General features: G+C 46.3%; 5 protein-coding genes and 1 pseudogene across 6 annotated transcripts; 5 read left to right on the forward strand and 1 right to left on the reverse strand.

The window, feature by feature from the left end:
• Positions 1–32,208: 32,208 nt before the first annotated feature.
• On the forward strand, positions 32,209–38,254 carry UBAP2 (ubiquitin associated protein 2; the record flags this gene model as incomplete). Its single annotated transcript, XM_080708950.1, has 12 exons — positions 32,209–32,324; positions 32,391–32,457; positions 33,020–33,215; positions 33,976–34,067; positions 34,336–34,383; positions 36,752–36,830; positions 36,995–37,200; positions 37,300–37,399; positions 37,489–37,596; positions 37,738–37,802; positions 37,885–38,076; positions 38,159–38,254. The coding sequence occupies 12 exons, from the start codon at positions 32,209–32,211 to the stop codon at positions 38,252–38,254; spliced, it is 1,365 nt and encodes a 454-aa protein (XP_080565076.1).
• Positions 38,255–43,361: 5,107 nt separating this feature from the next.
• On the reverse strand, positions 43,362–119,870 carry UBE2R2 (ubiquitin conjugating enzyme E2 R2; the record flags this gene model as incomplete). The annotated part of the gene is made up of 5 exons (XM_080709096.1): positions 43,362–43,581; positions 44,849–44,983; positions 52,706–52,803; positions 68,261–68,347; positions 119,694–119,870. The coding sequence occupies 5 exons, from the start codon at positions 119,868–119,870 to the stop codon at positions 43,362–43,364; spliced, it is 717 nt and encodes a 238-aa protein (XP_080565222.1).
• Positions 119,871–136,203: 16,333 nt separating this feature from the next.
• Positions 136,204–149,043, forward strand: NOL6 (nucleolar protein 6; the record flags this gene model as incomplete). Its single annotated transcript, XM_080708518.1, has 26 exons — positions 136,204–136,242; positions 137,009–137,215; positions 137,299–137,415; positions 140,292–140,471; positions 140,816–140,984; positions 141,279–141,413; positions 141,735–141,898; positions 141,985–142,105; positions 142,326–142,384; positions 142,466–142,567; positions 142,744–142,859; positions 143,003–143,180; positions 143,340–143,462; positions 144,116–144,264; positions 144,413–144,488; positions 144,690–144,830; positions 144,964–145,081; positions 145,174–145,328; positions 145,461–145,624; positions 146,454–146,606; positions 146,835–146,932; positions 147,597–147,721; positions 147,840–147,929; positions 148,315–148,509; positions 148,604–148,705; positions 148,894–149,043. The coding sequence occupies 26 exons, from the start codon at positions 136,204–136,206 to the stop codon at positions 149,041–149,043; spliced, it is 3,426 nt and encodes a 1,141-aa protein (XP_080564644.1).
• Positions 149,044–153,970: 4,927 nt separating this feature from the next.
• Positions 153,971–154,766, forward strand: LOC308272335 (transcription initiation factor TFIID subunit 9-like; annotated as a pseudogene). The gene has a single exon. The product of its transcript is annotated as a transcription initiation factor TFIID subunit 9-like (transcript).
• A 15,084-nt stretch (positions 154,767–169,850) lies between these two features.
• Positions 169,851–174,952, forward strand: AQP3 (aquaporin 3 (Gill blood group); the record flags this gene model as incomplete). The annotated part of the gene is made up of 6 exons (XM_080708357.1): positions 169,851–169,958; positions 172,804–172,930; positions 173,275–173,412; positions 173,752–173,870; positions 174,482–174,699; positions 174,784–174,952. 6 exons carry the CDS (start codon positions 169,851–169,853, stop codon positions 174,950–174,952), a joined length of 879 nt encoding a protein of 292 aa, XP_080564483.1.
• A 63,343-nt stretch (positions 174,953–238,295) lies between these two features.
• AQP7 (aquaporin 7) lies at positions 238,296–248,971 on the forward strand (the record flags this gene model as incomplete). The annotated part of the gene is given in 6 exon segments (XM_080708358.1): positions 238,296–238,436; positions 247,657–247,783; positions 248,159–248,296; positions 248,472–248,590; positions 248,725–248,951; positions 248,953–248,971. Coding segments are annotated over 6 exon segments (771 nt in total).
• Positions 248,972–265,719: the final 16,748 nt, after the last annotated feature.

Raw genomic sequence — 265,719 nt, forward strand, 5'->3', positions numbered from 1 at the left:
TAATCGGTTGTTTGTGCTTTGAATTGAGGCCTTTACTTCATTAATTGCATCCTTTATCTCTTTTTGGCTCTCTCTGAGTTCTTTTCGAAGCACCTCTATTATTTCTACAGTTATTTTCCTGATTTGATCTTCTAGAAATCTCTGATTTTCTGTTTTATCAGGTTCTGATGTTGTGGGGTTGTGCACATTCATTACTTCAGTGTTATTCCTCTTTCCCATGATTTCGGAGGTTTGTGCCTTCTCTGGGTTCTTCCCTTGGGTCACTATGGCTTCACTTAAGGTGCTCTGGATCTCGAGTCTGTATTATCTCAGACCCTACTACTCCTTTACTGGGTTGTATCACAGAGTCTCCGACCCAGGGAGTCGATAGAGGCTGCTTTAAACTACGGGGGGTGCCAGGTTGCACGCTCTCCTATGGTGTGATATCTCTGCCACCACCACTCCCTCACTGGGTCAAGTCCCAGGAGGCACAATACTGCGATTTCTCCTCTGTGGCCCGCAATTTGACTCACTGTTCTTGAGTACGCAGATGTAGCTGTACTGGACTCGGTGAATTCACTGCTGCTGCCGCCGCCGGTGGCAATATGGCGCCTCTGCCACGCCCTCGGCCATGAGGCTGGCGTATTTTTTCTTCTCTGGTTTTGATTTCTACTCTGAATCCCTGCAGCGTGTGCTGAGCTCAGCCACTGGGAGCTTTAAATGCTGTCTGCGCCGAAAGATCCCGCCTGGCTGTTCCGCATCGGCTCACCTCGGCTTGCTGTAGCCGGCCGCTGAGTTCGCCGCTGCCGCCGGCAGTATGGCGCTGCTGCCGCATCCTCGGGCGCGTGTGTCTCCTCTGTGGCCCTGAGCTCTGTTCTCAGTCCGCTTTCTCTCTGGAGCCTGGTGGTTTTTTTGTTTTTCTGGTGATGGTGTTTTCTGGCTATGAAAGGCGCTCTTTTTGTGGTAATGGAGATTGGTTGTTAGCGGGACTCTTAAGCCCCGCTTTTCTCGGTCGCCATCTTCCCGGAAGTCCTCTTCTTATTTTCTTAAAGTCTAATATGTCTGGCTATTTTTGTTGTTGTTAGGTATATTTTTTGCATCATACAGTTTTAGCTCTTGTTTGTTTTTTTTTTTTTTTTTTTTTTTTCATGGAACTGGGGATTGAACCCAGGGACATTCTACCTCTGAGCTATACACGCAGCCCTATTTTTAAATTAATAAATAATAATAATTATTATTATCATTAATTTTATTTTTTATTTTTTTGTGGTACTGGGGGTGGCCCAGGGGCTTTTCTACTTCCGGGCTATACTCCCAGACCTATTTTATATTTTGTTTGGAAACAGCGTCTCACTAAGTTGCTGAGAGCCTGAGTAGCTGAGGCTGGCTTTGAACCTGTGCAATCCTCCTGTGTCTGCATCCCAAGCACTGCGATTACAAGCAAGCGACACCACGCTCCATCCTTTTACTTATTTTAATTAATTAATTTCTTTTTTGCGGTACTAGGGATGGAACCCATCAGCATTCTACCTCCAAGCCTTATCTCCAGCCCCATTTTTTATTCTTTCTTTTGAAATAGGGTCTCACTAAGTTGCAGAGTGCTTCATTAAGTAGCTGAGGCTGTCTGAGACTTGCGAACCTCTTGTCTCAGCTTTTCAAATGTTGGGATTATAAGTGTGCACAACCATGCCCGGATGCAGTAGATGGTTTAAAAGTTGCTAACTTAAGCCGGGCGTGGTTGCGCACGCTTGCAATCCCAGCATTTGGGAGGCTGAGACCCGAGGATCGCGGTTCGCTGACAGCCTCAGCTACTTAGTGAGGCCCTCTGCAACTCAGTGAGACCCGGTTTCAAAATAAAGAATAAAAAATAGGGCAGAGGGTGTAGCTCAGAGGTAGAATGCCCCTGGGTTCCGTCTCCAGACAGACCCGCAAAAAAACAAAAACAAAACAAAACAAGACAAAAAGTTGCTAACTTAAGCTGAGCATGATGTCACATGCTTGTAAAAGTCCCTGGGTTCTGCCCCTAGTACCACACAAAAAAATAAAATAAAATAAAATCAAAGTTGCAAACTAAGCTGCTGGTGGTGGCACACACCTGTAATCCTATTACTTGGGAGGCTAATACAGGAGGATCATAGATTTTTAAGTCAGCCTCTGCAATTTAGGCTCTCTCTAACTTAGTGAGACCCTGTTTCAAAATAAAAAGGGGTGAGGGTGTATCTTAGGTAGAATGCCTATGGGTTCCACCCCCCAGTAAAAAAAAAAAAATAGTGTGCATGCCAGCACACATGCTCACACACATGATGCAAACTAGCATGGTGTGCTGGTGGAAGCCTGTAATCCCACTACTTGGAAGGCTGAGACAGGAAGATTGCATGTTGAAGGAAAGCCCAAGTAACTTAGGAGATCCTAAGCATCTTTGAGAGACCCTGTTTACAAGAAGACAAAAAGCCGGGCGTGGTGGTGCACGCTTGTAATCCCCGTGTTTGGGAGGCGGAGACAGGACTGCGCAGGTTCGAAGCCAGCCGTGCTGGTTTAAGAGACTCTGTTTCCAAATTAAGAAAAGTATAAACAGGTGTGGAAGTGTAGCCCGGAGGTAGAAGGGCTTCCAGGAACCCCAGTACCACAAAAAAATTAATAAATAATAAAAATTTAAGCCAGGTGTGGTGGTGCATGCTTGTAATCTCTGCGCTTGGGAGGCTGAGACAGGAGGATCGCATAGGTTCAAAGCCAGCTTCAGCTATGTAGTGAGGCTCTCAGCAACTTAGTGAGACCCTGTTTCCAAATAAAGTATAAAATAGGTCTGGGAATATAGCCTGGAGGTAGAAAGCCTCTGGATTCTACCCCCAGTACCACTTAAAAAATAATAATAAATAAAAAACATTTAAAATAGGGCTAATGGTGTATCCTGGGGATTGCATGCCCCTAGGTTCAATCTCCAGTACTAAAAAGAAGCAAAAATTGGTACAAACTATTTTACAATATAACCTACCTGTGCTAAGCTGTCAAATATTCAAACAGAATTAAGTTTTTTCTAGCCTTTGATGTTACCAGCCGGATAGGTAGGTAGTTGTGTCATGAAGGGTCCAACACATTGTCTGCCATGGGTGGGATTAGTGTTAACAGAAACAACAATGCTATCGTTTGGGTAGTGACCATAGGGTGAAGTCTCTTGGACATAAACAGTAATTTGTACTCTGTTTAATTTTTTAAAAGGATACGGTCGTGGCAGAGGGAGAGGGGCTGGAAGGTTTACAACACCAACTATGGAGTAAGTTACAGTCATGTGTGTGTGTGTGTGTGTGTGTGTGTATGTGTACTGGTCATCGTGTGTGTGTGTGTGTGTGTGTGTGTGTACACCGGTGCATGGTACTAGGGATTGAACCTTTGGACATTCTACCTTGGAGCTATATCCCCAAGCCTATTTTTTATTCTTTATTTTTTAATTAATTAATTGATTGATTGATTGATTTTGGTGGTATTGGGGTTCCTGGAAGCTGTTCTACCTCCAGGTTACACTCCCAGACCTATTTTATACTTTTTATTTGGAAACAGGGTCTCTTAAGCCAGCACAGCTGGCTTCAAACCTGCGCGATCCTCCTTTCTCTGCCTTCCAAGCGCAGGGATTACAAGTGTGCGCCACCACACCTGGCTTATTCTTTATTTTGAAACAGGATGTCACTAAGTTGGGAAGGTCCTCACTAAAGTAGCTAAAGCTGGCCTTGAACCTACAGTCTTTCTGTCTCACCTACCAAATATTGGGATTACAAGAATGTGCCACCACGCCTGGCTTTTTTCTTGCTTTCTTTTTTGGCACTGGGGGTTGAATCCAGTGCTTCATATGTCTGAGCTACACCCTCACCCCACTCCTATTTTATTTATTTTTTTTAAATTGAGCCTAAGTTGCTGAGACTGTCTTTGACCCTGAGATTCTCCACTGTCAGCCTCCTTAGTACTGGGGTTACAGTTTTATGCCACCACTCCTGGCTAGAATTAGCTATAACTAAACAGCCAAAGGAGAGAGAAGCCTCTTACAATGGCTGCTAGGAGGGAGTGTGCATTTTTTTGTGTGGACTATTATGCAGTGCTAATTTTGTGGTTTTGTACCTTACTTAATTTGCCTTTATTTTTTATTTCAAACCCCAGGACATTTAATCCTGCCGACTATTCAGATTCTACAACTACAAATGGGTGTGGGACAAAACTAGTAGTTTGGGACGCTGCTCAGAATGGTGGTGATGAGGGACCTGGTAAGTGTTCTTTTCCTCAAAAGACTCAGCATCTATAAATAACTGTAATTGTTTCAATTTCTGCTAGCTAGATTCTTACTATTTGAGATTTTATGAATTTCTGAGCAATTCCCAGGTTTTTAAATATCCTTTTTCTTGTAACATTTTTATATCCAAAGAACAGCATGTCTCATTGAGACCACCCAGATTGCCTGGCTTGATTAATAACCCAGTTAGGACATAGTACAAAACAGGGTCAGTGATAGTGTAGTCGGAGTCCTTCTCTCCTGGGACCTTATCAAGTAGCTCGAGGGACTGGGCCTCCCCACTAGCCCTTTTTAATTTGTATTTGTTGCAGTAGGATCTTTTTAGGTTGCTGAGTGTCTACATTTCTGAGGCTTGTCTTGAACCTGAGATCCTCCTTGTTTCAGCCTCTCAAGCACTAGGTGTGCAGCAGTGTGCCCATCTACAACTCCATTATTATTACTGGACACTCTCCACTGGTAATTGAACCCAGGGGCATTTTACCTTTGAGCTCTACCCTCAGCCCTATTTTATTCTTTATTTTAAAGCAGAATCTCATGAAGTTGCAGAGGGCCTCCCTAAGTAGCTCAGGCTGGCTGGGAACCCGATCCCCTTGTCTCAGCCTCCCAAGTACTGGATTACAAGTGTGTGCCACCACGCCCAGCTGATAGTATTGCTTGTTCTGCTAACTTTCAAATGTATTTATGTGCTCACAAGATTTTTCTTATACATATAATTTGTGTTTAATTATTTTCAAAATTCTATACATATTCTATGTAAGAGATTATTATATTTCAACCTAATACCACCAACTGTATACTTTTTTTTTTTTTTTTTTTTGGCTTTTCTGGGGATGGAACCCAGAGGCATTTGATCTCCAAGCTACGCCCCCTGCCTAATTTTTTATTCTTTATTTTGAAACAGGGTTTCACTAAGTCGCAGAGGGCCTCACTAAGTAGCTGGGATGTCCACGAACCATGATTCTCCAGTTTCAGCCTCTCAGATGATGGGATTACAAGCGTATGCCACTACACCCAGCTGTGTGTGTGTGTGTGTGTGTGCGCGCGCGCGCGCGCGCGCGTGCGCACGCGCTGGGGATTGAACTCAGGGCATTCTACCTCTGAATGATACCCCCCCAGCCTGATTTTTTATTCTTTATTTTGAAACAAGGTCTCACTAAGTTGCTGAGGCAGTCTGGGAACCCAGATCCTCTTGTCTCGCCTCTCAAGTACTGGGATTACAAGCGTGCACCAACATATCTGGCTGATAGTAAAGTTTCTTATGTGATTTTTCCCATCATTAAAAAATTAGAAAAGAAGCCGGGCGTGGTGGCGCACGCCTGTAATCCCCGCGCTTGGGAGGCAGAGACAGGAGGATCGCGCAGGTTCGAAGCCAGCCGTGCGCGCTGGCTTAGGAGACCCTGTTTCCAAATAAAAAATGTAAAAATAGGTCTGGGAGTGTAGCCCGGAGGTAGAAGGGCTTCCAGGAACCCCAGTACCACCAAAAAAAAAAAAAAAAAAATTAGAAAAGAAGCCAGGCGTGGTGGCGCACACTTGTAATCCCAGCATTCAGGAGACTGAGACAGGAGGATCGCAGTTTGTGGCCAGCCTCAGCTACTTAGTGAGGCCCTCTGCAACTCAGTGAGACCCAGTTTCAAAATAAATAATAAAAAAAATAGGGCAAGGTGTATAGCTCGAAAGTAGAATGCCCCTGGGTTCCACCCCCAGACCCACAAAAAGAACTAAAAAATAGGGCAGGGGGTTTAGCTTAGAGGTAGAATGCCCCTGGGTTCCACCCCAACACCCGCATAAAAAAAAAAAAAAAAAAAAAAGAATCAAAGAATAAAAATAGGGATAGGATAGGGGTGTAGCTTGGAGGTAGAATTCCCCTGGGTTTCATCCCCAGTACTGCGATAAATAAATAAATAAATAAATAATTAAATAGATAATAGAAAAGGAAAAGAAAAACATTGCCATAGTTGGACTTTTTTTTTTCCCCCCTAGGAAACATTTTATTTATGAGGAGGTAGGCTATTAGTATTACTGTGATTCTATGGAATTTAGACCTGGCCAATTGCCTGTGTGTGTGTGTGTGTGTGTGTGTGTGTGTGTGTGATTTTCAGGATTCAATCCACAGTCATTCCATCTTAGAGCTATACCCCAAGTCTTTTTTTTATTTTTGAATCAGAGTCTCTCTAAGTTGCAGGGGGCCTCACTAAGTAGCCAAGGGTTGGCAGAGAACCTGTGATCCTCTTGTCTCAACCTCCCAAGAACTGGAATTACAAGCGTGTGCCACCATGCGTGGCTTGTAAACTTTAATTTTTATTGGCTACTGATTTTATTGAGAGTATTAAGGATTTCGTATTTTTTAGATTATGAACTAATTGCTTATGAGAAATAGAATTATATTTTTGGTGGCATTAGGTATTGTGCCTGGGGCATTCTACCTTTGAGCTACACCCCTAGCCCTATTTTATATTTACTTTGAAACAGGATCTCCCTAGGTAGATAAGTCACACTACTTGCTGAGGTTGTCTTCCAACTTGTGATCCTCTTGTTTCAGCCCACTAAGTGTTGGGAATACTGGCATGTGCCATCATGCCTGGTTTATGAAATTTTTTCTTTTGTATAACAAAATAATCATTGGGACTAAGATGATATTTGACTTTGTGCTGTTAACTTTTGTGTGTGTGTGTGGTACCAGGGATGGAACCGAGGGGCAGTGTACCTTCAAGCTACACCCCGAGCCCTATTTTTTAGTCTCTTTATTTCTGAAACACGGTCTCACAGAGTTGCAGAGGACTTCACTAAGTAGCTGAGGCTGGCTGCAAACCGCGATCCTCCGTTCTCTGCCTCCTGAATGCTGGGATTACAAGCATGCGCCACCATGCCAGCTCTGCTGTAAACTTTGATTATCATTTCCCAACAGGTGCCTGGAAGAATTCTGTGGAGGAATGGACCACAGAGGACTGGACCGAAGATGTAAGTATTTGGTATCAGGTCAGAGACATCTTCTTTTGGTGTTTGGTAGGAACACCTGTTTTTGGGAGATGCCTGAAATACTTTCTCATGTTGGCTTCATTTCTGGTAGCAATGCTAGCTGTGTTCTTAGAGAATAGGCTTTTTTATTTATTTATTTTTTGGTGGTACTGGGGTTCCTGGAAGCCCTTCCACCTCCGGGCTACACTCCCAGACCTATTTTTACATTTTCATTTTGGAAACAGGGTCTCCTAAGCCAGCGCGCGCGATCCTCCTGTCTCTGCCTCCCAAGCGCGGGGATTACAAGCGTGTGCCACCACGCCCGGCGAGAATAGGCTTTTTTAGCAGTTGATTCTCAGCAGGGAGTTAGTGTTGTCAGGTGTGTGAGGAACTTGGCTGTAAAGCATCTACTTAGAAATAAGCATGCCGGGCGTGGTGGCGCACACTTGTAATCCCCGCGCTTGGGAGGCAGAGACAGGAGGATCGTGCAGGTTCGAAGCCAGCTGCGTGCACTGGCTTAGGAGACCCTGTTTCCAAATAAAAATGTAAAAATAGGTCTGGGAGTGTAGCCCGGAGGTAGAAGGGCTTCCAGGAACCCCAGTACCACCAAAAAAAAAAAAAAAAAAAAAAAAAAAAAAAAATATATATATATATATATATATATATATATATATATGCAGATGTTAAATAGAACGTAAATCTGTTTCTTTAAATGTGCTTTTATTGGTGCATTGCAGTGTCACATCATAATGGAGGGCCTCACTAAGTAGCTGAGGCTGTCTTTGAAACCGTGATCCTCTGGTCTCTCAACATAATGTCATCATGTTGACAGTGACATACATGCACCCAGCACTTGTTGCCCCCACCCTTAAGTCTATTTTCAAGCCTTTTCTAGTTTGTTTTACACGATAGCCAATAATAGACACTGTTGCTTCAACTTATGGACTATTAATTTTTCTCTTTTTTTTGTGGTTCAGGGAATTGAACACAGTCCAGCCCCCCCATACACAAAAAAATAAAGGACTGTAAGCTGGAATGTAGCTTGGTGTTAAATGCTCCTGTGTCTAATCTCCAGTACCAAAAATAAGTAAACAGAGTTAAGAAAAAGAGTAACAAGAAAAGAAATGATAGAGTAAATATAACAATTCGTGAAGCTGGGTGTGGTGGCACATCCCTATAATCCAAGTATCTGGGAGGCTGAGAGTGTCTCAGCTTCAAAGCCAGCCTCAGCAACTTGGGCTGTTAGCTACTTAGTGAGACCATGGTTCCAAATAAAAAATAAAACTAGGGCTGGGGGTGTAGCTTGGAGGCAGAATGCCTCTGGGTTCAATCCCCAGTGCCCTGGGTTTAAAAAAAAAAAAAAAAAAGGGAGATATATGCAAACTACTATAATCAACAGACATATTTAATCCTATAGAATATTCTATTGCTTTCTTATTTTTTTAAAAAAGGTATATTCAGGTGTGTTGGCACATTCCTATAATCTCTGTACTAGAAAGACTGCAGGTTTGAAGCTAACCTCAGCAATTTAATGACACTATTTCAAAATTATAAGCCAAGAGGACTAAAGGTATAACTAAGATGTAGGATGTCACTCTGTTGTGGGGCTAACCACAACAGAGTGGTTAAATGTGGGGAAAATGTGTAGTTTTTGATAATTGTAGAGAAAATGAGATGCCCAAATTCCCTATGCTTACTATTTTCAAGAATTCTGTTTTGTGCCCAGTAAGGTGGGGAATGCCTTTAATCCCAGCCACTTGAGAGGCGGAGGCAAAAGCAATAGCAAGTTCTAGGCCAGCCTCAGCAACTTAGTGAGACCTTGTCTGAAAAGTAAAAATAAAATAGGGCTGGGGTATAGCTTGGAGGTAGAATATCACTCGTTTCAGTCCCCAGTTACACACACGCACGCATGTGCACGTGCAGCCCGGTGTTGCTCGGGTAGAATGGCCCTGGATTAAATTTCTAATGCCCCCTAGGGGTGGCAGTATAACTTAAAAGAATGAAACATGAACATGAATTACTGTTAAATGAAAAGGATTGCAGATTTGAGGCCAGCCTCAGCATCTTAGGGAGAGTCTTAGCAACCTAACAAGATCCTGTAGCAAAACAAAAAATAAAAAGTGCTGGGGTTGTACTTGGAAGGTAGAGTGCTCCTTTACTAATCTCCAGCATTATCCAAAAAATTACTATTTAGTGAAAAGTCAAAGGACATCTATCCTTAGGGCAAAAACACATTATTTTGCCTTTTCTTTTTTTTTTTTTTTTTTTTTTTTTGGTGGTACTGGGGTTCCTGGAAGCCCTTCTACCTCCGGGCTACACTCCCAGACCTATTTTTTATATGTTTTTATTTGGAAACAGGGTCTCCTAAGCCAGCGCGCGTGGCTGGCTTCGAACCTGCGCGATCCTCCTGTCTCTGCCTCCCAAGCGCGGGGATTACAAGCGTGCGCCACCACGCCCGGCCTATTATTTTGCCTTTTCAAACTTCTCCACTCTGCTTTTTGCAGTAACACTGGTGATTTTTTTGTGTGTCCTCGTTTTGTGCAACTCAGGTGAAGCAGTGAGGGGAGCCCAAAGCCTGCGCTGACTTGATGCAGCATCGTGCTGCTTCTCTCCTCCCACAGTGCCCTTTCTGTCTCCTCAAGAAAGTTGCTTGTCATGGACTTTGTCTATTTCATTTCCTTTAGAACATTCTTTAGGGGAGCTATAAGACAGTACTCATTTCATGACTAATAATAATTGTCAGGGATTTAGTACATTTTCTGGTTTTATATTGTATAGAATAAGATTTTAAGAAATTATTTTTTCAAACTCTCCATGCAGCTTACTGAAACAAAGGTCTTTACTGCCTCATCGGTGCCAGCAGAGAATCATGTCACACCTGGGCAAAGGTAAACACTTTTGCCCATCTTTTGTTATTCAAAGCATGATTGAAATATTTTGCTATAGGACAAATGGTTTCATTTTGGGGTCTATTTTTTCCCTTTTCATCTCAGACTAACATTTATTTACTTCTGTTTGGTGAACTAATAGCCTTAATCATTTCCTAATTGGTTATATCCAATGAGAATTAAAACAGCAGTTAATGATTTGATTATATGTTAGCAGTTGTGACAGAGAGTTTGACCTATTTAATGGTTATGGGTTTTTTTGGGGGGGAGGGTACTGGGGATTGAACCCAGGGGTGTTCAACTTCTGAGCTAACCCCCAGACCAATTTTTATTTTTTATTTTGAAACAGGTTCTTATTAAATAGTTGCTGAGGCTGGATTTGAACCTGCAAGCCTCCTGTCTCAGCCTCTCAAGTACTGGGATTACAAGCATGTGCCACTACACTTGGTTATTTGTTTCACTTTTGAAAATCTATTTTTTTTTTTAACCAGAATAAGCTCAATTACTTTTGATCCTTTGGTTCCTTTATATAGTAGAATTTTATTTAGAGATCTCTTCAACTTGCTACAAACTTACTTTATATAAGCTATACTATTAGCTTATATATTAGTTTGTATAATTAGGTTGTATTAGCTTTAATATACTAGGTTATGGAAAAGAAAGGGGTATTTAGGGATAATGATGTTCTTAGAATGTAGACTAAATTCCTGAAGAGCTTTATTTTCATCATAGTTTTTACAATAATTGTAAACATTTTTTAGAATGGTTTTAAAATGTAGTGACACTGAGCAACTTAGTAAGATACTATTTCAAAATAAAATAAAAGCTGGGTGTGGTTGTGCATGCCTGTAAGCCTAGAGCTTTGGAGGTAAATACAGGAGGATCACGGATTCCAAGTCAGCCCCAGCAATTTGGTGAGACCGTGTGTCCACATAAAACGTGAATAGGGCTGGGAGTGTAGCTCAGAGGAAGAATGCCTCTGGGCTCTGTACTCAGCACCATTGAAAAGGTGTAGCTCAGAGGGAGCATGTCTCCCTGGGTTTAATCCTCAGTATACCCCCTCATTCTCTCCCCAAAATAAGATAAATACAGTGACCTGGAGTGATAAAAGCCTGGATGCCATGACATCTTAGAAAAGGAGGCAGTTTTAAATTGGCGTGTTCACTCTCATGCTAAATGAGAGTTATAAGACTTTATTATAGGGAAATAAAAAGGATGTTATGTCTTACAATATACTGTTGTGAATTGCTCAGAATTTTATGTTGAAAGTGCACATTATGTTTATGCTCAATGAGTTTCCTAGACTCATTTTCACTTTTTGATTAATTTTGTCAAAAGATAGTGCATTTATGTGTATGTTTTAGCAGTCTTTGAAATACTAGTTGGGCTGGTTTTGTTAATAATCCTACTGGTTCTTTTTATTTATTTATTTTTTATTTTTTTGCAGGTATACCTCCAAGCAACACCCCTAGCCCTATATTTTATTCTTTATTTTGAAATAGGACTTTACTAAGTTGCAGAGGGCCTCCCTAAGTTGCTGAGGCTGTCCGCGAACAGTGTGCCACCATGTCGGCACTACCCTGGAATTAAAAAAAAAAACTAGAATATTATCTTGGGGTCCAAAATATTTGTCTGGGACTTAAGCTTGGCTATGGAGAGGGAGAATGGTAGTGTATGAGAAGCACTTAGGCCTTGGAACAGTGTTCTGTATGAGGAGTGAGTCCTGAATTATTTGACCTTCCAGATCTGCCTGCCTCACAGCTGCGCTGAGAGTTTCCATTAAGAAAATGGGTAGGAATCTGGGCATGGTGGCGCATGCTTGTAATCCCAGTACTTGGGAGGCTGAGGCAGGAGGATTATGGTTCGCTAACAGCCTCAGCTACTTAGGCCCTCTGCAACTCAGTGAGACTGTTTCCAAATAAAGAATAAAAAGCCAGGCTTGGTGGCACACGCTTGTTATCTCAGCATTTGGGAGGCTGAGACTGGAGCTTGTGGACAGCCTCAGCTACTCAGTGAGGCCCTCTGCAACTTAGTGAGACCCTGTTTCAAAATAAAGAATAAAAAATAGAGCTGGGGGTATAGCTTGGAGGTCATATAGTCCTGGGTTCCATTCCCAGACCCACCAAAAATAAAAAAATAAAAATAAAGAATAAAATATAAGGGCTGGTGTTTTAGCTCAGCAGCAAAATGCCTCTGGGTTCCATCCCCAGTACTTCAAAATAAAATAAAATAAAGAGTAGGGCTGGGAGTGTAGATCGAGGCACAATGCTCCTTGGTTCCGTCCCCAGTACCTCCAAAAAAAAAAGGAAAAAGAAAAAGTGTAGGAGTCAGGCTTGGTGGTACATACTTGTAATCCCAGAATTTAGGAGGCTGAGACAGGAGGATCGTGGCTTGAAGCCAGCCTCAGCTACTTAATGAGGTCCTTTGCAACTCAGTGTGAGACTCTTTCAAAATAAAGATTAAAAAAATGGGGCTGGGGATGTAGCTCAGAGGTAGAATCCCCTGGGTTTCATCCCCAGTACCTCAAAAACAACAAACAAAGGGAAGGAAAAGTTTCTTAGAAGGGATTCTTGGAGCGCCATGTTAGACATCTCACAGGTACTACTGTAGTAGGTTATTTTGGAGAGGAGTTGTTAGAGGTAGTTAGCAGTTCATTCATGGATCAGATAGCACTTCTCTGGAAGTTTACTTTGGCTTCATGATTTCAGGTTTTAGGCCCTGGTTCTGAAATCTGTCTTTCTAGGGACATTATATTAGAGGACAGAGTATTTGTAAATTTGTTTTACTTTTATTTTTGACTATATCAGAGAGGAAATTATATTTGCTTAAATATGTTATAGAGTGTAAAACTTAACAGGATATTGAAAATAAATGTGGGAAATAGCCAGGCAAGGATGGGACTTAGCAAGGATTGTGGGCACCCATAATCCCAGTACTTGGGAGGCTGAGACAAGAGGATTACAAGTGTGAGGCCAATGCATGGTGACTTAGTGAGATCCTGTTTCAATATAAAAGAGGCTAGCTGGGCTTGGTGACACACGCTTATAATCCCAGTACTTGGGAGGCTGAGACAGGAGGTTCACAGGTTTGCAGCCAGCCTCAGCTACTTAGTGAGGCCCTTTGCAACTTCGTGAAACCCTGTTTCAAAATAAAGAATGAAAAATAGGGCTGGGGTGTCGGTAAAATGCCCCTGGGTTTCACACACACACACACACACACACACACACACACACACACACACACCCACACACACCCACCACCACCACCACCACCACCACAGGGAGTGAGAGAGACTGAGACTGAGACTCATGAAATCTACTGTGGCTGAGGTCTTTACTTCCATTGTATGTACAATTCACTCCACTTTAGGAACATTTAAAGAAACTGTTCTGCTTAATAAACAGATAAAATAATCTAAACAAAATAAACCAAACATCAGAAATTTATCTAATTTTATGTAATTGCTCAAGGTTTTCATATCAGTCATCATAGTATCATTTTTGTGAAAATTTCTCAATTCACATTTTGTTTTTGTTCTCTTCAAAGCCATGTCTCATGGCTTTGCAACTTTTATTTGGTGATTGGTGTCCCCCTTTGGCAGTCTTAAACTGCTTTACTAAGGTCCTGTTCACACTGACCATTTCTGGCTCAATTTGCTTTCTAATCCATCGGTTGGTAAGATGGCTTGTGACAGTTCTCATTTGCTTTCTCTTGCTTAGCATTGATCTAGTTGCCTTGCTCCAGAAGCCGGTTTCTCCCAGTCAAGCCTCAGAAGTCAACTCCTTTGAAGCCTCCCAACAACAAGGTTTTGGCCAGGCGCTGGTCTTCACAAATTCTCAACATAACAATCAGATGGTGCCAGGGAAGAGCAGCTCCACTACCGCCAACTCCTATTCTCCTCAGAGTCTGGTAACTAACTTTTCTGTCAATTTGGCAGTTTGGGGTTTTAAGGAATGTACTCATCAACAATGTTCATCTGGAGTCTGACGTATGCCTTACAATTACGCTCTCATAAATAATATAAATACTCAAATTTCTATTGTACATCTCAGTCCAGGAAACAATGATGTGATAATTTCCAAGCACATATCTGATGATTTCATGTGGAATTTAACTACTGAGTTTCCTGGACAAGGATTCAAATATTTCTTTATGATAAGCTGAAATTTTTCAACTAATAGTCACTGAGATTGAAAGCATCCTTCTTATTTATTCATTTATTTATTTTTTGGAAGCACTGGGGATGAAACCCAGGGGCATTCTACCTCTGAGTTCCAAGCCCAGTCCTGTTTTTTATTCTTTATTTTCAAACAGGGTCTCACTGAGTTGCAGAGGGCCTCACCAAGTAGTAGCTGATTTGAGGCTGCCTGTGAACTGCGGTCCTCCTGTCTCAGCCTCTCAAATGCTGGAATTACCAGCTTGTGCCACCACGCCTGGCTGCATCCTTCTTATTAATGATTTTTGTGTGTGTGTTTTGTTTCATAATCTGCCTATATGCTTAACATTTTTTACTTATTTTTGGTGATTTTGGGGATTGAACCCAGCGGCATTTTGCCTCTTGGCTACACTCTCATCCTTATTTATTTATTTATTTATTTATTTATTTATTTATTTATTTATTTATTTATGGTGAGGGTGGAACCCAGGGGCTTTTCTACCTCCGGGCTACACTCCCAGATCTATTTTATACTTTATTTGGAAACAGGGTCTCACTAAGTTGCTGAGAGCCTCACTAAGTAGCTGAGGTTGGCTTCAAACCTGTGCAATCCTCCTGTCTCAGCCTCCCAAGCTCTGGGATTACAAGCGTGCACTACCACGCCTGGCTTTTATTCTGTATTTTTGAAACGGGGTCTTGGTGAGTTGCAAAGGGCCTCGCTAAGTAAATGAGGCTGCCTGTAAATCACGATCCTTCTGTCTCAGCCTCCTAAATGTTGGGATTACAAGCATATACTGCCATGCCCGGCTTACCAGCCCTATTTTTTATTCTTTATTTTTGAAGCAGGGTCTCATTAAGTTGCTGAGGCTGGCCATGAACCTGCAATCCTCCTGTCTCAGTTTCCCAATACTGGGATTACAAGCATTTGCCACCACTCCTAGCTGTTTGCTCTGTTTTAAAACTTGGTATGATGTCTTCATTGCTCAGGATTTATTCTTTTATTTTTCTTTAAAGTCATCCGTTCTTGGCTCAGGATTTGGAGAGCTTGCACCATCAAAAGTGGCAAACATCACAAACTCCCAGATTTTGGACCAGTTGAAAGCTCCAAGTTTGGGCCAGTTTACCACCACCCCAAATTCACAGCAGAATAATTCCAGTCCCCCCACAACTACAACATCTTGGGACCTCAAGCCCTCAGTATCCCAGCCCTCAGTCCTCAGCCATTTTGGTAAGTGTGCATTTTCTGTGTAGCTTTGCTCCTAGCCAAGGACCAGTGGGGTATTAACCTGTTAACACTATGATGGAACTTGTCCAGAGATGTTTCATTTTAGAACAGCTCTAGAAGAGAGTTCTTTTTTTTTTTTTTTTTGGTGGTACTGGGGTTCCTGGAAGCCCTTCAACCTCCGGGCTACACTTCCAGACCTATTTTTACATTTTTATTTGGAAACAGGGTCTCCTAAACCAGCGCGCGCAGCTGGCTTCGAACTTGCGCGATCCTCCTGTCTCTGCCTCCCAAGCGCGGGGATTACAAGCGTGCGCGCGCCACCACGCCCGGCGAAGAGAGTTCTTTTTAAAAGATTATGCTAGTCTTCTTTTTGTTCTATATTACTTTTATTTATTTGTTGTTGGGATGGTGGTGATAGTAGTAATAGTTGTCATTCTTACCCAGAAGAGATGATCAGAATCAGGGTGGGAACATGCAGATATGAGCAAACAACTTGTTTTTAGTTATATTAGAAGTAGAGTGGTTAAGCCGGGCGTGGTGGCGCACACTTGTAATCCCAGCATTCGGGAGGCTGAGACAGAAGGATCACGGTTTGAAGACAGCCTCAGCTCCTACTTAGTGAGGCCTTTTGCAACTCAGTGAGACGCTGTTACAAAATAAAAAATAAAAAACAGGGCTGGGGGTTTAACTTGGAGGCAGAATGCCCTAGGGTTATATCCCCAGTACCACCAAAAAAAAAAAAAAAAAATAGAGTGGTGATGGAAGGTAGAATCTGATAATATCTTAAGCCATTCCCTTGCAGGGGCTGGAAGTATAGCTCAGAGCATGTGTGAATCCCTGGGCTTAATCCCCAGCACATTAAAAATAATCCACACTGTGATGCTCTGACATTTTACATATATCCATCATGATTTTATAAAGCTTTGCTTCCTGTGTTTTGTATCATAAAGTCAGTATGTATAGTTGGGTGTAGTGGCATAGGCCTATCATTCCAGTACTTGGGAGGCGGAGACAGGAGAATCACAGGTTCAGGGACAGATGCAGCAGTTTAGCAAGGCGCTCGGCAACTAGTAAGACCCCTTTTGAGTGTGGAAAATAAAAAAGGCTGGGGGATTTCTCAGAGTTAAGATGCCTCAGATTTCATCTCCAGTGCCACAGGAAAAAACAAGAGCAGTATGTGTAAGGTGAATATTTTTTAAACAAAACTCCCACAGAAATTGTGACATTAAATCATCATTCCCTATCTCCATTCACCTGCCACCTTGTATTAAGGTAGAAAGCTTCTGGGTTCAGTCCCCAGCAAAACACACACACACACACACACACACACACACACACACACACACACACACAGAGTATAAAATGCATAAAACAAGAGGCTGAGAGAGGAAGAATGAGAGTTCAGGGCCAGCCTGGACAATATTGAGAGACCCTGCCTCAGACAAAAGAAGACAAAGGTACAAAAAACATTAAAAACCACGATGTTAGCTAGTGGTCAGGTGTATATAACACTTAAGTGTTGTTCTTAGATGTTCTTCCTCCGTGTAGCTGAGCATAAACTATGTGCCATCTCTGTACAGAAAATAGGGTACACACTTTCCCAGTTACACAGTCATATTCTCATATTCTCACTCTCTCCCTCCCCAGGTGTTAAGATCGTTCAGAGAAATGTATTAATTTGGGCCTTTTTGATCAGCAGTGGTGCAAGAGGTAGCTTGAAACCCTTGTTGCAAAATATTTGTTGGTGTTTTTCTGTTTGTTTGTTTGTTTTTTTACATATTTCATAGATTTCAAGTCTCAGCCTGAGCCATCCCCAGTTCTCAGTCAGATGAGCCAGAGACAGCAGCACCAGACCCAGGCAGTCAGCCTTCCTCCTCCTGGTTTGGAGTCTTTTCCTTCCCAGGTGAAACGCCGAGAATCTGTACCTGGCAATAGTACCTCAGCTGTGAACAAACTCCTGCAGCTTCCTAACATGGCAGTTGAGAACATCACTGTATCTGCCCACCAAACACAGCACAAACACATCAAACTCCCTAAGCGGCGGATACCTCCGGCGTCGAAGGTGGGCTTTCCGTCGTGAAGTCGTGGTCCCCAAGGATTTGGTAACTGTCATTTAGCTCTGGCCGTGGGACACTAAAGCTCAGAATTGATGCAGTGTGTTCAGACAAGCACTGCGTGCTGAGGATTTGGTCATTTCCAAGGGACGGGCTGATAGTAGAGGGAACGGGTTTATGTTGAAAGCCAGATACCCTTAAATCAAGTACAGACTCGAGAGTCAGGCCCAAAGCAACTGTTGTTCTTGTATATTAGAGTATATCTTGGAATTGGAAGATGTGTGCTTTCCTGACCAGGTAATGCTCCTAATTGGTGGGTCCCTGAAAATATTCGGGTCAGTGTCCATGTGCCTCACTCACCCACCACCATGACCCCGCCACTGTTCTGAGAGGCAGTTGATGGCCTGAACACTTGGCCATTCCCCTGTGACTTCTTAATTTCTTTTGCTATTTTCCCTTCACTCTCGCCCCTTTTTCTGGTACTGGGGATTGAATCCAGGGGCTTTCTACCTCTGAGCTATGCTCCAGTCCTATTTTATTTTTATTTTGAAACAAGTTCTCACTAAGTTGATGAGAGTCTAACTAGTTGCTGAGGCTGCCCTCAAACTTGCGATCCTCCTATCTCAGCCTCCCAAGTACTAGGATTACAGATGTGTAGTGCCACGCCCGGCGTTCACTCTCCTTTTCCTCTCCTTCTGGTCTTTCCACCCTCATTTCTGCCCAAGTAGCCCCAGGAGCCCATTGCTCTCTGCTCTCTGCCTGTGTCCTCATGTGTGGCTTTGCCTTTTCAGATTCCGGCTTCTGCGGTGGAAATGCCCGGCTCAGCAGATGTCACAGGATTAAATGTTCAGTTTGGGGCCCTGGAATTTGGATCAGAATCCTCCCTCTCCGAGTTTGGATCAGCTGCAAGCAGTGAAAATAGTAATCAGATTCCCATCAGCTTGTATTCGAAGTCTTTAAGGTATAAAACTTACCACTTATAGTTTTGACTAAATTTAGTTCTTTCTTTGCAAAATAAAACAAAATAGAGCTTAAGAAATTATCTCTTGGAGATAATACACCCTTTGGTGTAGTGGGTGTGTGTAGCTCTTAATAGTGGTTTTGTGTGTGTGTGTGGGGGGGTGGTTCTGGGGTTCCTGGAAACCCTTCTACCTCTGGGCTACACTCCCAGACCTATTTTATACTTTTTTATATTTGGAAACAGGGTCTCTTAAGCCAGCCCAGCTGGCTTCGAACCTGCACAATCCTCCTGTCTCCGCCTCCCAAGCGCAGGGATTACAAGCGTGCGCCACCACGCCGGCAGCAGTGTTTAATTCCAGAACTTTCTTCACCCTCAAGAGAAACCCCATCCCCAAGGCTGCCGCTCCCATGCTCCTTGTCCAGTAATGTGCTCAGGATTTGCCTAACCTGGATAGTTTATACAACTAGAATCACAAAGCATGGCCATTGTCAGCCCTCCGTGAGTTAGCATAGATTTCCAAGTGCCACCCATGTTGGGCGTGTCCTTTTCATTACCAGACATCTCATTTTACAGAGCTGTGCTCTTTTGTTTGTCCCTTCATTAGTTCTCAAACGTTTGGTTTCTTTCCTCTTTTTGGTCCTAGTGATTATTCTGCTTGTGGACTTTCAGTTACAGGTTCTGTGTGATTTCAGGTCTTTGTCTCTTGGATATGTACCTAGGAAAAGAATTATTTGGTCCTATGGTAACTGCTGGTTTTGTGTGTGTGTGTGTGTGTGTGTGTGTGTGTGTGTGTGTGTGTGTGTGTGTGTGACTGGGAATGGAACCCAGGGATATTCAACCTCCAATCTACAGTCCCAAACCTATTTTTAAATTCTTTATTATTGTGCCGGGCGTGGTGGCGCACGCTTGTAATCCCCGCGCTTGGGAGGCGGAGACAGGAGGATCGCGCAGGTTCGAAGCCAGCCGCGCTGGCATAAGAGACCCTGTTTCAAAAATATAAAATAGGTCTGGGAGCGTAGCCCGGAGGTAGAAGGGCTTCCAGGAACCCCAGTACCACAAAAAAAAAAAAAAAAAAAAAAAAAAAAAAAAATAAATTCTTTATTATTATTATTATTATTATTATTATTATTATTATTATTATTATTTGGTGGTACTGGGGTTGGAACCCAGAGGCCTCCTACCTCCAGGCTACACTCCCAGACCTATTTTATACTTTATTTGGAAACAGGGTCTCACTAAGTTGCTGAGAGCCTCACTAAGTAGCTGAGGCTGGCTTTGAACCTGTGAGATCCTCCTTGTCTCAGCCTCCCAAGCGTGGGGATTACAGGGTGCGTCTCCATGCCTGGTTTATTCTTTATTTTGAAACAAGGTCTCACTAAGTTGCAGAGGGCCTCTCTAAGTAGCTGTCTGCAAACCTTGATCCTCTTATCCCAGCCTCCTAATCACTGAGATTACAAGTGTGCACCACCAGACCTGGCTACATTTAATCATTTCAAGTATTGGCAGACTTTGTCTACAGCAACTGCAGTGTTTTACATTCCATCCAGTCATCTAGGGAGGATCTGATTCCTCTATGTCTTTGCAATACAAATTTTCCTTCAGTAGAATATTTTGTTAATAGAAAATTCTAGGTTTAAGATTTTCTCAGATTTTCTAGTTATAGAGACAAAAATCCATTTTTTGTTTTGAATTTCATTCTTAAAACGTGGTTTCAGATACATGGTTTTCTTAAAATATTTTAAGGATTCAGCCGGGAGTGGTGGCGCAAGCTTGTAATCCCAGCATTTGGGAGGCTGAGACTGGAGGATTGTGGTTCGCAGACAGCTTCAGCTACTTGGTGAGGTCCTCTGCAACTCAGTGAGACCCGGTTTCAAAATAAAGAATAAAAAATAGGGAAGGAGGTGTAGCTCAGAGGTTGAATGCCCCTAGGTTCCATCCCCAGACCCACCAAATTTAAAAAAAAATTTTTTTAAAGATTCTTTTTTTGTGTGTGGTACTGGGGTTCCTGGAAGTCCTACTTCCGGGCTACACTCCCAGTTCTATTTTATATTTTTTAGTTGGAAACAGGGTCTCTTAAGCCAGCGCGGCTGGCTTCGAACCAACGCCATCCTCCTGTCTCCGCCTCCCAAGAGCCAAGATTACAAGCGTGCGCCACCACGCCTAGCTTAAGGATTCTTAATGCTATTGCTTTGCCTGTTAGATAAATTAGGTGGGTCTTAAGGGGATAGAAGGGAAGGGAAATGTTGAATTTTTTTCTTCTTTTTACCTATGGATTGAACCCAGGAGCACTGTTATCTCTGAGTTACATCCCCAGCCCTTTTTTATTTTGAAACAGGGTCTCACTAAGTTGCTAAAGGCCTTGCTAAGGTGCTGAGGCTGTCCAAAAACCTACAATTTTGGATTAGCCCCCCAAGTACTCTAAGCATTGGGATTATTGGCTATGCCATCATGCCCAGCTTGAGCTTTTTGTGTTTTTTTTTTTTTGTTTTTTTTTTTTGGTGGTACTAAGGATGGAACCCAGGTGCTTTCAACCTCTGGGCTACACTCCCAGACCTATTTTATTTGGAAACAGGGTCTCACGAAGTAGCTGAGGCTGGCTTTGAACCTGTGCTATCCTCCTGTCTCAGCCTTCCAACCGCTGAGATTACAAGTGTGCGCCACCACGCCCGGCTCTCATCTTTGAACTTTTAATAGAGTTAAAGTATGTTTCTGGGTGTGGTGGTACGATCCTTTTATCCCAGTACTTGGGAGGTTGAGACAAAAGAATTATAGGTTCAGAGCCTGCCTCAGCAACTTAGCCAGACCTCGTTTCAAAATAAAAATGAAATAGGGCTGGCTGTGTAGCTTCAGAAGTAGAATGTTCCTGGGTTCAATCCCCAGCTCCCTGCCTTAAATAAATATTAATAAATAGGGCTCAGATATAGCTTGGAAGGTAGAATGCCCCTGGGCTCAACCCCCAGTAATTAACACACACACAAACGGCTTGGTGTATTCAGAGGAAGAATGCTTTATAATTCATGTTCAACTTAGAAAATGACAATAAATCAATGACACAGTTCAGTTTAATGAGGTTATTTCAAGGGACACCAATTCATATCTAATATCTTTTGCTCTTTTTAGTGATCCTTTGAATACCTCTTTGCCAACAACCAGTGCTGTACAGAATTCCACCTATACAACTTCAGTCATTACCTCCTCAAGTTTGACCAGCTCGTCCCTGAGCTCCTCTAGTCCCCTGACAACATCTTCTTACGACCAGAGTTCTGTGCACACCCGGATCACATACCAAAGCTCTGTGAGTTCATCGGAGTCAGCTCCTGGAACCGTTACGGTGAGTGGTGCTTCTGGTTCCTTCTGTTAGGATATGGATATGCTATTTGGAAGTTAGTATTTCTTTTTGGACAGATTTTAATTTGAAAATTGGTTAAGATTTTTTTCTTTTTTTTGGGGGGGGGGTGGTTCTGGGTTCCTGGAAACCCTTCTACCTCCAGGCTACACTCCCAGACCTATTTTTATACTTTTTTTTTTATTGGAAACAGGGTCTCTTAAGCCAGCATGGCTGGCTTTGAACCTGCACGATCCTCCTGTCTTTGCCTCCCAAGCGTGTGCCACCACGCCTGGCTCAAAAATTGGTTAAGCTTTTAAGGAACGAATACTTGTATTTCATGGAGTTTCAGTATAGGAGGCGTCTCTAGAGGCCATGCACGTGAATGTGTGAAAAGACCTATCCAGACTTGGTGGAGAAAACCAGGCCTCTAAGTAGCACAAGCATTTTGGCTTTGCTTCTGGGTCCTCCTGCACAGGCGGACGTGTCTACCATTCTGAAAATGTCTTGTTCTCCTTTCTACCTTACTGATTCTTTTTCATTGACTGCATGTGGTTCAGCCATTGCCATTAGCTCTTTTTACTGCGTTATAATTATGTATTCTAGTTGGACATGGTGGTGCATGCTTGTAATCCCAGTGCTTGGGAGGCTGAGACAAGAGGATGTCACACAGGTTTGAAGCCAGCCTCAGTTACTTAGTGAGGCGCTTAGCAACTTAGACCCTGTTTCCAAATAAAATATGAAATAGGTCCAGGGTGTAGCCTGGAGGTAGAGGACCCTGGGTTCCATCCCCAGGATCACAAAAAATTAAAAAGCAAACATTATGTTTTGTTTTGTTTTGGGTTTTTTTTGTGGTCTGGGGGTGAAATCTAGAGGTTTTCTACCTCTGGCTATACTCCCAGCCCAATTTTTATGTTTTATTTGGAAACAGGGTCTCACTCAGTAAGTTGCTGAGAGCCTCACTAAGTAGCTGAGGCTGGCTTCAAACCTGCGTGATCCTCCTGTCTCGGCCTCCTAAGTGCAGGGATTACAAGTGTGCGCCACTACGCCCGGCATAATTATGTATTCTTCGCTCAGCTTTTGTTAATGTTACTGGAATATAGATAAAGAAGCTAGATCTCTGTCACACTCCAAAGTCTTACATTATATAGGTTTGCTACCTGCATTATCTGATCATCATTACCAGTGGGTGATAATATCTTGAGATGTATATTCTTAGATTTTGAAAATCTCAGAAGGAATATTGAAAAAGAGAAAGAGAGAACGACAGACACAAATGTAATGCTAGGTTAATTCAACTTTATTTTTTTAATGTATCTTGTGCAGGCTTTAAACTAGTAATGCTTGAATGTCTTGGGCTTCCAGGAAATTAAAATATCACAGAGAAAACTTTCATCTCAGCTGCCTCACCAGACCTTACCTATAAGTTCTTCTGCATCTTGTACTCATTTCTTTTATTTCTCTGTCTGTCTCTTTTGGTGATACTGAGGGTTGAACCCAGGGGCAGTCTACCTCTAATCTACACTCTCAGCCCTATATCTTTATTTTGAAAGAGGGTCTCACTAAGTAGCTGAAACTGGCTGAGAACCTGCACTCCTCCTGTCTCAGCCTCTCAAATACTGGGATTATCAGAGTGCCCCCCCCCATTCCTGGCAGCTTGCCTGCTAAAAGTAGTATTGTCTACAAATTTGATGTAAAATGCACCAAAAAGCAACGAGGGATGGATAGATACCTAGGTAAAAAGGAAATAGAGTGAAATATTAATTATTAAGTCTAGATAATGGGATTTTGATGTTCAACTGATATTTCCTTTTTTGGTGATGGGCCAGGGATTGAAACCAGCAGTGGTCTACCTCCAAGATATACCCCCCAGCTCTCTTCTCCTTTCTTTCTTTCTTTCTTTCTTTCTTTCTTTCTTTCTTTCTTTCTTTCTTCTCTCTCTCTCTCTCTCTCTCTCTCTCTCTCTCTCTCTCTTTCTTTCTTTCTTTCTTTCTTTCTTTCTTGCAGTACAGGGGATGGAACCCAGGGGCATTCTACCTCCAAGCTATACTCCTAGCCATACTTTTTATTTATTTTTTTGAAACAGGGTCTCACTGAGTTACAAAGGGTCTCACTGAGTAGCTGAGCTGACCCACAATCGCGGCCCCCCTGTCTCGGCCTCACAGGTGTGCGCACCATGCCGGCTCCCCAGCCCTTTGTGTTTGTCTGTTTGTCTTTAAAGCAGGGTCTTGCTGAGTGCTGAGGGTCTCCAGATTGCTGGCTTCACACCTGGAGTCCTGTCACAGATCCCACGTACTGGGATTTTTAACCATATGTACTCTACCTAGTTTCTTTTTATTTCTTTTATTTTTATTTTTATTTTTGCAATACTGGGTATGGAGCAGGAGTATTCTGCCACCTGCAGCCCTGGTTTTTAGTGTTTTTATTTTTGAAACGGTCTCACTGAGTTGCGGAGGGCCTCACTAAGTAGCTGAGGCTGTCCGTGAACGCGATCCTCCTGTCTCAGCCTCCCAGATGCTGGGATGACAAGCGTGCGCCACCACACCCACCCCACTTTCTGTTGAAATTTGAAAACGTTTTTTTCTTGTGTACGTGGTGCTCAGGACACTGGACCTGCATGAGAGCTGTCCCTTACGCTCTGTGTACAATGGGGTATCTTAATAATTGTTTAGAATTGTTGAATTGCTTCCCGTGTCTCTTACTTCCTCAAATACTCAGTGTGGTTTCAAAAATATCATTCTTGGTACTTACTAGAATTTGTTGGATTGCCTCTCCTTTTTATTAAAATATAGACTATGCCAGGCCTGGAGGTATAGGTCTATTATCCCAGTACTTGGAAGGCTGAGGCAGGACATCACAAGTTTGAGGCTAGCCTGGACAACTAAGTGAGACCCTGTTTTTAAAAAAAAAAAAAAATACTGGGGATGTATTTCATAGGATCCCCAGCACCCAAAAAAAAAAAAAAATCTATAAAACAGTTTTTTTTTTTTTAATCTGTACTTTGCATAGCTGTTCCTTAAGTGTTGAATAGAAAGTCACCCCAGGGGATCATTTGAGTATGCACATGGGAGTACTTACTTTCTCTTCTGTTCCTTGTAGAATGGACATGGTGGTGGTCGAAGTCAGCAGACACTAGACAGTAAGTATATCAGAAAATTTTCTTGTCCATGGCTGGTCAAAACCAAACAATAGGATGAGGAGAACACTCATTGCCCAATGGCTATTTCTCCCAAACAGCCCTATTGCATTTTTTTTCTGAAAACTCCTTCTGAAACATCATTGGAACTGACAAAAGCCAGTTTCACTGATTAAGTGAAACCAAGTCTTATCTCCATGACAGAGTTAACAAAAGATGACTAGGTTCCCATGTGACCAGGTGATAGCTGATAGTGTTATTAGAAATGTAGCCACAGCAAGAAGGTCACAGTCTAGCATTCTTCTTCCCTGAGTAGACTAGACCCCATGTGCAGCTATAGTATTCATTAAAAAAAAAAAAAAAAAATATATATATATATATATATATATATATATATATATTTTTTTTTTTTTTTTTTTTTTTTTTTTTTTTTTTTTTCCTGTGGTACTGAGGGTGGAACCCAGAGGCTTTCTACCTCTGGGCCATACTCCCAGAGCTTTTTTTATATTTTATTTGGAAACAGGGTCTCACTAAGTTGCTGAGAGCCTCACTAAGTAGCTGAGGCTGGCTTCGAACCCGTGCGATCCTCCTGTCTCAGCCTCCCAAGCGCGGGGATTACAAGTGTGCGCCACCATGCCCAGCTGGGTTAGAGATTTTAAAATTAATTTTTAATGAGTTATGAAGTATCTGGAAAACATGGTGTGCATTTAAGGTAGGTTTTTATTTCTGGTACTTTGTTCCCCACCTGTTCCATTCTTCCCTCCCTCCCTATTTCCTTGGGAGAGCAATTAGCTGTGAGCCTGTTAGCAATGTCAGGAAGGTACCATTTGGGGTCTTGGTTTGTGGTTAGGCCCATCAGTGGCCTTCATCTGTTTTCATCTTTGAAATGGACTGCCAATAAGGAGGACTCTGGGATCTAAGGGCCTCGGAGCTAGGCTAACTGCGGCCTGCGTTTGTTTTTAGTTCCCTTTTTTTGTTACACTAAAGACCTTTCCCGGGGGCTTGCAGGAGTCAGGGAGGAGCGTGAAGGGGGCTTCTTCCAACTGGAAAAGACAGTGATGTACTTCCAAGCACATATCTGAGTTGTATGTGTGGACAGCCATGGAACTGAGTCTTTTCCATAGCTAGGGTTGAGTCCATGTCCTTTCTTGGGCCTAGTCAGCTCTTTAAAGTGTTCTGAGATTAATCTGTTGAAGCATGTACCGAGGGAATTTTCTGTTTGTTTTTGAAAGTAGGCATGTATTCTTTTAGCAGAGGCCAGGCTGATGGCTGCACTCTATCCTCAGCTCCCCCGTGGCTCTGAGCCTGGCAGGGCGGCCTGGTGGGATGGCATGCACAGCGCTGGCTCGCTGGTCTCATCATCAGCTTTGCACTCTCCCTTGCTGTTCTTTGGAGGGAAATTTGCCTCATGTTATACATACCAATTTCAGCCTTTTAAAAAATTTCTTCACGGATGTTGCTAAGGGTCAGGTGTCTGTAGGTGGGCAAAGCAAGTCCATGTCCCAGTACAGTCTAGCTCTGAAAGTGTCATTTCCCATTTTTTGTCTAAGATTTGCATATTTGATCATCACACATCCTGTTAGTAGTCCTGACAGTGATGGGGCCATCTGGTGACACTCTTGGACATTGTCCTAGGGAATGTAACTGTATACATCTCACCTGAGCCTGAGTGTCACAAGATACTGAGCATTTTTTTTTAACATTAAAAAAAATTTATTTCATTGGTGCTTTGTAGTTTTACATCATCTCTTCAACAAGACCTCCAGAGCAGCCGGGCGTGGTGGCGCACGCTTGTAATCTCAGCATTCGGGAGGCTGAGACCAGAGGATCGCGGTTCGTGGCCAGCCTCAGCTACTTAGTGAGGCCCTCTGCAACTCTGTGAGACCCGGTTTCGAAATAAAGAATAAAATATAGGGCAGGGGGTGTAGCTCGGAGGTCAAATGCCCCTCGGTTCCATCCCCAGACCCGCAAAAAAAAAAAAAAAAAAAAAAAGTCAAATAGCAATAAACATTGGCTAGGATGTAGGGAAATAAGAAATTCTTCTGCACTGTTGGTGGAATTGCAAACTAGTTCAGCCGCTATGGAGACAGTGTGGAGATTCCTTAGAAAACAAGGAATGGATCCACCATATGATCCGGCTAAACCACTCCTGGGTATTTTTCCAAAGGGTTTGAAATCAGAGAACTACAGTAACATGCAAACCCATGTTCACAGCAGCACAGTTCACATAGCAGCAAAACTACAGATACTGAGCATATTTCTGATACTGATCTGTTTCTTACAGCTACTTCCTCCATTCCAGCTCCAAAGACAACAGACCCCCCCTCTGCCCTCCCAGCTGTGGGCTCCCTGCCCAGCACCACCCCCTGCACTACACTTCTGCCATCTGCATCCCAGCCTGGTGACCTGTCAAGCAGCCCCCTCTCCCAGCGTAGCAGGTAAGGGCGAATTGTGGGCCCAGAGTGAGAAGTACACCAGGGCAAAGTCCTGGAGTCCCTCATGCAGCCCACACTCATTCCTTCTGACGTGACAAATTTAGCTTTAACATCAGTACTCTCCATTTTAGCCGGATCAGGCCTCAAAGCCACCAGCTGGGAAAATTTGCTCTGATGCCTCTACTGGCACAGAGCACTGGGTCTCCTGGGAGGGGATGGGGCCAAGGCTCCTTGAGACTCTTCTTGGACCCCAGGCAGGTGCCCCAAGCTCTGGGCCCAAATGGCCCAAGTCACCGTGACACAGAGGGAATGATGGGTGTCTGAGCAGGCGTGACTCACTTGCTCTGGCTCCAGAGAGCAAGTTATTGGAACAGGGTAAATGGGGTCTTCTGTATGAGTGCCTCTCTCAACCTTTGCCTGGGGCCCAGGCACTTGATCTGCACTCTGGCTCTGGTGGGAATCCAGGTGCTTCCTCTGGTGTTTTCTTACCTTACTCCCAGATTTTATGAGCTTTCCAAGCAGGACAGTGCTTATGTGCTGTATGAATTTACTCTTTTTATTGTCAGAACAGAATTTACTCTTTTTTATTGTCAGAACAGCAAAGTGTTACAGTGTACTGAATTTAACTCTGGAAATTTCCCAGGCCTGGAGACATGAATGACCTTTTAGTTTCTCTTTCTTTCTCTCTCCTCTTTCTTTCTTTCTTTCTTTCTTTCTTTCTTTCTTTCTTTCTTTCTTTCTTTCTTTCTTTCTTTCAGAATGTGTGTGTGAGAGAGATAGACAGGGGGTTGAACCCAGGGACATTTTATTTCTAACCTATATCCCCAGCCCTGTTTGTCCTGTTTTGTTTTTTTTTGAAACAAGGCCTTGCTAAATAGGCAAGATTGGCTTCAAATCTGTGGTCCTCCTGTCTCAGCCTCCCAAGCACTGGGATTACAGGTATGGGCCAGTGGTACTGGAGACCTGTGAGCTATACCCAGCCGTTTTTGTTTTGTTTGTTTTTTTGTTTTTTGGTGGTACTGGGGGTGGAACCCAGGGGCTTTTCTACCTCCAGGCTGTACTCCCAGACCTATTTTATTTTTTATTTGGAAACGGTCTCATTAAGTTGCTGAGAGCCTCACTAAGTAGCTGAGACTGGCTTTGAACCTGTGTGATTCTCCTGTCTCAGCCTCCCAAGCGCTGGGGTTATAAGTGTGCGCCACTACACCTGGCCACCCAGCCCTGTCTTATCATCTTTATTTTGAAAGCTTGCTAGGTAAATTCTAGCTAACTTGCTGAGGCTGTCCTCAAACTTGTGGTCCTCCTTTCTCAGCCTCCTAAGTACTGGGATTATGGGTGTATACCGCCACACCCGGCTCCTTTAGGTCATTTCTAACCCCAGGATCCTGTCCCTGATGTCTGGCCATGCCCTCTGAGGTGGAGGCTCCCAGGGATGGGAACAAGCTGAAGTGAGTCCTGTGGCAGGCGGCTTCGTTGCCATTCGTGACTCGGTTGGGTGGACATGAGGTGCTCTTTTTGTCTTCTAGTTCACTCTCCAGCCACCCGAGCAGCCTCTCCTCTGGGCATGCAGTGCCGCCCTCCAGCACGCCACACACAGTAAGTGTCCACGGCTGCTCCCCGCCCTGCTCAGCGTGTCTGGAGCGTGTGGAGCAGGCCTTAAGTTTGCCCGTGTTGAAGATCAAAGAGGACCCGGAGGCGCAGGATGACGCGTCTCGGTGCAGTTAGCCGCTGCTCCTGGGTTCTGTGGAGGACGCCCTGCCTAGGACGCGTAGCTCCTTGAAGACCTGCCTCAGACCTGATGTGTTCTAGGAGTCGGGAGCTTGCTCCCAAGAACGTTTTCATTATAATAGATGTTTCTTCCAGCAGGGGAGGTTTTGTTTTCTGGGCCCCATTATGTCATTGAAGCATCTCAGAGCTGCAGAAGAAATAAGTTCACTGCTGAGTCCATCTTTAGGCGCCACTAAAAGCAGTTTTCAGTCGAGCATTGTTCTTGGCGACCCTCCGCTACGTTGTAGAGAAAGCAAATGAAGGAGACAAGGAATGCTTTGACAAGGATTCACATCCAGGGCCACACATGCCTCTCGTCTGACATTCCCAGCTCAGGGCCCAGTGTGATCCCTCCCCTTCCGTTGCTAGTCACAAGGACTTTCCCAGTAGTGGCCACCGGGTGTCCTGTTTGATTGGTGCCGGTGCCATCTTCCCCATCTTGGAAGCAGACACTGTGGAGTGGGCGTTCTGAGGGAGCAGCTGTGCAGCGGAAGAGCTCGGGCCAGAGGAGGAGGTGCCTGCTAGGGAGTGTCTTCCTGTGTGCGCAGCAGTGACCGTAGGTCCGGGGTCTGCTGAAGTGTGGCTGGTGAGCAGTGCAGTTGTAAGTGTGTGTTAAGGGTCAGGTCAGGACAGGACAGGGTGGTGGTAGAGGAATGAATAGTAGTGAAAGGAGGCAGGCGGGAGTAACTGAAAGCCAGGAGAGGCGGGTGCTCCAGTGGGCTGAATTGTGACAGGACAAGACAGTATTTGCATGCTCTAGGGGACGGCGGCATCTGTGAAGGCTGGAGTGGCAGGGTGCAAGCAGGGAGGATGTGGATGGAGAGCAGGAAGGAAATGGGTGAAATTGGTTTCCTCTGAGGAAAGAATCCAGGCACCTGCAGAGAGAAGAGGTGGAAAGACACAGTCCTATCTTTTCATGTCATTTGTTTAAAGCTGTATCTTTCAAACTCTATAGTTTCCCAAGTGAAATCTTAGATAAGAACCTTTGTCATAACCCCTGTAGCTTGCCACCTTCCAGAGGGAGCACAGGTGGCTCTCAGCTGCCCACCTGCCTTGGTTGTGAAGGCCCCAGCCGCCCTGACATCTGAGGACAGAGGAGGAGCGTGCCTGTGCCTCAGCGCAGGGCTGCAGGCTCCGTGACCCAGAGAAAACTCCAAGGACACGTAGTCCATCTGCCACAGCCAAAATCACTCGTGCAGTGAAGCCCACACTCTGTGTGTTGGGATGGTCACATTGTTAAATATCCAACATAACTAATGTTAGCTGGACGAGGTAGCACACGCTTGTAATCCTAGTACCTGGGAGGCTGAGACACGAGGATCACAGGTTCAAGGCCAGCCTCAGCTACTTGGTGAGGACCTTTGCAGCCTATTAAGACCCTGTTTTAAAATGAAGAATAAGCCAGGTATGGTGCCACACACTTGTTATCCCAGTACTTGGGAGGCTGAGACAAGAGGGTCAAAGGTTTGAGACCAGCCTCAACTATTTAGTGAGATGTTTCTCTGCAACTTGGTGAGACTTTGTTTCAAAAATAAAGAATAAAGCCAGCCGTGGTGGTGCACGTTTGTAATCCCCGCGCTTGGGAGGCGGAGACAGGAGGATCATGCAGTTTCAAAACCAGCCGCGCTGGCTTAAGAGACCCTGTTTCCAAATATAAAAAAGTATAAAATAGGTCTGGGAGTGTAGCCTGGAGGTAGAAGGGTTCCATCCCCAGTACCACCAAAATAAAATAAAGAATAAAAAAAAAAATAGGGCTGGGGGTGTAGCTTAGAGGTAGAATGCCCCTGGGTTCCATCCAGGGAATGAGTACACACACACACACACACACACACACACACACACACACACACTGTCAAAGGTTATAAAAAGTTTTATCCCAAAAGGCTTTACTCTCTTCTAATTTAGCTCTGCCTCTAGGTTGCCTATTTTCTCCATCCTTTATAGGCTTAAAAAAAAAAAAAATCAAGCTGGGCATGGTGATGCATGCACACTTGTAATCCCACTACCTAGGAGGCTGAAACAAGAGGATCCAAGTTCACAGCAGGCTCAGGAATTTAGTGAAACTCTGTTTCAAAATAAAGATTAAATAGGACTGGGGGTGTTACTTGAAGGTAGAATGTGATGCCCCTGGGCTCAATCCCTGGTACCGCAAAATAAGTAAGTACATAAATAAATAAATAAATAAAAGGGCCAGGGTAGCCGTCACAGTCCCCCAGTACTTTGGGGACTAAGACAGACAGGAGGATCACAGGTTCATGACCAGTCTCAGCAACTTAGAACCTGTTTTAATATAAAGTCAGACTGGGAGTATACCTCAGAGGTACAATGTTCCTGGGTTCAATCCCCAGGACTATGGAAAGGAAGGGAAGGAGGGAAGATAGGAGGGAAAGCAGAGAGAGAGAGCGAGAAAGGAAAAAGTACAGGACAGTCCTTCCCCTTCGCCTGCTGTTCTCGCTGTCCTGGGACATGAACCGAGCACTTTACTCGGGGCTCTTCCCTGCCCGGCAGAGTGCCTTTCCCTGTTGACGGTGGGTGCTTTTTGTTCCTTTTCGCTGTTGTGCTGTGACTCTCACTTGCCCTCCATTTAGCCCACAGTACAGGACCATTCAGTATTGGTGCTGGTGCTACCTTGGAGGACCACATATGTTGCTTCACATGTTTCTGGAGGGTCAGTCACAAATGACTTAACATTTTATACAACTTGCCCTATATAGTGAGTTGTTTGTTTTTTGTTTGTTTTGTTTTTGGTACTGGAGGTTGAACTTAGGGGTGTTCTATTTTTTAGCTACACCCCCCAGCCCTTTTTTATTTTTTATTTTGCAACAATGTCTTGCTAAATTGTTGAGGCTGTCCTTGAACCTGTGATCTAGGAAGTCTCAGCCTCCCAAATCCAGGGATTATAGGCATGAGGCACTGCTCCTGTCTACTTATGTCAGTCTTATAAATCTTTTCCTGCTGGCTTAGGACTTGCACTGTCCTCAGCCGCCCCTTTCTCTCTCTCCCCTCCCCACTCACCCCTGCCTTCCTTTTCCTACCCGTGGGGCGGGATCCATGGACCTCGGGGTCTCGTGGAGCTTCTGCTGGGTCTCTCCTTCCTTCCTGGATGGACTTCACTGGGAGGCCATGCTCTTTTTAGCAGGCCCTGGTGAAGCAATAAGAGGCCTTACGTGAGGCCCTGGTAGATGTTGCCAGGATTTGGCTGAAAGGCCATTCATGGTCTCTTTGGCTTCCAGACCAGAGAGGCTAAGTCTAATAGAAGGAGTTCCTCGGAGGACCCTGGCCAGTGGGCTGCCCGTGCTGGTTAGCTCCCATGGGTTCTCGACACTCCGAGCCTGGCTTTTGGTCATGTGTGGTCCACAGTTGTGCCTTGTTTCAGGATCAGAGCATGTGCAACAGATTTTGAAGAAGGCTTGTCCTGGAGCTTGGGTGGTGGTTTTTTTTTTTTTTTTTTTTTTTTTTTTTTGTGGGTCTGGTGATGGAACCCAGGGGTATTCCACCTCCTAGCTACACCCCCTGCCCTATTTATTAATCTTTATTTTTGAATCAGGGTCTCACTAAGTTGCAGAGGACCTCACTAAGTAGCTGAGGCTGTCCGTGAATCACGATCCTCAGGTCTCAGCCTCCTGAATGCTGGGATTACAAGCGTGCGCCACCACGCCATGCTCTGGAGCTTGGTTTTAATGACACTGATGTTGACTTTGTGAGTCCTGATGGCTAAGTCTTCAGCTGTCCACCTTGGAGACCCTGGGTGCTGCTCTTCTGCCTGTCTCTTCAGCCTCAAGGCTGCGGGCTCACATGCCAGGCCAGGCTCTCCCAGCAACCCTGAGCCTCCAGACCCATGTCCTGACCTTTGTTTTGCCAGCACACCAGTGTGGAGAGTGCCCCTTCCCTCCAGTCCTCGGCCACCCTCTCCACGGCAGTGACCTCCGGCGCCAGCGCCCCTTCCTCCGGCGCCAGCCTGCCTGGCAGCACAAGCACAGCGAGCGGCCTCTGCCTGGGCGGGACCACTGTGAGCGCACCCAGCAGCAGTTCCAGGGCCGCACCCTTGGTGACCTCAGGTACATGTCCTGTGGGTCTTTCCTGTCAGCTCTGTCCCCTCAGGTGTGCACACAGGCTTTCCAGGGAGTCTTTCAGCAAACTAGGGAGACCCTGTTTCCAAGTAGAAAATAAAATAGGGCTAGGGTTGTAGCTTGGAGGTAGAACACCTGTGGATTCAATCCCACCAATCCCCTCCCCCCAACACTGAGCATAGCCTGTCCCCCTTCTCCTGTTTTTGGGAGGAAAAGGGTGTGTGTTCAGGTCACTATTCACTGTGGCTCCAAAGTAGGGAGCACGGTCAAGATACCAAACCCTCTGGCCTTGAGAGGTCCTGAACGTGGTAGTGTTTGCTTTTGCTTTTCTTTTCTTTTCTTTTCTTTTTTTTTTTTTTTTTTTTTTTTTGCGGTACTAGGGATGGAACCCGGGGGCATTACCTCCAAGCTATACCTCTAGCCCTATTTTTTATTCTTTAATTTGAAACAGGGTCTCATTAAGTTGCAGAGGGCCTCACTCAGTAGCTGAGGCTGGCCGTGAAGCACAGGCCCCTATCTCAGCCTCTCCCAAGTGCTGGGTTCTCTGCGCTCACCCCCACGCCCGCTGTGTCAGCTCTTTCTTCCTTAAGCCACATCCTGGTGTATCTCTTGGCCGCTGACCTCCTCTCGGCTGTGGAGCCATCGAGGCAGCACTGTGACCAGCAGCTTAGTGACTGCGTCTCCAGAACATCTGAGGAGCCCCCTCTTCTGGCGGTCGCTTCACTCCATCCGGTTTTTCTCTCTGCAGGCAAAGCACCCCCAAACCTGCCTCAGGGGGTGCCTCCCCTGCTACACAGCCAGTACCTCGTGGGCCCTGGAGGACTGCTGCCTGCCTACCCGGTGAGCGCACAGCGGAGCTCCTGGCCGGCCCGGTGCCCCTGGCCTCGGGCTGGCACCTGGCAGGACCTGGTGAGGGGACCTCGGGCTGGCTGGTGCCCACACTGGGCTGCTCTTTTCCCTTTCCGCCTTTCTCTGCTCCTGTGATTCCTGCCGTGTCTTCTTCCATCTAAACTCCATCTGGACACGATCTGTTCCAGGGCCCATTCCTGGAGGCGTCCCATCCCCCAGATGGGCCTGCCTTCTCCCTGACACGCCCTTTCTCCTGCAGATCTATGGCTACGAGGAGCTCCAGATGCTGCAGTCGCGGCTGCCCATGGTGAGTGGGGGGGCGCTTCTCCACAGCCTTTCCTCCTTCACTGCTGCCCCGCTTGGCCCTTTGGGTCTTCAACCTATGAAACTGCCGCGGCGCCACCACTGAGAAGTGATTTCCATTTGGTGGTTGTGCTTGTTGTGGCCCTCCCTGTGGCAGATGATGTCCTATGTTCATTTTTGGGGAATGGCCTTTGGGGCCAAGAGCCCCAGGAGGCTATGCCCACTGCTAAATGTAAGTCCTTATCTTCCCTCTCGCCTTTCTGTTGTGGTGGTGGTACAGTTTTTGGACCCCCGTGTCCAAATCCTCAGTTCTTTTTATTGTTTTGAGACAAGGTCTCACTGAGTTGCCCAGGCTGGGATTATAGGTGTGTGCTACTGGCTGGGCACGGTGGCGCACGCTTGTAAGTAATCGCAGCATTCGGGAGGCTGAGAACAGAGGATAGCGGTTCGTAGACAGCCTCAGCTACCTAGTGAGGTCCTCTGCAACTTAGTGAGACCCTGTTTCAAAAATAAAGAATAAGAAATAGGGCAGGGGGTGTAGCTAGGTGGTGGAATGCCCCTGGGTTCCATCCCCAGACCCGAAAAAAAAAAAGAAAAGAAAGAAACTGTGGGCACACTGTTTTTTTGTGAGATGCCCACAGGTTGCTTGCTTGACTCTGGAGCTGTAGAAAGCCTTTTCCTTGCTGTGTCCTATGGTTGTTGGGCTACACATGTGATGGGCAGCCTTACTTTTCTATCCCCAGCTAAGTGAAAGGATGGAGGTGACCATCTTTAAGGTGTCTCTCGAGTCCGGCCTCATCTCCATTGCAGTAAAGCACTGGGGTCTCCCTGGTTGCACCCGCACTTCAGCCAGGGCTGCCTCTTTGTTCTGACTCTGTGTCCAAGGATGCGGTGCTGGGTCTTCCTGGGAGAGCCTTGGTGACGAGTAGGACAGAGGCCCGCTCTTTACTTCTCAGCCGGCAGGTGTGCCTCTTGGGTTGTCACACTCTTCTTGGTCTGACGTTTCCTGGGGTATTTGTTAGAGACTGTCAGACCACTATCCTGCTCCAGGGGATGGGACTGGTCCTCACAGAGGTGCTGCCTAGTCTCCCGCAAGCGTCTCTGTGGGAGTTTGTACCTCTTGTGCCAGGCCACCCACAGCTCTCGTCTCAGGAGGGAAGCACATCTCTACCTGTCGGTGGCCGTGGCAGCAGCTGGCTGGGGGCCTGTGGGTCTCTAGCAGTGGTTTTCTGGTGCCCCTGGGCATCGTCCACGGGGCACAAGAAATGGTCCTGCCCCCAGGAGCTGCGAAGTGAGATGCCCACAGGTTCGTCCTGCCTCCCGCACTCCCCTCGGCTCGCTACCCATGTTCAGGAGATGCCTTTTCTTTTTCTCATTGTTTGTCTTAGAAGAAATCCCCCCTTGAACTGATGTTTGAGATTTATGTTTTAAAATTTTTCCCTTGGATTAATTTTTAGTCTTATTACTGTATTTGTACTGAATTCTTTTTAGATTTGTGTGTGAATGGGCTCCCCTTTCAGTTTTCTCTATACCTATGTCCAATTGAGTTATAGTTCATTCAGTCCTGCTGTTTCCTGGGGTTCTGGGCTCAGACCCCAGGAAACTGAGGTTACCTGGAAATGTGGCCAAGAAGGGTGTGTCATTTCCAGCCAGGACGGTAGTAACTGCCTCTGACCACTGATCTAGGTCAGCCCAAGACACCAGGTGTGTGTAGGATGCCAGTGCCCCAGGCGGCAAGCGCCAGACCTAGGGCGTCCCTGTCCACAAAGCCCCGCTTTTCCCTGGTCTCCGTGCTGTGTGCTCTTAGCCCTGGGTCTCTTTAGTGTCAGGTGTTGCTAGAGCAGAGTGAGTGGGGAAGAGGCCAGTTGGGGGCCTAGACCTGGGGTCCTGTGCCTACCTGGCACTGCTCTCTGTCTTCTCTAAAGCCTCCTAGGCTCTTCCTTTCCTGCTGAATCCTTTTTCAGATTTGTACCATTCATTTATCAGTGTTCACACAGGAAATTTCAGTGAGGTTGGGATTCATCTTGTGGCACTGGACCAGCACCCGTTTGTGGTGCAAAATAGACATGTGTGTCTATGTGGTGTGGCTGGGAGATTGGGCCTCCAACAAGCCCTGCCTGGTGAAGGCTGCAGGGCTGGTCCGCCAGCCCTTTCCAACAGGCCAGTGGGTATAGCCAGCACAGTTAAGTGGGGTTCCTGATCTCCTCACCCCCAAGGGCACCACAGTCTTGGAGCGGTGGAGGAAGCTGCCTTTGAGTGTGCAGCTGCTCTCAGGAGTGCGGCAGCACACAGCACACGCGCCTGTGCTCCCTGCTGGATCTGCTCTCCTCAGAGCAGACCATTTGCTGAATGAGCTCCTGGGTCTCTTCTAGGATTACTACGGAATCCCCTTTGCTGCACCCACAGCTCTTGCCAGTCGAGATGGGAGCCTAGCTAATAATCCATATTCAGGTTAGTAGGCTCAGTGGGTGAGAGTGGGAGGTGTGGGCTAGGCTGACTGAAGGCAAGACATTTTAGCTGTCCATATTTGAGCCTGAAAGCCAGACTGGTTCCTGTTTGCAGGAGCCAGTCTGGCTTCTCCCCTGCTTTGCAGTGTCACTGTTTCCTTCTCCTAGGTGACGTCACAAAGTTTGGCCGAGGTGATTCTGCATCCCCCGCGCCCCCCACCACACTAGCTCAGCCACAGCAGAGTCAATCCCAGACCCACCACACAGCCCAGCAGCCCTTTCTGAATCCTGCACTGCCACCAGGCTATAGCTACACTGGCCTCCCCTACTACACGGGCGTGCCCGGTGCCTTCCAGTATGGGCCCACCATGTTCGTGAGTATCTCGGTTCCTACCTTAGGCCAGGCAGAGGATGGCTGGCCTGCGCTGTCTTGCCGTTTCTTACACTAATGCCTCACCTGCTTGCCCCTGCAGGTCCCCCCCGCCTCGGCCAAGCAGCACGGCGTGAACCTCAGCACCCCCCCCACCCCTTTCCAACAGGCCAGTGGGTACGGCCAGCACAGCTACAGCACAGGTGAGCAGCGCTCCTGGTGCAGCAGAGAACTCAAGTGAGCAGGACGGGCTTGCTCAGCTCACACGTGCCTCCTGTGCCTGGTGTGCTAGGTTACGACGACCTGACCCAGGGGACAGCAGCAGGAGACTACACCAAGGGTGCCTATGGAGGATCTGCCCAGGCGCCAAACAAGCCTGCAGGTTCTGGGCCTGGCAAAGGTAGCGGTCCCCTCCTTCCCAGGGTGGACACCTGGGGTAGTTGTTTCCTGCCTGGCCTCAGGCTTGGGCAGGGCTACTTCAGAGTATTCCTAGAAATGGGACCAAATACCATGGGGAACAACTAGCTGATTTTCCTCCCAGGAGTGTCAGTGTCTTCAAGCACCACCGGCCTACCTGATATGACTGGTTCTGTCTACAAGACACAGGTGAGGAGGCCGAGGGGCCAGGTGGGTTGGTGGGAAGTAGCCATCCAACCCTACCCTCAACATTGTCTTCTTTGCCCTGCAGACTTTCGACAAGCAGGGATTTCATGCAGGGACTCCTCCACCTTTCAGCCTGCCCTCAGCCTTGGGCTCCGCCGGGCCCCTGGCCCCTGGCGCGGCCCCTGGCTACGCGCCCCCACCCTTCCTGCACATCCTGCCGGCCCACCAGCAGCCCCACTCCCAGCTGCTGCACCACCACCTTCCCCAGGACGCCCAGGTGAGCGCAGCTGTGGAGGTGGCTCCCCTGCCTGGGCGCAGGCGTGTGCCAGTGCTGACCTTTTCTCCCTCCTCTTCCTCAGAGTGGCTCAGGTCAGCGCAGCCAGCCCAGCTCCCTGCAGCCCAAGTCTCAAGCCTCCAAACCCACCTACAGCAACTCTCCGTACTGGACAAACTAGACCCCCGAGAGAGGGCTGGCTCTGGGGCAGGGCTTCCCTGGGCAGGAGAGAACACTCGGAGCACATTTCTGGGAGCCCAATGCCCTTTGAATTTCTGAGATGTGTAGCTGTCAGCCGAGCCTCTGTGGGGAGCCCCCAGATTCCCCGTTGTATGTAATGTATTTATGTATGTATTTGTAAATGTGATCAAAACCTGGGGGGAGTGGGTTCCAGCTGCAGATGTCAGCCAAGTTTGCTCTCCCCATCCAGACCCCTTCTCACTGTAGTAGTGCCCCCAGACCCTTCTTACCTTCAGCCTTTCCACATGGCCCCTGCCCATGGCTGCTAGGGCGGCCGCTGGGAGGCCTGGCTTAAGCTAGGTTGGGTATCGAGGTCAAGCACCAATGAAGAATCACGACTAACTTATCCCACTCCTTTGTAAAACATTGAGTTTTCATCCACTTGTATTTACGTTATACCTTTTTTTTTTTTTTGAGACTGGTCCTTTTGTCATCGTCTCATTCTACCAAATCTTGATCTGCAAATAGCAGAGACGATCCCCTGCCCAACATAAACCTGTACCCGTCTTTATAGAGCGGGGCTTCTGCCTCTTGTCTGGTCCTGTCCCGTCCTTAGAGACTTGGCTTCTTCTGGCTGATCATTTTTAAAGTAATCTGAACTGGGTCTCAGAGATGTTCAGCCGGTCAGCTCCCCTTTAAAAATCAAAGATCTGCTTCCACTTTAGTGAAAGCCCGTCTCCAAGCAAAGGGTCCTCTGTGCCAGTTGTCCTAAACCAGGTGGGCAACTGTTCCAGGGGTTTTGTTGCCCAAACTCCACCTAATAAAGTTCTGAGAGCATGCACGGTTTCTGTGTGGTGTGGCAGAGGGATGGGCTTCATGTATGTGGCCACAGGCTTTTGACAACAGGCTGTACAGTTCCAATAGGTATTTCCTGCTAAGCCTCTTATGGTCAACGAAGTTGTGTGGCTTTTCTTGTAGTCCCTCCCTTGACAGACGTAGGGTGGGATAGTATCATCATGCCAGGCCAGGATTCTTTCCAAGCCTTTGCTAACTTTAAAACCTGGAGCAAAGCCAAGAAGTTTGAAAGCCAAGTGACTGTCTTGAGCAGATGTACCCACTAGCCTTTAGCTACTTTCCATCAACCAGATAGTCTTGATTGGCAGGGGCTAGTAAGCCCGGGTGTTATTAGGCAGGCAATGCTGGGCCTAGAAGTGTTACTTAAGGTGTTTCTAATTTTAATCCTAAATCGCTTCAAACTAATAAGTAAATGAGTGTTTCTTTGAGTCCAGTAGACATTGTGTATCCCTTTTCCATCAAGCTTGTTGAAGCCCAGGCTTTGAAGCATCCTGTATTGATCAAAGCTGAACCAGCCTAGGGTCAGTTTTTTACCTTTTCTTTGGGCATGCACTGCTAGGAACGTTGGTCAGTTTAAACTAATGAATCCATAGCCAGGGGGATTCTAGCTAGAAAAAACTAAAACAGGGACTCCATTAAACCATGTGATCCTGATTCCTGCTATAAGCAGCAAAACACCGAGAACACAAAATGACCAAATGTTTGCCGGCTACCAGGACCCACCACCTGCAATCCCTGTACCTGGGAGGTGAACACAGGAGGACTGCAGGTTTGAGGTTAGCCTCGGCAATTTAGCAAGACCCTACTTTAAAAGCAGAGCAAATGATGTAGCTCAGATGTAGAATGCCCCTAGGTCCAATTTCCAGTGCCAAAGAAAATGTTTGCCCAAGACAGGCAACAATTCCCTTCTATTTGAGGACTTTGCCCTATTTCAGAATCAAGTTAAAACACATGGCCGTGCCTTTAAGAACCTTTCTTACAAGCTTATGTGGATTGGGATATTCTCCAGGGAAATGGGTTGAACAGGAAGTCATACAGGCAGGTCAGCCAATGTAGGTGGTGTTTTTTCTCATCTGCATCCTAGGTATATTTTGCAAGGCAACAATGAAAATGCTGAGACCACCTTTAACACAAGGAAAAAAAGAGGGTCATCCCATGGGGAAGTAGCAATACAGGTATATTTTATTTCACATTTTATTAGTAGACAGATGGGCAGAAAAAGACAAAATAAACCACTAATGGGGAAATCAACACAAAATGCATCAGATCATCTTTTCTCATAAGTTAAACTGAGGAAAAACAGCTACAATTTCAGCTAAGAAAACTATTAAAGTCAGGTATGTCCTGCTGGTTTCAGAAGAGTTGAAAATTGCATCTGAATCTTTTTAGTTGTAAATGTAAACCTTGTTTATCAGGATGGGAGGGGTGGAAAGTTAACTGGAATTTCAGCATAGAACTACACATTTTCCCCTTCCAATCTCTTTACTATATTTTCCCCAAACATAAGGAAACCAGCAAGTAAAGCAAATAATTGCCAAGGAGGGGAAAAAAGGGACTACAAAAGTTTGGCTAGTAAAAGAACTCTGGAATGATAAGAAAGGGGAGCATGGGGGACTTTGAGAAACCAACAACAGAATCATATACTCTCTCCACTCAGCCTCAAAATTCATGGAAGTGAAGAACATTCGGTGAAGCCTTATAATCAAATATAACCTAGAAATGCAGGATTTTGAATTTTGTTCACACCAAATCACAACTGTTACCCACAAGGTTCTGACATGGCCTGAGACCTCCATCCAATCCCAAAAAGGGGATGGGGGCTAACATGCTCAAGTATTTTTCCACAGGATATGTTTTCAGGGACAGAAATCTGGAACCAGCATCTGCTTTTTTTATAAGTCAGTCTAAGCTACCAAAACGTCTACCTGCTAGCACAGCAACATGCTTCTGGAACTGATTGTACCGTTCTCAGAGTCAAGCCCAGCCTACACAGCAACACCCTGAAGAGCCGAGAGGTATGATCTCCACTTGGCTCTGGCTCCCTGAGTCAACACGCAACAGAGGCCAACACAGGGCTTAATGAGACAGAGCTGGACAGCAGATCTCCCACCATGCCAAGAAGCATCGCTCTGGGAGTGAGGTGCTTTAGCAGTAAAGGGAATGGAAGGCCTAATTTTAGGGCTCAAAGAGCGAGACCAAGCCACTTGCCTTAAATTTGTGATAGTGGGGATGCGTGAGGGGTCCAGAGATGGGGAGGTAAATCAAGAGAGCATCGTCAGGCTTCAGCTCCAGGGTTTGCAGGTTAACTGGAAGCATCACTTGAGTCTGGGAGATAAAAAGCCAGTTCCAACATCCTTAGAGTGTTTGTACTCAGACAACTTAATAGCTTGGTGGAGTTGCTCTGTTCCCCTAGATGTTTAGAATCACTAGATTCAAGGGTGCAAATGGCAGCCCTTGCCCTGTGTAGATTAGATATCCATAAGAACCTTGCCATGTTAAACATTTCTATTTTAAAAATGGACCAAACTTTAGAGGGCAGAGAGGCTGCTGGGAAATAGTATGTTTGGGAGTCTAAAGAGTGAATGAAAACCCTGAGATCAGAAAGGAAGGAGGAGCTAAGGAAGTACACATCACCTACTCTGACCATCCTAGGATGTCCCACCCTTGTCCCTAATCTGCCCCTAATTCATTCTAACTTGTGTTATGAAGGAGATGACACTGGCGCACAGGGATCTTAAGTAGGACTGCAGTCAGTCCTTGCAGTCCTTGCTGTTATTTTCCTTCTGATATCTGTTTTAAATTACAGCGGTTTCCCCCAAAAAACACTATGAACTCTCACACCCCAATAACAAATCACCTTCAAATTTAGAAGGATAATGAAGGCTGTCGGGTCTCAATCTCAATTGCAGCAACACGATTGAGACCTGGGAATCAAGCCTGCTGCAAACGCATGGCTGGAAACTGCTTGCAGTCAGTTCCCTTGGCCCAGCCAGAAGAGACGAGCCTGGGGGAAGAAGCTCTATGCACAAACTTGCACTCCAAAGCCAAAAGTATACTGAAAGGAGAAAAAGCCCAGATCACACCCAGAGTGAAAACTAGTCACTCATGTCTCACACATCCACATTTATCACTACCAGTATAAGCAGCTCAATGAAAACCAAAATCTTAAACACATGCACCTAGGATTAATACTGAGTAATTAAAAGTAGCTACTTAAATTAAAAAAAGAAAAAGAAACCACCGCATGGTGAGAGCATATGTTTGAGGGGCGGGCCATGTTTAATACACAACAGGTGTTCCTCTTCTCCCAACACTGGCCACCAGTAGTATTGACGTTTTTCCCTCAGCAGCATCAACCAAAATGGGTGTAATTAACTCCTTGTTCTCATCACTAAACATCCTCATGCTTATTTCCACTTTGTCTCCACTTGTCCCTCTCCCTGATTTGGGGGGGGGGGATATAACCCTGCTTTTAAAATAAATAGCAATCAAGTGCTCAGTTCTATGTAAAGTATGAATATTTATTTTAGGCTTTAGATCCCAATCAGTTTCAAAAAACAATCTGATTTCTCTCCTCAGAGTAGCTGAGGCCTCGAAATGATTTTATAGAGGCTTAAGGAGCACATTTATTTCATCAGGCTTTGCATGAATTTAATTAAGTCCCTGATGCCCACTGTATCCCAGCCTTAGGAAGGGAAAAACAAAATTCACCACCATGGGGCTGAACAGGTGTGCACACACTAATGTAAATGAGCAGCTAAACCTTGGCAAATTTGCTTTCTTTTTTTCTTAAGTTTGTTTTATGGGTTTTTTTCTTTTTCCATATTCTTTTGCTACCAAGTATATGCAGCACTTGTGAACTCCCAACAGGTTCCCAGCTTTAAACACATTAAATGTCTTGAAAAGACTAGTTCTTCAGGAATCTAAAACAGAGCAAACGTGTTTTGCTGTGAACATTCTGTAGAGACGAAGTGAGGCGGGAGTTTGGGTTCCTGTTGTTTCTTAAAAAGAATCAATACAGTGATGGAAGGGTAAAGAATGCAAGAATTCAAACATTCTGTGGAAGGATACTTTCTCTCCGTGAAAGGTCCACAAAAAGGAGCAACTGAGATCCATACAGGGAGTCTGCAGAGCTGTTTCTTTTCCCCACCCTCTGTGAACAGGTTTTTGCCGAGGGGCCACTGCTAGGTCCCCACTTGCTCCCCTCCCTTTGGCCTGAGACGGCAGGGCAGAACAGGGCCACTGAGAGCGCGTCACGACTCCTCGTTCCCAGAATCATCATCATCGTAACAGTCGGCATCTTCCTCTTCCTCATCTTCATCATCAATGTCATCGTCGTACAAGTCGTCATAAAGCAAATCTGAGCTGTTGTCATTGGAAGGCACTTTAGTTTTGATGCAGTATTCCGCCAGGGTTGTGGGGACCTTCACTCCATCCTTTTCTGCTTCGGCCTTAGTGGCTGAGACCTGTTTCCTGACAGAACGACACAAAAATAATTAATAGTCTATTTTGAAAATGGATTTACAGCTGACCTTTAATCAAGGTTCCTTGCAACTCTGCTTTCCTAACTTTAGTACCTGCGTAAAAGCATCTGACAGATACCTTGTACTACATTACACCAAAGGCTTGACACATCTAGTACCATTTTGAAAAAACATTAATAATGACCATTTTCTTGGGGGGGGTAGTAGCATGAAGGGAATTTAAAGCAGTGGCTCAAATGTTAGCCAGAAATCAGAAAAAAATGTGACCTAGCCTTTACACCACCAATCTCATGTGGCCCTTTTTTTTTTTTTTTTTTTTTTTTTTTTTGCGTTCCAGTCTTGCTATGATCCACTCTTTGGTTCTCACAGCCCATTGCTTTCTTCAATTCTAACATATCCAGCCACCCTTGTCTTTTTGAGTACACTGAATGCACTTAGTTGACCTAACAGCCTAGATCAGTTCTTCCCTTGACCTACCTGGCACCCTCCTTTGTAATCCCAGTACTTGGGAGGCTGATACAGGAGGATCACAGATTCAAAGTCAGCCTTAGCAAGTACTGAGCCACTCATCAACCTAGTAAGACTGTTTCAAAATAAAAATAAAACAAGGCTGAGGGTATATTAGCTGAGAAGTAGAATGCCTCTGGGTTCAATCCCCAGTGCCAATAGAAAGAAAATTACCCATCTAGTGGCATCCATGTCGCCCCAGTCACTTCTCTCTCTCTGCCCTGTGTGTGTGTGTGTGTGTGTGTGTGTGTGTGTGTGTGGTCTTTCTCACTTGTTCATTTTGTCTCCCATTAGAATGTGAACTTCATTAGAGCAGATGAGTCCTTCACTTCCTTAGCCTAAAACATAGCCTGGCAAATAACAAGTTTGCAACATATACTGATTATATGAATGAAAAATAAAGATTTCTGTCAAGTATAAAACTTGAGTCATCAAGATTTGGAAGGGAAATCCAGAACATCTGTCCTAAAATGGCTCGGAAGGGGAATTTACAAACGTTACTAGTAAAGATTTAGTAAAGAACTTGGGAGTTCTGGTTCCTAGGAAATCAAATCTGCTACAGCAGTATATTCTAGGAGTACTCTCAATTAGCCACGCTTAGGTTCGGCAGAAATCTTCTTTTCCACACTGTGAATCTAGTTTTGAGGAATTATCCCAGAGTAGATACGATATTTAAGTGGCTCCAGAAAACTTTTGCTTGTATGAAGACTTGAAATAATCCAATAGAAGACAAAAACAAAGAACCTTACCTAATGATTTCAGCATATTCTTTGTCTTTTCCTTTACTGTCCCTCCATTTCCTGAACATAACCGAGGCATCCACATTGGCTGGGGAGAAGGTGTTGGGCTCATTAAGCAGTGAGATTACACTTAACAGGATAGTCCTGAAAACAGGGAAGAAAGCCTAGCTAAGAATACACATATTCAAGTATTAAAAGCATTCTGATTTTAAAAGCATTCTGATGGGGAAGGGGGTGCTGGAAATTGAACCCTGGGGCACTCCATCTCTGGGCTGTGTCCTCAGCCCATTTTTGTTTTTGTTTTGGTACTGGGGATCGAACCCAAAGGCATTCTATCTCCAAGCTACATCCTCAGCCCAATTTTATTTCATTTGGAAACGGCCTCACTAGGTTGCTGAGAGCCTCACTAAATTGCCAAAGCTCGCTTTGAACTTGTGATCCTCCTAAATCAGCCTCTCAAGCTTCCCCAGCCCTTTTTATTCTGAAACTGTCCTGTTAAGTTCCTGAGGACTTTAAAATAAGCTGTTGCTGATGGCCTTCAAACCTACGCCTTCCTGCATCGGTCTTCCAAGTACTGAGATTATAGGCACGTGTCACTGAGCCTGGCTTTAAAAACATTATGCTTTTTTAAAAAGTCCAACCAGATTTTAAATTTTCCCTCCTGTAAAAAATTTCTGGTACAATTTGAGGCCTAGGGAAATTGATGAAAATAAAATTTTGTTCCAATACTAAAGCTAGCTAGCCAGACTGAAAAACAAAGCTGGTAAGTAGGGGACAAGGCAAAGAATCTGTGAGTACAGCATAAAGGTTATGTTGCAGAGTGCCCTTTTAAGGGCACTGCCTCAACTGGCTTCATGTTCCGATCCGTAAAAGTAGATGAAAGCTTTTGAATACCGTGTATTAAAAAACTTACAGTGGTGATAGCACAAGCTTATAATCCCACCTGCTTGGGAAGTTGAGGCAGGATAATTGAGGCCAGCCTGGGAAATTTATAAGACTCTTTCTCAAAAAGGGGAGTGGAAGAGCACATGCAGAGCATGCATGAGGACCTGAGTTCAATCCCCAATAGAGGAGGAGGAGTGGTGGTACACACTGTAATCCAAGTATTTGGGAGGCTCAAACAGGAGGTTCACAGGTTCGAGGCCAGAGATCTTCAGCAACTTAGTGAGACCCTATTTCAAGTTTTAAAAATTTTACAAAGGGTGTAGTAGGGTTGTAGCTCAGAGGTAGAATGCCCCTGGGTTTAATCTGTAGTACCAAAAGAATAAAAATATTTAGCTTTTCTGAGAGTGGTGATGCATGCCTATAATTCCAGTTATTTGGAAGGCTGAGACAGGAGGATTATAGGTTTGAGGCAAGGCTCAGCAAGTTAGTGAGATCCTGTTTCATACAAAATAAGAGAGGGCTGAGAGGTGAGGCTGAGAGGTAGAATGTCCCTGGGTTCAATCCCCAGTAACACACATACACGGAACTCTGTCACTTCATACTTAAAATTATAGATCTTACTTCAAAAACTGTAGCATTCCTATTTCTAACTGTAGAAGAGTCTGGCATAAAAAGTATACGATGTGAAAGAAACGCTAAAGACAGTATTAAACAAGAGGGGCATAATTATAATATGTATTTCACTGGGACTTGAAATAGCAAGTATGAAATGGAGATCACTAAAAATGATCTAGAATGAGGGTTCATTAATTGTAGTATGAGTTTTCATGCTTTGCTTAAAAATCTGTTAGTATTTAATACCAATACAAGAACAGGTACAGTAGCACACGCCTAAAGTCTCAAAACTTGGAAGGCTAAGGTGGGAGAATCACTTGAGCTCAGGAGTTGAAAACCAGATGGGCAACACAGCAAACAGGCAGGGTATGCTCAGTACCTGAAAGACCAAGACAGGAGGGATCAGAGGTCTGGAGCTAGCCTCGGCACTTAGCAAGGCTCTCAGCAACTTAGTGAGACCCTGTTTCTCTAAATAAAGGCGTAAAATCAGGCTGGGGGTGTAGCCTACAGGCCGAATGCCCCTGGGTTGTTTTGATGCTACTGAGGATTGAACCTAGGGGCATTCCACCCCTGAACTACACCCTCAGCTCTTTTATTTTTCTGATTGGAAACTACTTTCTCTAGGTTGCTGAGATTCTCATTAAGTTTCTGAGGCTGGTCTAGAACACATTACCCTTCTGTCTCAAGCTCCCAAGTACTGGGGTTATAGGTATACGCCACCAAAACCAGCTACCAGATAACATTTAAAAACATAATTTTGTCTCCCATTATCCGTGGCTCAAATCTGGGAATACTCAAAACCCCTTATATAAAATGGCATAAGCCAGGAGTGGTGGCGCACGCTTGTAATCCCAGCATTCAGGAGGCTGAGACCGGAGGATCGCGGTTCGCGGACAGCCTCAGCTACTTAATGAGGCCCTCTGCAACTCAGTGAGACCAAGTTTCAAAATAAAGAATAAAAAATAGGGCTGAGGTGTAGCTCGGAGGTCGAATGCCCCTGGGTTCCATCCCCATACCTGCAAAAATAAAATAAAAATAAAATAAAATAAAATGGCGCAAGTAGAGCCAGGCATGTTGGCGCACGCTTGTAATTCTTGCACTTGGGAGACTGAGACAGGAGGACCACACACCTGGACATGAAACCTAGGGCCTCACACAAGCTAGGCCAGTGCTCTGTTACTGAAGCCCTATCCTCTCTCCTTTATAGGGTCTTAGTAGCTGGGTGAGGTGGCATACTCCCTACTGGGATTACTCCCAGTACTTGGGAGGCTGAGACAGGAGGATTGCATAGCAAACTTGCAGCAACCTAGGGAGACCCCGTTTCAAAACAAAAAATAAAACAGGGCTGGAGGTGTAGCTCAGAGGCAGATGCCCCTGGCTCAATTCCCAGTAACACAAACAGCAAAGGGCATTAATCATTAGATGAAGGGCCTACTTTAGTATGACCTCATTTTAAATAATTACGTCTATAATTAGCCCATTTCCAAATAAAAACACATTCTGAGGCACTAGGAGTTAGGACTTTCATTTAATCATCTTTTGCAGTGGATAATCCAACCTCTAGTCTACCTATTAGCCCCCTAGGGTCATGTCCTTCCCACATGCAAAACATATTCACTGATACCAACAGCCTAAAAAAAGCCAACTTAACACCCAAAATCACATCATCCGAAACAGTTATGGATCAGAACTAGGGTATGAGTTAACCTGAGGCAATATTCCTCTCCATCTGTGACACTGAAATCAACAACAAATTACCTGCTTCCAAAATACAATGGTGGGGCAGTCATAGAACATTCTCATCACAAAAGAAAGAAATTTGAAGGAAAAAAGGGATTACAGGCCCCAAACAAGCCCAAACCTAGAGAGCATTTTCAGCTACATTTCAAGGCCTGAGGATAGTCAGAGTAGATTGATACTCTCCTCTTGACCCAGAGTAGTGTGCTCTCTAGAACCAAGAAGGCAATCCACCTCCTGGGCTTCTTGAGGCCTCCTTCCCTGGCTTGTAGATGCTTCACTCCAAACTCGGCCTCTATTACCAAATGACCTTTGCCTCCTCTAGTGTCTCTGGACCTCCTCCTCTTTTTTTTTTTTTTCCTTTGTAGTACTGGAGGGATGGAACCCAGGGGCGGTCTACCTCTGAGCTACAACCCCAGCCCTATTTTTTATACTATATTTTGAAATAGAGCCTAAGTAGCTGAGTCTGACCGCGACCCCGAGATCCTCCCGTCTCAGCCTCCCAACTACTGATAATATAATCATGTGCCACCACACCTGGCCTGGTCCTCTTCTTAATGAACACCAACTGCATCCTCACTAAAACTAACACATGTGCAACTAATTTCCTTCCAAATAGGTCATATTGTAAGGGATAAGAACTTCAACATGTCTTTGAGAAAAATAAGCCAATCCATAAAAATGACAGAAGGCAGAAATGACCTAGAGAAAAGCTGAATCTATACCTGCCACCTCTGTGGGATGGAAGGAACAAGAAAAAGGGCATCCGTGCATTTTCACAACAAGAAACAGATTAGTGCCAGTAAGAGCCCTATTGGTTTTTTAATTTTTTTTTTTTTTTTGGCAGTACTGGGAATTGAACTCAGTGGCATTCTACCTCCAAACTACATCCCCAGCACTATTTTTTATTCTTTATTTTGAAACAGGGTCTCACTAAATTGCAGAGGGCATCACTAAGTAGCTGAGGCTGGCCACAAACCTGCAATCCTCCTGTCTCAGCCTCCCAAGTACTGAGATTACAAGCGTGTAATTCTTTAATTTGGATGGGCGTGGTGGCGCACGCTTGTAATCCCAGTATTCAGGAGGCTAAGACTGGAGGATTGCGGTTCGCGCAAAGCCTCAGCTACTTAGTGGGGCCCTCCTCAACTTAGTGAGACCCTGTTTCAAAATAAAGAATAAAAGCCGGGCGTGGTGGTGCAGGCTTATAATCCCCATGTTTGGGAGGCTGAGATAGGAGGACTGCTCAGATTCAAAGCCAGCCTCAGCTAGTTAGTGAGGCTCTCAGCAACTTAGTGAGACCCTGTTTCCAAATGAAGTATAAAATAGGTCTGGGAGTATAGCCTGGAAGTAGAAGGCCCTGGGTTCCACCCTCAGTACCACCAAAAATAATAAATAAATAAAATTAAATAAAGAATAGGGCAGGGGATATAGCTTAGAGGCTGAATGGCCCTGGGTTCCATCCCCAGACCCCCCCCCCAAAAAAAAATTATTTAATTTGAAACAGGGTCTCACTAAGCTGCAGAGGGCCTCACTAAATAGCTGAGGCTGGCTGTGAAACTGTGATCCTCCTGTCTCAGCCTTCCAAGTACTAGGATCACTAGCATGAGCCTGGCTCAACACTTTGTTTCTGAAATCCTATGCCCACTCCAATTGTCATTTAAAAGTAAAATGGTGCAGGCGTGACGTTGCACACAGGTTTGCAGCCAGATTCAGCTACTTAGTGAGGCTCTCCAGAACTGAGATCCTGTTTTAAAAAATAAAATAAAATAAAATAAAATAAAATAAAATAAAATAAAATAAAATAAAATAGGGCTGGGGATGGTGGTGCATGCTTGTAATCCCAGCATTTGGAATGCTGAGATGGGAGGATTGCAGTTTGTGGACAGCCTCACCTACTGAGGTCCTTTGCAACTCAATGAGACCCTGTTTCAAAATAAAGAATAAAAAATAAGGCTGGGGGTGTAGCTTGGAGGTAGAGTGCCCCCGGGTTCCATTCCTAATACCTAAAAAAATAAAAATAATAAAATAATAAAATAGGGCCAGGGCATGGTGGTGCATGCTTGTAATCCCAGTACTTGTGAGGCTGAGACAGGAGGATTGTGGTTCACAATCTCAGCTACTTAGTGAGGCCCTCTGCAACTTAGACCTTGTTTCAAAATAAAGAATAAAAAAAAGGGCTGGGGATGTAGCTCGGAGGTAGAATGTCTCTGGTTTCAACCCCTAGTACCACAGGGGGGAAAAAAGGCTGAGGATGTAGCCCAGAGGTAGAATGTACTTGGGTTCAATCCCCAGTGCAAAAATAAATAAGTAAATAATAAGTAAAATGGCAAGCCAGATGTGGTGGTACATGCCTGTAATGCCTCTACCTGGGAGGCTGAAATAGGAAAATCAAAGGTTGAGTCCAGGTAAGCAATACAAGACTGTTTCAAAATAAGAAATAAGGCTAGGGGTTATAGCTCAGGAGTAGAATACCCCTAAATTCAATCCCCAGGTCCCCCACAACACACACAGAAAACACAAAAGAGTAAAATATACACATTTGGGCTAGGGGATGCAGTGCAGTGGTAGAGCATTTGCCTAGCATGCATGAGGCCCTGGGTTCAAAGCCCAAAATCATAAACACACACATACACACACCATTTTGAATGTGAGAGGACTCAAGGACTATAATACTGCCCATTAGAAACAATTCTTCCAAAGAATATACTAAAGGATAAATTTTAGTCCATTAATATATTAGAGAGTATAAAAGAATGATCAGTGAGTCCATTTAATAACAGGAATAATAAAAGAAATTGGGATTATATTGCAAAACAGTCCAAAATCTTATAACCTTGGAAATAAAGAAAATTTTATTTCTGTTTATATTTTTATTGGTACCAGGGATTCAACATGGGGGCATTCTACCTCCAAGCTATCCCTCAACCCTAGCTTTAATCTTTATTTTAAACAGGGTCTCCCTAAGTTGCAGAGGCTGGCTGTGAATCTGTGATCCTCCTATCTCACCCTCCTCAGTACTAGGATTCCAAGCATGAGCCACCATGACTGGTTTAATTTTATTTTTGTGGTGCTGGTGATAGAATCCAGGACCTTACATATACTTGGCAAGAGCACTACGCCTGAGCTACATCACCAGCTCAAGAAAAAAAACAAATAGAAAAAGTTAGAAAGAAATGAAGATGAAGCCGGGTGTGGTGGCGCACGCTTGTAATTCCAGCATTTGGGAGGCTGAGACCAGAGGACTGCGGTTCGCGGACAGCCTCAGCTACTTAATGAGGCCCTCTGCAACTCAGGGCAGGGGGTGTAGCCCGGAGGTCGAATGCCCCTGAGTTCCATCCCCAGACCCGTAAATAAATTAATTAATTAATAAATTAATAAATAAGAAATGAAAGTGGAAAGTAGAATGCATTGGATTTCATTTTCTTTTGCATCATGCTATATATAATTTGATGTTGAGAAATAGACTGTTAATGAACATTAAAAGATTATATAACCTAATTATCTTAAAAGTAATATATAAAGGCAAGTGTGGCAGTACAAATTTGTAATCCCAGCATCTGGAGGCTACTAAGTGAGGCCCTTTGCAACTAAGTGAGACCCTTTTTCAAAATAAAGAAAAAAAAAATAGGGCTATGGTGTAGCTCGGAGAAGAATGCCCTTGGGTTCAATCCCTAGCACAACAAATCAAAACAAACAAAAAACTAATATATAAATGTTGTTAGAGTATTCTATGAAGTATCAAATCAGTTCTCCTTCCCAACCTCATTATTCACGCAACTGACCTTAACAAAAAAAAAAATGCAGACCTCCCACCATCCTAAATACTGCTATGGTGGATACATTACCCAGTGGTGTTGAAATATCCATAAGAATAGAATCAAAGTCTTTCCTGTCTCATTAATAATTTTGTTTAAAAAAAAAAAAAAACATAAATTGCAGCAAACCTGTGATCCTCCTGTGTCAGCCTCCCAAGTACTGGAATTATAGGTGTGTGCCACCACATCTGCCTTATTTTTTTTATTTTGAAACAGGTCTCTAGTTTTTCTCCTGTGAAAGACTACAGTTAGGTGGAGTGTGCCTATTAACACTTTGGGAGAGTAAGGTTTGAAGACTGCTTGAGCCCTGTTCAAGGCTAGCCTAGGCAACATAAAACTTTATCTCAAAAAAAAAAAAAAAAAAAAAAAAATCAAAGCCGGGCGTGGTGGTGCACGCTTGTAATCCCAGCACTTGGGAGGATTGCAGAGGTTCAAAGCCAGCCTCAGCTCCTTAGTGAGGCTGTTTCCAAATAAAGTATAAAATAGCCAGGCGTGGTGGCGCACGCTTGTCATCCCCGCGCTTGGGAGGCTGAGACACAGGAGGATTGCACAGGTTCAAAGCCAGCCTCAGCAAGACCCTGTTTCCAAATAAAATATAAAATAGGGTTGGGAGTATAGCCCGGAAGTAGGAGGCCTCTGGATTTCACCCCCAGTACAATAAATAAATAAATAAATAAATAAAGTCTGAGAGTACAGCCCTAAGGTAGAAAAGCCCCTGGGTTCTACCCCCTATACCACACACACACACACACACACACACACACACACACACACACACACACAATATACTATCATTCTTTATGTAAAAGCTTACCTCACATTCTGAGTAGGATTCCACCTTTCAGAGGGCAATTCTCCACTCTGTGGGTCATCTACAGGTGGATGAAGAATTGAAATGCATACATCTCCATTCTACAAGATACAAATATCACATTCAGTAAATACCCAAAAAGTGATGTACATAAATGTTCAATAGTTCTGTTGAAGTTTCCTTTGTTCCTAGAAACTTGCTTTCATTAAGGAGGAAAACAATTCTTTTTCTTCACATAGGATTTCAAAGTTAAAAAAAATCAGCATTTTTTTATTATCAAGATTGATTTGGACCAGTCTCCAAGATCTTTTAGAATAGAAACAATATGTCTGTAATACTACTGTTGTGAAACAAACATGTAAAAAAGAAAAAGACAAACATGAAAGGGAGGATGTACTAGAGACTGAATTCAGGGGCATTCTACCTTTGAGCTACACCCACCCCTTTGAAACAGGATCTAAGTTGCTGAGGCTGTTCTCAAACCTGTGATACTACTGTCTCAGCCTCCCAAGTACTGGGTTTAAAGGCATGTGCCACCATGCCAGGCAACAAATACATCTTCCCTGACTATAGAGTTGGAAGAACTAACAACTACAGTTATGTTATTTTGCTTCATAAACTTAAATTATAGAATCAAATCCACAAGTACATGTGCATTCCGGTTAATTCAAATATATATATGGAGGCTAAACAGAGTGCTATTCAAAAAAAATAATAATAAGGCTGAGTAAAATAGTCACTTAACTCTTTTGGGAGGTGGTATTGGGGGTGGAACCCAGAGGGTTTCTACCTCCGGGCTCTACTCCCAGACCTATTTTATATTTTTTATTTGGAAATAGGATCTAAGTTGCTGAGAGCCTCACTAAGTAGCTGAGGCTGGTTTCGAACCTGTGCGATCCTCCTGTCTCAGCCTCCCAATTGCAGAGATTACAAGCAGGTGCCACCCCACCCAGCTCACTTATCTCTTAAGACAGTCTAAAATGGAAGAGAAAGGCAGGTGTGATGGCACACACTTGTAATCCCTAACTTGGGAGGCTGAGACCAGAGGACCACAGGTTTGAAGCCAGCCTTGGCAACATAATGAGGCTCTTATTCCACTAGTGAGGCCCTATTTCCAAATAATAAAAAAGAGTTGGAAAAAATTTTTGTGCATGTGGTTCTGGGGATTAAACCCAAGGGCATTCTACCTTCAGGCTACATCCCCAGCCCAATTTTTTTTTTAAATTTCTTATTTGGAAGCAGGGTCTAAGTTGCAGAAGGCCTCACTAAATTGTTTAGGCTGGCCACGAACCTGCAATCATCCTGCCTCAGCCTCCCAACTATAGGTGTGTACCACCATATCCATCTGAAAGTTAATTTTGTGTGTGTGTGGGGGTACTGGGGGAGGAACCAGGAGCCTTCTACCTCTGGGTTATACCTCTAGCCCTATTTTATTTGGAAATAGGATCTCACTCAGTTGCTGGGAGCCTAACTAGATTGCTGAGGCTGGTCTCAAACCTGTGATCCTCCTGTCTCAGCCTCTCAAGTACTGAGATTACAAGTTTGTACCACAACACCCAGCTTAAGAGTTAAACTTTTAAACAATTTTATTTGTGTGTGTGTGTGTGTGTGTGTGTGTGTGTGTGTGTGTGTGTATTTTTTGGGGGGGGCGGGGGGACAGTACTGGAGATGGTACCCAGGGGCATTTTAGTTTTAAAATGGGGTCTTACTAAGTTGCAGAGGGCCTCGCTAAGTAGCCGAGGTTGGCTGCAAACCTGTGTGATCCCCGTCTCCGCCTCCCAAGTGCAGGGATTACAAGCATGCGCCACCACGCCTGGCTCTAATTTTTTATTATTTTGAAACAGGGTCTAAGTGAAGGGTCTCACTAAGTAGCTGAGGCTGGCCACGAACCCATATCTTCCTGTGTCAGCCTCCCAAGTACTGTGATTACAAGCGTGTGCTACCATGTCCAGGTTTAATTTTAACAACTTTAAGAAAAAATTAACCTCATACATAAAATATATTTGGTACTTGTATCTATTGCTACTATAAGAAATTATAAGTTTCATGGTGTAAAACAATGCAAATTCTTTTTTTTTTTTTTTTTTTTTTTTTTTTGGTGGTGCTGGGGTTCCTATAAAACCTTCTACCTAGGGGTTACACTCCCAGACCTATTTTATACTTTTTTTTATTTGGAAACAGGGTCTCTTAAGCCAGCAAGGCTGGCTTCAAACCTGCGCAATCCTCCTGTCTCCACCTCCCAAGTGCAGGGATTACAAGCGTGCGTGCCACCATGCCTGGCGTCAAATTCATTACTTTTTATATTTCTATAAAGTGACGGCTTGACAGGTTTAAAATTAAGTATATTAGTACCACTGTATCCTTTCTTTCTTAAAGGCTACAGAAAAGAATCCCTTTCCTTGTACTACAAAAGACTATCCTTTCTCTATTTTCAAAGTAGTGTTTCACCTATCTTGCAAAGTTATATTTCATCTAAATTATTTTCTGCCTCTCGTACTTCTTTTTTTTGTTCTTTTTCTTTTTTTGGTATTGAGGATTGAACCCAAGGGCATTCTACCTCTGGGCTATATGATCAGCCCTACCTACCTATTATTTATTTATTCACTTATGTGCAGTACTGGGGATGGAACTCAGGGGCATTCTACCTCTGAGCCATACCTGAGCCTAATTTTTTATTCTTTATTTTGAAAGAGGGTCTCACTGAGTTGCAAAGGCCTCACTAAGTAGCTGAGGCTGTCTGAGAACTGCAATCCTGTCTCAGCCTCCCAAATGCTGGGATTACAAACATGCACCACCATGCCCGGCCCTATTTATTTATTTTGCAATACTAGGGATTGAACCCAGGGTCATTCTACCTCTGAGTAGATCCCAGCCCTATTTTTTACTTTATTTTGAAACACGCTTTTACTAAGTTGCAGAAGGCCTCTCTAAGTAGCTGAGGCTGGTGAACCTAAGTACTGGGGATTACAAACATGGACCACAACACCTGACTGGTTTTTATTTTTAAATAGGGTCTTGCTAAATTGCTGAGACTATCCTCCAACTTGTAGTCCTCTTGTTTCAGACTCTAGTACTGGGATTACAAGCGTGTGCCACCATGCCAGGCTTGCCTCTTCCTAAGAACCCTTGTAGCTAGGTGTGGTGGCACACGCTTGTAATCCCAGTAATTTGGGAGGTTGAGACAGCAGGATCACAGATTTACTGCCAGCTTCAGCTACTTAGTGAGGCCCTCTACAACTTAGTGAGATCCTGTCTCAAAATAAAGATTAATAGGGCCGGGCGTGGTGGCGCACGCTTGTAATCCCCGCGCTTGGGAGGCGGAGACAGGAGGATCGCGCAGGTTCGAAGCCAGTCATGCTGGCTTAGGAGACCCTGTTTCCAAATAAAAATGTAAAAATAGGTCTGGGAGTGTAGCCCAGAGGTAGAAGGGCTTCCAGGAACCCCAGTACCACCAAAAAAAAAAAAAAAAAAAAAAAAAGATTATTTAATAAATAGGGCTGGGAGCCGGGTGTGGTAGCCGATTATAATCTCAGTACTTGGGCAGCTAAGGAAGATCACAGATTCATGGCCAGCTCAGCTACTTTGTGAGGCCCTCCTCAACTTAGTGAGACCCTATTTCAAAATAAGGTTAGTAAACAGGGCTGAGAGCCGGAGTGATCTAATAGCTGGGAGAATGAAGACAGGAGCATCACAGACTCACAGCAAGCCTCTGTTACTTAGGCCCCACCATAACTTAATGAGACCCTGTTTCAAAATAAAGAATAAAAATATGGCTGGGGAGCCAGGTGTGGTGGCACACACTTGTAATCCCAGCATTTGGGAGACTGAGACAGGAGGATGCAGTTAGACAGCTCAGCTATTTAGAAAGGCACTTTGCAACTCAGTGAGACTTTGTTTCAAAATAAAGAATACAAAATAGGGTTGGGGGTATAGGATGTCCCAGAGGTTCCTTCCCCAGTAATGAACAACAACAACAACAACAACAACAACAACAACAACAACAACAACAACAACAACAAAAAGCTGGGAATGCTGCTAGGAAGTAGAACACACCTGGGTTCAATCCTCCTTACCATAAAGGGGGTGGGGGTGGGGTGGAGGTATAGCTTGTAGGTAGAATGTGTCTGGGTTCAATCTTTGGTAAATACATACAAGCAAGCAGTTGTGATTACTCTGGGCCACCCAGATAATCCAAAAAGTTTGCCTATTTTAGGTCAGCTGATTAGCAACCTTAATTACTTTTTCATATATGACCTAACATATTTGTCGGTTTGAAGTGTTAGGATGTGGACATTTGGGGGAGGAATCTATTACTTGATCTACTTTAATAATGAGTCCGTTTTGCTGAAGAAAAAAATCACAAACAGCACAAAAATCAGGTCACAGAGGAGTACATTTCTTAATTTAGAGCTCAAAGTACATATAAATACAATTTCTGGGTAATGAAATGACATGAATAGATTTGGGTCTGAAATGACATGTTAAGCCAGGAGTGGGGTGCATGGGTAGTACTTGAGAGGCTGAGACAAGAGCTTCCCAAGTTTGTGGCCAGCCTCAGCAATTTAGTGATACATCAACCTAGAAAAACCTTGTTTCAAAGTAAAAATAAAATAGGGCTGGGGGTGTAGCTTGGAGGTAGAACCCCCAGTACCACCTGAAAAGAAAAAAATAAAAGGACATGTTTTAAAATGGGCATTTTAGACAAGCATTGTGGCACACTTAAAATCTCAGCTACTTGAGAGGCTGACTCAGAAGGATCATGAGTTCAAGACCAGGCTGAACAATTTAGGGAGATCCTATCTCAAAATAAAATAAAACGAGCTGGGGAAAGCTGAGCATGGTGGCACATGTTTGTAATCCCAGTATTTGGGAAGCTGAGACCGGGGGATCTAAAGTTCACGGCTAGCCTGAGCTACTTAGTAAGGATACGCCGCAACTTAGTGAGATCCTGTTTCAAAATATAGAATAAAAAATTGGGCTGGGAGTGTAGGTCAGAGCTATAATGCCCCTAGGTTCCATCCCTAGTGCCACCATGAAAAACAAAACAAACAAAAAAAAAATCCCAACCCCCCCCCCGCCCCCCCAAAAAAAACCAACTGGGATGTATAGCTCAGTGGTAAAGTGTTTGCCTAGGATGTGGGAGAACTTAGGTTCTTAATGCCCAATACGCCTGTCAAAGGAAACAATCTTACCATGATAAAAGGGCATTTATAAGAAACTCAAAGATGCTGGGCATGGTGGCGCACACTTATAATCCCAGTACTTGGGAAGCTGAGAAAGGAGGATCGCAGTTCTTGGATAGCCTCAGCTACTTAGTGAGGCCTTCTGCAACTTAGTGAGACCGTTTCAAACTAAAGAATAAAAAGTAAGCCAGGCGTGGTGGCACATGCTTGTAATCCCAGCGTTCAGGAGGCTGAGACCAGAGGATTGCGGTTTGCAGACAGCCTCAGCTACTTAGTGAGGCCATCTGCAACTCAGTGAGACCCGGTTTCAAAGTAAAGAATAAAAAATAGGGCAGGGGGTGTAGCTCGGAGGTAGAATGCCCCTGGGTTCCATCCCCAAACCCTAAAAAAAAAAAAAAAAAGAAAAAGAAAAAGAAAAAGTAGGATTGAGGGTTATAGCTCAGAGGTAGAATGCCCCTGGGTTCAACCCCCAGCACAAACAAGAATTTACGGGGATGATAATAAAATGAAGAAGTAAAAATCACCTCTAATCATAGTTAACATGATCCTATATATGGAATAACCCAAGATATCCATAAGAGAGATACTAGAAACAATAAAATCCAAGCCAAGATTGATGGTGCACACCTGTAATCTCAGTTGGGAGGCTGAGACAGGAGGATTAAAAGTTTGAGATCAGCCTCAGCAACTTAGCTAAACCCTCAGCAATTTAGCAAGACCCTGTTTTCTTCTTTCATCCCTGCTACCACAAAGAAAAAAAAAAGAAAAAAAAATGAAAAATAGGGCTGGAGATGCATTTTGGAGGTAGAATGCCCCTGGGTTCCATCCCTGGTACTACAATGAATGAATGAATGAATGAATGAGCAAGCCTGGAATGGTGGTGCAAACTGGAATCTCAGTACTTGGGAGGCTGAGACTGTTGGATCGCAGGTTCACAGCCAGCCTTCCTAACACAGCAAAGCCTTCCACAACTTAGTGAGACCCTGTTTCAAAATAAAATAGCAATGGGATGTAGTTCAGAGGTAGCATACACCCAGGGTTCAATTCCCAGTATCACCACCAAAAAAAAAAAAAAAAAAAAGAGGAAAACAGATAATTCTAACTCCACAATTCTATTCCAAAGTAGAACTAAAACAGTACTCATATAAGTACATGTATATACAAGTTCATAGCAGCATTATTAACATATCCAAAAGCTAGACATAATCCAAACGTCCATCAATAGATAACTATGGAAACAAAGTACTGATACATGCTGTGGTCTAAAACATTGTGTTAAGTGAAAAAAAGCAGTTGCATAGGGACACTTACTGTATAATTTCATTTATGTTAAATATCTGAAATATCTGAATCCATACAGACAAATAGTAATCTGTAATCCCAGTAACTAAAGAGGCTAAAAAAGGAATATCACAAGTTTGAGCCTGGGCAACTTAGTGTCTCAAAATAAAAAATAAAGCCAGGTGTGGTGTCGCACACTTATAATCCCCCCACTTGGGAGGCTGAGACAGGAGGATTGCATAGGTTTGAAGCCAGACTCAGCTTCTTAGTGAGGCTATCAGCAACTTAATGAGACCCTGTTTCCAAATAAAAATAGGTCTGGGAGTATAGCCCAGAGGTAGAAGGCCTCTCGGTTCCACCTCCAGTACCACGAAGGAAGGAAGGAAGGAATAAAGTTCCATACATAATGGCACATGCCTGTAACACCAGTACTTGAAAGGCTGAGACAGGATGATTGCAGGCACAAGACGAGTCTCTACAACTTAGCGAGATTGTTTCAAAATAAAAAATAAAATAGGGCCGGGCGTGGTGGCGCACGCTTGTAATCCCTGTGCTTGGGAGGCGGAGACAGGAGGATCGCGCTGGTTCGGAGCCAGGCGTGCTGGCTTAAGAGACCCTGTTTCCACATTAAAAAAAAAAAAAAAGTTTAAAAAAATAGGTCTGGGCCGGGTGTGGTGGTGCACGCTTGGGAGGCTGAGACAGGAGGATCACATAGGTTCAAAGCCAGCCTCAGCTACTTAGTGAGGCTTTCAGCAACTTAGTGAGACCCTGTTTCCAAATAAAATATAAAATGGGTCTGGGAGTATAGCCTGGAGGTAGAAAGCCTCTGGGTTCCACCCCCAGTACCACCAAAAAAAAAAAAAAAAAAAAAAAAAAAGGTCTGGGAGTATAGCCCGTGGGAGTATATCCCAGAGGTAGGGGCTTCCAGGAACCCCAGTACCACAAAAAAAAATAAATAAATAAAATTAAATAAATAAAATAAAATAAGCCGGGCGTGGTGGCGCATGTTTGTAATCCCCGCGCTTGGGAGGCAGAGACAGGAGGATCGCGCAGGTTCAAAGCTAGCCGCGCGCGCTGGCTTAGGAGACCCTGTTTCCAAATAAAAATGTAAAAATAGGTCTGGGAGTGTAGCCCGGAGATAGAAGGGCTTCCAGGAACCCCAGTACCACCAAAAAAAAAAATAAATAAATAAATAAAATAAAATAAAATAAAATAAAACTGGGCTAGAGGGTATAGCTAGGAAGTCGAATGCTCCTGAGTCCAATCCCCACTACCACAAAAATGGGGAGACTGTGGGTGTAGCCTAGAAGTAGAATACCTGCTAGGAAGAATCCCCAGTACCACAAAAAGGGGTGTGTGTGTGTGTGTGTGTGTGTGTGTGTGTGCTGAGAATCCAATGAGTCCCCAGGTTCAATCCCTAAAGATAGACAAGAAATAAAAATGATGGTTCCAAGTTTGGAGAGATATGGAAATGGGAAAAAACTTTAAAAGACAGGGTATTACAAAATTAATAGAAACACTTTACAACACTGTGAATGTACAAAATACCACCTTTTTTTTTTTTTTTTTTTTTTTTTTTTTTTTTGGCGGTACTGGAGATGGAACCTGGGGCATTCTACACTTAGCAACTTATCAAGACCCTGTTTTAAAAAGAAAGAAGCCGGGCATGGTGGTGCATATTTGTAATCCCAGTGCTTGGGAGGCTGAGACAGGAGGATTTCACAGGTTCAAAGCCAGCCTCAGCTACTTAAGTGAGGCTCTAAGCAACTGAGATGCTGTTTCCAAATAAATTTTAAAATGATCTGGGAGTAGAGCCCGGAGGTAGAAAAGCCCTTGGGTTCCACATCCAGTAAGAAGGAAGGAAGGAAGGGAAGAAGGCCGGCAGGCAGGCGGACAGGTGACCAGATCAGACCTAGAGTGTAACTTGGGAGTAAATCTCTGGGTTCAATCCCCAGTACTGGAAAAAGTTAAACTGACAGATTTTGCAGCACTAGGGACGAAAGGGATGAAACCCCCCCCCGGGGGGGGGGGCGCATTCTACCTCCATGATATACTCCCAGCCGTATTTTTTTTTTTTGGTGGTGGTACTGGGATTCCTGGAAACCCTTCTACCTCCAGGCTACACTCCCAGACCTATTTTTTTATACTTTTTTATTTGGAAACAGGGTCTCTTAAGCCAGCACGGCTGGCTTCAAGCCTGTGAGATCCTCCTGTCTCCGCCTCCCAAGTGAGGGGATTACAAGCGTGCGCCACCACGCTTGGCCCAGCCCTAGTTTTTATTCTTTATTTTTGAAACAGGGTCTGAGTTGCAAAAAGCCTAAGTAGTAGCTGAGGCTGGCTTTGAACCACAATCCTCCTGTCTCAGTCTCCCAGATGCTGGGATTACAAGCGTGCGCCACCACGCCTGGCTTAATAACTTATTTCTCAAAAAATAAATATTAAGAGAGCTGGGCGTGGTGGCATACACTTGTAAACCCAGCATTTGGGAGGCTGAGACTGGAGGACCGTGGTTTGCGGGCAGCCTCAGCTACTTAGTGAGGCCCTCTGCAACTCAGTGAGATCAGGTTTCAAAATAATGAATAAAAACTAGGGCAGGGGGTGTAGCTCAAAGGTCAAATGCCTTTGGGTTCCATCCCCGGGCCCGCAATAAATAAATAAATAAATAAATAAATAAATAAATAAATAAATAAATAAATATTAAGAAAGGATGAGCTAGGCATGAATGGTGGCACATTTCCTTTAATTCTATTACTTAGAAGGCTGAGACAAGAGAATTTCAGGTTCCAAGCCAGTCTTGGCAACTTAGCAAAACCCTCTTTCAAAATAAAAAATAAAATAGGTCTGGGTGTATAGCTTGAGGCAGAATGCCCCTGGGCTCAATCCCCAGTACAGCCCCAGCTGTACTGGGGGAAAAAAAAAAAAAAAAAAAAAAAAAGGAGGAGGAGGAGGAAGTTCTTGACCACTGGAAAGGTAGTTATAAAATGTAAAATTAGAGCTAGGGGGTATAGAGCATGTGCCTAACATGCATGAGGCCCTTGGGTTCAATTTCCTGCATAAGTAAGTAAATAAGTGAAGTACATAAGTGACATGTAACTTAGGTCCCACCATCCAAATCCAATTTAGTGATTCTGATTTACAGCCAAATTTGGGTCCATTAATGCCTAGAAAAACCTTTTTCTCATCATTTAAAAAGTTAAGACAGAGTACATAAGCTGCAAATCTATGAACTACATAAACATCCAAAAAATTCTGCAAAGTGCAAAAGAGTACTACTAATTTGGTAGCCTAAATATTCACATGTTTTAATTGGTGGCTAATATAACCTACCAAGATATCCTTAAGTTATGGATAAGCTCCTAAAGAGCAACCCGCTGTCTTAAATTGTTTTAAAGAAAAATTAAGCCAGGCCTGGTGGCTATACTTGTAGTTCCAGTACAGAAGGATCACAGGTTCAAGGACAGCCTCAGCAAATAGAGGAACTCTCATTAACCTAGTGAAGCTCTTTCAAAATAAAAAAGTGAGCCAGGTGTGGTAGCACATGCTTGTAATCTCAATACTTGGGAGGCTAAGACAGGAAGATGGCAGGTTTGTGGCAAGCATTAGCTACTTCTTAAGGCCCTCTACCACTGAGACCCTGTCTCAAAACAAAAAATGAAAATATCCCAGTAGGAGATGTTCCTACATTCAATACGCAGTACCACCAGAAAAAAAAAAAAAAGAAAGAAAGAAAAAAAAGCCAGGCATGGTGGTGGCACCCTTGTAATCCCAGCATTCAGGAGGCTGAGACCGGAGGATGGCGGCCCTCTGCAATTTAGTGAGACACCGTTTCAAAATAAAGAATAAAAAATAGGGCAGGGGGTGTAGCTCAGAGGTTGAATGCCCCTGGGTTCCATTCCCAGACACACACACACACACACACACACACACACACACACACACACACACACAAAAACAGAGTTTAAGATTGGGGATGTAGCTCAGCAGTAGGGTGCTTGCTTCTAGCATGTAGGAAACCCTGGAGAAAGAGGAAGAGAACAAAGAGAGAAAGAGACAAGATGAGGGAAGAAAGGAAGAGAGAAAAGAGAAGAACAGAGCATGGAAGCACAGGCCTATAGCCCCAGCTATTCAGGAGACCAAGGAAGACAGATCCCAAGTTCCAGGCCAAACTTGGCAACATATTGAGACACCCCCATCTCAAAAAAAAAAAAAAAAAAAAAAAGAGCCAGGCGTGGTGGCACATGCTTGTAATCCCAGTACTTGAGAGGCTGAGACAGGAGGATTCCAAGTTAGCAGCCAGCATCAGCTATTTAGTGAGACCCTGTTTCAAAATAAAGAATAAAAAATCAAGCTGGGGATATAGCTCAGAGGTAGAATGCCCTTGAGTTCCATCTCCAATACCACAAAAAAAGAAAGAAAAATATTAAAAGTATAGAGACAATTTGTTCAAACTTTAACATGTATTACATATTACTAACAAATGTAATTTGTTATATGTAATTCGTAATATGTAAATATCTGGTTTCTCTATTTTCTACATGTATTTATTTATTTATTTGTTTATTTATTGGTGGCACTGGGGTTCCTGGAAACCCTTTTATCTCCGGGCTACACTCCCAGACCTATTTTATATATTTTTAAATTTGGAAACAGGGTCTCTTAAGCCAGCGAGGCTGGCTTCGAACCAGCGCGATCCTTCTGTCTCCACCTGCCAAGCGCGGGGATTATAAGCATGCACCACAACACCCAGCTGTTTTCTACCTTTTTAATTTCACTCACATAAAACACAATTAAACTGGGCTTGGTGGTGTTCACCTGTAATCCCAAGACTTGGGAGGCTGAGACAAGAGGATTCCAGGTTCATGGCCAACCTCAGCTATTTCATGAGGCCCTCTAAAATTTAGTAAAACTCTGTTTCCAAGTAAAGATTAAAAAATAGGGCTGGAGATGCAGCTTGGAAGTAGAATGTACCTGGGTTCAATCCCCAATACAATACCACCCCCCCAAAAAAAATATAATTCTAAATCTTGAGAGAAATAACGAAATAGCCTAAGTAGTGAAAGAGTAGAAAGGAGAGTAAAACCAACTAACTAAGCATTTCTTATCCTGTTTCATTTCTGACAGGGCTTTGAAAATTAGATAACTGAAGTTACTTTATATAAAGTTTGGTTCTCCACTAAGACAACAAAAGGTTGGTTCTTTTCACTATTCTCATATCTACAACCTATATAGACCATATGGTTTTGTTTTGTTTTTTGTAGTACAGGGGATTGAACCCAAGGGCATTCTACCTCTGAGCTACACACCCAGCCCTATTTTTTATTCTTTATTTTGAAACAGTCTAAGTTGTGGAGGGCCTCACTCACTAAAGCTGACACTGGCTGCAAGTCACAATCCTCCTATCTCAGCCTCCCAAGTACTGGGATAACAAGTGTGTGCCGCCATGCCCAACTTACTAATGGTTTTATTTATTTACTTTTTTATTTTTTGGTGGTACTAGGGGTGGAACCCAGAGGCTTTCTACCTCCGGGCTATACTCCCAGACCTTTTTTTTTTTTTTTTTTTGGTGGTCCTGGGGTTCCTGGAAGCCCTTCTACCTCCGGGCTACACTCCCAGACCTATTTTTTTTTTTTTTTTTTTGAAACAGGGTCTCTTACACCAGCGCGGCTGGCTTCAAACCTGCGTGATCCTCCTGTCTCCGCCTCCCAAGCGCGGGGATTACAAGCGTGCACCACCACGCCTGGCCCCAGACCTGTTTTATATTTTATTTGGAAACAGGGTCTCACTAAATAGCCGAGGCTGGCTTCGAACCTGTGCAATCCTCCTGTCTCAGCCTCCCAAGTGCAGGGATTACAAGCGTGTGCCACCATGCCCAGCTTTACTAATTTTTTGTTTGTTTGTTTGTTTGTTGTGGTACTGGGGGTGGAACCTAGGGGCTTTTCTACCTCCAGGCTACACTCCCAGCCCTATTTTATATTTTATTTGGAAGCAGGGATTCACTTAGTTGCTGAGAGCCTCACTAAATAGCTGAGGCTGGCTTTGAACCTGCACAATCCTCCTGTCTCAGCCTCCCAAGAGCGGGGACAAGCATGGGCCACCACGCCTGGCTTTTACTAATGGTTTTAAAGGCACACGCTTATAGTCCCAGTAATTGGGAGACTAAGACCAGAGGATCGAAGGTTCGTGGCCAACCTCAGCTACTGAGGCCCTCTGCAACTTAGCGAGGCCATTTTAAAATAAAAAAATAAAAGCTGGGCGTGGTGGCGCATGATTGTAATCCCAGCATTCCGGAGGCTGAGACCAGAGAATCGTGATTCGTAGACAGCCTCAGCTACTTAGTGAAGCCCTCCACAACTCAGTGAGACCCTGTTTCAAAAACTAAAAAGACTAAAAAGACTAAAATAGCCGGATGTGGTGGTGCACACTTGTAATCCCCGTGCTTGGGAGGTGGAGACAGGAGGATCACGCAGGTTCAAAGCCAGCTGTGCTGGCTTAAGGGACCCTGTTTCCAAATAAAAAAGTATAAAAATTGGTCTGGGAGTGTAGCCTGGAAGTAGAAGGGTTTCCAGGAACCCCAGTACCACAAAAAAAAAAAAAAAAACTAAAATATAGGGCAGGGGGGTGTAGCTTGGAGGTAGAATGCCCCTGGGTTCCATCCCCAGACCCGCAAAAATAAATAAATGACGGACGGACGGACGGACGGACGGACGGAAGGAAGGAAGGAAGGAAGGAAGGAAGGAAGGAAGGAAGGAAGGAAAAAAATAGGGCTAGGGATATAGTTCGGAGATAGAATGCCCCTGGTTCTATCCCCAGTTCCATAAAAATAAATAAAATAAAAAATAAAGTCTAGACTTTTTATTTATTAAATGGATAGGAACAGTGCTATGAACTGAGTGCTGACATTCCCTAAAATTCATATGTTAACTCCTAACCCCTAAAGTGATATTGAGGGGGCTTTATTCAGGTGTGGTGGCACACACCTATAATCCTAGTACATGGAAGGCTAAGACAGAAGGAACACAGGTTCAAAGTCAGCCTCAGCAACTTAACCAGGCTGTTTCCAACTATAAAAAATAGGGCTGCGAGTAGAGCCCAGAGGTAGAAGCCCCCTGGGTTCCACCCCCAGTACCATACACACGGAAGGAAGGAAGGAAGGAAGGAAGGAAGGAAGGAAGGAAGGAAGGAAGGCAGGCAGGCAGGCAGGCAGGCAGGCAGGCAGGCAGGCAGGCAGGCAGGCAGGCTGGCTGGCTGGCTGGCTGGCTGGCTTGGGACTCTACACTCAAGAACAGGATTAGTGTCCTTATAAAGAGATAGGGGAGGTTGGTCCCTTGACCCTTTGGATACATGATGGCACAGCAACAAAACATATCTACATGGGACAAGCCTTCACCAGAAACCAGACAGATCTTGGACTTCCCAGTTCCCAGTACCATGAATAACACATTTCTATTGTTTTTAAATTCCTATGCCTATGATATTTTGTTATAAGCAGCCCAAAAGAATTAAGATACCAAATACTTCTTTGAGTACTAAATTTAGTTGAAACTCTAGAAATAAATTATTTCTACAGACCCTCTTCTACAACAGGATAATTTTTACAACAGCATAACTTTGTGATATAGAATTGTATAATCCCTGTATTATGACACATAAAATATTTTTTTAAAAATCTGTAAGCTTATTTCTGGAATGGAAACACTTTTTAAACATTAGTTTGTCCTATACAAAAGGGGGAAAAAAAGGAAGAAAAATGAAGAAGTTGTTATACTTTGGATCTTAAATAGCCCCAAATTTCATGTGTTCGGGTGACGGCTTTGTTAAAGTGATTGAATCATGAGGGCTTTGATTTTATCAGTGATTAATACACTGAACTAAAGAGAGGTGGGACCTAGTTGAGGAAAGCAGCTTATGGGTGTGCGCCCTGGAAGAATTTGTTTTTTCTTTCCCTCAGCTTTCCAGTTGCCATGAGCTGAGCAGCTTTTCTCAGCCACAAATTTCCACTACAGGTTCTGGTTCACCTCAGGCTCAAAAAGATGAAGCCAGCTGACCACTGATTAAATCCTCAGACACTGTGAACCAAAATACATTTTTCATCCTCTAAAGTCATCTTTGTCAGATATTTTGGTCACAGTGACAAAAACTAACAGATGTTTCATAGAAGCAGACTGCAGAAAATAAGAGAGCTGCTCCAATGTTCTAATGCATTATTCTAGTATCCTTATGATTCGACCCAAACTAAGTATTAATCAACAAAATTAAAAGTGCTTCCTGCAAGCATGTGGTCTTGTCCAGTAGAAGAACCTCACCTTGGATTTATTCCAAAAAAAGGCTCTCAAATGCTCAGCAGCAACTCCTGAAAGGAAACCAGTCCAAATGTAGTAGGATAAATCCCCCCAAAAAGCTGAATCTCTGATCATAGCAACAGGTGACCCTTTCTGTGAAGTTAGAGGATAAGTACACAAATTTATATTACTTTCATCTATTAAATTTTAAAAATGCAAATGCTAACACATGTGCATTATAAATCTTCGTAATGAAGTGCAAAGGGTTAAAGGCTCAATCTTGAAGTAGAATATACACTATTATAAAACTACTGTCAATTTCAAATAATTATACCAAAGATTCCTAACTAAAAGTGCAAAATCATGAATATCTCTACAGTTACAGCATAACCACCATCATACTGAGGTACATAAGCTTTTTTTTTAAAGTTATTTTTATGTGTGCGTGGAGGGGGAAAGGATGGAAGCCACATGCATGCTAAACATATGTTATACCATTAATAAACTACACACCACCCCAAAAGGTTTTTTTTTTTTTTTCTTCTTTAGGTGTGGTACTGAGGGTGGAACCCAGGGGCTTTTCTACCCCAGGCCATACTCCCAGAACTATTTTATACTTTATTTGGAAACAGGGTCTCACTAAGTTGCTGAGAGCCTCACTAAGTGCTTCGAACCTGTGCAATCCTCCTGTCTCAGCCTCCCAAGCACTGGGATTACAAGTGTGTGCCACCACGCCCGGCTCCCAAAAGACTATTTTTAAAAGTATTGATCTGGGAAATAAATCTGCAAAGAAGTTGATAATGGATGTCTCTTACCTCATAAATGTTGGGGTGCCACATTTTGGTCAAGAATCTGAAGGTAGGTGGTGAATATGGGTAGTCAATAGGAAATTTAATATGTGCCTGAAAAGGGAAAAAAAAAAAAACATGCTAATAAATGAAACTACAAGTAATTCAACTGCCTAATAATTCACCCTATTATACCCCACAGTAGCATAGTTCCTCTCTTTAGACATTTACATTTTGTTATCCCCTATGTCAGAGCTTTTAGTATATTCTCATAGCATCCCTTCAAATATTTATAAAAGGCTATATTATATTACCAAAGTTCATAATTATATATATAATATATGACTATTATATATATAATATATATAACATATATATTATATATAGTCATATATAATATATATATTTGTGTGTGTGTGTGTGGTATTGGGGTTCCTGGAAACCCTTCTACCTCTGGGCTACACTCCCAGACATATTTTTATATTTTTTTAAATTTAGAAACAGGGTCTCTTAAGCCAGTTAGGCTGGCTTCAAACCTGCGCGATCCTGTCTCCGCCTCCCAAGTGCCGGGATTACAAGCGTGTACCACCATGCCTGGCAAATTTTTAACTTAACGTACAGGAGTGAAAACCAGTTATGACTTTTTTTTTATTTTTGTAGCAAGAAAGTTTAATATAGTCTTATTGGTACAGCCTACAGAGCAAGGATTTTTTTTTTTTTTTACTCACCTAATTTAAACATTATCCCTCACCCAAAAATAATGAATGCTAAAATTCTAGTGTAACTTATTTCAGTAGTGTTTGGGGTCATACATATACTCACTTCCTATAAAACTTATCTTAAAAAATTTGAACAGAAGCTGGACGTGGTGGCGCATGCTTGTAATCCCAGCATTCGGGAGGCTGAGACCTGGAGGATCACAGTTCGTGGCCAGCCTCAGCTACTTAGGCCCTCTGCAACTCAATGAGACCCGGTTTCAAAATAAAGAATAAAAAATAGAGCAGGGGGTGTAGCTCGGAGGTCAAATGCCCCTGGGTTCCATCCCCAGACCCGCCCCCCCAAAAAAAATTGAACAGAGCTGAGTGTGGTGGCTCATGCTTGTAATCCCCGCTCTTAGGAGGTGGAGACAGGAGGATCGCGTAGGTTTGAAGCCAGCCTCACTGGCTTAAGAGATCCTGTTTTCAAATAAAATATAAAATAGGTCTGGGAGTGTAGCCCAGAGGTAAAGGGTTCCATCCCCAGTACCACACACACAAAAAAAGAACAGAGTTGGGCATTGTGGCACATGCCTGTAATCCCAGTACTCAGGAGGCTAAGACAGGAGGACTGCAGGTTTGAGGACAGCCGTAGCAACTTAGCAAGACTCTGTGTTCAAATAAAACAGGGCTGGGGGTAAAATCCAAAGATAGAAGGTCCTAGGGTTCCATCCCCAGTACCACCAAAAAAAAAAAAAAAAAAAAAAGAAGCTGAACATACCCTATTTTGCACCTATCATGAATGTGTATACATTATATAATGAATATTTTCTCATGTCATAAAACATTCTCCATGGGGTTAGGCCGGTGCTGGGGCCAGCGAGGCCGGGATCGGAGCCTGCCGAGGGGTTAGGCCAGTGCCGGGGCCAGCGGCCAGCATTGGAGCCTTCCATGAAGCAAGGCTGCTACTGAGGCCTCCAAGGCCTGGATTGGAGCTTGCCGAGGGGTTAGGCCGATGCCGGGGCCATCGGCTAACATCGGAGCCTGCCGTGAGGAAGGCCGGTGCTGGGGCCTCCGAGGCCGGGATCAGAGCCAGCTGAGGGGTTAGGCCAGTGTCGGGGCCAGCAAGGCCAGAACCAGGGCCTCCCATGAGGCAAGGCCGCTGCTTGAGCCAGCGAGGTCTGGATCAGTCCACTGGGTAGCCAGGCCACAACTGGGGCCGTCAAGAGTGGGATCGGTATTTGCTACGCAGCATGCACAGAGAAATATTGCAGAAAATTAAAACCAGATGCTTCCCCTAATCAGCAATAACTAGGAGGAAAGGGGCAACAGGAAATGGTCGAGCTATAGAAAGGGCCCTATAGTGAAGCAATTAAGGTGACCAATCAGAGGGTATGGAGAATAGGGGAGGATGGAGCCTCTTTAAAAGCAGGAGATACATAAACATATGTATCAAAGTTAATCACCAAACAAGCATGGGATCCAGGGAGGGGGAGGGATTGGGATGGGGACTGGATGAGGGCTAATTGGATGATGTGTGCTTGTATATCCTCTCAAGTCTTGTATTCCAATGTGATGTATGATTACAATGCACCAATAAAAATAAATTAAAAAAATAAAACATTCTCCACATATTGATTATTCACTTTAACATATTACTCCAATATTTCCAATGGGAAAAATTCCTGATAAAGGACACTAAAAATTCTCTTTTCCATTAATAGTGATAAAATTGCCGAAAATTATAAGGATCAACTTTTCCAGCATTCTAGAAAATAACCAAAAGCTTGCAGCAATTTAAGGAGCATATATTCAATAAAAAAATTTAACTTCAATAAAAACAGCAAGTTTTATATGCTTAACTCACCCTAGTATAAGCTTCTATTCTCTAAGTCTACAGTAGCTTTAAAACACTTATCTCAAATTCAAATCAAGATGACACAGAAACTTCCTCAAACCCAACTAACCATAGAGAATTGTCATTCTTTGAAATTTCTACTGGTTTCCCAGAAGACCTCACTTATAAGGCTATTTAATCTTATTTGGAGCTGGGACGAGGTGGAAACATTTTCCCTGCTGGCATTTGTTGAAAGCAATGATAGACAGCTGTTTAATTTCAAAGCTGCCTAAGGCACAGAAAAACAGATAAAACACACTAACCATAAAACTTACAAGTAAAAACTAAAGTATGGCATATCCATTATGGCTTTGATAAGATGATAAATTTCTACAAATGTAGAAGACCATGCAAACGTATATAGTTGTGCTCATGTCTAGGGCTATGAGAAAACCCTAAACTCATGCCTCTAGCTTAACTTGAAGTCTGTGCAAAAAGGAAGTAATCTTTCTTGCCTCAGCCTCCCAAGTCACTGGGATTATAGGCAAAAGCCACAACAACCAGTTTGATTTGATAATTCAAAATTATGTTTCCTAGCCAGGCGTGGTGGTACATGCCTATAATCCCAGCATTCTGGAGGCGGAGACCAGAGGATAACGGTTCACAGAGAGCCTCAGCTACTTAGCGAGGTCCTTGGCAACTGAGTGAGACCCTGCTTCAAAAAATAAAAAAGACTAAAAAATAGAGCTGGGTTATAGTTCGGAGGTAGAATGCCCCTGGGTTCCATCTCCAGTACTGAAAAAAAAAACAAAAAAAGATTATGTATCATATGATTGGTTTTTATTACTTGGGGTGGGAGTAGTACTAGGAATTGAACCCAGGAACATTCCACCTTCAAGCTACACTCCCTAGCCCTTTAAATTTTTTGTTTTAAAACAGGATCTTGCTAAATTGCTGATGCTGGCCTTGAAACTTAAATCCACCATCTAAGCATCCCAGGCACTAGGCATGCACCACCACACTCATCTTCAGGAGAATTTTCAACTGCCTGGCTAAATGTTAAAGGCATGCCCCAACCTACACATATAGAGCCAACCCTCTACAAAGTGCAGGTAACTCACTGGTTCTAGGAAATTAAGAAATCTCTACCCAGTCATTAGCTGACCACTAAGCTAACAAAGTGAAGAATTCACTGGCCAAACATCACAGAGTATAATATAGATGAAACAGAATTAGGTAAAAATAAAGCCATTAAGTAACTAAACAACTATTAAAACATAGTCAAAAAGAAAACATCTGAGACAGGGAGAATATGATTTCCACAGTTGCCAAAGTATGTTATTTAATAGATACTAAAAGGGCAAAGGATAGCTCACAGTGGTAGAACACTTGCCTTGCATGTATGCAGTCTGTAATTCAATCCTCAGTGACATCAAAAAAGAAAGAAAGAAGCTGGGCGTGGTGGCGCACGCCTGCAATCCCAGCATTCGGGAGGCTGAGACTGGAGGTTCGCAGTTCGCGGACAGCCTCAGCTACTTAGGCCCTCCGCAACTTAGTGAGACCCGGTTTCAAAATAAAGAATAAAAAATAGGGCAGGGGGTGTAGCTCGGAGGTTGAATGCCCCTTGGTTCCACCCCCAGACCTGCAAAAGAAAAAGAAAGAAGAAAGAGAAAGAAAAGAAAAGAGGAAGAAGGAAGGTAAAAAAAAAAAAAAAAAAAAAAACAGCTAGCCATGGTAGTGCAACTCCTGACAGAAGGATCACAGGTTTGCAGCAATGCTCTCAGCAACCTAGTAAGGCCCTATTTAAAAAAAGCCAAGTGTGGTGGAGCATGCCCATAATCCCAGTACTTGAGAGGGTAAAACAGGAAGACTGCAAGTTGAATCCAGCCTCGGCAACTTAGACAGACTCACAGCAACTTAGCGAAAACCCTGTTTCAAAATAAGAAATAAAGGTGGGCATGGTGGCACACACTTAAAATCCCAGTACTTGGGAGGCTGAGACAGAAGGATTGCAGGTCTGCAGCCAGCCTCAATAATTTTGTGAGGTCTTTGGCAACTAAGTGAGATCTTATTTCAAAATAAAAGGTCTTTTATAGGCAAGTATGGTGGCACCTATAATCTCAGTACATGGAAAACTAAAACAGAAGGATCACAAGTCCGAGTCAGCCTCAGCTACTTTAGGAGACCCCGTTTCAAACAAAAAATAACAAAAACTTGGCCAGGTGTGGTGGTGCACACATGTAATTAATCTCAGTACGGGGAAGGCAATACCCTGTTTCAAAAATAAAACTAAAAATAAAAAGGACTAGGGGTATACCTTGGAGGTAAATGCCTCTGGCTTTGATATATGTGTATATCAAACCTAGGCCTCATGCCTGATAGGCAAGTTTATTAACCCTGAGTCATATTCCCTGACCCCAAAACAGTCTTAAATTAAAAAAAAAAAAAAATTAAGTACAAGGCCGGGCATGGTGGTGCACAGACAACCTCAGCTACTTAGTGAGGCCCCTTGCAACTCAGTGAGACCCTGTTTCAAAAATAAAGAATTAAACCATATAAAGCTACAATAACTGAAACAGTGTAGTACTATTCTAAAGATATATAAACTATCTATCTAAAGATATATAAACCATTGGAGTTAAATAAAAGCCTAGAGCTAAATTCTTCTGTATACCGTCAAGTTATTTTTGACAAGGTTTCCATGAACATTTAGTGGTGGAAATAATCATCTTTTAACTAAATATTGTTGAAAAATAATAATTACATGGAAAGGAATAAAATTGGACCCTTACCTAATCCCATATACAAATATTAACTCAAACTAGATAAAAGACCTAAATATAAATCTTAAGACTATAAACTTTTAGAAGAAAATCTGGGTCATAAAACCTCACAACATTGAAATTGGCAGTGATTTCTTGGATATGATTTCAATGGCACAGGCAACAGAAGAGTATACAAACTCCCTAAAAAAATATATATATATATTGTATATCCAAAGACCATGTAAACAGAGTTAAAAATTACTGATAGAATGGGATAAAATATTTCTAAATGCTATATCTGAAGGTATATTAATATTCCAACTAGAAATCCTAAAAATTAACAATAAAGGCAAACAATACAATTTAGAGATAGGTAAAAGATTAACATAAATAATGAATCTCCACAGATAACTAGCTTTATATGGTTTGAAATCAGAAAATATATATCTTCTAGCTTTGTTCTCTTTCAAGATCGTTTTGGGTATCTAGAGTCCATATTCCATATTAGGATAGATTTTTTTTCTGCAAAATAAATATATAAATATATGATAGTTTCACCTAAAAAAATAGAAAAAAATATTCTCTGGTAAGAAAGAAAGCAAAAAGAAATATTGAAATGTTATCTTTAAGTCATCAAAAGCTTGGTATCAGACAAATGAAACTGTTATGTGAGATTATCATTTTTAATTTTGGATAAACTGCTATAATACTAGATGTCAACCACTAAGCCAAGCATGGGAGGGAGGGATGGGGAGAGAATGGGGTGGGGATCGGGTGGGGGCTGACTGGGCGATGTGTGCATGTATGTCTACAAAAGTTTGTATCCCACTATGATGTATGAATACAGTGCACCAATAAAAAAGAAAAAAAAAGAAAAAAAAGAAAGAATTAAAAAAAATAGGCTGGGGTGTAGCTCGGAGGTAGAATGTCCCTGAGTTCCATCCCCAGGACTGCAAAAAAAAAAAAAAAAAAAAAAAGTAGAATTTAATTTGACCTATATATGGCTACATATATATCTATACATATAAAATACAATACGGAGATATCAAACCTAAAGACACAATTGTTACAGAAGAAATTTACCATTCAATTCACCAGACACATCATGTTTTTAGTTATAAAGGCACTAACTAGCATTTATGTAAATAAACGAGTATCAATTTATGTGAATAAATTCAATACATTGTTACTGAAAACCAACTGTGTTGCCATGTACCAGTATGAAAGTCAGGAAACAATTTTCAGAACATTATCCCTTACCCCTGAGTGGCTATGATCTAATCACAGAGACAAGCATGGAAATAAAAGATTACAAATTAAGTGTCTTGAACGGAGATATTAGGTACCATAAGAACACTGCTAAGAAATGCCTACTGCTAGCTGAGTTCAACAGGAAAAATTTACAAAAAAATTAAATAAACAAAAGAAATAAATAGGGCTGTGGGAGCCAGGTGTGGTGGTGCAAACTTGTAATCACAGTACATTAGAGTCTGAGACAGGAGGATCTGGGTTCTTGGCCAGCCTCAGCTACTTAGTGAGACCCTCTGCAACGCAGTGAGACCCTGTTTCAAGATAAAGAATAAAGCTGGGCATGATGGTGCACACTTGTAATCCCCGCGTTTGGGAGACGGAGACAGGAGGATTGCGCAGGTTCGAAGCCAGCCTCACTGGCTTAAGAGACCCTGTTTCCAAATAAAATAGGTCTGGGAGTGTAGCCCAGAGGTAGAAGGGTTCCCAGGAACCCCAGCACCACCAAAAACAAAAGTGTAAAAAATTGGGCTTGGGGTATACCTTTGAGGTAGAATGTCCCTGAGTTCAATCCCCAGCACCATCAAAAAGGGGGTAACTGGGAGTATAGCTCAGAGGTATAATGTCCCTGGCATTCCAGCCTCAGTACTACAAATAGGGGGTTGGGGAAATCAGGGCTATGGTAGCTATTTTAACAGAGAATTGAAAGAAATGTATTCAGTAAAAGAAAAACCCATGTTATCAATTTGGGGATCTAAATCCTAGTCAATGATACTATTCTGTCAACATAAACCACATCATAAGCAATGCTACATGTTTTGCAGAAAGAGACAAAAGTAGAAGAAATCATAAAAAATACTTCCTCTAATTTAAAAGTTTAGGACAGGTCTAGCATAGTGGAGCTTGCTTGTAATTCCAGTACTTGGGAGGCTGAGACAGGATCACAGGTTCGAGGCCAGCCTCAGCCACTTAGTGAGGCCCTCTTTGAATTAATGAGACCCTGTTTCAAAATAAAGACTAAAAAAAGGGCTGTGGGTGTACCTCAGAGGTAGAATGCTCCTGGGTTCAATCCTCAGTGCCACACACACAAAAAAGTAACCGACAAGCTGGGTGTGGTGGTGTAGGCTTGTAATCCCAGTACTTGTGAGGATCAGACAGGAGGATCACACAGGTTTCTAAGCCAGCCTCAGCTACTTAGTGAGGCCCTCTGGAAACTTAGACTCTGTTCCCAAACAAAATATAAAACAGGTCAGGGGTGTAAACTGGAGTTACAAGGCCCTTGGGTTCCATTCCCAGAATCACACATGCAAAAAAAAAAAAAAAAAAAAAAAAAGTAATTATCATCCCACTAATTATTTTTGTATGGTTTTTAAAATGACAAAATTATTTATGAATACTGAAATTTATCCCAATTATTCCTGCAACTTGCTTATTAACATACTTTTAAATAGGTCAAGACAAAATTTCTCAATTCTAAACACAACTTTATCTGACAATAACACATTTGACAGCAATCTAGTATTTGTTTTTGTATTTGGATCAGTACCTAGATTTAGTGTGAAATGAGGACACCCACTTAAGAGTTTTTCAGCTATGTCATCAGCTCACATTTGCCATAGAGTATATTTCCAACATGACATCAGCAAAAACAATCAAAACATATTTTTGTTGTTGTTGTTTTGTATTGGGCATGTTAAACCCATAGCATATACCTCAAAGCTACACCTCTAGCCTACTTTTTATTTTTTTATTTTAAAACAAAGTTCACTAAGTTACATAGGGCCTTACTAAGTAGGAGGATAGAACCTGCGATTCTGCTGTCCCAGCCTCCCAAGTACTGGGATTACAGTGTGCGCCACCACGCCTGACAAAAAAAACATGTTTTATTAACCCGCTGAAAGTTCTAAATATCTGCCAAAACATTTTGTGTGTGTGTGTTTATGGTACTGGGGGTGAAACCCAAGGGCACTCTACTTCCAAGCTACACCCCAGACCTATTTTATTTATTTACAAACAGGGTCTCGCAAAGTTGTTGAGGATCTACATTGCTAAGGCTGGCTTCAAACCTGTGATCCTCCTGTACTTCTGTTTCAGCCTAGCATATGAAGAACAAAGTGAGTGGTTGTCCCCAGTGATGCTACACATATACTACAGGCTTTAAAGTCAGCGATGAGTCTTTTTTTGGGGGGAGGAAATCTAGGGATTTAACCCAGGGCAGTCTACCTCATAGCCACACACACCCCATTTTTTAGTTTTTAACTTTGAAACAGGGCCTCGCTAGGTTAATGAGAGTTTAATTACTTGCTGAAGCCGTCTTTGAACTTGCAATCCTCCTGTCTCGGTCTCCCAAGTACTGGGATTACAGGCATGTATCACCATGCCTGACTAAATTATGTTGTTTTGTTTTGTTTTGCGGGTCTGGGGACGGAACCCAGGGGCATGTGACCTCCGAGCTACACCCCCTGCCCAATTTTTTATTCTTATTTTGAAACAGGGTCTCACTAAGTTGTGGAGGGCCTAAGTAGCTGCAGCTGTCTGCAAACCACGATCCTCTGGTCTCAGCCTCCCAAATGCTGGGATTACAAGTGTGCGCCACCACGCCTGGCTAAATTATGAGTTTTTATCAATTAAAATTTCCAATCTCCAAAGTTTAATTTACAATTAGTAAAATACTAGAGCCAGGTGTGCTGGCCCATGCCTGTAGCCCCAATACTTAAGAGACTTAAACAAGAGAACTGACAATGATGTCGTAGGAATTTAGCGAGATCCTCAGCAACTTAGCAAAACACTCTTAAAAAAAAAAAAACAGTACTTGGGAGGCTGAGACAGGAGGATCGCAGGTTCACGGCCAGCCTCAGCTACTTAGTGAGGCCCTCCACAACTTAGTGAGACCATGTTTCAAAATAAAGAATGAAAAATAGGACTAGAGTGTAGCTAGGAGGTAGGATGCTCCTGTGTTCAATTCCTAGTATCACACAAAAAATAAAATAAAATATAACAAAAAGGCTGAGGGTATAGGGTATAGCTCAGAGGCAGAATGTACCTGGGTTCATCCCCAGTAACAAAATTTTTTTAATTAGTATAATTGTCTAAAATAAAGAAGAAATATAAAACAGAGAATCCCTGTGCTTTCACTAGGCTCAAAAAAAAAAAAAAGGCCTGGCCTTAATGGAACGCTGATCATACCATTATTATTAATGTTCCTAATTAACTGCAGTTCTTAATGCAAAATTTTTTTTGGTTGTAATAGGGATTAAACCCAGGGGATTCTATCTCATAACTACAACACACCACCCCCAGCCCCATTTTATTATTTATTTATTTATTTATTTATTTTTGTGCTGCTGGGGATGGAACCCAGGGGCATTCTGCTTCCAAGCTATAGCCCCCACTAGTGTGCCGGTATTGAAAAATTGCTCTGGTACTATTTCCAAAATGTAAAAAGCAGCAAGAGCCTGGGTGCTGTGCAGGCACTCAGATAGGGAGGGGTGGCAGCTATTACAATGCAGAGTTCCTTTCTCTCTCTGCCCTTTGTCCTAAAGTTTACTTATAGTAAAGCCTTTAGCCCTAAAAATATGTAGAGACAATTGAAAGCCCTCAGATCACAGTGACTCTTCCTGGTGCATTTCAGAGCCATAAAGATATAGCGGAGAGGCTTTAATCCATGTTTGTCTTCTTCCTATTCTTTGAGACCCAGAAATGCAAACTTTGTGCTGCTTCAAAGCACCCATAGTTGATGAACAACCAATACCTCTGCACTTAATAAGTGTACTGTCCAGAGACAAAGAGGAACTACCTGGCTAAGAAATAAATTACTAGAGCCGGGCGTGGTGGAGCACTCTTGTAATCCCAGCATCTGGGAGGCTGAGACAGGAGGGTTGCGGTTCACGGCTAGCCTCAGCTACTTAGTGAGGCCCCTTGCAACTCAAGTGAGACCCTGTTTCAAAATAAAGGAGAAAAAATAGGGCTGGGGATATAGCTCAGAGGTAGAATGCCCCTGGGTTCCATCCCCAGCACCCCCCCCCAAAAAAAGTTACTAGCCCATTTCCTTGGTAATAAGTGATAATATACCAATACAAAATCTATTTAAAGGCCAGGGATGGAGAGTCAGAGTTCCATTTCCAGGTTCTCCAGCATGCCTTCATGCTGTTTTTTCCTTCTCTTTTTCCTACTGATTTTGTACTAAAGACTTATTCAAACTGCACCAAATTGTCTATTAGTTCTTAATTTCCCTAATCAACAAATCTGAGTTGAATAGATAGGAAGAGCCCACAGAGTCATTACAACCCTAACAATCTAACCCTCAGTTCCACCAAGAAAAAAAGGTGCAGTGGATAAGTATCAATTATATTTCCTTTTAAAATTTTCATGAGAAATTTTCATCCTACCAGGTTCTGTAAGAATGATACCAAAAGTTAAAATATTCTAAAGGAAATTATTAATTGTACAATATAAAACTGAATAACTCTATATAATAAGACATACCATCAATATGGCTTAAAGGCAAAACCCCAACCTGGGAGACATATCTAAAGCTCTTAAAGAATTATATAAGGAATACTAAAATCAAAGCATAAAGACAAACTCATTTTGGTAAGACAAGCAAAAAAAAAACATGAATAAGTCAAAGGGAAAATATACTACTTACCAGCCTATTCATTGACTTTCTAGGACTTTGAGGAGCTTGGAAAGAAAACTACTACTACAAGCAAAGTGACTTAGCAACTTTTTAAAAATATATAGAGTAAAATTATTTGTGTAAATCAGTGGAAAATAACAAGGATACACAGAATATCACTCAGCCAAGCAGAAATACATACATTCCAAACATCAAGTTTATTAACAAGAAAAGGGATTTAATAGCAATCTGCATTACTGCCTAACTGTCCACCAGAGAAAGACACTACAAATTCTTGGGCAGGAGGTACACACTGAAGGGAGTTAAATTAACTGACCAGATATAAAGAAGCAAAGCTCTATATTAATAATTATAATAATGATAATGGCATAAGGACTTCTTGGCTATTTATCATGCCAAGTGACAAGCAATAAAGTTTTTTTTTTTTTTTTTGTGGTACTGGGGTTCCTGGAAGCCCTTCTACCTCCGGGCTACACTCCCAGACCTATTTTTACATTTTTATTTGGAAACAGGGTCTCCTAAGCCAGCGCGCGCGGCTGGCTTCGAACCTGCACAATCCTCCTGTCTCAGCCTCCCAAGTGCGGGGATTACAAGCGTGCGCCACCACGCCTGGCTAGCAATAAAGTTTTAATGCCAAAGATCAAAGCATATAAATGTCTATCTCTAGTTAACAGCCTTTTTTTGGGGGGAAAGGGTTACTGGGGATTGAACCCAGGGGCATTCTACCTCCGAACTATACCCCAGTCCTATTTTATTCTGTGTGCGTGCGTGCGTGCGTGTGTTGTTGGGGATGAAAACCAGGGGCATTCTACCTCTAAGCTACGCCTCTAGCAGATTTTTTTTCCCTTCTTTATTCATTTTATTTTATTTTTGGTGGTACTGGGGGTGGAACCCAGAGGCTTTCTAACTCCAGGCTATACTCCCAGACCTATTTTATATTTTATTTGGAAACAGGGTCTTACTAAGTTGCTGAGAGCCTCACTAAGTAGCCGAGGCTGGCTTCGAACCTGTGTGATCCTCCTGTCTCAGCCTCCGTGCGCCACCACGCCCGGCCTTTCCTTCATTTTGAAACAGGGTCTCATGAAGTTGCAGAGGGCCTAAGTAGCTGAGGCTAGCTGCAACCTGGAACCTCCTGTTTGAGCCTCCCAAGTACTGGGATTACAAGTGTGCACCATCATGCCTGGCTTATTCTTTATTTTGAAACAGGGTTTCACTATGCTGTGAAGGATCTCACTAAGTAGCGGAGGTAAGCTTTGAACCTGTCTCAGCCTCCCAAGTACTAGGATTACAAGTGTTCACCACCATGCCCAGCTAATTAAGTCATTGGAGAAGAAACAATAAACTGAGAAGATTTCAAACACCTTTCATCAATCCATTATCCCTCCCCCTTTTTAGTGGTACTGGTGATTGAACCCAAGACCTTGTGCATACCAGGCAAGTACTCTACCACTGAGATAAACCCTGGGCCACCCCTATTTTTTGGTGAAACTGAAGGTAAAATCCAGGGCAATCTCTCTCTGAGCTACACCCCCACATCTTTTTATTTTTTGTTTTGAGACAAGAGGGTCTCGTTAGGATGCTGAGGCTGATCTTGAACCTGCAATCCTCCTTTCTCAGCCTCCCAAGCATTGGAATTACAGGCAAGTATCCTCAGCTCATTTTTAAAATTTTGAGACAGTGTCTCACTAAAATTGTCCAGGCTGACCTCAAACTTGAGATGTATCCTGCCTTAACCTCTTGAGTAGCTGGTATTATAGGCATGTGCTAATGCACCTAGCCACCAATCCTTATTTTACTGTCACATAGTAACAATGCAGGCCAGGTATGGTGGTGCACGCTTGTAATCCCCGCACTTGGGAGGCGGAGACAGGAGGATCGCGCAGGTTCAAAGCCAGGCGCAATGGCTTAGGAGACCCTGTTTCCAAATAAAAAGTATAAAATAGGTCTGGGAGTGTAGCCCGATGGTAGAAGGGCTTCCAAGAACCCCAGTACCATAAAAAAAAAAGTAACAATGCATAACTTAAATACTGGTTCCCTTTGAAAATCAAAATTTTGTTCTATTTTGTGGTACTAAGAATTGAACCCAGGAGCATTCTACCTCTGAGGTACACCCCCAGTCGTTTTTATGTTTTAGAAATGGTCTTGCTACATTGCTAATAGTCTCACTACTTGCTGAGGCTGTCCTCAAACCTGTGATCCCATCTTAGCCTCCCAAGTACTGGGATCACAGGCATGGGCCAACTATGCCCAGCTGAAAATCAAAATTTTCTCAGGTACAGGTTTATTAAAACTGCAAAAGGAACCAGGCGTGATGGCACATCAGTACTTGGGAGGCTAAGACAGGAGGATCACAGGTACAAAGCTATCCCCAGCAATTTAGTGAAGCTCTCAGCAAGTTAGTGAGCCCTTTTCCAAATAAAAAATAAAACAGGTCTAGAGGTAGAAGGCATCTGGGTTCTATCCCTAGTACCAGTACCAAAAAAGAAAAGAAAGAGGATTAAGTTAGATCCTATTCTCACAGTACTAATAACTAAAAAATAGCTTACTACTTAGTGAGGCCTTTTGCAACTCAGTGAGACCCTGCTTCAAAAATAAAGAACAAGCCAGGCGTGGTGGCACACACTTGTAATCCTCACGCTTGGGAGGCAGAGACAGGAGAATCATGCAGGTTCGAAGCCAGCCTTGCTTGCTTAAGAAACTCTGTTTCAAAATAAAATATAAAATAGGTCTGGGAGTGTACCCCGGAGGTAGAAGGGTTCCATCCCCAGCACCACCAAAAATAAATAGATAAATAGATAAATAAATAAATAAATAAATAAACAAAGCAAAAAAATAGAGCTGGGGTGTAGATCAGAGGTAGAATGCCCCTGGGTTCTATCTCCAGTACTGAAGGAAAAAATAGCCTGTTAAAACTTGACACTGAGTTAACTAGTGTTTTTTTTTTTTTTTTTTACCATATCACCCCAAAAAGAGGAAAAACATGCCAAACAAGCAAAAAATGGAAATTTAATATTATACAACCATGCATCTGTGAAAATCTTGATTTCAAATACACATGAATTCAAGATTGAACAAATAAGCCGGGTGTGGTAACACATTTTCCCAGTACTTGGAAGGCTGAGACAGGAGGATCACAGGTTCATTGCCAGTCTCAGTAACTTAAGGAGATCCTGATTCAAAATAAAAAATAAGTTGAGGGTGTAGCTCAGAGGCAGAATGCCCAAGTTCCATCCCCAGTACAGTAACAAAAAAAGATTGATAAAATGAAAAAGTATTGACAGTAATGATTTTACAAGACAAAGAGTGGAAGAGCACAGAGATATGAAATATATGCCTTGCTACTAGTATCTCAAGATGTTAAATCCTCTTCCCAAAGTTACCTGCCATTTGTAACCTACATAGAAAAGGCACTAGGAATTAGAAGAAAACACAAGGTAATACAATACAAACTTACGCCAAATGCTGAGATGTCAGAAGTAAAATAGGCTCATGTACCACGAAAGTCTGTCAGGAAAGTCTTAAAAAAATTAGTTTTACAGAATGACTTGGTAAACGTGTCTTCCTAAAATGCAATGATAAAAAAAATTTATATTTCCAAAAGGATCATATGCTAAACACTAAGCTGATATTTATTTTTTTGATTATTGAAAATTTATAAAAGAATTTAGAAGAATTTAGCATAAAAGCAAAATTACCAGCTAGCTGGGGCTACAGCTCTGGAGCCAATTATTAGAGCTGTGTGTAAGCTGATACTTAAATAACTAAATTGTGTGTAAGCTGAAACTTAAATAACTAAATTGTAAAGACTATATTTTGAGGAATTTTTTTAAAATAACAAACTGCAGTTTATTGAATCCAAGAGCATTCTGAAAAACAAGTCAAAGAAACGAAGTCAAGGCTCCTGATGTTACACAAATACATGCCTGGGCAAGGTGGCACTCACTTGTAATCCCAGTATTTGGGAAGCTGAGACAGGAGGATCGCACTTCAAGGACTGCCTCAGCTACTTAGTGAGGCCCTTTGCAACTCAGTGGAACCCTGTTTCCAAATAAAGAATAAAAAAAAAGGCTGAAGGGGTAGCTCAGAGTAGAATGTTCCTGGGTTCCAACCCCAGTACCAGATGGGAGAAAATATGTAAGTCTTTTTTTTGTTGTTGTTTTTTTGGTACTGAGGGTAGAACCCAGAGGCATTCTACCTCCAAGTTATAATCCCAACCTGATTTTATTTGGAAACAGGGTCTTTAAGTAGTGGAGGGCCTCCCTAAATTGCTGAGGCTGGCTGCAAACCTGTGATCCTCCTGTCTCAGCCTCCCAAGTACTGGGATTACAAGCATGTGCCACCAAATGCAAATTTTTACCTTTAGTTGTTTAAAGGTAAAAGTATCTTACTCCAGCCAGGCATGGTGGCACACGCTTGTAACCCCCGCGATTGGGAGGCGGAGGCAGGAGGATCATGCAGGTTCGAAGCCAGCCTTGCTGGCTTAAGAGACCCTGTTTCCGAATAAAATATAAAAAATAGGTCTGAGAGTATAGCCCGGAGGTAGAAGGGTTCCATTCCCAGTACCACCACACACACACAAAAAATCTTACTATGTTTTTCAAAATAAACATGTAAAAAAGAAAAATAGTATCTATGAATTTATCCCAGTCTTAGGATTTTGTGAACCCTTTAATCATCCTTGTGCTCATGTTGAAAACATGACCTATGTTAAAACATGATCTTCAAGGGCCATGAGGCAGGGCAGAGATTACAAACTAAACTTGGGCAAGAAGCCTAAACTTATTTAAATATACCATCCATATCTCAGATAAATTTTCATAAATATCTGAGTGTGTCATCTTAGGGCAAATATCAAAGCATTCTTAGTCTGCTGAATATCAACAACATGAAGAAAAGCTACAGTAGCAATTACAAATGTGGATAACATAATAAGCATTTTGAAACCAAAATTTTATAAAGATTTAATGCTTCTAAAAGTATTTGCATTGCTGCTCCAAAATACAAGAATAATAATAATTCATTGCAAACATGGTTCCTGGGGCCTACAACTTTTTTACTTTAAGATGGTACAAAAGTAACTGGGTGTGGTGTTACAAACCTATAATTCCAGTACTTGGGAGGCTGAGGCAGGAGAATTACAGGTTTGTGGGCCAGCTTCAGCAACCTCCTGAGGCCCTCTGCAACTTAGTGAGACCTAGTTTGAAAAAAGATAATAAAATAGGGCCAGGGTTATAGCTCAGAGGTAGAATGCCACTAGGTTCAATCCTAGTATAACACACAGGTACAGGGACGCACAATACAAAAGTGATATTCAAATATTTAATCTTATATATTTTGGGAAAAATTTATATTTCGCACTTGAAACTGAACCAATGGGCATTCTACCTCTGAACTATATCTCCAGTCCTCTTTTATCTTTATTTTAAAACATGGTTATGGCATGCTGGCCTTTAACCTGCAATCCTATCTCAGCCTCCCAAGAACTGGGATTATACACATGGGCCACTGCGTGTGGCCAAATTTTAATTTTTTTCTCTTTCTCAGGCTATCAAAATGTGGCACTATACTGGGCAATAGTGTCAAGCTACAGAGCCAGGTGGCCACAGGACAACTAGGGTAAATAACACTCTATAATAAATAATTTAGCTAGTGTTTATTTAATAAATATAAACACTGTTGTCAGCATTTTTTGGATGCAAATATCAAATTACAAGAGATGTCCAATAAATTATAAAATAGGCTTTGAGCCGGGCGTGGTGCCACATGCTCAGCTATTTAGTAAGGCGCTTTGCAACTCAGTGAGACCCAGTTTCAAAATAAAGAATAAAAAATAGAGCAGGGGTGTAGCTCGGAGTTCGAATGCCCCTGGGTTCCATCTGCCCAGACCCACAAAAACAATAAATAAATAAAATAAAATGGACTTTGGAGCTGGGCATGGTGGTGTACACTTGTAATCCCAGCATTTGAGAGGCTGAGACAGGAGGGTCACAGTTCACGGACAGCCTCAGCTACTTAGTGAGGCCCTTTGCAACTCAGTGAGACCCTATTTCAAAATAAAGAAAAAGAAAAAGAAAAAAAAAAAAGGCTGGAGGTATAGCTCGGAGGTAGAATGCCCCTGGGTTCCATCACCGGTACCTAAAAAAAAAAAAGGCTTTGGAACAGCCGGGCATGGCCACACACACTTGTAATCCCAGCATTCAGGAGGCTGAGACTGGAGAATCATGGTTCATAGACAGCCTCAGCTACTTAGTGAGACACTTTGCAACTCACTGAGACCCTGTTTCAAAAATAAAGACTAGCTGGGCTGGTGGCACATGCTTGTAATCCCCACACTTGGGAGGCTGAGACAGGAAGGTCGCACAGTTTCGAAGCCAACCTCAGCTACTTAAGTGAGGCTCGCAGAAACTTAGTGAGACCGTGTTTCCAAATAAAATATAAAATAGGTCTGGGATTATAGCCCAGAGGTAGGAAGCCTTTGGGTTCCACCCCCAGTACCACCAAAAAATAAATAAATAAAAGTAAAAAATAAAAAGACTAAAAAAATTAGAGCAGGGGGTATCACTCAGAGGTACAATGCCCTTGGGTTCTATCCCCAGTACCCCCACCAAAAAAAGGCTTTGGATTAGATGACTTTGCTCAACTTTAGGCTAATGTGTTTGGCACACAATTAAGGCTGGCTAGGCTAAAACAATATGTAGTTAGATATAGTAAATATATTTTAGAGCCTATTTGTTCTGGCAGTGAGAATTGAACCCAAAGCCTAAACTGAGCAGCAACTCCAGCCCTAAACACATTTTTAATTAGGTATTTGTAATTTATTTATTTATTTATTTATTTATTTATTTATTTATTTATTTTGGTGGTACTGGGGTTCCTGGAAGCCCTTCTACCTCTGGGCTACACTCCCAGACCTATTTTTATATTTTTATTTAGAAACAGGGTCTCCTAAGCCAGCGCGCGCAGCTGGCTTCGAACCTGCGCGATCCTCCTGTCTCCGCCTCCCAAGTGCGGGGGATTACAAACGTGCGCCACCACGCCCAGCTGGTACTTGTAATTTATAATGAGTTTATCTAGTTATAACTCCATCCTATGTTGAAGAGCATTTATATTTTTATTTTATTTATTTATTTATTTATTGGCAGGTTTGGGAATGGAACCCGAGCTATACCCCCTGCCCTATTTTTTATTCTTTATTTTGAGACAGGGTCTCACTAAGTTGCAGAGGGCCTCACTAAGTAGCTGAGGCTGTCCAAAAACTGCGATCCTCCAGTCTCAGCCTCTCAAATGCTAGGATTACAAACATGTGCCACCACACCTGGCTCCTAACATTTATATTTTTAAATTAATTAAACTTATATGTAGAGAAAAATAGATTATCTGGAAAAGTGCTATAGTAGAATATAATGATTTTGCAATTATTCCAATTAGAAACAACATCTATAACCATACTATAGACCATCTATTTTCAGTGTGTGTGTGTGTGTGTGTGTGAGAGAGACAGACAGACAGAGAGAGAGAGAGAGAGAGAGAGAGAGAGAGAGGCAGACAGACAGACAGACAGCAGACAGAGACAGAAAGACAGACAGGAAATTGAGCTTTGTGGCATTCTACCTGTGAGCTACATATCCAGCCCTGTTTTATTTTTATTTCGAAATAGTGTCTCAGCTGGGCATTGTGGCCCACACTTGTAATCGCAGCACTTGGGAAGCTGAGACAGGAAGAACACAGGTTCACACCAGCCTCAGCTACTTAGTGAGGCCCTTCACAACTTAGTGAGAACCTGTTTCAAAATAAAGAATAAAAACAGGGCTGAAAGTTCATCTCGGAGGTAGAAAATCCCTGAGTTCAATCCCCAGTACTGAAAAAAGAAAGAAGGGAAGTAGGGAAAGAAGGAGGGTCATCTCACTAGGACAGTGAGTCTTACTATTTTCTGAGGCTGTTCTCAACCTTATGATCCTCCTGTCTCAGCCTTTCAAGTACTTGGACGACAGGTGTGCACCACCATGCCTGGCTATATCTTCGATTTTCAGAAAAAAGCTAAACAACTTGTACTGCCCTCATGTGTTCTTCTGGCAATATCTTTATAAAATTTTCCTTAATTTCTAACTAAAAAGTAAAGGTAAGATATCTTTCAGGAACGTAAATAACATTACTTTGTGATGATGGCAAATTTACCTTCAAAATCTTATTTTCCTGAAAAGATTCTAAAAGTACTTTGTGTGTTTGGTTCAATCCCCAAAGGCATTCTACCTCCAAGCTACACCCCGAGCCCAATATTTTATCTTATTTGAAAACAGGGTCTAGCCAGGCTTGGTGGCGCACACTTGTAATCCCAGCACTCGGGAGGCTGAGACAGGAGGATTGCACAGGTTCAAAACGAGCCTCAGCTTCTTATGCCCTTTGCAACTCAGTGAGACCCTGTTTCAAAATAAAGAATAAAAAATTGGGCTGGCAGTGTCGCTTGGAGGTAGAATGCCCAAGTTCCATACCCAGTACTGGGAAAAAAAAAGAAGAAGGGGGAGGAGGAGGAGGAGGAGGAGGAGGAGGAGGAGGGAGGAGGAGGAGGAGGAGGAGGAGAAGAAAAAGAAAGGAAGGAAGGAAGGAAAAGAAACAAGGTCTCACTAGGTTACTGAGAGCTTCATTAAATTGTTGAGTTTGGCTTTGAATCTATGAGCCTCCTATCTCAGCTCCCAAGTACTAGTATTAAGAATATGCCACCACATCATGCTGGCTTGAGTCATTAAGGAACAGTTGGATCACAAATTCTCAAGGCACTGTGTACTACTATAGTCAGAACAGTTCACATCTCATTCAAAATAACCACTTTTGTATAGTATTTTTAAGCATAAAGGATAAACAATCTTGGCAGTCTAATCACATACACATATGTACACACATATACAAAATGCTGAACATTATTACCTTGAAAATTAATAACTAAATCAGCTGGGCATGGTGGCGCACGCTTGTAATCCCAGCATTCGGGAGGCTGAGACCGGAGGATCGCGGTTCGCAGACAGCCTCAGCTACTAAGTGAGTTCCTCTGCAACTCAGTGAGACCTGGCTTCAAAATAAAGAATAAAAAAAAAATAGGGCAGGGGGTGTCGCTCGTAGGTCAAATGCCCCTGGGTTCCATCCCCAGACCCGAAAAAAAATTAATAATAATAATAATAATAATAATAATAATAACAACAACAACAACAACAACAACAACAACAACAACAACAACAACTAAATATAATCTTCATGAATAGTTTATTAAAGCCGGGCTTGGTGGAGCACACTTGTATTCCCAGCATTTGGGAGGCTGAGACAGGAGGATCCTAGTTCTCCTACAGCCTCAGCTACTAAGTGAGACCCTTTGCAAGTCAGTGAAACACTGTTTCCAAACAAAGAATAAAAAATAGGGCAGGGGGTGTAGCTTGGAGGTCAAATGCCCCTGGGTTCCATCTTCAGACCCGCAAAAAAAAAAAAAGTGGCACACACCTGAAATTCCAGTACATGTAAGACTAAGACAGGAGAATCACAAGTAGGGCTGGGGGTGTAGCTTGGAGGTAGAATGTTTCTGGGTTCCATCCCCAATTGGGGGGGGGGGACATAAACGCTAACACAGATTATGAAAACAGGAAAGTAAATGAGATAAAATTTTGCAATACAAGAAAGATGAATTTAGTAGCCCTTAGAAGGCTGAATCCCAAGTGTGTGGGAGATGGGGGAAGGGAGCTGAAGCAAGTTCATGTGTACAGAGAAAGCTGGAAAAGCTTAGGAACAGAACAGTTAGTACTTCTGAACAGTTAGTCAAGGTAGGAGTTGGGGCTGAAAATAAAAGGATGAAAGGAGATATAAAAAAAAGTTAAAAAGAGTTAAACAATCGGATCTCTTCCTCTGGCCTAACAATTTATATGATGGAAAGGTTAAACAAGAGAACCTCTGTGAGTAGAAATGACATATATTAAAAACAAGGATATTAGCCGGGTGTGGTGGCGCACACTTGTAATCCCCATGCTTGGGAGGCTGAGACAGGAGGATCATGAAGGTTCAAAGCCAGCCTTGGCTACTTAGTGAGGCTCTCAGCAACTTAGTGAGACTCTGTTTCCAAATAAAACATAAAATAGGTCTGGGAGTATAGCCTGGAGGTAGAAAGCCTCTGGGTTCCACCCCAAGTACCAAAAAAAAAAAAAAAGTAGAAATGATATATATTAAAAACAAGGATATTAAAGCCGGGTGTAGTGGCGCACGCTTGTAATCCCCACACTTGGGAGGTGGCTTAAGAGACCCTGTTTCCAAATAAAAATATAAAAAGTAGGTCTGGGAGTGTAGCCGGAGGTAGAAGGGCTTCCAGGAACCCCAGTACCACCAAAAGAAAAAAAACAAAAAAACAAAAAAAAACACAGATATTAGCCGGACGTGGTGGTGCACACTTGTAATCCCAGCATTCAGGAGGCTGAGACCAGAGGTTCACCAACAGCCTCAGCTACTTAGTGAGGCCCTCCACAACTTAGTGAGACTCTGTTTCAAAATAAAGAATAAAAATTAGGGCATGGGGTGTAGCTCGGAAGTCGAATGCCCCTGGGCTCCACCCCCAGACCTGCTAAAAATTAAAAATTAAAAAAAAACAAGGATATTAAGTCTATAAATTAATGAATACAAAACCAGAGGCTTAGCTGGGTGTGATTGCACATGCCTGTAATCCCAGTATTTAGAAGGCTGAGACAGAAGATTGCAGGTTTGAGGATAGTCTCAGCAAAGCAGTGAGACTTTCAGTAACCTGGCAAGACCCTGTTTCAAAAAAAACAAAAAATAGCCAGGTGTGGTGGTGCACGCTTGTAATCCCAACACTAGCTAGGGAGACTGAGACAGGAGGGTCGCACAGGTTCGAAGCCAGCCTCAGCTACTGAGTGAGGCTCTCAGCAATTTAGTAAGACCCTGTTTCCAAATAAAGTACAAAATAGGTCTGAGAGTATAACCCAGAGAAAGAAAAGACCCTGGGCTCCACCCCCAGCACCACCAGAATAAATAATAAATAAATAAAAACCAAAAAAACAAAAGGACTGAAGGTTTAGCTCAAAGGTAAAACGACCCTGGGTTAAAACCGTGCACATACATACATACAAAAAAAACCCCACAGGCTTGTTTTACTCATCTACCCAATTCAGACACCAACGCTTTACCAATGAAGAAAAAGATTAGAGAGCCGGGCATGGTAGCCCACGATTGTAATCCCAGTACTTGGGAGGCTGAGATTGGAGGATCACAGGTTTGTGGTCAGCCTCAGCTACTTAGTGAGGCCATCTGCAACTTAGTGAGACTCTGTCTCAAAATAAAAAACAGGAACAGGGCTGGGGGTGTAGCTTGGAGGTAGAATGTCCCTGGGTCCAATCCCCAGTTCTTGAAAGGAAGGAGGAGGAGGAGGAGGAGGAGGAGGAGGAGGAGGAGGAGGAGGAGGAGGAGGAGGAGGAGGAGGAGAAAGAAAAACTAGGGCTGGGGGTGTAGCTCAGAGGCAGAAGGCTTCTGGTTTTAGAAAATTACATATTAAAAGGCATAGTAGTGCATGCTTGTAATCCCAGTACTTAAAAGAGTGAGACAGGTTTGTAGATTCAAGGACAACCTCAGCAAGCAGGGAGACTCTCATCAACCTAGTGAAGCCCTGTTTCAAAATAAGAATAAAAGCCAGGCGTGGTGGCCCAGGCTTGTAATCCCAGCATTTGGGAGGCTGAGAGGATCCCAGACAGCCTCGGCTATTTAGTGAGGTCCTTTGCAAGTCGGTGAGACCCTGTTTCAAAATAGAAAATAAAAAATAGGGCTGCGGGTATAGCTCAGAGGTAGAATGCCCTGAGTTCCATCTCCAGTACCGGAAAAAAAAAAAAAAAGAAAAGAATAAAACATAGGGCTAGAGGTTTAGATCAGAGGTGGAATGCCCTTGAGTTCAATCCGTTCCGAAAATAAAGTATTAGAATGGTTGTCTATTGCAGGGGAAGAAAAATGAAAGTAAGTTAGTTATGGGAATAAAAAGAAGTAATGAGAGGCAGCTTATACTTATCAAAGACGATATATGCCATAAGCTAAAGACTGATTGTGATTAAAGTTAACATTTTGTACTTGACAGCCAGGCACACTTAAAATCCCAATACTTGGGAGGCTGAGATGAGAGGATTGCAGTTCTGACAGCCATAGCTACCTACCTAGTGTCCCTCCACAACTTAGTGAGACTATGTTTCAAACTAAATAAAAATAGGGCTGGGAGTACAGCTCAGAAATAGGTTCCATCCCCAGTACTGGGGGGAAATTTTTAAGAATTAACATGTTTATACTTGAGATCCAAAAACTAATTCAATCAGCCAAGTGTGCTAGTGCATACTTGTAATTCCAATACTTGGGAAGCTAAGACAGGAGGATCACAGGTTCAAGACCAATCTCAGCAACTTAGTGAGACCCTGTTTCAAAATAAAAACTAAATCAGGCTGAAAATGTAGGTCGGAGATAGAAGACACCTGGGTTCAATTCCTAGTATCAATCAAAAAAATAAAAATTGAAACGGTGGAACTCAAAAAATTGAGAACGGTGGAACTACAAAATAGAAATATAAAAAGTAAAACCAGGTAAGTTTTGCCTTGAAAGAGTCTTTTCCTCAAAACAAGTATTGATAGTAGGCTTTACATAAATACTTCTTGAAAAAATTATTTCTGATGCGCTAGAAAATATTTCCTACATAAACTACCTACTTAATGTTACATTATTAATATTATTTAATATTATTTCCTTTATTCCTCATACAGCTGGCCCTTACATCTTAACTCATTTTTCCCTTTGCCAAAATTTAATCTTACCTTTTAATCACGTATGTTAATTTAAAAACATAGAAAAGTACAGTTTTTTAAAGAGAGAAAACAAAGCCAGGCTTGGTGGCGCACGCTTGTAATCCCAGCGCTTGGGAGGCTGAGATACGAGGTCCAAAGCCAGCCTCAGCTACTTAGTGAGGCTCTCAGCAACTTAGTGAGACCCTGTTTCCAAATAAAATATAAAATAGGTCTGGGAGTGGCCCGAAGGTAGAAAGCCTCTAGGGTCCCATCCACAGCACCCAAAAAAAAAAAAAAAAAAAAAAACAGTAAAAATAGTATAGTTCATTATAACATGTAAACTCAGAGGTAAAATGCCCCTGGGTTCCCCAGTATTGAGAGAGAGAGAGAGAGAGAGAGAGAGAGAGAGAGAGAGAGAGAGAGAGAGAGAGAGAGAAAGGAAAGGGGAGGGAATACAAAGCCAGGTGTGGTAGTGCACACTTATAATTCCAGTACTTGAGAGGCTGAGAGGAGGATCACAGATTAGCCACCAGCCTCAGCTACTTAGTAAAGCCCTCCACAATTTAGTGAGACTCCTATTTCAAAATAAAGTATAAAAAAATAAGGTGAGGAATGTAGCTCAGAGGTAGAATGCCTCTGGGTTCAATTCCCATTACCTCAAAAAAGTAAAATAAAGAGAGAAAACAATAACCATCAATACACTAAGAATAAACTAAGAAACTTAGAATAAACCAAGTTTATTAATAACCATCAATAAACTAAGAATAAACTTAGAATAAACTAAGAATAACTAAGAATAAACTTAGAATAAACTAAGGCCGGGCATGGTGGCGCACGCTTGTAATCCCCGCGCTTGGGAGGCTGAGACAGGAGGATCTCACAGGTTCGAAGCCAGCCTCAGCTACTTAGTGAGGCTCTCAGCAACTTAGTGAGACCCTGTTTCCAAATGAAATATATAAAAAAAAAAAGGTCTGGGAGTATAGCCCAGAAGTAGAAAGCCTCTGGGTTCCTCCCCCAGTACCACACACACAAAAAAATAGAATAAACTACATATTCAACTATCATTCATTTCTGTACTTAAAGAGGCAAGCAAAAAGCAAGCTATCTTGTCTTAGAAAGCAAGAAGTTAGAGAAGGTCTTTCTGGTTCCCAGCATTCTCCTGGCCCAATCTCCCAGGATTGTGCCAAAGAACCTGGCATCAAGTAACCTTGCCTGAAATTGCTGCCAATGCCTGGAAATCTTAGCCAAATTTATCCCATTTATATTTACACTGAAGTGGACAACTGCCACCAGGTGGCAGCAAGCCACAGCTAGGACTAAGATCAGAGATTAATCAGGTAGCTAAATTTCCTCTAATTCCAGGACATAAAAAAATAATATAAACCAGGCGTGGTAGTGCACGCTTGTTATCCCGCACTTGGGAGGCTGAAAAAGGAAGATGGCACAGGTTCGAAGCCTCAGCTACTTAGTGAGGCTCTCAGCAACTTAGTGAGACCCTGTTTCCAAATAAAGTATAAATAGGTCTGGGAGTACAGCCCGGAGGTAGAATGCCCCTAAGTTCCACCTCCAGTACCCCCCCACACAAAATAAATAATAATAATAAATAATAATAATAATAATAATAATAATAATAATAATATAGCTGGGTGTGGTGGCACACACTTGTAATCCCAGCATTCAAGAGGCTGAGGTCGGAGTATTGTGGTTCACGATCAGCCTCAGCTACTTAGTGAAACCCTCCACAACTTAGTGAGACCCTGTTTCAAAATAAAGAGTAAAAAATAGGGCAGAGGGTGTAGCTCAGAGGTCAAGTGCCTCTGGGTTCCATCCCCAGACCTGAAAAAATAAATAAACAAACAAATGAACAAATAACATTACAGTCAGGCATGGTTGGACATACCTGTAATCTTAGTACTTGGGAGGCTGAAACAGGAGGATCACAGGTTTGAGGACATCCTCAGCAAGTAGTGAGATACTAATCAGCCTAGCAAGATCCTGTTTCAAATCAGAAATTTAAAAAATAGGGCTGAGGGTATAGCTAGGCAGTAGAATGTCCCTGAGTTCAATACCTAGAACAATAATAATAATAATAACAACAACAACAACAACTTTACCTCATATTTTCTGGGATTAAATTTTTTTAACCTCACCTATCTCATTTCGGTGGAGTTTTACTTGTCACCTAACAAATAATTATCCTGAACAGTCTAGAATATGAACTTCAGGATTTAGATCATATTTTAATACTTTACATATATTAAAATAAAGCAATGCCATTTGTGCCATAAAAATATACATTTCATCTGAAAGCATACCATTACCCACTTAGTAATAAAAATGGGAAAACAGGAAGTTAGCCCATGAGGATAAAAGAGAAAATGAGTCCACAAAGACATAGTAAATACAATGTCGAGTAGGAATAGAATGTTTATGTAATTTCAAAGTACTTCCTCACAAAATATTTATTGCAAGGAGAATGGGTAATTTTATAGGAAAAAAGATTGAAAGATAACTCCTAAAGTGACCAAAGTGGACATTACTAGTAAGAGACAAAAATTATGTGTCTCTGCCGGGTGTGGTGGTGTGTGCTTGTAATCCCAGTACGTGGGAGGCTGAGACAGGAGGATCCAGGTTCACAGCCAGCCTCAGCTACTTACTGAGGCTCTCTGCAACTTAGTGAGACCCTGTTTCACATAAAGAACAAAAAAAATGTAGCTCAGTGGTACAATGCCCCTGGGTTCAAGCCCTAGTACCACACACACATATACACAAATTATGTGTCACCTGAAAGTAATATAAGGAACGAAAGCAAGAGAGAAAGTGTGTGTGTGTTTGTTTTGTTTTTTGAGATACTGGAGAGGGAACCCAGGGGCATTTTACCTGAGATAACCCCCAGCACTGTTTTTTTATTCTTTATTTTGAAACAAGGTCTTTCACTAAACAGCTAGGGCTGGCCTTGAACCTGTGATCCTCCTGTCTCAGCCTCCCAACTATAGGGATTGCAAGCTTGCATCTCCACACCCAGCTCTGAAAAAAATTTATAAAGCTACAAAGGACATTCTACAAAATAAGCAACCTGTATTTGCCAAAACCATCAAGGTCATGAAAGTCTAAAAGAACCCAAGAAATGATTAGAGGCTAAAAGAAGCTTCAGAAGCCAGGCGTGGTGGCGCAGGCTTGTAATTCCCGTGCTTGGGAGGCTGAGACAAGAGGATCGCATGGGTTCGAAGCCAGTCTCAGCTACTTAGTGAGGCTTTCAGCAATTTAGTGAGATCCTGTTTCCAAATAAAATATAAAAAAGGTCTGGGAGTATAGCCCGCAGGTAGAAAGCCTCTGGGTTCCACCCCCAGTACCACCAAAAAAAAAAATAAAAATAAATAAAAGAAGCTTCAGAGACAGGACAACTAAAAGCAATAACCAGGGCTGGGTGTGGTGGCACACACCTGTAATCTCAGCATTTGGGAGGCTGAGACAGGAGAATCACAGTTCTCAGACAGCCTCACCAACTTAGTGAGGCCCTTTGCAACTCAGTAAGACCTTGTTTCAAAATAAAGAATAAAAACAGAGCTGGGCATGGTGGCGCACACTTGTAGTCCCTGCGATTGGGGAGGGGGAGACAGGAGGATCGCGCAGGTTCGAAGCCAGCCACACTGGCTTAAAAGACCCTGTTTCCAAATAAAATATAAAATAGGTCTGGGAGTGTGGCCCGGAGATAGAAGGGTTCCATCCCCAGTTTCACCAAAACAAAACAAAACAAGTCAGGCATGGTGGTACATGGTACATGCTTGTAATCCCAGTACTTGGAAAGCTGAGACAGGAGGATCACAGTTTGAGGATAGCCTTAGCTACTTAAGGAGGTGCTCCACAACTTAGTGAGACCTTGTTTCAAAATAAAGAATATAGGGCTGGCGGTGTAGCTCAGAGTTAGAATGCCCCTGGGTTCCAGCCCCAATACCGCAAAAAAAAAAAAAAAAAAAACAATAACCAATTCTCACCTGGATCCTTCTGCAACCAAGAACATTAAGATGATTCCCAAAACTGAATGAGATCTAAGGATTAAATTGTGCTATTATCTCAACTACTGATTACTGATAATAATTGTGATTGTGCACAACACCCATATTTGTAGGATATACACTTTAAAATATTAAAAGAAAGCTAGAAGTGGTGGTACATGCCTGTAATCCCAGAAGAGGGAGGCTGAAACAGGAGGAATGCAAATTCAAAGACAGCCTCAGCAATTTAGCAAAGCCTGTAGCAACCTAGCAAATTCCTGTTTCAAATATAATGAAATAGGGATAGGGGTGTCCCTCATAGGTAGAATGTGGGCTCAATCCCCTGCAGCACAGAAATAAAATAGTGAGACATCAGAATTTGGCAAATCACCCTTAAATGATTCAGGAAAAAAGCTCTTTAAGAACCCGGGTATAGTGGCGCATGCAGACTTTGTAACACTTGTAATCCGAGCATTTGGTAGGCTGAGACAGAAGGATCATGGTTCATGGACAGCCTCAGCTACATAGGCCCTTTGCAACTAGTACTCAGAAGGGTAAGACAGGAGGATAGCAGGGTCTCACTAGACCCTGTTTCAAAATAAAGAATAAGAAGTAGGACTGAGTGTGTAGCTCGGAGGTAGAAGGCCCCTGGGTTCCATCTCCAGTACCACAAAAGAAAAAAGAAAAAAATGGGAGAAACTTGCCTGTACTTAGGAAGCTGACACAGGAGGATCACTCAAAGGTTCAAGGCCAGCGTCAGAAACTTAGCAAGACTGTTTCAAAATAAATAAAAAGAGCTGGGGAAAGTACCTCAAAGGTGGGATGCGCCTAGGTTCAATCACCAGTATATATATAAAAAAAAAAGTACTTTGGAACCAGGCATGGTGGCGCACGCTTGTAATCCCAGCACTTGGGAGGCTAAGGCAGGAGGATTGCACAGGTTCGATTCAAAGTCAGCCTCAGCTACTTAGTGAGACCCTGTTTCAAAATAAAGAATGAAAGGCCGGGTGTGGTGGTGCACACTTGTAATCCCTGCGCTTGGGAGGCAGAGACAGGAGGATCGCGCAGGTTCGAAGCCAGCCACGCACGCTGGCTTAGGAGACCCTGTTTCCAAATAAAAATATAAAATAGGTCTGGGAGTGTAGCCTGGAGGTAGAAGGGCTTCCAGGAACCCCAGTACCACCAAAAATAAAGAAAGAAAGAAAGAATGAAAATCAGACTGTGGGTGTAGCTAAAAGGTAGAATGCCCCTGGGTTCAATCCCCAGCACCACAAAAAAAAATTTTTTTTAGTTATTTTTAAAACAAGTACCTAACAAAAGATATAGATATAAATGGTTGCCCAAGATGGAGGGGACTAAAAAGAAATGAATACACAAATACACACCAATCAACAAATGAGAAAAGGTATGACCAAAATAATAACCATAAACTATAGCTGGGGATGTGGCTCAATGGTAGAAGACTTTCCTAGCATGCTGGGTTTGAGTCCAACACCACAAAAAAAGGAAGGGTGAAGAAATACTTAAACTGAGAAATATGATTATTACCTCAATCCCAAAAACAGTCTCAAAACATTTAGTAGCAGGGTGTGGTGACGCAAAGGCTTGTAATAACAGTACTCAATCAGTACTGGCATATAATACTAGTTATAATACCAGTACTCAGAAGGCTGAAACAGGAGGATTGCAGGTTGGAGGAGAGCCTCAGCATGTAGTGAGACTATTATCAACCTAGGGAGATTCTTCTTAAAATAAAATTAAATAGGGCTGGGGTCTAACTCAAGAGGTAGAGTGAGACAAGAAGATTGCATATTCAAGAAAAGCCTCAGCAAGTATTGAGACTCACATCAACCTAGTAAGAAACCCTGTTTCAAAATAAAAATAAAAAAGGCGGGCGTGGTGGCACATATTTATAATCCCATTACTTGGGAGACTGAGACAGGAGGATCCCAGGTTTGTGGCCAGCTTTAGCAACTTGTGAGGCCCTCTACAATTTAAAGAGACCATGTTTCAAAAGAAAGAAAAATAGGCCCAGCATGGTGGCGCACACTTGTAATCCCAGCATTGAGGCTGAGACCAGAGGATCACAGTTTGCAGACAGCTTCAGCTACTTAGTGAGGCCCTCTGCAACTCAGTGAGACCCGGTTTCAAAATAAGTAATAAAAAATAGGGCAAGAGGTGTAGCTCAGAGGTCGAATGCCCCTGGGTTCCATCCCCAGACCCACCAAAAGAAGAAGAAGAAGAAGAAGGAGGAGGAGGAGGAGGAGGAGGAGGAGGAGGAGGAGGAGGAGGAGGAGGAGGAGGAGGAAGAAAATAGGGCTGGGAGTGTAACTTAACCTCCGAGTTCAATCCTCAGTACCACAAAAAAGTGAAAAATAAAAAATAAAATAGTGCTGGGGGTATAGATCAGAGGTAGAATGCCCCTGGATTCAATCCCCAATACCACAAAAAATAAAAAGTAGTAAATACTGGCATATGTGACTGGTCTAGTGGTATGGTTTTATGGTGTGGTTTCATGCTGGATATAATCAAAGACTCACTTTACTATAAATCAAGTAGTATACCAGGATGTGGGGGCACATGCCTGTAATCCCAGTATGTAGGAGCCTTAGAAAGAAGGCTCACAGGTTCAATGACAGCCTCAGGAACTTAAAAAGCCCCTCAGCAACTTGATGACACATTTCAAAAGGAGGGGAGTATAGAGTAGACTGCCCTTGGGTTGACCCCCTACTTAAGAAACAAACAAATAAAAATAAGCCAGTTTTGGTAACCCATGCCTGTAATCTCAGTACTTGGGAGACTGAGACAGAAGAATCACAGGTTCAAAGACAGCCTCGGCAAGTAGTGAAACTCAACCTAGAGAGACTCTGTTTGTTTGTTTGTTTATTTATTTATTTATTTTTTGGTGGTACTGGGGGTGGAACCCAGAGGCTTTCTACCTCTGGGCTATACTCCCAGACCCATTTTATATTTTATTTGGAAACAGGGTCTAAGTTGCTGAGAGCCTCACTAAGTAGCTGAGGCTGGCTTCGAACCTGTGCGATCCTCCTGTCTCAGCCTCCCAAGCACGGGGATTACAAGCATGCGCCACCACGCCCCGCTGCAATACAGGGGATGACACCCAGGGGCATTCTACCTCCAAGCTACACCTTCTGCCCTATTTTTAATTCATTCATTCTTTCTTTCTTTTTTATTTTCTTTTTTCTTTGGGGGGTGGTGGTACTGGGGATGGAACCCAGGGGCATTCTGCCTCTGAGCTATACCCCCAGCCCTATTTTTTATTCTTTATTTTGAAACAAAATCTCACTGAGTTACAATGTGCCTCACTAAATATCTGAGGCTGTCCATGAACTGTGATCCTCCCTTCACAGCCTCCAGAACGTTGGGATTGGGATTACAAGCATGGCGAACCACGCCAGGCTTTTATTCTTTATTTTGAAAACAGGGTCTTACTGAGTTGCAAAGGGCCTCACTAATTAGCTGAGGCTGTCCACTAACTGCGATCCTCCTGTCTCAACCTCCCTAATGCTGGGATTATAAGCATGTGCCACCATGCCCAGCTCCCTGTTTCAAATTTAATATTAAAAATAGGGCTGGGGTTGTAGCTAAGAGTAAAATGCCCCTGGGTTCAATCCCCAGTACAAAAAAAAAAAAAAACCCTATGCATAAACTATTTTCATAAGTAAAAATTAAAGAAAGGAAGATAAATGAAAGAAATGTTAAATCAGTAATGAAAGCAATAAAGAATCTGGACTGGCAGCATTTGGAGAGGCATGCAAATTATAATAGGTTAAGATGAAGCTAAGAAGTCAGGAATCCAGATAGGCAGGTCAGTTAAGTCACTGGCCATGAGGACATAAATGAAACCTGGTATTGCAAAGGACATCACAACTGTAGGTTCAGTAGCTTCTCAGTTCAGCTGACTATAAGGACAGTTTACACGGACAGTTTAGAAAGGTCATAGTGAGTCAAGTGTGGTGGCACATCCTTGTAATCCTAGTATTTGGGAGGCTGAGATAGAAGGATGATCTCAGGTTCAATGCCAGGCTCAGAGGTAGAATGCTCCTGTGTTCAATTCCTAGTTCCACAAAAGAAAAAAAAAAAAAAGCAAATATTCAAACATTTACTCATTCATTCATTTACCACATACACTCTATCAAAAAGCTACATCATCCCCAACCTCCCTTTTTTTCAGTACTGGGGATGGAACCCAGGGGTATTCGACCTGAGCTACACCCCCAGCCCTATTTTTTATTCTTTATTTTGAAATAGGGTCTCACTGAGTTGCAGAGGGCCTCACTAAGAAGCTGACAGGGCCTTGAACCACAATCCTGCCTCAGCCTCCCAAATGCTGGGATTACAACCATGCATGACTATGCCCAGCTCCCCAACCCCTTTTTACATATTTATTTACTTATTTTATTTGGTGGAACTGGGGACTGAATTCAGGGCCATTCTACGTTTACAGGGCACTGTAAATTAAATAAGCCTATATAATACTACTAAGCTATACCCCAGTCTTTTATTTTTTTGTTTTGAAACAGGATCTCACTGAGTTGCTGAGTCTTGCTTTGTTCTTGAGATGGTCCTCCAACCTGTATTCCTTTTGTCTTTTCCTCCCAAATATTAGGATTACAGGAATACACCACCATATCCAGCTTTTCCAATGTTTTTTTTTTTTTTTTTTTTTTTGCGTACTGGGGGTGGAACCCAGGGGTATTCTACTGCTGAGCTACACCCCCAGTCCTATTTTTTAGTCTTTTTTTTTTTTTTTGTATGTGTGTGTGGTATTGGCGGTGGAACTCAGGGGCTTTTCTACCTCCAGGTTATACTCCCAGACCTATTTTATATTTTATTTGGAAAGAAGGTCTCACTAAATTGCTGAGGCTGGCTTTGAACCTGTGTGATCCTCCTGTCTCAGCCTCCCAAGCACTGGGATTACAAGCGTATGCCACCATGCCCGGCTGTTTTTATAATCTGAAACAGGGCTTCACTGAGTTTGCAAAGCCTGGGCCTCAAATTTGTGGTACTTCTGCCTCAGTCTCCTGAGAAGACAGGATTTTTTTTTTTTTTTTTTAAGTACTGAGGATGGAACCCAGGGGCATTCTACCTCCGAGATACACCCCCAGGCCCTATTTTTTATTCTTTATTTTGAAACAGGTCTCACTGAGTTGCAAAGGGCATCACTTAGCAGTAGCTGAGGCTGTTCGCAAACCCCAATCCTGCTGTCTAAGCCTCCCTAATGTTGGGATTACAAGTGTGTGTCACCACGCCCGGCTTTAATTATAATTTTTTTTTTTTTTTTTTTTTTTTTGGCGGATCTGGGGATGGAACCCAGGGGCATTCAACCCAGGTCTGGAGATGGAACCCAGGGGCATTCAACCTCCGAGCTACACCCCACTGCCCTATTTTTTTTTTCTTTCTTTATTTTTGGTGGTACTGGGGTTCTGGAAGCCCTTCTACCTCCGGGCTACACTCCCACACCTATTTTTACATTTTTATTTGGAAACAGGGTCTCCTAAGCCAGCGCAAACGGCTGGCTTCGAACCTGCGCGATCCTCCTGTCTCAGCCTCCCAAGCGTGGTGATTACAAGCATGGGCCACCACGCCCGGCGCTTATTCTTTATTTTGAAACCAGGTCTCACTGAGTTGCAGAGGGCCTAAGTAGCTGAGGCTGTCCGCGAACTGCGATCTTTCAGTCTCAGCCTTCTGAATGCTGGGATTACAAGTGTGCACCACCACACCTGGCTATTTTTTATTCTTTATTTTGAAACCATGTCTGAGTTGCAGAGGGCCTCACTAAGTAGCTGAGGCTGTCCACGAACCGCAATCCTCTGGTCTCAGCATCCTGAATGCTGAATACAAGCCTCCTGAATACAAACAAGTGTGCGCCACCACGATCAGCTTAAAAAAAAAAAAATTTTTTTTTGGTGGTACTGGGGGTGGAACCCAGAGGCTTTCTACCTCCGGGCTATACTCCCAGACCCATTTTATATTTTATTTGGAAACAGGGTCTCACTAAGTTGCTGAGAGCCTCACTAAGTAGCTGAGGCTGGCTTCGAACCTGTGAGATCCTCCTGTCTCAGCCTCCCAAGCGCAGGGATTACAAGTGTGCGCCACCACGCCCAGCAGCTTAGAAAATTTTAAATCATTTATTTCATCACAACAAAATTTCTTCATGAAGTTAAAAATGAAAATGAAACTATAACCAAACTAGGTTTCTCAAGGACTTGTTATCTTAGCAAGAAGATCCACTTACTAGTGGTAAATTAACTAGTGTTTGCTTACAGCAGTCAAAAAAATGTGTCTAGAGAAAATAAAATTATTTTAGATTTTGGTGGAAGCAGTTGTTCAGCAAACTGAGGGTTTGGGGAGCAATATTAATCGTCAATTAAAGAAAATAAGACAAACGATTTTGAGTAGTTTTCCTTGGCTCTAGATGAGTCAAGCATATGCTACCGATAACTGCTCAGTTGCTGTTTATCTGAGCAGTCATTAAAGTTTGAAGTGACCAAAGAATTAGACTCCATGAATGTTTATTTGGAACTATAGGTAAGAATATTTTCAAACTTTAAAAAATACTCATTCTGCACAACTTAAAGAAGAATCTGCTCTAAAAATTCCAACTAGTTGTGATAAAACATGTGTGGACAGAAAAGGGCTTAAATGGACAAATTAAATGTGAGCTGATTATGATGGCACATGCCTGTAATATTAGTACTTGGAGGCTGAAGACATGAGGATGGCAGGTTCCAGGCCAGCCTCAGATACTTAGTGAGGCCCTCACAACCTAGTGAGATCCTGTCTCAAACAATAAAATACAGCTGGAGTGTAGCTCAGAGGTAGAATCCCCTCAGTTTAATACCCAGTGCCACATACACAAAATAATAATAATCAGTACTTTTCAAACAGAAACTGAATATCCTGACAAGGTCTTTTCTACAGTAGTTCAATGATTTGGCAGTGATGTTTATTGTGATCCTAAGGGGGGGGGGGAGTGCTGGTGATTGAACACAGGGGCATTCTATCTTACCTACACCCCGGCCTGATTTTATTCTTAATATTTGAACAAGTCTCACTAAGTTGCTGAGGCTAGCCTTGAAATTGTGATTCTCCTGTCTCAGGCTCCCAAGTACTGGGATTACAAGTGAATGCTACCATGCCCAGCTTTATTGTGAGTTTTATGTGTCAAAATAAATTTTTCTGAAGGTGAAAAACCATTCTCAATCACATTTACAGAACAGTAAATAGCTTTGAAATTTAGTTTTTACTAAGAACTTTGTTCCTGTTTTTTTTTTTGTTCTTTTTTTTTACTATTTATGGTCTTTGTGCTTTCATATGAACTTTAGAATTGATATTTTTAGGTTTTATTTGTTGGTTGGTTGGTTTTTGTTGTTGTTGTTGTTGTTGTCGCTGTTGTTTTGTAGGGGGTTTTTTTGTTTTTTTTTTTTGTTTTTTTTGTTTTTTTTTTTTGGTGGTACTGGGGCTCCTGGAAACCCTTCTACTTTTTTTTTTTTTTTTTGGAAACAGGGTCTCTTAAGCCAGTGCGGCTGACTTTGAACCTGCTTGATCCTCCTGTCTCCACCTCCCAAGTGCGGGGGATTATAAGCATGAGCCACCACGCCTAGATAAGAATTTTGTTTTGTTTTTTGTTGTTGTTGTTTTGGTGGTACTGGGGGTGGAACCCAGAACCTTTCTACCTCTGGGCTATGCTCCTAGACCTTTTTTTATATTTTATTTGGAAACAGGGTCTCACTAAGTTGCTGAGAGCCTCACTAAGTAGCTGAGGCTGGCTTCGAACCTGTGCTATCCTCCTGTCTCAGCCTCCCAAGCGCAGGGATTACAAGCGTGCGCCACCACGCCCAGCAGAATTTTGTTTCTTAATGAATTAAAAATTATAAGAAAAAATAGTACTCATGTGCAAAACATACTTCAGTAAAGCCTGAAATATGTGGATAAGATCTAATGTCATTGGAATAAATAATAACAAATTACTTGCTGTAATGTCAAAAGTTTAATCAAGAAGTGAAACCAGCCAGGCATGGTGGCGCAGGCTTGTAATCCCAGCATTCAGGAGGCTGAGACCAGAGGATAGCGGTTCAGGGACAGCTTCAGCTACTTAGTGAGGCCCTCTGCAACTTAGTGAGACCCTGTTTCAAAAATAAAGAATAAAATATAGGGCAGGAGGTGTAGCTTGGAGGTCAAATGCTCCTGGGTTCCATCCCCAAACCTGCAAAAAAAAAAAAAAGATAGGGTGGTGGCACACTTGTAATACCAGTAATTGGGAGATTGGGACAGGAGGAATTTTTCTTTGGGGGTAGGGGGGCAGGGACCAAATCTAGAGGCTTTCTGCCTCTAAGATATACCCCAAGCCCCTTTATTGTGAAAAAGGGTATCACTAACTTGCTGAGGACCTCACTAAATTGCCAAAGCTGGCCTCAAACCTGTCATCCTCCTACCTTAGCCTCCCACATACTGAGATTATAGGCATGTGCCACCACACATGGCATAATTGTGTGTGTGTGTGTGTGTGTGTGTGTGTGTGTGTGTGTGTGTGTGTGTTGCTGAAGTTGGCCTCAAACCTGCCATTCTCCTGTCTGTCTCCAAAGTACTGGGATTACAAGCATACATCACCATGTCCGACATGAATTTTCTTTTCTTATAGTACTAGAGATTGAACACAGGGCATTTTACCTCCAAGCTAAACACCCCCGACCTGTCTTTTTTTTTTTTTTTTTGGCATTACTCGGGATGGAACGCAGGGGAATTCTACCTCTAAGCTACAACCCAGCCCTATTTTTTCTTTATTTTGAAACAGGGTCTCACTGTTTTGTTACTTAGACAGAGTCTAAGTAGCTGAGGCTGTCTTCGAACCACAATCCTCCTGTCTCAGCCTCCCAAATGCTCAGATTACAAGCATAGGCCACCATGTCCAGCACACATCCAGCCCTTTTTAATTTTTTGTTTTGAAACATGATCTCACTATACTACTGAGAGTCTTGCTACATTGCAAAGGCTGGTCACCAACCTGCAATCTTACTGTATTAGCCTCCCAAGTACTGGGGTTACAGGCATGAGCCATCATGCCCAGCTAATTTGATTTCCTTAAAACTCTACGTGTGTAAACCAGGCATGGTAGCGCACACTTGTAATCCCAGCATTTGGCAGGCATAGACCGGAGTTTCCCAGTTCACGACAGCCTCAGTTACTTAGCAAGGCCCTTCGCAACTCAGTGACACCCTGTTTCAAAAAATAAAATGATGGGAGCCAGGCATGGTGGAGTATGCTTATAATCCCAGTGCTTGGGAGGCTGATGTGACAGGAGGATCACACAGGTTCAAGGCCAGCCTCAGCTACTTAGTGAGGCTTTCAGCAACTTAGTGAGACCCTGTTTCCAAATAAAGTATAAAATAGGTCTGCAAGTATAGCCCAGAGATAGAAAAACCCCTGGGTTTCACCCCCCGTACCACCAAAAATAAATAAATAAATAAATAGATAGATAGATAGATAGATAGATAGATAAACTGGAACAAAAACTGTGTGTGTGTTGTTGTACTGGGGATTGAACTCAGTACCTCGAGCCGGGTGTGGTGGCGCACGCTTGTAATCCCAGCATTTGGGAGGCTGAGACTGGAGGATCGCAATTCGCGGACAGCCTCGGCTACTTAGTGAGGCCCTCTGCAACTCAGTGAGGCCCGGTTTCAAAATAAAGAATAAAAAAATAGGGCAGGAGGTGTAGCTCAGAGGTCGAATCCCCTTGGGTTCCACCCACAGACCCGCAAAAAAAAAAAAAAAAAAAAAAAAAACTCAGTACCTTGGAGTTATGTCCCTAAGCCCATTTATTTATTTATTTATTTATTTATTTATTTGCCGTATTATGGATGGAACCCAAGGGCATTCAACCTCTGAGCTATACCCCCAGCCTTCACCCCCCTCCCCCCATGGTACTGGGGGTAGAACCCAGAGGCTTTCTACCTCAGGGCTATATTCCCAGACCTATTTTATATTTTATTTGGAAACAGGGTCTCACTAAGTTGCTGACAGCCTCACTAAGTAGCTGAGGCTGGCTTTGAACCTGCGCGATCCTCCTGTCTCAAGCCTGAGACACCATACCTGGCAGTCTTGCTACATTTCTGAGACTGACCTTGAACCTAAGATCCTCTGTCTCAGCTTCCCAAGTACTGAAATTCAGTTGTGCACCACTGTGCTTATTCAAATTTATCTTGCCAATAATTCACAACAGCAATTCAATTTATTTCTTTTTTTTTTTTTTTTTTTTTTGGTGGTACTGGGGTTCCTGGAAGCCCTTCTACCTCCGGGCTACACTCCCAGACCTATTTTTACATTTTTTTAAATTTGGAAACAGGGTCTCCTAAACCAGCGCTCGCGGCTGGCTTCGAACCCGCGCGATCCTCCTGTCTCCGCCTCCCAAGCGCGGGGATTACAAGCGTGCGCCACCACGCCCGGCTTATTTCTATCATAACTATGCACTGCATGTTTGTGCCCCTGTTATTCATAACCTGAAGCACTAACACTCAAGAGGATGGCAGAAAGTAGAGCTTCTGGGAGGTAATCAGGCCATGAGAGTAAAATCCTCATGATAGGATTAGTGTATCCTTATAAGAAAAGGGGGGCTGTCTTTAGCATGTGCCAAGACCATGGGTTAAAACCCAACAAACCACTACCACCACAAAAAAAGAAAAAAAGAGCAGGGTGTGATGGCATTTACTATAATCCTAGTACTTGGGAGGCTGAGACAGGAGAATCCCAAGTTTAAGGCCAGCCTCAGCAAGTAGTAAAACACTCATCAACTTACTAAGAACATTTCAAAATAAAAGAAAGGCATAGTGTGCATGCTTGTAACCCCAGTACTTGGGAAGTTGAGACAGGAGGATTGGAGATTCACTGCCAGCTTACTTAATGAGGCCCTGTGCAACTTACTGAGACCCTGTCTCAAAATAAAAAAATTAAAATTAGGGCTGGAGGTAGAATACCCCGGATTCTATCCCCAGTACTACAAAAAATAGGCTGAAGCCAAGCGTCGGGGCGCACATGTTTAACCCCAGTACTGGGAGGCTGAGACAGAAGGACTGCAGGTTGGAGAAACTCAGCAATCAGTGAGATTCTCATCAAAACCTAGCAAAACCCCATTTCAAAATAAAACCAATAGGGATAGGGGTGGTAGAATGTTCCTGAGTTCAATACTCAGTGCCACACACACATACACAAAAATCGGCTGAGTGTGAAGCTCAAAGGTAGAATGCCCCTGAATTCAATTTCTAGTACCACAAAAAATTAAAAAAAAACACAGAAAAAGAGATAAACTCTCTCTCTTTTGTCATGTAGAAGAACCAAAACATTACCTGTAACTCAGAAAAGGGCCCTTCTCAGAACCTGATACCATGATCTTGAATTTCTAGCCTCCAAAACTGTGAGAAATAATTCTGCTGGGTTTGTTTTTGTTTTTTTGGTGGTACTGGGGGTGGAACCCCGAGGCTTTCTACCTCCGGGCTATACTCCCACACCTGTTTTATACTTTATTTGGAAACAGGGTCTCACTAAGTTGCTGAGAGCCTCACTAAGTAGCTGAGGCTGGCCTTGAACCTGTGTGATCCTCCTGTCTCAGCCTCCCAAGCGCTGGGATTACAAGCGTGCAACACCACGTCCGGCTTAATTCTGCTGTTTATAAGACAGTCTATGGTAATTTGTTACCTCAGCCTAATCTAAGACAATAACAAAAAAAAAATTTTGTTAGCCAAATGTGGTGGCGCAAGCCTGTATTTCCAGTACTTGGGAGGCTGAGTCAGGACTACAGGTTCAAAGACATTCTTAGCAACTCAGCAAGGCTCTCAATTTAGAAAGACCTTATTCCCAAATAAAGATAGAATGGGGTTAAGGGTGTAGCTTTGGAGGTAGAATGTCTCTGAGTCCAATACCCAGCAACAGGAGAAAACAATTTATTTTGGTTGGGGGCTAGTACTAGGATGGAACTACAGGCCTCTTGTATGCTAAGCAAGAACTCTCCCACTGAGCCAGGCGTGGTGGCGCACACTTGTAATCCCAGCATTTGAGAGGCTGAGACTGGAGGATCGCGGTTCACAGACAGCCTCAGCTACTTAGTGAGGCCCTCCGCAACTCAGTGAGACACTGTTTCAAAATAAAAAATTAAAAATTGGGCAGGGGGTGTAGCTCAAAGGTCAAATGCCGGTGGGTTCCATCCCCAGACCTTAAAAAAAAAAAAAAACTCTCCCACTGAATACTACACCCACGTTTAAAGTGTACTACAGAGCCGGGCGTGGTGGCGCATGCTTGTAATCCCAGCATTCAGGAGGCTGAGACCAAAGGATCTCAGTTCACAGACAGCCTCAGCTACTTAGTGAGGCCCTCCCGCAACTTAGTGAGACCCTGTTTCAAAATACAGAATAAAATATAGGGCAGGGGGTGTAGCTCAAAGGTCGAATACCCCTGGGTTCCATCCCCAGACAAATAAATAAATAAATAAATAAATAAATAAATAAATAAATAAATAAAATGCCCTACAAAGCCAGGTATAGTGGTAAACACCTATCATCCCAGTACTTAGGCGGCTGAGACAGAAGGATCACAGGTTCAGTGACATCCTCAACAATTTAATGAGGCTCCCATCAACTTGACAAGACCCTGTTTCAAAATAAAAAATAAAACAGGGCTGAGGGTGTAGCCAGCGTTCCATCCCAGTACAATAAAGTGCACTGTTGGGCAAAGTCATGTCTGCCTCTAATACCAGGTACTCAAGAGGTTAAGGAAGGAGAATGGGAAGTTTAAAGCTAGACTAAATTTAGTGAGACCCTGTCTCAAAATTAAAAAATAAAAAGGGCTAGGAGCTGGGCATGGTGGTGCTTGCTTATAATCCCAGTACTTGGGAGGCAGAAACAAGGGGATCAAGGGAATCCGGGTTCCCTGCCAGCCTCAGCTATTTAGGCCCTCTGCAACTTAGTGAGATTGTTTCAAAATTAAGCATAAAAAATAAGGGCTGGGGATGTAGCTATGAGGTAAACTGTCCTTGGGTTCAACACCTAATTCCCCCCCAAAAAAAGGAAGCAATGAAGATGAAATTTGTTTGGGGAGGGGAGACACACATATTATATATACATACACACAAAAAAACTAGGTGCAGTAGTTTGTTCCTTAGTCTAAGCTACCTGGGAGATGGAGAGGATCACCTGAGCCCAGGAGTTCAAGGTCAATGTGGGCAACAAAGTAAAACCTTATCCCAAAGAAAGAGAAAAAGGTGGGCATGGTGCCTCATTTCTATAAACCAAGTTACTCTGGAGGCTGGGGTAGGAAAATTGCGAAGTCCAGCCTGGCTCTGTAACTTAGTGAGACTGTCTCAAAATAAAAAGGGCTAGATATGTAATTAATATCTACAATATCCCCAGAGGCAATCCCTAGTACCTCCATATAACCACCAACCACTGTTGGCACAGAATAGGCTTGCCACCAGCATCAGCTACTTAGGTCCTCTGCAATTGAGACTCTGTTTCAAAATAAAGAATAAAAAGGCCTGGTGTGGTGGCACACACAGTTATAGTTCCAGCATTTGGGAAGCTAAGACAGGAGGATCTCAGGTCAGTTTATGCAGCCTCAGCTACTACTTAGTGAAGTCGTTTCTACTCAGTGAGACCTTGTTTCAAAATAAAGGATAAAAAATAGGGCTGAGAATGTAGCTTGGAGGTAGAATGTCCCTGGGTTCCAGCCCCAGTATCACAATAAATAAATTAATTAATAAAAAAAATAGCCGGGCGTGGTGGCGCACGCTTGTAATCCCCGCGCTTGGGAGGCAGAGACAGGAGGATCGCGCAGGTTCGAAGCCAGCCTTGCTGGCGTAAGAGACCCTGTTTCAAAAAATATAAAATAGGTCTGGGAGTGTAGCCCGGAGGTAGAAGGGCTTCCAGGAACCCCAGTACCACCAAAAAAAAATAAATTAAAAAAAAAAAATAGAGCTGGAAGTGTACCTGAGAGGTAGAATACCTCTGGGTTCAATCCCTAGTTCCACAAAAGAAGGAAGAAAGGAAGGAAATAAGGAAGGAAGGAATGAAGATCGGTCGGTCAGGCTGGGGGTGCAGAATGCCTCTGGGTTCAATCCCCAGTACCAAAAGGAGTGGGGAGGCTACGGGCTGCAGGGTGACACACACTTGTGATTTCAGTACTTGAGAAGCTGAAATAGGAAAATCACAAGTTCAATGACAGTCTCAGCAACTTAGTGAGGCCCTCCACAATGTAGTGATATCCTATTTCAAAATAAAAAGGCTGGGCATGTTATCCCAGTACTTAGGCTGAGAGACTAGGATTACAGGTTCCTGGCCAGCCTCAGCTACTTAGTGAGGCCTCTGCAACTTAGTGAAATACTGTTTCAAAATAAAGAATACAAAATAGGGCTGGGAGTATAGCTCAGAGGTAGAACTGAAGGCAGGTGTGGTGGCACACTCTTGTAATCCCAGTACTTGTGGGACTTAGACAAGAGGATCCGGGTTCCTAGCTAGCATCAGCGACTTAGTGAGGCTCTCTGCAACTTAGTGAGAGAGACCCTATTTTAAAAATAAAGAATAGAGCTGGGCTGGGTGTAGTGGCGCTTGCTTGTAATCCCAGCATTCGGGTGGCTGAGACTGAGGACTGTGGTTCGCCGACAGCCTCAGCTACTTAGTGAGTCCCTCTGCAACTCAGTGAGACCCGGTTTCAAAACAAAGAATAAAAAATGGGCAGGAGCTGTAGCTTGGAGGTCGAATGCCCCTGGGTTCCATCCCCAGACCCGCAAAAAAAAAAAAAAAAAAAAAAAAGAATTAAAAAAAAATCAGGCTGGGGGAATAGCTCAAAGATAGAATGCCCCTGGGTTCAATCCCCAGCACCACACACACACACACACACACACACACACACACACACACACACACACACAGTCTGGTAGGTCTGGTGTTATAAGCTGGAGGTAGAAGACCCCTGGGTTCCATCCCAAATATAATACGTAAAACCAAGACTTGGCAATCTAAACTAAAATTACCTCTTCATTTTAGTATCCATCATTCCATTCAATTCAGAATCAACTCAGAAGTACAATAGCAAACCAAGTATGATGTTGCATCCTAAATTTTGTAATCCCAGTATTTGGAAGGCTGACACAGGAGGATCACAGGTTCCCAGCTAGCCTTTGCAACTTAACAAGACCCTGTTTCAAAATAATAAAATAGGACTGGGGGTATGGGTCAAAGGTAGAATGCCCTTTGGTTCAATCTCCAGTACTACACACACACACTCAAAGTATATTAGTATAAACCAGGCATGGTGGCGCACGCTTGTAATCCCAGCATTTGGGAGGCTGAGACAGGAGGATCGCATTCACAGACAGCCTCAGTTACTTAGTGAGGTCTTTTGCAACTCAGTGAGACCCTGTTTCAAAATAAAGAATAAACAATAGGGCTGGGGAGTATAGCTTGGAGGTAGAATGCCCTGGGTTCCATCCCCAGAACCACAAAAAAAAAAAAAAGTATATTAGTATAAACTGAATAATTTCTTAATTTCTCACTGAATAATGCTGAAAAAAATAAAAAAAAATAAGTTCTGTGTTGAAAAAACACAGAGCCTCAAACACCCCCCACCCCCCGTGGTACTGGGAATAACCTAGGGACTTTTTACCTCAGGGCTACACTCCCAGACCCATTTTATTTTATATTTGGAAAGAGGCTAAGGCTGGCTTCAAACCTGCGCAATCCTCCTGTGTCAGTCTCCAAAGTACTGGGATTACATATGTGCACCACTATGCCTGGCTCAGAGGCTCAATCTTAATCAATTTATGCAGCTATACATAAAATAGTCCAGAAAAATTCAGAAACAAAAAAACCTTTTTTTACTTTTGTCTTTTGGGGGGTATGGGTGTGTGTATGTGTGTAATGGAGGACTGAACTCAGGGGTATTCTACCTCTGAGCTACATCTCGAAGCCTTTATTTATTTATTTATTTATTTATTTAGTACTGAGGATGGAACCCAGGGGCATTCTACCTCCAAGTTACACCCCAACCATATTTTTTTATTCTTTATTTTGAAACAGGATCTCAATGAGTTGCAAAAGGCCTCACTAAGTAGCGGAAACTGTCCGCAAATCAAGATCCTCCTGTCTCAGCCTCTCAAATGCTGAGATTACAAGTGTATGCCACCTCACCCAGCTGCCTTATTTCTTTTGAAACAGATCTCATTAAGTTGCTGAGGCTGGCCTCAAATATGTGATCCTCCTGTCTCCGACTCCCAAGTAGACATTATTGGCATGTGCCACCATGCCTGACTGTAAGTTTTCTGTATCATCTAAACTTTTATGTTATGAATATGATGTGTGGGGGGGGGGCACTGAAGCTTAAACCCAGGGCATTCTACCTCTAAGATATACCTCCAGCCATTTTTTTTGTTTTTATTTTATTTATTTACTTATTTATCTATTTATATTTGTGATACTGGTGATGGAATTCAAAGGCATTCTACCTCTTAAATATACCAACTCTATTTTATTTTTTGTTCTGAAACAGTGTCTCACTAGGTTGCTCAGAGTTGCTGAGGCTGGTCTTGAACCTTGGTACCTCCCTCATTCTCCCAGGTATACAGGGTTGTGTCTTTTTGGCGCTGAGGATTGAACCCAGAGGATTTCTATCTCTGAGCTACACCTCCACCCCTATTTTATTTTTTATTTGAAAAAAGGGTCTCGCTAAGTTGACGGAACCTTCACTGAATTGCTGAGACTGGCTTGGAACCTGTGATCCTCCTGTCTCAGCTTCCCAAGTACTGGAATTACAAGTATGCACCACCATGCCCGGCTTATTTTTTACTTTGAAACTGCTTCTCTGAGAATCTCACCATTGCTGAGGCTGGTCTTGGACCTGCAATCCTCCTGTCTCAGCCACCCAAGTACTGGGATTACAAGCATGGACCACCACACCCTGCATGTTATGAATATGAATAAAAGATACTGCTTTCCTGATTCTAAACTCACTGCTATCATGCTTTTAAATAAATAATGCTGGATTTCCAAGGAGGTTCTAATCAAAGCACTCTCAGTAACTTACTTATGATCATTATCAGGAGTTGTTTGAAAGAAACGAAGTACACTTCTTTTTTTTTTTTTTTGTGGTACTGGGAATGGAACCCAGGGGCCTTCTACCTCTGGGCTACACTCCCAGACCTATTTTATATTTTATTTGGAAACAGGGTCTCTTAAACCAGCTGAGGCTGGCTTCGAACCTGCACGATCCTCCTGTCTCAGCCTCCCAAGCGCGGGGATTACAAGTGTGCCACCACGCCGGGTTAAGGAAGTACACTTCTTAAGTCTTCAATAAACAAGGCGTGGTGGCACACCTTTGTAATCCTAGTACTAGGAGAGCTGAAACAGGAATATCCCAGGTTTGCTTGGCAACCTCAGCAACTTGGCAAGACCGTTTCTACACTAAAAAATAAGGCTGGGAGTGCAGCTTGGAGGTAGAACAGTCCTTGGTTCAATCCCAAATACCCCCCCATACACACACACAGTCTTTAATAACTATTGCCTTCATCAACAGCAACATAATAAAATTTCAACTTGCTCCATAGAAGTAAACCAAGTTTAGAGTTGTTCTTCATGTCCTATGCCATCAATTTTGTCTTTTGAGTGATTTACTCCTTGAGGAAAACAATTAAATTCAGATGTTCCAAACTACTTTTGCCCAGCAGATATCCATTCACTACAAAGCTAAAAATTAGATTAGAGATAATTAAATAAGCAAAAGCAGGATGAATTAAAAAAACAAAACAAACAAAAACGCAAATAATACAGGTCTCAGTCTACAACACAAATGCCCTGGTTAAAACAGACTGGTATTGGGAGGCTGAGACAGGAGGATCGCACAGGTTTGAAGCCAGCCTCAGCTACTTAGTGAGGCTCTCAGCAACTTAGTGAGACCGTTTCCAAATAAAATATAAATGGGTCTGGGAGTATAGCCCGGAGGTAGAAAGCCTCGGGGTTCCACCCCCAGTACCACCACCAAAAAAAAAAAAAAAACAGACTGGTAAACTGAGTGTGGTGACACATGCTTTTAATTCCAGTACTTGGGAGGCTGATATAGGAGGATCACAGTTTCACTGCCAGCATCAGCTTAACTTAGTGAGGCCCTCCGAAACTTTGTGAGATCCTGCTTCAAAATAAAAATAAAAAAAGAGTGTAGATTAGAGGTAGAATGCCCCTGGTTCAATCCCTAATACCACCCAAAAAAGGAGACTGGTGGTGCAGTTGGGCATGGTGATGCATGCATACCTGTAATCCCAGTAACATGGGAAACAGATTCCAGGACCACAGGTTCAAATACATCCTCAAGCAACATGTCAAAACTCTCAGCAACCCAGCAAACTAGCAAGACCCCCTTCCTCCCTTCCTCCTTCCTTTTTCTTTTGGTACTAGGGATTGAACCCAGGGGCATTCTAACTCCAAGGTCCACCTCTAGTCCTATTTCATTTTGATGAATGCCCCTGGGTTCAATTCCCATACACACACACACACACACACACACACACACACACACACACACACACACACACACACGACCAGACTAATGTAAACCACAAAATGATGAAAAAGATGTCAGAAACCTATTAACATCTATAAGTTAAAAGATACTATGAGCTGGACGTGGTAGTGCATGCTGGTAACCCCCGCGCTTGGGAGGCTGAGACAGGAGGATCGCACAGGTTCAAAGCTAGCCCCAGCTACTTAGTGAGGCTCTCAGCAACTTAGTGAGACCCTGTTTCCAAATAAAATATAAAATAGGTCTGGGAGTGTAGCCTGCAGGTAGAAAGCCCCTGGGTTCCACCCCCAGTACCACCACCAAAAAAAAAAAAAAAAGATATTATGAACAATTTTTTAAACGACTGGCAGTCATTCAATTATGCCAAATAGAGAAAAAAAATTTAACTTGAATACAAATTATATTAAATGTTCACAGACTAACATTTGATAAGGGAGACATGATATGGAAAGGTCTGTACCAAATTTTAACTGCAGCTATAGTTGAACACACTAAAAGCCTTGTTTTAGGAGGAAAGCAGTAATCGGTTAGTTCAGTTGGAGTGTGGTGCTAATAAGAGAAAAGCAGTAAAAAAAAAAAAAAATTACCATAAATTTGCCTTTTTCTAGTTGGGCGTGGTGGCACACACTTGTAATCCCAGTACTTGGGAGGCTGAGAAAAGTGGATCACAGGTTTCTAGCCAACCTTGGCAACTTAGTGAGGCTCTCAGCAACTTAGAGAAACCTTGTTCCAAATAAAAAATAAAATAGAGCTGGGTATAGAATGCCCCTGGGTTAAATCTCTAGTACAAAAAATGCCTTTTTCCAACAAAGGACTAATGACATAAAAGGCAATACAATAAAGGACAAAAGAAAATGTAACTAAATAAATTTCTCACAAAATCTGTTTAAGAGTCTTCATACATTTTCTGTACATCAGAATTAAAGGCAAAGGGGTTTGGGATATAATTCAATGACAAGTGCTTGCCTACTAAGTTGAATGTCCTAAGTTGTATCCACACCACAACAAAAAAACTCCAAGAATTTTCATGCATTTCTACTTTTTTTGGGGGGGGTGGTACTAGGGTTACTGGAAGCCCTTCTACCTCTGGGCTACACTCCCAGACATACATACATTTTATTTATATATATATATATGTTTGTTTTTTTTTAATTTGGAAACAGGGTCTCTTAAACCAGCAAGGCTGGCTTCGAACCTGCGCCATCCTCCCATCTCTGCCTCCCAGGAGCGGGGATTACAAGGGTGCGCCACCAACGCCAGGCGCTCTACATGTTAGAAAGTAAAAGTACTTGAAATATAGCTCAGTAATAAAATACACAAAACCCTGAGTTTAGTTCCCAGCAGCATTTAAAAAGAGAGAATTTAAAGTAAACACACACTCAGCTGGGTGTGACAGCACACGCCTGTAATCCCAGTACTTGGGAGACTGAGATAGGAAGATACCAGGTTCACCACCAGACTCAGTAATTTAGCAAGACTTGCAACTAGGGAGACCCCGTTTCAAAACAAAAAATAATATGGGCTACAGTGTATCTCAGAAGTAGAATGGCCTGGGCTCAATCCCCAATACCACACACATACAAAAAATATGTGTGTGTGTGTGTGTGTGTGTATGTATGTATATGTTATATATATATGTGTGTGTGTAGTATATATATATGTGTGTGTGTGTACTACACACACATATATATATACATATACACACACACATATGTATAACAACAAAATAGCAAATTAAGCCTTTTTATTTTGGGGTACTGGGAATGGAACCCAGGGGCATTCTACCTACAAGCTACACCCCCACCCCTATTTTTTTAACTTTATTTTAAAATTTGCAATTCAGAAGCCGGGCGTGGTGGCGCACGCTTGTAATCCCTGCACTTGGGAGGCTGAGACAGGAGGATCACACAGGTTCAAAGCCAGCCTCAGCTACTTAGTGAGGCTCTCAGTAACTCAGTGAGACCCTGTTTCCAAATAAAATAGAAAATAGGTCTGGGAGTATAGCCTGAAGGTAGAAAGCCTCTGGGTTCTACCCCCAGTACAAAAAAAAAAAAAAAAAAAAAAAAAAAAAAAAAAAATTTGCAATTCAGGATCTCACTGAGTTGCAAAGGGCCTCACTAAGTAACTAAGCCTGTCCATGAACCGCGATCCTCCTGTCTCAGCCTCCCAAATGCTGGGATGTCAAACATGTACCACCACCCCTGGGTTTATTCTTTATTTTGAAACAGGTTCTGACTGAGTTGCAGAGGGCCTCACTAGGTAGCTGAAGCTGTCCACGAACTGCAATCCTCCTCTCTCAGCCTCCCAAATGCTGGGATTACAAGCGTGGACCACCAAGCCCAGCTAAGCCATTCTTTTTAACAGGCCTGTTGCTTAAAAGCCTTTATTCTGAATCAGTATATAGAATCCTTCCATACAACCAACTCCAAAATGAGTTTGTTATTCTTAGTTCCCAATTTACTTAAGCAAAAAATATTACTTGCAACCCATTATTTTCTTTCACAGCTACTTAGTGAGGCAATCCACAACTTAGTGAGGCCCTGCTTCAAAATACAGAATAAAAAATAGGGGTGGAGGTGTAGCTCGGAGGTAGAATAACCCTGGGTTCAATCCCTAGTACTGCAAAAAAGAAAAAAATTTTTTTCACTGGAGTAAGATTATTCCAACTAGCACCCATGTACCATTAGTATCAGTTGTTCCAAACAATAATATTCTCCAGAAATTAAACTTTATCTCCTACAGTTAGCCAGTAATTTATTAAAAATGCTTTTCTAAAAAGTTATCACATAAACTGGGCATGGTGGCTCACTCTTGTAATCCCAGTACAAGAAGATCACAGGTTCACGGCCAGCCTCAGCTACTTAGTGAGGCCCTCTGTAACATAGTAAGACCCTGTTTCAAAATAAAGAATAAAAGATAGGGCAGGGGGTGTAGCTCTGAGGTCGAATGGCCCTGGTTTCCATCCCCAGACCCGCAAAACATAAATAAAAAATAAAAAATTCTATTTTGTCTAAATAGTATTTCCAGTATCTATAAGTGAACAATTAAATTTGACAGAAAATACTCGAATGAAGACACAATACCTTTTCCAATTTGTCACTAAGAACTTGTACCTTTACTATGTAATTTTAAATATCTGCATCTGGAAGATAAGAGTGTATGCTGACCACAAAAAGCAAAAAAAAAAAAAAGAAAGAAAGAAAGAAAGAAAGAAAAACAAAAATGAGCCAGGCATGGTGGCACATGCTTGTAATACCAGTCCTTGGGAGACTGAGACAGGAGGATCACAGGTTCACAATCAACCTCAGCTACCTAGTGAGGCCCTCTGCAACTTAGTGAGACTGTTTCAAAATAAAAAATAAAAAATAGGCCTGGGGGTGTAGCTTAGAGGTAGAATGCTCCTGGGTTCAATCTCCAGTAAAGAAAAAAAAGAATAGAAGTAAAAATGAAGCAATTGCTAAGGATACCACTCTTACATAATATTCCAAGATGCACTTTTACTAAGTATTTAGTGACTATCACAGGTGGAAATATTAAACATTCCCATATCATCACATTTTCTACAGAGCTGATCCAATTTGAAGCTTGAAACAGAGGCTTCTACCTTTAGAAGGGTAGAAAACAAGAGTTAAGTAATTGGGTAGTCCTAAAAATACACATCACAACTACATGACTAAGATACTCATTTAAAACTTGTGCCAAGATAACCCCTCCCTTCAAAACAAACTAAAATTGACTCACTGGCCTATTTCACTTAATTTTGGAAATAAAAAAATAAGATTAAATGGATTCCTAAACACTCATTTCCTCTGTCTCTGCCCCCACAATTTAAAACATTCACTCTTCAATCTGGGATTCCTCCCTGCAGAAATGCTAAATTCAGAACAAAAGAAAAAACTCAGTATCTCCAAAGTTACCTACCTTAAAGTCTTAAAAAAAAAAAAAAACTGGATTCCGGAATAATTTTGCAACTACTGCGCTAAAATCGTGGAAAACAATAGAAACAATGTCTGTGGTGGCTACCTAAGGAGCCATTCCACCCAGGAAAACCAGCCCGCCTCAAAAGACACTTTTCATCCGTGGGACGACCCCATTCACTGGAGTTAACCACCTGACCAGAAGATTTCAATTTTGTCTTCCTTACATAGATTATCAATCCCACCCCCCCAAGACACGTTCCACCTTTGTGACTGTTTCTGCCTGTAGGAAAAAAAAGGCTAATAAACTTGGTGCTGGCGTGAGGACAAAGGGCATTTTGAAAGAAGCACTGGCTTAGGTAAATGAGAATGAGGACAGAAAGAGGGCTTAATTAAAAGTTCCCTCGAGTGAATAATGGCAAAACAGCGCAGGCACCCTTTTTTTTTTTAAACCACCCCTAGGGTCTTCTGCATTACCGCCCAATGGAATGCAAAGTTGGAGGTACCACTACCCAAGACGCCCGACGAATCCTCAAAATGTCAGGGCACTGGCAGCTTCAGAAATGACAACCTACTTCCCCTCCCCCACCTCTACTCCCCCCAAAAAAGAAAAGTCCAATCCAATAAGTGCAGGTCACCCTGCCCTCTGGGGCAGTTCCAGCCTGCGCAGGGAAGGCTCTGACCGGAGGTCGAGTACGGACAGACAGACCCCCTCTCCTTCCACACTGCGTCCGCGGGGGAAACAAAGACAGCCCAGCTTCCCCGCCGCCACTACCCCAGCCAGAGGCTTCCCCGTTCCCGGCGCGGTCTGGCCTCCCGCCCCCGCCCCATGACAAAGAAAAGGCCCTGGGCGAGCAGGCCTTCCTGCCTCCGCGGCGGGGAGGGGGCTGCGCGCCGGCGCCCTCCGCCCGCGGCGCTCACTCCGGCCCCCGAGCAGCCCCCGCGGCGGCGCGCGAGGCCGGCCGCGCACCGGGTCCCGGCGGGGGTGGGGTACCTTGAAGTAGCCGCCTTCGTAGAGCGTGTTGGGGGGTCCGAAGATGGCCACCTCCCAGTTGTAGAGGTCGGACTCGTCCACCAGGGTGATCCGGAAGCCCTCCACCGGCTCCTCCTGCAGGGATTTCAGCTCGAGCATCAGCGCCTTCTGCGAGCTGGTCATCTGCTGCTGGGCCATCGCGGCGGCGGCGGCGGCGGCGGCGGCGGCCGGGCCCCAGTCCTCGCGCCCCGGCCGGAGGCCCCTCCCCCGCGAGCCGAGGGCCGGGCCGCGGCGGGCCGGTCTCCACACGCCGGCGGCCGCAGCAGGCCGCACCCGGCCCGGGCCCGCGGGCCTCCTCGCACGCGGCGCGGCGGCCGGCCGGCGCGGGGGGCGGGCGGGGGTCCGCGGCGCCGGCCTCCCCCCCCCGGAGGGGGCTGCGCTGGGGGGGGGAGCGGAGGCGGGAGCGGAGGCCGGCGGCGGGAGCGGAGGGCCGGGCCGGCGGGGCGCCGCGCTGGCTCGCTCGCCGCTCCTTCTCCTGGGGGCCGCAGGGCGCGCGGGGCCGGGCAGGGCGGGAGCGCGGCGCGGGGGTCTCGCGGCGGCGGCGGCGGCGGCGCGGGGGAGGGGCGGGAGGAGGCGAGCGAGAGCGCCGCGCGCCGCGGGAGCGACAGCGGCGAGAAGGAGGCGGCGCGGGAGGAGGGGCGCGCGCCGGGAGGGGCGGCTCTCGCGGGGCCCTGCGCGTGCGCGTGCGCGTGCGCGCCCCTCCTCCCGCGCGCCCGGCCCGCGCCGCCGCCGCCGCCCGCCCCCTCCCCTCCCCCAGGCCTGCCGCCTGGCGGCGCTTTGTGACGCCGGCGCGGGCCCCCCGCCCTTAAAGGGCCGGGCGGCTGCGGGGCCCGGGGCGGCCGCCGGCGTCGCGGTCCCTGAGTGGCGGCCGGGCGACGCGGCTCCCGAGGCGCGGCCCGGAAGGGACCTCGCGTCTGCACCCTCAGGGCCTTCCCCCTGCGCTTATCCACCCGCCGCGGCAGCCAGCCTCCAGCCCTCGGCCTGCCCCTCCAGGTAGCACCCAGCCTTGGGCTCTGCACTTCGTAGGCGCTTGATTGAGTAGAATGTGCTGAGAAAGCCGGGCGTGGTGGGGCACGCTTGTCATCTTAGTGCTTGGGAGGCTGAGACAGGAGGATCTGAGTTCGAGGCCAGCCTCTGCCACTTAGGCCCTCCGCAACTTAGAGCCTGTTTCAAAATAAAAAGGATAAAAAATCGGACTGAGGGTGTAGCTTGGAGGTAGAATGCCCCCGGGTTCAACACCCAGTACCACACACACAAAAAAAAAATGTGCTGAGAATGCGTCTTGTTGATGGGAACAAGCCTTCAAACATCTCGCCCACAAATGCAGCCCCCTGGCCTTTGTGCCACCAAGCAAGCCACCCGCCCTAGGGGATGCAGTTTCCCGAAGGAGACCTGCGGGGAGGCAGGTAAGTCACCTACTTCCGTCCTCAACTACAAAGAGGAAGAGGAAAGAGTGAACGACAACAGACTGCACCTGGCTTCCTGCCTCTTCTCCGTGTGAGCAGGTGGTCTCCTTATCCCTGGTCTCCTTAGCCATTTGTGAAATAAAGTACAGTGGATGGATTTTGACCTTTCTGCTTGACTGTCCAACCTCCAACTGAGGGACTTTTGAAATAATCGTGCCTGGAGTGAAATGTGGAGACAATCTTCAGTCTCCATGATGCAGAATATTTCTTTCTCGCCGGGTGTGGTGGCGCAGGCCGGTAATCCTAGTACTTGAGAGGTAGAGACAGGAGGATAGCAGGTTTGAAGACAGCCCCAGCAAATAGACTCACTAACCGAGCAAGACCCTTTGAAAATAAGAAAAAATAAAATAGGGCTGGGGTGTAGCTCAGAGGTAGAATGTCCCTGGGTGGTTCAATCCCCAGTGACACACACACACACACACACACACACACACACACACACGAGTACTTCTCTTAAGGCCTGCGCTGTAACTGCTAAACGATTTCCTAGAAAAGCCAGAATATTTTGAGAATTACACAGTTTTGAGATCAGAAAGATCCTGGTTTCAACCCTGGAATCACCATTTATATGTCCTCTCCCTGTTTCATCAGCTTCTGTAAAAGCAGGTTAATTATACCTAACACAAGCAATTGTAATTATTAAATGAGAACATCTATGTACATCCTTAACATAGTGACTGATACATGGTAAATGATCTATAAACAAACTTTAAGGAAATAAAGCCAGGCGTCATGGCACACGCCTGTAATCCCAGTAATTGGGAGGCTGAGACAGGAAGATCACAGATGGAAGACAGCTCCGCAACACTGGGAGAATCTCAGTAACCTAACAGCAATACCCTGTTTCAAATTTTAAAAAAGTGGAGCCAGACATGGCGGCTCACACTTGTAATCCTCAGTACTTGGGAAGCTGAGACAGGAAATCACAGATTTGAAACGAACCTCAGCAATTTAGTGAGACCTTGTTTCAAAATATAAGCATAGGCCTGGCATAATGGCCCATGCTTGTAATCCCAGCATTTGAGAGGCAGAGACAGGAGAATCATGGTTCATGGACAGCCTCGGCTACTTAGCAAGGCCCTTGGCAACTCTGAATGTTTTGAAACAGTTTCAAAAAATAAAAAGACTACAAACTAGGGCTGGGGGGTGTAACTCAGAGGTACAATGCTCTTAGGTTCCATCCCAAGTACCCTGGCACCCGGTTTCCCCTATTAATAACATATTATTATAGTATATTATAATTAATGAGCCAATGTTAATACATCACCATTAAATGAAGTTTACATGACTGTAGTTTTTACTTAATGGTCTTTTTCTGTTCCAAAAATCCCATCCAACATTTAGGTTTCTGTTGGCTTTATTTGGGGGTACTAGATATTGAACCCAGGGGCTTTCTACCTCAGAGCTAAACCCTAGCCAGTGTGTGTGTGTGGTGTGTTAGTGGAGATGGAACCCAAGGGCATTCTACCTCTGAGCTATATCTCCAGCCCAATTTTTTATTCATTATTTTGAAAGAGGGTCTCACTGAGTTGCAAAGGGCCTCACTATGTAGTAACTGAGGCTGGCTGGCCACGAACCCTGATCCTCCTGTCTCTGCCTCCCGAATGCTGGGATTACAAGAGTACCCCAGTACACCCAGCTTTGTTATTTTTGTTTTTGTTTTGTGGTACTGGGGCATTCTACCTCTGAGCTACACCCCAGCCCTATTTTTTATTCTTTATTTTGAAACAGGGTCTCACTGAGTTGGAAAGGGCCTCACTAAGTAGCAGCTATGGCTATCTGTGAACCGATCCTCCCATCTCAGCCTCCAGGATGCTGGGATTACAAGCTTGTGCCACCATGCCTGGCTGTTTTTTGTTTTGAAAACAGGGTTTTTTGTTTGTTTGTTTGTTTGTTTGTTTGTTTGTTTTTAACTGGGCTAGGTAGTACACAGTTGTAATCCCAACACTTGGGAGCCTGAGACAGGAAGATCTCAGATTCCCAGCCAGCCTTAGCAATTTTGTGAGACCGTATTTCAAAATAAAAATGAAATAGGGCTGGAGCTGTAACTCAGATGCGGAATAGCCTGAGTTCAATCCCCTGTACCACCAAAAAAAAAAAATTACTAGGTTGCTGAGAGTCTAAATACTTGCTGAGGCTGTCCTGGAACATGTGATCCTCCTGTCTCAGCTTCCCAAGTACTGGGATTACAAACCTGGCTGACTTTTGTTTTTGTTTGTTTGCAGTACTAAAAACTGAACTCAGGGTTGCTCTTACCTTGAAACCTTTATATTTTTCAGTTGTATTTTTGTTTGTTGTTTGTTTGTTTGGGTACTAGGGAATCAAACCCAGGGCTTTTTTCACTGAGATATAGCCCTGCCCTTTTAATTTTTTTTTTTTATATTTGAGCCTGGGTCTCTCTAAATTTTCCAGGCTGGCTATGAACTTGAAAATCATCTTGTCTCAGTTTCCTGAGTAGCTGGGATTATAATCATGAACCACCATGCCAATTACATTTAGTTGTTTTGTTTTGTAGTACAAAATTGAATCCAGGGGGCAGTCACCTCTGACCTATACCCTCAGCCTTATTTTATTTATTTTGAAACAAAATCTCGCTAAGCTGCTGAGACTGGCCATGAACCTGTGATCCAACTGTCTCAGCCTTCCAAGTACTGAAATTACCAGTGTATAACACCACGCCTAGCTTACATCATTTAGTATTTACTATTTTTATGTCTCCTTAGACTCCTCTTTTTTTTCATATCAAAAATTGAAGCCAGGCGAGGTGGCGCATGCTTGCAATCCCAGGATTTGGGAGGCTGAGACAGGAGGATTGCGGTTCATGGACAGCCTCAGCTACTCAGTGAGGTCTCTTACAAATCACTGAGACCCTATTTTTTTCTTTTTTTTTTTTTTTGAAGATTTAAAGAAGTTTATTAAAAGATAGAAATACAGCCCCATGCCAAAATGGCATAAGGAGGTGACTCGAAATGAATACACCCTTGAGACCCTATTTCAAAATAAAGAATAAAAAATAGGGCTGAGAGCATAGCTCGGAGGTAAAATGCACCTAGGTTCCATCCCCAGTACCACAAAAACAAAACAAAAATTGAATCCCCAGACATTCTATCTCCAAGATATGCCCGCAACCCTTTATTTATTTATTATTTTATTTATGTATTTTTATGGTACTGAGGGTAGAACTCAGGGGCCTTCTACCTTCAGGCTGTACCCCTAACCCTATTTTATTTTTTATTTGGAAATGGTCTAAGTTGCTGAGTCTCACTAAATTGCCAAGGCTGACTTTGAACCTGCTAATCCTCCTGTCTCAGCCTCCCAATTACTAGATTACAGGTATGCACCACTACTCCCAGCTCCTTTTTCTTTTTCTTTTTCTTTTTTTTTTTTTTTTTTGGCAGTACTAGGGATAGAACCCAGGGGCATTCTACCTCCAAGCTACACCCCCAGTTCTATTTTGAAACAGGTCTCACTGAATTGCAAAGGGCCTCACTAAGTAGCTGAGGCTGTTTTTGAATCGTGATCCTCCTGTGTCAGCCTCCCAAAGGCTGGGATTACAAGCGTGCGCCACCATGCTGGGCTATTTTTTTTTAAACAAGGTCTCACACTGAGTGTGATAGTACATGCCGGTAAAACCCAGTACTTGAGTGGCTGAGACAGAAGGGTCCCAGGTTTAAGACAAGTGTCAGAAATTTAGCAAGACTGTTCCAAAGTAAAAACTTTAAAAAAAAAAAAAAGTAGAATAGGGCTGGGAGTGTAGCTCAGAAGTAGAATGTCCCTGGGTTCTATCTCCAATATCAAAAGATGAAAGAAGAAAAAAAAAAAAATGGTCTCACTAGGTTGCTAAATTGTTCTTGCTAAATTGTTCAAACCTACAATCCTCCTGTCCCAGCCTACCAAGTACTAAGATTACAAACATGCACATACCACCGTTCTTGGATTTTTTTTTTTTAGTCCTTTTTTTAATTCTTTTTTTTATTTCTTGAAACGGTCTCACTGAGTTGCGAAGGGCCTCTCTAAGTAGCTGAGGCTGTCCATGAACCGTGATCCTCCGGTCTCTGCCTCCTGAATGCTGGGATTACAAGCATGTGCCAACACACCCAGTCTGGATATTTTGTTTGTTTGTTTGTTTTGAAACCAGGTCTCACTAAGTCTCCATGGTTGGCCTCCAATGTGAGATCTTCTTGTTTCAGCCTCCCATGTACTAGGATTATAGATATAAGCCACCATGGCAGACTTGTAATGTTTTTCTCATGGTAAGACTTGGGGTTCTGAAATTTTAAGGGTAAAGGTCAGAGGTAGAATGCCATTTTTATCACAACATACCACAGGCACATAATAAAGCAACATGACTTAGCATTGTTAATGTTGACCTGGATCACCTGACAGCTGAGGCTGTCCATGAACCATGATCCTACAGTCTCAGCCTCCCAAATGCTAGGATTACAAACGTGCGCCACCATGCCCGGCTTCCCCTGCCCTTTTTTTTTTTTTTTTTGCGGGTCTAGGGATGGAACCCAGGGGCATTCGACCTCCAAGCTATACCCCCTGCCCTATTTTTTATTCTTTATTTTGAGACAGGGTCTCACTGAGTTGCAGAGAGCCTAAGTAGCTGAGGCTGTCTGCGAACCACGATCCTCCTGTCTCAGTTTCCCGAATGCTGGGATTACAAGTGTGCACCACCACACCCAGGTCTTTTTTTTTCCTACAAAAGATTCAATACTGCTAGGCATGGTGGTTCATGCCTGTAATCCCAGAATTTGGGAGGCTGAGGCAGAAGGATCACAGATTAGAGACCAGCCTCAGCAATTTAGGGAGATTCATAGCAACCTGGCAAGACTGTTTCAAAACAAAATGTAGCCGGGCGTGGTGGCGCACGCTTGTAATCCCCGGGTTTGGGAGGCGGAGACAGGAGGATCGCGCTGGTTCGGAGCCAGCCGCGCTGGTTTAAGAGACCCTGTTTCCAAATAAAAAATATAAAATAGGTCTGGGAGTGTAGCCCGTGGGAGTGTATCCCGGAGGTAGAAGGGCTTCCAGGAACCCCAGTACCACCAAAAAAAAAAAAAAAAAAAAAAATGTAAAAAGGGCTGAGCCAGGCGTGATGGCACACGTTTGTAATCCCAGCATTTGAGAGGCTGAGACTGGAGGATCACGGTTTGAGGCCAGCCCCAGCTACTTAGTGAGGCCCTCTGCAACTTAGACAACTTAGACCCTGTTTCAAAATAAAGAATAAAAAAATAGAAGCCGGGTATGGTGGCACACTCTTGTAATCCCAACATTCAAGAGGCTGAGACCGGAGGATCGCGGTTTGCAGATAGCCTCAGCTACTTAGGCCCTCTGCAACTCAGTGAGACCCGGTTTCAAAATAAAGAATAAAAAAATAGGGCAGGGGCTGTAGCTGGGAGGTCGAATGCCCCTGGGTTTCACCCCCAGGCCCACAAAAAAAAAAGAAAGAAAGAAAGAAAGAAAGAAAGAAAGAAAGAAAGAAAGAGAAAGAAAAAAGAAAAGAATAAAAAAATAGGGCTGGAGGTATAGCTCAAAGGTAGAATGTCCCTTGGTTCAATCCCTAGTACTGCAAAAAAAGGAGGAGGAAGAGGAGGAGGAGGAGGAGGAGGAGGAGGAGGAGGAGGAGGAGGAGGAAGAAAGAAAGAAAGAAAGAAAGAGGAAAGAAAAAAAGAAAAGGAAAAAGAAGCCGGGCGTGGTGATGTATGCTTGTAGTCCCAGTACTTGGGAGGTAGAGACAGGGAGACAGGAGGATCACAGATTTGCCGCCAGCCTCAGGAACTTAGTGAGCCATCTGCAACTTAGTGAGACCCTATTTCAAAAAAGAATAAAGCTGGGCATGATGGTGCATGCTTGTAATCATTCAGGAGGCTGAGACAGTATGATTGCAGTTAGTGAGGCCCTTTGTAACTCAGTGAGACCCTGTTTCAAAATTAAAAAAAAAAAAAAAAAGGCTAGGGCTGTCCCTCAGAGATAAAATGCCCCTGGCTTCCATCCCCAGTACCACACACACACACAAAGAAGGAGAAGAAGAAGGAGAAGAAGAAGAGGAAGAAGAAGAAGAGGAGGAATTGTCTAGGGGGTGTAGCTCAGAGATAAATTCCCCTGGGTTCCATTCCTAGTACCATACACACACAAAAAGAAACAAACAAACAAAATAGGGCTGGGGGTGTAACTCAGAGGTTGTGCCACAAAAAGTATAGATATATATGGTACTATATATATGTGATACTGGGGATTGAACCCAGAGGCCTTCTACCTCTGGGCTACACTTCCAGACCTATTTTATATGTTATTTGGAAACAGGGTCTCATTAAGTTGCTGAGAACCTTACTAAGTAGCCGAGACTGGCTTTGAACCTGCATGATCCTCCTGTCTCAGCCTCCCAAGTACTGGGATTACAAGCATGCGCCACCATGCCCAGTTTATATCTATACTTTAAAACATCATACTTGCTGGGCACTTCAAAACATAGGATAAAAAATCGGGCTGGGGTGTCATTCAGAGGTAGAATGCCCCCTGGCTTCAATCCCCAGCACCAAAAAAACATCATACTCTGGCCCAACCCTACTGTCTAGGCCTTGAGACCAAACTCCACTGGAATTAGAGCTCCCCTCAGAGGAGTGTTGGGCTGGGTGTGTGGCTCAGAAGTAGAGAATCTTCAGGTCCTAAATTGTGTGTGAAGGGGGAGAGGGTATCCCAGGCAAAGCAATCTCCCCTCCCCAAATGATAATATCTGCCTAATTCTGGCTTCCCTTCCTCCTCCACTCAGGACAAGAAGATTGCTGATCCGGAAATGTGGGAGATGATGTTCACACTTTTAATAGCAGCATTTTAACCATGTGAAATCATAGCCCCACCCTGACCCATACCAGGATAGAGCCCTGGCCTAACCCATTAGAACATACACCTGTCACCCAGACTTGAGCTCAAGTCAACTCACAAAATCCTCTCTCTCTCTATCTCTATCTCTGTTTATCTCTATCTATCTGTCTATCTCTATCTCTCTCTATCTCTCTTTCTCCCTTGCTTTTGTTCTTCTTTGGTACTGGGAAACTGGGGATTGAACCCAGAGGCATTCCACCTTCAAGTTACACCCCCAACCTGCTTTTCTTATTTGTAAATAGGGTTTCACTAGGTTGATATAAGTCTCATTACTTGCTGAGGCTGTCCTTGAACCTGTGACCCTCCTGTCTCAGCCTCCCAAGTACTGGGATTATAGATATCTGCCAACATACCCAGCTCTTACAAAATCATTCTAGTACCCATCCTAGGCTGGTAGGTTAAGATACTAATGAGTCTTGGACTCAAGGCTCCCTCAAGTCAGAGGAAATGCCATTCCACAGAACTAGCTCACATCTTTTTAACCTAGCCAGGAAGACAATACCTATTGGCAGGCGGCAACCTTGTCTTATTCATCCTTGTATCTCAGCAACAGGCACACAGTCTGACACAAAGTAGACACTAAGCCATTGTTTTAAGAGACTCATGGCCAAGGGCAGGAAGACTATCAGTAGTACAAATAACAAACTGAACCCCACCCTCTACCCCTTGTTTAGGCTCTCTCAGGCACATAGTAGGAACTCAAGACTGTAAATTCCATAACTATGTGCCAACTACTCCAATGTTTGCCACACATTAGGCACTTAAAACATGTTTCCAGCCAGGTGTGGTGGCGCACACTTGTAATCCCAGTGCTTGGGAGGCGGAGACAGGAGGATTGTGCAGGTTTGAAGCCAGCCACACTGGCTTAAGAGACCCTGTTTCCAAAAATAAAATAGGCCTGGGAGTGTAGCCCGGAGGTAGAAGGGTTTCCAGGAACCCCAATACCACCAAAAAAATAAAAAGATTAAAAAAACCATGTTTCCAGATGTGATGTCACACCCCTGTAATACCTCCTGAGACAGGAGGATGGCAAATTTGAGACCAGTCTTGGCAACTTAGCAAATTCAAGGCCACCCTGAGCAATTACCTTGTCCCAAAATAAAACTTTTTTTTGATACTGAGGATTGAATCCAGAGACATTCTACCTCCCAAGTTATACCCCCAGCCTGAGTTTATTTCTTACTGGGAGACAGTATCACTGGGTTGCAGAGGGCCTTGATAAACTGCTGAGGAGGCTGGCTCTAAACCTGCAGTCCTCAAGTCTCAGCCTCCCAAGTGCTGGGATTTTAAGCCTGCATGCCAAAACTGGGTAAAACTAAACTTTTAGAGCTGGATGTGGTAGCGCATGTTTGAAATCCCAGCATTCTGAGGCTGAGACAGGAGGATCCTGGTTCACAGACAGCCTCAGCTACTTAGTGAGGCCCTTTGCAATTCAGTGAGGCCCTGTTTCAAGATAAAGAATACAAAATAGGGCTGGGGTTGTAGCTTGGAGGTGTAACCCCCCTGGGTTCCATTTCCAGTACCATAAATTAAATAAATAAATAAATAAATAAATAAATAAATAAATAAATAATGGGCATGGTGGCACAAACTTGTAATCCCAGCATTCAGAAGGCTGAGATAGGAGGATCTTGGTTCAAGGACAGCCTCAGGTGCTTAGTGAGGCTCTGTGCAACTTGGTGAGATCCTGTTTCAAAATAAAGAATAAAAAATTGGGCTGGGAATGTAGCTCAGAGGTATCGTGCCCCTGGGTTGGATCCCCAGCATCACAAAAGCAAAACAAAACAAAAACTGGGCTGGGGGTGTAACTCGGAGGTAGAATGCCCCTGGGTTCTATCCCCAGTATCACAAAAAAATAAATACATAAAGAAATAAATATAAAAATATGACTTAGGGGATGTAGATCAGAGGTAGAACAACCCTGAGCTCAATCCCAAGTGCTAAAAAAAAAAAAAAGCCAGACATGGTGGTGCACGCTTGTAATCCCAGCATTCAGGAGGCTGAGACAGGAGGATTGCAGTTCATGGACAGCCTCAGCTACTTAGTGAGGTCCTTTGCAACTCATCAAAACCTTGTTTCCAAATAAAGAATAAAAAATAGGGCTAGGGGTGTAGCTCAGATCTAGAATGCTCCTTGGTTCCATCCCCAGTACCACAAAATTAAGTTAAATTAAAAATAAATTTAAAACAACAGCAGAAACAACATAGAGCTTTCTATATTGTTTCTTAATGGCAAGTAGATTGACTTAAATTGACTGGTGCCCTCTTGTGGTCATGGAAACAGAATAGATACCCTCCATCTCTCAGTCACCATCAATACTTAAACACACTTCTGTTTGTAATCCAGTATTTAGGAGGGTGAGACAGGAGAACTGCAGTTTCAAGGCCAGCCTCAGAAGCTTGGCAAGACCCTGTTTCCAAATAAAAAATTAAAAAGTAGGTCTGGGATGTAGCTTGAAGGTAGAATGCTCCTGGGTTCAATTACCAGTTTAAAAAAAAAAAAAAAAAAAAAGCTGGACATGGTGGAGCGTGCTTGTTATCCTAGCATTCGGGAGGCTGAGACCGGAGGATCGCGGTTCACAGATAGCCTCAGCTACTTAGTGAGGCTTAAAAAGAGGCCAACATTTAGCCGGGCATAGTGATGTACACTGGTAACCCCAGCATTCGGGAGACTGAGACAGGAGGATCGTAGTTCGCAGGCAGCCTCAGCTACTTAGTGAGGCCCTCTGAAACTCAGTGAGACCCGGTTTCAAAATAAAGAATAAAATAGAGGGAAGGGGGTGTAGCTCGGAGGTTGAATGCCCCTGGGTTCCATCCCCAGAAGAAGCCAACGTTTTTCTCATTCAACATGTTAACATAGATGTAAGATCTGGACACTGATATTAGGAGCCCTATTTGTGTAGTTGTGTGTGTGTGTGTGTGTGTGTTTGTGTGTGTGTGTGTGTGTGTGTGTGTGTGTGAGAGAGAGAGAGAGAGAGAGAGAGAGAGAGAGAGAGGGAGGGGGGAGGGAGTGCGCGTGCGCCTGGGAATTGAACTCAGAGGCATTCTATATTCTATCTTCGAGCTACACCCACAGCCTGATTTGGGGGGGTACTAGGAATTAAACTTAGGGGCATTCTACCTCCAAGCTACATCCCTAGTCCTATTTTTAATTCTTTCTTTCTTTATTTGCAGTACTAATGATGGAATCCAGGGGCATTTATACCTCTAAGAGATACCACCAGACCTATTTTTTTCATTCTTTATTTTATTTTTTTGTGGTACTGGGGGTGGAACCCAGGGGCTTTTCTACCTCTGAGCTATACTCCCAGACCTGTTTTATACTTTATTTGGAAACAGGGTCTCACTAAGTTGCTGAGAGCCTCACTAAGTAACTGAGGCTGGCTTCGAAACTGTGTGATCCTCTTGTCTCAGCCTCCCAAGCACTGGGATTACAAGTGTGCACCACCACACCCGGCTCATTCTTTATTTTGAAACAGGATCTCACCTGAGTTACAAAGGGCCTCACTAAGTAGCTGAGGCTGTCCACAGACAGTGATCCTCCTGTCTCAGCCTCCCAAATGCTGGGATTACAAGTGTGGGCCACCACTCATGGCCTATTCTTTATTATTTTACTTTATTTATTTATGTATTTATTTATTTATTGTTATTTTTTGGTGGTACTGGGGATGGGACCCTTATACCTCCGGGCTATACTCCCAGACCTATCTTATATTTTTTATTTGGAAACAGGGTCTCTTAAGCCAGAGAGGCTGGCTTCAGAGGCTGGCTTCAAACCTGCGCAATCCTCCTGTCTCTGCCCCCAAGCGCAGGGATTACAAGCATGCACCACCACGCCTGGCTATTTTTTATTTTTATTTATTTTTTGTGGTACTGGGGGTAGAACCCAGAGGCTTTCTACCTCCGGGCTATACTCCCAGACCTATTTTTGGAAACAGGGTCTCACTAAGTTACTGAGAGCCTCACTAAGTAGCTGAGGCTGGCTTCGAACCTGCGCAATCCTCCTATCTCAGCCTCCCAAGTGCGGGTATTACAAGTGTGCGCCACCACGCCCGGCTTTTGTTTTTTATTTTTTCGTGGGTATGGGGATGGAACCCAGGGAGCATTCGACTTCTGAGCTTCACTCCCTCCCCTATTTCTTATTCTTTATTTTGAAACAGGGTCTCATTAAGTTGCGGAGGGCCTCACTAAGTAGCTGAGGCTGTCTGTGAATCACGATCCTCTGGTCTCAGCCTCCTGAATGCTGGGATTACAAGCATGTGCTACCACATGCAGCTCCCAGCCCAATTTTCCTTCCTTCCTACCTTCCTTCCTTCCTTCCTTCCTTCCTTCCTTCCTTCCTTCCTTCCTTCCTTTTGTGGGACTGAAGGTGGAACCCAGGGCCTTTCTACCTCCAAGGCTATACTCCCAGACCTATTTTATACTTTATTTGGAAATAGGTCTAAGTTACTGAGAGCCTCACTAAGTAGCTGAGGCTGGCTTTGAACCTGTGCGATTCTCCTATCCCAGCCTCGCAAGCGCTGAGATTACAACCGTGTCACCACACCTGGCTTTCTTTCTTTCTTTCTTTTTTTTGAAACAGGGTCTCACTGAGTTGGGAAGGGCCTCACTAAGTAGCTGAGGCTGTCCATGAACCGCAATCCTCTAGTCAGCCTCCCAAGTGCTAGGAGTACAAGCGTGCGCCACCATGCCCAGCTATACAATCTTCTTTCAATATTGATAACACTTAGCTGGTCATGATGGCACACGCTTGTAATCCCTGTGCTTGGGAAGTTGAGACAGAAGGATCATACAGGTTCGAAAGCCAGCCTCAGCTACTTAGGCTCTCAGCAACTTCGTGAGACCCTGTTTCCAACTAAAGTATAAAATAGGTTTGGGAGTATAGCCCGGAGGTAGAAAGCCCCTGGGTTCCACCCCCAGTACCACAAAAAATAAATAATTAAAAAGACTAGTAGCCAGGCATGGTGGCGGCATGCTTGTAATCCCCACACTTGGGAGGCAGAGACAGGAGGATCACGCTGGTTCAAAGCCAGCCTCTGGCTTAAGAGACCCTGGCTTAAGCCTCTGGCTTAAGAGACCCTGTTTCCAAATAAAAATATAAAATAGGTCTGGGAGTGTAGCCCAAAAGTAGAAGGGTTTCCAGGAACCCCAGTACCCCCTAAATAAATAAATAAATGAGACTAAAAACTAGGGCTGGGAGTGTGGCTCAGAGGTATGATGCCTCTGGGTTTCATCCCGGTACTAAAATATATATATATAGTATGGGTAACTTTTGGTAAGCATTACCATATGACAGGCTTTTTTTTTTTTGGTACTGGGAATTGAAGCCAGGGGCATTCGACTTCCAAGCTACACTCCCAGCATTATTTATCTATTTATTATTTATTTTTGCAGTATTGGGGACTGAAATTTTAGGTGCATTCTACCTCTGAGCTTCACCCCCCCATCACATTTTTTATTTATTTTTTCTGTACTGGGAATGGAACCCAGGGGTATTCTACTTCCAAGCTATATCCCTGCCCCTATCTTTTTTTTTTTTTTTTGAAACAGGGTCTGAGTTGCATAGGGCCTCACTAAGTCGTAGCTGAGGCTGCATGAACCGCGATCCTCCTGTTTCAGCCTTCCAATTGCTGGAATTACAAGCGTGCGCCACCATGTCTATCCTGGACTCTCTATCATAACTGGACTCTTTCTCTTGGGAGGCTAAGCAAGGAGGATGTGGGTTCATGGACACCCTCAGCTAATTAGTGAGGTCACTTTCAACTCAGGAGACCCTGTTTCAAAATAAAGAATAAAAAGCTGGGCGTGGTGGCACAAGTTTGTAATTCCCGCGCTGGGGAGGCTGAGACAGGAGGATCACACGGGTTCGAAGCCTGCCTCAGCTACTTAGTGAGGCTTTCGGCAATTTAGTGAGACCCTGTTTCCAAATAAAATATAAAAAAGATCTGGGAGTATATCCCGGAGGTAGAAAGCCTCTGGGTTCCACCCCCAGTACTACCAAAAGAGAAAGAAAGAAAGAAAGAAAGAAAGAAAGAAAGAAAGAAAGAAAGAAAGAAAGAAAGAAAGAATAGGGCTTGGGTTGTAGCTCGGAAGTAGAATGCTCCTGGGTTCCATCACTAGTACTGAAAAATCAAATCAAATCAAATCAGGAGCCGGGCGTGGTTGCGCACGCTTGTAATCCCCACGCTTGGGAGGCTGAGACAGGAGGATCACACAGGTTCAAAGCCAGCCTCAGTTAGCTTAAGAGACCCTGTTTCCAAATAAAAAATATAAAATAGGTCTGGGAGTGTAGCCCGGAGGTAGAAGGCCCCTGGGTTCCATCCCCAGTACCACACACACACAAAAAAAAAAAAAAAAAAAAAAAAAAAATCAAATCAGGAGCTGGGTTTGGTAGCGCATGCTTGTAATCTCAGTATTTGGGTTTGTAATCCCAGTATTTGGGAGGCTGAGACAGGAGGATTTCGCTTAGCAGCCAGCCTCAGCTACTTAGTGAGGCCCTCTGCAGCGCAGTGAGACCACTTGGCACACGCTTGTAATCCCCTTGGGAGGCGGAGACAGGAGGATCACACAGGTTCAAAGCCAGCCTCAGCTGACTTGAGAGACCCTGTTTCCAAATAAAATATAAAATAGGTCTGGGAGTGTAGCCTGGAGGTAGAAGGCCCCTGGGTTCCATCTCCAGTACCACCAAAAAAAAAGGTGCAGTTCAGAGGTGGACAGACCATGGACTCAATCCCCAGTATTACAATAAAGTAATCTAGGCCCAAGAGATGTTACTTGGACTATACTTGGCTATAAAGGCAGAGAAAAAATGAATAGATTGAAGATATATTTTGGCGGAACCGGGCATGGTGGGGCACGCTTGTAATTCCAGTACTTGGGAGGCTGAGACAGGAGGATCACAGTTTGCAGACAGCCTCAGCCATTTAGTGAGGCTCTGGCAATTTAGTGAGACCTTGTTTCAAAAATAAAGAATAGGGTGTATTCATTTCGAGTCACCCCCTCATGCCATTTTGGCATGGGGCTGTATTTCTATTTTCTGTATTTCTATCTTTCTAATAAACTTCTTTAAATCTTAAAAAAAAAAAAAAAAAAGATTAGCCGGGTGTGGTGGTGCACGCTTGTAATCCCCGCGCTTGGGAGGCTGAGACAGGAGGATCGCACAGGTTCGAATCCAGCCTCAGCTACTTAGTGAGGCTCTCGGCAATTTAGTGAGAGCCTGTTTCCAAATAAAGTATAAAAATACTTTATACTGGGAGTATAGCCCGGAGGTAGAAAGCCGCTGGGTTCCACCCTCAGTACTACAAAATAAATAAATAAGGAAAGAAAGAAAGAAAGAAAGAAAGAAAGAAAGAAAGAAAGAAAGAAAGAAAGAAAAATAAATAGGGCTTGGGGGTGTAGCTCGAAAGTGCAATGCCCCTGGGTTCCATCCCCAGTACCACACACACACACGATATTTTGGAGGTAGAAATGATGACTTAAGATGGGGTGGTTGCCGGGTGTGGCGCACGCTTGTAATCCCCGCGCTTGGGAGGCAGAGACAGGAGGATGGCGTAGGTTCGAAGCCAGCCGCGCGCGCTGGTTTAGGAGACCCTGTTTCCAAAAAAAAAAAAAAATGTAAAAAATAGGTCTGGGAATGTAGCCGGGAGGTAGAAGGGCTTCCAGGAACCCCAGTACCACCAAAACAACAACAACAACAACAACAACAACAACAACAACAACAACATGGGGTGGTTGAGAAGGGGGAGGAGTCACCGGCGTACACAAACCAACCCCACCAGAGGGCCCACACGAGCCCCGCCCTTCCCGTAGGGTCCCAGTGCAGGAAGTGAGGAAAAGGAAGCGACAGCTCAGCCACTCTCAATCTTCCGGTCTAACGTCGCAAAGAGGTCGTAAATCCGAGAGCCTCACCTGGCCCCTCCCTCAAGGGGTGGTCCTGGAGAAGGACTGGCCAATGGTAAGCGAAACAACGAGCAATAACCCAATGGCTCAGGAGTGGGTGGAGTCCTGGGCAACTGGGCTTCCCTGAACTGGAGCCCTAGAGTTCGGTGTTTCTACCCACGTGGAAAGCTGCCCTGTGTAGACTTGGGTGGAATCCGAAGTGCGGGAGAGCAACCTGCAGTGATGGGGCCAGCCCCCGCGGGAGCGGCTGGGGAGACAGAGGTGGGTCGAGTCAACTGAGAGCCAGAAAGGCTCCAAGTGCGCTCTGTGGCTGAGGAGCCCGAGGTGGCGGGGTCTGACAGCTAGCCGGTGAGGGACTCGAGGGCGGCTCACCCTGGGGAAACCCTATTTCCACTTAGGGCACTGAAAAAGTCTGAGAGATTGCTAAGGGAGGTGGACCTGGTGGGATTTGCATGGAACAGGAGTGGAGGAAGCATTTTAGAAGTTCCAAGCCTGTATCAAGAGGAGAGGAAGCTTAGGGATTTATGTCATCTGAAAACCTAAGAGGCTTGCCGGGCGTGGTGGCGCACGCTTGTAATCCCCGCGCTTGGGAGGCTGAGACAGGAGGATCGCAAGGGTTCGAAGCCAGCTTCAGCTACTTAGTGAGGCTTTCAGTAACTTAGTGAGAGCCTGTTTCCAAATAAAATATATTATAAAAAAGGGTCTGGGAGTATAGCCCGGAGGTAGAAAGCCTCTGGGTTCCACCCCCAGTACCACGAAAACCTAAAAGGCTTGGGTATTGCTTAGTGCAATTCAACTTCTGCCTCTTACAACTTCAAGCAGAGCTCCGTGCTTGTGCTGTCAGGTAGACAGGGAACCCTCAACTCAAAGAATATCCGGTATAGGGCTTAGTAATGTTTCTCCAAGTAGTGATTATCCTGAGTGTAGAGAATCTGATTCCCAGCTGATAGGAGGGATGGAGCAGGTGAACCCCTTATCTGTAATGGTGGCAGATACTTCCCATTGGCTTCTCCTTCTTTGGCCACAGATGATAGAACCAGCCCTGGAAGGGACAGGCAAAGAGGGGAAGAAGGCATCCTCAAGAAAGCGGGTAGTGACTGGGTCCCCAGCACAGAGCCTCCTGCAGCCAGTGAAGCTCAGCCGGGCAGAACTGTACAAGGAGCCTACCAATGAGGAGTTGAATCGTCTTCGGGAGACTGAGATCCTGTTCCACTCCAGTTTGCTTCGTTTACAGGTACTTTTAGGGAGTGGGGGCTTGGGTTAGAGGGGGTTGTTGTGACTCTGAAGCCAATAGACTTTTCCCTGCCTCTGTTACAGGTAGAGGAGCTGCTAAAGGAAGTAAGGCTGTCAGAAAAGAAGAAGGATAGGATCGATACCTTCCTAAAGGAGGTCAACCAGAGGATCAAGAGAGTACCCTCAACCCCTGAGACAGAGGTACGGCAGTTGGCCTGGGGAACTGAGAAGCAAGGCCTTCAGTGAGGGCATCTGGAACAGGGGACTTCCTATTCTTTTGAGGGGTTGGGATACCAGGGAGCTTATTCTTACTGCAACGAAGCTCAGCTGGTTTTGTGGTCACTCATGTATTCATCATTTTATAAGCACTTCTCTGCCTGGCATTAATTTTGTGCTCTTAAGAAACATCAGTCAACAAAATAGCCTATATTCTAATATTGGGATTATGGATGATAGATAATAATCATGACAAACCAATGTTAGAAAGTGGGAAGGTGGTGAATACCATGGAAAAAGGTAAAGGCATTTGGAGTATTAGGGGGTGGGAGAGGTTTGTAATTTTCTTTTTTCCCTTTTATTTATTTATTTCTTTTTCTGGTACTGGGGGGTGGTACCCAAAGGCTTTCTACCTCTGGGCTATACTCCCAGACCTATTTTATATTTTATTTGGAAACAGGGTCTCACTAAGTTGCTGAGAGCCTCACTAAGTAGCTGAGGCTGGCTTCGAACCTGTGCGATCCTCCTGTCTCAGCCTCCCAAGCGTGGAGATTACAAACGTGCACCACTACGCACAGCTTTTTAAAATTTTTTTGTTGTACTAGGAATGGAACCCAGGGACTTCTACCTCCAGGCTATACACCCAGCCCTATTTTTTAAACTTAATTATTTTTGCAGTACTGGGGATGGAACCCAGGAGCATTTTACCTCTGAGCTACACCCTCAGCCCTATATTTTATTCTTTATTTTGAAACAGGGTCTCACTGAGTTGCAAAGGGCCTCATTAAGTAGCTGAGGTTGGCCACAAACTGCAGTCCTCCTGTCTCAGCCTCCCAAATGCTGGGATTACAAGCATGTACCACCATGCCTGGCTCTTATTTATTTATTTTTTTTCAAAACTGGGGATTGAACCTAGGGGCATTCTACCTCCAACCTACACCCCCAGCCCTATTTTTTTTTTTAATTTAATTTTTTTGTGATACTGAGAATGGAACCCAGGGGCTTTCTACCTCCAGGCTACACCCCCAGACCTATTTTTATACTTTTTTATTTAGAAACAGGGTCTTTTAAGCCAGCGCAGCTGGCTTCGAACCTGCGCGATCCTCCTGTCTCCACCTCCCAAGCACGGGGATTACAAGCGTGTGCCACCACGCCCGGCTCACTCTATCTTTTAAAAATTCACTTTTCTGGTATTAGAAATTCAGGAATTTTTCCACCCTGGTACTTGGGATTGATCCCAGAAGCATTTTACCTCTGAGTTACAACCCCAGCTCGTTTTATTTTTTGTTTTGAAATAGAGTCTTGATAGGTTGCTGAGAGCCTCGCTAAGTTATTAAGACTGGTCTTGAATCTAATCCTCCTGTCTCAGCCTCCCAAGTACTGAGATTATAGCTGTGTGCTGCCAGACCTTTCTCTAGCTAGTATTTTTTTTTTTAACCTCGGGGTTATACTTCCAGCCTATTTTTAAATTATTATTATTATTTATTTATTTATTTTGCAGGTCTGGGGATGGAACCCAGGGGCATTTGACAGCCGGGCTACAACCCGCCCTATTTTTTTAATTCTTTACTTTGAAACTGGGTCTCACTGAGTTGCAGAGGGCCTCACTAAGTAGCTGCGGCTGTCTGCGAACTGTGATCCTCCGGTCTCAGCCCCCCAAATGCTGGGATTACAAGCGTGCACCACCACGCCCGGCCTATTATTTGAAACAGGGCCTCAACTAAGTTGCAGAGGGCTTTGCTGAGTGGTATTTTTATTTTTTGAAACAGGGTCTCACTGAGTTGCAAAGGCCTCGCTAAGTAGCTGAGGATGTCTATAAACCACGATCCTCTGGTCTCTGCCTCCCAAATGCTGGGATTACAAGCATGCACCAGCACGCCTGGTCCCAGCCCTCTGTGTGTGTGTGTGTGACGCCTGGTCCCAGCCGTGTGTGTGTGTGTGTGTGTGTGTGTGTGTGTGTGTGTGTGTGTGTTACTGGGAATTGATCCCAGGGGTGTTCTATCTCCAAGCTACATCCTCAACCCCATTTTTTATTCTTTATTTTGAAAGAGGGTCTCCCTGAGTTGCAAAGGGCCTCACTAAGTTGTAGTTGAGTCTGTTCTCAAACCTTGATCATCCTCTCAATCTCGCAAATGCTGAGATTACAAGCATGTGCTATTATACCTGGCTTATTCTTTATTTTGAAACAGTCTCACTGAGTTGCAAAGAGCCTCACTAAGTAGCTGAGACTGTCATCAAACTGAGATTCTCCTGTGTCAGCTTCCCAAATGCTGAGATTACAAGCATGCACCACCACGCCCAGCTCCCCCAGGCCAATTTTTTGTATTTTATTTGGAGACAGGGTCTCAAAAAGCTGCTGAGGCTGGCTTCATATCTGTAATCCTCCTCTCAGCCTCTCAGCAACTTAGTGAGACCTTGTTTCCAAATAAAATATAAAATAGGTCTGGGAGTATAGCCCAGAGGTAAAAAGCATCTGAGTTCCATCCCCAGTACCACTAAAACAAAACAACAACAAAAAAAAAAACATTTGCTAGAAGGTTTCTTTTTTTTTTTTTTTCTTTCTCCTGTCTGGGGATGGAACCCAGGGGCATAAGACCTCCGAGCTACACCCCTGCCCTATTTTTTATTCTTTATTTTGAAACAGGGTCTCACTAAGTTGCAGAGGGCCTCACTAAGTAGTAGCTGAGGCTGTCCACGAACCACTATCCTCTAGTCTCAGCTTCCTGAATGCTGGGAGGCTCCCGAACACCTGGCTAAAAGCTTGGTTTTGAACATATAGATATGTTAAGATGTCTACTAGCCAGCAGGGGCCATGTAAGGAAGGCTATAGAATCAACATGTGTTGCTGTCTGCCCTTGCAGCTCACTGACCAGGCATGGCTTCCAGCTGGGGTTCAAGTGCCCCTCCACCAGGTGCCCTATACGGTGAAGGGCTCTTTCCGCTTCCTGCCTCCAGCCCAGGTCAGCATTGTGGGCAGCTACCTTCTGGGAACCTGCATTCGGCCAGACATCAATGTGGACATGGCACTGACCATGCCCAGGGTAAGATCCAGGACTAGAGGGATGGAGAAGCCCCCTGCCTGACTACCTAAAGATCCCTGGGTCCCTCTATTTCCCACCTGTCTCTTGCTAGGGGATTGAAACTTGAATTCTAAATCAAAAGAGCAGACTGCTGTGCTCATCTTGGGGGCAGCCTAGGGGCCCTTGGACCAGGTGTTGCCCTTTAGGAACTTTGCCTTCCTGTCTGAAACCTTGTTGTGTTGTGGCTACTTCTGGCTCAGGCACTCCACAGTGAGCAGAGAAGTCCTGGGACTCTCACTTTGCTTCCTTTTAGTCCCCAAACATTTATGTGCCTGGCCCTCTTTTTCCTTCCCTGACCCCTTCAGGAAATCCTACAGGACAAGGACCTGCTGAACCAGCGTTACTTCCGCAAGCGTGCCCTCTACCTGGCCCACTTGGCTTACCACCTGGCACGAGACCCTCTCTTTGGCAGTGTTCGCTTCTCCTACACCAATGGCTGTCACCTGAAGCCTTTGCTGCTGCTGCGGCCACACGGTGGGAGGCCCCACCTGGGATAAATGCACAGTATGGGGTGACAGATCTGGAGGGAGAGATGCATGGTCCTCAGGTCTAGGAGAATAGGAATGGAGCCTTGAGCCCAAGGTCTAGGGTAACAGGAATGGAGCCTTGTGGCCAAGGTGATGGGCATAGGCCTCAATTTGAGGGGAAGGTAGGGACCTGAAATTCTGAAGAGGGAAGGCACGGAGCACTCAGGTATGAGAGGGCTTGCGTGGGGACTCCTCTGGTTCCAGGAGCTGCAGGGTCTCAACACTCCCTGTCTTCACCCAGGCAAGGATGAGCGCCTAGTCACGGTACGTCTGCACCTGTGCCCTCCACCTGACTTCTTCCGCCCGTGCCGCTTGCTGCCAAACAAGAACAATGTGCGCACTGCCTGGTACCGAGGGCAGAGCCCTGCAGAGGACGGTGAGTGGGCATTGGTGTGGGGCGGTGCTAGAAGGAGGGGGGTCTGGTAAGGACCTTCCTCTTTTCTTTCTTTCTTTCTTTCTTTCTTTCTTTCTTTCTTTCTTTCTTTCTTTCTTTCTTGTACTGGGAATGGAACCCAGGGGCATTCTGCCTCTGAGCTACACCCCCAGCCCAAATTTTTATTTTGAAATAGGGTCTCACCGAGTTGCAAAGGGCTTCACTAAGTAGCTGAGGCTATCCGCCAGCTGCCAGCCTCCCAAATACTGGGATTTCAAGCATGCACCACCACTCCTGGCTCACAGCTTCCCTTTTCACTCACAGGTAAACCAGAGCCCCCTACCCCCCACTACAATACCTGGGTCCTACAGGATGCAGCTCTCGAGTCCCATGTACAGCTACTGTCAACTGTGCTGGGCTCCGCTTCGGGGCTAAAGGATGGCGTGGCACTTCTGAAGGTCTGGCTGCGACAGCGGGAGCTGGACAAGGTGAGTCAGAGGTCACCCAGCCTCCTTGACTCGCTGTGTGATGGGCTGGCTCTGAGCTCAGGCCTTTCCCTGTGTCTCTCTTTCAGGGCCTGGGTGGGTTTAGTGGGTTCCTTATCTCCATGCTGGTTGCCTTCCTCGTGTCCACACGCAAGATCCACACCACCATGAGCGGCTACCAGGTCCTGAGAAGTGTCTTGCAGTTTCTGGGTAAGGCAGCTAGACTGGGAGAGGCCCAGAGTTTCACTCATCCAGAGCACCCTCCCATTCCCTCAGGATCCCTCCGTTCCTTGCCATCAGATAGATGCACAAACCCATTTTTGGAATCAGGTGGTTACAGCCACCCAGGCTGAGGGAGGGAGGGTGTCATTAGGACTGTGTCCCCAGGGAGGGTCAACTTCTGACATCCAGCATCTCTGGTTCACTCCAGCCACCACAGATCTGACAGTCAACGGGATCAGTTTATGTCTCAGCTCAGATCCCTCCTTGGTGAGTTGGGGAAGGGCCAGGCCTGTACCAGGAGGTCCAAAGGTAAGGCCCAATCCTGACTGCTTCTCTGTTGTTTACAAGCCGGCCCTGGCTGACTTCTACCAGGCCTTCCCAGTTGTCTTCTTGGACCCTTCAGGCCGTCTCAACCTCTGTGCTGATGTCACTGCCTCCACTTACCACCAGGTACAAATAGACCCCCCACTCCTGCATTCCCTGTTCCAACTCAGACTGCCCTTTCTGTCAGTACCAGAACCCCAGAAACTTCTCTCCAAAATGGTAAGGTCGGGCACGACACCAGGTCTGAGCCCTGAGGTCAACCAGGGGTACATCGGTGGTCTCTCTTTACGCTGTGGTCCCAGGTGCAGCATGAGGCACGGCTGTCCATGGCATTGCTGGACAGCAAAGCCGACGACGGGTTCCAGCTGCTGTTGATGACTCCCAAGCCCATGATCCGGGCTTTTGACCATATACTGCAGTGAGTTTAGGGGTGACGGTATGTTGGTGGGTCCTATCTTGGGTAATGGGGCTAAGGCACGTGTTCAGATCTTCCAGGGAGGAGGCGGTGCAAGGGGCCAGTAGACCCTGATTCCCCCTCTTTGTCTTTCTGTGTCCCTCCAGTCTCCGTCCTTTGAGTCGCCTGCAGGCGGCATGTCACCGGCTAAAGCTCTGGCCAGAGCTGCAGGACAGTGGCGGGGACTATGTCTCTGCTGTTTTGGGCCCACTAACCACCCTCCTGGAGCAGGGTCTGGGGTCCCGTCTACACCTGTTGGCTCACTCTCGGCCCCCAGTCCCAGAGGTGAGACGGTGTAGAGTTTGTAGGGCTGAGTGGGAATGGAACCAGGGGCAGAAGGACATGCTGTCTCTCTAGCCTGACTTTTCTAACTAGCTGGAAAGTGAGTTTTCAGGCCCAGCTGGGGGATTCTTGCATAGAGCTCAATCTTTTTCTATCCTCCAGTGGGACATCAGCCAAGATCCACCAAAGCACAAAGACTCTGGGACCCTGACCCTGGGCTTGCTCCTCCGACCTGAGGGACTGACTAGTGTCCTTGAGCTTGGTCCAGAGGCTGACCAGCCTGAGGTAAGAAACTCCAGCATATACAGAGAAAGGAATGGGCGTCCTCATGCTGCCTGGGTTGAAGCCTCTTAAGGAAGTTTATTTTTGTTGTTTATTTATTTGTGGTACTGGGGATGGAACCCAGGGACTTTGTACCTCTGAGAGGTACCTACAACCCTTTTTTTTTTTTTTTTTTTTTTTTTTTTGCAGTACTGGGGTTGGAACCCAGGGGCATTCTACCTCCAAGTGACACCCTCAGCCCTATTTTTTATTTTTATTTTGAAACAGGATCTCACTGAGTTGTTGCAAAGGGCCTCACTAAGTAGCTGAGGCTGGCTGCAAACCGTGATCCTTCTGTCTCAGCCTCCCGAATGCTGGGATTACAAGCATAAGCCACCACGCCTGGCAAGGAAGTTAAATTTTTTTTTTGTTTTACAGTACTGAAGATTGAACCTAGAGCCTTTCTACTACTAAGCTACATTCCCAACCCTTTTTATTTTTGGAGAAACAAAACATTCTACGTTGCCCAGGCCATCCTTGAACTTGTGATCCTCTTGCCTCAGCCTCTCAAATAGCTGGGATTACAGACGTGCACCACTGCTCCCAGCTTGCCAGGGAAGTTTCTGAGACAGCTTTTCTTTCTCCCGTCTCTCACACCATCCATTGCCTTTGCTTAGGCTGCTGACTTCCGCCAGTTCTGGGGATCCCGCTCAGAGCTTCGGCGTTTCCAGGATGGAGCCATTCGGGAAGCTGTGGTCTGGGAAGCAGCCTCTCTGTCCCAGAAGCGCCTTATTCCCCACCAGGTGGTCACCCACCTCTTGGCACTGTGAGTGTTAACATCTTGTGTGCCAGGAGGCAACTATGGCCCCAGGGAGCCTTTTAGGGGGTCTAGCCAAGGCTGTTGGAATGAGCAGTTCACCTCCTACTGGGACCTAGTTCCTAAAGCTCTCACTATGTCTGTGCTCCTTCTTCAGCCATGGGGACATTCCAGATACCTGTGTCCACTATGTTGGGGGCTCTCTGGATGCACTGATCCAAGGCCTTAAAGAGGTAAGGGCATTGCCATCAAAGCTAGTAATCCTTTTGGCAAGACTGGAGAGAGCCCTTTCTACCCCAGCCAGGATGCACTTCCTGGAGTGTCCAGCAGGGGGGGCGCTGGCTTCACTGCAGCCTGGGCCATGGCAAAATCCCAGATGGTTGCCCAGGTTTTGTAAGAACCGTCTTCCTGACTGACTGTCTTCTCCCCCTAAGACCTCTAGCACAGGCGAGGAGGCCCTGGCGGTGGCGGTGCGTTGCTACGATGATCTCAGCCGCCTGCTCTGGGCGCTGGAGGGTCTCCCTCTGACTGTATCTGCCGTGCAGGGAGCTCACCCAGTGTTGCGCTACACAGAGGTGAGTGTAAGAGGAGGGCAGGGAGCCCGTTCTACTTTGCTAACCCCATCACTATTGCAGTCACCCAGTATTCCTCCCTTCCTCCTCTGCATTCCCAGCCCCAGGCACCTTCCTCAGCACACCTTCTTCACAGGTATTCCCTCCCACCCCAGTGTATCCCGCCTACTCCTTCCACGAGCACCTCCGGACACAGGCCTCGCTGTTGCCGCGGCCTGATAAGCCCTGCCCAGCATATGTGGAGCCCATGACTGGTAAGAGGGCTCTTAGGAAGTGGGTGTTGCAGGTGGGGGGCATAATTCCTGCTCTAGGTTACAGTATGAAACCGTCCCCTCCTCTCCCTCAGTGGTTTGCCACCTGGAAGGCAGTGGTCAGTGGCCGCAGGAAGCTGAGGCCATACGGCGGGTCCGAGCCGCCTTCCAGCTGCGCCTGGCAGAGCTGCTGAAGCAGCAGCACGGGCTGCAGTGCCGAGCCACCGCCACACACACAGACGTCCTCAAGGTAGACTGGTGCAGGCACAGATTTCCCAGACGGGGCCCTGGGGATGTCAGCCTGTACAAGAGGATACTGCTGGGGGCCTTGGCCTGGGAAACCTCCAGGGCCAAGGCTGACATTGGTACCCTCGTCCAACAGGATGGGTTTGTGTTCCGGATTCGCGTGGCCTATCAGCGGGAGCCCCAGATCCTGCGGGAGGTGCGGAGCCCCGAGGGGATGATCTCACTGAGGGACACACCTGCCTCCCTTCGCCTTGAGAGAGACACAAAGCAGCTGCCCCTGCTCACCAGTGCCCTGCACGGGTAAGGCCACCTGCATGGCTGTTCTGATGTAGACCTTCTGCCCCCATTCGGCTCTCTTAGCCGGCTGTCTCTCTTGGATGCCAGATGACATAGTAGTGGGGATATGAGTCCTGGAATTCTGGTCCTGCCACTTACTGACTGTCCGTTTCGGCAAGATTTCTCTTGGACTTATTCTTATCTGTAGAATGAGACTTACACTAGAATCAAACTCTTTAGAGCATTTGTTAGAAATAGGAGTTAATGCCGGGCATGGTGGCGCACGCTTGTAATCCCCACACTTGGGAGGCTGAGACAGGAGGATTGCACAGGTTCGAAGCCAGCCTCAGCTACTTAGTGAGGCTCTAAGCAACTTAGTGAGACCCTGTTTCCAAATAGAATATAAAATGGGTCTGGGAGTATATCCCGGAGGTAGAAAGCCTCTGGGTTCCACCCCCAGTACCGCCAAAAGAAAAAGAAAAAAAAAGAAAGAAATAGGAGTTAATAAGCCGGGCATGGTGGTGCACGCTTGTAACCCCAGCATTCGGGAGGCTGAGACCAGAGGATCGTGGTTCGCAGACAGCCTCAGCTACTTAGTGAGGCCCTCCGCAACTTAGTGAGACCCTGTTTCAAAATAAAGAATAAAAAATAGGGCAGGGGGTGTAGCTCGGAGGTCTTATGCCCTTGGGTTCCATCCCCAGACCTGCAAAAAAAAGGAAGAAAGACGAGTTAATGCATGTAACATACTACTGTGGAGGCCAGCAGTTTTTAAGGGTGAAGTGGCAGTGGGACCAAGACACTGTTCCTGGGCCCCAAGTGCCTAGGTCTCACTGCTACTACCTCCTCCCCCCAGGCTCCAACAGCAGCACCCAGCTTTCTCCGGTGTGGCTCGGCTGGCCAAGCGGTGGGTGCGTGCCCAGCTTCTAGGCGAGGGGCTCACTGACGAGAGCCTGGATCTGGTGGCTGCTGCCCTTTTCCTGCACCCCGAGCCCTTCACCCCTCCCAGGTGATTCCATGCTTTCCCTGCCAGGACGTTCTCCTTGGGGCCAGCTTTGATCCTTCATGTCTCACTTTCAGTCCAAATGGGAAAGGGTGGCTAAAGACGTAATGGAGGGGGTACTAAGACTTCTCGTCCTTTCACAGTCTACATTAAGGGGTGTGAGCTCCCTAGCTTGTCAGGGGAACGCTGGGGGTGGGGTGACTGGGGCCTGACTCTCTCACTCCTTCTACGCAGCTCCCCCCAGGTTGGCTTCCTTCGGTTTCTTTCCCTGGTATCGACCTTCGATTGGAAGAACAACCCCCTCATTGTCAACCTCAACAGTGAGCTCACTGGTGAGTGGTAGGACTGGAATCAGACTGCTGGAAAAACTCTTTATGGATTACAGAAGAGGACAGGCAAGATTTTCCCTGTCCCTCCGTATCCCAGATACCTAAGCCTGACTGTCTTGGTATGGGGAATTGTTGGGAGAGGCAGGCTCAGGTCAAACCTGGCTGTAGAGTGTTTTGCCTCAGGGGTGGTCAGGGAGAATGACCAAGGTGGCAAGCAGGCTACCTGGAAGGATGTGGAGGGCAGAGGAGAGTAGTGGGGGGGACCCCACCACTAGGTGAGAAGTCTTGGGGAGCTAGGAAGTTTAGGCTAGATGCCCACACCTCTTGGGGGTGGGAATGCTGATTTCCGGTTGTAATCTGAGGAGCTCTGGGTCTCAGCAGAGAATAAGGTGTCAGGTTCCTAATTCCCTATGTGCGTGAGTCCAGGGTGGGAGGGGGCCACGGGCAGGCCTTAGCTTGTGCAGACCCAGACACTAGACTTGGGGTGCTAGGCAGTGGAAAATTCTGCCTCTGGGTTGAGGCTGGGAGATTAACACCCCACCCAATTAAGGCAAACATGGTGTCCCTTTCATCACCTTTGTCCCTTGGGGGAGGGTTGTTGGAAAATCCCCATGATGGTAGGAGTACATGGGGCAGTAAAGGCTGATCCAGCACCCCTCTTGTCTAGCGGAGGAGCAGGCAGAGATCCGCAGTAACTTCCTGGCAGCTCGGACACGACTCCCTGTCATGGTCATCATTACTCCTCAGGACCGCAAAAGCTCTGTGTGGACACAGGATGGACCCTCAGCCCAGGTTTCAAATCCGTACCTGTCCCCAAATTTGGTTTTTCTATCCCTAAAAGAAAGCAGGCTCAGCTTGGGCTGGGAGAGACCCATGATCAGTTCTGGTCTGATGTTTCTATACTCTCCAGATCCTTCAGCAGCTTGTGATCCTAGCAGCTGAGGCCCTGCCTACCCTAGAGAAGCAGCTTATGGATCCCTGGGGGCCTGGGGACATCAGGGTAAGCCCAACAACAATGAAGGGCTGGGTGTAGCTCAGGTAGAATGCCCCTGGGTTCAGTCCCTGGTACCACAAAAAAGGAGGGGGGTCCCTCACAGGATGCCCAGTCCTCTTCTCTGATGGGACTGGATCCAGAGAAGGCATTGAAGCTGTCATGATGCCCAGTGGTAGCGGAGCTTGAAGGAGAACCTGGGCTCCACCCACCCAGTCTCTGCCCTTCTGCTGGACTCCAGCCATCACCAGCGGCTTCTGGTTATGGGTCTTGGTCTTCTCACCTTCAAATGGGCATGCAGGCCTGTAATAGCCGGTTGGGTGCGGAGGTAGGAAGGAGACAAGGTAAGCAGGTAGAAGGGGCGCTGTTGACTCCTTCCCACTCCTTTCTTTAGACTGTGTTCCGGCCACCCTTGGACATGTATGACGTACTGATCCACCTGTCTCCCCGACACATTCCCCGGCACCGCCAGGCTGTGGATTCTCCAGCTGCTTCCTTCTGCCGTGGCCTGCTCAGCAAGCCAGGGCCCTCATCCCTGATGCCCGTGCTGGGCTACGATCCTCCTCAGCTCTATCTGGCACAGCTCAAGGTCCTAAAGGGCTGGGGACTTCAAGGTGGAGCTGGGGTCATGGAGGAGATGCCCAGGTGTCCATCTGTAATCTTGTTTTTCTTGATGGTCCTAGGAGGCCTTTGGGGATCTGGCCCTTTTTTTCTATGACCAGCATGGCGGAGAGGTTATTGGTGTCCTCTGGAAACCCACCAGCTTCCAGCCTCAGCCCTTCAAGGTGTGCTGGCCGGTGACAGCATGTGTTCTTGGGCTTATACAGATGTACCCTGTGGGTGACCTTGGGCGAGGGGTGTAGTGTGTAGGCTTATGAGTCTTTCTCCACCATCCCTGCTCTGTCCCCAGCCTGGTATCTCTGGGTGTGCCTTTGTGACACATCTACCCACATATCTTCTCTGATTCCCCTAGGCTTCCAGCACAAAGGGACGCATGGTGGTGTCCCAAGGAGGGGAGCTGGTGACAGTGCCCAATGTAGAAGCCATCCTGGAGGACTTTGCGGTGTTGGGTGAAGGCCTGGTGCAGGCTGTGGAAGCCCGAAGTGAACGATGGACTGTGTGATCCCAGCCCTGGGGCAAGCTTTTGATGGACAGAAAGACTGTGGACCTTTGGAGCAAGCTGTCACTGGGCACCCTCATTGCAGATGGGCCCTCCTTGGAAGTCCTGCTAGCCTGGACACCCTGAATTGTCCCCAAAAGAAGTCTTGCCTCAATTTTTCATCTAATGCCCCCATACTACGGTCCTGTGGACTCCTCTGGGCCTGACCACCTAAACTCCCAGAAGAGAAATAGAAGCCAGCCTAGAGTGAACTGAACCCAGGAGCTCCATCTGCCTGGCAGCCCTGGGCCTGAACCTTTTTGTTTTATTTTTGTTCCCTCTTAGGCTTCTCCCAGAAGTATTTGGAAGAAGAGGGTGTGTGCTTGGGTGGAGGCTCTGTCCCCTTCTCACTGGCAGGATGTGTGTCCAGATCTCAGGGTGCCCTTCACCCCAGCATCAGGCCTTCAGATGGGACCCAGAGAAGGTGTGGCTCCTGAGGGCCACAGCCCCAGCACTGAGCAGTGGAGAGGGGCTGTGTGTGCATGAATAGACCACATTGTTGGGACACAATGCCCTCCTGTGTTGGTGCTGCTGCTTTCCTGGGTGGAGACAGTGGAACAGGACAGAGGACAGGAAGGCACTGGGCAGCTGAAGAGGCAAGGGAGAATGGTGGTCCCCCACATCCAGAAGAGCTGCAGAAAGCCCTGGGTGCTACCATCTAGCCTCTCAGCGTCTTGAGTCCCACCAGCCCCTGCTGCTACCCACTCATGTCACCAACAGCCCCTGCAGGGGGGTTGCAGGGATGAGCGAGACTCAGTCCTGCTCTCTAGAAGCTCCTGGGGCCCAAGGAGCAGAAGGGGAACTGCTGCCTCTTTCATTCTGGTTCCTACCCCCACTCTTGGCAGCCACTCCCTGCCCCTCATCTCCCCTAATCCTGGTGGTTTTTCCAGACGTCGCTCCAGTGGTGCCCCTCCTGGGCCCTGCCCTGGCCCCGAGGTGCTTGTTCCCTCCTCTGAACTAGGGGAGCAGTTACTTCCTGTTGAGTTCACTCAGCAGGCACGCACTCACAGTGCTGTGAACCCTTCTCTTGTCCTGAACGCTGATTTAAAATTAAATTGCTTAATTCCATTCAAGTTCCTGGCTTATCTCACTTTTCAGTTCGTTTAAACCTGGTCTAGAGGCTGGCCGTGGTGGCGCACGCTTGTAATCTCCGTGCTTGGGAGGCAGAGACAGGAGGATGGCGCAGGTTCGAAGCCAGCCACGTGCGCTGGCTTAGGAGACTCTGTTTCCAAATAAAAATGTAAAAATAGTTCTGGGAGTGTAGCCCAGAGGTAGAAGGGCTTCCAGGAACCCCAGTACCACCAAAAAATAAAAAATAAAATAAATAAATAAATCTGGTCTAGGCCAGGCGTGGTGGTGCACACTTATAATCCCAGCATTCAGGAGGTTGAGACCGGAGGATTGTGGTTCACGGACAGACTCAGCTACTTAGTGAGGCCCTCCGCAACTTAGTGAGACCCTGTTTCAAAATAAAGAATAGCTGGGCGTGGTGGCGCACGCTTGTAATCCCAGCATTCGGGAGGCTGAGACCCAAGGATCGCGGTTCGCAGACAGCCTCAGCTACTTAGTGAGGCCCTCCACAACTCAGTGAGACCCGGTTTCAAAATAAAGAATAAAAAATAGGGCAGGAGGGTGGCTCGGAGGTCGAATGCCCCAGGTTCCATCCCCAGACCCACAAAAAAAAGAATAAAAACTAGGGCAGGAGGTGTAGCTGGGAGGTCGAATGCTTCTGGGTTCCATCCCCAGACCTGCTAAAAAATAAAAATAAATAAACCTGGTCTAGGTCTAAGCTCTGTAAGAGGAGCACATCTGCACACGGGTTTCTTATCCTGCATGGCATTTAGTGTGGGCTTTTGCTCAAGTAGGATACAGATGTGTGGGGAAGGGGCTGCCAGCCAGGCTAATGGAGGCCAGGGGCTCAGGGGAGGCCACAAAGGCAAGAGAATCATCCTTTACAAGCTCTGTTTAGAGTAGGTGGGGTAGTGATGATGAAAGAGAAAGCTGGAAGGATAGTAAAAAGTTGACACTAAAGGCCGGTGTGGTGGCGCACACCTGTAATCCCAGTACTTGGGATGCTCAGACAGGAGGATAGGAGGTTTGAGGACAGCCTCAGCAAATAGACTCATTAACTTTGCAAGGCCCTGTTTCAAAATTAAAACATCCAGGCGTGGTGGCGCACGCTTGTAATCCCAATACTTGCGAGGCTGAGACAGGAGGATCGTGCAGGTTCGAAGCCAGCCTCAGCTACTTAGTGAGACTCTCAGCAACTTAGTGAGACCCTGTGTCCAAACAAAATATAAAATAGGTCTGGAAGTGTATCCCGGAGGTAGAAGCCCCCTGGGTTCCATCCCCAGTACCACAAAAAATAAAAATAAAATAGGTCTGGGGGGTGTAACATGGAGGTAGAATGTCCCTGGGTTCAATCCCCATTGCCATAAATAAAAAATAAATAAAAATAATAAACTAGTTGGCATTGTGAGGTGGAGTCTACCTCTCATGTTATATGTTCATTCTGTGTGTGTGTGTGTGTGTTATTGGGTACTGAACTCAGGATTGATTGTACCACCTCTGAGCTACACTCCCAGTACTTTTTAGTTTGTTTTTTTTGGTGTATGTATAATACAGGGTATTGAACCCAAAGGCATTCTACCCTTGAGGTATACCCCCAGCACTGTTTATTTTTTATTTTGAAACAGGATTTCACTTAAATTGCTTAGGCTGTCCTTGAACCTGTGATTCTCCTGTTTCAGCCTCTGAAGTACTAGGATTACAGGTGTATACCACCACACCAGGCTTTATTTATTTATTTTTATTTTTACTTATTTATTTTTGTGGGGATTAAATACAGGGCATTCTACCTCTGAGCAACATCTTCAGCCCTATTTTATTCTTTTTTTTTTTTTTTTTTTTTTTTTTTTTGGTGGTGCTGGAACCCAGAGGCTTTCTACCTCTGAGCTATACTCCCAGACCTATTTTTTAATATTTTATTTGGAAACAGGGTCTCACTAAGTTGCTGAGAGCCTCACTAAGTAGCTGATGCTGGCTTCAAACCTGTGCGATCCTCCTGTCTCTGCCTCCCAAGCGCGGGGATTACAAGCACGTGCCACCACGCCCGGCTTATTTTATTCTTTATTTTGAAACAGAGTCTCACTAAGTTATAGGGGAGTCTCACTAAATTGCTAAGACTGTCTGAAAACCTGCGGTCCTGTCTCAGCGTCTCAGGTACTGGGATTACAAGTATGCACCACCATGCCTGGCTCTATTTTAATTTAATTTAATTTAATTTAATTTTTATTTTATTTTATTGTGGTACTACACCCCAGCCCTTTCTTTCTTTCTTTCTTTCTTTCTTTCTTTCTTTATTTATTTATTTTTGTGGGTCTGGGGATGGAAACCAGGGGCATTCGACCTCTGAGCGACATCCCCTGACCTATTTTTTATTTTATTTTGAGTAGCTGAGGCTGTTGATGAACCAGGATCCTCTGGTCTCAGCCTCTCAAATGCTGGGATTACAAACATGTGCCACCACACCCAGCTCTATTCTTCCTTCCTTTCTTCCTTCCTTCCTTTCTTTCTTTTCTTTTCTTTTTTTTTTTTTTTTTTTCTTTTTGGTGGTACTGAGGTTCCTGGAAACCCTTCTACCTCTGGGCTACACTCCCAGACACCTATTTTTTTAATATATATTTTTATTTGGAAACAGGGTCTCTTAAACCAGAGAGGCCGGCTTCGAACCTGTGTGATCCTCCTGTGTCCACCTTCCAAGAGCAGGGATTACAAGTGTGCCGCCACGCCCAGCTCTATTCTTTATTTTGAAACGGGTCTCACTGAGTTGCAAAGGGCCTCACTAAGTAGCTGAGGCTGTCCACAAACTGTGATTCTCCTGTCTCAGCCTCTCAAATGCTGGGATTACAAGCGTGTGCCACCACTCTCGGCTTACTTTATATTTTATTTATTTATTTATTTATTTGGTACTGAGAGTAGAACGAAGGGGCTTTTCTACCTCCGGGCTATATTCCCAGACCTATTTTATGTTTTATTTGGAAATAGGGTGTCACTAAGTTGCGGAAAGTCTCACTAAGTAGCCAAGGCTTCGAACCTATGCAATCCTCCTGTCTCAGCCTCCCACACCCAGATGTTTTTTGTTTGGTTTTTTTTTTTTTTTTTGGAACAGGGTCTTGCTAAATTTCTGACGCTGGTCTTAAACCCGGGACCCTTCTGTCTCAGCCACTCAAGTACTGGGATTACAGGCATATACAATCACACTCAGTGTGGGACCCTGTTTAAAAAAAAAAAAAAGCCCAGCATGGTGGCGCACGCTTGTAATCCCAGTGCTTGGGAGCCTGAGGCAGGAATATCACGGTTCAAAGACAGCCTCAGCTACTTAGTGAGGCCCTTTGCAATTCAGTGAGACCCTGTTTCAAAATAAAGAATGAAAAAAAAAAAAAATAGGACTGGCCGGCTGCTGCCCGCCCGCGCCAGCCACGTGAGCAAGGCGCCTGCACCGGCCGCCGGGAGAGCTATGTTGCTGCCGAACATCCTGCTCACGGGCACACCTGGGGTTGGGAAAACCACACTAGGCAAAGAACTTGCATCAAGATCAGGACTGAAGCCGGGCGTGGTGGCGCACGTTTGTAATCCCCGCGCTTGGGAGGCAGAAACAGGAGGATCCGCTGGTTCAAAGCCGGCCTCTCTGGCTTAAGAGACCCTGTTTCCAAATTAAAATATAAAATAGGCCTGGGAGTGTAGCCCGGAGGTAGAAGGGCTTCCAGGAACCCCAGTACCACACACACACACACACACACACACACACACACACACACACACACACACATCAGGACTGAAATACATTAATGTGGGTGAATTAGCTCAAGAAGTTTGATCACCAGATATCATGGAGTCGGGCAAGTTGACTTCTCCCAAGAGCATGCCAAAAGATGCACAGATGATGGCACAAATCCTGAAGGATATGGGGATCACAGAATATGAGCCAAGAATTATAAATCAGATGTTGGAGTTAGCCTTCTCAGATGTGACCACAATTCTAGAATGCTAAAATTTATTCAAGCCATGCTAAGAAAGCTACTGTCGATGCAGATGACATGTGATTAGCAATTCAGTGTTGCGCAGACCAGTCATTTACCTCTTCTTCGCCGAGAGTTTTTTTTACTAGATATTGCAAGGCAGAGAAATCAAACCCACTTGCCATTGATCAAGCTACATTCAGGTCCTAGATTGCCACCTGATAGATATTGCTTAACAGCTCCAAACTATAGGCTCAAATCTTTACAAAAAAAAAGGCATCTACATCTGCAGGAAGAATAACAGTTCCATGGTTAAGTGTTGGTTCAGTCACTAGTAGACCAAGTACTCCCACACTAGGCACACCAACCCCACAAACCATGTCTGTTTCAACTAAAGTAGGGACTCCAGTGTCTCCCACTGGGCAAAGGTTTACAGTGCAGATGCCTGCTTCACCGTCCCCTGCTGTAAAAGCATCAATTCCTGCAACATCAGCAGTTCAGAATGTTCTGATTAACCCATCATTAATTGGGTCCAAAAACATTCTGATTACCACTAATATGGCACCATCACAAAATACTGCCAATGAGTCATCAAATGCATTGAAAAGGAAACGTGATGATGACGAAGACGCCGATGATGATGCTTATGACTACAATAATTTGTAATCTAGTACATTTGAACCTGATTCGGCTGTACTGAAATTAAGCATGCTGGCTGTTTTCAAGTTGTACTTCAGAAAATTCACATAGTATTTAAAGAGTAAATAGTTAATCTTTTTCACTGAAAAAAAAAATAGGACTGGCCGGGCGTGGTGGCGCACACTTGTAATCCCCGCGCTTGGGAGGCAAAGACAGGAGGATCGCGCAGGTTCAAAGCTAGCCGCGCACGCTGGCTTAGGAGACCCTGTTTCCAAATAAAAATGTAAAAATAGGTCTGGGAGTGTAGCCTGGAGGTAGAAGGGCTTCCAGGAACCCCAGTACCACCCAAAAAAATAAATAAATAGGACTGGAGGTGTAGCTTGGAGATAGAATGCCCCTGGGTTCCATCCCTAGTATTGCAAAAAAAAAAAAAGAAAGAAAGAAAGAAAGAAAATATCCTCCTGTCTCAGCTGCTGGGATTACAAGTGTGTGCCACCATGCCCATCTTTATTTTTATTATTTATTATTTATTATTTATTTATTGGTGATACTGGGGTTCCTGGAAGCCCTTCTACCTCCGGGCTACACTCCCAGACCTATTTTATATTTTAATTTGGAAACAGGGTCTCTTAAACCAGAGAGGCTGGGCTCCGAACTAACGCGATCCTCCTGTCTCCACCTCCCAAGCACGGGGATTAAAAGCATGCGCCACCACACCTGGCCTATTTTTATTTTTAAATTTGGAACTGGGTCTCAATAAATTGCTGAGGCTGTTGAACCTGTGATCCTCCTGTCTCAGCCTCCCAAGTACTAAGATTACAGGCAGGTCACCATGCCTGGCTGAGACCCTGTTTCAAATTAAAGAGCCACGCATGCTTATAATCTCAGCATTTGGGAGGCTGAGACAGGAGGATTGTTCATGGACAACCTCAGCTACTTAGTGAGGCCCTTTGTAACTTAGCAAGACCCTGTTTCAAAATAAAGAATAAAAATAGGCCTAGGAGCTGGGTTTGGTGGCGCATGCTTGTAATCCCAGCATTTGAGAGGCAGAGACTGGAGGATCACAGTTCACGGACAGCCTCAGCTACTTAGTGAGGCCCTCTGCAACTCAGTGACACCCTGTTTCAAAAAAATAAAAAAAAGACTAAAAAATAGGGCTGGGGTGGTAGCTTGGAGGTATAATGCCCCTGGGTTCCATCCCCAGTACTGCAAAAATAAATAAATAAATAAATAAATAAATAAATAAATAAATAAGGCTGGGAATTCTATCTCAGAGAAAGCTCTTGGATTCCAGCCCCAGTACCATAATAAGTAAATAAACACATAATGCATACATAGATAGGGCTGGGCATGTAGCTAGGTAGGATGTCCCTGAGTCTAATCCCCAGTGCAAGGGCAGGAGGGGAGCGAATGTGCCTGAGTATCGCTCTGTCAGGTGCCCACTGCCCAATGTGACAAGGGAAGAGAGCTCAGAAACCCAAGAAGCGGTGGCACTGTCCCTTTCTACATTCTGCTTCTGCTGAGTTTATTTATTTATTTATTTATTTATTTATTTATTTATTCATTCGTGTGGCGCTGGAGATGGAAGCCAGGGGCCTTCTACTTCTGAGCTATACCCCTAGACCTAATTTATATTTTATTTGGAAACAGGGTCTCACTAACTTGCTGAAGCCTCACTAAGTAGCTGAGGCTGGCTTTGAACCTGTGATCCTCCTGTCTCAGCATCTCAAGTACTGGGATTACAAGTGTGTGTCACCACGCCCGGTTCCGGCTGGGCTTTAAATCTCTCCTGTGGCAGCTGCAACCTGCTTTCCCCAGACTCTCTCTGGGAAGGAGGTGAGGAGGCTGGTGTCCAAGAGCAGCTGGTGTCCAAGAGCACTCTGCCTTGACTCTGCTTCAGTGTAGCATCATGCTTCTGGTCACTCAGGTCCAGCCCACTGGGCTCCAGATTGGGAGGTGCTCAGGTTATGGCTGAGGGGCTGGGGCTGGGTGGTCGGTCAGGAGCTGGAACCTCAGGAGAAGGAAACTGGAGAAGCCTCGCTGGCAGTCTTCTGTGTGGGTGTGCTCTGCAGCCTGTGGTGTGCCTGCCTCTGCACCTAACTCTACAGGTAGACAAGATGGATGAGAATCTATTGGATGGGCATATTTATCTGTTGTGTGTGTGCTGGTGTGCACACATCTGTATGCACTGGTCTTTGTGCATAAGGGCTTTTGCATCCAGCTCTGGTTTGCTGTTTGGGGGAGTATGAAAAAGTTCTCAAGTAAGAGGTAGGAATCCTGGATTTCTTTTCTTTTCTTTTCTTTTCTTTTCTTCTTTTCTTTCTTTTTTTCTTTCTTTCTTTCCTTCTTTCTTTCTCTCTTTCTTTCTTTTTCGGGTCTGGGGATGGAACCCAGGGACGCTCTATCTCCAAGCTACACCCCCTGCCCTATTTCTTATTCTTTATTCTGAAACAGGGTCTCACTAAGTTGCAGAGGGCCTCACTGAGTAGCTGAGGCTGTCCGTGAACCGCGATCCTCCAGTTACAGCCTCCCGGATGCTGGGAGTGTGTGCCACCACGCCCGGCTCCTTCTTTATTTCTTTTGTTTTTGTTTTTGTTTTCGCAGTACTGGAGATTAAACCCAGGGGCATTCTACCTCTGAGTTACACTCCCAGCCCTATTTTTATTATTTATTTATTTATTTATTTATTTATTTATTTTTATGGTACTAGGATTAAACCCAGGGTCCTTCTACCTCTGAGCTACACCCCTAGCCCTATTTTTTATTCTTTATTTTATGTACTTATTATTTTTATTTTTGTGTGTGGTACTGGGGGTGTAACCCAGGGGCTTTCTACCTCTGAGCTACACTCTCAGACCTATTTTATATTTTATTTGGAAACAGGATTTTACTAAGTTGCTGAGAGCCTCACTAAGTAGCTGAGGCTGGCTTCGAACCTGTGCAATCCTCCTGTCTCAGCCTTGCAAGCATGGGGATTACAAGCGTGCCTCATCATGCCCGGCCTTTATTCTTTATTTTTAAACAGAGTCTTATTAAGTTGTAGAGGGCCTCACTAAATAGCTGAGGCTGGCTGCGAATCCTCGATCCTTCTGTCTCAACCTCCCAAAAACTGGAATTACAAACCTGCACCACCACCATGCCTGGCTTTCCTGGACTCCTTTCTATGGCTCTTCCCTTTGGTTCTTCTTTCCCCTATTCCGATTGACTTTCTTATCTAGTTCAATTTAGTGAACTCTCTTTCCAAAGGTCCTCTTCTTTGTCTGTAGAGTTGATAACCTCCTTTAAACCAGAGCTTTGTAGGTAAAGACCCTATTTTCAGCCAGGTATCATGGCGCACACCTGTAATCCCAGTACTTGGGAGGCTGAGACAGAATGTTTCCAGCAATTTATGAGGCCCTCTGCAACTAGTGAAACCCTGTTTCAAAATAAAATAAAATAAGAGCTGGGTGTGGTGGTCCACACTTGTAATCCTTGTATTTGGGAGGCTGAGATTGCAGGATCACGGTTCAAGGACAGCCTCTGCTACTTAGTGAGGCCCTTTGCAACTCAGTGAGATCCTGTTTCAAATAAAGAATAAAAAATAGCCGGGCGTGGTGGCGTACGCTTATAATCCCAGCCCTTAGGCTGAGACAGGAGGATCGCACAGGTTCGAAGCCAGCCTCAGCCCAGAGGTAGAAAACCCTCTGGGTTCTACCCCCCAGTACCACAAAATAAATAAATAAAAGAAAAGAAAAGAAAAGAAAGAAAGAAAGAAAGAAAGAAAGAAAGAATAAAAATAGCTGGGTACGGTGGCGCACGCTTGTAATTCCAGCATTTGGGAGGCTGAGACAGGAGGATCTGGGTTTGTGGACAGCTTTGGCTACTTAGGAAGGCCATTTGCAACTCAGTGAAACCCTGTTTCAAAAATAAAGAATAAAAAATAGGGCTGGGAGTGTAACTCAGAGGTAGAATGCCCCTGGATTCCATCCCCAGTATCGCAAAATAAATAAATAAATAATACAGTGGGGAGTATAGCTCAGAGACAGAACACCCCTGGGTTCAATATTCAGTACCACAACTGTGGGTATAGTTCAGAAGTATAATACCCTGGGACTCTAATAACACACACACACACACACACACACACACACACACACACACACACACGGAGACCCTACTTTCCTCTGCCCAGTTCCTTACTTTGGAGGAGAAAAAGCGCAATCCCAAATCCTTGGGAGCCATTCAATGAAGTCCTGAGGACTGCTAGATCCCTGACCTATTAAGTCAGATTTGGGCTAAGTAGCTCCCTCTCCCCCCATTTACATACCACACCCCCAACATCCGCACTTGCTCAGTGAGTCATAGATTAATCCAGGTGAGTGATAAGGTAGAGGGGAACCCTGGGGCACCTGAGTCACCCCTACCCTCCACAGGAAAGGCCCATCTGCCCATCTCCCTGCCCCAGAAAGGGAGGTGAGGGAGGCATCTCAGGATGCCCCAGGGGTCTAAGGGGAACCAAGAAGAGGTGTGCTCCAAACCCAGGAATCTTCCTCTCACACTTCAGCTTTTGAGAGATGGGCGTGGAGAATTGTTTTTCTGGTTTATTTGAGGCTCAGAGAAGTGTACAAACTTGCCCAGAGTCACACAGGGAGTTGGGGGGCGGGGTGAAGCTACAGAGAATCATGGTAGCCTGGCTAAGCCTGGCTTTCATGGGGCAAAGGGGTGAGGTGAGAAGGAAGAAAAGAGAGGCCTGGCAGCAGCTGTTGTCAAAATAACCCTGCACACTTGTAATCCCTGCCCTTGGGGGGCTGAGACAGGAGGATCGCACAGGTTCTAAGCCAGCCTCAGCTTCTTAGTGAGGCTCTCAGCAACTTAGTGAGACCCTGTTTCCAAATAAAGTATAAAATAGGTCTGGTAGTGTATCCCGGAGGTAGAAAGCCCTGGGGTTCCACCCCCAGTACCACACACACACACACACACACACACACACACCCCGAGGAGCAGGGTCAAGGGCAGCGGAGGGTGGGAGTGTGAACACAGTGGGCCACTTCAGCTCATCTATTGAATCTCTGCTCCCTGACCTGGAAGTCCTCCAAAACAGAACCCACTTAGCTTTTATTTTTCCAGACTGGCAACCTACAGGACAGGGCTTGGTCTCCCAAAAACTGAAGGCCAAGATTGAGCCTTCACCAAAGGGGCAAGAGAACCTGTAGATCCACCCTTTGACCAATAGTTTAGATAAAAAATGATAGGTAGCCAGGTGTGGTGGTGCACGTCTGTAATCCCAGTACTTGGGAGGCTGAGACAGGAGGAGCGCAGGTTCAAAGCCAGGCTCAGCAACTTAGCGAGACGCTGTTTCCAAATAAAAAATAAAGAGGGCTGTGGGTATAGCTGGAAGGTAGAATGCCCCTGGGTTCAATTCCCAGCATCAGAAAAAAAAAAAAAAAAAAAAGCAAACAAAAGGTAGTCACTTATGACATCCTGGCCTTTCCCTAATTTCTCGCCACAACAACCCTTCCCACCATCTCTCTACTTACGGCATTTCCTTAGTGCCTGGTTCCCACTGACCCCAGAACTAGAGACCCTCAAGAAGTCATTCCTGATCTCTGACTTCAGACTCTTCTGCTGCCCCAGCCGCTCCCCGCATCCCTTCCCTGTGACTCCTCTCCCTTTGGGCGGGTGGTTGGCAGCTGCCCTGTAATTAGCAGGCAAACTGGGCTGGGATGAGGGAGAGTGTACTGAGGCGCACATACTCATCACCTTCCTGGCATGCCCCATGCAGAGCCTCCTGCCAACTCCCCAGTGCCCCCTGCCCTTCCTCCACAGGCCCTTCAGACAGCAGTTATTCAGCTGACCTGGGAGAACACCAGCTCCTGTCCACCCAGTTCTGCCCACCTCCAGCTTCCTCGGCTCCTTGCCCATCTGTCTTTCTCATTCTGCCTCCTAAGTCCCAAATTCATGTCCCTCCCTACCTCCAGCCATTGTGTGAGTCTGGTCTCTTTTCCCTTTCTTCCTTCCTTCCTTCCTTCCTTCCTTCCTTCCTTCCTTCCTTCTTTCTTTCTTTCTTTCTTTCTTTCTTTCTCTTTTGTGGTACTGGGGGTGGAACCCAGGGGCTTTCCACCTCCGGGCTATACTCCCAGACCTATTTTTTATATTTTATTTGGAAACAGGGTCTCACTAAGTTGCTGAAAGCCTCACTAAGTAGCTGAGGCTGGCTTCGAACCTATGCGATCCTCCTGTCTCCGCCTCCCAAGCGCGGGGATTACAAGCGTGTGCCACCACGCTCGGCTCTTTCCCTCCCTTATAGCCTCCTCCTCATCCTCCTCACACCAGGCTCTCCCCTTCCTACCCATCCTCCACTTGGCAGCTGGAGGGATCTTTCCATGTGGCAAATAGAGATGAAGTCACTCCCCTGCTTAAAACCATCAAGCTCTCCTCAGCCATTGTTCTTAGCAGGGGAACATTTGTCAATCGTAATCCTAGCCAGATGTGGAGGCACACACCTACAATCCCAGTACCTGGGAGGCTGAGATAGGAGGACAGCAGGTTAGAGGATAGACTGAGCAATGTAGCAAGACTCTCAGGGACCTAGTGAGACTCTCTTTCAAAACAAAAAATAAACAGGCTGGGGGTAGAGTTTGGAGATAAAATGCCTGTGGGTTCAATCCCTAGTACCCTTCCACATACAAATTGTAATCCTAATTGGAACCCTGGTGTAAAAGGGTTAAAATGCTGTGTTGAAACAGTAGGTGGCCAGTGCCCTGGTCTCTTGGTTTCCCTATCCCCACCTCCAGCAGCAGCAGCGCTTTTGAGAGCCTCCTCAGCGTGCTGGGCTTAGAGAAGCACAGCTCAAATATCTCCTGCCCTCTGGATAAGGTCCGGGCCCTTGGTTGAAGACCCCAAACCTTTCCAGTTCCACCTGTCTCCCTCCTTGGCCTCTCTGCTTCTCCTCTCTTCATACCCAGGCTAGGGTCCAGTCCAGCTTTCTCTCTCACTTGAAACACTCTCCATGAAATCCCCAGCCCAGTGCTTCCTTCTCCAGGCAGCCATCTGATTGCCCTAGCCCAGCTTTATTCTCTTCCTGGCTGCAGGAGCCAAAATAACGCTTGGCTCTGGCTTGGGCCTTCTAGGAAGCCTGTAAGTTTTCCTTTCCTCCTCAACCCCTGGCCCTGGCCTTTCAAAATCTGAAGTAACCCTCTTTTGGCTCCAAAAACTTTTCTGCCAGTGAGGAAGGAGATTCTCATCAGAAGGCAGGACCTTCAGGGAACCAGAGCTCTCCAGATATCCTAGACCAGGGATGGCCTAGTCTGGGTCAACTCCATATCACTAACCTCCTCCACTCCTTGCTAACATGCAGCTGACCCTAATGTCTGGCAATTTGTCTCCAGACTCCTCAACAGATCCCCATCTCCCACAGATGTGTATATGGATTCCATGGGTACACAGGCACACACACAGCTAAGCATGCACATGGATGTGCATGGATATTCACACATGAGGCGATGTGGCTCTGGGTACAGTCAGCTTTTGGCCTGGACCTTCCTGCCATATTGACTATATGGTAGTGTTCAAAGCCCGAAACATCCTCAATCTTGTTTCATTCTTAGAGAAGCCCTGGCAGTGCCTACAAGTAAAGCCTCCATATGACTAGTAGAGAAATTGAGACTCTGAGGGGTGGGGGAAGAGAGAAGTCTAGGTCACTGAACTGGGCTGTGGCCATACCAGGTTCGGGGCCAAGATCCTGGGTCTGCCAGAGGCCTCTGCTCCCATCAGTATAGTCCCTATAACTCTGGGCCCTTCCTCAGTAGGGGTCTGGGCCTCCTCCTATCCTCTGCTGCCTCCTGTGACCCTCCGCCATCCTAACCCCTCAAAGTCTGTGGAGGACCGTGCAGAGACACCTGGGGGGGGGCAGAGTCCCCAGGATATAGGTTAAAAGGTAGATTTTCTCAGGGTTGGACATTCATGGAGAGGTGCCTAAGGAGGGGTTTCATATTTACGGGCTCTGGGCTGCCTCCCTGTCTGGAGACGGGGGTAACTATCTTGGCGCAGGAGGAGGAGCTGCCCGCCCGCCCCTCGGTCTGGGGACGCTCATAATAGAGTGATTCATTCTGGCTCTCCACTCCCTACTCCAGTCCAGAGCCAGCCCCCTACCCTTGAAGCTCAGAAACAGGAACAGTGTCTGTCAGTGGCCTAAGAGTGGGGGAACATTCTGGAAAAAGGAAGAGCATGGAGGGTCTCCATGGGGCCTGAGTCCTGGCTCCCTGCTCTCCTTGTGCCTCAGACCTGTGGCCCCCTGGCTTTCCCGCCTTCTTCACCTGTCCTCCTGTCCCCATGGGCCTTGAATCTCGGCTCAGTCCCCAGTAGCTGAGTGACGTTAGCAGGTGGCTTTTCTCTAAACCTCAGTTTGGTCATCTGTGAACTGGGGAAAATGCACCTACTTCTAGAGGTTGTTTTGCAAAGTGGATTTTTCTATGCTTGAAGATGTCTGTGTCTGTTTTGCTCTGCCCTCCCCCATCCAGGCTAATGCTCTGAAATAAATGAGGGGGTTTGGGGTAGAGACTGGGGGGGGACTCTAGAGTGAGCTGATTTCTACATTTCCACTGCACCTCTGACTCACCAACAGCAAGGTCCAAAGCTTGGTTCAGGCTGCTCCCCTTCAGGCAGAAAGAGATTGGGGGTGCAGGAAATGAAGGTGTGCCACCCTTTCTCCTTAAAGGGCCCCAGCCAGCCCCTCTGGTCCAGCAGGCTGGGACTTGCATCTTTGGCCCTTCCCTTGCCTGGGAACCCACTCCCCCAGCTCTGACCTTCAAGGAGTCATGGCCTCCCACAGGAGGATGTGCTTGCTGCCCAGGCCTCTTGCCTGGTTCAGCCTCCCGCCCAGATGAGACACAGGCCTTGCTCAAGATGTCCCAGAAGGAGGTGAGACCTCATGGGCCTCCTTCCAGAGCTCCTAAAGGGGCTGGCTCTGGGCCTGCTCTCAGCCCTGACCGGCTTTCCCTAAGCATGAGAGGGAGCTCAGAGAGCTCTGGGTAAGCTGTGTGACTCAGAGGGCTGGGACCTCACAGAGCTGCTTCTGATCCATGAAGCCAGGCTTGCCTCTGCCTTGTGCTCCAGAGGGCGCCAATCACATCAATACAATGGGAATAATGTCCTGGAATTGTGTTGTGAGGCAGTCACTCTTGGGGCCCGCATTTAGGCCAGCCTGGCACTTCCATACAGATATCCCTGGACCCCTCTCCATCTCAGGTGACCCAAGAAGGGTAGAAAGGAACAAGGGGCTTTGGAAGGCACTGTATCCTTCTCTCCTGCAAGCAGGGTTCTCCTCAACCTAAAAACCTGTCCATTCCTACCTCCTCAGCTCCGAGCTTAACCATTCCCATGAGCATGTGTATGCACATGTGTGAACATGGTTACACCCTAGTTATAGATATAAATGAGATGGTGGGAGTCATGGTCCTGCATATTGGGCCCTGATTGAGGGGACAAGGGGAACAAGGAAATGGTTTCACTTACCCAGCCAAGTGCCTTGGCACGGGGCTGTATCAACTCCCAACTCTGAGGGTCACAAAGATGCTTCTATGGTAAACTGCATACCCAGGATTATAGACAGGTATATGCATACATGTGACACATAGGGAAATATGTGTAGGTGACATATGTATTAAATGCTGCTTAATGTGAACAAGACCTACAAATCCACAGTTGTGTGTGTGTATGACCTGCCTCCTTCTGGAGCCACCCATGTGAGCCGAGTGCACACACATGTGTTGCGAGGATCTTGAGTGTGCCTGCTGGCAGCAGAGCTGCTCCTGTTTCTCCCTGCTCTGGCTCCCAGGCCGCACTGCTCTATCAAGCCTAGGATGAAGGAGGGTGGAGCATGTGCACTGGGGCTCCCGCTTTTTCAGTGTCCAGAAATTCCTGCTCTATGCTATCTCTGCAGCCCCATTTGAGGCAGCAAGGGGCAAAGAAGCTCACCACAGGGTGGAGAGCAGAAAGGGTAGCCTGGCAGGGGTGTCCCCCACTCCCACAACCAGTGGTTGGGACTGGCACCAGGAATCTCAGGTTGTGTCTTGAGTCATAGGCTGGCAATAGGGCCAGCGGGCAGGCACTCGGTGATGGCTCCCTGATTCACCACGGAGCCTCCCGGCTGGGGGGAGATTGCATTTCTCTGGACTGAGGGCTGTAAGAAGGCGCTGGTGTATGCTTTCCATATATGTGTGTGAACCTATGTCTAGGCTTTCACATGAATGGGAGCCCAGAGCTCAGCATCTATAGGTGATTGCCTGACTGCAAGTCGTGCAGTATGTGATGTGTTTACGTGCATGTGTGGGTGCCTGCATGAGTGTGAACCTACCTTATGTGTACCACTAACCCTCACTTCTTTGGGCATGAACTACCTCTGGCCTGGAAGTTCTCTGTCTCTCTCTGTCTTGCTGTCTCTCTTTGCTACTGAAGGTTAAACCCAGAGGCATTCTACCTCCAAGGTACACCCCAGCCCTATTTTATTTTGATTTGAAAACAGGGTGTCATTAAATTGCTGAAGCTGTCCTCAATCCTGTGAACCTCCTGTCTCAGCCTCCCAAGAACTGGGATTATAGGCGTGTATCACCACACCTGGCTTGGGAATTCTTATTTTTGACAGTCACTCCTCAAGGGATAGGTCCCCAGGGCCCTCAATTATTGGGATTAAGTCCAGGCAATTCTGTTATACAATCTTAGAGATGAGGGCATGTTCTTGGCTCCCAGTCCTGTGGGAGCAGGGCTCAAGGAGGAAGGGAGCATTGGCCCTTCCTCCTCCTCCGCCTCCTCCTTCCTTTGGTGGTGCTGTGGATAGGACTCAGGGCCTTGCATATGCTAGCCAAGTGCTCTATCATAAACTATACTTCCAGCCCAATTTTCTTTTCTTTCTTCCTTCCTTTCTTGCTTCCTTTCCTTCTTTCTTTCCTTCTTTCTTCCCTTTCCTTTCTTTTCTTTTTTTTTTAAACGAAACTGGGGATTGAACCCAGGGGCATTCCACCTCTGAGCTATACCCCCAACCCTATTTTTTATTCTTTCTTTCTTTCTTTCTTTCTTTCTTTCTTTCTTTCTTTCTTTCTTTCTTTATTTTTTGGGTGGTATTGGGGGTGGAACCCAGGGGCTTTCTACCTCTGGGCTATACTCCCAGACCTATTTTATATTTTTATTTGGAAACCGGGTCTCACTAAGTTGCTGAGAGCCTCACTAAGTAGCTGAGGCTGGCTTCGAACCCGTACGATCCTCCTGTTTCAGCCTCCTAAGCGTGACGATTACAAGTGTGCACCACCACGCCCGGCTTTATTCTTTATTTTGAAACAGGGTCTCACTAAGTTGTGGAGGGTCTCACTAAGTAGCTGAGGCTGGACTCGAACAGTGATCCTCCTCTCTCCTCCTCCCAAATGCTGGAATTACAAGCATGAGTGACCACGCCCAGCTTAATTTTCTGATTATTAAAGGCGGGATAAGGACTGGGACTGCAGTTCAGTGGTAGAGTGTATCCTTTGCATGCCCAAGGCCCTGGGTTTGATCTCCAGCACTGCATTAAATAAATGCTGCATGGAAAGTAAGGCTGTGTTGGGTGTGCTGGTACACTTCTGTAATTTCAGCTAGTCAGAAGGAGACAGGAGGTTCACAAGTTTGAGGCCAGCCTGGATAATTTAGAAAGATCCTATCTCAAAAAAGAGCCCAGTGAGCTGGCCATGGTGCAGAATGCCAATAATCTAGTAGTTGGGAGGCTTAAATAAAGGGACCATAGGTTTAAGGCTAGGCTTAGCAACTTAGTAAGAACTTCAGCAACTCAGCAAGACCCTATTTCTATTGATTGATTGATTGGATTACTAGGGATTGAAATCAGGGGCATTCTACCTCTGAGCTACATCCTCAGCTCTATTTTTTTTTTTTTTTTTGTACTAGGGAATGGAACCCAGGGGTATTCTATCTCCGAGCTATACCCCCAGCACTATTTTTTATTCTTTATTTTGAAACAGGGTCTCACTGAGTTACAAAGGGCCTCATTAAGTAGCGGAGGCTGGCTACAAACCGTGATCCTCCTCCTGTCTTAGCCTCTCAAATGCTGGGATTACAAGTGTGAGCCACCATACCTGGCCAGCTCTCTTTTTTTTTTTAAACAGGTTCTCTCTAGGTTGCTGAGAGTCTCACTATTTGCTAAGACTGTCCTCGAACATGCAATCCTTTTGTTTCAGCCTCCCAAGTACTGGAATTACAAATGTGTGCCACCTTACCTGGTGCAAGACCCCATTCTTTTTTTTTTTTTTTTTTTTTTGCGGGTCTGGGGATGGAACCCAGGGGCATTCGACCTCCGAGCTACACCCCCTGCCCTATTTTTTATTCTTTATTTTGAAACCGGGTCTCACTGAATTGCAGAGGGCCTCACTAAGTAGCTGAGGCTGTCCGTGAACCGCGATCCTCCAGGTCTCAGCCTCCCGAATGCTGGGATTACAAGTGTGCACCACCATGCCTGGCAAGACCCCATTCTAAAATAAAAAATAAAGCTAGGCATGGTGGCTCATGTACTTGGGAGGCTGAGACAGGAGGATCTCAAGTTCAAGGCCAGGCTCAGCAACTTAGCAAAACTCTCAGAAACCTAATGAGATCCTGTTTCAAAATGAAAAATAATCCAGGTGTGGTGGTACACATCTGTAATCTCACTACTTGGGAGACTGAGATAGGAGGACCACAAGTTCCAGGACAATCTCAGCAAGTAGGGAGGTTCTCAGCAATTTAGGAAGTCTCTTCTTTTTTTATTTTGTTTTTTCTTTTTCTTTTTTCTTTTTTTCAGTACTGGGAATTGAACCCGGGGCATTCTACATCCGAGCTACACCCCTGGCCCTATTTTACTTTTTTTTTTTTCTCTTTTGCAGTACTGGGGATGGAACCCAGGGGGCATTCTACATCTGAGCTACACCCCCAGCTGGATTTTTTTTTTTTCTTTATTTTGAAACAGGGTCTCACTGAGTTGTGAGGGGCCTCACTAAAGTAGCTGAGGCTGTCTGCAAACCCAGATCCTCCTGTCTCAGCCTCCCAAATTCTGGGATTACTTTACTTTGTTTTTGAAACAGAATATTTACTCAGCCCGGCTGACTAAAAAGGGTTAGCTGAGCATGGTGGTGTACACTTGTAATCCCAGTACTTGGAAGGCTGAGATAGGAGGATCACAGGTTTGCAGCCAGCCTTAGCTACTTAGTGAGGCCCTCCCCCACTTAGTGAGAGCCTGCTTCAAAATAAAGAATAAAAAGTAGGGCTGGGGGTGTAGCTTGGAGGTAGAATGCCCCTGGGTTCAATCCCCAGTACCATAACACACACACACACACACACACACACACACACACACACACGACAGAAAAAGCAAAAAAAAAGGTTGCGTGTGATGGTGTCATTTGTAATTCCAGTACTCGGGAGGCTGAGACAGGAGGATCGCAGGTCCGTTGCCAGCCTCAGCTAGTTATTGAGGTCTTCCACAGCTTAGTAAGACCCTGTTTCAAAATAAAGAATTAATATGGCTGGGGATATAGCTCAATGATAGAATGCCCCTGGGTTCAATCCCCAGTACCGCGAAAACAAATAAAAATAGGGTTAGGATATAACATAGAGGTAGAATGTCCCTGGGTTCAATCCTCAGTACCAAAACAAACACCAAAAAAAAAAAAAAAAAAAAAAACCATAAAAAGGGCTAGGGGTGTTACTTGGAGGTAGAATTCTCCTGGGTTCAATTCCCAGTACAGAGAAAAAACAATAAATGAAAAATAAAATGGAGTTGGGGTGTAGCTCAGAGGCAGAATGCCCCTTCTGTGTTCAGTCTCTAGTACTACGCACACACACAGGTCTAGAAGTGTATCTCAGAGGTGGAATGCCCCTGGGTCCAATTCCCAGTAACAATAAAAATAAGCCATGCATAGTGGCCCACGCTTGTTATCCCAATACTGGGAGGCTGAGACAGGAGGATGACAGGTGCACAGCCAGTCTCAGTAATTTAGAGAGTCCCTCATTACAAATAAAATAAGTTTTGGGGTATAGCCCAGAGGTTGAAGACCTCTGGGTTCCAACCCCAGTATCACAAAAATAACTAAATAACTAACTAAATAAAATAAAAAGAGATGGGGATGTAGCTCAGTGATAGAAAGTTCCTGGGTTCAATCTCCAGAACTATCCTCCCCACATACACACACAAATAAAGTAAGGTTGGGCCGTGATCCCTCTCAGACAGGGCTGACTCCCCCATGGTTCATCAGCTTAATCTCCTAAAGGGACAGACTTCTTTGGTCAGGAGATGGGAGTGTGAGAGGATAGGGTTAAAAGCAGTTGCAACGCTCCCTGCTGGCATGATATAGCATGTGGCATGTCAGGACAACTGCCCCTCAGCTTCACAGTGCACACATGTCCACGTGTGTGGAGCTCAACCTAGCCGGGTTCCACAGGCTTGAACACAACGGCGAGGAAACCCCAGCAAGTGTGATCAGAAACAGAGGCCCCCACGTCATGTGTGGATGCAGCTGCCCAACACACATCACACATGGCATGTCCTCACAGCACAAGGAGCAGGGCCTGTGAACTCGGGCTGGAGCTCAGCACACGTGTTCCCTGCACCCACTTGGTCTGGGCTGTGAGGGGGGCTCTTCTCACTTGGGGCTCCCAGCCTCAGCCCTCCGTCCTCTGGCTGGGGGCCTGCCTAGGTCACCGGTAGGGCTGGGGCAGAGTCCTCTCCTCTTGCGAACGGTCTCCTCCATCCCAGGGTGGTGTGATGGCCACAGCGCGGACTGTGACACCTCACTGGGCCCAGGTCCCCATCGGCAGCTGCAGTCCCCCAAGCCGGGCCGCACTCTGCCCACGACCCCAAAGTCCTCCCGCGTCCCAGTGCCCTCCAAGCGCCAGCCCGCTCTCAAAACTCCTCGCCCCTTGACCCCCAGCAGAGCCCCCAGGCTTAGGTGGGGGGCTGTGGCCGCCCACTGGGCCCCGCGGGCTGGGCGGGCGCGGTGGCAGCGGGCGGGGCGGGGCTCCAGCCGCCTATAAAGGGCGCGGCCGGCGCTCGGGGCCACTGCTCACCGCGCCCGCCCAGCCCGCCGCCCGCCGCCTGCTGCACAGCGCCGCCGCCTGCCTGACATGGGTCGACAGAAGGAGCTGGTGTCCCGCTGCGGGGAGATGCTCCACATCCGCTATCGGCTGCTTCGCCAAGCGCTGGCCGAGTGCCTGGGGACCCTCATCCTCGTGGTGAGTGGAGGGACCCGGTGCAGTTGTTCTCCCTCCAGCCCCTCTGCCCGCCCCCGACCCCCGGTTCACGGGAGAGACTGTTTCTAGGCAGCCCTGATCCGCTCCCTAGCTTTGGCCCCAGACTTAACCAAGAAGCTGACCCCCAAAAGCCTCTTTTCCCGTTCTAACCCCAGCTCTGACAGCTCAGACTCCTGCTAGAATGGCAGCTGTTACTCCCCAGTGACAGCTCTTACTTCTCAGGGACGCCTCTGCTCCTTAACCCTCCTGCCCAAGGCTGGGGAAAGCTCACCTTTGCGGTAAAAACCCGCCAGCCCCTTTTCCTGCCTCCCACAGTGCCCCAGGTTCCCAGAGTCCCAGCCCTGGGAGGAAGTGGGGACAGAGGCAAATAGACCCCTATTAGGTAATTTGGGTCCTGTGTGTCTGGCCCCTAATGAATAATTAAGCTTCAGAAGGTCCAAAAGTTGCAGTGAAGTGAGGACAGTTTGCCCCGGGAGGGGGCAGAGGGCGCAGGCCACATGGGCTGCAGACAGAAGGAGGGAAGAAAGGAAGCTGGGCCCTAACACAGAGGACAAGGCATCTCTAAAAGTCACTCCCCAGACCCTCCCTGGCAGTCACCCAGACAGATCCCGCCAGCCTCTGTGCTGAAGAGTGCAGGGCCTCTGAGTTAGTCCCACAGCAGGCTCTCTGAGTGAGATACTTCCCCTGCCTGGGTTTCTCCTCAGTCCCAGTTACTTCGTTACCCTAGTTTGGCCACAGGTTTTTCCTGGGTGTCTCTGTGCGCACTTCTTGGGTCTGGCAGACGCACCAGTTATGGTCTCCATTTCCTGTCCCAGTTTCTGATTTTCAACTGCTTGTGTGGTTACACCTGTTTCCCTCTGCGTTTCTTCTGGAGTCCGTTGCTCTAGAGCAGTGGGTGGGTTACTTCCTTCCAGCCTCACCCCCAATCCAAGGTAACACAGACCTGCCAGCCCCTGGGGACTAGGAAGCTTACCTCAGGGCAAGCAGGGCTCCAGGAAGCCTACGCTGCAGTGGTGGTGGTGGTGGAACTGACTTCACAGGGAGAGGAGGGCCCAGGCTCAAGATGAGTGGCCCTATCAGCTATCCCCACTCCTTCTCTCCCCTGGGCCAAGAAGGGAGTAGTGGGAGAGGTTTATCGCTCTCTAGCCTGGAGTCCCTGCTCCCTATCTGATTTGTGAGCCAGGCCACCTGTTTTGGAAAAGACAGAACAAGGGAGGCGTCTTCCATTTTCATAGAGGGGCCTCCTTATGCCTTCCCAAGTCTCAGAGTAACCCCCTCCCCCAGGTAGCAGTCAGCCCCAAGCTGAGCCCCAGGATCATTTGGCTTATCCCAGACCACAAAAGGAGGGTGTTAGGTTTGTGGAGAAGGCTTTCAGGCTCAGGTAGATGTGAGGCATCAGGTGTCAGCGGAAAGCAGAACCTCAAGGTCTGCTCCTTGAGAAGGGGCCAGGCCTGGGGACCCTCCAATGGGTGAGCAGGGGCCTGCTTGTGTCCCTCTGTGTGTTGGGGACCTAGAGCCTGTAGTGACAGAATTGGGACTTGGTCAGGGTAAGAGAGGCCCCTTCTTAAGGTCCCTGGTGGGGTGGAGGGTGGGGCTGGCCAAGCTTGGGGGCAGGGAGGTGGGGAAGGAAGAGGAAGATTAGCCCCAAGGTGGTGGAACTGGCTCTCACAGATCCTCCCTCCAAGGCCAGTTGGGATGGAGCCAGGTGTGGGCCTCAGGCAGGTGAGAGCTGAGGCCGGAGCCTGCTCCGGCAGTGTGCCACCGCAGACCCTCACAAGCCTGTCCCGCTCACTCAGCAATCTCTGATCTTTGCTCCTACCTTCCTGAGCACCTTTGCCCTGCATCACCACCACTTCCCCACTATCTTTTGGTCTGAGGGATGATAACCAAAGGCCTGACAACGCAGCACACAGGCAAGGAGCCATTAGAACGAACAGGGCCTTTAGCACAGTTCCAGAAACTGCCTGCTGTGCCCACATAGCACCTTTAGTTGTGGAGAAGTAGGAGAGGAGACCCAGGACTGAGGCTGGAGCAGCAGCTCAGTACAGCTGGTGTAGAAGTACATTCACATTCAAGAAGTAGATGTAGAGCATATTATGTACTGGCAGAACACCAGGGGCCTTAGTCCCCTTTAATCCCCATCTCTGGCAGAAAGTTCAGAATCCTCTATCACTTTCTCTGCCCTGGCTGGGTCCCACTCAGAGCCCTGTGTTTAGGACCTCCAAATCTGAGTGGGAAAACTGGACCCCTGAGGGCATAGAGATCAGAGTAGGTGGAGAGAGGAGGCCCTGGGACAGGGACAAGTCAAGAAGAGAGTGCTCAGAGGGGAATGTGGTGAGGGCCGGGGGCTCTGACGTCCTAGACTCAGAAGTGAATTCTACCTCACTTTTGGCCTCCCCCTACTCACTCTAGCACCATTACTGTCACCACCACCTGAGCTCTGAGGCATCTGGAGGATGAGAGAGAGCCTCCCAGCCGTGTGGGCCAGGCCTAAGGAGCAAGGGCAGGACATTCCCCTATACCTGCTCCTGTTAGGATTCAAGAAAAATCAATGACTATGGGTCGACCATCTTCTGGACTCCTGGTCATAGGCCTGCTGCCAGTCCCTTCCGTGGGGCCCTGCTATACTAGAGCTGGGGCATGAAGGTTGGGAGGGCATGTTCCCTTTTCTCAGATGTGCAATCACAGCAGAAGGGATTTGGGTTGGATTCAGGAAGGACTTCCCCTCCTCCCAGTGGTGGCAGGTGGAGGGTCCTGGTGGCACCCCTTCCTCTGGAGTGAGAGTTGCCAGGCCTCACCCTCTACCGTGTTCTGTTTCCTGACACAGATGTTCGGCTGTGGCTCTGTAGCCCAGGTCGTGCTCAGCCGGGGCACCCATGGTGGTTTCCTTACCATCAACCTGGCTTTCGGCTTCGCTGTCACCCTGGGCATCCTCGTGGCTGGCCAGGTCTCTGGTAAGGTCTTAACCTCAACCCCAACTTTGTCCTTTAACAGCATTCCAGCCAGGCATCCCATTGAGGAGTGGGGAGGGGGCATTCCCAAGGGCAGGAGGGCCTCAGCTGAGTTTGAGCCCTTGGGAGAGGAGGGTGGAGAGGAAACTTGACACTTAGAACCTTGACTCTCACCTTGGAATTAGAGATTATCAGAGCAGGCCTGTTACATAGTCCAATGGCCATTTCATTCCGTGAAACCGTCTCTGCACCCCTGAGACAGGGCCAGGGAGGGGGAGTCTATGAGGGGCCCCGGTCTCCTACTGAGATGGGCTGTAGCTAATAGGGGCTACCTCCTTTCTGCCCAGGGGCCCACCTGAACCCTGCTGTGACCTTTGCCATGTGCTTCCTGGCGCGTGAGCCCTGGATCAAGCTGCCCATCTACACCCTGGCTCAGACGCTGGGAGCCTTCCTGGGTGCCGGGATCGTTTTTGGGCTGTACTACGGTAAGCTTTCCCCACCCTGCCCTCCTCCACTGCCCCCCTCCCTCTACTCGGGACCTGTTGACACTAGGCCTTTTGATGACAGACAGATGGGGCCTGCCCAGGCCCCAGGCTCATGACTCACTCATTCATGCACAGGCCTAAAGTAGGGGGCACGAGGGAAAGAAACTAGTTGGGCAACAGCTGAGTCTCGGGCCCTGCACCCCACCCCACCCCACCCTGTGTGCTTTCAGGGCAATGCGGCTATGATTCTGCTCACCCGTGACCCCTGGGAGGGTGGGGAGGGCTGAGGCTGGACTCAGGCCTCTACCCTCACCCACTCGGGGTCTTGTCTGTCACCAGATGCAATCTGGAGCTTTGCCAACAATGAGCTTATAGTTTCGGGCCCCAATGGCACAGCTGGCATCTTTGCCACCTACCCCTCTGGACACTTGGACATGGTCAATGGCTTCTTCGACCAGGTACGGGCAGGGGACTTGTGAGGGATATGAGCAACTGCAGGGGGAGGACCACGCTGCCCTAGCTGCTCTAGGGCTGGCTAAGGGACAGGACTCCTAAACTATAGCAGGGTTTCTCAATTTGTGGGGGTCCTGCATGAGAACATAGTAGCAGGTCTTTATATAGCATGAGCCTCCCCAGTAAATTCCCTTTTTTTAATACTAGGGATTGAACCTAGGGGCATTCTGCTTCTCAACTACAACCCCAGGGAATTTGGTGTGTGTGTTTGTGTGTGTGTGTGTGCTTTACAGGGGGTTGAACCCAGGAGCATTCTACCTCCAAGTTACATCTCCAGCCCTATTTTATTTTTATTTGGAAACAGGGTCTCACTAAGTTGCTGAGGCTGGCTTTGAACCTGCAACTCTCCTGTCTCAGCCTCCCAAGTACTGAAATTACCAGTGGCCTGCACCACTGCAGGCTCCCAGTTAATTCTTAGGCTCGCAAACATTCTAGCACCATTCTAGAGCAGGCTGGGAGAGTGCAGGATTCTGAGAGCTTGAAGCTAGATGGAGGACAGGAGGGCCCAGGGGGTGGGGAGGAGGCTGCCCCTCACCCTGTCCTCTCTGCACTCCAGTTCATAGGCACAGCCTCGCTCATCGTGTGCGTGCTGGCCATCGTTGATCCCTACAATAACCCTGTCCCCCGTGGCCTGGAAGCCTTCACTGTGGGCCTTGTGGTCCTGGTCATTGGCACCTCCATGGGCTTCAACTCCGGATATGCTGTCAACCCTGCCCGGGACTTTGGCCCCCGACTTTTCACTGCCCTCGCTGGCTGGGGCTCGGAAGTCTTCACGTGAGTACAGCCCTTCCCAGCTCACCCCAGCCCTCCTCTCCCTGCCCTTCCCCACCTGCTCTGACCACATGTGTCTGTCCCCAGGACTGGCCGGCACTGGTGGTGGGTACCCATCGTTTCTCCTCTCCTGGGCTCCATCACGGGCGTGTTTGTGTACCAGCTCATGATCGGCTGCCACCTGGAGCAGCCTCCACCCTCCACGGAGCAAGAGAACGTGAAGCTAGCCCATGTGAAGCACAAGGAGCAGATCTGAGTGGGCAGCGGCCATCTCCCCACTGCCCCCTCCTTGAGACCCACTGACTCTGCAGAGCCCCGCCCCAGAAGTCCCCTTGTGATCCCCTCCCAGGCTGAGAAGTTCCCCGGTTACCCTACCCTGCTGGACAGCCCTCTTCAGGATTTCCACTGGACCCTGCCCACGAGGACCCTAGGTCACTGTTAAGCAGTGGTGGGACAGGGGATAGGGCCGGTGTATCATTTTCTCTCCCAAAGAGAGAGAATGAGCAGTAGTTGTGTGTGCATGCATGTGCGTACCTGTGTGTGTGTGTGTGTGTGTGTGTGTGTGTGTGTGTGTGTGTGTGGTTTCCCAGATTTTAAGGGCAAGGGACCTAGTGGTTCAGGGAGCCCAGAGGAAGGGATGTTCCTTCAGTGAGGAAAGCATCTGGTTGTGTGTGTTTCAGTGGCTCCACTTGGAGGAAGGTCCAGATACATGGTTCTGGTATGTGTGTGTCTGCCTTTTTTTTCTAAGTGGGGCTTCACTAGGATTTGGGGAGGTGGGGCTTGGAGGAGGGGCCACTGCTCATGTCTGGAGCTCTGGTATCCCTGTGTAGGAATCATGCATGTGACATGTTTATGTCCTAAGGTAGGCATGGGGGGCATGAGATCCAGGTCATAAGTTTCATGTTTGCTTTTGTGGTTTTTTTAAAAAAAAAATATATATATATATATAGCAGATGTTACAGTCTTAGGGATGGGGATTGGAAGACTCTACTTTAAAAGGGTCTTCACTTCTTTAGTCCTCCACTCAACAATATACTCTTTTTTCTTTTATAAAAAAACAATAAAATGTATGCTTAAAACTGCCAATTGTGTAAATATCTTCCTGCCTGTGGTGCTGTTTTAATGGGGCAGTTAAAAGCTTCGGTATGTGTGGTCACAAATCCCCAACGGGGCCCAGCCGGGTGTCTAATCTGATCAGAATGTCCTGGGGGTCATTTCTGGAGCTGCCCAAGTGGACAGGGGTCAGTCACACAGAAAGGTCAGAGTCTCTTCACCAGGCCTCTCAGCTGGCACTCAGTGGTCCCTGGCTTCCCTCGGCACCCCACGCTGGTGAAAGGCATCTTCCCAGTCTCTGCACCCATGCATCACCCCAGATGAGCCCCATAGAGGCTCCCTTCTCTTAGAGCTGTCAAAAGGGGAGAACTGACCAGGCATGGTGGTGCACGCTTGTAATCCCAGTACTTTGGAGGCTGAGACAGAAAGGTCACAGGTTCATAGCCAACCTCAGCAACTTTGTGAGGCCTTCTCCAATTTAGTGAGAGACCGTTTCAAACTAAAATAAAGTAGGGCTGGGGGCTAGGGGTGTAGCTCAGAGATAGAATGTCCCTGAGTTCAATCCCTAGTAACACACACACACACACACACACACACACACACACACACACACAATCACATGGGGAGGGGGTGCGGAGGGGGGAGAACTGAGGGAGTGAGTTCCCTGTTGCTGCAGGAGTCCAATAGACGGGGAACCTGGATTGTCCTTGCAACCTGCAGTTGTTTTAGCTCCATCACCTTCGCCCAGGCCTTCGCAGCCTTCCTGCCTCCCTGTCTCCAGGCCTGAGCCAATCAGTCCTCAGAGCCCTCAGAGGGATCTCTCTAAAACCTCTGTTGAGCCAGGCGTGGTGGCACACGCCTGTAATCCCAGCATTTTGGAGGCTGAGACAGGAGGATCTGGGTTAGAGCCCAGCCTCAGCTACTTAGTGAGGCCCTGTTTCAAAATATAGAATAAAAAATAGGGCTGGGAGTGTAGGGGGGAGGTAGAATGCCCCTGGGTTCCATCCTCAGTACTGCAAAAATAAATAAATACATGAATGAATAAATAAATAATAAAACCTCTGTTAAAATAGTGGCTCTCTTAGCCTTAGCCAGGCACATACTTGTAATCCCAGCATTTGGGAGGCTGAGACAGGAGGATCACTGTTGGCAGACAGCCTCAGCTACTTAGTGAGGCCCCTTGCAACTTAGTGAAGCCCTGTTTCAAAATAAAGAATAAAAAAATAGGGCTGGGGGTGTAGCTCGGAGGTAGAATGCCCCTGGGTTCAATCTCCAGTACTGAAAAATAAATAAAAAATAAAAAATAGGGGTGAGGATATAGCTTGTAGGTAGAATGTCCCTGGGTTCAATTCTGAGTATGAAAATAAAAAAAATAGAAAGAAAAGAAGTGAGCTCTCTGGTTCTTTTTTTTTTTTTAATTGGTGGTACTGGGGGGTGGAACCCAGAGGCTTTCTACCTCCAAGCTATACTCCCAGATCTATTTTATTTTTTTTTGGAAACAGGGTCTCACTAGGTTGCTGAGAGCCTCACTAAGTAGCTGAGGCTGGCTTCGAACCTGTGCGGTCCTCCTCTCTCAGCCTCCCAAGCGTGGGGATTACAAGTGTGTGCCAACACGCCCGGCTTAGCTCTCTGGTTCTAATTCATCCTGAGACAGCCTAAAGCCCTCCTTGCCTCCAAGCCCTCCATTGCCTGACCCTGCCTATCACCACAATGCTCCAGCCATCCACCCCCGCTGACTTTTATTTTTAATTTTTTTTTCGGTACTGGGTATGGAACTAGGGGCATTTTACCTTTGACCTACACCCCCAGCCCTATTTTTTATTCTTTATTTTGAAACAGGGTCTCAATAAATTGCAAAGGGCCTCACTAAGTAGTAGCTGAGGCTGTCCTGGAACCCTGATCCTCCCATCTCAGCCTCCCAAATGCTGGGATTACAAGCATGTGCCACCACGCCCGGCTCACCCCCACCTACTTTAAGGGCTCCTGTGTTTTCCTCTGTGTGTGTGTGTGTGTGTGTGTGTGTGTGTGTGTGTGTGTGTATGGTGTATGGTGTATTACTGGGGATTGAACCAGGGACATTCTATGTTCAAACTATACCCTCAGTCCTTTTAGTGTGTGTGTGTGTGTGTGTGTGTGTGTGTGTGTGTGTGTGTGTGTTACTGGGGTTGGAACCCAGGGGCTTTTCTACCTCCAGGTTATACTCCCAGGCCTATTTTATACTTTATTTGGAAACAGGGTCTCCTGTCTCAGCCTCCCAAGCTCTGGGTTTACAAACGTGCGCCACCACGCCCGGCCCCCAGTTCTTTTAATCTTTTGCTTTGAAATGGTTTCTCACTAAATTTCTGGGAATCTTGCTACATTGCTGAGGCTATCCTGTGCTCCTCCTGTCTCAGCCTCCCAAGTACTGAGATTATAGTCATCTGCCTGGCCTGTGCTCTCCTGCTCTGGGACCTTACTCTGAAGTTCCAACTCACATCTTAGAATCTTCCTAGTCCGCTTTAATATCTCCTCCTCCTCCTCCTCCTCCTCCTCCTCCTCCTCCTCCTCATCCAGAAAGTGTCATCTTTTCTTTCTCCCACTCTTTGTCTCTTCTACAGCCATTTGTCTGAGACCAGAAACTATTGCATTTACCCCGTCCTCTCTCCGCTTCGTTTCTTCCTCTCAGGCACCTCTGTGCCATCAGGCACACCTGAGCCCAGGAAACTCTCATTTCCGCCTTCCTCACTGGGTCCTACTTAAGTTTCACCAGGAGTCCAAGGGAAACTGCCCCTCCCCAAACCCTCCTGCAGAGTTAACCCCATGGGAGCCAGAAGTCCCCGGGTACCGCAGGAAAACTGTGCTTTGTAGAGGCTGAGCCAGGTCTTATCCCCCAGCCCCTTCAGAGATGGGGAAACCATGCCCAGAGAGGGTGCATGGAAAACGCTGGGCCACACAGCCAGGACTCTGACTGAGGAGACAGGGCTGGCAGGGAGAAGGCAATTCCACCTCAGGTCTCTACCCCTTCCTTGTCCCCAGCTCCCAAGAGGTGTGTCTGGAATGCTGGAGGGACCAGAGCCAGAGGGAGTGTCCCCTTCCCAGGCCCTGAGGGGAGCGAGGGTAAACCTGGAGAGGGGAATGTGGCTGCTCAGTTTCATTCCAGCCACTCGGGCCCAGCTCTGGTGTCCTCCGCCTGCTATCCTCCCCCTGCTGTCCTCCCCCATGCTCCAAGCCCTCGGTCATCCCTTTATCTCAATTCCTGCCTGTGACCCCAGCGGCCACGGGGTGCTGGGGGCTCCCTGGTGCCAAGATTAACGGGTGAGTGAAGCTGGATTCCAGACCTGGCTCGGCCTCTCTGTCGCTGCACGACTTCGGAGTGTTTTGTTTTTTTCCTGAACCTCAGTTTCTTCATCTGTGACTTGGACTTGGGGGTTAATGAGAGGAGGAAATAATGGGCAATAATTCATGAAAAGGACAGTGACCGGCGCATGGCAAATACTCAGGTGTCACTTCAGGACTTTTCCTGCACAGCCCAAAGAGATGGGGTGGGCACGGAGGGGTGGGGGACGGGTGGAGGAGGGATGCTGAGGGCTGTTTTTAAAGGTCACTGAATTCAACATCCTCTTCCGCCTCAGATTCCTTCCATGATTCTGAGTTTCCTGTGAGGGGAGGGAGGAAGAGTGGGGCCAAGGCTTGCTGGGCCCTGACTCTAGAAGGGAGGAATAAAAGGGAGATAAGAGGAGCCACATGCGCAGGTGTACATGGCGGGAAGCACACATCCAGGGAGTATGCTGGGTGGAGAGCCGGATCACAGGAGAAAGGACAAGGCGTGGCCAGGATAGGAGCTGTGGCAGCCGTGTGACCCCTCCAGTTCTGGCTGCTAGCAAGTTCTAGAAAGAAAACTTCACCTCCTACAGAAAGTGTCCCCTCTATTCCGTGTAATCCATTTTCCAAGGCAGATGTGGAGAACCACCCCACGGGGCCACCTCCATCCTCCACGTCAAGCCCTCTCCATAGACCACTTTAGAGGAGGCCAGGTTCCTTCCTTCCTTCCTTCCTTCCTTCCTTCCTTCCTTCCTTCCTTCCTTCCTTCCTCCTTCCTTTCTTTCCTTTCTTCCCTCCCTCCCTTCTTTCTATCCTTTCTCTCTTTCCTTTCTTTTGTGTGTGGATTCAGGGATTGAATCCAGGGGTATTCTACCTCTGAGCTACACCTCCAGACCTTTTTATGTTTGTTTGTTTATTCATTCATTTATTTTCAGTACTGGGGATGGAACCCAGGGGCATTCTACCTCCAAGCTACACCCCTAGCCCTATTTTTTATTCTTTATTTTGAAACATGGTCTCACTGAGTTGCAAAGGGCCTCACTGAGTAGTTGAGGCTCTCAGCGAACTTGGATCCTCCTGTCTCAGCCTCCCGCGTGCTGGGATTACAAGTGTGCAACACCACGCTTGGCTGTTTGTTTATTTATTTTTTATTTTTATTTTTGGTGGTACTGGGGGTGGAAACCAGAGGCTTTCTACCTCCGGGCTATACTCCCAGACCCATTTTATATTTTATTTGGAAACAGGGTCTCACTAAGTTGCTGAGAGCCTCACTAAGTAGCTGAGGCTGGCTTCGAACCTGTGCGATCCTCCTGTCTCAGCCTCCTAAGCGCAGGGATTACAAGCGTGCACCACCACACCCGGCTTGGCTGTTTGTTTAGAAACAAGGTCTCCCTAGCCAGGCATGGTGCCACATACTTGTAATCCCAGTATTTGGGAGATTGAGACAGGAGGATCACAGGTTCATAGTCAGCTTCAGCTAGTACTTAGTGAAGCCCTCTGCAACTAAGTGAGACCTTGTTTCAAAATAAAGAATGAAAGATAGGGCTGGGAGTATAGCTCAGAGGTAGAAGACTCCTGGCTTCAATATCCCCAGTACTACAAAAAAAAAAATCAACAACAACAAAACAATCTCCCTGAGTTGCTGAGAATTTCACCACATTGCTGAGGCTGTCCTCGAACCTACTATCCTCCTGTCTTAGCTACTCAAGTACTGGAATTAACAGTGTGTACCACTCACCTGGCTTTTCTTTTCTTTTTCTTTTTCTTTTTTTTTTTTTTGATACTGGGAATTGAGCCCAGGAGTGTTCTCTGAGCTTCACTCTAGCCCTATTTTATGTATGTATGTATGTATGTATGTATGTATGTATGTATGTATGTATTTAGCAGTGCTGTGCTAGGGGTTGAACCCAGGGGCATTCTACCTCCAAGCTCCAACCCCAGCTCGATTTTTTATTCTTTATTTTGAAACAGGGCCTCACTAAGTTGCAGAGGTTGGCTGCAAATCTGCGATCCACCTGTTTCAGCCTCCCAAGTGCTAGAATTACAAGCATGCCTGGCTTATTTTTAATTTTACTTTTTTGCAGTACTGGGGGTGGAACCCAGGAACATTCTCTGAGCTACACCCCCAGTCCTATTTTTATTCTTTATTTTGAAACAGGGTCTCACTAAATTGCAAAGGGCCTCACTAAGTAGCTGAGGCTGTCTGTGAACTATGATCCTCCTGTCTCAGCTTCCCAAATGCTGGTATTACAAGTGTGCGCCACCACACCTGACTTACTTTTTATTTTTGAAATAGGATCTCACTAGCCGGGCATGGTGGCGCACGCTTGTAATCCCAGCATTCGGGAGGCTGAGACTGGAAGATCACGGTTTGCAGACAGCCTCAGCTACTCAGTGAGGCTCTCTGCAACTTAGTGAGACCCTGTTTCAAAATAAAGAAAAAAAAAGTAGGGCAGGGGGTGTAGCTCAGAGGTCAGATGCCTCTAGGTTCCATTCCAGACCCGCAAAAAAAAAAAAAAAAAAAAAAAGAAAGAAATAGAATCTCACTGAATTGCTGAGGAATCCACTGCGTTGCTGAGGCCGGCTTTAAACTTGTTATCCTCCTGTCTCAGCCTCACAAATACTAGGATTTACAGGCATGCGCCACCATTCTTAACTATTTATGTATATATGTATGTATTTATGTATTTATTTATTTTATTCCTAGGGATTGAACCCAGAAGCATTCTACCACTGAACTACATACACCCCCAGCACTATTTTTATTTATTTATTTATTATTTATTTATTTAATTATTTTTTTGTGGGTCTGGGGATGGAACCCAGGGCATTTGACCTCCGAGCTACATCCCCTGCCCTATTTTTTTTTAATTCTTTATTTTTTGAAACACTCTCACAAAGTTGTGGAGGGCCTCACTAAGTAGCTGAGGCTGTCCGCGAATCACGACCCTCTAGTCTCAGCCTCCCAAATGCTGGGATTATAAACGTGCGCCACCACGCCCAGCTTTTTTTTTTTTTTTTTTTTTTTTTGGTGGTGCTGGGGTTCCTGGAAACCCTTCTACCTCTGGGCTACACTCCCAGACCTATTTTTATACATTTTATTTGGAAACAGGGACTCTTAAGCCAGCAAGGCTGGCTTTGAACCTGCGCAATCCTCCTGCCTCTGCCTCTCAAGTGCGGGGATTACAAGCGTGCGCCACCACTCCCGGCTTTTTATTTATTATTTTGAAACAGGGTCTCATTAAATTGTGGAGGACCTCACTATGTTGCTGAAGTTGGCCACGAACCCATGTTCCTCCTGTCTTAGCCTCCCAAGTACAGGGTTTACAAGTGTGCCACCATGCCTGGCTTATTTTTTATTACTTTTATTTTTGGTACTGGGGATTGAACCCAGGGACATTTTACCTTCAAACTAAACCCCCAGCCCTATTTTCTATTCTTTCTTTCTTTTTATTTTTTCTTGGTACTGGAGATGGAACCTAGAGATATTCTACCTCCGAGCTACACCCCAGCTCTATATTTTATTCTTTATTTTGAAACAGGGTCTCACTGAGTTGCAAAGGGCCTCACTAAATACCTGAGGTTGTTCGCAAACCTAGATCCTCCTGTCTCAGCCTCCCAAATGCTGGGATTATAAGCGTGTGCCACCACACCCAATTTATATTTATTTATTTATTTATTTTTGCGGTACTGGGCATTGAACCCAGGGGCATTCTATCTCCAACCTACACCCCCAGCCCTATTTTTAACTCTTTATTTTGAAACAGGTTCTCACTAAGTTGGGAAGGGCCTTACTAAGTAGCTAAGGCTGGCTGCAAACCTGAGATCCTCCTGTCTCACCCTCCAAAGTACTGGGATTACAAGTGTGCGCCACAGCGCCTGGTTTATTTTTTATTTTTGAAATAGGGTCTCACTAAGTTGCTGAGAACCCCACTATGTTGTTGAGGCTGGCCTGAATCTGGGATCCTCCTGTCCCAGCCTCCCAAATACTGGTATTATAGATGTACACCACCATGCCCAGCTGGAACCTCCCTGTTTTTAAACTGACTTGCTCCAATTACACTCAGCCGCCCTGAACCTTGATCTTGGTTCCTGTTCCTGCCTCAGTTTCCCTGTGCATACACGAAAGCATGCATTTCTCAGTGTTTCTTCGCGGGCCTTTCAGCATGTCCGGTTGCGTCTCAGTGGGTAGGAGCTTCTGTCTGACCGTCTCTCTGGTTCTGTCGGTGTCTATGGCTGTCACCGCCAGACTCTTAGTGAACATTGCTGTGTACCTTAGGCCACTTCTCTGTCGACCACAGAGCCCATCTCCAGTGTTCCTGGAGCGGAGTTATGTGCACTCAGCGTGCACTCACGGCGACTCTTCCTGCCAGCCCAGGCCCTCTTGTCTTGCCCTGGGGCATGCCTCCGTCTTAATTCCTGGTAATGAGCTCTCTCCTCTCAAACTCTTTCTTCTTGATTTTGTTTTTCTCCAAAGCTGGGTGGGGCACCTCTACGCTTGAGGAAACATGGGTGGGGTGGAGTTGGGTGGGGTGGGAAGGGGAGAAAAGGGACTACACCCAGTACTGAGACCCCAGAGGCCAGAGACAGCTCAATCCCTCAAGAAAACGTTTGTGTAGGCGCTATCCCTAGCTAGGCAGGGCCCGCTGCACCTTACTGGGAGGAGAGAGGGGTGCTCCCTGGGGTGGGGCCCCTGACCTGTGGGCCCAGAGGATTGGGTAGTATGAAGAAAGGAGACACTGGGCCCGCCAGGAGACTGAAAGGGACTCGCCATGAGAATGCCCGAGTCCTAAGGGTGCGCAAGTATATCTGCTCAGCAGCTGTGAAAGGCCTCTTCTGGGACTCAGGAAGGGTCTCCATGCCTGGGGCTTTGGCCTTTGACTACAGGTTAACTTGAGGTAAGGGAGAGAGAGAACAGTGGCTGGAGCAGAGGCTGCCTGGCCTGGTCTCCTTGGCTGTGGAGGGTGCAGGAGGGACCTCCTCATTGTGTGTGTAGAGGAGACACAGAGGTCCGTGGTCTCCTGGAGTCAAGAAGCCGTGCACTGCAGCAGAGCCCAGGCTAGAGCTCAGTCTTCTCAACCCCACACCCACAGAGCACTGTGACGATTCCAGGGATGCCTGTTTCCAGCCAAGGGAGCTGGGAGAGCCCAGAGTCTTCCTTTGCAGATCCAGTCTCCGCCCTATTCTGTGCCCAGCAGGCTAATCCCCAGGAGCTGCAGCGCCCGGGCCCTCTGGCTTCCAGCTGGCTTCGGCAGTAGAAGGCATTGCTAGGAAATCAGAGGCTAGGTGGGTGGGGAGAGAAAGGTCAGGGTACTCATGCCTCTTTCTTTCTCTTTCTTTCTTTCTTTCTTTCTTTCTTTCTTTCTTTCTTTCTTTCTTTCTTTCTTTCTTTCTTTCCTCTTTCTTTTCTTCACTTTTTTGGTACTGGGAATTGAACCCAGGAAACTTCAACCTCTGGGTTACCCCTACAGTCCTATTTATTATTATTATTATTATTATTATTATTATTATTATTATTATTTGATGGTACTGGGGATGGAAACCTTCTTCTACTTCTGGGCTATTCTCCAAGACCTATTTTATATTTTTATTTGGAAACAGGGTCTCTTAAGCCAGGGAGGCTGTCTTCGAACCTGCGGGATCCTCCTGTCTCTGTCTCCCAAGCGTGGGGATTACAAGCGTGTGCCACCATGCCCGGGTCCAGTCCTATTATTTTATTTAATTTTGTTTTGAAATAGGGTCTCACTAGGTTGATAAAAGTCTCCGTACTTGCCGGGCATGGTGGCACACGCTTGTAATCCCCACGCTTGGGAGGCTGAGACAAAAGGATCGCATAGGTTCGAAGCCAGCCTCAGCTACTTAGTGAGGCTCTCAGCAATTTAGTGAGACCCTGTTTCCAAATAAAATATAAAATGGGTCTGGGAGTATAGCCCGGAGGTTGCCTCTCGGTTCCACCCCCAGTACCACACACAAAAAAAAAAGTCTCAGTACTTGTATGATCCTCCTGTTTTAGCCTCCCAAGTACTGGGTTTATAAGCATGTGCCACCATGTCTGGCTACCCCAGTCCCCCCCCTCCTTTTTTTTTTCTCTACTGGGGACTCCCAGCCCTATTTTTTCCCTTTAATTGAAACAGGGTCTCACTAAGTTGTAGAGGGCCTAAGTAGCTGAGGTTGGCTGTGAACCTGCAACCCTCCTCTCTCAGCCTCCCAAGTACTGGGTGTACCAGTATTGGAATGGCCTAGGAAGATTTGGGAAAGTTCTGATTAATATATTTCAAAAGAAGATGATTGATATTTCAAAAATAGTTGTATCAAAATGGCGGCAGACATGGGTGAGGGGCAGATCTGTGCAAGGACTTGATCTCTGTCTAAAACAGGCAGTTATTCTAATGTAAATTAACCTAGCTCAAAATAATTACCAAGTCAGCCGGGCGTGGTGGCGCATGCTTGTAATCCCCGCGCTTGGGAGGCAGAGACAGGAGGATCGCGCAGGTTCGAAGCCAGCCGTGCGTGCTGGCTTAGGAGACCCTGTTTCCAAAATGAAAATGTAAAAAATAGGTCTGGGAGTGTAGCCCGGAAGTACAAGGGCTTCCAGGAACCCCAGTACCACCAATAGAGAAGAGCTAGGGCTTCTGCTTTCTAAAGAGATCTACTTGATGATCTAGGGAGGATGGGGCAGGGTTTGACCTTGTCCTTCAGGAAAGGAGATGCCTTGCCACACCTGGTTGGGGGAGGTACCTTTCAGGGTTAAGGGGAGGTACCTTACAGGAATGTTCACTACGTCAGAGTCACGCAAACAAGATGGAGGTCATGGGTATAAAAGGCCGAGTCCACATGTAAGCCCTTTGGTGTACTCATTCGAGTCATCCCCTCATGCCATTTTGGCATGGGGCTGTATTTCTATTTTCTGTATTTCCATCTTTTAATAAACTTCTTTAAATCTTCAGCAAGAGTTCGGGCTAATGTGTATTTATACTTAGCTCAGAACAAGAATCCGCGGTTTTTCTGTTTTCCTGTTTGTGTGGTTGTGGTGGGGGAATTACTTCTCCCCTCACACACCAAACCCATTTCAGCCGCAACACTGGGATTACAGGTGTGCGCCACCATGCTTGACCACCCAGCCCCTTAAAAAACTTTTTTTAAAATTTTGTTTTGTTTTGCGGGTCTGAGGATGGAACCCACGGGCATTCAACCTCCAAGATACACCCCCTGCCCTATTTTTTATTCTTTATTTTGAAACAGGGTCTCACTTAGTTGCGGAGGGCCTCACTAAGTAGCTGAGGCTGTCTGTGAACCGGTCTCAGCCTTCTAAACGCTGGGATTACAAGTGTGTGCCACCACGCCCGGCTTTTATTTTAAAATTTGAAACAGGAGGGCATGGTGGCCCGTGCTTGTAATCCCAGTATTTGGGAGACTGAGACAGGAGAATTGCAAGTTCAAAACCAGCCTTGGCTACTTAATGAAGCATCTACAACTTAGTGAGACCCTGTTTCAAAATAAGGAATAAAAAAATAGGGCTTGGGGTGTAGCTTGGAGGTAGACCGTCCCTGGGTTCAATCCCCAGTACCTAAAAAAAAAAAAAAAAAAAGAAAAAGAAAAAAGAAAAAAGAAATGGAAACAGTCTTGTTAAGTTGCTGAGGATTTTGCTAAGTCAATGAGGCTGGTCTTGAACCTGCAATTTTCCTGTCTCAGCCTCCCAAGTACTGGCATTTCAGGTGTGTGCCACTGCATCCAGCTTCAACTTCCTGTGCATTCCACACTGCTCTCTCTTCTTGCCTCTTCTGGCCAAGGGGGTAATGGCTGCCAGCTCTTTATCTTCAGCGAAGCCCTCTGAGGATATTACCTGTTCCTGCTGGATCCCTGGCTGATTTCATGTCTCTGTGCTTCGGCATCTCCATGTGTAAAATGTAGGAAGTAATAGTACTGAGCTCATTGGGTAATACAAGGTGAGGGGCAATTAACATACCCATCAGCGCAAGGCAGGTGGGGGCTAAGTGCTGGAGAAGTAGAGGTGAGGATGCTGATGACCATGGAGATGACTAGGCCTCCGGGAGATGGCGAGCAGGGAAAGTGAGCAGCCCCGCCTCAAGTGAGACATCTGATTTCCCAAGGCTGTCCCCTGCTGCCTTAGTCAGCCTGGGAGGCCAGCCTCAACCCCTCCAGGTTAAGTGAGGTCAGCTCCAGGAGGAGGGACGCCAGAGCCGCTTCCTGCCGTGGCTCTGATCTGGAAAGCTCAGGTTCCCAAGGAATGGACAGCTGGGGTGTCCCATCACCGTATGAGACTCGGGATGTGGGAGGAGTTGAAAGCGGCTATGGTGATGACTTAGGTACTCAGAGGGTAGTATGACTCGGGTAAGAGAGGGAGTCGGTCCGGAGAGGTGGAAAGCACAAGTGTGAAACCCAGTCTGTTGACACTGGGTGGGGTCATGTGGGTTGAAAATGGACTAACATGGCTTCCCTCTGTTGCATCAAGAACCCTCCCAGGGTTGTCTAGCCTTTCTTTTCTTTCCCTTTCCTTTCTTCCCCTTCCTGCTTTCTTTCGCTCTTCTGTGCAGTGTGGTGATGGCACCCAGAACCTGCCGCATGCAAGGTAAGCGCCCTGCCCCTGCTCTGGCCCAGCCCAGAGCTGCTGTGAGGGGCCCTGGGCTCTTGCCAGCCGGATCCTCCTCACAGTGCTCAGCGAGGGGCTGGGGGAGGGGCGAGGACTCTGGGAGCCCGATAGTCATCTGGACATGGTCCACTGCTCGTCTCCATGGAGACGCCCCCCCATAGCTGAGGAGGCACCTGGAATGTCCGGTGCCACCCTCATCTTTCACTCTCTGCCTGGGTCACTGCTGGACTGGAAATGGCCAAGGGAGGGGAAGAGTGGCCTGGACTGAAGGGGGAGGCAGGCTGCAGGCCCGAGCTGAGTCCAAGGAAGCTCTTTCCCAACAGAGGTAACCTTTAGCTGGGGGAACCCCAGTCCCACAGTGGGCATGGGGAGGAGCTAGTGACCCCTGACCCAAGGACAAAGTCACCCCTTTATTGGACTAAGGGTTTACAGCTTGAACCACCTTTGGCCCTTGTGTGTGCCCACATACAGATGAAAGTGTGGTTGCTATGCCAGGTGAAGGACTGGGTCATGAGCCACCTTGCACTCCACACCCAACCCATCTGCACGCACGCACGCACACTCAGATCCTGACACTTTTTGACACACTCATAACACACTTGCACCTCCACAGTCACAGACTTACACACCTGCACCCCACGCCCTTGTGTTTTACACTTGCTTTTACAGTGGTGCATGCTTTAGCACATGTAGACTCTCAGGTGCACTTGCCCTCAGATACACACTTACCCCACTTACCCACACTTCTGTTTGCAGAGCCAAGAGCCTCCGGTCTGCACACTGAGTCTAACAGTTGAAGGTTTTGGGGGCTAGATGTAGGGGTGGGAAAGAAGGGCGAGACTGATACTACAAACAAGCCACAGGGCAGGACATGGGGTCGGAAATCTTTATATCCTGAGGTCACAGCATGCATTTTCAGAGCAAGGGTTCAGGAAGCAGGAGTTCTGGAGGCTGTGGTCGACAGTCCCAGTGTCTGGGCAGCATTAACTGTCAGCAAATCCTTGCTGGACACACAAACAGCAAGATCAACTAAATCTCCCCACATCCAGCTGGCAGAGCTGCCCCATCACACAGAAGTTTAGAATCCTAGGCAGGCAGAGTTGGCAGGCCCACTCAGATGTCACCAGTCCACATCCTTACTGACCTTCTACAGGGCAGGAGGCTGAGTCTGCAATACGGTGACTCCCACGAAGCTCCTGGGTAAGTAAGGCAGTGCCCCGCCTGAGGCCGGCCCCAGTCTCAGGGTATATCTTCTAAGCCCAGGGACATCTGACTGCAGAGAGACGCCTCAGCAGGCCCGGCTGGCTGGGTGAGCAGAAAGTGACTGTTCTGGGCTGCAGGAGGGATTTGGCTCCCAGCCAGGAAAGAGCAAGTAGGTTCCCCTGAAGTATGGAGAATCGAGGAGACCAGCAGACACAGTGGAGGGAGCTCTAGGGAGAGGTGCCTGGGTAAAGTAGTGCCTCCTGGCCGTTCTGCCAGCAGCCTTGGATTTTATTATTTATTTATTTATTCATTCATTCATTCATTCATTCTTGGTACTGGAGATTGAGCCTAGGGGAATTCTACTCTACTCCTGAGCTACACCACCAGCCTTTTTTTTCTTTTCTTTGTGGTACTGAGGATGGAACCCAGGGCCATTTGACCTCCAAGTGTGCACCACCATGCCTGGCTTATTTTTTATATTTTAAAACAGTTTATTACTAAATTCTGAGGGCGAGCGTGGTGGCGCACGCTTATAAGCCCAGCATTTGGGAGGCTGATACAGGAGGATAGTGGTTCACAGACAGCCTCAGCTACTTAGTGAGGCCCTTTGCAACTCAGTGAGATACTGTTTCAAAATAAAGAATAAAAAATAGGGCCAGGAAGGTAGCTTGGAGGTAGAATGCCCCTGGGTTCCATCCCCAGTACCGCAAACAAAACAATGAAGTTCTGAAGGCTTTGAGAAGTTGCTGAGGCTGGCTTCAAACCTGCGATCCTCAGATCCTCATATCTCAGCCACCCAAGTACTGGCATTCCAGGTGTGTGCCACCAGACCTGGCTTAAGCAGTTTCTTTCTTCCTTCTTTCCTCCCTCCCTTCCTTCCTGGTACAGGGGATTGAACCCAGGGCCTCATGCATGCTTGTAAAGAGCTGTACCACTGAGCTACATCCCCCGGGGGTGGAGAATAGATTCCCACATGAAAACTGAGGACTTTTAGGAAATGAGAAACTGGAGCCTACCGTGACATTCCTGCTTTTATGGAACTTAAAATCTAATTGGGAATTAGGTTGTTTTACCAGAATAAAACACGTACACAGGACTGGCTACATAATTTGCAGGATCCAGTGCAAAATGAACACCTTGTTCAAAAAGTGCTTAGAGAGCTGGGTGTGGTGGCACATACTTGTAATCCCAGCATTTGGGAGGCTGAGACAGGAAGATCCCGGTTCACAGACAGCCTCAGCTACTTAGTGAGGCCCTCTGCACCTTAGTGAGACCCTGCTTCAAAATAAAGAATACAAAGTAGGGCAGGTGGTATATCTCGGAGGTTGAATACCCTCTGGGTTCCATCCCCAGACCCGCAAAATAAAATAAAATAAAATACAGCGGGTGGTGTAGTTTGGCGGTACAATGCCCCTGGGTTCCATTCCCAGTACTGGAAAAAAGTGGTGGTGCATGCTTGAAATCCCAGCATTTGGGAGGCTGAGACAAGAGGATCACAGTTAAAGGAGTGAGGCCCTTTGCAACTCAGTGAGACCCTGTTTCAAAATAAAGAATAAAAAATAGGGCTGGGCTGTAGCTCAGAGGTAGAATGCCTCTGGGTCTATCCCCAGTACTGCAAAAAAAAAAAAAAAAAAAAAAAAACCAAAAAAAAAAAAAAACCAAAAAAAAACACCACCACCACCAACAAAAGAATTCCATAAAGAGAAAGATACCATGAAGTAACTTCAACCAGAAACCATGCAAATATGAGAAAAAAGTGCTTAGAAGTGCTTAGAATTTCTTTTATTTTTGGTGGTACTAGGAATGGAACTCAGGGGCAGTCTGCCTCCAAGCTATAACCTCAGCCCAATTTTATTCCTTATTTTAAAACAAGGCCCCACTAAGTTGCTGAGAGCCTCACAAAATTGCTGAGGCTGGCTGCGAACCTGTGATTCTCTTGTCTCAGCCTCCCAAGTACTGGGATTGAAAGTGTGTACCAGCCGGGCATGGTGGCGCATGCTTGTAATCCCCGCACTTGGGAGGGGGAGACAGGAGGAACACAGGTTCAAAGCCAGCCTCAGCTGCTTAGTGAGGCTCTCGGCAACCTAGTAAGACCCTGTTTCCAAATAAAATACAAAACAGATCTGGAAGTGTAGCCCAAAGGTAGAAAACCTCTGGGTTTCATCCCCAGCACCAAAAAAAGTGTGTGCCACCACCATGCCTGGCTCATGAATCAATCCTTCCTTCCTCCCTCCCTTCCTTTCCTTCCTCCCTCCCTTCCTTTCCTTCTTTTTTTCTTTCTTGCATTGGAGATTGAAGCCAGAGGCATTTTATCTTTGAGCAACATTCCACCCCTACCCTTTTCTTATTTTGGTGGTACTGGGGGTGGAACCCAGAGGCTTTCTACCTCCGGGCTATACTCCCAGACCTTTTTTTAAAAATTTTATTTTATTTGGAAACAGAGTCTCACTAAGTTGCTGAGAGCCTCACTAAGTAGCTGAGGCTGGCTTCGAACCTGTGCGATCCTCCTGTCTCAGCCTCCCAAGCACGGGGATTACAAGCGTGCGCCACCACGCCCGGCCCTTTTCTTATTTTGAAACAGGGTCTTGCTAAATTGCTGAGGATTTCTCAAACCTGCAATCCTTTTATCTCAGCCTCAAGTACTGGGATTACTTACATCTTAAATTTGGGGTTCTTCAACAGTCCAGTGGCCTGCACTTAGATACGGAGACCTGAAAGATGAGATGGAATTATCCTGCAGGTGTACAAAGGCTGGAGAAGGGAGGCCAGGATGTCTTGGGAGCGGGGGAGGAGTTCAGCGTTGCTTGGGCTTAGGATGCTAGATCAGACTGGAAAAGCATGTGAGGCCAAGTCAGCCAGGATCCAGGTGAGGAAGGATCTGGAAAACCCAAGCCTCTTTTTTAGGGGCTTGATGAGCCCATCCATTAGCAATCTAGAGAAGCTGGAAAGGGCAACTGGGGGCCAGATGTGGCCTTGGACAGGGACCAGATGAGCGCAGTGTGGTAAGGGGCCTGGGTGTCAGAAGACACATGTTGCTTAGAGACTCAGAGCAAATTCCACCACCACCCTGCCTCAGTTTCTCCCAGAGGACCACAGGTGATGAGGTAATGTGATTCTTAATTCACTTTCTCTCCAGCTCCAGGTTTATCTGCTTCTTTTCTGTGATCCTAACACCTTTAGATTCAGGTGGAAGAGGTCAGGGCCGTTGAAGATGTAGACGGAGCAGGAAGGCCACCCAGGGAACTCGAAGGCAGCAGCAGTGGGAGGGGACTTGGCTATGCGTACCCAGAATGCTAAGGGTAAAAATTAGATTAATGTATGCTATGAATCTCATCATGTGTAATTATAATACACCTAGAGAAAAATATGTCTAAATTGCATGTGTAAGATGCCTGTAATCCCAGTAACTGGGAGGCTGAGACAGGAGGATCCCAGGTTTAAGGCCAGCCTACACGGCTTAGTGAGACCCTGTTTCAAATAAAAAATAAAATAGGAGCCAGATGTGGTGGCCTACACCTGTAATCCCCATACTTGAGAGGCTGAGATAAGATCACAGTTTGGAGACTAGCCTCACAACATAGCAAGACTATCAGCAATGTAGCAAGACCCTGTTTCAAAGCAAAATAACCTGTAATCCCAGTGCTTGGGAGGCTGAGACAGGGATCACAGGCTTGAAGTGAGCTTCAGCAAGTTAGTGAGGCTGTCAGCAACATAGCAAGGCCCTGTTTCAAAATAAAAAATAAACCAGGCACACTTGTAATCCCAGTACTTGGGAGACTGAGACAGGATGATTTGCAAGTTTGAAGCCAGCCTTAGCAATTTAGTGAAGCTCTCCACAACTTACTGAGACCCTATTTCAAATAAAAAAAAATAAACTGGGCATGGTGGTGTGTGCTTGTTATCCCAGTACTCAGGAGGCTGAGACAGGAGAATCATGGGTTCTTGACCAGCCTCAGCTGCTTAGTGAGGCCCTCCCCAGTTTAGTGAGACCCTGTTTCAAAATAAAGAATAAGCCGGGTGTGGTGGCGTACGCTTGTAATCCCAGATTTTGGGAGGCTGAGACTAGAGGATCGCGGTTCGCGGACAGCCTCAGCTATTTAGGCCCTGTTTCAAAATAAAGAACAATAAATAAGGCAGTGGGTATAGCTCGGAGGTCGAATGCCCCTGGGTTCCATCACCAGACCTAGATAAAAAGAAAAAAGAATAATAAATTGGGCTGAGGGTGTAGCTTGGAGGTAGAATGTTCCCGAGTTGAATCCCCGGTACTACAGAAAAAATAGTCCAAAATGGTATTCTACTCAAGGTTGATCAACAGAGATTAGTTGGCAGGAGGATCAGAGAAAAAGTGGGAAGCCTGACAAGAAAGAGTAAGAGTTCTGTCTTGAGTTGACCCTAATTGTCAGTTTCAAAGGGGAAGTCAGGTGTAGTGACACGCACCTGTAATCCTAGTACTTAAGTACTTGGGAGGCTGAGACAGGAGGATCACAGGTTCGCAGCCAGCCTCAGCTACGTAGTGAGGCCCTCTGCAATTTAGTGAGACCCTGTTGAAAAATAATATGGCGGCCCACGCTTGTAATCTTCCCTACTTGGGAGGCTAAGACAGGAGGATTGTGCAGGTTTGAAGCCAACCTCAGCTACTTAGTGAGACATGTTAAAAAAAAAAAAAGGCCTGGTAGTGTAGCCCAAAGGTAGAAAGCCCCTGTGTTCCATCCTCAGTACTACAAAGAAGAAGGAGGAGGAGGAGGAGGAGGAGGAGGAGGAGGAGGAGGAGGAGGAGGAAGAGGAGGAGGAATAAAAAATTGGGCTGGGGGGTGTTGTTTGGAGGTAGAATGCCCCTAGATTCAATCCACAGCACCAAAAACAAAATAAAAGAATTAAAAATAGGTCTGGAGGGTATAGCCTAAAGGTTGTATGCCCCTGGGTTCTATCTCTAGTACCAAGAGAAAAAAAAAGAAAGAAAGAAAAATGTTTTCTCTGCTCTGTTACAAGTGAACATACTGTCCCCTGAGGGTGACTGCCGTTCACAAGTCTGCCCCCTCAAGACGAAGCTTCATGGAGAGGCCCTTAGTACCTCAAAAGGGGCTCAAATATTTGTGGGATAAATGGTGCAATTATTCAGACCCCTCCCTTGAAGCCCACTTTCCTTTCTGTCTCCTTCCAGGGATTGGTTATAAGAAAGATTTGGAAGGTGCAGAAACTCGGCTGGGTATATATCTCAGTTGTAGGGTATTTACCTAGCATGTGTGAGGCCCTGGGCTCCATTAAAAAAAAGGAAAAGAAAAGAAAAAAAACAAGAAAAGAAAAAAGACCTCAAACGGGGTAGAAGGAGGCTCGTAGAATAGACAACGCCCTGGTTAGAAGGGTTGTCATAAGTCGTAGTCTCCAAGGAGAGGTTGGCTAGGGGCCCTTGGCAGATCCGGATAGGGGTGGATGTGGACCCACAGGGAAGGAGGCAGCGATGACCCGGTGACTCCATGCCTGAGTCCCCTGATGGGCCTGGGCACAGCTTGCAGGGCACACTGCCACCCCTCTGGCTGTGGCTGCTCCTAGAGATCTTATCAGGGACATGGCTGATACTTGGTACTGAGTCATAGACCCGAGGCCTAGAAAACAGCTCCAATGTTGAAACACTGAGAGGCCCGGGGATGGAGTGTGTGTGTGTGTATGTGTGTGTGTGTGTGTGTGTGTGTGTGTGTGTGTGCGCGCGCGATTTGCTGCCATCAGAGACATTACTACCACCCACATTTCCTGTCACCCTAGGTCACCTTGAAGGTCACTGCTCATCTCTGACCCTGCCACTCCCTTGTCATCCTTTACTGTCATCCCTGCATCACCTCTGCGGCTTTCCTGCCGGTGCTGTCACATCACCCAGTTCCCAACACTGTGTTGCCTGCTCCAACATCTGGGACATCCCGGCTCCAGCCCCACCCCGGGGCTACTGCTCCCCAGCCAACTGCCTCCACCCCAGCAGTCACTTGCTGGTTCCACTCCCATCCCTCCTGTCTTCTGGTCTGTACCCAGCTGTTCCTGTCATCCTAGTCATCTCTGCTGCCACAACCCCATCCTTGTCATACATTCCCCAACCTGGTCTCAGGTGTTACAACCGTCTCAGTCCCCATCAGCTCAAGTCCTCTGGACTGGCACTGTCCTGTCCCACCCCCTCTGTTGGTTCACCTTTGCTGCCCCATCTCTGCCTCCTCCTTGTCACTGCCCTCCGTCAACATCCTCCTGGTCTCCAGCCCCTAACCAAACGGGGACATGCGCAACCTGTGCCTGTCTTTGCATGTGCTTTGCTGGCCTCTGCCTCTGCCGGGCTTCCCTACCTTGCTCCTTGCCTTTGTTCCCTGCCCTGGCCAGGGAGAGTTGTTTCATTTCTACCCTAGGTTGGCTGAGCTGTGGAGCCAGGCCCTTATTCCCAGGGCGTGAAAGCATGCTGGGTAGAGGGAGGTCAGTGAGCCCTTAAACTTCTTTGCCTACACCTATGCACTGGGCAATTGCCTCTGCCCAGTCTGGCCCTAAAATTCCTATTTGTTATATTTCTTGTTTATTTATTTACTTTGGTACTGGGGATTAGACTGAGGGACATTCTACCTCTGAACTACATCCCCATCCCATTTTATTTTATTTTTTGTGGCACTGGGAATTGAACTCAGGGGCATTCTACCTCTGAGTTACACTCCCATCCTTTTTTATTTTTATTTGGAAACAGGGTCTCACTAGGCTGAGGAGAGTCTCACTACTTGCTGAGACTGTCCTCGAATCTATGATCCTCTCTGTCTCAGCCTCCCAAGTACTGGGATTACAAGCGTGTGGCACCATGCCCAGCCTTTATCTTTTATTTTGAGACAGAGTTTTTCTAAGTTGTTGAGACTGGCCTTGAACCTGCAATCCTCTTCTCTCAGTTTCCCAAGTACTGGCATTACAGACATGTGATAGGCTGACCCTGGGGAATTCTAAAAAGGGAAATGCTAGTCAATATAATAAAGAGGGCCAGGCATGGTGATGCATGCCTATAATCCCAGTCCTTGGGAGGCTAAAACAGGAGGATTGCAGGTTCAAGGCTAGCAGCACATGGTAACTTTGCAAGACATAGTTTCAAAATAAAAGATAAAATAGGTCTCAGGGTGTAGCTCAGAGGTAAAATGCCCCTGGGTTCAAACCCGAGTTCCTTCCCTCACACAACTAGGGCTAGGGGTGTAGCTCTGAGGTACAACACCCCTAGGACCAATCCCTAGTGCCCAGAACATTCCTGATATTCCCTCAGACTATGTGCCTATGATAACTCCCGGTACCTTGACACCTAGCACTCGTGATAACCACTTATTTGGGTAATTGTGTTTAAGGCTGTCTTGCCCACCAGACAGGACACTCCAGGAGGCTAGGAACTGCATCTGTCTTGGTCACTGTCTGGTCCCCTGAGTCCAGTTCAGCCTCTGGCTTCTGGTGGGGGCTCAGTAAATGGTCAGTGAGTGAATGAATGTCATTTACTGAGCCCTTAACCCGTGCCGGGCACTGTACCAAGCACTTTACATGTGTTAATATGTCTTATTTTTTAGGATTTCTATTTTATTTATTTTTGAGCATTTCAGAGATTTTTAGCCAATTTGGCACAAATGCTTCTGACAAAGTTCAGAAATAAAAGTTCGCTTGTAATCCCAGCATTTGGGAGACTGAGACAGGAGGATCGCGGTTCATGAGCAGCCTTAGCTACTTAGTGAGGCCTTTGCAACTCAGTGAGACCCTGGTTCAAAACAAATAATAAAAGCCGGGCGTGGTGGTGCACGCTTATAATCCCAGCATTCGGGAGGCTGAGACCGGAGGATCGCGGTTCGCGGACAGCCTCAGCTACTTAGTGAGGCCCTCTGCAACTCAGTGAGACCCAGTTTCAAAATAAAGAATAAAAAATAGGGCAGGGGGTGTAGCTCAGAGATTGCATGCCCCTGGGTTCCATCCCCAAACCCGCAAAAAAATTAAAAAATAATAAATAATAAAAAATAGGGCTAGGATGTGTCTCAGAGGTAGAATGACCCTGGGTTCTAAGCCCACTACCGCAAAAAGAAAAATAAAAGAGTTCAAGTAGAGAAGTACATTTCCGGTTACTCATCAGAAAGAGAATGCTTAGAGAAAGCTAGTTACTCACAGAACAAGGAAAACACTTCCTTGTAATTAGGGCAAAGAGGAGCTCATCTCGTAATGTCACCTCCTAATTTCATTCCTCTCTTCTCCAAAGGAGGGTGAAGGAGCTGGGGGTTAAGACGATGGGGTACAGCCAGGCGTGGTGGCTCACGCTTATAATCCCAGTACTTGGGGACTGAGGCAGGAGGATCGCAGGTTCTTGGCCGGTCTCAGCAACTTAGTGAGGCCCTCCACAACTTAGTGAGATCCTGTTTCAAAATAAGCAATAAAATATGGGACTGGGGGTATAGCATGGAGGTAGAATGCCCCTGGGTTTCAGGTTTCATCTCTAGTACCACCAAAAAAAAAGGGGTGGGTGAGAAAGCAAACATCAGACCCTCGCTCATTACCAGAAGATGAATGAGTTCAAGAGATAAATATATAAGGGATTAAAATAAACTTAGATATTTCATATATATATGTATATATATGTATATGTATATATATATATATATATATATATATTTTTTTTTTTTCAGTACTGGGGATGAAAGTCAGGGGCATTGTACCTCCAAAATACAACCTCAGCCCTATTTTTAGTCTTTTTTAATTTTTAAAATTTTTGTGTGATACTGGGGATGGAACCCAGAAGCATTCTACCTCCAAGCTACATCCCTAGCCCTATTTTTTAGTCTTAATTTTTGAAACAGGGTCTCACTGCGTTGCAAAGGCCTTGCTAAGTGGCTGAGGCTGTCCACAAACCGTGATCCTCTGGTCTCAGCCTCCTGAATGCTGGGATTACAAGTGTATGCCATCATGCCTGGCCTTCTTATAGTCTTCTCTCACTCATTTAATTTCTGAGGATTTGTTCTTAGGGAAATAAATGAAGATGTAGACAAAGCATTTGCCCAACAATCTTTACTGTGATGTTTGTTTTTGTACTGGGGGTTGACTCGGGCATTCTACTTCTGATCTACATGCCCAGTCCTACTTTTCATTTTTTATTTATTTATTTTTTTGGAAGATTTAAAGAATTTTATTAGAAAGATAGAAATACAGAAAATAGAAATGCAGCCCCATGCCAAAATGGCATGGGGGGGGGGTGACTCGAAATGGATACACCATCATTTTTTATTTTGAAACAGGGTTTCACTGAGTTTCAGAGGGCCTAAGTTGCTGAGGCTGATCTCTAATCTGCGATCCTCCTGTCTCAGCCTCTGAACTACTAGGATAACAGGTGTGTACCACCACGCCCAGCTTTAATTTTTATTTTTAAAAAATTTTGAGCCGGGCATGGTGGCGTACGTTTGTAATCCCCGCGCTTGGGAGGCAGAGACAGGAGGATCGCGCAGATTCGGAACCAGCCTCGCTGGCTTAAGAGACCCTGTTTCCAGATAAAAAGTATAAAATAGGTCTGGGAGTGTAGTCCAGATGTAGAAGGGTTTCTAAGAACCCCAGTGCCACCAAAAAAAAAATTTTTTTTTTGAACAGCCTCAGCTACTTAGGTGAAGCCCTTTGCAACTCAGTGAGACTCTGTTTCAAAATAAAGAATAAAAGCCGGGCATGGTGGTGCATGCTTGTAATCCCAGCATTCAGGAGGCTGAGACCGGAGGATAGTGGTTCGTGGACAGCCTCAGCTTCTTAGTGAGGCCCTTTGCAATTTAGTGAGACCCTGTTTCAAAATAAAGAATAAAAAATAGGGCTGGGGGTGTAGCTCAGAGGTCGAATGCCCCTGGGTTCTATCACCAGATCTGCAACAAAACAAAACAAAGAATAAAAAATAGGGCTGACAGTATCGTTCAGAGGCAGAATGCCTCTGGGTTCCATCCCAACACTGAAGAAAAAAAAAATTTGGAGCCAGGCGTGGTGGCATATGCTTGTAATCCCAGCATTTGGGAAGCTGAGACAGGAAGATCACTGTTCTCAGACAGCCTCAGCTACTGAGGCCCTTTGCAACTCAGTGAGACTCTGTTTCAAAATAAAGAATAAGAAATAGGGCTGGGGGTGTAGCTCGGAGGTAGAACGTCCTTGGGTTCCACCCCCAGTTCTGCAAAATAAATATATAAATAATAGGACTGGGAGTGTAGCTTGGAGGTAGAAGGCCTCTTGATTCCATCCCCAGTACCACACACACACACACACACACACACACACACACACACACACACACACATTGTGATACCAGGGATGAAACTCAGGGCCATTCTACCTTTGAGCTATACCCCCAGCCCTGTTTTATTTTTTATTTGGAAATAGGGTCTCGCTGAGTTATAGAGGGTCTCACTAAGTTATTGAGGCTGGTCTCAAACCTGCAATCTTCCAGTCTCAGCCTCCCAAGTACTGGGATTACAGGCATAAACCACCATGCCTACCTTCTGCAGTATTTTTTTTTTTTTTTGTGGTACTGGGGGTGGAACCCAGGGCTTCTTCTACCTCTGGGTTATACTCCCAGACCTATTTTATATTTTATTTGGAAACAGGGTCTCACTAAGTTGCTGAGAGCCTCACTAAGTAGCTGAGGCTGGCTTTGAACTTGTGCAATCCTCCTGTCTCAGCCTCCCAAGCGCAGGGATTACAAGCGTGCGCCACCACGCCTGGCTTGCAGTTTTATTTTTAATGTTGAAATGTTAAATATAAATGTATGTTTATGAATGAAATAGTAAAACATAAAATTAAAAAGTTGAAAACATACCAAAGACCCAGCGATTGAGGCTAGATTAAGTGAAGTATGCTTTCTCTCTTAGCTACTGAAAGCCTGTTTCTGCAGAGTTGATTATGACTCTAGAACCATGGCATTAGTGAAAAGGGCATTATGCAAACAGGCTTATATTCTCCTTCACTTTCAATTATGTCAAAAGAGGACTTAAGAAAGATTAATAGATGAAAAGGAGTGAAACCATCAATGGGCATTATGTCGTTTCTGAATTGTGAGCCATTTATTTTGACTTGTAGTTTTCACATTTTCTTTGATGGGCATCATTACACTTATAATAAAAGCTATGCATTTATAAAAGACAAAAATAATGTTTTATGTGAAAGTGTCAGTGTTTTATAAATCCATTTACTTTATGAGGACGGGATACTGGTCTACTTCCCAGCACTGGGCCTGGTAGCGGCTGGATGCCAGGCGGTGGGGAAGGCACAGCTGAGGCTACTAAGGGTGCTTCCCTGCTGCCTCGCTCAGCCGCCATCACCTCCGTTCTCCAGAGTAACCCCTGCCTCCACAGGAGGAACATGTGAGGGCTACCTCCATCTTCAAAACCCCCAAACCACACGAGAACCCATCAGAAGCATGAAGTGCAAGCCGACCGTGTACTAGCCTGCTCCTGCGCCCTTGTTCTCATCTCAGTGTGGGGCACCACCCAGCCAGGAGCTCGGGGCTACCCCAGCTTCTCGCTCCTGCACACTCCAGCCAACCTCTTTCCCATCCTGGACGCCACTCCCTGTGCTCAGGCAAGGCCATCCTCGCCTTTGCTGCCTTTGCTACCGCAGCGAGCTCCTAACCAGTTCCTGAGCTCTGCGCACTCCTCCCACCCTTCCCGCGCCTCCCAAGGTGCTCCGGAGGCCTCTAGCACTAAGCCCCTGCCGCCCCGCTCCTTCACAGGCTTCACTCTCTGCGGCAAGCTCAGGGAAGTTCATGACTCAGCCCAGGCTGGCCTCTCCGTGTCTTGGCGCTCTCACCCACTCCAGCAGCACCAGCTCTCTCTGTTGGTGTTTCTCAGGCTCCCTCTGGGCCTTTGGTCTTGTGCACGTGTGTATGTAATATGTGCTAGTGGGGATGGGACCCAGGGGCATTCTACCTCCGAGCTACACCCCCAGCCCTTTTTATTATTTTGTTTTGAAACAGGGTCTTGCTAGGTTGCTGGGTCTCCTTATGTCGCTCAGGCTATCTTCAAACCTGCGATCCTCCTGTCTCAGCCTCCCAAGCGCTGGGATTACAAGCGTGCACCACCATGCCCGGCTTCAAAATAATAATAAAAAAAATAATAATTAAATAGGCCTGGGGGTGTAGCTCAGAGGTAGAAAGGCCCTGAGTTCAATCTCTGACATAAAAAAAAAAAGACCCTTGGCAATTTAGAAAGACTATCTCAAAATAAAAAATAAAAGAAGCCGGGTGTGGTGGCACATGCTTATAATCCCAGCATTTGGGAGGCTGAGACGGAAGGACTGTGGTTCATGGACAGCCTCAGTTACTTAGCAAGGCTCTTCACAACTCAGTGAGACCCTGTTTCAAAAAAAATAAATAAATAGCTGGGCGTGGTGATGCGCACTTGTAATCCCTGCGCTTGGGAGGCTGAGACAGTTGGATCACACGGGTTCGAAGCCAGCCTCAGCTACTTAGTGAGGCTTTCAGCAACTTAGTGAGACCCTGTTCCCAAATAAAATATAAAAAACGTCTGGGAGTATAGCCCGGAGGTAGAAAGCCTCTGGGTTCCACCCCCAGTACCACCAAAATAAAATAAAATAAAATAAATAAAAAGACTAAAAAATAGGGCTGGGGGTTCCATCCCCAGTACCATAAAAATAAATAAATAAATAAACAAATAAACAAACAAACAAATAAATAAATAGAGCCGGGCCTGGTAGTTCAGGTTTGTAATCCCAGTACTTGGGAGGCTGAGACAGGAGAATCACAGGTTTATGGCCAGCCTCAGCTACTTAGTGAGGCCCTCTGCAATTTAGTGAGAACTTGTTTCAGAATAAAAAATAGAGAATTAAAATAATTGAGCCAGGCATGGTGGTGCACACTTGTAATCCCAGTACTTGGGAGGTTGAGACGGGAGGATCCGGGTTTGCAGTCAGCCTCAGCTACTTGGTGAGGCCCTCCACAATAAAAATAAACTCAGGCTAGTGGTATAGCTTGGAGGTAGAATGCCCCTGAGTTCAACCCTCAGCAGTGTCCCCCAAAATAGCTGGGCATGGTAGAGCACGCCTGTAATCCCAGTACTGGGGAGGCTGAGATAGGAAGGTTACAGGTTCAAGGACAGCCTCAGAAAGTACTGAGACTCTCATCAACCTAGGGTGACTCTGTTTCTAAAAAAGCAATAAAACTGTGCTAGGGGTATAAAATCGGGCTGGGGGTATAGCTCAAAGGTAGAATGCCTCTGGGTTCAAGCCCTAGTAACACATACACACGCACATGGGCACGCACACATGCACGTACACACACACACACACACACACACACACACACACACACAGAAAAGATGCTCAAAAAGCCGGGTGTAACGACACACACTTGTAATCCCAGTACTCGGGAGGCTGAGACAGATAGCAGGTTTGTTGCCAGCTCTCCACAAATTAGTGAGACTCTGTTTCAAAATAAAGAATAAAAAATGGGTTGGAGGTGTAGCTTGGAGGTAGAATGCTCCAGGTTTGATTCCCAGTACTGAAAAAAAAAAAAAAAAAAAAAGCCGGGCGTGGTGGCACACGCTTGTAATCCCCACACTTGGGAGGAGGAGACAGGAGGATCATGCAGGTTCGTAGTCAGCCTTATTGGCTTAAAAGACCCTGTTTCCAAATAATATAAAATAGGTCTGGGAGTGTAGCCTGGAGATAGAAGGGTTTCCAGGAACCCCAGTACCCCCTCCAAAAATGCTCAGAAATGACATTCAGAAAAAAAATAATCAAAAGGACCCATAAATTCTCTAAAGAAGACAGAATTTTCTTACAATTTAAGAAATAGTATAGGGTTTTTGTCTTTTTTTTTTTTTGGTACTAAGAATTCAATCCAGGGGCATTCTACCTCCCAGCTACATACCTTGCCCTTTTTATTCTGTATTATTAATGTATGTATTTATTTATTGTGTTACTGGGGATTGAACCCAGAGCATTTTACATCTGAGCTACAGCCCCAGCCCTATTTTTTTTTTTTTTTTTTTTCAGGTCTGGGGATGGAACCCAGGGGCATTCGATCTCCGAGCTAAACTTCCTGCCCTATTTTTTATTCTTTCTTTCTTTTGAAACAGGGTCTCACTAAGTAGCTGAGGCTGTCTGTGAACCACGATCCTTCTGTCTTAGCCTCCCGAATGCTGGGATTACAAGCGTGCACCACCACGCCCGGCTCCCAGCCATATTTTATTTTCATTTTGAAACAAGGGTCTCACTAGGTTGATGAGTCTCATTGCCTGCTAAGGTTGTTCTCAAACCTGAGCTCCTCCTGTCTCAGTGTCTCAAATACTGGGATTATAGGGGTGCACCAGCATGCCTGGCTCTTATTTTATTTTGAAACAGAGTCTCACTAAATTGTGGAGGGCCTTACTAAATTGAGGAGGCTGGCAGCAAACCTGCCACCCTCTTGCCTCAGCCTCCCTAGTACTGGGGTTGCAGGTATGTCCACCACGCTCAGGAAAGTAGATGGATTTGATAGGTGGTAATGTGAGGGTAAATATGTGGTTAGGAACGGTGGGGTGCAGGGTGGAACAGTGGGAGTGGTTCTCCCCATCTGTGTATTTGATCACTGACACTGTTTAGAATTGCTGCTGTGACAGCAGGGCGTGGTGTTGTGCACCTACAATCCCAGTACTTGAGGGGCTGAGACAGGAAAACTGTAGGTTCAAGGTCAGCCCTAGCAATTTAGTGAGGCCCTCAGTAACTTAGGGAGACACTGCTTCAAATACAAAATAAAATAAGGCTGGTGGGGGTGTGGCTCAGAGGTAGAATGCCCCTGGGTTCAATCTTGAATACCAAAAACAAAACAAAAAAAAAATTGCTGCTGTGATGACAAATAGAACCAGACTCTGACTTTTAATCCTGTGTGTGGGGTGTATTCATTTCAAGTCACCCCCTCATGCCATGTTGGCATGGGGCTTTATTTCTATTATCTGTATTTCTATCTTCTTAATAAACTTCTTTAAATCTTAAAAAAAAAAAAAAATCCTGTGTGTGGTGTGTGAACCGGGTGTGGTGGTACAAGTTTGTAATCCCAGCATCTGGGAGGCAAAGACAAGAACATCATGGCTTGCGGACAGCCTCAGCTACTTATTGAGTCCCTTTGCAATTCAGAGAGACCTTGTTTCAAAATAAAGAATAAAAATAGCCGGGCGTGGTGGCGCACGCTTGTAATCCCCGCGCTTGGGAGGCGGAGACAGGAGGATGGCGCAGGTTCGAAGCCAGCTGCGCTGGCGTAAGAGACCCTGTTTCAAAAATATAAAATAGGTCTGGGAGTGTAGCCCGGAGGAAGAAGGGCTTCCAGGAACCCCAGTACCACCAAAAAAAAAAAAAAAAAGAATAAAAATAGGTCTGGGGGTGTAGCTCAGAGGTAGAATGCTCCTGGGTTCCATCCCCACTACTGCAAAAAAAAAAAAAAAAAAAGTTAATCGTATGTGCACGTGTGTGTTTCTGGAGACTGAAGCCAGGTTCCTGTACATTAGTCAGTTTTATTGTATTTGAGTTCTCCACCACTGATGCACTTTCTCTTGCCAGCTCCTGGGAAGACTGCTCCCTTTTACTACACCATGGTAAAGAACTCCACTTACTGGGCGAGCTGGTCTGATCCAACCTCCCAGAACTCTGCAAGGCAAGTGGGTTCTTTCCCAAAGCTGGGCGTAGTGGAGCATGCTTGTAATCCCAGTACTTGGGAAGCTGAGACAGGAAGATCCCAGGTTGGTGACCAGCCCTCCCTGAGCCCTCTGGCACCCCGGTTCCCTCACTAGAACCCTCTGAATCTCTCAGCTGGAGGGCGAGCTTCTGCATTGATGCTGACCTAGGAGCCAGTCCTGGCCCTGCCTCTAGCCCACCTGAGGGCCTTGCTTTGCCCACTATAAAATTAAGGTATTGAGCTGAGTGTGGTGGTGCACACCTGTAATTCTAGTACTGGGGAGGCTGAGATGGGAGGATCAAAGGTTTGAGGACAGCCTCATCAAGTAGTGAGACCTTTAGCCACCTAGTGAGACCCTGTTTCTAAATAAAGATAAAATAGGGTCAGGTGTTCAGCTTGGAGGTAGAATGCCTGGGTTCAATCCTCAGCCTCTCTCTCTCTCTCTCTCTCTCTCTCTCTCTCTCTCTCTCTCTCTCTCTCACACACACACACACACACACACACACACAATTAAGGTGTTGAGCTGGTATATTGGTGCATACCTATAATCGCCATCCTGTGGAGGATGAGACAGGAGGATCTCAGGTTTGAGAGGCCAGCCTCAGCAACTTTTTTTTTTTTTTTTAATCTTTTGCGGTACTAGAGATGGAACCCAGGGGCATTCTACCTTTGGTCTACACCTCTAACCCTATTTTTATTCTTTATTTTGAAACGGGGTCTCACTAAGTTGCGAAGGGCCTCACTAAGTAGCTGAAGCTGTCTGTGAACCTGTGATCCTCCTGTCTCAGCCTCCCAAGTACTGGGATTATAAGCATGTACCCATGCCCATCTTGAGCCTCAGAAACTTAACGAGACCTTACTTTGTGTGTGTGTGTGGCACTAGGGATTGAACCTAGGACCATTCTACCTAGTGAGAATGGTTTCACTAGGTTGATTAAAATCTCACTATTTGTTGAGTCTATACGCAAACCTGTGATCTTCCTGTTTCAGCATGCACCACCATACCCAGCTATAAGACATTATTTCAAAATAAAAAATAAACCAGGTGCAGTGGCACATATTTGTAATCCTAGTACTTGGGAGGCTGAGCCAGGAGAATCAGAGGTTCAAAGACAGCCTTAGCAATTTAGTGAGGCCTTGTTTCAAAATAAAAAGTAAAATAGGGCTGAGGGTATATGTAACTTGGAGGTAGAAGGTCCCTAGTTTCCATTCTCAGCACCAAAACAAAAGCAAACAATAAAAGGCTTGGAGATGAGCCAGGCGTGGTGATGCACGCTTGTAATCCCAGTACTTGGGAGGCTGAGACAGGAGGATCGCACAGGTTTGAAGCCAGCCTCAGCCACTTAGTGAGGCTCTCAGCAACTTAGAACCTGTTTCAAAGTAAAATATAAAATAGATATAAAATAGGTCAGAGGTGTAGCCCAGAGGTAGAGGCCCCTGGGATCCATTCCCAGGACAAAAAAAAAAAAAGGCTTGGGCATGTAGGTCAGAGATACAATGCTCCTGGGTTCAATCCCCAGTAACACACACACACACACACACACACACACACACACACACACACACGATAATATAATTGGGGTGTTTAGTGAACTGGGCCCAGGTGTCCTTCCTTCATGAAATGTTCAAAATTGGGGAAGGCCCGCCAGTGTGGAGCTGAAGGGATGTTGCCCCTCAGGCCTCTCTTCCTATGTTTCTCCCAGACCTGAGTGAGATAGTCTGCCACAGAGACTGGCTGGGTTGGGTGTGTCAGGCACAGGATGGAAGGCGAGTCTAGACAGGTGTCCGGTGGAGCCTGGGCCCCAGAGTGGGGTGTGGGTGTAAGTCTCCTGGAAGCGGGAAGGTGGGGGTGGATCCCAGGCAGAGGTCATGGGTGGGAGAGGCTGCTCCAGCAGGCTGGCCGGCCTTCCTAGGTGACCGCCTCCAGGAACTTCAGAGATCCACGAGGGGCTGGGAGAGGTCGGGGCTCTGCCAAGGGCCTGGGGAGGCGGAGGGTGGAGCTCCTTGGTGACATCACTTCTAGGGTGGGAGCCAAGATCCCTTTCTGGGAAGGAAAGAAGGTGTCATCAAAAGAGGGGGTCACATTAGAGGACTGGAGGAGCACGTGATGGTGGATGAGGGATATTTGAGGTGCCAGGTTATTTGGGCTGTTTCTGAGGAGGCATGGTAGCCATGTGGTCCAGCCCCTCCAGGAGAGACAGGATTGTCTTCTTAGAGGTGGGCGGATGCATGGGATGCCCTAAGGATGGGGGAGCCTACACCCCCAGCCAGGGTTTTGGAACTCACCACTGAGGAAGCTGAGGCTGTGTCAGGCCAGCTCTGAACCTCAGTTTTTCCTCTGTGAAATGGGGAGTATCAGCCCGGCGTGACGGGGCACACCTGTAATCCCAGTACTTGGGAGCCTGAGACAGGAGGATCACAGATTTGTGGCCAGCCTCCGCAATTTAGCGAGGCCCTCAGCAACATAGCGAGACCCAGTTTCAAAGCTGAGGAGTGTGTAGCTCAGAGTTAGAACGCCCTGAGTTCAATCCCCAGCACCACAAACAAACAAACTCCCGGTTTATTTCTGTATTTTGAAATTGGTTCTCTCATTAAGTTGCAGAAGGGCTTACAAGTTGCTGAGGCTGGCCATAAACCTGTGATCCTCTTGTCTCAGCCTCTCAAATGCTGGGATTACAGGTGTGTGCCACCATGTCCAGTCTGCCAGGCATTTTTTTTTTTTTATGGTACTGGGGATGGAACTCAGGGCATTCTACCTCTGAGCTACACCCCCAGCCCTATTTTATTTTTCTTCTTTATTTTGAAACAGGGTGTCACTGAGTTGCAAAGGGCCTCACTAAGTAGTAGTTGAGGCTGCCCACAAACAGCGATCCTCCTGTCTCAGCCTCCCAAATGCTGGGATTACAAGTGTGCGCCACCACGCCCAGCTTATTTTGTTTTAAAGCAGGGTCCTAGCCAGGTATGGTGGTGTTCATAATCCCAGTACTTGGGAGGCTGAGACAGGAAGATTGCAGATTCCTGGCCAGCCTCAGCTACTTAGTGAGGCCTTCAGCAATTTAATGAGACTCTGTTTCAACATAAAGAATAAAAATTAGGGCTAGGGGTATAGAGGTAGAATGTCCCTGAGTTCATTCCTAGTACCACAAAAAGAAAGAAAGAAAGAGAGAAAGAGAGAGAGAGAGAGAGAGAGAGAGAGAGAGAGAGAGAGAGAGAAACGGGGTCCTATAAGTTGTGAAGGGTTTCACTAAATTGTTGAGGCGAGTCTCAAACCTGCATCCTCTCATTCAGCCTCCAAGTACTGGGATTATAGGTGTGTGAGACCCTAAAAGGGCTGGGGTATACCTCAGAGGCAGAATGCTCAGGGTTCAGTTCCCAGTATCAAAAAAAGGAAAGAAAGAGAGAAAGAAAGAAAGATGCTTGTGTTTACACACACACACACACATACACACACACACACACACACACACACACACACACACACACACACACACACACACGGCAGATAGTCCAGCCTCTGCAGCTATGAAGGACCGAAGCCCACACAGCTGTGGGAGGGAGCAAGGAACGTGGATACTGACCTGGAAGAGCGTGGGGAAGGCTTGGGCATGGGCAGAACACGCTGGAGTCACTCAGACATGCTCCCAGAAGCAAGCGTTAAATCCTCAGGGATAGCTGGGTGTGGTGGCGCACGCTTGTAATCCCCGCGCTTGGGAGGCGGAGACAGGAGGATCGCGCAGGTTCAAAGCCAGCCCGTCTGGGAGTGTAGCCTGGAGGTAGAAGGGCTTCCAGGAACCCCAGTACCACCAAAAAAAAAAAAAAAAAAAAAAAAAAATCCTCAGGGATAAGCCGGGCATGGTGGCGCACGCTTGTAATCCCAGCATTTGGGAGGCTGAGACTGGAGGATCACGGTTCGCGGACAGCCTCAGCTACTTAGTGAGGCCCTCTGCAACTCAGTGAGACCTGGTTTCAAAATAAAGAAAAATGGGGCAGGAGGTATAGCTTAGAGGTCGAATGCCCCTGGGTTCCATCCCCAGACCCAGAAAAAAAAAAAAAATCCTCAGGGATTTTGCAGACTCCTTGCCGCACATAACCACTATTAGAATATTAAATTATATAAACATATAATTAAGTAAATTATTTTAAAAACAACAGTAGTATGCAATCACCTCCTCATTATGACTATATTTTACTGTTATCTGTGCTCCTCAAAGTCCTGGCATCTCTTGCGGCTTTCAGGTGGGGAGGTCACATAATGGTGCGCTGCCGCTCCTCTTCCCAGCTCCTTGTTTGGTGACATTGAGCAGCCAGTTGCCAAAGTCTGTAATGAAACTGACAACACGCACATATCAGGGCTGACCTGATCTTTTGGTTGATTGCACAGATCAGGGGTTGACAATCTAATGTGTCCTGCGAGATAAGAATAATTTTGCTGGGGCATGGTGGCACATGCCTGTCTTCCCAATGCTTGGGAGGCTAAACAGGAGGATTGCAGGTTTGAGGCCAGTCTCAGCAATTTTGCAAGAACCTGTTTCAAAACAAAAAAGAAGCTGGGCATGATGGCACATGTCTCTAATTCCAGTACTTGGGAGGCTGAGATAAGAGGATTGCAGGTTCGTAGCCAGCCTCAGTGACTTAGTGAGACCCTGTTTCAAAATTTAAAAAAATAATAGGGCTAGAGGTATAGCTCAGAGGTAGAATGCCCCTGGGTTTCATCCCCAGACTGCCCCCCCCCAAAAAAAAGTTTTAAAAAGTCAAAAGAAAAATAATTCATGAAATGAAAATACATAAAATTCAAATTTCAGTGCTTTTAATGAAGTTTTCTCAGAACACAGACATGTTAGTGGGTATGGTGGTGAATGCCTGTAATCCCAGTGTTTAGGAGACTGAAATAGGAGGATTGTAGGTCTGAGGCAAGCCTCAGTAACATAGCAATACTTTAAGCCACTTAGACCCTGTTTCAAAATAAAGAATAAAAAATAGGGCTGGTGTGGAGCTCAGAGGTAGAATGCCCCTGCCTGGGTTCAACCCCCAGTTCTTAAAAAAAAAAAAAAGATAGTAGGTTCAATCCCCAGTACCACATACACAAGAATTTTGTCTTACAATTGTGTGTGTGTGTGTGTGTGTGTGTGTGTGTGTGGTGAGGATTGAATCTAGGGATTCACACATGCTAGGTAAGCATACTACCCTTGATATACATCCCCAGACTTTCCTTTTTTTTTTTTTTTTTTTTTTGTAGGACTGGGGATGCAACCCAGGGACATTCTACCTCCAAACTAGACCCCATCCCTATTTTTATTCATTATTTTGAAACAAGGTTTCACTGAGTTGTAGATGGCCTCACTAAGTAGCTGAGTCTGTTTGTGAACTGTGATCCTCCTGTCTCAGCCTCCCGAATGCTGGGATTAAAAGTGTGTGCCAAGCCGGGCGTGGTGGCGCACGCTTGTAATCCCCGTGCTTGGGAGGCAGAGACAGGAGGATGGCACAGGTTCAAAGCCAGCCGCATGCGCTGGCTTAGGAGACCCTGTTTCCAAATAAAAATGTAAAAATAGGTCTGGGAGTGTAACCTGGAGGTAGAAGGGCTTCCAGGAACCCCAGTACCAAATAAATAAATAAATAAATAAAAATAAAAATAAAAAATAAAAATAAAAATAAAAGTGTGCGCCAGCTGGGCGCGGTGGCGCACGCTTGTAATCCCCGGCTTGGGAGGATGAGACAGGAGGACTACACAGGTTCGAAGCCAGCCTCAGCTACTGAGTGATGCTCTCAGCAACTTAGTGAGACCCTGTTTCCAAATAAAAATATAAAATAGGTCTGGGAGTATAGCCCGGAGGTAGAAAGCCCCTGGGTACCATCCACAGTACCACCACCACCACACACACACACACACACACACACACACACACACACACACACACACACAAAAGTGTGCTATACCATGCCTGGCATTTTCTTACTCTTTAATGTAAATGAAAATACTAACCAACATTTATGTTGGAACGACACTCAGTCAATGGCAGGAATGATTTGTTGAATTGGATAGTAATCAAGTATTTGTTTATGGTTTGATTTTGTCATATCCTGTGAATTGCATCCAGAGGTTGGCTGCAGATACAAGGGTTGGCAAAAATCTAAGAATATAGGAGGTGTAGCGGCAAAAATTTGTAATCTCATACTTGAGAAGCTGAGACAGAAGGATCCCATGTTAATGGCAAGCCTCCACAACTTAGTGAGACCCTGTTTCAAAATAAAAAATAAGAGCCAGGTGTGGTGGCGCACACTTATAATCCCAGCATTCGGGAGGCTGAGACCAGAGGATCGCGGTTCGTGGACAGCCTCAGCTACTTAGTGAGGCCCTCTGCAACTCAGTGAGATCCGGTTTCAAAATAAGAATAAAAAATAGGGCAAGGGGTGTAGCTGGGAGGTTGAATGCCCCTGGGTTCCATCCCCAGACCCACAAAAATAATAACAATAATAATGATAATGATAAAACAGGTCTGAGGTATATCTCAGAGGTACGACACTACTTGGTTCAACCCCAGCACTCTCCAAAAATAACTAAGAAAGCATTCTGTAGAAACAGTGACTCTAAGCCGGGTGTGGTGGCGCATGCTTGTAATCCTCGTGCTTAGGAAGCTGAGCCAGGAGGATCGCACAGGTTCGAAGCCAGCCTCAGCTACTGAGTGGGGCTCTCAGCAACTTAGTGAGACCCTGTTTCCAAATAAAATATAAAATGGGTCTGGGAGTATAGCCCGGAGGTAGAAAGCCCCTGGGTTCCATCCCCAGTACCACAAAAATAAATAAATAAATAAATAAATAAATAAATAAGAAACAGTAACTCTAAAACTAAAAATAAATAGTACAAAATAAATAGTACTGTATATTTTGAACTATTGTAAACCATGTATAATTTTATACCAGTTAAATGTATTATAATACACATATATGAATAGATATATGCATATATAATTCTTCTTCTTCTTCTTCTTCTTCTTCTTCTTCTTCTTCTTCTTCTTCTTCTTCTTCCTTCTCTCTCTCTCTCTCTCTCTCTCTCTCTCTCTCTCTCTCTCTCTCTCTCACCCAGAAGCATTGAACCCAGAGGCATTCTACCTCTGAGCTGTACTCCCAGCCTCATTTTATTTCTTATTTAGAAACAGGGTCTCACTAGGTTGCTGAGATCCTTGCTAAATTGCGGAGGTTGGCTTTGAGCATGTGATCCTTCTGTCTCAGCCTTCCAAGTTCTGGGATGACAAGTGTGGGCTACCATGCCCAGACAGATATATTCTTTAGATCTAACAAGGCTTACTTGTGACTGATTTTGTGTGCAAGTGGACCAGGGGAGAAGTAAGGGTAGGTGGGATTTTACCAGCTTCCTTCATCTAAGAGACAGTCTACTCACCTGGGTACCTGCTGTTTGCTGGGTACTCATCTGTTTGCAGGCTGACCCTTTCTCCAGGAGTTGCCATTCTTGGGGCAGATTCCTTAAAAAGAGTATACAGGTGAGAGAGAACAGGAAGGGATGGAGCCCATGTGGGCTTCCAAGGGCACTTTCTGCTCAAGTATTCTTGAGTGAGTGGGGTGAGAGGTGTGAGTTACCACCAGGAGGAGGGCCTTCCATGGAGGGGCAGAGCTAGGTGGCTTGTTTAGGACAGAGGAAAGGAGATAGGATAGGTCCTGCTTCAGCTGGGCTTTTCTTTTTTTGCTTTTTATTTTGAGGTGCTGGGGCTTAAACCCAGGAGCATTCTACCTCTGAGCTATACGCCCAGTCCTATTTTTTATTGTTTATTTATTTACTTTTTTGTGGTACTGGGGTTCCTGGAAGCCCTTCTATATCTGGGCTACACTCCTAGACCTATTTTTTTTTTTTTGGAAACAGGGTCTCTTAAGCCAGCGCGGCTGGCTTTGAACCTGCGTGATCCTCCTGTCTCTGCCTCCCAAGCGCGGGAATTACAAGCGTGCGCCACCACGCCCGGCCCTTATTGTTTATTTTGAAACAGTGTCACACTAAGTTGCTGAGAGCCTCATTAAGTAGCTGAGGCTGGCTTTGAACCTATGATCCTCCTGTCTCAGCCTCCCAAATACTGGGATTACAAGTGTGCCACGCCATGCCCGCCTGCTACAGCACCTCATGCAGATCTTGAGAAAGCTCGATCAGGGGATCTGCAACGGCGTAGATCCCCCATGAAGTATGTCTAGCATTCCTTTCTTCATAAAATTATTTTGGATTATTTGGATTAATATGTATAATTGGAATTTTATGTATAAGCATTATAACTAAAACTGAAGGGCAGTGGCTTGTGAGAGACTCAGGTAGCAAAGATTTTTTCCCAAGGATAAAGTTATTGGGCCAAACATTAAGTTCAAACTGACCTTAGTTTGAGCCACTGTATAAGATTGGGTTTGAGTCAGCCTCGTGAAGTGAGACAAAGCATACTGTGATTATTTAAATGACTGACACTTTTGCCCTAAACTCTATATAAAAAATAAAACTTTTCCCATCCTTGGCAATCCTGCTTGCATGGCTATGCCCTTGCTTTTCTGCCAAAAAAGAAAATATAAAAGTTGTAACAAATCCTGAATCAGATGGAGAAGATTGAATCTGATTTCGTGTGGCAATTCTTCTCTCATTCGACCTCGTCTTCCCTTTACCAACACATGAACCTCGACTCCTGCTAGGGCTGGACCCCGGCACCCGCCTGATTTTTTTTTTTTTTTTTTAGGGCATCTGTGTTTGAGCAAAAGTTTGGTAGTAGAACTTAAGGCATAGACAACTTAGTTGCAAATATATATGTTCATACATACATACGTGTGTGTGTGTGTGTGTGTGTGTGTGTTAGAAATTGAACCCAGAGCCTCACACATACTAAACATGCACTCTATCACTGCACTACATCCCCAGTCCACCAGATATGTATTTCAAAGAAGTAGAGGTGCCTTTCTGGCAGGAGTCCTGGCTGAAGGTGTGGGCAGGAGGTAATAAGGGTGGAGGTAGAGGGCTGAAGGAGCTGGAGGCAGGTGCTAAGGCAGGCGCCACTCCGGGTGTTGGTCCCCGAGGCCACAGCTGTCAGCTTGGGCTTCCTTTCATGCTGGCTCAGCAGGTCGCACAGGTTGGCAGGTGACTCACCTCTTACCCTAAAATGGCCCTTGTTCAGGAGGGACAGGGTATGCGGAATGGTGAGCCCGTGTGTCCGTCTGTATGGGAGGCTGTGCTGCGTTACATGCCTGGTGTGAGACGCGTGCCTGTGTCTGACTGCACAGGCACAGAGAGTTCCCATGTACACAGTCCACGTGGGCCATGTGAAGTGTGGGCCTGGTGGGGAAGGACACCCGCCATATGAGGTGGAAGGGGTGTGAGGGAACACAGGGCACTTCCCAGAACACACGAGCTGGGGTGCAGGTGCCTTCCTGAAAGAGGGATGCAGCTTCAGAGCCTGGCCAGCACTCGGAGAAGGAGGTCTAGGGGTGGGCAGGGCTCCCTGACGACAGCTCATCTTCCCCAGAGAGGGCTTGGTCCGCCCAGCCGGCAGAGCCAGGCACCCTAAGTCTGTGGTGATGGTAGCAGCTTCTGTAAGCTTATTCCTTAAGCCCCCAGCTGCAGGCCAGGGTGGCTCCCTGTCCTAACCCTGAGAGGGCAGGCGCACTCCTGGCCACGGACAGGCTGGGAGCAGTGGGTGCGACAGGTGAGCACAGAGTCACAGCTTTCTCTCATCCCTCTGCAGGTGGGAAGGAGAGGAAGGGTCTTGGTGCTCTCTGGTCTGCAGAATGGGGGAAGGCTGGGCATGGTGATACTTATATACCTATAATTCCAGTACTCAGGAGGCTGAGATAGGATTGTAGGTTGAGGCCAGCCTCAGCAATGTAGCAAGACCCTTGACAATTTAGTGAGAACCTATTTCAAAATTAAAAATAAAACTGGGTATGGAGGTGTACACTTGTAATCCCAGGACCCCAGAGGCTGTGAGACTCTCATCAAACTAGCAAGACCCTGTTTCAAAATAAAAATAATAAAATAGGGCTGGAGGTGTAGATCAGAGGTAGATGCCTCTGGGCTGAATCCCCAGTACTACACACATAAAAAAAGAAAAGAAAAAAATATGTATAAAAGGCTGGGGGTGCAGCTCAGAGGTAGAATGCCTCTGGGTTCAATCCCTAGAACCAGAATGAAAGAGAGAGGGGAAGAAATGGAGCAAAACAAAGCATGGGGTGAGCACAAGAGCCCCATGCTCCTGCTCTCGGGCCAGCATGTGCTGGTGTGCTGCCCCCTGTCCCAGTGCCGGGGCCTGGAGCTGCCTTCCCGTCATGCTCTGTGGACTGAGAGACGCCTGAAGTGGGGCAAAGAGTCTGGGCCAGGAGCCAGGAAACCTAAACAGCTCCAAACCGGCATTTAGTTGAGTGTGGAGACATTCCTTTAACTGTCCCACTGTAAAATGTAGGGAGGGCAATCTCTTCCTTGCCTTTTGGCTACGATCTGATCAGGTGAAATTTAGAGAGGGCAGTCATCCCCAGGGGCCTCCTCAGAAGGCTGTTGGACAGCAGCCTGTCATGGAGGTGCGGGGAGGGCTTGGTCTTGGAGGCTTTGCATGCAGAATAGGCATTTGTTTCCTGTGCCCTTTGGTTGAAGCATCAGGAGCCGCCAGCAGGTAACTTACCAAAGAACTTGTGCGCTGCCCTACAAGGTATTCAAACCTCTTGGAAAGTTGAAGGTTTTAGCGTTTAGTGTTCTGCAGCTGAGCTTCAAAACAAATTTGCAACAGGACAGGACTAGACCTGCCCCAAGGAGTCTGGGAAAGTCTCTCCACCCATCCCTGCCCCTAGGCCCCACCTGGGGGTGAGAGGTGGGGACTCCCAGACAGCTCCCTTCCAGGCCTCTTCTTCTTGCCGCCACCACCCCCATTGCCGCCTCTCAGGGCCACACTTCCCCAGTTGGAGTTCCCAGTTGCATCCTGGGGCTGTAGGCTCAGCCAGAGCAAACAGAGACAGCACTAAAGTCAACAGAGCAAGAAAGGCAGCAGCACAGGTGATGTAGAAAAGCAAACCTGGGTGCTGCAAGGTGTGCGGGCTGGGCTGAACGGAGCCAGGTCTCTCCCTGCGGTCGGGACCCTAGGGCTAAGGCCCATCCACTCCAGGGCTCAGGGCGGTGTCTCTGGGCATCCCAGGCCAAGGGAGCCAGCGAGACCACCAGCAGGGGGCGCTGCAGCCAACCTCAAGGGGGCGAAAGAGGATGTGGTTGGGAGTCTGGGGTAGGAGTGGCGTCCCCTGCCACCAGTTCCTGGGGGTGCCCAAGACACCTTCACTCCACCCGCAGGCAGAGTTGTCCTCCTCGGAAAATTTTCTCTTCCGCTCAGAGCAGAGGAGCTCAATTATCTCAAAATACATTTATTATGCACTTGCTGTCTTCCCAGCGGGGGAGGAATCATTTGGGAATTAGATGCTTTGCCCGCAAAGCGTGCAGCCGCCAGCTGGGGCTTCCCCGGGAGGCAGCAGCAGCCCAAGATTCTCTGCTCCTAAGTCATGCCTGGGTCCCCGCGGCTCAGTGAGCCTGAGCCTGCTGCCTGTGGGTTGAGGTGGAGACTGAGGGCGCCTGGGGCAGACCAGGTCCCAGCTTCGAGGGGCCACGAGGGCTTCAAGTTCAGAGCAACTAGAGGCCAGATGAAAGACAAGGACTGTTTTTTTTTTTTTTTTTTAAAAAACAAAACAAAACAAAACAAAAAGAATAAAATCCTCTGAGCTAAATCCTCAGGTTATTATTATTTTTTTTTATTGTTGTTGTTATTGGCACTGGAGATTGAACTTAGAGGCATTCTATCTCCAGGCTATACCCCCAGCCCTATTTTATTTCTCATTTTGAAATAGAGTCTCACTAGGTTGACTAGGTTGCTAAGAGCCTCATTAAGTTGCTGAAGCAGGCTTTGAACCTACAATCCTCCTATCTCAGCCTCCTAAATACTGGGATTATGGGTGTGTGCCACCATGCCCAGTTATTAATTATTATTATTATTATTATTATTATTATTATTATTCACTGGGGATTAAAGCCAGGGGAATTCTCTTTCTGAACTACACCCCCTGCCATATTTTATTTTTATTTATTCATTTATTTACCTTTTGTAGTGCTGGGGATTGAACCCAGGGCATTCTACTTCTGAGCTACACCCCCAACTCTATTTTATTTTTTATTTTGAGACAGGGTCTTGCTAAACTGACAGCTCACTAAATTTTTGAGGCTGGCTTCAAACCTATGATCCTTCTGTCTCAGCCTTCCAAGTACTGGGATTACAGACATGCACCACCATGCTTATTTTATTATTTATTTTGAAACGGGGCTTGCTAAATTACTGAGTCTGGCCTCAAACCTGTTTTCCCCCTTCTCAGCCTCCCAAGCACTGGGATTACAGGCGTGCACCACTACATATGGCTTTTATTTATTTATTTATTTATTCATTTGTTTATTTAATTTTATTTTGTGTGTGTGTGTGGTACTGGGGGTGGAACCCAGAGGCTTTCTACCTCCGGGCTATACTCCCAGACCTATTTTATATTTTATTTGGAAACAGGGTCTCACTGAGTTGCTGAGAGCCTCACTAAGTAGATTCACTAAGTAGCTGAGGCTGCTTTCGAACCTGTGCAATCCTCCTGTCTCAGCCTCCCAAGCACTGGGATTACAAGTGTGTGCCACCATACCCGGCTGGCTGGTTTCTTTTTCTTTCTTTCTTTCTTTCTTTCTTTCTTTCTTTCTTTCTTTCTTTCTTTCTTTCTTTCTTTCTGTACTGGGGATGGAACCCAGAGGCTTTCTACTTCCAGGCTATATTCCCAGCCCTATTATTTATTATTTATTTTATTTTATTTTTGCAGGTCTGGGGATGGAACCCAGGGGCATTTGACCTCCGAGCTACACCCCCTGCCCTATTTTTTATTCTTTATTTTGAAACCGGGTCTCACTGAATTGCAGAGGGCCTCACTAAGTAGCTGAGGCTGTCCGCGAACCGTGATCCTTCAGGTCTCAGCCTCCCTAATGCTGGGATTACAAGCGTGCGCCACCACACCCAGGTTTTATTCTTTTTTTGAAACAGGATCTCACTGAGTTGCAAAGGGCCCAAGTAGCTGAGGCTGTCCACAAACCACGATCTTCCTGTCTCAGCCTCCTAAATGCTGGGATTTTAATAATGTGCCACCACACTCGCCTTTATTTTTTATTTTGAAATAGAATCTCACTAGGTTGCTATATCTCGCAAGGTCTTGCTAAATTGCTGAGGCTGGTCTCGAACCTGTGATTCTCCTGTCTCAGCCTCCCAAATACTGGGGTTACAGGTATGTACAACCATGCCCATCTTATTATTTTTGTAAATTTTGAAACAGGTTCTCACTAAGTTGCTGAGGCTGTCCTCAACTCTGTGATCTTCCTGTCTCAGGCTCCTAGTACTGGGATTACAGGCATGCACCCCATACTCAGTTACCCCTGGACTTTCTTGCTGTCAGGAGGACAAGTACATTATACTCCACCCCCAGCCTTCTAGCTTGGTCCTGGCATCAGGCAAGACTTGGTCAGGGTGGGAGATGGGCAGGAGTACTGGGTTTCCCTTCCTCAAATAGGCTTTCTATCCACCTCCCAGAATGTTACCAGGCCCTCGCCAGCCCCTTACCAACTGCATCCACTTTCCCGCCAGCCCTGTGAGGACATGAGGTTTATTATCTTCACTTCACAGAAGTTACCAGTTAACCATATTGCTTGGGCTGAGCTTGGTGGCACATGCCTGTAATCCAGGTATTTGGGAGGCTGAGGCAGAGGATCGCAAGCTCTCAGCAACTTAATGAGACCTTGTTTCCAGATAAAAAAATAAAGTAGGGCTGGGAGTCTAGCTTGGAGGTAAGAGCTCCTGGGTTCAATCCCCAGCACCACACACCACACGCACACAAAAGCTTAGTCACTGAGCACTGATTAAGAAGCTGAGCTGGATTCAAGCTCAGATTGGGTTGTCTATAAAGCCTGGGTTATGAACAGATCACTATCAGCCGCCCCCCTCAGTAAGGAAACCTCAAACCCACCCCAAACTCAGGCTCCTGGCCAGGAGGCCCCTGGGCTTTTCCACTGCTCCTTCCTGCCACCAAATCACTCTTTTTTTTGTTTTTTTGTTCTTCATCCTGACTCCAGTTCACCTGGTACCTGAGATTCCACCGTTGTTAGACTCTTTCCCGTGGATTAAGAAATCGTTTCTTGGAGCTTCTTATTTATTTATGTATGTACGTATGTATTTATGTATTTATGTATTTATTTAGTGGTACTGGGGCCAGGCGTGGTGGCGCACGCTTGTAATATCAGTACTTGGGAGGCTGAGACAGGAGAATTGTAGGTTCGCAGACAGCATCAGCTACTTAGTGAGGCCCTCCAAAACTTAGTGAGACCCTGTTTCAAAATAATGAAAAATAGGGCTGGCAGTATAGCTCAGAGATAAAATGCCCCTAGGTTCTATCCCCAGTAACAAACACATGCACGCGCGCACGCGCACACACACACACACACACACACACACACACACACGTGGTACTAGGGATGAAACCCAGAAGCTTTCTACTTCTGGACTATACCCCAAGACCTATTTATTTTTTATTTGGAAACAGGATTTTTTTCTAAGTTGCCGAGAGTGTCACTAAGTTGCTGAGGCTGGCCTTGAACCTCCAATCCCCCTGCCTCAGCCTCCCAAGTACTGGGATTACAAACCTGCGCCACCACATCTGGTGAGCTGCGTGTCTCCTTTAAAAACTTTTGTTGTCAGCTAGGAGTGGTGGGACACACCTGTAATTCCAGTACTTGGGAGGCTGAGACAGGAGGATCACAGGTTTGAGGACAGCCTCAGCAAGTAATGGGACTCATCAACCTAGTGAGAACTTGTTTCAAAATAAAAATAAAGTATGGAGCCGGGCGTGGTGGCGCACGCTTGTAATTCCAGCATTCGGGAGGCTGAGACGGAAGGATCGTGGTTCGTGGACAGCCTCAGCTACTACTTAGTGAGGCCCTCTGCAACTCAGTGAGACCCTGTTTCAAAATAAAGAATGAGCCGGGCGTGGTGGTGCATGCTTGTAATCCCCGCGCTTGGGAGGCTGAGACAGGAGGATCGCACAGGTTCGAAGCCAGCCTCAGCTACTTAGTGAGGCTCTCAGCAACTTAGTGAGACCCTGTTTCCAAATAAGTATAAAATAGGTCTGGTAGTATAGCCCAGAGGTAGAAAGCCCCTGGGTTCCACCCCCAGTACCACCAAAAAAAAAAAGAATGAAAAATAGGGCAGCTTGAAGGTCAAATGTCCCTGGGTTCTATCCCCAGACCCGGGAAAAAAAAAATTTATATATATATATGGGACTGGGGTTCTAGCTCGGAGGTGAAATGCCCCTGAGTTCAGTCCCTGACCACCAACCCCAACCAAACAACCAAACAAAATGAGGTTTCACTAACTTGCTGAGAAGAGCAATTTAGCAAGATCCTATTTCAAAGTAGAAAGGACTGGGGTGTAGCTTGGAGACAGAATGCCCTTGGGTTCCATCTCCAGTATCAATCAATCAATAGAACATTTAATCTAATGTAATGTGTCACCTTATTTGGATCCTGACTCAAACCAATAAATCAGTGCCAGAAGACATTTCAAAACTATTGTATGAGCCGGGCGTGGTTTGTAATCCCCATACTTGGGAGGCTGAGACAGGAGGATAGCAGGTTCGAGGACAGCCTCAAAAACTAGTGAGACTCATCAACTTAGTGAGACTATGTTTCCAAATAAAAGGAAAATAGGACTGGGGGGGGGGTTGTGCCTTAGAGGTAGAATGCCCCTGGGCTCAATCCCCAGTACTCACACAAAAGGATTAAAACTGTTGTATGTGCGCCGCACGCTTGTAATCCCCGCTCTTGGGAGGCGGAGACAGGAGGATCGCGCAGGTTCGAAGCCAGCTGCGCACGCTGGCTTAGGAGACCCTGTTTCTAAATAAAAATATAAAAATAGGTCTGGGAGTATAGCCCGGAGGTAGAAGGGCTTCCAGGAACCCCAGTACCACCAAAAAAAACCACAAAAAAACAAAAAAAAAACTGTTGTATGTGCTTGGTTATTTGATAGAATTGTTCCCTTTGTTAAGTATGCATTGTAATTATGTAAGAAAATATGTAATTATATAAAATATATATTATTTTAGAGATGAACACTGAAGAATGTAGAAATGAAATAACGAGAGTGGCTGGAATTTGTTTTAAAACTTCAGAAAGCTGGGTGTGGTGGCGCAGGCTTTAATCTCAGTACTTAGGAGACTGAGAGAGGATTGCAGGTTCACAGTCAGCCTCAGCTACTCAGCCTTTCCACGATTTGGTGAGACCCTGTTTCAAAATAAAGAATAAAAAAGTAGGTCTGGGGGTGTAGCTCGGAGGTAGACTGCCCCTGGATTCCATCCCGAGTACCGCAGAGAAACAAAAAAACTTCAGAAAACTGTATAGAAGACCTTAGAGTGCCAAAGGCTCGTGATCCTAGAACACGGGCAATGGGTAAACAGCGGTCTGTGTTCTGCTTTTGTGTGTGTTTGAAGTTTTCATTTGGAAATGCTGTAAAGGATGTGGGACACATTCCAAGGTATTGGGTTGAGCATCTCCTGAGCTGGCCGGAACCTGGCAACTCATCTCTGCCCACTCCACCCACCACCCTCGCGCCCGACGTTTGCACGCTTGGTGGAAGCCTTCTCTGGGCCTGAAGCCCCGTGCCTTGTCCCTGAGAGGGGGACTAGGCTCTCTGGGTCTCCCAGCTTTGACGTGGGGAGCATCTCTGACTCAGCCTCCATTCCTTCCAGCTCCACTCACACTCTGGGTTCAGTCAAGTGTACCTGTCCTCCGTCTGCCTCTCTCCCTTCAGGGAGAGCTGCCCTTGGATGCCGGGTCTTGGGCTGAGGCACATCAGGAGGAACTGTGGACATCAGACAGACACCAGCACCTGCCACGGTGGGGCAAAAAGATAAGGGCTGGGCTCTTGCACCTTGCCAGAAGCCAGCTAAGGTGGGAAGGGGCGCAGATGTCAAGAACAACTCTTTGGTTGTCCTCCTCGGTGCAGAACAGGGCGATTAGACAGTCACCCTGGAGCTGAACAAGCTGTGGACATTTTGTTGTTGTTTTGGGGGTGTCTCCCTCAATTCTCCCGAGTCTCTTGCACATGCATTCACCAATTTATACCACCTTCCTTCCTGCTATCGCATCTGGTCATGTCAACCACAATGGTATCATTAAACTATAACCCATGTCATGATCCTCCGTCGTCTCCACAATCAGTGATTTATCTACCTATTCTCTCAACTAACACCAGCTCAACGCCCAGGCTCTGGAGATCTCGAGTGTCCCCATAGTCTCGGTGGGAGGGCGACAGGAAGACCCATCTAAAGGGATGTAGGGGCTGTAGTAAAGGTGCAGGCAGGGGCCCTGGAAGCCGGGAGACACTGGTGTCCGCAGAGGATGGGGCACTTGAGTTGGCAGGTGGGCTGGGAGGCAGGGAGGTTCCCACAGGTGGACAGAAGCAGCTCAGCGTGCTAGAGACTGCAGGCTGCACACGGTGGGCACAGGACTTGTGCACCTCTCGGGGAGAGAGGCACAGAAGACTTCAAGCCTGGAGACAAATATGGCAAGTTGGAAATGAGAAATGTTGCTGTGAAATGGAGAACTGGTGAGGAAGGTGCAGGCAGGGAGACCCAAAAGGAGACTCCGGGAGATGGAATAGAAAGGGGCAGGAAGATCTAGGGTGTGGCAGCCAAGCTAGAGAGTATGCAGAGCACCTCAGGGCAGACAGAGGGAGGCGCCTGCAGGAGGGGAGCAGTGACTGCGGGAGGGGAAGCTCCAGGGGAATGGGGTGAGTGCCTGCCTTGCTAGGACAAGGATGTGAGCAGGTTAGGGGCAGGTTAGATGCTACTGGGTTGGGGCAGACCAAGGCAGACAAGGTTGTAGATAACTGAGAGAGGGATCCTGGGCCACTGTCTTGAGCAGTGGGGTGTGATCTCGTCTGGAAGTAGAGACTGGGGAGGTGGCAGCATTCGTGTGCTAGAGGAGACCCTAAGAGATGCACAGGCCCAGCCAGTTGTGACGGCCCATGCCAGCATTTGGGAGATGAGACAGGAGGATTGCAGGTTCGAGGCCAGCCTCAGCAATCAGCAAGATCCTCAACAATTTTTTTTTTGGGGGGGTGATACTGAGGATTGAACCCAGGTACAGTCTACCTCCAAGCTATATCCCCAGCCTCATTTTATTCTTTATTTTGAAAGAGTCTCTCACTAAGTTACATAGGGCCTCACTAAATTGCTGAGGCTGGCCACAAACCTGGGACCCTCCTATCTCAGCCTCCTAAGCACTGGATTACAAGCATATGCTCCCATGCCCAGCTTAAACGGCAGATTTTAAGTAATGCACTGAGCATGCTGGTGCATGCCTATGATTCCAGCACTCAGGAAGCTGAGACAGGAGGATCACAGGTTCGAGTCCAGACTCAGCAACTTAGTGAGACCCTGTTTCAAATTAAAAAATTAAAAAATGGCTGAGGGTATAGCTTAGAGGTAGAATGCCCCTGAATTCATTCCACAGTACTCAAAAACCTCTGCCTAAATTTAAGTAATACTTTTTTTTTTTTTTTTTGGCGAGTCTGGGGATGGAACTCAGGGGCATTCTTCCTCCGAGCTACACCCCCTGCCCTATTTTTTATTCTTTATTTTGAAACAGGGTCTCACTGAGACTGAGATGTGAACCACAGTCCTCAGTCTCAGCCTCCTGAATGCTGGGATTGCAAGTGTGGGCTATCAGGTCCAGCTAGTAATACATTTTTACTGCAAAAAAAAAAAATACATATATAAAGCCAAGGGCCTACAAAAATCAGAATGTGGCCTAGGGCGTAGAAGAAACTGTCCAGAGATGGAGTGTGAGATCAGCCAGGGGGCATAGTGTCTGCGCTGTGGGGAATAAGCCCGTGGTGATCATCTCCCCTCAACTTGCACCATCCTTGGCTCCATAGTTTAGAGATACGCTGTGCCATCCTCAAGCTGGGCTAGGAGCCAGGGCACCTGGGCTTGACTCACCCTGGATATCAGGCTGTGCCAAGAGCAGGAGAGACAGTGTCTGGCGGCCCAGCCCAGTCGGCCCAGCCTGCACCCGAGGGACCAGTGCGGGTGTGGGAGGACCCTCCAGCGATACAGGGAGAGGCCCAGAACAGGGAAGGCCCCAACCTGTCTGGGGTCCCCAAGTTCCACCAAGCCTTTCTGGCTGAGGCTCAGTGCCGTGGTGTCAGTCTGAAGATGCTACTCAGGTAGCCTTTGCACGGGCCCTTGGCGCAATCGCTGCATTCCTGGAAAGCTGTCAATGGCGCCCCACCTGCCACAGGCGCACACCGTCATTTCAAAGCTGCTTCCTGCTGAAGAGGACTCTCTGTGAGCTTCTCCTGGGGCCTCTGCTCCCTGTTTGTCCTCAACAGCACAACGGTGTGTGGAAAGGCCTCAGGATTTGGGCAAAGATGAGGAAGAGCAGCTGCCTCGCCACCTGGAGGGGGCACGGAGGCTTCCTCACAGGGGAGCCCTAGTGTGAGCGGGGAGTGAGCCAGTCATACCACACGAAGGCTACTGGGACCTCTGTGCCCGCCTCCTTTCTCAGGCTGAGCAGGAGAGTGGAGAGAGTGGAGCTTGCCCTGGGGGAGCTGAGATGGGCTCCCTGCCCACTCCAAACCCCCTGTTCCAAGCCCACAACCTCTGCCCAGATCAGATAGGGCACGTTCCTGCAGCGAGCTGCCGGCTGACTGGGACTGTGCTGACGCAGGCAGGAAAATATTAACCTGGCAGAATGGGTGCATGCTCGCATGCATACAACCGCGTGTGTGTGTGTGTGTGTGTGTGTGTGTGTGTGTGTGTGTGCAGGGATGGTATGTGGGCGTGCACGCGCATCTGCAGAGAGGCTTTCACAGGCCAAACCAGACAGAAAGGCACATGCACAAACACATGCACATATATGTCCACCCATGCAAACCAATACTCACACAGAGACATACAAAAACTCAAATGAAAGCCAGATGTGGTGGTGCATGCCTGCAATCCCAGGACTTGGGAGGCTGAAACAGGTGGGTGGTAGTTTCAAGACCAGCCTCAGCAATAGTGAGCCTCTCAGTAACCTGGAGAGACCCTGTTTCAAAATAAAAATGTAAGCTGGGCGTGGTGGCGCACACTTGTAATCCCAGCATTCGGGAGGCTGAGACAGGAGGAATTACAGGTTCAAAACTAGCCTCAGCGATTTAATGAGACCTTGTTTCAAAAATAAAAAATCAAATAGGGTTTGGGTTGGAGCTCAGAGGCAGAATGACCCTCGGTTCAATCTCTACTACAAAAAAAAAGGTGAAAATTCTGAGCTCTGTCCCTGGTTTCTGATGCCAAATTAAGCAGCTTGATGTGGGCTTTAAATTATTTTGTTTTATTTTATGTTTGAGGTAGGAACTCATTATGGTTGCCCAGGCTGGTCTCGAACTTGTGATCCTGAGCGGCTGGGATTGCAGGTATGTGCCTGGTGCCCAGCTTGACATGGCCTTTAGAGTGGAGAGAGACTAGGTTTAAATTCTGATTCCTGCCGGGTGTGGTGGCGCACGCTTGTAATCCCTGCGCTTTTGAGGCTGAGACAGGAGGATCGCACAGGTTCAAAGCCAGCCTCAGCTACTATAGTGAGGCTCTCAGCAACTTAGTGAGACCCTGTTTCCAAATAAAAAATATAAAATAGGTCTGGGAGCGTAGCCCAGAGGTAGAAGGCCCCTGGGTTCCATCCCCAGTACCACCAAAAATAAATAAATAAATAAATAAATAAATAAATAAATAAATTCTGATTCCTCCGAATTTCTGGCCTTGGGTGGGTGGCCGAGCCTAATCCTGCCTGCCTTAGGCTCTGTTCTGGGGCCCCTGTACGACTCTGCGAGGAAGAGTCTGGGCTGAGGGAGAGGAGCCTTAGCAATTGGTGGGTATCAGGGTGAAAGAGTGTCGACCCCTCTGCAGCCTGGCCGCCTCCTGCAGTCCCTCACTGGGGGACCCTGGCCTCCAGGCCCCAGGCAGGGGCAGAGAGCTGGTCTGCGTGTTCTCATTCTAGGTGATCTTGGGACAGTTGCTACCTCGCTCTGACTCTGTTTCCCCACCTGAAAATGAGTTTGGAAGGGGACACTTACCTGCATAAGTTTCACCAAAAAGCTTTGTGGCTTCCGGTGACTCTGGACGGCCCACACCCATCCTGCCCCAAGGCCAGGACAGGGCAGCTCCCTCTTTGCTCCTTTGCCTCACAGGCTCCTGCTTATACAAAAGGCCCTGTGGTGCAACGGAATCTGAAAATAATGTAATGGAAAGCAGTTTACACAGTAAATTAAGCAAACAGTTATGTTAGTTGAAACAAATAATTGAGATGTTACTTTTTTACTTTTTTTGGTATTAGGGATTGAACCCAGGGGCATTCTACCTCTGAGCTAAATTCCCAGCCTTTTAAATTTATTTATTTATTTATTTATTTATTTATTTATTTATTTATTTTTGGTGGTACTGGGGTTCCTGGAAACCCTTCTACCTCCGGGCTACACTCCCAGACCTATTTTTATACTTTTTTATTTGGAAACAGGGTTTCTTAAGCCAGTGTGGCTGGCTTCGAACCTGCGCGATCCTCCTGTCTCCGCCTCCCAAGCGCGGGGATTTTAAGTGTGCGCTACCACGCCCGGCACCTTTTTTTATTTTTTTTATCTTGAAACACAGTCTCACTATATTGCTGAGGGTCTCATTAAGTTGCTGAGGTGGGCCTGGAACCTGATCCTCCTGTCTCATTCTCCCAAGTACTCTGGGCTTACAGGTGTGTGCCACCATGCCCAGAAACTGGAGACAATCCAGTCAGTCAATAGGGGAATTCTACATGCTGGAAGATCTATCAGTGGAATATTGGACAGCTGTACCCATCTGTTGGATATGGATTTATTAGCATAGAAACATAGTCTCAAGCGTGGTAACACACACTTGTAATTTCAGCATTTGGGAGGCCGAGACAGGAGGATTGTGGTTTGAAGACAGCCTTAGCTACTTAGTGAGGCCCTTTGCAACTCACTGACACTCTGTTTCAAAAATTAAAGAATAAAAAATAGGTCTGGGGGTGTCGCTTAGAGGTAGAATGCCCCTGGGTTCTATCCTCAGTACCGCAAGAAAAAAAAGAAAGAAAGAAAGAAAGAAAAAAAGAAAGAAAGAAAGAAAGAAAGAAAGGAAATCTCAATAAATGTTTGAATGAAAATAGTACTTTAAACGGAGCATGGTAGTGTAAACTTGTAATCCCAGTACTTGGGAAGTTGAGACAAGAGGTTCTCAGGTTTAAAGCCAGCCTCTGAAATTTAGCAAGGCTTTCAGCAACCTAGAGAGATCCTGTTTCCAAATAAGAAATTTAAAAATGGGGCTGGAGGTGTAGTTTGGAGATAGAATGCCTCTGAGCTTAACCACTCACACCAAAAACAAAACAAAACAAAAACAAATTAGTGAGTGGTGGATGGTCACTGGGTAATCTCCAATTTTTCACTAGCAAACATAGTTGCATGACAGATAGAATTAGAATGACAAAATCAAACAATTTAGCCAGGTTTGGTAGTACATGCTTGTAATCCCAGTACTTGGAAAGCTGAAATAGGAGGTTCACAGGTTGGAGGCCAGCCTTAGCAATTTAGGGAGACCTCAGCAACTTCTTGTTTCAAAATAAAATTTAAAAGGGCTGGGAGTAGCTGGGGGTGGTGGCGCACGCTTGTAATCCCAGTGCTTGGGAGGCTGAGACAGGAGGATCGCACAGGTTCGAAGCCAGCCTCAGCTACTTAGTGAGGCTCTCAGCAACTTAGTGAGACCCTGTTTCCAAATAAAATATAAAATAGGTCTGGGAGTATAGCTCAGAGGTGGAAAAAGCCCCTGTATCCACCCCCCACAAATAGAAAACAAATAAAAGGATTGGGAGTAACAGTATGTGGTGCCGCACACCTGTAATCCCAGTATTTGGGAGGCTGAGACAGGAGGATCAAAGCTTCATGGCCAGTCTCAGCTACTTAGTTGAGGCCCTCTGAGAGAGAGAGAGAGAGAGAGGAGAGAGAGAGAGAGAGAGAGAGAGAGAGAGAGAGAGAGAGAAAGAAAGAAAGAAAGAAAGAAAGAAAGAAAGGCGGGGCTTGGAGTGTGGCTCAGAAGTACAATGCCCCTGGGATTCTATCCCCAGTACCACATACACAAAAAATAATAATAAAAATTAAGCCGGGTGTGGTGGCACACACCTGTAATCCCAGGCTGAGACAGGATACTCAGCCTCAGCTAATACTTAGTGAGGCCCTTTGCAACTCAGCAAGACCCTGTTTCAAAATAAAGAATAAAAAATAGGGCTGGGGGTGTAGCTCAGAGGTAGAATACCCCTGGGTTTCATCTTTAGTACCATAAATTAAAAAAAAAAAAAAAAAGAAAAGAAAGCCGGGCGCGGTGGTGCACGCTTGTAATCCCAGCATTCGGGAGGCTGAGACCTGGAGGATCGCGGTTCACGGACAGCCTCAGCTACTTAGTGAGGCCCTCTGCAATTCAGTGAGACCCGGTTTCAAAATAAAGAATAAAAAATAGGGCAGGGGTGTAGCTCGGAGGTCAATGCCCCTGGGTTCCATCCCCAGACCCACAAAAAAAAAAAAAAAGAAAAGAAAAGGGCTAAGTTGTAGCTCAGAGTTACAACACTTAGGTTCAATCACCAGTATGACAAAAACAAAATCAATCTTTCTTTCTCTCTCTTTCTTTTTCTTTTCTTTCTTGTACTGGGAATTGAATTGAAGGTCATTGTACTTCTGAGGTATAATTCCAGCTTCCAACTCTTGTTTTTGTGTATGTGGTACTGGGGATGGAAACCAGGGGCATTCTACCTCCAAGCTCACTCCCAGCCCTATTTTTTATCCTTTTTATTATTATTTTCAGTGCTGGAGATGGAACCCAGGGGCATTTTACCTCCGAGCTACACCCCCTGCCCTATTTTTTATTCTTTATTTTGAAATAGGGTCTCACTGAGTTGCAAAGGGCCTCACTAAGTAGCTGAGGTGGTTGGCAAACTGTGATCCTCCTATCTCAGCCTCCCAAGCTGGGATTACAAGCGTGTGCCACCACACCTGGTTTTTTTTTTTTTTTTTTTTTTTGTGGTACTGGAGATTAAACCCAGGGGCATTATATCTCTGAGCTACACCCCACACCCCCAGCCCAATTTTATTTATTTATTTATTTGTTTGTTTGTTTGTTTGTTTATTGCAGGACTGAGGATGGAACCCAGGGACATTCTACCTCTGAGCTACACGTCCAGCCCTATTTTTTATTTTATTTTATCTTTGCAGCACTGGGAATGAAACCTAGGGGCATTCTACCTCCGAGTTATACCCGCAGTTCTTTTGTTTTAATTCTCTATTTTGAAACAGGTCTCGCTAAGTTGCAGAAAACCTCACTAAGTAGCTGAGGCTGAATGTGAACCTGCAATCCTCCCAACTCAGCCTCCTGAGTACTGGGATTACAAGCGTGCGCCACCACACCCAATTTATTCTTTAATTTTTGAAACAGGGTCTCACTGAGTTGCAAAGAGCCTCACTAAGTAGCTGAGGCTGTCCTCGAACCATGATCTTCCCGTTCAGCTTCCCAAATGCTGGGATTACAAGCATGTGCCACCATACCAGCTAAAGAACGAATTCCTGGTTCTATTTTTTTTTTCTTTCTTTCAGCACTGGGAATTAAACTTAGGATAATTCTATGTTCGAGGTACACTCTCAGCCCTATTTTTCATTCTTATTTTGAAACAGGGCCTCACTAAGTAGCTGAGGCTGGCTGCACGAACCTGTGATCCTTCTGTGTCAGCCTCCCAAGTACTGGGATTACCAGTATGGGCTGTCCATCACTCCCATCTCAATAAATAACTTTTAGTATAAGTATGCTCCAACTATTGCAAATACTATTTCTCTGAAACTCTAATTAATTAATTAATTGTGGTACTGGGGATTGAATCCAGAGGCATTATACCTCTGAACTACACTCCCAGCCCAATTTTATTTTAATTTTGAAACAGGGTCTCACTAAGCTTCTGAGGCTGGTCTCGAACCTGCGACCCTCCTCGTAGCCTCCCAAGTACTGAGATTACAGGCATGAGCCACTGTGCCTAGCCAGCCTCTACTTGTGTGTGTGTGTGTGTGTGTGTGTGTGTGTGTGTGTGTGTGTGTGGTACTGGGGGTGGAACCCAGGGGCATTCTACCTCTGAGCTACACCCCCAGCCCTATTTTTTATTCTTTATTTTGATACAGGGTTTCAATGAGTTGCAAAGGGCCTCAACTAAGTAGCTGAGGCTGGTCACAAACAGCAATGTGTCTCAGCCTCCCAAATGCTGGGATTACAAGCATGTGCCACCATGTCTGGCTTCTATGTTGCTTTTTATAAAGGCCCCTGGCCCCCTCCACACTGGGCCAGTCTCTCCACCTTATTACCAAGCCTAAGTTACCTGCTGCTTGCCTGCCTCTGCCGTGAGACAGATGGGACTGTGTCTTCACCACCACTGGGAGCCCAGCATCCAGTCCAGTAAAGGCACTGGAGACCCGATCCCAACCTGGATATCAGTCCTTTTCTTCACCAGCCTGATCTAATTCTGCCCAAGCTCTGACCTTATCTGCGACTCCAGTTTACCTTTGACCTTACATCATCATCATCATTCTTCTTCTTCTTCTTCTTCTTCTTCTTCTTCTTATTCTTATTCTTATTCTTATTCTTATTCTTATTCTTATTCTTATTCGATGGTACTGGGGATGGAACCCAGGAGCATTCTACCTCTGAGATACACTCCCACAAAAAAAAAGAAAGAAAAAAGAAAAGCTGGGCTTGGTGGTGCATGCTTTTAATTTCGGTATTTGGGAAGCTGAGACAAGAGGATCTCAAGTTCAAGATCAACAATGAGACCTTCTTCCTTTTTTTTTCTTTGTGGTACTAAGGACTGAACTCAGGGGTATTCTACCTCTGATCTACATCCCCAGCTCTATTTTATTCTTTATTTTGAAACAGGGTCTTACTAAGCTTCAGAGGGCCTCACAAGTTGTTGAGGCTGGTCTCAACCCTGTGATTCTCCTGCCCTAGTCTCCTAAGTACTGGGACTACAAGCATGCACCACTATGCCTGGTGAGATCTTAAAAAAAAAAAATTGGGCTGAGGGGGCTGTAGCCTGAAGATAGAATGCCTCTGGGTTCAATCCCCAGTCACACACACACACACACACACACACACACACACACACACACACACTGGAAGTGGTGGTGCCTGCCTATAGCCTATAATCCCATTACTTGGAAGGCTGAAACAGGAGGATGGCAGGCTGGTGGCCAGCCTCAGCAACTTTGTGAGATCCAGTGTCCAAGTAAAAAATAAAATAGGGCTGGGAGTATAGCTCAGAGGCGGAATGACCCTGGGTTCAACCCCCAGTACAAATAAATAAATAACAAATAAATAAGTAGGGCTAGGGATATAGCTTGAAGGTAGAAATTCCCTGGGTTCAATTCCCCTATACCAAAATAAAAAAGGAGACAGAAAAAAGGAAGACAAGAAGGAAGAAAGAGAAAGGAAGGAAGAAAGAAAGAGAGCCAGGCGTGGTGGTGCACGCTTGTAATCCCAGCAGTTGGGAGGCTGAGACAGGAGGATCACGGTTCATGGACAGCCTAAGCTCCTTAGTGAGGCCCTTTGCAACTCAGTGAGACCCTGTTTCAAAATAAAGAATAAAAAATAGGGCTGGAGTGTAGCTCAGAGGTAGAATGCTCCTAGGTTCCATCCTCAGTACCAAAAGACAAAATAAAAGAAAGAAAAAGAAGAAGAAAGAAAGAAAGATCTCTTTCTCTTCCAGGGTATCCTCCCCCCCCCCCTTTTTTTTCCAGGTCTGGGCCTGGAACCCTGAGGCATTTGATCTCTGAGCCACACCCCCTACCCTACTTTTTATTCTTTATTTTGAAACAGGGTCTCACTAAGTTGCGGAGGGCCTCACTAAGTAGCTGAGGCTGTCCGCGAACCACAATCCTCCGGTCTCAGCCTCCCGAATGCTGGGATTACAAGTGTGCGCCACCACGCCCAGCTAGAGACGCAGCATCTTGATCCCACTTAGACTCAGAGGGAGTGAGACTTCTGGGGCTGCAGTGGATGCGAGTTCCCGGAGGAGGACTTCTGACTAGGAAGCCCTGGCATTATGACCTAGCCCTGCCTCTCCCTGCAGTGACTTGCTGGGTAAATTGGGATGAGGTATGTCAGGATAGACGCTGGTGCTTTGCGGTTTAGACCTAGTCTTTGGCGCCCTCTAAAGGAAAGTTTTATTTCCAGATTGACGTTTGGGGCAACCAAATCCTATATGCCACTCCCACCACGCAGCTGCTAGCTTCTGGCCTCTGAAGCTTCCTCAAGCTGCCCAGCATCCACACGCCATTGGCAGGTGTCCTTATGATCTGCAGACCAGCAGCAACTCCTTCATGTCTAAGCACCAAATCACTTATCAAATCCCCGACTGCCTGCCCTGCCTGGTCCTTCCAGACCCAACAAGGCCCTGACTCCAAATGACCTTTTGGAGATGGGAGGTGACATGTACTCTCAGCCACTCAGGAGGCGATGGCAGGAGGATCACAAGTTTGAGGCCAGCCTGGGCCTCAGACTTAGCAAGACCCTGTCTCAAAATGACAAGCCAGGTGTGGTGGTGTATGCCTGTAATCCCAGTATTTGGGAAGTTGGGATGGGAGGATCGCAGGTTCCCAGCCAGCCTCAGCAACTTAGTAAGACCCTGTTTCAAAATAAAATAAATAGGGTTGAAGCTCAGAGATATAATGCTCCTGGGTTCAATCCCCAGTAATAATAATAATAATAATAATAATAATATTAATAATTTTTGCAGTACTGGGGATGAAACCCAGGGGTATTCTACCTCCAAGCTATACTCCTACCCTTATTTTTTATTCTTTATTTTTTAAATTTTTGGATTTTTTTTTTTTTTTTTTTGGTTCTGGGGATGGAACCCAGGGGCATTCTACTTCCAAGCTACAACCCCAGCCTTATTTTTTTTTATTCTTTATTATTTTGAAACAGGGTCTCACTAAGTAGCTAAGGCTGTCCATAAACTGCGAACCTCCTGTCTCAGCCTCACAAATGCTGGGATTACAAGTGTGCACCACCATACCTGGCTTTCTATTTTTTATTCTTTCTCCTTTTCTTTCTTTCTCTCTTTCTTTCTTTCTTTCTTTCTTTCTTTCTTTCTTTCTTTCTTTCTTTCTTTCTTTCTTTCTTGTGGGTTTGGGGGTAGAACCCAGGGGCATTTGACCTCTGAGCTACACCCCCTGCCCTGTTTTTTATTCTTTATTTTGAAACTGGGTGTCACTGAGTTACAAAGGGCCTCACTAAGTAGCTGAGGCTGTCTGTGAACTGTGATCCTCCTGTCTCAGCCTCCTGAATGCTGGGATTACAAGCGTGCACCACCACGCCCGGCTTCTTATTCTTTATTTTGAAACAGGGTCTCACTGAGTTGCAAAAGGCCTCACTAAGTAGCTGAGGTTGTCTGTGAACCGTGATCCTCCTGTCTCAGCCTCTTGAATGCTGGGATTACAAGTGTGCACCACCATGCCTGGCTCATAATAAATTTTATTCTTTTTTTTCCCCTTTGCGGTACTGGGGATGAATCCCAGGGGGATTCTTCCTCTGAGCTACACCCCTAGCCCTATTTTTTAGCATTTTTAGTTTTTGAAATAGGGTCTCACTGAGTTGCGAAGGGCCTCACTAAGTAGCTGAGGCTATCTGCGAACCGTCATTCTCTGGTCTTCGCCTCCCAAATGCCAGGATTACAAATGTGCACCACCATGCCCAGCTCTAATAAAATTTTTAAAATGACAAATGTTTGGAGATGTAATTCAGTGGTAGAGTACTTACTTAGCAAGTGTGAGGCCCTGGATTTGATTCTATCCCCAGTTCAGAGAGAGAGAGAAAGAGAGAGACAGAGAGAGAGACGAGAGAGAGAGAGAGAGAGAGAGAGAGAGAGAGAGAGAGAGAGAGAGAGAGAGAGAGAGAGAAGAAACAGCCAGAAAGATCACTTGGACTGTGGTGGATCCCAGGCTCCCTCCTGACTCCTCCTGGGCCCTTGGGCCCACAGCTAAGCTGCCACACGGGTCTAGCTTTGGCCTCTTGGCTGAGACCTTGCCTGCCTCGCCCAAGGGAGGCATTTTCCTGAGGACAGGTCCTAGGTTTCCCTTCCTGGCCTCAGATAGGGACCCCCAGGGACCAGGCCTGTGTTGGTTTCTTTTCGTTTTTACTTTGGAAACAGGGTCTCACTAAAGTTGCAGAGGGCCTCACTAAATAGCTGAGGCTGGCTGAGAACCTACCATCCTCCTGTCTCAGCCTCCCAAGTACGGGGATTACAAGTGTGCACCACCAAGCCTGGCTCCAGGGCTGGGTTTCAATCCTCCCCGCTCAGTCTGGGGACCCCTAGGGACAGGGCCTAACTCTACCTCTTCAGATTAAGAGCTCCCTGAGGACTGACCTAGGGTCTCCTCTTCTTCTCCACCTGCCTGTATCTCTAGAAATGTCCTCCTCTCGCCTTCATTCTATCTAGCCCTCCCCATAGCCAGGGTCTCAGGAGCCTCTGAAGCCTTCCCCAGGCCTGGGGCCCTGGAAGGGCAACTGCAGGCTCTGGCCCCAGAGACAGGCCCAGCACTTGGCCTGGAGGGTCGGGCTTTCCTCTGGGGCTGTGAGGCCCAAGTGCCCACCGGAGCTCACCTCTGACCTCACAAGAGCTACCTTGGAACTCCGTCTCCACGGCACCACTGGCAGGAGGAGGGATGTTATTTTGGGCAGTGTGTCTGGACTTGGCTCACGTGTTACAGGCCAAACCTCTGTCCTACTGACCTCTCCCCTGGAGGGGCAGGAACAGCACTTGGGGCCACCCTGGGGAGGGCTGAGAGGCGGGCTCTTGACCGGGACACAGACAGCAGAACCTCAGCCTGCTTCTCAGGGTGCAGCCTGAGCCAGGACGGTCATGAAGGAACACAACCAAGACCTGCCGTAACCAAAGCGCCCCCACGGTAGAGGCTGAGAAATGTAAGGTGCTGTGGCAGAGTGAATGGGGTCCAGGCAGAGCTGGGACAGGGCGGCCTCCTCAGGGCACAGAAGGGCCACTCCCTGGGGACTACGAACGAAAGAGGTGGGAGAGGAGCCCGCCGGGAGCTGAAGGCTTGGCTTCAGTGCCGTGTTGTGAGTGGCACGTGCACTTCCCGCCTTCTCCCTGGGCCTCAGTTTCCTTACCCGTAAGTTGGCTGCTGGAAGGACCAGAGCGGCTGCGAGGAGCAGAGAGTGGGAGCCTGTGGGGCTGGGTGGCCAGCAGAGCTCGGGGAGGAGGAGGGCAGGGATGGAGGCAGGAGGACGCCAGTCAGCCACGGGTTGACTGCGGCTTCTCCCCTGAGTACTTAGGGCTGGGGCGGGAGGGTTTCTGCGTTCAGTTTTGAGGATCTGAATTTGTGCCGCAGCTGGAGGGGATGGGAGTAGAGAATGAGGATGTACAGGATGAGGAAAACTCAAGAGTTACTTTAAGCTGTCAGTCTGAAAGGAAAATAAGAGTATAAAATAAAATAGGAAGTTTTAGGAAAGGTGGGAGGGTAGGCTTTGTTCTGGGGTGGAGGCATGGACTAAATGAGTTTTCAGGGCCACATCCTGTGGGGTGTGTGTGTGTGTGTGTGTGTGTGTGTGTGTGTACATAGGCAAGAAGTCCTAGAAAGTCACAGTTTAAGTCAGCAGCAAGCCAGTCTGAGGTTGGATTAAAGGCATGATCCACCTGAGTGTGGCGGCTCGTGCTTGTAATCCCAGTGCTTGAGAAACTGAGACAGGAGGATCCCAGGTTCAAGACCAGCCTCAGCAATTTAGTGAGACCCTCTGCAACTTAGTGAGACCCTTAGTAAAAAGTAAAATAGGGCTGAGAGGAGTGTAGCTGAGAGGTAGAATGCCCTGGGTTTAATCCCTAGTGTGTCTCTCTCTCTCTGTCTCTGTCTCTAACACACACACACACACACACACACACACACACACACACACACACACACATTGAAAAACCACTGGAGTGTGGCTCAGAGGTAGAAAAGAGAAAAAGAAAAGAGAAAGGTACAGTGCTCCATTAGGAGAGGCCAGAGCCATAGAGAGGCATCACAGCCAGAGCGAGGCGGTGTCAGAGTTGGGAAGGCCAGGCGAACCTGTGGAGGACTGGTCCAGAGGTCAGGGGTCCTGAGGCCAGCATGAAGAGAGGAGTGGGGTTCGGTCCTCTTCTTATTGGCTGAGGCCTGCACACCCCTCCAGCGTGGCTGAGTTAAGGGTGGTACTAGGTGGAGCTGCTCAGTGGCTTCTCCCCGGAACACTGAGGTTTAGTGGGAACGTGAAGCCAAGTTCTGCGTCCCTACCCAGTGATCTCTTTTCAGCTTCACAGCATCTGAAAACCTGAAAGACAAAATATGCCTCAAGCAGACTCTCAGAGACGGTAAGCACCCCAGCCCAGCCCCTGCCCTTCACCCAGCACCCTCAGCATCCCCCTGCACTGCCCTCGGCCTCTCTCTCCTGGCAGCTGCTCCAGACCCCTTCCTTCCACCCACCTGGAAACCCCCAGCCCCAGGTGGAAGTGGCGCTCCCACCTGTCTCTCACAGCCCCATAGTGCAAGCAAGCACAGGCTGTGCCCTGGGATGGGGGTTGCTCAGAAAGACCTGGGTGAGCTGGGCGTGGTGGCGCACGCTTGTAATCCCTGTGCTTGGGAGGCTGAGACAGGAGGATCGCATGGGTTCGAAGCCAGCCTTGGCTACTTAGTGAGGCTTTCGGCAACTTAGTGAGACCCTGTTTCCAAACAAAATATTTTTTAAAAGGTCTGGGAGTATAGCCCGGAGGTAGAAAGCCTCTGGGTTCCACCCCTAGTACCACCACCAAAAAAAAGAAAAGAAAAAAGAAAATGGGTGAACCAGGCATGGTGTCGCACACTTATAATCCCAGCGTTTGGGAGGCTGAGACAGGAGGATCACGATTTGAGGACAGCCTCAGCTACTTAGTGAGGCCCTTTACAACTCAATGAGATCCTGTTTCAAAATAAAGAATAAAAAATAAGGCTGGGGGTGTAGCTTGGAGGTGGGATGCCCCTGGGTTCCATCCGCAGTACTGAAAAAAAAAAAGACCTGGGTGAGAGCCCAGGGGTTGGTCGGTGGGTTCTGACAGCCCACTCAGCTGAACTGAACTCACCCCATCTTGGGCCCTCAGGTTTAGCTCCTTTGGGGGTAAAATAAGAGCTGAAGACCTTATCCTGGCCAAGGTCCTGCTTATCCATCCCGTCCCCACTCCTAGCCCTGCTCTCCCTACTGCAGCCGCTCCACCTCCTCAGCTTCCTACAGACTCGCTCAGGGTCCTTCTGCCTAAAGCATCCCCACAGTGCCCCCCAGGGCCACTCCTCACGTCCCAGTCTGCTCCACTGCAGCGTCTCGTGAGGTTTCTCCACTACTCTACTTGAAACTGACTCCAAGCCCACTGCACTTGATTCCCCTTCCCTTGCCCTATTCTGGCCCATAGGACGTACCTTCTCCTTCCTCTTCCTCCTCCTCCTCCTCCTCCTCCTCCTCCTCTCCCTCCTCCTCCTTCTCTCCTCCTTCTTCCTCTTCCTCCTCCTCCTCTCCTCCTCTTCCTCCTCCTTCCTCCTCCTCCTCTCCTCCTCTTCCTCCTCCTCCTCCTCTTCCTCCTCTTCCTCCTCCTCCTCCTCCTCCTCCTCCTCCTTCTCCTTTTTCTTCTTCATTTTTGTGGTACTTGGGGTGGAACTCAGGGGCTTCTCTACCTCTGGGATATACTCCCAGACCTAGTTTTATACTTTATTTGGAAACAGGGTCTCACTGAGTTGCTGAGAGCCTCACTCAGTAGCTGAGGCTGGCTTCGAACCTGTGCGATCCTCCTGTCTAAGCCTCCCAAGCACTGGGATTGCAAGGGTGCGCCATCACGCCCGGCAGGACTTACTACCTTCTAACACACAAATGCACCTACTAATTCCATTTCATTGCTGTCTGCCCCCATGCAAGCAGAGGAATATTTGTCTGTTGGTGCACTCTTTTATTGAGACAATGAATGGTTCCCCTTCTGTCTGATGACATCACTCTCTCCAGCTCATGTCTGTCGTTTCCCTCCTTCTCTTCCTCTCCTCTCCTGTTCATTCATTTAATCACTCACAAATGCCTGTTTGTGCTGACCTGGTTGCAGGCCCCTGAGTTCCACTGACTGGTCTGCAGGACCTGGTGCATTTTTCAGGCCTCAGCGCTGTGTATAGAGCCCAGCAGCAGGCTTTGCCACACCCTATGTGGTTTGCGGAGGTCCTCACTGTTGCTGGACCCTGGCTTGTGACCCCTCGGACTCAGGCTTGCCGATAGGCAGACAGACAGCTGAGCCCCACTCTCTGGCCTGCTCTCCCACGCTGCTGCTCCCCAGCCCCTCTTACCGCACCTGGCTCTGCCAGCTTCCGACCGCCACCTTCACAAAGCGGCTGCATTGGCCGGCCCTTCCCCCTTGTCCATTCCCTGTTGAAAGGAAGACGGGGCCTGGCCAGGTCGTTGGCCCCAGCCATGTCCCTGTGGCTCTCAGGTATCCGGATCCCAGCTGTCCGTATGAGGACGTGTGGAGAGGCTGCTGGGTTACCTATTAACTCAGCGGTGAGTTGCGAGGGGGATGAACAACAGTAGGCAGACTTGAGTCTCCTTCTGTCCATGGGATCTGGCTGCTGTTTCAGGTCCACCCACAACTCCAACATGGTCTCCTGGTCTATACTAACCAGGATACAAGCTATACTGCAGAAGGAGATGGTGCGAGAGTTCCTGGCCGAGTTCGTGAGCATGTATGTGATGATGGTGAGTGGGCGGGTGACCCGCGGTGGGTGGGGTGCCACAGGGGGAGGCAGCGAGTCCTTCCCCACTGCTCATTCCATGGGTCCAATTGTTCCTTCCCCTGCCCCAGAGTGAGAGCCTGGGAAGAAGCAGAGGAAAGTAAGAAGAGTAGCTGGGGCTGTGGTTCAGAGGTCGAGTACTTGCCTGGCATGCGGGAGGCCCTGGGTTCAATCCCCATCGCTGAAAACAGATAAACAAACCCTAAAACCAAAGGATAGAGGTCTTTCTTGCCGAGTCTTTTTGGGATAGAAAGGACTATAATATGTCAGGATAGGGTGAAATCATGAGCCAGTGAGTCAGAGGCATGGCTGGAATGGGAAGAACGGACATCAAAAGTAGAGAGATGGATGAGATCTCGAATGTCAGGCTTTGAGAATTCATCCTAAGGGTAACGGGAAGACACTGAAGTTAACAAGCAGGGAGCGATATGGTCAGATTTGGGCTTTAGAAGGTAATCGTGGGTGTACTGTGGACCCTACGCAGGACGGGCGAGGCGGAGAGAGGACAGCTGGACAAGGGTTTGCTGTCATCATCTAGAGTCAGATATTCCAAAACTTACTGGCTTACCATGCCTTTTTCAGAAAAAAAAAAAAATTACACAGTGTTCCCCTGGCCGCTTCCACTACCTCCTTATTTTATTTATTTATTTATTTATTTATTTATTTACTTTTTTGTGGTACTGGGGATGAAACCCAGAAGCATTCTACCTCTGAACTACATCCCCAGCCCTAATTTTTTTTTTATTTTGAAATAGGGTCTCAATGAGTTGCGGAGGGTCTCACTAAGTAGCTGAGGCTGTCCTTGAACTGCCATCCTCCTGTCTCAGCCTTCCAAATGCTGGGATTACAAGCATGCGCCACCACGCCCAGCTACCTCTTATTTTTATTTGACAAACCCAGTCGCACCCAAAGCTACTTCTGCCCCCTGCTTGGATCCACTGCCCCCCTCCCTGGGGACAGTTTGTCCCCCAGAGGGAAGCTATGATGGAGAGGGTGATGATGGGTCAGGGGCTGGAGAAGAGTACACGTGTCTGAAGAGTCGTAGGAGATGGAATCAAGGAGACTCTGTAAGCAACAGGTGCTGGGTAAGCATCGATGGGCCATTCCGGAGCACAGGCCAGCACAGGGCCAGCGATGAGGGTAGTCTGGATGTGATCAGGTCAGAGGTGGGTGGGGGAGTCCAGGAAGTGGTTCCATATCTGGCTCTGGGGCTCCAGGGAGACGTGGGCTGGAGGGGAAGAGATGAATGAAGTTTATCAGAACTGGGTGGTGGTTATAAAGATTGTCCAGAGAGAATGAACCTGTGTGGAGGGACTCTGGACACCCAGCTTCTTCTCCTGACTCTGCCACCGAGTCCCCAGATGGCCTTGGGCAGGTCTCTCCTTGGCTTCTCAGTTCTTAAGGGTGGGGAACCCAGCCTTCATGGGCTTTGAGGCTGTTGAGTGCTAGCTCTAGGCGTGGGATCTTCCACATTCTAACTGTTCAGAACATTAGTTTCCTTGTTGGTAAATGTGGACACTAACATGGAGTCGGTGAACTTGGGTGCCAAAGGCCAGCACCCAGCACACACACACACACACACACACACACACACACACACACACACACACACGTTGGTCCCTTGCGTCAGGTGCTCTCAGCTACTCTTTCTTCCCAGCATCCCATCCTTTCTTCCTCCTCCCTTACTTGATCTTGACTCCTGAGCTGTGACACAATAGCTGGCTCCCATCGCTCCTTAATCCAGGACAAAGTAATTCATTGATGACAACACATTCCAGTCCCCTGCGGGCTGTTAAACCTTGGAACCTCGGAGGCGGAAGGACGGCTCCTTGGAGACTCCTGGGGGAGCAGGTGCTGCCACACGCCTTGACACCTGCCTGCATCTGCCTTCCTGTCTTGGTACTGGAGGTCTAACCAGGGTCATTCTGCCTTTGAGCTGCACCCCTAGGCTTTTAAACTTTGTTGTTGTTATTGTTGCTTGGAAAGAGTCTCACTGAGTTACTGAAGTGATTTCCTCTTTTATTTAAGTTATTATTGAGCCGGGCCGGGTGTGATGGCACATGCTTGTAATCCCAGTACTTGGGAGGTTGAGATAGGAGGATTGCAGATTCATGGTCAGCCTCAGCAACTTGCGAGGCCCTCCACAACTTAGGGAGACCCTATTTCAAAATAAGGAATAAGGGCCGGGTGTAGTGCTACATACCTGGAGTCCCAGCATTTGGGAGGCTAAGATAGGAGGATCACAGGTTTGAGGACAACCTCAGCAAGTAATGAGACTCTCATTAACCTAGTGAGACCCTATTTCCAAGTAAGAGATAAAATTGGGGCTGGGGGTGTAGCTTGAAGGTGGAATGCCTCTGGGTTCAATCCCCAGTACCAAAAAAAAAAAAGGAATAAAATAGGGTTGGAGGTGTAGCTCGGAGGTAGAATGCCCCTAGGTTCAATCCCTGGTACCACACACACACACACACACACACACACACACACACAAATCATTATTGGGCACTGTCTGCATACCAAACACTGCCGCTAAAATCTTTACATGCAGAACCTGGCCAAACCCTCATAATGGCCCTATGAGGTAGGTACTCTCATTATTTCCATTTAATAGATGGGGAAACTGAGGCTTTAAGGAGCCTAAGTCCCTTGTCCAAAGTCATGCTCTAAGTCAAGATTAAATCAGACCAGTCTAACATTACAGTCTTTTTTTTTTTTTTTTTTTGGTATTGGGGGTTGAGCATTCTATATCTGAGCTATACCGCCCTATTTCATTATTATTATTATTATTATTATTATTATTATTATTACTTTTTTGCAGTACTGGAGATTGAACTCAAGGGCATTCTACCTCCAAGCTACACGCCAGCCCTATTTTTTATTCTTTATTTTGAAACAGGGTCTTACTAAGTTGCAGAAGGCCTCACTAAGTAGTTGAGGCTGTCTGTGAACCATGCGATCCTCCTGTCTCAGCCTCCTAAGTACTAGGATTACAAGCATGCCCCACCACCCCCGGCTTTATTTTTTATTTGTTATTTATTTATTTAATTTTTTGCGGGTCTGGGGATGGAACCAGGGGCATTCGACCTCCGAGCTACACCCCCTGCCCTATTTTGTATTCTCTATTTTGAAACAGGGTCTCACTGAGTTGCAGAGGGCCTCACTAAGTAGCTGAGGCTGTCCGTGAACTGCGATCCTCAGGTCTCAGCCTCCCGAATGCTGGGATTACAAGTGCGCCACCACGCCCAGCTTTTATTTTTTATTTTGAAACAAGGTCTCAGTAAGTTGCAGAGGGCCTTGCTAAATTGCTGCGGCTGGTCGGGAGCCTGTTTTAGCCTCCCAAGTACTATGACTATAGGCACGGCTTTACTATCACAGCCTGATTCCACCTCTCTGCTCTGTCCTTTAGATTAGAGACAACAGACTTCCTAAAACTGGCTTCTTTTCCTTTCTTTCTGGTATTGGGATTAAACCCAAGGTTTCAATCTTCCAGGGGTTCTACTTCCAAAAGACAACCCTATCCTTTTTTATTTTTTATTTTGAAATAGAATCTCACTAAGTCGCTAAGGCTCTTGCTAAATTGCTGAGGCTGACCTTGAACCTGAGATCCTCCTGTCTCAGGCTCCCAAGTACTGGGATTATAGCATGAGCCACCATGCCTGTCCAAGACTAGCTTCTTTTCTTTTCTTTCTTTTTTTTTTTTTTTTTTTGCGGATCTGGGGATGGAACCCAGGGGCAATATATATATATCCGAGATATACCCCCTGCCCTATTTTTTTTTATTATTCTTTATTTTGAAACTGGGTCTCACTGAGTTACAAAGGGTTTCACTAAGTAGCTGAGGCTGTCCTTGAACTGCCCATCCTCCTGTCTCAGCCTCCCAAATGCTGGGATTACAAGCCTGCACCACCACGCCTGGCCAAGACTAGCTTAACTCTCCCTCAGCTGGCGTAAGGCCCTTACTTTTTTTTTTTTTTTGTGGTACTGGGGTTCCTGGAAGCCCTTCTACCTCTGGGCTACACTCCCAGACTTATTTTTACATTTTTATTTGGAAACAGGGTCTCCTAAGCCAGCGTGCGCGGCTGGCTTCGAACCTGCGCGATCCTCCTGTCTCTGCCTCCCAAGCGCGGGGATTACAAGCGTGGGCCACCACGCCCGGCGAGGCCCTTACTTTGAGGCTTTGGTACCCTCTCCTTGTTGGGCGTGGTCCCAGCATTTGGGAGGCAGAGACAGGAGGATGGCAGTTCAAGGACAGCCTCAGCTTAGTGAGGCCCTTTGCAACTCAGTGAGACTGTTTCAAAATAAAGAATAAAAAATAGGGCTAGAGGTGTAGCTCAGAGGTAGAATGCATCTGGGTTCCATCCCCAGTACCGCAAAAAAAAAAAAAAAAAAAACCCTCTCCTGGCCTCAGTTTCCCCATCTGTAGAGTAGGAGCAAAAGCATTTGCTACAGAGTTGCTGAGGACTGAAAGGAAGTAATACTTGCAAAGGGACTCTGTGAGGTTTAAGCTCATGTGGGACATTGTATAGTTATTTTGAGTTGTCAGTCCTGCGCCAAGAAGTGGGGGCTTTTCATTTGGTAGGAAGTTCAGTGAAACCCCCAGGGTAAAGGTTTTGCCAAAGAAGGCTAGTGTGACCTTGGGCCCCATTTGTGGCAGCCAGGATGAGGGAAATGGCTATTCTACTCTACAGCCTCCAGGGCTGCGGTCCTCTGCAGGGCTTCCTGGCTGTTGGGGGACTTTATTGAGCTGGGTTACAGTCACTGAGTAGGCAGGGGAGGGGCTGGAGCAGCAGCGCCTGGATCCCGGCCTGTGAGTGAGGAGTGAGCCAGTGAGCCCGGGGCAAGGGTCAGCTCAGGCTGGTGGGGACTTTGGCCAGCAGCAGAGCGCAGAGCAGTGTGAGGGTGGCTCAGCCCTGCACCAGCTGCCGGCTGCCATGGAGGGTGGAACGCAGGCCACTGCTGCCCTGATGCTCATCTTCCAAGAGGGACTAAGATTTCTGGGTTTTTTTCCGCCCCTGGGGGTAATAGTACACCCCCAGCACTTTTTATGTTTTGTTTTAAAACAGAGTGCCAAGGTTGTTGAAAATCTCACTACAAGCTGGGCGTGGTGGCACACGCTTGTAATCCCAGCATTCGGGAGGCTGAGACAGGAGGATCTTGGTTTGCGGACAGCCTCAGCCACTTAGTGAGGCCCTCTGCAACCCAGTGAGACCCTGTTTCAAAATAAAGAAAAAAAAAAATCTCATTACGTTGTTGATTCTGTCCTCGAATTTGTGATCCTCCAGTCTCAGCCTCCCAAGTGCTGGGATTATAGGCATGTGCCACCATGCTCAGTTTAGTAAATGGAAACCGACATGGGGGAGGAGGGGGAGCCTCAGTCTTGAGACCTGCCATGCCTGCTCCAGCCACTCCACTTCCTGCTGGCTCCCCTAGCGGGGCTGGCTTGGCTTTTCACCCCTTTCCCATCGGCCCCTGCTCACCCTAAGCCAGTCCATCTCTGCCCCCCCAACTGTCCTGGGCTCCTGAGGGGTCCAGCGAGCCCTGCTCCACTGCCTCTTGCCTTCCCTCCCTGGCTACTGCACATTGTCTCAGACTTCCTCAACACTGCTCTATTGTCTGCTCATGTCCTTTTGTTTTTGTACTGGGGCTTGAACATAAAGGTGTTCGACTTCTGAGCTCCGCTTTTTTTTTTTTTTTTTTTTTTGGTGGCACTGGGGTTCCTGGAAGCCCTTCTACCTCTGGGCTACACTCCCAGACCTATTTCATACTTTTTTATTTTTGGAAACAGGGTCTCACTGAGATCCTGTTTCCAAGTAAAAAGGCCCCTGTGATCCATCCCTAGTAACACACACACACACACACCCTTTGGCATGGTGGAATAAGATATAACCCCAGTACTTGGGAGGCTGAGACAGGAGGGTTGCAGGCTTGAGGACAGCCTCAGCAACTTAGTGAGACCCTCAGCAACTTATCAAGATCCTGTTTCAAGCCGGGCTGGCTTGTAATCCCCGCACTTGGGAGGCTGAGACAGGAGGATCGCACAGGTTCGAAGCCAGCCTCAGCTACTTAGTGAGGCTCTCAGCAACTTAGTGAGACCCTGTTTCCAAATAAAATATAAAATAGGTCTGGGAGTATAGCCCGGAGGTAGAAAACCTCTGGGTTCCACCCCCAGTACCACCACCAAAAAAAAAAAAAAAAAAAAAAAAGATCCTGTTTCATCTTTTTTGGGGGGAGGGTCTGGGAATGGAACCCAGGGGCATTTGACCTCTGAGCTATATCCCCTGCCCTATTTTTTATTCTTTATTTTGAAACAGGGTCTCACTAAGTTGTGGAGGGCCTCACTAAGTAGCTGAGGTTGTCTGTGAACCGTGATCCTCCAGTTTCAGCCTCCCCAATGCTGGGATTACAAGCATGTGCCACCATGCCCGCCTAAGATCCTGTTTCAAAACAAAAAACTAATATAGGGCTGGAATGCCAGATGAGGAGGTGCATTCCTGCAGTCCAGTACTTAAAAGGCTAAGATAGGAGAATCAAAGGTTTGAAGCCAGCCTCAGCAATTTATTTATTTACTTTTTTTGTGGTACTGAGGATGGAATCCAGGGGCATTATATCTCCGAGCTACACCCCCAGCCCTATTTTTTAGTCCTTTATTTATGTTTGAAGCAGGGTCTCACTGAATTGTGAAGTGCCTCACTAAGCAGCTGAGGCTGTCCCGAGCTGCAATCCTCTGGTCTCCGCCTCCTGAATGCTGGAATTACAAATGTGCACCACACTGGGCCAGCCTCAGCAATTTAATGAACCTCTCAGCAACCTACCAAAATCCTGTTTCCAAATAAAACTGGTCTGGAGGTGCAGGTCAGAGGTAGAATGCCTCTGGGTTCATTCCCCAGTATCACTAACACACACACACACACACACACACACACACACACACACACACACAGTAGGGCTGAGAGTGTAACTAGGAGGTAGAATGCCCCTGAGTTCAATCCATATAGTGCCATAAATAAATAAGTAGATAGGTAGATAATTAAATAATAAAAAATAGCCAGGCGTGGTGGCGCACGCTTGTAATCCCCGTGCTTGGGAGGCAGAGACAGGAGGATCACGCTGGTTCGGAGCCAGCCTTGCTGGCTTAAGAGACCCTGTTTCCAAATTTAAAAAAAATATATAAAATAGGTCTGGAGTGTAGCCCGGAGGTAGAAGGGCTTCCAGGAACTCCAGTACCACCAAAAATAAAAAATAAATAAATAAAAATAAAAATCTAATATTCCCTCCCCTTAAAATAAGAAAAGAGCCTGGCATGGTGGCACACACTTATAATCCCCGAGCTTGGGAGGCTGAGACAGGAGGATCACATAGGTTTGAAGCCAGCCTCAGCTACTTAGTGAGGCTCTCAGCAACTTAGTGAGACCCTGTTTCCAAATAAAATAAAATAAAAAATAGGTCTGGGAGTATAGCCCGGAGATAGAAAGCCCCTGGGTTCCACCCCCAGTACCACCAAAAAAAAAAGAGAGAGAGAGAGAGAGAGAGAGAGAGAGAGAGAGAGAGAGAGAGAGAGTAAAAAGCAATGGGTAAAATTAAAATTAATTTGTATTTTGTGTGTATGTGTGTGGAGGGGGGGTTACTGGGGCTGGAACCCAGAGGCATTCTACCTCCAAGCTACACCCCAACTCTATTTTTTATTCTTTGTTTTGAAACAGATTCTCACTGAGTTGCAAAGGGCCTCACTAAGTAGCTGAGGCTGGCTGTGAACTGTGATCCTCCTGTCTCAGTCACCCAAATGCTGGGATTATACCCGGCTTTAATTTGTATGTTATACAAATACAACATATTATTTCAACATGCAGTCAATATAAAATGGCTAATATAGTCTACATTCTTCTAATGTGTGTGTGTGTGTGTGTGTGTGTGTGTGTGTGTGTGTGTGTGTGTATGTGTGTGTGTATGCGCACGTGGGTACTGGGGATGGAACCCAGTGGCATTCTACTTAGGAGCAACACCCCCAGCCCTATTTTTTATTCTTTATTTTGAAACAGGGTCTCAGTAAGTTGCAGAGGGCCTCACTAAGTAGCTGAGACTGGCCTTGAATCTGTGATCCTCTTGTCTCATCCTCCCAAGTACTGAGATTACCTGGCTGTGATTAAATCTCTGAAATCTGTATGTGCTTTATACTTCCAGTGGATCTCAATTTGGACTAGCCACATTTCAGGTGCAAAATAGCCACACATGGTCAGTGGTCACTACATTATATAACACTGATTTCCAGAAATCTGGACTTCTACAAGTCTCTTAAGAACTCTACATCTGAGCTGGGCATTGTGGTGCATGCCTGTAATCCCAGTACTTGGAAGGCTGAGATAGGAGGATTGCAGGTTCGAGGACTGCCTCAAGTAGTGAGACTCTTATCAAACTAGTGAGACAGTGTTCCAAAATAAAAAATAGAGCTGGGGGTATAACTTGGAGGTAGAATGCCCCTGGGTTTGATTCCCAGTAACACACACACACACACACACACACACACACACACACACACACACACACCAAACAAACAAACAAACAAACAAACAAAACAAAAAAACCCCACAAAAACCTAAAGTACAACAGAGATGAGGCAGTGAGTGGAAAGTGTGTTTGGTTAGCGGTACGGTTGTGTGTGGTTTGAGGCTCCTGATGGAGGTGGCTGCTGGAGCCCTACCTTAGGTCACAAGCTGTGTGTGTGATCTTAGATAAGTCATTTAATGTCTCCAAGCCTCAGGCTGCCCACCCTTCACATGGGGAAGTGCCATTACAAAGTTCCTCCAGGCTAGCCTCCTGTGCGTGATGCTTTGAGGGGTCAGTTCACACCAGCCAGCCCGTCCCTGAAGCCCTACCCCCAACCTCCAACTTCAGACGGGCTTGGGATTGAGGTGCTTGGGTATGCCATAAAAGCCTAGGACTTTGCCCTCTTACCCCTGGCTCCTTTTATACCCTCCATCCAGCTCTCTCTGGCTTAGGTCTGAGACGCCTCTACGGGGCACAGGAAGGAGCTGTCATGAGGAGAAAGTTCTGGAAAGGGGCATGGCCAAGGGTCTTTTAAGGGCGGTGTTGGGGATGCCTGGGGTTGGGAGAAGCTGGAACTGAGTCCTGAGCTCTCCTCTGAGGTGGGACTTCTGGGCAGGCATCCCCTTAGAAGCCCTGCCTTGCAGGTGTTTGGCCTTGGGTCCGTGGCCCATATGGTTCTAGGAGATAAAAAACTGGGGAGCTATCTCGCCGTCAACTTGGGTTTTGGCTTCGGAGCCACCATGGGAGTGCACGTGGCCGGCAGCATCTCTGGTGAGTGAGCTCAGACCCCGCCTGACCTGGCAGAACCAGGTTTTCCTGTCACCTCCAGCCAGTCCGTCCCTGATGGCGCCTGACACAGCCAGGCCTGACCCCTGCTGGCCACTTGGAGGGAGGAGGGCGCCTTGAACCCCTTCCCCAGACTCCTCAGGGACTCCCTTGACCCACCAGCTCACCAGCGGGGGCGTCTTAGGCAAGTTACTCACCATTGCTTTCTTTTGATGGTGAAATGGAGACGGTGGTCCCTGCTTCCGGGGCACTGTAAGGGTTCTGTGAGGAAGCTCCGGCCACAGAGGACACAGTCCATAAATGCTGGCCGTGTTACTTGCTGCTGCCGTTGCTCCAGCACCTCGTGCTCTGTCCCCTCAGGAGCCCACATGAACGCGGCTGTGACCTTCACCAACTGCGCGCTAGGCCGCACGCCATGGAGGAAGTTCCCCGTGTATGTGCTGGGCCAGTTCCTGGGCTCCTTCCTGGCCGCTGCCACCATCTACTGCCTCTTCTACAGTGAGTGTCTCTCCCAGCTCGGCCTTCTCTGGAAGGTGGGCAGATCGCATCTTGGTGTCCCCGTTCTGTCAAGACATCTAGGGGGAAAAAAAAACCACTTCAGAATTGCCCCGTGGTGCCCATACCCTTGTTTCTTGGCCCCCGATGGGGTTCAGCTCCATCTGTATCTCCGCAGAGGCCATTTTCCACTTCTCGGGTGGACACCTGACTGTGACAGGTCCCACGGCCACCGCGGGCATCTTTGCCACCTACCTTCCTAGTCACATGACACTGTGGCGGGGCTTCCTGGATGAGGTCAGTGGGTCAGGGCCGGCCCTCTCCGACCCAACCCGGGTGATAACGGGGGCAGTACGAGGGTTGGATAGGGTGCTGTCAGACCCTGTGCCCGGCGGGGGCCCCAATGGGCTGCCATGGCATCTGCTCCTCAGGTGGTGGTGACCGGGATGCTCCAGCTCTGTCTCTTCGCCATCACGGACAAGGCCAACAATCCAGCAACGCCAGGGACGGAGGCCCTGGTGGTCGGCGTCCTCATTGTCACCATTGGGATATCCCTAGGCATGAACTCGGGATACGCCATCAACCCGTCCCGGGACCTGCCTCCCCGCTTCTTCACCTTCATTGCCGGCTGGGGCAACCAGGTGTTCAGGTACATCCCTGCCAGGCCCATTCCTGTGAGTTTTCTATGGGTCCCCTGCTTGCAGAAAGAGGGGGGCAACATGAGGAGCAGCCCAGGAAGGTCCTGCAGAGCCTCCAGGTGGCTCGGGAGCAGGAGTGGTTCCAACTTTTCCCCAGACCAGTGTGGATGCAAATCCTGCTATGGGACCATCAAACTGGCCCTGAGATAGACCGAGGCTGGTTGGGGCAGGATGGGGATGACTCCTCTGCTCACCCTGTCTTGGCTTGAGGCAGATGCGGGTGCCACCCCGGTACCTGGTCCTCTCTCTATTGTCTGCAGCGCTGGGGACAACTGGTGGTGGGTGCCGGTGGTGGCACCACCCCTGGGCGCCTATATAGGAGGCATCATCTACCTGATCTTCATTGGCTCCACCATCCCAAAGCAGCCTCAGGGAATGGATAGCTCAGCAGAGCATGAAAACCAAAGGATATCTGTACTGCCCAAGACCAACCTACGGCCGCCCATGGCCCCGGCCAACAAGGCTTCGGTGCAGCCGTCCCCAGTTATGCCTCTAGAGCAGTTCTAGATACTGTGACCCCACCCCACACCAATAAAGAAAGCCTTGAACCTTAGCTGCACCCTCAGTTCCCGGGGCCTCTCGGGGCCTCCTCCTTCTGTGCAGGGTGTACCTTAACCGAGGCTGGAGCTCTCTCCAGCCCTGGTAGCTGGGGGAAGGGGAAGAGCTGACCGGTGGCAGCTGCAGAATGGGGCTTTCAGGCATGGGGGAGGAAGGGGCGGCTGGGTGGGAGGCCCAGAGCAGTGGTGGGGGCCGGCTTTGGGGATGCCTCGAGGGTGCCCTGAGACCAAACTCCAGACTCTTCCTTCCTCTAGGCCTGGATGGAGCACGGGCCACACCAGGCAGGATCCCAGCGCATAGACCAAAATTTCTCAAACTTTTGTATTTCCATTGGTTCTCATTATTCCTCCTCCTCAGCCTTTTTAGTATTTTTTTTTTTTTTTGGTGGTGCTGGGGATTGAACTCAAAGGCATTCTGAGTTATACCCTCAGCCCTATTTTATTTTTTATTTGGAAATAGGGTCTCGTTAAGTTGCTGAGGCTGGCTTTGAACCCATCATCCTCCTGTTTTAGCCTCCCAAGTACTGGGACTACAGGTGCGTCACTGTGGCCCAGCTTGATTTTTCATAATTACCCATCATAATACCACGGGTATACTATATGTCTGTGTACTGTATCTGTGCTTTAGAGATTAAAAGACTAAGGCTTTTCACCCTTGTTCCCAGAATCACCTCTCATTCCTTGGGGATGCTGGGTATGGATTGAAGTCTGGTAAGGGGCCGGGCTCTTTCTCCTCCTCCTTCCTGACACCACAGCCCTCTCCTGTGAAGGAGTTGCAGAGTCAGGAAGGAGGGTGTGAAGAGGGAAGCCCTTTGAATAGGCGAGGGGATAACATGTCCTGCAGGACTCACAGGGACAGGCTATGGTTTGGGTGGTGGAGGGGGAGCCAGGCTCTGGCTGTGATGGCAGGGCCCAGTGGGAACCTGCCTTCTTTGTGGGACTCTGAAGGCAGCACCACCCATGGTTCCTGTTGTCACTTATACACTTAGCACCTACTGTGTGCAAACCCTGCCCGGACACTGGTGAGGCATGGTGGATGAGGCTGGGTCTGTCCCACAGAGCAATATAGCCTGATGAGGGCAGGGACTTAATTATTTATTTTTAGGACTGGGGACTGAGCCCCAGGACACTCAACCTCCCAGCTACACCCCCAGTGCTATTTTATTTTTAGTTTATTTATTTATTTATTTATTTATTTATTTATTTATTTATTGTGGTACTGGGGGTGGAATCCAGGGTGTTTTTTTTTTTTTAAATCTCTGGGCTATACTTCCAGACCTATTTTATACTATATTTGGAAATAGGGTCTCACTAAGTTGCTGAGAGCCTCACTTAGTAGCTGAGGCTGGCTTCGAACCTGTGCAATCCTCCTGGCTCAGCCTCCTAAGTGCTGGGATTACAACTGTGCATCACCACTCCTGGCTCTTTTATTATTTTTATTTTTAAACAGGGCCTAGCTAGGTTGATGAGAGTCTTACTATTTGCTGAGACTGTCCTTGAACTTGTGATCCTCCTGTCTCAGCCTCCCAAGTACTGGGGTTACAGTGTGCATAACCAGGCCCAGTCGGGCAGGTACTTATGAAGAAGGAGGTGAGCCGTGGATAGTGGCAGGCGTGGAAGCTGTGGGGTTGGAGGGGTCTCCATTGTGGTTTCCCAGAGGAGGAGACAGAGCAGAGTAGGGATTGGGGGTGTCCTGTCTGGGGCTGAGAGCCACACTTTACAGTTTGGGGATGGTGAGAAGGTTCATGCCCCCCTGAACTGTGGTGTGCAGGATGCTAGAGATGGGGAGGCTGTAGAGAACATGTGGAGAGGCTGTAACCCTAATAGGCCAGCACTGCAGGCACAGAGAGGAGAGAAGGTATGTGGTCAGTACCTAGCAGGTAAACTGGCTGGACTTGGGCTTGGTTTGGATGAAGGCCGGGGTGAGGGACAGGGAGGAGTCAGGAATGTGTTCAGTTTCTGGCTTGGGTGTGGGAGGTGATGGTAGCAATGGCCCCACTGAGAGCAGAGCACAAGTGAGGAACTGGTTTGGAGAAGATGGTAAGTTGAACCGTGGGCATGATGAGTCTGAATGCCTGTGGGGCCTGGTGGCAGGGTGAGAGGTGTGGGGTCTTAGGCAAGCCACTCACCCTCTCTGATCTTTGGTCTTTTTTGTGTGTGTGATACTGGGCCCGAGACCCAGAAGGATTCTGCCTCCAAGCCACATCTCCAGCCTGATCTTTTTATTCTTTTTTATTTTTCAAACAGGGTCTCACTGAGTAGCAAAGGGCCTCACTTAATAGCTGAGGCTGTCCGCGAACCACAATCCTCCTGTCTCAACCTTCCAAGTACTGGGATTACAAGCATACACCACCACACCCAGCTTTTATTCTTTATTTTGGAACAGGTTCTCACTGAGTTGCAAAGGGCCTCACTAAGTAGCTGAGGCTGTCTGCAAACTGCGATCCTCCTGTTTCAGTCTCCAAAGTACTGGGATTACAAGAGTGTGCCACCATGCTGACTGGGAAGTCACATTTTTAAAGAGACAGAGCTGGGCTGTGGAAGAGTAAAAGGAAGGTCAGCGAGCAGGACACAAGGTGGGTGGTCAGGAAGCACTGAAACAACTCAAATAGCCATCAAAGGGAACAGATACATATATTGCTACATTATCACACACAACAGAATATTATAAAATGCTGAACATAAGGCACAGCAAGAATCTGATATAGAATGGAAAAATTTTGGAGGTGTAGAAAGCAATAGACTATATGGCTTGATGTCATTTTATAGCTGAAAAGCAAAAAATTAAAACTTTTTTTGGGTATATACATACATGCGATAATACTATTAAAACAAAGAAGAGGCCAGGCGTGGTGGCGCACGCTTGTAATCCCCGCGCTTGGGAGGCGGAGACAGGAGGATCGCTGGTTCAAAGCCAGCCTCGCTGGCTTAAGAGACCCTGTTTCCAAAGAAAAATATAAAATAGGTCTGGGAGTATAGCCCGGAAGTAGAAGGGCTTCCAGGAATCCCTGTACCACCAAAGAGAAAACAAAAAACAAAAACAAACAAAAACAAAAACAAAAAACAAAGAAGAGATAAATTCTCTAGGAAGCACAAGGGAGTGCAAACTTTTAATAATTTTCTAGTTCCAGGGCTGGAGACAAAATTTTTGGATTTGTTATAAAGGGTATTTGGTAACATATATGTATCATGTATTTAAAAATAGGAACCTGGGCATGGTGGTGCATGACTGTAAGTCCAGTCTTTGGGAGTCTGAGAGACAGGAGTGTTACTGTGAAAACTGTTCTGGAGGCCCTGTTGGGCTCCGAAACTGTAACAGTGAGATGTAGCCGTGGGTTCTTGTTCTAAGCTATGTGTAGAAAGCAATAGCCAGAACTCTTTTTTTGCTATAAGCTTAAACAATTTTATTATTACAAAGATGGAAAGATAGAGACAGATATTAAAGCCCAAAAGGTGGCGAGGGTGTAGAGGAGTGACTTGAGAATAAGTCACTGAAGTCTTTGGATACAGAACAGTTTTATACCAATAGTCTTCTGACCAGACTAGATCCACCCCTTCTCAGGGGCAGGTCTTTTAATGTTGAGGATTCCTTCCTGTAGGCCTGCCCTGTCTTGGTACAGACCCTGAGCCCTTTGTACCCCAAGATGTGTTAATTGATTATTGGAGTCTCCGATTTCTTGAAGGCTTATGGCATCCCCCCACATCCTTGGGGAATTTTGCTTGTCTTTAAAATGTAAAACACCCTTGGCTTCCTATATTTTCTTGCTAATCACCCTTAGTTCCTGGAACTCTGCAGGGTCCGTTCCCTGTCTCAGTGCCTGCCCTGTCTCCAAGCTCTGGCTTTCTAAGACCAAAGTTATTTTCAAATACATCTTGAAGCCATTTCCCAATACCGGCACATTAATATCAAAGCTATTTTAAAATACATTTTGAAGCCCTTTCCCAATACCAGAACAAGGAGGATCACAGGTCTCTCTCTCTCTCTCTCTCTCTCTCTCTCTCTCTCTCTCTCTCTCTCTCTCTCTCTCTCTGTGGTACTGGGGATGGATCCCAGGGCATTCTACCTCTGAGCTATACCCCAGCCCTAATTTTTATTCTTTATTTTGAAACAGGGTCTCACTGAGTTGCAGAGGGCCTCACTAAGTAGCCGAGGCTGTCTGCAAACAGTGATCCTCCTGTCTCAGCCTGCCGAACGCTGGGATTACAAGCGTGGGCCACCATGCCCAGCAAGACTGTTTCAAAACAAAACAAACAAAAAAAGGGCTGGGGATGTAGGTCAGAGATAGAATGCCTCTGGCTTCAGTTTCCAGTACAACAAGTAAAACAAAGCAAGAAGAAGATAAAGGAGAGGAGGAGGAGGAAACAGTGTTGTACACCTGTAATTCCAGTGACTCAGGTTGAGGAGGCAGGAGGACTGCAAGTTCAAGGCTGGTCTGAACAACTTAGCAAGACCTTGTCTCAAAAAAGAAAATAAAAAAGATCTGGGAATGTATCTTGGTGCTAGAGCACTCCTTGGTGGTGGGGGCAGGGAGAAGGAGGAAGAAACTGTTGCCCTAAAGCATGAGTGTGGGGGAGCCCAGACAGGAAGGGGAGAGGCTGAGAATGTCTGACTTCCCTGCAGAGAGAACAGAGCCAGGGGAACCAGGCTGGGCGTGACCGGAAGGGCTGGCAGCCAGGAGCCTGCAGCCGTTGTGCAGGGGCCTCCCTCTTTGTCCCTGCTGCAGTCCCTTCCCCTCCTCAGCCTCAGTGGCCCTGTGTGCATTCCAGAGGAACACGTCACCAAGACCCCCGACACAGCTGAGAGGGGCATATGTAGACCCAGGGGCTCTGGGTCCTACACACCTCTGTTGCTCACTAAACCAGACTTCTGGCATCCTCAGGTCCTGGGGAGGTGGCCCTGGGGGTGTTACCAATCAGTGTGGAGTGTATTTGCTTAATTTGGGAAAGAAGTTGTGAAAAGGAAAAGAACAGCTGTTTTTGCACAGCTTGAGGTGGAATCACAAAGGAGCAACACTGCCATCTGAATGGGGCTTGTGCCAAGCACAAGGGAGGCCGTGGGTGGGTAGGGTTCGTGGATATTCTCTGAGGAGAGGATTCGAGGAGCAAAGCTCAGAAAGACAAAAAGGGTGGGCTTGTGCAGGCGCACAGCCAGCTATTGCGAGCGATCTCATTTCTGCACCTGTCAAATCTTTGCTTCAGCACCAGGGTTTGCACTTGACACTGCATTCTGCACAGGTACCTTGGGTCTGTCTGCACTCAGCTCACAATGAATGACAGAGGCGCTTACTGCCGCCAGCCCAGGAAGACCATCCATCAGTCAAGTTCAGACTGATCGTGCACGCAGGGGTTGCTGGAAAGCATGGGAGGACCAGTCAGCAGCTCCTAAACTTGGTGCAGATAAATTATTTGAAAGCAGCTGGCGTTGGGCAGGACACCTTGGTGGAGATTCAGGGCCCTCTCTGCTCTTGTCTCCAAGGCAGAGCAACCAACAAGCAGACAGGTCTGTCTAGAACCCCTGTCTGCTCCCACGGCTCTGCCAGACCTGCACGAGGCTGATTGCCTGTGACACCTTGTGGGCTGATGTCAGGCTGGGATGGAGTGGCCTTTTCTATCTCTCTCAGAGGCGCTGGCTGAGCCCTACGATGTGGCCCCCTCACCATTCTAGCATAGAAGACAAGCACACGGAAGACAGACCAAAGCTTTTGTTCTCATGCAGCTCACATTCTGTGCACACTGTATGATGTGTCCATGATAGAGCGAGGAAGGAAAGACAGGAAGGGGATGGAGGAGTGGGGACGTTCAAAGGCAGAGGCCTCGCTGAGCAGGAGGCTCTGAGGAAAGACCTGGACGGCGAGGGAGTACACACGCTGAAGGAATGGCCAGTGCAAAGCCGTGAGTGCGGCCTGGGGGGGGGGAGGCTGAGCTGGTCTACAAAGGAGCAGGAAGGGAAGAGATGCCAGAGAAGCAACAGAGGCCAGGCGAGGACAGGGGCCCGGCCGAGGTGAGGGAGTCTCTGGAGGTGAAAGGCAGGTCCAGGTGCAGGAAGGAAGGAAGGAAGCAGCCAGGATGGGTGGGGTGTACGTCACGGTACATTATGGGACCTTGCTCTTGGCTTGCACGTGACACACACACACACACACACACACACACACACACACACACACACACACATCTCCCATTCTTCCACTCCCAGCACAGACTGGCTATGCAGCCTGGGCAGCAGCCCTCCCCTCTTGGTTTCCCAAGAGGGGAAACCTCATTGCAGGAGGAGGGGCCTCCTGCAATGGCCCCTCTCCAGCAGAGGCTGCAGCTGAGCCAGGCAGGGACAGGGCAGGCCCTCGAGGGCAAAGGTTGGTCCTTGAGCTGGTGGCCCCAGCTTCAGGAAGAGTCCTTGCTCCTGTCGGGGCTGCTCTCCCACTCACCCGATGGCTGCTTTCCTAGGCATGCACGGTTGGTGCTGGCTGCACTGTGTCCTCTCTCAAATGGGTCCGCAGCACGGGAAGAGGTGGCTGCAGCCACGCGGGCCCAGCCTGTGCTGCAACCTCCATGGAGGAGGCGGTGCCCTCCCAGCAGTGCAGCCCACCTGATGAGCCATCCAGCTGTGCTCTCCAGCTGTGCTCTGATCTCACAGAGGGACAGCAAGCAGCAGCTCAGAAGAGTGCCCTGAGGCCAGCCCGACTGAAGCCAACCTCAGCAACTTAGTAAGACTTTGTTTCTGAATAAAAATGAAATAGGGTTAGGGGTGTATCTCAAGAGGTTGAATGCCTCTAGGTTCAATCTCATGTACTACACACATACAAATAAAATAAAGGGATGGAGCAGGGTGTAGATGTACTGGGGAGGTAGAATCCCCTGAGGTTCAATATCCAGTACTGCAAAATAAATAAATAAATAAATAAATAAGACAGGTTTTGAGTTAGGCTAATTCCAGTACTTGAGAGGCTGAGACAGGAAGATTGAAGGTTCAAGACCAGCCTCAGCTATTTAGTGAAATTCTGTTTCAAAATAATAAAAGCCAAGCATGGTGGCACATACTTGTAATCCCAGCATTTGGGAGGCTGAGACGGGAGGATTGTGGTTCGAGGACAGCCTCAGCTACTACTTAGTGAGGCCTTTTGCAACTCAGTGAGACCCTGCTTCAAAATAAAGAATAAGCCAGGTGTGGTGGCCCACGCTTGTAATCCCAGCATTTGGGAGGCTGAGACAGGAGGATCGTGGTCACTGACATCCTCAGCTACTTAGGCCCTTTGCAACTCAGTGAGACCCTGTTTCAAAATAATAAAAAAAAAATAGGGCTGGGGCTGTAGCTACAAGGTAGAATACCCTGGGTTCAATCCCCAATACCTCCAAAACACAAAAACAACAACAACAAAAAAAACCACATTTTGATCTGGAAAAGAAATTCTTCTACACTTGCACTGGTGATTTGTATTTATAAGAAATAAAGCCTCGCTTATTGGCATATGCCTATAATTCCCAGTGCTTGGGAGGCTGGGAAAGGAGGATTTCAAGTTTGTGGCCACCCTCAGCAACTTAATGAGGTCCTGTTTCAAAATAAAAACTAAAGTAGAGCTGGGGGTGTAGCTCAGGGGTGGAATGCCCCTGGATTCAATCCCAGCACAAACAACAACAAAGCTGGGTGTAGTGCTGCACATCTGCTGACCCAGCTACTCAGGAGGCTGAGAGAGGAGAATCCCTTGAGCCCAGGAGTTTGGGCCAATCTAGCCCACATGGTGTGATTCTGTCTCAAATAAATAAAACGACAAAATTTCCAAACTAAAAAATCAAATGAACACTCAAGTGTCTGCCACTGAATTCTGGGAAGGCTATTTAGCATCTCTGGGGCTTAGTGTCTTCAGCTGTAAAACGAGGCTTACAGGCTTGAGGAAGCAGGTGCTTCCTTAAGGTTTAATTTTGCCATTAGCATCCCCTATGAGGAAGCTGCTGGGTGAAGTTTGCCAGAGCGCATGGGCTCCAGGTCCCTGTTCCTGTGCCCAGGTGGAGGTGCTGGAGGATGTGTGCATGGAGTTCTGGAGGGGATGCTCTGGGCCCCGCAGGAGGCCTGGGTGAATGGAGGCTGGAGGCCCAGAGGCGGTGGGGAGGAGATACCCAGCTCAGAGCCAGGTACACCAGGCACACAGAGAGGGCCATAGATCTTGGACTGAGCCTTCGAGTCCTCTGGGGACCCAAGCCAACCCTCACTGGCCAGTAAGTACTCTTCAGATGGGGGCTGCAGCAGGCCAGCACAGACAGGCCTACCGGGGCCAGCAAAAATGTGTCCCAAACCCATTTGGACACCCCTCACACTTGCCTGGTCTCTGGCTCCAAGTCAGGGGATATCAGGGGGAAGATGATATACTAAGACAGTGTTGATCAAGGCGTGGGTGGGGTGCTGCAGCTGGAGGGGACGGCAGGGACAAAGGCCAGGGCTGCTGGGTGGCAGCGGAGGCGAGGCAGGCAGGGCTGGGGGTGTATTGCTCCCACCCCCCTGGACGACGGAGTGTGCAGGGTCTGGTCCTTGTACCTCTTCTTTCCCTACCCTCCCAACACGATCTCACCAGACTTTAAATACCACTATATGTTACAGCTCCTCAAATTAGATCCCTAGCCCAGTCCTGTCTCCAGACTCCAGACTTCTTGTACCACCGCCCACTGGACAGATTCTCATCCCCCAAACCTGCTCCTCCCACACGCTTTCCTATCTCTGTAAGTGGCAAATTTAATCTTCCAACTGCTCAGGTCCGAAACGCTGAAGTCATCCCTGACTTCTCTCTCTCTCTCTCTCTCTCTCTCTCTCTCTCTCTCCTTCCTCTCTCTCTCCTCTCTCTCCTCTCTCTCTTCTCTCTCCTCTCTCTCTCTCTCTCTCTCTCTCTCTCTCTCTCTCTCTCACACACACACACACACACACACACATCCCAGCTGTCAGTAAGTCCTTGTTGTGTCATCTGAAAAATACATCCAAAATACATCCAAGAACCCAAGCACTTCTCACGCCACCTGGTCCAAGCCACTGTTGGCTCTCAGATTACTGTGCTGCTGGGGGATTGTACCCAAGGGCATCCTACCTCTAAGCTACATCCCCAGGCCTATTTTATTCCTTATCTTGAAACAGAGCCTCACAAGTTGAGGCTGGCTGTGAATCTGTAACCCTCCTGTCTCTGCCTTCCAAGTACGGGGATTACAAGCACCTGCCACCACGCCCAGCTACCGCAGTGGTTCTAACTGGCTCCTCAGCCTCTTCTCTTGCCCCACCAATCCCTACTGTAGCCTCAATTCAGAACGCAGGCGGGGCATGGTGGCACATGCTTGTGATCCTAGTTTGGGAGGCCGAGACAAAAGTGTTGTAGGTTTGCAGCCAGTCTCCAAAACCTAGACCCTGTTTCCAAATAAAAAATAAAATAGGGCTGGAGGTGTAGCTCAGAGGTAGAATGCTTCTGGGTTCTGTCTCCAGTACCACCACCACCATCACACCTCAAAGAAACAAACAAACAAACAAAACAAACAGAAGCCAGAAAGACCTTCCTTCTAACCCTATTTTATATTTATTTTTTAAAGTTTTTTTTTTGGTGGTACTGGGAATTGAACTCAGAGGCATTTTACTTCCAAGCTACACCCCAGACAGATTTTATTTCTTATTTGGAAAAAAAGGTCTCACAGGTTGCTGAGAGCCTCACTAAATCCCTGAGGCTGTCCTTGACCCTCCAATGTCAGTCTCCCAAGTAACTAGGATTACAAGTGTGCACCACCATGCCTGGCTTATTTTATTTTATTTTGAAATAGGGTCTCACTTGGTTGCCAGGGGTTTTTGCTAAATGGCCTTGAACTTGAGATCTTCCTCTTTCAGCCTCTCAGTGTTGGGGTTACAGGCATGCACCACTACATCTAGTCCATTTTTTTTTTTTTTTTTTAATGAGCTAGGTCTTTTCATTCATTCCTCTGCCCTAAATCTTCCTGTGGCCTATAAGGCCTGACACCCCCGGTCGCCCCTGTTAGCTTCCCTGTCCCGTCACACGCTCCCTGCAGCCCAATGGCCTTGCTGGCTCCTGAGGTGCGAGTTTTCACTGTAGAGCCTTCTCAGTGGCTGTTGCCTCTGCCTGGAACATTCCTTCAAATGTCTGCAAGTCTTACACTTTCCTCCGTCTGTGCCTATACTCTGTGTATCAACAAGTCTAAACAACATTAAAAGAAAAATATAACAAAATGTTAAATATCGGTTATAAATTCAACTAAAAATGGTTTAAATAAAGACAGCTTTTCCTGAGGCAATATGTACCCCCCCCAACACCTGGTTTGGGGATACTTACTGCACCCTAGTGGCCACTTTAGAAAATAGTTTTTTTGTTTGTTTTGATAATGGGGGATTGAACCTAGGGGCATTTACCTCTGAGCTACACACCAGCCCTTTCCATTTTTTTTTTCTTTTTTTGCGATATTGGGGATGGAACCCAGGGGCATTTTACCTCCGAGATACACCCCCAGCCCTATTTTTTTTATTCTTTATTTTGAAACGAGGTCTCAGTGAGTTGCAAAGGGCCACACTAAGCAGCTGAGGCTGTCTGCAAACCACGATTCTGTCTCAGCCTCCCAAATGCTGGGATCACAAGTGTGTGCCACCACCACGCCCAGTTTCTCCATTTTATATTTATTTATTTATTTATTGGTGGTACTGAGGTCCCTGGAAGCCCTTCTACCTCCGGGCTACGCTCCCAGACCTTTTATATACTTTTTTACTTTTGGAAACAGGATCTCTTAAGCCAGCACGGCTGGCTTCGAACTTGCGAGATCCTCCTGTTTCTATCCCCCAAGCGCAGGGATTACAAGTGTGCGCCACCATGTTTGGTTTCATTTATTTTTTGCGGTACTGGGGATGGAACCAGGGGCATTGCACCTCCGAGTTACACCCCAGCCCTATTATTTTTAGTCTCTTTATTTTTATTTATTTTTTATTTTTTGTTGTCCTGGGGATGGAACCCAGGGGTTTTCTACCTCCGGGCTACATTCCCAGACCTATTTTATATTTTATTTGGAAACGGTCTCACTAAATTGCTGAGAGCCTCACTAAGTAGCTGAGGCTGGCTTCGAACCTGCACAATCCTCCTGTCTCAGCCTCCCAAGTACTGGGATTACAAGTGTGTGCCACCACACCTGGCTTAGTCTCTTTATTTTTGAAACAAGATCTCACTGAGTTGTGAAGTGCCTCGCTAAGTAGCTGAGGCTGAGAACCACGATCCTCAGATCTCTGTCCCCCGAATGCTGGATTACAAGTGTGCACCACTTCATCCAGCTCCATTTTTTAAACAGTGTAACTTGCTGAGGCTGGCCTCTAACCTGCGTTCTTCCAGTCTTAGCCTCCCAAGTACTGTGATTACAGGTGTGTGCCATCACATCTGGCTAAAAGTCCTGTTTCTGGAGAGGTAACTGGTGTGTTCTATGTTCTTCCCTCCTATTTGACCTGCTAAGCCACCCTGCCCTAGGGACCCTCAGTGAGCCATACCATGACTTGCTCTGCAGGCAAAGGGGACACAGATGGTCCTAGAAAATTTCAGATCCCATTGTTCACCAAGTGCCCTTGGGCAGGTGACCTAACTTCTACTTCAGTTCCTCACTGGTACGGGAGATAAGCATATGTTCCCCCTGGGCCTTGAGGATTGGAAGAGATGAGCACATGTTGAGCACATCCTGGATCTCAATGTGCTCCTGGCGCCTCCATCCCCAGGTCTTCCAGGAGGCTGTGTGTAGAGGGGCAGCTCACCAAGCCCCGGGCCCAAGGCAGCCTGGGCCATGGGGCAAGGGCTTCCAAGTGATCATGTGTAGCCTGAGAAGGAAACGGCTTACTTTTCCAGGGAACTTAGCTCCTCCTTGGTACAGGCTGTTTCTCTAGGTTGGGAAACCCAAGGCCTTGATTCTAGTTCTGATGTGGTACTTACTGTGTGACCCTAGGGAGCTTGTCCCAACTGAGCTCAGCCTTTATAGACAGAGGAGCCAGACTGGCTTTGAGAGTTCCATGGGGATCCTTGTCCTCTAAGGCCCATTTGGAGGCAGAATTTCCCCTTGGGTATGGGTGACGGGGACTGGGAAGGCAGGTGTGAGAAGGCAAGGGGGCTGGCTTGGCCTGGTAGTGCCTCCCCCATTTTAGAAGAGGTGTACTGGCAGGTTCTCTTGGGAAACTGAGGTAAGGCAGCCAGCATGGTGGGAAGAATCTGTACCTCCCCCAAGCCTGACATTCCTTCCTCCCCTGCCCTGGCAGGAGTCAGAGCTGTCTCACAGACCCTGCAACCTGGAGGGGCTGCTTCCACCTGTCTTGTCCCTGCCCAATGTCGAGGAGCCATCCCTGCCTGACAAACAGAGGACCCCAGATAAGAACTGGTCTCCAGAAAGTTCTGGCTCATATAGAAACTTCTGCTGAGAGTGAAGGATGGAAGGGGGAGAAGACAGCACCCAATCCTGAAGGAGCAACAGCCTGGGTCCTGCTGCCCACTGGCTCCCACAGGCATGTGGAGGCAGCGCGGGTCTTTCCTCTAGTCCGAGTGCATGTAAAATTGTGTCCAATACTGTGGCTTAGCGATCCATCAGACCCATGAAAAATAGTGTGCTCTTGTTGGGGTGGCCTGGGGTCCCTCTGGGAATGAGAGGAGCTAGCCCCCCACTGACCCCTGGTGTCCTATCTACATCCCTGCTCTGAATCCTTTCCCCTCTGGAGGGCCAATTCCCACCACCCTCATCTTTCGTATGTGTGGGGAGGGTACTGGGTAAGCAACCTGGAGCATTCCTACCTCTGAGCTACACTCACCAGGCATATTTTATTATTATTTTTGCAGTACTAGTTATTAAACTCAGGGGCATTCTACCACTGAGCTATACCCTCAGCCCTATTTTTTTATTCTTTATTTTGAAACAGGGTCTCACTAAGTTGCAGAAGGCCTCACTAAGTAGCTGAGGCTGGACGTGAACCTGTGATCCTTCTGTCTCAGCCTCCCAAGTACTGGGATTACAAGCGTGAGCCACCACACCCAGCCCCAGCCCTATTTTATTTTGAAACAGGATCTTGCTAGGTTGAGATTCTTTCTACTTACAGGCCTGTGCCACCACACCTGGCTCTTATCCTTCAGCCTCTTGGCTGGTCTTCTTGTCTCAAAACTGACTTCCAATCCTTTCTCCACATGCTTTTACCTGATGGGCAGCTCTGGAACAGGGTGGGTGAACTGAGGCCCATGGCCCATGGCCCAACCCAGCCTACTGTGTTTTTGCACAGCTAATGGGCTAAATGGTTTTCACATTATCTTCCCTTATTAGTAGTGCTAGGGATTGAATTCAGGGTCTTGTGCATACTAGACAAGTGCTCTATCACTGAGTTATATCTCCTGCCCCATATTTTCTTTTCTTTTGGTGCTGGGGATTGAACTCAAGAGACATTCTACCTCCAAGCTACATCCTTAGTCCCTTTCTTTCATTTATTCTTGTGGTTGGTACTAGGGACTGAACCCAGGGTTGTTCTACCTCCAGCCTTATTTGTGGTACTGGGGATGGAACACAGGGGCTTTTCTACCTCTGGGCTATACTCCCAGACCTATTTTATATTTTTAAATTTGGAAACAGGGTCTAAGTTGCTGAGAGCCTCACTTAGTAGCTGAATCTGGCTTTGAACCAGTGCGATCCTCCTGTCTCCGCCTCTCAAGCGCTGGAATTACAAGCTTGTGCCACCACACCCAGCCAGCCTCAGTTTATTTTGAAACAGGGTATTACTAGGCTGATGGGAGTCTCACTACTTGCTGAGGCTGTCCTTGACTCTCCATCTTCCTGTCTCAGCCTCCCAAGTAGTAGGATTACAGATGTGCACCACCATGCCCAGTTTGTTATTTTGAAACAGGGTCTTTCTAAATTGCTGAGGCTGTCCTTTAACCTGTGATCTTTCTGTCTCAGCCTCCCAAGGACTGGAATTATAAGCATGCACCACCATGCCTGGCTTCCTGTCCCATATTTTTAAATGGTTGTGATAAAAGTCAAAATAATATTTTGTTGTTATGTTTCTTATTTTGGGGGTGGGGGGCTCCCTTACTTTTGGGGAAGTTTTTTTTTCAGTGCAGAGGGTCAAATCTAGGGCCTTGCATGAGATAAGCAAATGCTCTACTACTGAGCTAAATCCCCAACCACAAGACTATTTTGTAACATGTAAAAATTACATGACTCTTATTTCAATGTCCGTAAGTAAGGCGTGATTCCTTACTACCTAGGCTGTGTTCACACCACAGCCACAGCCACAGCCACAGCGGCGGAGTTGGCTAGTTGCAACAGAAACTCCAAGTCTCACTACAGTCTATTACTCTGGCCTCTTATAAAAACACATGCTGACTCTTGCTCTAGACCATAAACCTGGCCATGTCACTGCTGAGGGCGTCAGTGGTTCCGCATGGCTCTCATGAGCTAGTCCTGTCCACCTTGCTAGCTTCACCCCACTCTGGACAACCCTTCAAGTCCCAGCGCCTCTGCTGACCACAGCCCTGGCATAGCTTCGTACAGAGCAGGCATGAAGACCTTATCTAGGAGAGGCCTGGCTGGCAGTGCATTCCTTTACGTGGCTAGTGTTGTGGAGAGAAAATGCTTGAGTTTTCTAGCTACCATGTACCACTTTCCTGAGCTTTGAGCACCCTGACGGATCAGGCACCTTCTCAGGTTGCTGCTCACTTAGTCCACACAGCAATCCTGGATGAGGTAGGTGACACTTCTACTCTGTCAAGCGGCAAGAGACTGGCAGAGCTGAACCTGAGCCCTGCTGCTGCTCCCGAGATGCCCTTGCACATCTAGTTCACCCACGAGCCTGGCTTGTAGGGCAGATGCTGTCTGGAAGCCCAGGTGCTCATGGCTTCCTGGGTATGTGGCCAGACCATTAGTCTTGTTTCTTGTCATCCCTCTCCAGTTCCTTCCCAGTGCTGTACCTCGTGTCTTTCAAAGCAGATCATCTGAGTGAGGAGCAGAGGACAGTCCTGCTCCTTTTGCGGCACGGAGGACTGAACCCAGGGGCATCCCACCACTGAGCTACACTCCCAGTCCTTTTTATTTTTGAAACTGGGTCTCCTAGGTTGATGAGAGTCTAATTGCTGAGGCTGTCCTCAAACCTGAAACCTTCCTGCCTCAGCCTCCCAGGTGCTGGGATTAGAGGCATAAACTACCACCACAGCTGCCCTGCTCTTTCTACAATAACAAAGTGCGAGAGTTTGTGATTCTACATCCCAAATTTTCTCTGCTGCTCAAGACCTTTTTTTTTTTTTAATTTTTAAATTTGAGATTTAACCTACTGGCATTCTACTCCTTAACTATATACCCCCAGCCTTTTTTTTTTTTTTAACATTTTAAAATTTTGAAACAGGGTGTCACTAAGTTGCCAAGGCTGACCTTGAACCTGCAGTCCTCCTGTCTCAGTCTCCCAAGTACTCAGATTACAGGAGTGCACCACCACACCTAGCTCAAGGCTTATTATTTTTTGTGGTACGGGGCATTAAACACTGGGGCATTCCACCTCTGAGCTATACCCCCAGCCCTATTTTTTAATTCTTTATTTTGAAATAGGGTCTCACTAAGTAACTGAGGCTGGCAACAAACCTGCGATCCTCCTGTCTCAGGCTCCCAAATACTGGGATTACAAGTGTGTACCACCAGCCTGGCTTTTAAGGCTTATTATTTTTATATACATATATATTTACTTATTTTTGCGGTATTGGGGGTAGAACCTGGGGGCATTCTATCACTGAGCTACATCCCCAGCCCTATTTTTTATTCTTTATTTTGAGACAGGATCTCACTGAGTTGCAAAGGGCCTCACTAAGTAGCTGAGGCTGTCTACAAACTGCGATCCTCCCATCTCAGCCTCCCAAATGCTGGGATTACAAGTGTGCGCCACCATGCCCAGCTTTCAAGGCTTATTTTGAAGCAGAAAAAAGTTGCAGGAAGTCTGGTTGCAATGCTGGAGGGGTTCTAGTGCAGAGGGCCAAACTAATATAACTGTTGATGCACCTGCCTTAGAAGGGCCTAAAGAATGCCTCCAGTGAGCTGCTGGGCATGAGCTCAGAGACATGGAAAGCCACACAGCTGCTAAAAGCCTAGGAAAAAGCAACACAGGACAGTTGTCTATGTGGGACTCTTTATCAACCAGACAGGAGTTAGGGTTACACTGGTC

This window comes from Muscardinus avellanarius (genome assembly GCF_963383645.1).
Source record: "Muscardinus avellanarius genome assembly, chromosome: 13".
Classification (NCBI taxonomy): domain Eukaryota; kingdom Metazoa; phylum Chordata; class Mammalia; order Rodentia; family Gliridae; genus Muscardinus; species Muscardinus avellanarius.